Source organism: Lathamus discolor, chromosome 20, assembly GCF_037157495.1.
Source record: "Lathamus discolor isolate bLatDis1 chromosome 20, bLatDis1.hap1, whole genome shotgun sequence".
NCBI lineage: Eukaryota > Metazoa > Chordata > Aves > Psittaciformes > Psittacidae > Lathamus > Lathamus discolor.
This window is the reverse complement of record NC_088903.1, coordinates 5,905,879-6,152,606: the sequence shown is the minus strand read 5'-3', so window position 1 is coordinate 6,152,606 and position 246,728 is coordinate 5,905,879. Positions and strand designations below refer to the sequence as shown.

Below are 246,728 nucleotides of genomic sequence, written 5' to 3'. Positions count from 1 at the left end.
TAGACCCTAGAGACCCTATAGAGACCCTAGGGACCCTATAGAGACCCTAGGAACCCTATAGTGACCCTATAGAGACCCTAGAGACCCTATAGACACCCTAGAGAGACCCTAGAGACCCTATAGAGACCCTCTAGAGACCCTAGAGACACTATAGAGACCCTAGGGACCCAATAGAGACCCTAGGAACCCTATAGAGACCCTATAGAGACCCTAGGGACCCTATAGAGACCCTATAGAGGCCCTAGAGACCCTATAGAGACCCTATAGAGACCCTAGGAACCCTATAGAGACCGTATAGGGACCCTAGAGACCCTATAGAGACCCTATAGAGACCCTAGAGACCCTATAGAGACCCTAGAGAGACCCTAGAGACCCTATAGAGACCCTAGAGAGACCCTAGAGACCCTATAGAGACCCTAGAGAGACCCTAGAGACCCTATAGAGACCCTATAGAGACACTAGAGGCCCTATAGAGACCCTATAGAGGCCCTAGATTCCCTATAGAAACCCTAGGGACCCTATAGAGACCCTAGGAACCCTATAGAGACCCTATAGAGACACTAGAGACCCTATAGAGACCCTATAGAGACCCTAGGAAACCTATAGAGACCGTATAGAGACCCTAGAGACCCTATAGAGACCCTATAGAGACCCTACAGACCCTATAGAGACTCTAGAGAGACACTAGAGACCCTATAGAGACCCTAGAGAGACCTTAGAAACCCTATAGAGACCCTAGGGACCCTATAGAGACCCTAGGAACCATATAGAGACCCTATAGAGACCCGAGGGACCCTATAGAGACCCTATAGAGACACTAGAGACCCTATAGAGACCCTATAGAGACCCTAGGAACCCTATAGAGTCCCTAGGGAACCTATAGAGACCCTAGGAACCCTATAGAGACCCTATAGAGACCCTAGGACCCTATAGAGACCCTATAGAGACCCTAAAGACCATATAGAGACCCTATAGAGACACTAGGAACCCTATAGAGACCCTATAGAGACCCTAGGGACCCTATAGAGACCCTATAGAGACCCTATAGAGACCCTAGGGACCCTATAGAGACCCTATAGAGACACTAGAGACCCTATAGAGACCCTATAGAGACCCTAGAGACCCTATAGAGACCCTAGGGAACCTATAGAGACACTAGGAACCCTATAGAGATTCTATAGAGACCCTAGGGATCCTATAGAGACCCTAGAGAGACCCTAGAGACCCTATAGAGACCCTATAGAGACCCTATAGAGAGCCTAGGGACCCTATAGAGACCCTATGGAGACACTAGAGACCCTATAGAGACCCTAGAGACCCTATAGAGACCATAGAGAGACCCTAGAGACCCTATAGAGACCCTAGGAACCCTATAGAGACCCTATAGAGACCCTAGGGACCCTATAGAGACCCTATAGAGACACTAGAGACCCTATAGAGACCCAAGAGACCCTATAGAGACCCTAGAGAGACCCTAGAGACCCTATAGAGACCCTATAGAGACCCTAGAGACCCTATAGAGACCCTAGGAACCCTATAGAGACCCTATAGAGACCCTAGGGACCCTATAGAGACCCTATAGAGACACTAGAGACCCTATAGAGAACCTAGAGAGACCCTAGAGACCCTATAGAGACCCTAGAGAGACCCTAGAGACCCTATAGAGACCCTAGGGACCCTATAGAGACTCTAGGAACCCTATAGAGACCCTATAGAGACCCTAGGGACCCTATAGAGACCCTATAGAGACCCTAGAGACCCTATAGAGACCCTATAGAGACCCTAGGAACCCTATAGAGACCGTATAGAGACCCTAGAGACCCTATAGAGACGCTATAGAGACCCTAGAGACATATAGAGACCCTAGAGAGACCCTAGAGACCCTATAGAGACCCTAGGGACCCTATAGAGACCCTAGGAACCCTATAGTGACCCTATAGAGACCCTAGAGACCCTATAGACACCCTAGAGAGACCCTAGAGACCCTATAGAGACCCTCTAGAGACCCTAGAGACACTATAGAGACCCTAGGGACCCAATAGAGACCCTAGGAACCCTATAGAGACCCTATAGAGACCCTAGGGACCCTATAGAGACCCTATAGAGGCCCTAGAGACCCTATAGAGACCCTATAGAGACCCTAGGAACCCTATAGAGACCGTATAGAGACCCTAGAGACCCTATAGAGACCCTATAGAGACCCTAGAGACCCTATAGAGACCCTAGAGAGACCCTAGAGACCCTATAGAGACCCTAGAGAGACCCTAGAGACCCTATAGAGACCCTATAGAGACACTAGAGGCCCTATAGAGACCCTATAGAGGCCCTAGATTCCCTATAGAGACCCTAGGGACCCTATAGAGACCCTAGGAACCCTATAGAGACCCTATAGAGACACTAGAGACCCTATAGAGACCCTATAGAGACCCTAGGAAACCTATAGAGACCGTATAGAGACCCTAGAGACCCTATAGAGACCCTATAGAGACCCTAGAGACCCTATAGAGACTCTAGAGAGACACTAGAGACCCTATAGAGACCCTAGAGAGACCTTAGAAACCCTATAGAGACCCTAGGGACCCTATAGAGACCTAGGAACCCTATAGAGACCCTATAGAGACCCGAGGGACCCTATAGAGACCCTATAGAGACACTAGAGACCCTATAGAGACCCTATAGAGACCCTAGGAACACTATAGAGTCCCTAGGGAACCTATAGAGACCCTAGGAACCCTATAGAGACCCTATAGAGACCCTAGGGACCCTATAGAGACCCTATAGAGACCCTAAAGACCATATAGAGACCCTATAGAGACACTAGGAACCCTATAGAGACCCTATAGAGACCCTAGGGACCCTATAGAGACCCTATAGAGACCCTAGAGACCCTATAGAGACCCTAGGGAACCTATAGAGACCCTAGGAACCCTATAGAGACCCTATAGAGACCCTAGGGATCCTATAGAGACCCTATAGAGACCCTAGAGACCCTATAGAGACCCTATAGAGACCCTAGGGAACCTATAGAGACCCTAGGAACCTTATAGAGACCCTATAGAGACCCTAGGGATCCTATAGAGACCCTATAGAGACCCTAGGGACCCTATAGAGACCCTATAGAGACACTAGAGACCCTATAGAGACCCAAGAGACCCTATAGAGACCCTAGAGAGACCCTAGAGATCCTATAGAGACCCTAGGAACCCTATCGAGACCCTATAGAGACCCTAGGGACCCTATAGAGACCCTAGGAACCCTATAGAGACCCTAGGAACCCTATAGAGACCCTATAGAGACCCTAGGGACCCTATAGAGACCCTATGGAGACCCTAGAGACCCTAGAGAGACCCTAGAGAGACCCTAGAGACCCTAGACAGACCCTAGAGAGACCCTAGAGACCCTATAGAGACCCTAGGGACCCTATAGAGACCCTATAGAGACCCTAGAGACCCTATAGAGACCCTATAGAGACCCTAGGGACCATATAGAGACCCTATAGAGACACTAGAGACCCTATAGAGACCCTATAGAGACCCTAGGAACCCTATAGAGACCGTATAGAGACCCTAGAGACCCTATAGAGACCCTATAGAGACCCTAGAGACCCTAGAGAGACCCTAGAGAGACCCTAGAGACACTATAGAGACACTAGGGACCCTATAGAGACCCTAGGAACACTATAGAGACCCTATAGAGACCCTAGGGACCCTATAGAGACCCTATAGAGACACTAGAGACCCTATAGAGACCCTATAGAGACCCTAGAGATCCTATAGAGACCGTAGGGAACCTATAGAGACCCTAGGAACCCTATAGAGACCCTATAGAGACCCTAGGGATCCTATAGAGACCCTGTAGAGACCGTAGGGACCCTATAGAGACCCTATAGAGACACTAGAGACCCTATAGAGACCCTAGAGACCCTATAGAGACCCTATAGAGACCCTAGAGACCCTATAGAGACCCTAGGAACCCTATAGAGACCCTATAGAGACACTAGAGTCCCTATAGAGACCCTAGGGACCCTATAGAGACCCTATAGAGACCCTAGGGATCCTATAGAGACCCTATAGAGACCCTAGAGACCCTATAGAGACCCTATAGAGACTCTATAGAGACCGTAGGGACCCTATAGAGACCCTATAGAGACCCTAGAGACCCTATAGAGACCCTAGAGACCCTATAGAGACCCTAGAGACCCTATAGAGACCCTAGGAACCCTATAGAGACCCTATAGAGCCCCTAGAGACTCTATAGAGACCCTATAGAGACCCTAGAGACCCTATAGAGACCATATAGAGACCCTAGAGAACCTATAGAGACCCTAGAGAGACCCTAGAGACCCTATAGAGACCCTAGGGACACTATAGAGACCCTAGGGAACCTATAGAGACCCTAGGAACCCTATAGAGACCCTATAGAGACCCTAGGGACCCTATAGAGACCCTATAGAGACCCTAGAGACCCTATAGAGACCCTATAGAGACCCTAGAGACCCTATAGAGACCCTAGGAACCCTATAGAGACCCTATAGAGACCCTAGGGACCCTATAGAGACCCTATAGAGACCCTAGAGACCCTATAGAGACCCTATAGAGACCCTAGAGACCCTATAGAGACCGTATAGAGACCCTAGAGACCCTATAGAGACCCTAGAGACCCTATAGAGACCCTAGAGACCCTATAGAGACCCTATAGGGACCCTATAGAGACCCTATAGAGACCCTAGAGACCCTATAGAGACCCTATAGAGACCCTAGGGACCCTATAGAGACCCTATAGAGACACTAGAGACCCTATTGAGACCCTATAGACACCCTAGGAACCCTATAGAGACCGTATAGAGACCCTAGAGACCCTATAGAGACCCTATAGAGACCCTAGAGACCCTATAGAGACCCTATAGAGACCCTAGAGACCCTATAGAGACCCTAGGGACCCTATAGAGACCCTAGGAACCCTATAGAGACCCTATAGAGACCCTAGGGACCCTATAGAGACCCTATAGAGACACTAGAGACCCTATAGAGACACTATAGAGACCCTAGAGACCCTATAGTGAACCTAGGGAACCTATAGAGACCCTAGGAACCCTATAGAGACCCTATAGAGACACTAGGGATCCTATAGAGACCCTATAGAGACCCTAGAGACCCTATAGAGACCCTATAGAGACCCTATAGAGACCCTATAGAGACCCTATAAAGACCCTATAGAGACCCTATAGAGACCCTAGAGACCCTATAGAGACCCTAGAGAGACCCTAGAGACCCTATAGAGACCCTAGGAACCCTATAGAGACCCTATAGAGACCCTAGAGTCCCTATAGAGAACCTAGGGACCCTATAGAGACCCTAGGAACCCTATAGAGACCCTATAGAGACCCTAGGGACCTTATAGAGACCCTATAGAGACCCTAGAGACCCTATAGAGACCCTATAGAGACCCTAGGAAACCTATAGAGACCGTATAGAGACCCTAGAGACCCTATAGAGACCCTATAGAGACCCTAGAGACCCTATAGAGACCCTATAGAGACCCTAGAGACCCTATAGACACCCTAGAGAGACCCTAGAGACCCTATAGAGACCCTAGAGAGACCCTAGAGACCCTATAGAGACACTAGGGACCCTATAGAGACCCTAGGAACCCTATAGAGACCCTATAGAGACCCTAGGGACCCTATAGAGACCCTATAGAGACCCTAGAGACCCTATAGAGACCCTAGGGAACCTATAGAGACCCTAGGAACCCTATAGAGACCCTATAGAGACCCTAGGGACCCTATGGAGTCCCTATAGAGACCGTAAAGACCTTATAGAGACCCTATAGAGACACTAGAGACCCTATAGAGACCCTATAGAGACCCTAGAGACCCTATAGAGACCCTATAGAGACCCTAGGGACCCTATAGAGACCCTATAGAGACACTAGAGACCCTATAGAGACACTATAGAGACACTAGAGACCCTATAGAGACCGTATAGAGACCCTAGAGACCCTATAGAGACCCTAGAGAGACCCTAGAGACACTATAGAGACCCTAGGGACCCTATAGAGACCCTATAGAGACCCTAGGGACCCAATAGAGACCCTATAGAGACACTAGAGACCCTATAGAGACCCTATAGAGACTCTAGAGACCCTATAGAGACCCTAGGGAACCTATAGAGACCCTAGGAACCCTATAGAGACCCTATAGAGACCCTAGAGACCCTATAGAGACCCTATAGGGACCCTATAGAGACCGCAGGGACCCTATAGAGACCCTATAGAGACCCTAGGGACCCTATAGAGACCCTATAGAGACACTAGAGACCCTATAGAGACACTATAGAGACCCTAGAGACCCTATAGTGAACCTAGGGAACCTATAGAGACCCTAGGAACCCTATAGAGACCCTATAGAGACACTAGGGATCCTATAGAGACCCTATAGAGACCCTAGAGACCCTATAGAGACCCTATAGAGACCCTATAGAGACCCTATAGAGACCCTATAGAGACCCTATAGAGACCCTAGAGACCCTATAGAGACCCTAGAGAGACCCTAGAGACCCTATAGAGACCCTAGGAACCCTATAGAGACCATATAGAGACCCTAGAGTCCCTATAGAGAACCTAGGGACCCTATAGAGACCCTAGGAACCCTATAGAGACCCTATAGAGACCCTAGGGACCTTATAGAGACCCTATAGAGACCCTAGAGACCCTATAGAGACCCTATAGAGACCCTAGGAAACCTATAGAGACCGTATAGAGACCCTAGAGACCCTATAGAGACCCTATAGAGACCCTAGAGACCCTATAGAGACCCTATAGAGACCCTAGAGACCCTATAGACACCCTAGAGAGACCCTAGAGACCCTATAGAGACCCTAGAGAGACCCTAGAGACCCTATAGAGACACTAGGGACCCTATAGAGACCCTAGGAACCCTATAGAGACCCTATAGAGACCCTAGGGACCCTATAGAGACCCTATAGAGACCCTAGAGACCCTATAGAGACCCTAGGGAACCTATAGAGACCCTAGGAACCCTATAGAGACCCTATAGAGACCCTAGGGACCCTATGGAGTCCCTATAGAGACCGTAAAGACCTTATAGAGACCCTATAGAGACACTAGAGACCCTATAGAGACCCTATAGAGACACTAGAGACCCTATAGAGACCCTATAGAGACCCTAGGGACCCTATAGAGACCCTATAGAGACACTAGAGACCCTATAGAGACACTATAGAGACACTAGAGACCCTATAGAGACCGTATAGAGACCCTAGAGACCCTATAGAGACCCTAGAGAGACCCTAGAGACACTATAGAGACCCTATAGAGACCCTAGGGACCCAATAGAGACCCTATAGAGACACTAGAGACCCTATAGAGACCCTATAGAGACTCTAGAGACCCTATAGAGACCCTAGGGAACCTATAGAGACCCTAGGAACCCTATAGAGACCCTATAGAGACCCTAGAGACCCTATAGAGACCCTATAGGGACCCTATAGAGACCGTAGGGACCCTATAGAGACCCTATAGAGACACTAGAGACCCTATAGAGACCCTAGAGACCCTATAGAGACCCTAGAGAGACCCTAGAGACCCTATAGAGACCCTAGGAACCCTATAGAGACCCTATAGAGACCCTAGAGTCCCTATAGAGAACCTAGGGACCCTATAGAGACCCTAGGAACCCTATAGAGACCCTATAGAGACCCTAGGGACCTTATAGAGACCCTATAGAGACCCTAGAGACCCTATAGAGACCCTATAGAGACCCTAGGAAACCTATAGAGACCGTATAGAGACCCTAGAGACCCTATAGAGACCCTATAGAGACCCTAGAGACCCTATAGAGACCCTATAGAGACCCTAGAGACCCTATAGACACCCTAGAGAGACCCTAGAGACCCTATAGAGATACTAGAGAGACCCTAGAGACCCTATAGAGACACTAGGGACCCTATAGAGACCCTAGGAACCCTATAGAGACCCTATAGAGACCCTAGGGACCCTATAGAGACCCTATAGAGACCCTAGAGACCCTATAGAGACCTAGGGAACCTATAGAGACCCTAGGAACCCTATAGAGACCCTATGGAGACCCTAGGGACCCTATGGAGTCCCTATAGAGACCCTAAAGACCTTATAGAGACCCTATAGAGACCCTAGAGACCCTATAGAGACCCTATAGAGACCCTAGAGACCCTATAAAGACCCTAGGGAACCTATAGAGACCCTAGGAACCCTATAGAGACCCTATAGAGACCCTAGGGACCCTATAGAGACACTATAGAGACCCTATAGACCCTATAGAGACCCTATAGAGACCCTATAGAAACCCTAGGGACCCTATAGAGACCCTATAGAGACACTAGAGACCCTATAGAGACACTATAGAGACCCTAGGAACCCTATAGAGACCGTATAGAGACCCTAGAGAGACCCTAGAGACACTATAGAGACCCTAGGGACCCTATAGAGACCCTAGAGACCCTATAGAGACCCTAGGAACCCTATAGAGACCGTATAGAGACCCTAGAGACCCTATAGAGACCCTATAGAGACCCTAGAGACCCTATAGAGACCCTAGAGAGATCCTAAACACCCTACAGAGACCCTAGAGAGACCCTATAGAGACCCATGGGACCCTATAGAGACCCTAGGAACCCTATAGAGACCCTATAGAGACCCTAGAGACACTATAGAGACCCTAGAGACCCTATAGAGACCCTAGAGAGACCCTAGAGACACTATAGAGACCCTAGGGACCCTATAGAGACCCTAGAGAGACCCTAGAGACCCTATAGAGACCCTAGGGACCCTATAGAGACCCTAGAGAGACCCTAGAGACCCTATAGAGACCCTAGGGAACCTATAGAGACCCTATAGAGACACTAGGGGTCCTATAGAGACACTTTAGAGACCCTAGAGACCCTATAGAGACCCTAGGGAACCTATAGAGTACCTAGGAACCCTATAGAGACCCTATAGAGACCCTAGGGACCCTATAGAGACCCTATAGAGACCCTAGAGACCCTATAGAGACCCTATAGAGACCCTAGGAACCCTACAGAGACCCTATAGAGACACTAGAGACCCTATAGAGACCCTATAGAGACCCTAGAGACCCTATAGAGACCATAGGGAACCTATAGAGACCCTAGGAACCCTATAGAGACCCTATAGAGACCCTAGGGATCCTATAGAGACACTTTAGATACCCTAGAGACCCTATAGAGACCCTATAGAGACCCTAGGGAACCTATAGAGACCCTAGGAACCCTATAGAGACCTTATAGAGACCCTAGGGATCCTATAGAGACCCTAGGGACCCTAGGGACCCAATAGAGACCCTATAGAGACACTAGAGACACTATAGAGACCCAAGAGACCCTATAGAGACCCTAGAGAGACCCTAGAGACCCTATAGAGACCCTAGAGAGACCTTAGAGACCCTATAGAGACCCTAGGGACCCTATAGAGACACTAGGAACCCTATAGAGACCCTATAGAGACCCTAGGGACCCTATAGAGACCCTATAGAGACACTAGAGACCCTATAGAGACACTATAGAGACCCTAGGAACACTATAGAGTCCCTAGGGAACCGATAGAGACCCTAGGAACACTATAGAGACCCTATAGAGACCCTAGGGACCCTATAGAGACCCTACAGAGACCCTAGAGACCCTATAGAGACCCTATAGAGACCCTAGGAACCCTATAGAGACCCTATAGAGACCCTAGGGACCCTATAGAGACCCTATAGAGACACTAGAGACCCTATAGAGACCCTATAGAGACCCTAGAGACCCTATAGAGACCCTAGGGAACCTATAGAGACCCTAAGAACCCTATAGAGACACTATCGAGACCCTAGGGATCCTATAGAGACACTTTAGAGACACTAGAGACCCTATAGAGACACTTTAGAGACCCTAGGGATCCTATAGAGACCCTATAGAGACCCTAGGGATCCTATAGAGACCCTATAGAGACCCTAGGGAACCTACAGAGACCCTAGGAACCCTATAGAGACCCTATAGAGACCCTAGGGATCCTATAGAGACCCAATAGAGACCCTAGGGACCCTATAGAGACCCTAAAGAGACACTAGAGAACCTATAGAGACTCAAGAGACCCTATAGAGACCCTAGAGAGACCCTAGAGACCCTATAGAGAACCTAGGAACCCTATAGAGACCCTATAGAGACCCTAGGGACCCTATAGAGACCCTAGGAACCCTATAGAGACCCTATAGAGACCCTAGGGACCCTATAGAGACCCTATAGTGACCCTAGAGACCCTATAGAGACCCTAGGGATCCTATAGAGACCCTTTAGAGACCCTAGGGACCCTATAGAGACCCTATAGAGACCCTAGAGACCCTATAGAGACCCTATAGAGACCCTAGGGACCCTATAGAGACCCTATAGAGACACTAGAGACCCTATAGAGACCCTATAGAGACCCTAGAGACCCTATAGAGACCCTAGGGAACCTACAGAGACCCTAGGAACCCTATAGAGACCCTATAGAGACCCTATAGAGACCCTAGAGACCCTATAGAGACCCTATAGAGACCCTAGGGAACCTATAGAGACCCTAGGAACCCTATAGAGACCCTATAGAGACCCTAGGGATCGTATAGAGACCCTATAGAGACCCTAGGGACCCTATAGTGACCCTATAGAGACACTAGAGACCCTATAGAGACCCAAGAGACCCTATAGAGACCCTAGAGAGACCCTAGAGACCCTATAGAGACCCTAGGAACCCTATAGAGACCCTATAGAGACCCTAGGGACCCTATAGAGACCCTAGGAACCCTATAGAGACCCTAGGAACCCTATAGAGACCCTATAGAGACCCTAGAGACCCTATAGAGACCCTAGAGAGACCCTAGAGACCCTATAGAGACCCTAGAGAGACCCTAGAGACCCTAGAGAGACCCTAGAGAGACCCTAGAGACCCTATAGAGACCCTAGGGACCCTATAGAGACCCTATAGAGACCCTAGGGACCCTATAGAGACCCTATAGAGACACTAGAGACCCTATAGAGACACTATAGAGACACTAGAGACCCTATAGAGACCCTATAGAGACCATATAGAGACCCTAGGAACCCTATAGAGACCCTATAGAGACCCTAGGGACCCTATAGAGACCCTATAGAGACCCTATAGAGACCCTATAGAGACCCTAGAGAGACCCTAGAGAGACCCTAGAGAGACCCTAGAGAGACCCTAGAGACCCTATAGAGACCCTAGAGACCCTATAGAGACTCTAGGAACCCTATAGAGACCCTATAGAGACCCTAGGGACCCTATAGAGACCCTATAGAGACCCTAGAGACCCTATAGAGACCCTATAGAGACCCTAGAGACCCTATAGAGACCCTAGAGAGACCCTAGAGACCCTACAGAGACCCTAGAGAGACCCTAGAGACCCTATAGAGACCCTAGGGACCCTATAGAGACCCTAGGAACCCTATAGAGACCCTATAGAGACCCTAGAGACCCTATAGACACCCTAGAGACACCCTAGAGACCCTATAGAGACCCTAGAGAGACCCTAGAGACCCTATAGAGACCCTAGGGACCCTATAGAGACCCTATAGAGGCCCTAGAGACCCTATAGAGACCCTATACAGACCCTAGGAACCCTATAGAGACCGTATAGAGACCCTAGAGACCCTATAGAGACCATAGAGAGACCCTAGAGACCCTATAGAGACCCTAGAGAGACCCTAGAGACCCTATAGAGACCCTAGGGACCCTATAGAGACCCTATAGAGACCCTAGGGACCCTATAGAGACCCTATAGAGACACTAGAGGCCCTATAGAGACCCTATAGAGGCCCTAGAGACCCTATAGAGACCCTAGGGAACCTATAGAGACCCTAGGAACCCTATAGAGACCCTATAGAGACCCTAGGGACCCTATAGAGTCCATATAGTGACCCTAGAGACCCTATAGAGACCCTAGGGACCCTATAGAGACCCTAGGAACCCTATAGAGACCCTATAGAGACCCTATAGAGACCCTAGGGACCCTATAGAGACCCTATAGAGACACTAGAGACACTAGAGACCCTATAGAGACCCTATAGAGACCCTAGGAAACCTATACAGACCGTATAGAGACCCTAGAGACCCTATAGAGACCCTATAGAGACCCTAGAGACCCTATAGAGACCCTATAGAAACCCTAGGAACCCTATAGAGATCCTATAGAGACACTAGAGACACTATAGAGACCCAAGAGACCCTATAGAGACCCTAGAGAGACCCTAGAGACCCTATAGAGACCCTAGGAACCCTATAGAGACCCTATAGAGACCCTAGGAACCCTATAGAGACCCTAGGAACCCTATAGAGACCCTATAGAGACCCTAGGGACCCTATAGAGACACTATAGAGACCCTAGAGACCCTATAGAGACACTAGAGAGACCCTAGAGACCCTATAGAGACCCTAGAGAGACCCTAGAGACCCTAGAGAGACCCTAGAGAGACCCTAGAGACCCTATAGAGACCCTAGGGACCCTATAGAGACCCTAGGAACCCTATAGAGACCCTATAGAGACCCTAGGGACCCTATAGAGACCCTATAGAGACCCTAGAGACCCTATAGAGACCCTATAGAGACCCTAGGAACCCTATAGAGACCCTATAGAGACCCTAGGAACCCTATAGAGACAATATAGAGACACTAGAGACCCTATAGAGACCCTATAGAGACCCTAGAGACCCTATAGAGACCCTAGGGAACCTATAGAGAGCCTAGGAACCCTATAGAGACCCTATAGAGACCCTAGGGATCCTATAGAGACCCTAGAGACCCTATAGAGACCCTATAGAGACCCTAGGGAACCTATAGAGACCCTAGGAACCCTATAGAGACCCTATAGAGACCCTAGGGATCCTATAGAGACCCTATAGAGATTCTATGAGGTCTATGGGGGGGATATGAGGTGTTAGAGGGGGATATGGGGGGAGTTGAGGGTCTGGAGACCCATAATGGGGTCTGTTGGCATCTCTGGGGGGATTAGGGGAGATACGGGGGTCGATGGTGGGTCGGAGAAAACTCCAGGGGCAAACTCACCAACAAAGGGTTCAAGGTTCAAGGAGGTATTCTTTATTGCGGCGCCGGCAGACACGGGGGACAGCTGCTCCTAACCTGTGTCTCCGAATTGCTAAACAAGCCTTCTATAGTCACTAAGCATACATATTCATTACGTACAGACACGCATATTATAGAATCATAGAATAGTTCAGGTTGGATAGAACCTTCAGATCATCCAGTTCCAAACCCCTGCCATGGGCAGGGACACCTCAAACTAAACCATCCCACCCAAGGCCTCATCCAACCTGGCCTTGAACACTGCCAGGGATGGAGCACTCACAACCTCCCTGGGCAACCCATTCCAGTGCCTCAGCACCCTCACAGGAAAGAATTTCCTCCTTAGAGCCAATCTAAACTTCCCCTGTTTCAGTTTGAACCCGTTACCCCTTGTCCTGTCACTACAGTCCCTGATGAAGAGTCCCTCCCCAGCATCCCTATCGGCCCCCTTCAGGTACTGGAAGGCTGCTATAAGGTCTCCACGCAGCCTTCTCTTCTCCATGCTGAACAGCCCCAACTTCCTCAGCCTATCTTCATACAGGAGGTGCTCCAGTCCCTGATCATCCTCGTAGCCCTCCTCTGGACTTGTTCCAGCATTTCCATGTCCTTTTTATGTTGAGGACACCAGAACTGCACACAATGCTCCAGGTGAGGTCTCACGAGAGCAGAGCAGAGGGGCAGGATCACCTCCTTCGACCTGCTGGTCACGCTCCTTTTGATGCAGCCCAGGATACGGTTGCTTTCTGGGCTGCAAGCGCACACTGCAGCCGGCCCATGTTAAAGGAATTCAGCAAAACAGGGCACAAAATAGAATCAGGGATAAGGAGTCTGGTTAGTAAAATAAACATTAAGCAACTTGAAGGTCACAAGCTTAATTATCGTTCTGCTTCTGCCGCGGTTTATCTCCAGGGCGCGTTCATCTTGCTCCCTTGTACTTTTCCATCTGAGATCTGCACCAGCTGCAGCGTATCACCATCTGCATGGCCTCTGCCATGCAGCCAGTCCTTTGCAAAGCTCTCCACATTTCCCCTTTCTTTCTTAAGAACAATAAGTGACGTATTGAGATTGTTCATAGCTTTGTTAATCTGTATTTGGATACATTGAAGCAAGCAAGGTAGACAGGTTATTAGTAATACAATGACTAAAACTATGATTAGTCCATGCTTAACGACATCTAGTAACCATCCAGTGATTCCCCAAGAAGACAGCCACGAATCTAACCAACTAGAAGCGAAAGTAATATCCTTAAGTTGACTGCATAGTTTTTCTATTGAAGAGTGTATACTACTTGAGTGATCAGAAAGATTTAAACACCACATACCTTCAAATTCGTTACATCCGTGACCTTGTGCCAAAAGTAAAAAATCTATGGCAGCCCGATTTTGTAACACAGCATGTCGGATACTGTCAACATCATATAAGAGGTCATCTAATAGGGTTGATGTGATATTAAATTCTTGGATAGCAAAGCATGCTAGGCTTTTAATATTTCTCCAATTAGTGGCAGCCATCACACCAGGGGTAAAAAAGGCCATTGGGACACCTTCAAGCATGCATGTGACTATTTACAGACCTTCTTCTCAGCAAGCCTTGCATTTTCTCAGCCGCCACATAGTCTGTTTTGTTCTTGTTAACATAAAACAGACTCCCTCTTGACCTTCGGAGTCTTGGCCCTCAATCAGACATGTTTTACCTACAATTCCCCTTTTTTCTGTTTGGGCAAACGAAACTGTGTTAGGTGCTCAGCCATCCTTTGTAGCATAGATTGAATACAGGAACAAAAACAAGGAAGACACAATAAAATCAATAAAAGTACAACAACGATGATTAATCCAGATTTCAATAAGGATATCATCCGTTCAGTAAGACCTAATGATCGAAGCCATCTTTCAAATCCCCAATCTTGTTCAACCCATAATTTATCTGTAAGCTGTCGTACGGTATCTATTTGTGAGTAAATGGATTTTGAATGATCAGAAAAATTCATACAACACATCCCTTCAAATTCTGCACAGCCATGACCTTGGGCTGACCCCATCCAAAACATCGAGGACCCTTGACCATACCGGTGGCTTGCAAAGGTGCCAAGGCCGCTAATACTTGCGAATGACTTTTTGAATTGCCTCTCCCACTGCTTTTACTGCCTCAACCAACATTGTCTGATGCCCCATAGGTACCCGTGCCATTCGTTCTAACATCTCTTCTACAGTAGCATTTGCAGGTGACTGAACAAGTATCTGCCTTACAGCATCATTACAGTTCTGTATTGCACACTGACGCAGTAAAATACCATGCATGTATTCTGGAGTACCTGACTTCCTTATAGCATCAGCTACCCTATTCACAAAGGTACTGAAGGGCTCGTCCTTTTTCTGTATCACTTTCATGTAGGCAGGAGCTGCAGTAGTATCTTTAATCTGTGACAGAGCTCGCAAGGCTAGTCTCATAGATTCTTTTAACAATTCTGGACCTAGCTGGACTTGAGCCTCCTTAGTGGAGAACTGTCCAATTCCTATCAGGTGGTGTAATTGCACCCCAATCAGGGGATCTCCCTGGCCACGCCGAACTGCAACCACCTCTTGACAGGCTTCCTGCCAATACATGTTCCATAACAACAACTGCAAAGGGGTGAGGATTAATTTCACAATACCTTTAATATCCTCAATTAACAGCAAATCTGTTCCCCAAATATATGACAACATTTGCCTAGTGGGTTCAGACTGAATGCCTGTAGAAGAAAAACCCTTGTCAGCTGACTGGAATGTTCCTTCAGTAGCCACATTCCTCTTCATCATACGCAAAATAAAACAGGAATGGCAAACAGCTTATCAGTACGTTGACCAAAGGCCATCTCTGCCACAACTCTTCCTCCTGAGGACAGCCACACGGCTCCCCTTAGCTCATCACCACCAACAAATATAGCACCCAAAAAACCACCCTACACAAAGATGCTTACTAATGCATGCACTAGTAAGTCTTGACACAGCCTGAAAGTCTTCATTCAGACAATACCATTAAAAAAAAAAAAAAAACCAGCAGAAATAAACCACAAAGCTCTAAGGCCACAAAAACTAAAATAACACCAGAGGACTTACCCTGATGAGAGCTGAACCCTGAATAGGAAAGGCTGTGCCTCATATACCCTAGGCACCACCCACAACCCTCCCTCAATGGCCTGGGGCATTGGAGGAGCAAACCATCAGCTGGGATAAAGGCAGCCTGGTAAGCCACAGCTGGGTCTTTCCTGTTTGCCTCTGTCTCCCTGTATGCTCCCTGGCTTTAATTTTCTCGTTCTCCTTCTCTGGATCAGATTCACATTCATAGCTAACAGACCACACATGCTCATTCTCACCCAGACTGCCTCAGTGCCTCACACACGCATTCAGACCACACAGACACTGTGGCTAAGACACATGGTACCCCACTAGGGCTATCAGGTCAACCCAAACTAGTTTCGTTTAGGACTACCAGGTCTATCCCCACTAGGGTTTATCCTGAATAGGGCTATCAGGTCTGCCCCAACTTGGGCCAAGGTCCACCCAGTCTAGGACGATCAGGTCTACCTGTTTAATGGTAATGCTGTTTTTTGCTATTTCTAAACCATTTTTGCTGCTTCTAACCTGGTTTTGCCCACTTCTAACCCATTCTAAGCCATCTTTGGCCATTTCTATCCCGGTTTTAGAAATATTTTAACATTTCTAACCCAGTTTTGCCATTTTCTAACCCGTCTTAAACCATTTTTTGCCATTTCTAGCCCAGCTTTGCCCATTTCTAACCTGTTTTAAGCCATTTTTGGTAATTTCTAACCTGTTTTTTTCCCATTTCTGAGTCTGTATTAGCCATTTTTGGCATTACCTCTCAAGGACCCTCCCACCTTGGTCCCACCCCTCAGCGCTGCCAGCCAGTCGCTGCCCTCCTCCCCACTGCCCATTCTCCCCTTATAAGGAAAAAAAAAAAAGACCTGGCTTCATTCATTGACTGCCCTTTGGGCACATTTATTGGCTGCTGTCACATGATGTCATGGGCTGAGTGGGTGGAGCTGCTCCAGGGCCCACCTCTTCTGCTCCACTGCCTCCTGTAGCCTCCCATACGCTGAGGCCAGCTCCTCCAACCCTGCCCCCAGCCCGTGATAGGCTGAGAGTGCTGCCTGCAGCTCCTGGCCGTGCCTCTCTGCATCCTCCACAGCCAACGAGATACTGTGCCTGCGGTAATGTAATGCTGGTGTCATAAAGGGGGTGGGGTCATTAATAAAGGGGAAGGGGGTGCATGGCACTCACTTGATGCATTGATGGGCAGCTACGGTGAGTGGGGGGTAGGAGGCAAGGAGCAGCCCCAGCTCCTCCAGCCTGTAGAGGGGGCAATCGGGTAACAGAGGGGGCACCCCCAAATCCCACCTTAAGCCCTGTAGAAGCCCCCCAACCTCCCCAATCCCCCCCCAAGTCCCATTATAAACCCCCCTTAGGGACCCATATCCCCCCACAGAGCAGAGGGGATGTGTCCTTTGCTGACCCCACCCCCTGCAGCACACAGAAACCCACTGCCTGTAACCCCTGTAGTCCCCATAGATACCCATAGAGCCCCACATACCGTGTCTTGAGCAGCAGCGCCACCCCTTTGCCCTCCAGGTAGAGCCCGTGCTGCTGGTCCAGCTCCTGCACGGCTCCAGCACAGCGGGCACTGGCCAAAGCCCCCAGCAAGGCCCAGCACCGATGCAGCACCTGCACCATAGAGCCCCAGTGACCCTCTCATAGAGCCCACTGAGCCCCCACAGACCCCCCAAACCCTATTTAAACCCTCACAGACCCCACTGAACCCTACAGACCCCATTTAAACTACCATAAACCCATTTAGCCTCCGATAGACCCCCTCCCAACTCCCTTTAACCCCTAGTAGATCTCCCAAACCCCATTTAACTGCCCACAGACCCAATTTAAGCCCCCACTGATGCCATTTAACCCCCCCATAGATCCCCAAACCCCATTTAAACCCCTATAGAGCCCATTGAGCCCCCAATAGACTCCATTCAACCCCCAACATAGACCCCCCAAACCTCATTTGAGCCCCCCAGACCCCTCCAAACCCCTTTAACCCCCATTGAACTTCTCATAGATCCCCCCAAACCCCACTTAACCCCCCACAGACCCCATTTAACCCCCACAGACCCCATTTAACCCTCACAGACTCCTCCAAACCTTCTTTCACCCCCACAGACCACAGCAAAGTTCTCATAGACCCCACAAACCTCACTTAACCCCCCATAGATCCCATTTAAACCCCATGAACCTAATTTAAACCCTTCCAAACCTCACTGAACCCCCACAGACCTCATTTAACCTCATTTACCCACATTATCCCCCATAGATCCCATTTACCCCCATTATAGACCCCACAGAACCCCCATATTCCCCCCATCCTGTTCCACCTCTTGGTAGCGCCTGCACTGGCTCTGCAGCGCCCACTTCAGGTGCTGGCGTCGCCACCGGGCGTGCTGCAGCCGCTGCGCCTCCTCCCTCAGGACCACACCAAGGCGTAGCACCGCAGGGGGGGGATCCCACGTCTCAGCCAATGTCCGCGTTGCGTCTGCCAATGGCAGCTCCGGGGAGGCCTCCCCCGCGTGGTAAATGGAGAGGTCCAGGACCTTGGCAGCCAGGCGGAGCTCCAGCAGGGGAAGCAGCGGTGCAGGGGATGCCTGCGGACACATTGGGAGCCATGGGGTGAAAATGGGGGGGTAAACGGGGTTTTGGGGTGATTTGGGACAGTTTTGGGTCATTTGGGGCTCTCACCTCCATTGGGGGCAGTGCCTGGGCCATGCCCTGCACCCCACAGTGCAGCAACAGTTCCCGTCGGGTCTGCAAATCACCCAAATTATCCCAAAATCATCCCAAAGCCCCCTAATCCACACCAATTCACCCCAAAACCCCCTTTAGGCACCCCCATGTGTATGTGGGTCCCCCCATATCCCTCATTGCCCCCCACATGTGGATCACCCCATGGCTCACGGGGGCCTCGATCCCGCGCGGGTCCCACAGCAGCTCCTGCAGCGCCCTCCAGAGCCCATCCCAGTGCAGCCACGTCCTTCTGTGCAGCGCCAGCGCCGCTTTCGCCTGCAGGGAGAGCTCTGGAACCCTAAACACCCCAAAACCACCCCAAAACAGCCCCAAAATAACCCAAAATAGTCCAAAGTTGGACCAAAATGGCCTGAAATAGCCCAAAATTGGACCAAATTAGACGAAAATGGCCCCAAATAGCCCTAGACAAAATTGGCCCAAAATACACCAATAGTACAAAATACCCCTAAATCACCCCAAAACCATCCCAAAACCGCTCTCAACCCATTAATTACCCCAAACAACCTAAATCATGCCAAAATGACCCTAAATAAACCCAAACTGACCAAAGTTCCCCGTAAAGCACCCCAAAATCCCCCTAAATCACTCTAAACCCCCCCAAAACCCAACCCCCCCAAATCCCCCATGAGGTAAAACCCAAAATGACCCTAAATCACCCCAAATCACCCTAAATCCCCCCCCAAATCACCCAAAATGACCCTAAATCACTCCAAAATCTCCCCAATACCCACTGAATCCCCCCCTTAACTCCCCCAACTCACCCAAAATGACCCAAAATACCCCAAACTGGCCCAACCCGACCCCACCCACACCCCGTTACCTGCTGCAGCTCCTTCCTCATGCCTGCAGTGAGCCCGTCAGGCCCCAACGCCGCACTCAGCCCCTGCAGCAGTGGGGCCAAAGCAACTTCCTCAGCGGTGGGGGGGAGCCCAAAGAGGGGCAGGTGGGGCTCCTCCTCCTCTATTCGGGGGCGTTAAGTAATTAATGCCCTCATTAACACTTATTAATGGCTATTTATCAGTATTAATAGCACACAGAGTACCTGGCAGCAGCTCAGCAGAGTCCAGCGCCATCAGGACCCCCCTATGTGCCCCAGGTATGGGGGGGACAAATACCTATGTACTGGGTGGCCCTCCCCAGTGGGAAGTGGGACAGCCCACGGGTACCCCAAAGGGTCTATTCGGACTATAGGCTGCCCCAAAGGGTCTATTCCCATTACAGACCACCACAGACCCTCTTTAACCCCCTACAGACCCACCCAAACCCCATTCAACCTCCCATAGCCCCCCATCCTATTTAACTCCCAATATACCCCCTCTAGCCCCCCACAGACCTCATTTAAACCCCTATAGGTCCCCCCAAACCCCCTTTAACCCCCCACAGACCCCCTTTAACTCCCTATAGGTTCCCCCAGACCCCTTTAACCCTCCATAAAGGGTCTATGGGGGGGGGTTAAAGGGGGTCTATGGGGTAACCCTAACCTATAACCCCTCATGGACCGCATTTAACCCCCCCCCCAGACCCCCCCAAGCCCCTTTTAATCCCCCATAAACCCTCCCAGATCCCTTTTACACCCGATAGACCCCATTTAACCCCCTCCAGACCCTCCAAAAATCCTTAAACCCCCTATAAGCCCCCCAAACCCCTTCTAACCCACATAGTTCCCCCATAGATACCATTTAACCCCCCATTTACCCCCCGAGACACTAATTAAGCCCCCATAGCCCAGCTTTGCCCCCCATCGAACCCCCTTTAAGCTCCGCTCGGCTCTTCACCGCCGCGCTCCCGCCGCCGCCGCCAAGCCCCACCCCTCCCTCCTCTCCACCAATCCCAGCGCGGCTCTGCACACACACCGCCCCCCATTAACCAATCAGCACTCGCTTCCCCGCGCGCGAATCGCCCCGTGCGTCACGTACGTGCTTCCCGTTCCGTTCCGTCCCGCCCCCACCCCCCCGGCGCTGTTCACTCTGGAGCCAAATGACGCCTTTTGCAACGGCCACGCTTTGGGTACCGACACCGTTTTCAGCCCACAAACGGATGTTTTTGGTCCCAAAATGACCGGGTTTAGCTCCAAAACGGGCAGGTTTTGCACACAAAACAGCCATTTTTAGCCCCAAAATGCCCGGCCCTAGCAGTTTTCAGCCCGCAAATGGCTGGTTTTGGCCCCAATTGGCCAGTTTGGCCATTTTCACCCCCAACCACCGGTTTTGTGCCGTTCCTTCACTCATTGCCGTCCCATTCGGCCCGTAGCACTCCTGCAGTTTGGTGATGTCGTCGCAGGAGACGTAGCACCAGCCGTTGAGCCCCACATGGTAGACAGAGATGCAGCCGCCTGAGCAGGCATTGTGGTGTGTGGCCTGGAAGATGGCACGGCGCACCAGGGCACAGGCAGGCTCCAGCTCCGGGTGGTAGCTGCAGTCCAGCACCCATTACACATAAGGTGAGCCTGAGCCCACGGAAAAGGCAGTGCCCGGGACGTGGGTGCCATCGCTGTCCATGTTGTAGAGGCCTAGGGGGTAATGGGGGGCAATGGGGACCAAGATGGCCGCTGGGGCTGTGGGTAGCAGCCCCATAGGGAATAGAGATCCATAACCATGGCTGCCAGCCCCATATAACTCAATATCCAAGTCCTTGACCCCGTAACCACCAACCCCAACCCATGACCACCTACCCTATGGCATCCATCACCCCCCTAACCATGACCCCCATAACCACCCCCCATGATAGCCCTCACCCCGTAACCATAACCCCCAGCCTCATGTGCCTCAATATTCAAGTCCTTAACCCCATAATTATCAACCCCATGATGTCCACCACCCCCAACCCTGACCATGAGCTCCATAACTCCAACCCCCCAACGTCCATCACCCCATAACCATAAGCCCCATCTCTATATAGACTCAATACCCAAGTCTTCCACCCCCCCATAACCACCACCCACGATGTCCATCACCCCCTAACCATGCCATGAGCCCCATAATTCCAACCTCATTGTCTCTATCACCCCCAGCTCCATACACCTCAATAGACAAGTCCTTAACCCCATAACCATGAACCTCACCCCATAACCATCAACCGCATCATGTCGACCACCTCCCAACCTTGACCATGAGCCCCATAACTCCAACCCCATGATGTTCATCACCCCCTAACCATAACCCCCAGTGCCATATGCTTCAATACCCAAGTTTTTGGCCCCACAACCACCAACCCCATGGTGTCCACAACTCCCCAACAATCACCACTCACCAGGCCCCCTCTTGTCCCAAACGCAGATCATTGTGCCCATACTGAGCCCTATGCCCTTGTAGTGGTACACCATGTTGGCCAGCAGCTTGGTGGTGGTGGTGGCCACCAAGGCGTGCTCAGGCATTACATGCGGCATTGACACACCAGCACCTGCTGCCAGAAGGCGCAGTTGGTGATGCTGCCCGCTAGGGTGCCCAGCACCCATGCACTCACTTCCAGCACCTTCTGCACTGACTGCAGCACCACATAAGAGCCAGCCATGGCTCAGGAGTCAACCCCATGCACCATGCCGTGGCGCAGCTGCAGGGGAATGGGGATGGTGGGGTTAGATGGGGGGATATGGGGATCGGGAGTCCCTACATGGGGGTCTAGGGGGGGATTAGGGAGGATATGGGGGTCTGGAGTCCCTAAATGGGGGTCTGTGGTGGTCTGGAAACCCTTTATGGGGGTCTATGGGGAAATATGGGAGGATATGGGGATCTGGAGTCCCTACATGAGGTTCTATGGTGGTCTGGAGACCCTTTATGGGGTTCTGTGGGGGGATATGGGGTGTCTATGGGGGGATTAGGGGGGATATGGGGGTCTGGAGTCCCTGCATGGGGTTCTAAGAGGGAATATGGGGAGATATTGGGAGATATGGGGATCTATGGACGTTTATGGGGGGTATATGGAGGTCTGGAGTCCCATTATGGGGTTCTTTGGGAGGATATGGGGGTCTGGAGTCCATTACAAAGAATTCCAGGGGGAAATATGGGAAGATATGGGGGGGGATATAGGGTGCCTATGGGGGGATATGGAGGTCTGGAGTCCCTAAATGGGGTTCTATGATGTCTAGCTGTGGGGTATGGGGTGTTTATGGGGGGATATGGAAGGATTTGGGGGTCTGAAGACCCATTATGGGGTCTGTGGGGATCTATGGGGGGATTAGGGGAGATATGGGGGTCTATGGGGTGTCTATGGGGGTCTGGAATCCCTACATGGGAGTCTGAAGACCCATTATGGGGTTCTGTGGGGGTCTATGGGAGGACATGGGAAGATATGGGGTGTCTATGGGGAGGTTACTGGGTAAAAAGGGGAGCTTACTGGTGTCTATGGAGGGTTATGGGGAGATATGCTGAACTATGGGGTGTCTATAGTGGGTTATGGAGGCCTATAGGGTCTCTATGTGTCACAGCCCCCCCCCCCCAATGGCTCTTTATAGGTCTCAGCTCCCCCAAAATAGCTCTTTATGGGCCCCTATGCGGTCTCTATTTGCATACCCCCACCCCCCCCATTTCGTCCTTATGGAGTTTCTATGGGGTCTCTATGGGTTCCAGCACCCCAATGTCTCTTTATGGGTCCCTATGTGTCTCTCTGACTCCCCTAGTGTCCGTACCTTGAAGGCCAGGGTGGTGGTGCTGTGCAGGAGGTGGATGCCGGGCCCTAGCAGCAGCGGCGGCAGCTTCCGGAGGAGGGGGGTGGTGATGCCATGGGGGAGCGTCCGGCCGGGTCCCGGGGCTCGCAGAACCCCGGGAGGAAGGAACGGGACAGGAGCGCAGCCCCGTCCCGCACCACGCCCGCCAGCGCCATCTTGGAGCGCAAAATGGAGGCGCGGTGCGGCCGTTACCACGGCAACGTGCCCGCCATGATGGGTGAGGGCATGACTCGGTGTGTAAAGAGGGGCCTGGCTAAATATGGAGAAGGCGGCGGGGCTTAGCGGAAGGCGGGACCATTATGGACATGAGGGGCGGGGCTTAGATAACGGAAGCCACATTTGGAGTGGAGGCGGGGCTTAGCAGAAGTGGGGGAATTATGGAGCTGAGGGTCGGCGCCTAGCAGAAGGGACGCCAGATATGGAGATGGAGTCGGGGCTTACCAGAAGGGGGCCATTTATGGAGATAAGGGGCGGGGCTTAGTGGCAGGGATTATATATTGAGATGAGGGGGGTGGGTTTAGGGAAATGAGTCCCATATATGGAGATAAGGGCTGGGCTTTGGCGAAGGGGGTGTGTCCTATGGCCAGGGGCTGTGTGGGCCGTGGGGGTTTGGGTAGAAATCCACCAGATTTGAGGTCCTTTCGCCTATGCTGGAGCCGGAGGGGGTGCTCCCCCCCACATAGGCGCTGCCCAGGTTCCACAGGGGGGTGCTGCGGGGCAGGGGGGGCTCCCGCGGGGCTGAGCGGCTGTGGGGGGGAAGGGGTTAGAATGGGGGTAGAGTGAGGTTATTATGGGACATAATGGGGTACAATGGGGTATATTAGGGGTTATAATGGACTATAATGGGGTTATAATGGGGTATAATAGGTCTGTGCTGTTGTTACCTTACCACCTGGGAACTGAGCTGCCGCCGGGGCTGCGGGGTCACTGCGGGTGCAGGCAGGGTTAGGGGTCACGGTAACCCCCAGGTAAGGGGGTGCTGGGGGGGCCTTACCTGTGTGTGCCGGAGATGTGACCCCCACGGGCCGGGGAGTGCTGCTCCTGTGTGGGGCACAGGGGGGTGATGAGCGGCAATGAGGTGTCCCATAGACTCCCATAGGGAGGGGGTCACCTGCTGCCCCCTCGCCAGCCAGGGGAGAGCTGTGGGGTGAGGAAACGGGTTAATGCATAAGGGAAGGGGATAGGGGAGTATATAGGGGCTATATGGGGGTGTATAGGGAGTATATCGGGGGTGTTATGGGGTCACCTGAGCTCGACGCAGCTCTGTGTTCTCCCGGCGCAGGGACTCGAGCTCCCTGTGGAGGGGAAATAGGGGGTGAGAACCCCATAGATGTGGGGCAGACCCACAGCTAGAGGGCAGCACTATAGGGGAGTCAGTGGGGGAAGGACCCCACCACGATGGCGGCTATCCATTGGTGTCAATGGCACCTTAACCTCATCTACATGGCCGCCCCCAGAGCCCACTCAAGATGGTGCCTATTCATTGGCACCAGTGGCACCTCACCAATAATGGCGCCCCCAGATTCCCATTCCCAACATGGCAAAGCAGAGCCGCACTCAAGATGGCGCCCACCATGAGGCACTCCCACTACCATGTCTCCTGCCACCTCCCCTCACCTCTCTTTCACACCCAGCTCCCTCTTCGCCTCCTCCATGGCCGCCCTATGGCGGCGGGCGGCGTGGCGGTGCGAGGCCAGCAGCAGCTCCGCCTGAGCGCGCTGGAAGCGCCAGACCTGCGGGGCGGGAGGAAGAGGAGGAGGAGGAGGAGGAAGGAGGAGCCCAAGATGGCACTGCCATAGCCCACCTTCCTCTTCTCCCATATGCACCTGGGTGATGCTCGCCAAGTGCTTTAGGGCGATGGAGGCAGGGCTCTTGAAGAAGAGCTTTTCCTGCGGGCGCATCTATGGTGATAGAAGGTGAAGGAGGAGGTTTAACGGGATTTAATGGTGGTTAAAGGGGTTTTAAATGGGTTTAAAGGGAGTTAAAGGCGGGGGGGTACGGGACTTGCCTGCGGGGAGATGGGAAGGTGGCGGCAGGCGGCGCCGCACACGGGGCACGGTCCTGCGGGGATAACGGGTAAAGGGAAGGGATTAACGCTTTTAGGGTGGTTTATGAGGCAAAAGTGGGGGAATTCCCTTCCATCAATTAAAGGTGGTGAAGTACAGGAATTCCTGCTTTTCTGCTGTTTAAAGGAGTTAAAGGAAAGGGATTCCCACTTTTCTGCTGGTTTATGAGGTAAAAGGGAGGCAATCCTCTCAATCAAATAAAGGTGTTAAGGTGAGGGAATTCCTTCTTTTTCCAGCATTTAAAGGCATTAAAGTGAAGGAATCCCCTCTTTCCCACTACTTTATGAGGTAAAAGTAAAGGAATTCCCTTCTTTTTACTGTTTCATGAGGTAAAAGGAATTCCCTCTTTTCCACTGTTTGCCTTAAGGCGAAGGAATTCCTTCTTTTCTATTGCTTTATGAAGAAAAAGTAGTGGAATTCCCTCTTTCCCAATACTTTATGAGGTAAAAGTGATGGGATTCCCTCCTTTCCACTGCTTTATGAGGTAAAAGTGATGGTATTCCCTTTTCCCCACCACTTTTATGAGCTAAAGTGATGCAATTCCCTCTTTCCCAGTATTTTATGAGGTAAAAGTGATGGAATTCCCTCTTTCCCACTGCTTTATAAGGCAAAAGGGAGGGAATTCCCCCTTTTTCCATCATTTAAAGGCATTAAAGTGATGAAATTCCCTATGTCGCACCCGCGGCCCCACACGCCGCGCACAGGACGTGCCCGCAGCTAGTGACCGCGAACCGTGCTCCCTCCTGCCGGAAGCACTTGTTGCAATGGAACCAGTCCATGGCGGGGGAGAACGGGACAGGAACAGGGGGAAGCACCCCCTCACGGCTGCCAGCCCCACGCCGCTGCCATTGCCCGAGGCGACTCGAGCGCAACGGAAACCACCCGAGCGGAGCCGAAGCCACCCGAAGGGGGCGGAACCGCCCGAAGAGACCCGAGCGCAGCTGAAGTCAGCCGAAAGGGGCGGAGCCGCCCGAAGAGACCCGAGCACAGCTGAAGCCACCCGAAGAGGGAGGGGCTGAAGCCGTCCGAAGGGTGTGACGTTTCGTACCCTTGGACTTCGAGGTGAGAAAGCAAGGGGAGCAAAGCCGGTGGCACCGTTGCGGAGCTCATAGTGTGCAGAAGAGAGCATACGGAGCCTTTCCTGGTGTTACGCTGGGCTTGGTGTGACAGAGGGGTCATGTCTTTATCACAGCAGGGTTAAAATCCTGCCCTCTCCAGCATGATCTTGTGTGCCCTCTGCACCAGCCTGGAAGGGCTAACACTGCAGGACAGGAATCAGGGCTTAAGTATGCTGCCTTGCAGGGGTGAAGGCTCCATGGAAGCCTCTCCTGCCCATGTAGAGTAAACAAGGCTTTAGCTGCAGTAACCCCGCACTCTGGCATCCGGCCTTGGCTGGGACTTGCTCCCAAAACCCTCTGCTATTTCTGTCCTTCTGTTACATACCTCTGCAGGCAGGCAGCTGCTGTGAGAATTACTGCAGGGGTAAAAGAGCACTTGGAAGGTACAGTCTAGAAACCACAGCCAAATGGGGCTTGAAAACACGTGTGCTGTCAAAGGGCCTGTACAGATAGAAGATGCATGGTATGAAGGATAAATATTTAACTAGCTCAGGTTTGAACTGCACACAAAGGTACCAGGGTTCCTGCAGATGTTACAGGCAGAGGCCAGAACCACTTTTCCCCAAAATATACTTTGTGTATATGTGGTTTTGGCCTGCAACAACTAAATCAAGTGTGGGGAAAGCTGAAATGAAAGCCACAGAGGCACCTGGAAAACCTGGTGAGTTATTCCTGCTGTGAGAAGAGGTGCCCTAGGAGATGTAACCCAGGGCCTGGAAAAGCAGCTTTTAAACACTGAAGTGTCCAAACTTCCCCCATGTCCCGCTTCCTCTGGTTTTCCAGCTTAAGTGGTTTGCCTCAAGCCTCAGCCGGAGTGCATTGAGGCTGAGAAGAGAGCTGAAACATGAACATGTCCTCCAGCCCACCCTGACCCTGGCCCCGCTCCTGCTCCCCTCTGCTCTGGTGCGCTCACAGCCCTGGTGCTTGGCTTGAGGAGGCTGCAATTAAAGGGAAACCCCATATAACACACTGTAATCTCGGTGGGGAAAAAGCCACCACAGGAACAGCCGCCATGAATCACCCCCGGGCCTCTCGGCAGGTGCTCACTTAAGCTCCATGCGCTGACTCCACCGGCCAGGGCCCTGGCTGCAAAGTGCCGTATTCCCGGTGAGCCCGGGGTGCTGCCGCAGCTCCTGCGTGGGGCCTGTGATACGACTGGAGGTCAGGCCGGGGGGCCGCGCGACCAGCCTGCGAGCGGAGGTACCGCCCAGGCCGGGCCTGGCCGCGGTATGCGAGGGCTGCAGCAAGTCCCTCCACAACTTCGTCACCCACTCAACCTCTGCCGAGCTTCATGCGCGGCGAAGCATCCCGCGCGCCTATTGGCTGGTGGGAAAAAGGGACTGCCTGTCAGCCAGTCAGCACCTCCCTCATTGGATTCGGCCCGCCCCCTTAGGCAGGAAGCGAGTGAGGGCGAGGACCTCACGGCTTCGGCATAGGACAGGAGACGGAAGAGCTGGGCCACAGACCTCCACCACGCCGGGTGGCCCCGCAAGGCTGCGCCAGTGTGTGTGAGCCCGCCCCCCCGCCTCCGAACTCCACCCCGGCCGCCCCCAAAAGGCCGACGGGAGCTATAGTCCCAGCCCCGGCGCAGGCCGGTCTACGCACGCCGGTATAGACTACCGATCCCGGCATGCCCCACGGCCCATCACCCAATCGCGGCGCGCTTTGTTTTGGGGGTGCGGCAGGCGCCGAGGCTCCGTTGCAAGATGGCGGACGACAGTGAGACAGCAGCGAGGCGGCCACCGGCGAGGTGTCCGCGGCCGCCGCCGGAGGAGAACGACCACGAGTATTGCAGCGACTGCGAGAACGAGGCGGAGCACGGCTCCAACCGGGGGTGAGAGGCACCCGGGGCAGCCAGCCGCGGCGGCGCCCGGGCCCATTGAGGAGGGCGGTGGCAGGGAAGTGAGTGGCGCCCAGCCCTGCGGGCGTGCTGATTGGCTGCGAGGCAGCGTCCCCCTCTACGATTGGTTTAGCTGCCCGTCAGTCTGTGGGTGGGTGGATCCGCTGGCTCTCATTCACGCCAGTTGTGGGAGTGTGTCTGGAGCCGAGTGGGGTCGGGTTCGGCCGTGGCGTGGGCCGAGCAGCGCTGTGTCCGTGGGCAGCCGGGACGGGGCCGCGAGTGTCTCTTCCTTTGGCAGGAATGAGCCTAATCCGCAGCTCTTCTTGTCCTTGTGTTAGGGTGTGTCTCACATGCCCCCTGATCCCCAGCACAAGCCCTGTTCTCCTCCTGGCACTTCAGCACCACAGTGGCACACTGGGTGTGTTATCCCGTTCCCCGGAGCCTGAGGCTGCCCTGGAAGAAGCCCAGGCTCCTGCGCACCCATTCTGGCCTCATCCTGAAAACAGCTCAGGGTTTTGCAAAGCTCAGCTAATGTTGTCTTGTGGTTTGAGAAGTGGGATATGAAATGGTGATTTAGCAGCAGCTAGGCTGGGTGTGAGTGGACATAGCAAGGAAGGGCTTTATCTAGGTAGGAAAGATCTGAAATCCCCAACAGGCACCCCTTTACTTGCTACTTTATTTGATAAGACACAGAGCTGCCTCCCCATGCTTGTTGTTTTCCTCCTTGTTCCTGCTGGCTTTGCGTGCGGCAGGGCACGTCGATGTGTGGCTTATGCCACATCGTGTGTTCCCAGAGGTTTTGCACCTTGCGCTTCATGCCCCTGAGCCTCACCATGCTCCTCTTGCTCACCTTGTGCCCCAGAGGCTGCTTTCCCAGCGTTGTGGTGCAAAGGCCATCGCCTTGAAGAGCTCTTCTGCCTCCATCGGCAGCATTCCAGAGGCAACGTAGTAGTAACCTGCCTGCCTAATAACCAAAGTGAATAAAAGGTCACTCAAGAAATATCACAGAAGTTTTCTTTATGACAGCACAGATGCCTGGTTATGGTGTATTTGCCTCCCAAGTGCGGCACTGTCTCAGGCTAATAGGTATAGCTATTCCTGGGGAGATTTTTATTCTCTTTCCCTCTGACATGGTTAGGCTTGTGGAAAGCAGAGCCAGTCAGAGAGGAGACACAGTGCTTAATCACTGTTATTTCCCAGTCCAGCAGTTCAGCCTGTCCTTTGCCAGGAAAAGGTCTGTTCTTGGGCCCTGTTCATATTGTAGGATTGGTATCACACCTCCTGCAACCTCGAGGAGTTAAAATGCAGTTTCCTGTCTGAACTAGGGCAAGCATGGACATGCAACAAGCTAACTGGGCAGCCTGGGAAGTGCCCCAGTAACAAAGAGAGAGTTTGGTTTACTCAGGAGATATGTTGGAAGCGTTGCTGACAGGCACAGTGATCACAAGCACAAGGCAGTGAACCTTCCAAGTGCTCTGGCAAAGCTCCTGTTTCCTCAAAACTTAATGGGGGGGGATCCACTTAGGAGAGAAAAGACCGAGCAATGGGAAAGGTGATGGTTTTCTTTCTCGGTGCGCGTTGGTTCTGTTGATCTCATATGTCATGTTACACTGGAGTGGGGGAGTGTTTCCTGTCACTGTCCCCCAAAACAGGGCAGGGGAAGTGGCTTGAGCTGCCAGGGGGTTGCAGAGCAACATTCTGAGTCCTGCCTCTGCCCGTCTGGTGGTGAGAGTTATAGAATCATAGAATAGAATAGAATCATAGAATAGTTAGGGTTGGAAAGGACCTTAAGATCATCAAGTTCCAGCCCCCTGCCATGGGCAGGGACACCTCACACTAAACCATGTCACTCAAGGCTCTGTCCAGCCTGGCCTTGAACACTGCCAGGGATGGAGCATTCACAACTTCCCTGGGCAACCCATTCCAGTGCCTCACCACCCTTACAGTAAAGAACTTCTTTCTTATATCCAATCTAAACTTCCCATGTTTAAGTTTTAACCCTTTACCCCTTGTCCTGTCACTACAGTCCCTAATGAAGAGTCCCTCCTCAGCATCCTTATAAGCCCCCTTCAGATACTGGAAGGCTGCTATGAGGTGTCCACGAAGCTTCTCTTCCCCAGGCTGAACAGCCCCAACTTTCTCAGCCTGTCTTCATATGGGAGGTGCTTCAGGCCCCTGATCATCCTCGTGGCCCTTCTCTGGACTTGTTCCAACAGTTCCGTGTCCTTTTATGTTGAGGACACCAGAACTGCGCACAATGCTCCAGGTGAGGTCTCATGAGAGCAGAGTAGAGGGGCAGGATCACCTCCTTTGACCTGCTGGTCACGCTCCTTTTGATACAGCCCAGGATATGGCTGGCTTTCTGGGCTGTGAGAAACAGTTGCTGGATCTTGGCTCTGAGATTTAAAACATAAAATTATTACTTAGTGAAAGCAACACTTCCTTTCCTTTTAAGGCCAGGAAAGAGGAATTGAACTTCCCCTGCCTCTGTTCTGTGTCAGCACAGGGAAGTTGCTACACTGCTCTCTGCTGCGGTGTCCAAGTTGATTTCCTCCCCGCAAAAGTACAAACAAATCCCACTTCTGTCACCCTTTGTGCAGAGAAGGCTCCTGTCATGTCTCCAGGTCTGTGGAGGGTTTATTCCTGTTGTAGATAAAGATACTGGAAGAGCAGAGGCCAACACGGGCTCTACTTCCCCAAGCTGGTGCCAGCCCATGGGGTTTGTCAGCCCACAGGCAGCGATGAGACCAAGGATTCAAGTGGCCCAGCCCTGTGAAACGTGGCTGTTGTTGGAAAAACCACACAGGGAAGGTGGGAAGAATTCAGGGAGGGTTCTGTGGCGTGAACTGGGTTGTTGCTGGATGGAGCATGGGGGGAAAAGGGGCTTTTGTCAGAGGGGCAGCTGTCAGATTTGACAACCCCTGCTGTGACTTGCACTGAGAGGGGATGTTTCTGGGACATCTGCCGTGCTCTACCATGCAGGATTTAGGTTTAGGTGTTGTAAGGAGCACAGTAATGGCACACTCTGCTTTGGGACCTGTGCTCTGCCATCTGCAGAGCCTCCCTCCCCAGCCTGGCCCCTGAGATGATTACAGCTTAAGCACCGCACCCGATTAGCCCCAGGTTTGACAGAAGGATTTTCCAGGACCTAAACAGGGAGCAAGGAGCTCCTGGTTCTCATCTGACACCTTTCAGGTTGGGAGACAAGGCAATGCAGTGGAAGAATTACAAACAACGCAAGCCCTTGTTTGAATCTGGGAATTGTTTCCAGTTGGGGTTTTGGGGCAGAACCAGCATTTTTGGTCCTGTTTGCTGAGGTGTGAGCCAGTCTGTGAGCCCGAACGTGGCAGTTTGCTTTGTGGAACAGAAGATGCTTTTTGATCACTGCAGTGTGTATGCTATGGGCAGTAACACCCTGTCCCTTATCCCTCCATGCCCATCCAAAACTTCCTGCCTGGCTTTGGCAGCTGTGGGAGCCATGGGGAGTCAGCCACAGCCAGAGTTGTCCTCCCTTGTGCTTTCCTCCCTCACCTTGCACAAATAAAGTCCTCAGAGGTGGGAATACAGCAGGAGCACGCATGGATCCAGGTTATAGATAAGTGGGTGCTGGGCACCAGTTTGTTACTGGATGTGCCTGGGCTTTGCCAGCCTCCAGAAGGGCTGAGCTGGTGCAGGACAGTCTGAGCGGGTCTTGCCTTGAGCAAGCCCACCTGGGTTTTAGGTGCTTCCAAAAGTCTTATTTTCATGCTGCCTCGTGTTACGGGTGTTATTTTCTGTGCAGTGGTTGGCAAACTCTTAAGAGTCGTTTGGTAGAGGGGAAGTGGGGTTGCAGCCATAGGTAATGGCCATGATGTTGGTGATGCCTTTCCTGGGAGAAGGGAACACAGATCGTTGCAGGTATTGGGGATTCATTTTGCATGGTGCAGCCAACGCGCCCTTCTCCACCCGCTTTATCTCTTAAAGCAGCTCAGGCTGGAAAGGAGATAGGGAAGAAAAACCATGGACTGTGGGACAGGAGCTGGCCTGGCAGTTAACCCCTGCTGGGGGAGCAACCAGCTTCAGCCCTTGCAGCTTTGTGGGTCGCATCAGCTGTAGTAGTTGGGATTTTGTATGGTGGTAGATCATCCTAGGATGCCGGTGGGACATTTCTGTTACTTTGAGGAGAGTCAGAGGGGCTGCAGCTACACTGGAGTGTAACAAAGATGATACTTGCTTTCCTAAATGGACTTTAAAATAGAAAATACCTATAATTACTGTTTCCCAAGGTGTAGAAGTTGGACCTTCATGTTTTCCGGCATTTTCACACATGCTGCCAGGTCCTCTGCTGGGTTGGTTTTCATCTCCCAGCTGGAGCAGGGCCCTTCTCCACACCACAGCACCTGGGAATGCAAAACTTCATCCTACCTTATTCCACCCTGATTTCTTCCAGGTCATGATGGCTTTGCTCATAAATCAGGGAGGACTTTTCTCAGGGACTTTACCTGTGAGTCCGGCATGGGGTGAAGTGATGCTGGTTGGGCTGAACACATTAGCAGCAAGCTGGGAGTTGGCAGCTCTGATTTATGAAGCAAAGTGACACGACTTAATACTGAAGGTCTGGTAGGATTTTGTTTGTCTAATCTGATACCTCCAGCATCCTGATGTGGAGGTGACCTGGGAAAACATGTCCAGCCTCCTTTGGAAGGGATGGCTTCCAGCGTCTGCCCTCAGATGTGCTCACAAACCTGCCTTGTGCCATCAGTTTGTGGTGTTAAAATTGGTAAGAAATCATACAATCACAGACTAGTTTGGGTTGGAAGGGACCTTAAAGCACATCCAGTCTCAACCCCTGCCATGAGCAGGGACACCTTCCACTAGCGCAGGTTGCTCCAAGCCCCTGTGTCCAACCTGGCCTTGAACACTGCCAGGGATGGGGCAGCCACAGCTTCTCTGGGCACCCTGTGCCAGCACCTCAGCACCCTCACAGGGAAGAGCTTCTGCCTAAGAGCTCATCTCAGTCTCCCCTCTAGCAGGTTAAAGCCATTCCTGCCTTGTCCTGTCCCTACAGGCTCTTGTACAAAATCCCTCTCCAGATTTCTTGTTGCCTCTTTAGGTGCTGGGAGCTGCTCTAAGATCTCCCCTTAAGGAGCCTTCTCTTTTTTAGGATGAACCAGCCCAGCTCTCTCAGCCTGTCTCCAGAGCAGAGCTGCTCCAGCCCTCACAACATCTTTGTGTCCCTTTCTGGACTTGCTCAAGGAGGTCCATGTCCCTCTTGTGTTTATTGCCGCTCCACAGTGGATGGTTTGGCTCACCCCAGTACCTCAGTGTGGCCGTCCTGCCTGGTTGGGGATCTGCCAGGTTTCACCCGTGCTCCTTTGCAAGGAGTTTAAAAACATAACCCATGGTGCATTTGTCACCAGGATCAGTAGCGGTGTCAGCACCGCTTTGCTGTAATCACTTGTGCTGTCATGTCAGAGCTTGCGCCTCCGGGTGGAGGTGAAGCCCTTCTTCAGCACGGGGAAGAGGGAGAGATGTCCCCCTGCAGGGACAGTTCAGCAGTGCCACAGGATGCTGATTCCCACAGGGCTGCAGCTCTGTGGCTGCTCCTCTCTGTTCTGCTTCTTAATGTGCTTCTGGAGAAGAGCAAGTGGTACTCACTGGGAGTTTCCAGGCTGGCTGGTGCCTCTGGGCAGATCAGCTGTGTGGTTGTCCCTGCTGGGAGAGCCGCACTCATTCTGGGGTGCAAAGAAGGAGATCCCTCTATACAGTAAAACAAATATGCTGGCTTGGATCCCTGAGCTCAGACTTGGGGAAAGAAGAGGACAAGGTCCCCAGTTACAGGAGACCCCAGCCATGTCCCATATCATGCCCTGGGCAGACCTAGCCCTGCAGAGCTCATCCTGGTTTCCAGCCAGACCCGCGCTGGTGTGGGTGACGGTGCCCACCAGTGGTGGACCTTGCAGTTGTAGGTGCTGTGGATGTGCCACTGGATGCGAAGAGCAGCTCCCACCCAGGGCTTTCCATGGCTTTCCTTGCTCTGGCCTCTCCCCTTCGAGCCAGACATGGGTTATTGTCCTCAGTGAAAACAGAAGAGATTTACTGCGGTTTGACTGCAAAATAAACTTGACAGCGCTGACAGGGACAGGACAGCTAAGTGAAGCTGCTGGTGTGCACTGCCCCTTCATGTGTGTTGGCAGCTGGCAAAGCACCCCTGGCCCTGTGTCTGTCCTGTTTCCCCTCATCCCTCTGCTCAGTCCTCTTCTGGCCATCTCGGGGTTGAATCTCTACCTGAGCTGTGGCCCTCTTGGAGGCTGTGACCCTGTTCTGGGGACTTGAGCCAGAGAAGCTCCTGGCTTGAGGTGTCCCAGCCCTGCAGCAGTAGCGTTGTCTGTGCTGTGCCCAGGTGAGGCCACATCCACCATGCGGAGAGCAGGCTGCTTTCTTGTGTGGTGGCATCCAGCAAGGGTCTGCTTGCTGGACTCGCCCAGTAAGGCTGAGTTCAGGGTGAGGTTTCATGCTTTGGAGTGATCACATTGGCTATGGGCCTGCCATGTATCCCTGGAAGGATGGGCAATGCCCTGTCACATGCTCCCAAATAGATTTGCTGCTCAGTCTCAGTTTTCTAGCTCCAGCATAACAATATAATTTCCCACTATAACAGCCACTGTATCCCAAGATCGTCACCTCTGCAGGGGGGGTGACAGTGTCCTTGGCCACCAGCCCCTCTGTAGTGCCTGAAGCTGCTGTGGTGACTTATCCCCAGGGCTGGACCCGTGTTTGCCATCCTCCATCCATCCTTGGGCTCAAAGAGGAGGAAAAAGCCTAAGCTGGGCATCCCTGCCTCTCCTTGGGGTGGATTTACACACGTGTGGCCCAGTGGGGTGGTGTGACAGCAAAGACATGGTTACCTGCAGTGTGGGACACGCTCCCCACCAATGAGCAAACCTGCAGGGTGGGAGATGTTGGTGCTGGTCCCCTTTTGGGAGCTGACGAAGAGCTCTGGGAGAGATGCTGGGAAGAGGGCACAGCACTGCACCCTCTGTGCACTGAGAATTCACCCTCCTGGAAACCTGGACTGAGAGCAGGGAGCTTGTGTTTTCTTTAAAGAGCAACAGAAACCATATAAATGTTCTCCAAAAGAAACCTTAGGGCTCTAATGATGTTTATTTTGTTCCTTAGAGGCTTGAGTCCAGCAAATGACAGTGGAGTCAAAAAGAAGAAAAAAAAACCCAGAAGGAAGAAAGAGAAAGGAGGAGATCAGCCCAACCAGGCTCAGGACCAGCCAGTGAAGGTGACTGACTCTCTTCCCGGAGTTGCAGCCTCACACAGCATCCAGCCCTATCCTGAGCCTCCCCAGTGTAGCTTAGGGCAAGGAAAGAGTCTCCTGATCCTGGTTTTAGGCATTTGGCTGCTCAAAGAACTGAAGTTTCCAAGTGATTGCCCAGCCTGGCTCCGTGTGGGGGAATTCCCATCAGTGCAGGAGGTGTTGTGGAGCCCTCCAGGGTAAACGTGGTTGTTGGCTGAATATCCCAGTCCACTCTAGTGAGCAATGAAAGGGTCACACTGGCTCGTCACAGGCAGGGAGCTGCCACTGCCCCTGCTGCCCACATCCACCATGGCAAATGTGTTCTCCTCCTTCTTGGATGACATCTGATACTGTTGATTTTCTGCCTCATTTTAATAAGAGCAGCAGCCAGGTCAGAGCAGGGTCTGTCTCATCCCTCTTGGCTTTGCCTGGTCCTGTCTAGCAGCCAGTGCTTCAGAAAGGAGGTTGGGACGCATAGGGTTTGTCCCTGCCAGGGTGGCATCCTCCTGGTCCTCTCATCCCATCTTATCCTCTGGCAGGGGACACACAGATCTGCACATCAGCAGAAGTTCTTTTCTATCCAGTGCCCAGTTCCCATCCAGATAGAGCTGATATTTTGTCCTCCTGGCTGTGCAGAGAATTAATTTGGGGCTTTGCATTTTCAAACTAAATTCTTCAGGCGTCAGGGAACAGTTGGGGTTTGGAGCTGCCCACCCTGCCAAGGTCTGTCTGAGAAGAAGGAAAATCTTTCTTCTTGATTCAGCCTCTCCACCTTGTCCTAGTCCACAGGGCCCAGGGACTCCTCTGTGGAAGCTGCAATTTGCAGATATGGATCCAGCCTAGGTGGAGGAGACTGAAGCAATGAGGGAAAAGCCACCTCAGGAGGCCCAAGTGCTGGGTGTGGGTTGAGCCAGGGAGTCTCTGGCTCATGCAGAGTCTCAGGGTATTAGCCAAGGTGGAGCAAGGAGCTTTGCTCTTGGGGTTTACAGCACCCTCTTAACTGTAGCTTAAAGCATTTTAAGGCAGTTCGTCCACCTCCCTTTACCCAGTAGTGCCTAGAAACCAGGTCTAGGTTTGTAGCAGGTGGCTGGTGACAGGGTTCATCCATTTTGTAGAGGGTTACAGGAGGATCTAGAATGGGAACGGAGTCTCTTACCTGCTCTCCCCTTCCTGGCAGTGTCCCAAGGCAGAGTCAGCTCCACAATCCCCAGAGGAAGAGCTGAAATACAGACCTGGTGGTTCAGCTTACTCATTTTGCCATTCTGTCCTCAGGTGAACTCTTTACCTGCTGAGAGGATCCAGGAGATTCAAAAAGCCATAGAGCTCTTCTCTGTAGGTCAAGGCCCTGCCAAAACCATGGAGGAAGCCAGCAAAAGGAGCTACCAGTTCTGGGACACACAGCCAGTGCCGAAGCTAGGTATGTACAGCCCCTTGCGGGTTTGTGCTCCTTGTGAGAAGCCTTGTGGTCCCCAGGCTGCTCAAAGAAGGCTGAAGTAGCTGGTCTCTGGCCGGCAGGTGAGTCCCTAGATAGCCTCTCATTGCTGTCCTATCTGGGCTTTGAAGGCATCAGTGATGCTTGTCTCCCATTCAGAATCCTGGACTCTCAGCCCTGCCACTGGAAGGCTGTGCAGGTGGCTGGGGTGGTGGAGAGGTACGAGGAGCCATTTCAGACACTTGATTTGATGCCTCTTGCGTTTGGTCATCCCTTCATTTATATTTAGCCCTTGAACTGGGTCTCCGGAGCCCTCTGTGCCCAAGTTTCAAGTGCAGCATTGTTAGCCTTCTTCTTGCCAAGTCCTTAGGACTTTGCAGCTATGCCTTTTCTGAGGGTTGAAGCTTCCAGCAAGGGGTCCTTGGTGTGAAAGGTGGCTCAGCATGAGACAGAGACAGTTGCTCAGGGAAGCAGGTCCATATGCTGAGCTGCCACATTTTTGGTTTTCTGAGCTCACATCAGCCTCTGGCATGGGTAGGTGCTGGGCTCAGCCAGGAGAAGGGAGACACAAACCTTGAGAGCATGTGCATGCCCAAACCGCCGTGCACATCTAAAGATGAGAAATCCCTTCTCTTCCTGCCCTCTTCCCCCTGCAAACAGCACAGCTGTTCTTACCAGCTCTAGTCTTTGCTCCAGCCCTTTCTCCAGTTTGCTCTTGATACTATCAGCTCCATTAGAAGTGATGTATTGTCAGTATTAGGCATTGCTCAGGGCGGCAGGAGCTGTTGGCAGCTGAGCACATCTGAAAGGCAGAGGGGAGCCCTGCTGCTAATCTGTGTGGCTGGATGGTATTTCTTCCAGCCTAGTTGGATCAAGTCTGCAGTGCTCCTGGGGTGCCTGGGGTTGCTTTGCTTAGTCTCCTCCAGCAAAATCCATATAGAGCTCAGGAGAACTAGTAAATGAGCCCAAGCCCATAGTTTCTAGTTTTACCCATAGCTTGTCATGGCTTCAAATTGGCTGCTCCTCAGTAATTTCCTTTATGGGGCTTCAAGTCCCTTTTGCTGCAAACACAAACTGTGTTTGATTCCCTTTGCTTGCTGTCAGCACCAGGCTGAGGCTTTTTTTTGTCTCAAAGACTGCTTGCCGAGAGCAACCGTCTTAGCTTTGTGCTTGGAAAGGCATAGTGAGATGGCATGGGGTTGGGTGAGACAGCAAAACCAGACCCTGCATTAGCCTGTTTTCCCAGAGGATCCTGGGCATGGCAAACATCATTTCTGCCTGGGTAAACTCTGGAGCAAAGGTGGAAGATGTCTTCAGGGGAAAGAGAAGCACAAAACAACATGTTCCTCCATACACCAATTTGCTGTGCTGTGCTCTGACTCGGGAACATGCTCTGGCACACAGTATTATGTACATCAGGCTAGTGAAGGCTGGGTAACAAAAGTGCCGTGGAATTTTGGGGACTGGATTCCAGAGCAGTTCAGCACCTGCTCAAAACAGAGAGGACAGCAAGGGGTGAGCGTTTCTGGAGGGGTGTGATGGGGGCAGTTTTTGCTCAGGACTTTCTTCACCTCCCTGTTAACTGCAAACCTTTCCAAACCCTTTTTAAAGGAATTCCTAATTTGCACAGCTTGCTCCCCTTCACAGCACTCAAGTGATGCCACTGTGTTGACAACCCCAGGAAAGCCAGTGCTTGAACCAGCATCTCTTGGCTGAATCAGGAGCTTTAGGAGTCAGTGTTTTTTCCAACAAAAGTAATTCTGTTCACTGCAGCTCTTCTGTAAGGGCAGTGGGAAGGAAATCCTGACACTTGCCAAATGGCAGGGGCCAGAGATAGCAGGGAGAGAGCCAGCATCCCATGGAGCAGCTCATGGGAAAGTCCTGGCCGAGGCTGGGATTGTGGGGATGGGGAAGGATAAGACATCACATGTGGACCTGGAAGACATAGCTGTGGCCCTGAAGCTCTGATCAGCTCGGTCATCTCCTCTCTACTGCCCAGTCAGCTGCAGTGTTGCCCTGGAAGGAGTTTTGATTGTCTGCCCCTGTGTCACAACAGATGTGTTACACATCCCAGACCGGGTGGGTGAAATAGCAATTCATGGCTCCCCTCAGCAGGAACCTGGGTAGGAGACATGAGGCACATTGGTTGCCAGATTGAAGTGTTGTGGAGACTTGGCTTCAAAAGTAGGTGTGTTCATATCTCCTTGCTCTCACAGGAGAAGTGGTGAACACCCATGGTCCCGTTGAGCCAGACAAAGACAATATCCGTCAGGAGCCATACACTTTGCCTCAGGGCTTCACCTGGGATGCCCTGGACCTTGGAGATAGAGGCGTGGTGAGTACAGCACATGTGTTGGAAGGCCATCTCCATTGCCCAGTTGACAGTTCTGTGGTTGGACTACCAAAGATGGTTTTGGGGACAGGAACGTGTCCTTCGCCATACCAGGCAACTTCCCAACTCAGTGGTCATGCCATCTCCTTGGAGTTAGCTGGGTCTGACTTCTCCCACTGTGCAATTACCTCTTCCCCATCCCATGTTGGCCTGGTTAGGCTGGTTTCTTTGCAGTGATGTAAAGATACTTGAAGCCAGGAGTTTTCACTTAGGAAGACCCTCCAGACTGTGACCCCTCTCCCTGGGAGATGACCTATGTCATCCTGTGTGCCTGCTGCTTACCCAGCTCTGCAATGGCAGGTTCAGGAGCCTGGAGCCAGCAGGCCAGAGCAGGGGGACATGCCAGAAACAGGGACACATCTGCATATGTTGCCCATTGCTGTGGCCACACAAAACATGCTCAGGGTCCCATCTCAGGGCAGCTGGGGCATGTGGTGGCTGAACAGATTTCTTAACCTGCTTGGTCTCTGCTGCTTCAGCTGAAAGAGCTGTACACGCTGCTGAACGAGAACTACGTGGAGGACGATGACAACATGTTCCGGTTCGATTACTCTCCTGAATTCCTGCTATGGTGAGTGGCACCATGACCATGGAGCACAGGGGGTTGGATGCTGCTGAGCTTGATCCCATTGACAGCACTGGAGCTGCTGTTGCTTTTCCCATCTCACTTGATGAAACCTTCCTTCCCATCTGTCACCGTGTGCTGTGTCCCATGTACACCATGAGAGGTCTCACTCAGCCCTGCCTGCCTCTGGCTTCCTTGAGACATAGGAGCCTAAACCAGGAACTCTTTTTAACTCTTTAGGTTGATCCCTGAGTGTTTGTAAAAATACCAGTAGCTGAGGAACTTCTCAATGCCCTGGAGATGTAGGATGAAGGTGGCTGCCAGGTAGTGTTGCTAGGAATAACACTTGGAGACCTGTTGCACCAGAGCTGCTATTTCCTCAGGGTGTTGGTCAATCGAGGAACATGGATTTCCTCCTGTGTCACTAGTGAGAACTGGCTTTGGCCATGGATAAGGAATTGATCTGGATCCCAGTGGTCCTGCTTGTCACATCACTGTCACCCTCTCATCCTGCCTGCAAACCCACAGCTCTCTTGGGAAGCCTGGACAGGGTGTCCCAGGGCACAATGGGGAGGCAGGAGCAGGTACTCTGGAAACCTTTGGGATGTGGCTTCTGAAGCGTGTCTCTTCTCCAGGGCACTGCGTCCTCCAGGCTGGTTGCCCCAGTGGCACTGTGGAGTCAGAGTTGTCTCCAGCAAGAAGCTGGTTGGATTTATCAGTGCGATTCCAGCCACCATCCACATCTATGACACGTGAGTGCTGCTTGGCTGCATTTCTCATTCTGCCCCTTAATGGTACATGGGGCTTCCTGGGAGCAGCGAGGTCTGGCTACATTGTCCTCTCCAATCAGCAGAGTCAGACCTATGCTGCCCAACCGTGGGGATGCTTTGCTGCTTGGAGGAGAAGGTGGGGGATATTTAAGATGGGCAGTGAAGTTCTGTGCAAGGACATCTTGTAGTTAGCCACCATGAAGGCTGTTTTGCTCAACAAGTGAGGTCAGCTTAGAGCTCTGGTTTACAGAAATCCTCCATGGCTGGATGGAGACCATTTAACTTTGAAAACCTTGGCTAACAGCTTAAGGGGGAGTTCTCCAAACCCAGCCCTTGCTCCTTGGCCTTCCCCAAGGCTTTGAGTGCTCTTTTTCTTGAAGGGGCTGGAGGTAAATTGCCCAGAGTGTTGGACTGCTCCTCCTGGCTCAGGACAGTGGGGTCTTATGCTCTGCATTGTTTCTTTCCCAAGAGAGAAGAAAATGGTAGAAATAAATTTCCTGTGTGTGCACAAAAAGCTGCGTTCAAAACGGGTGGCTCCAGTTCTGATCCGGGAGATCACACGGCGGGTGCATCTGGAGGGAATCTTCCAGGCTGTTTACACTGCAGGAGTGGTGCTGCCAAAGCCTGTGGGGACTTGCAGGTGAGTGGCTAGGGTTTTCCAAAGAGATTCCTGCCTGCAGACCTTCCCTTACCAAGATATCTTCTGTAGCATGTGTGGGATTCCCCAGGACAGGAGAGATTGATTCCAGCCCAGGTTTCTCCTCCCCACAACATCCTTCCAGGATTAAGTCCAGTAGCTTTGCTTAAGCTGCTCATATATCGCAGGACAGGAGACTTTCTGCAGTACAAGTGCTTCAGTCCTCCCTTGGTTTTCTCTATGGGAGCTGCTGGCCTCTTCACCAGTGCTGTGTTCTTGCCCTCTCATGGCACCTCTGAGAACCTTGTGGCCATCCTGCTGCCCAGGAACAAGTCTCCCACTCTGAGTGTGTTTCTGCAGGTATTGGCACCGGTCCCTGAATCCTAGGAAACTCATCGAGGTCAAATTTTCCCACCTGAGCAGGAACATGACTATGCAACGTACCATGAAGCTTTACCGGTTGCCTGAGGTGGGTGCCAGGCAGGGCTGTGAGCTCATGAACTGCTCCTTGCTGAGGAGGGTGTGAGGCTGGGAACTGGAGAGACAAACAGCTCGACTGAGGTCAGGTCCTCTGCCTGGAGAACTGGGGTTTCGTTCATGTAGTAAATAATTCTGTCAAGCCATTGCTCTTTATTTAATCTTTATGTATTTTTTGCCTGGGTACCTGCATTTTAAGGGCAAGTTTTTGCAGCTAGAGGACCCTGTGAGCTTTTGTTTGATGGTGAGTCATATCCTGTCCTGCTGGTAAACCAAGAATGCAGATATGACAGCCTTCATCTGTCCAAACACAGCCTTGGAGTGACCGTGCCCTGGGTTAGTCCCTCATTCTTCAGTCAAACTGGTCAGTTCTGTCTCTGCAGTTGTCCTGCCTGGGAAGTTCCCGGCTGGATATGAGAGAAAAACCAAACAAAGCATTAAAATTGCCACCACCTTCCCTGACCTTGTTGCCTTAATTTTGTTGGTCAAAGCTGCTTGTTGCAGTTGGAGGGTGCTGCTTCAGTGCTGGGCATCACATGGCTCCTGTCTCCTGCCTCCTGCTGCAGCAGAGGCACCAGCTGCTGGGTTGTAGCTGCTGGGTTTTGCATAGAAACCCAAGCTCTGAAGCAGTCTGTGCTGCTTGAGCTGGGCTTTGCTGAGAAACCTGAACCATACAGTAGGAATTGAGACCAACTGGAAATAACCTCAGGTGGTTCCTTGTAGTGGCTGGGGGCACATCTCCCAGCCACCCCTGCTGCAAGCGGGACCAGAAACCCACAGGAAAGCAGAGATCTTGAGTTGTTAGTGTGTAGGAGGCCACTTCCAGTAGGACTTGACCTGGTATGTGGGGCTTGGGGACCTGCTGTGCTTCTCTGTGGTCTCTATGCCACTGTCACAGCTGATTGCATCTATCCTGCCAGGCAAGCAAGGCTGGGGGACAGGAATGCTGGGGTTTGGGACTGAAAATGGGCTGATCTAAGCAGGTAGCATCTCTGTGCTGCTTGTCAGAGAGCCCTTGGGTGATAAAAGTCACAGTGCAAGCAACTCAAAGGGTTTCTCGGGCTTTCTGTAGACACCCAAGACTTCTGGATTGCGGCCAATGGAGCACAAAGATATCTCTGCAGTGCACAAGCTCTTGACCGAGTACCTGAAGCAGTTCCACCTGACACCCGTCATGAGCCGAGAGGAGGTGGAACACTGGTTCTTACCTCAGGAGAACATCATCGACACCTTTGTGGTGGAGGTGAGGGGGCAGGAACAAGATTGAGGGTGTTTTCTTTGGTTTCTGCCTCCTCTGGAAGAGGCTGCCCCAGTCAGTGAGATGTTCTTTCAGGCCGGGAGGTTTGAGCTGCTGGAGAATGGTACCTCCATCCTGGGCTGCCCAGAGTCTCCTCACAGGAAGCCCACATGTCACTCAAACTGGCAAAGCCTCTCTGAGGCTCAGGCTGGGCTTTATCCTGGCTCTGATGTGTTGTGGTGTCACTTCTGGTTTCCAGAGCACTCCAGGGGAGGTGACAGACTTCCTGAGCTTCTACACGCTGCCCTCCACCATCATGAACCACCCGACCCACAAGAGCCTGAAAGCTGCTTACTCCTTCTACAATGTTCACACAAAGACGCCTCTCATCGACCTCATGAGTGATGCTCTCATCCTTGCCAAGTTGGTGAGTGATGGCTGATCTGGCTGCTCTTGGGCTGGCCATGGGGCAAGGCTTATACCCAGGGCTATACAAACCCAAATCCCAAAGGATCTGCCACCCAGGAGAGGGATGCTGGGGTAGCCTGAACCTTCCAGCTAGTAGTGAGCTGAGCTCAGGGTATCTACTCGTTTCTTATAGCAAATGATATTGCTGTACATCCACAGCACTTTAATTGAGGGTGGAATGCTAAATTATTTCTTGGTGGCCTCAGTCCCTTCTTCTGGGGGTACAAAGCTGGACAGAAGAGTGGTCAGGCGGCTCATGGATGAGAGGAATTCATCTGTGTAAGCAGGAGGAAGTGATGGCTTTGTGTCTTGTCTTTGTTAATCTTTTCTTGCAGAAAGGATTCGACGTCTTCAATGCACTGGATCTCATGGAAAACAAAACCTTCCTGGAGAAGCTGAAGTTTGGGATTGGGGACGGGAACCTGCAGTATTACCTGTACAATTGGAAGTGTCCCAGCATGGCACCAGAGAAGGTCAGTGCCTTGAGGTGGCGGAGTCCTCCAGCCCAGCCAGTGCACGGGAAGGGCTTGTCCCCTCAACCCCCTGCTCTAGAGAGAACAGGCAAGTGTGATAGCTGTTGAGTCAGTGTTAGCAGGACCCTGTGCCGATGGGGAGCTCTACTTACAGCATGTGCTAAAGGGCTGCCTGTGGCTTCAGCAGAGCTCAGGACCAGCCACCAGTATGTCCTGTCATGCAGCAGCCGGAGAGCACCGAGCAGTGGTGGCTGCCTGTAGGACGACCTGGCCTGATACCAGGCTCTTAGGAAGCAGCTTCTCCCAAATCTGTGGCTATTAGCTTAGAAACAACCTTGGCTAATAAATCAAGGCTGTCTTGCAGACTGCTGGAGAATGTCACACCCCAAATATCAGTCACCTCTCCAGCTGGAGTTGGGCAGGGTACGAGTGCCCATTTGGCCACAAGTCCAGGGCTTTTGCTGCTCTCAAATCATACAATCCCAGACTAGTTTGGGTTGGAAGGGACCTTAAAGCGCATCCAGTCCCGACCCCCTGCCACGGGCAGGGACCCCTTTCACTAGAGCAGCTTGCTCCAAGCCCCTGTGTCCAACCTGGCCTTGAACACTGCCAGGGATGGGGCAGCCGCAGCTTCTCTGGGCACCCTGTGCCAGCGCCTCAGCACCCTCACAGGGAAGAGCTTCTGCCTAAGAGCTCATCTCAGTCTCCCCACTGGCAGGTTAAAGCCATTCCTGCCTTGCCCTAAGCCCCTCTCTTGTAGCACCTTTAGGCACTGGGAGCTGCTCTAAGGTCTCCCGGTAAGGAGCCTTCTCTTCTCCAGCCCAGCTCTCTCAGCCTGTCTCCAGAGCAGAGCTGCTTCAGCCCTTGCAGCATCTGTGGCCTCCTCTGGACTTGCTCCAACAGCTTCATGTCCCTCTTGTGTTGTTGCCCCAGAGCTGATCAGGACTGCAGAGGGGGAATCTCCCCAGAGCGCAGCAGAGAGGGACAGTCCCCTCCTTTGACCTGCTGTTCTGGGAGTGCAGCTCAGCATAATATTCCAGACTTGGAGAAACCCATATGGGCAACACTGAGCCCTCCCAGCCAGGGCCTGTGAGCTGTGTCAATGTGGGGCAGAGGACACTGGTACTGGGGCACATCCTGATCTCCCATTTCCATTGGCTCCCCAGGTCGGACTGGTGTTGCAGTAGGTGAGCCCTGGCCAGGAGAGTGCGGCGCTGCCAAGGAGCCAGGCCCAGCAGCCTCATCCTTTGCTGGAGCCAGACCCACACCGGGAGCAGTGGCACTGACCCCGTCACCTACTGCCTGGAGTCACTGTCCTGCTGGCACCAGCCATCTCCTTTGTGTTGATTTAATTGCATCCTTGTAAAGACATGATCAAAGGAATGTAACTGCTGAAACTAGCTCATGATTGGCGTATAATGGAGTTAACGGGTGAATAATAAAAGTATATATTATAGATATTTTAAATCTTTCCTGTTCCCAACTGCCATGAGTTGCATTCATCTACTGAAGGCCACCTCTGAGGCGCTGCACCGTGACTTTTCTCCACCAAGGTAGACACTTGCTGTGCTGAGCAGCTCGGTGCTAGAGTGCTAGAGCACTGGGATGCAGTGGCCGGGCTCCTGAGCCCTCCTGCCTGCCTGGAGGAGGCTTTGAGCTTTGTCCCTTGCTTGGCTGTTTTCCCCAGGGTTGCTCCATCCTTTGTTAAACTCGGTCCTCCCCATGGATGCCTGGAGAGGGAGGATGGCACCATCCCTCCACACAGGCGTGGGAGCATCTCCAAGTTTCTTTCCAAAGGCTATTTGTGCAAGCGATGCCTTGTCCCTTCTCCTCCCCAGCCTCGGAGACCTGAACCCTCTCTGTTCAACGGGTCAAGTGCTGAACTGAGGAGCAGCAACACCAGAAGCTGCGGTGGGACTCAGCTCCTCGCTGCTCCTGGAGCTCATCTGGTGCACCCCACTCTGCTCAGACTCTTGGGGCTCATTCCCTGCACCACTCCCCATAACGCTGGGGCTGCGGGCATCAGGGGGATGCTCCATCACTGCTGCCACACCTCAGGGCTCTCTGCTCAGCTGCTTTTCTTCGGATGCATGGAAATATGGATACACATGCAAGCAACTGCCCTGCCAACGCACAATCAGCGTCGCCTTGGGGCTTCAGCCTCTCCAGGCACCCTAGTGGCTCTTCCACCAGGCTCATTACCTTGTGCTATGGGAACCTCCGAGGTAAAGATGTTTTCTTTCACGGAAAAGCTTTATCCCATCAAGATACCTTGGGAAACAAGCACCCAGGCAGCATGCCACCTGCTGCCATTACATGAACTGTGTCCATGAAGGGCTCCAAGATGCTTCTGCCCTCCCAGCCAGAGGTTTCTAAAGCTGCACACCAAGGCCAAGACCCATCTATGCATCCCCTGTCCCTCCGTGTCCCCATCCTGCCCTATGGCACACCACGGACACCAAGGGCCTTTGCTCACCCAGCCTGGACCTGCAGGGCCTTCGTGGGGAACCAGGAGCCCGTCATGTCCCCACGGCAATTCCATTGCATCCCCTCTGCTCGGACCTGTGTCACCTATGCAAGTACCTCTGTCCCCTCCTGTCTCCCTGCTGTCCTGGGCTGGGGAAGGCTGGGTGTGGGTGGGGAGTGTCTCCTTGTCCCTTCGGCAGGTTTGGGGGCTGCTCCAATGAGCATCCATGGGCGCTGGGCAGCTCCCTGGGCAGTGCTGTGTATGGAGAGTAACCTCAGCCATTTTTCCCCACTCCCACCCCAAAAGGCACTGGGAGGTGACAGGGACACTGGGACAGGCTCTGTTAAAATAAAACCTTTATTTGACTGGCTAACAGTGGGTTGTAAATCTGTGACTGTCACTGGTGCTGGAGAACAGCCCCCAGCCAAGTCATAGGTATAGTAAGGCATGTGGTGGCAGGGTCCCCTCAGGGACTGAATGGTGGCCTTGGGGACCTTGTGGTAATGGCACCGTCCTTGTAGGCCAAGGAGGGGCTGAGATCAAGCACATCCAGGTCTTGGTGACATCTGGGGCTTGCTGTCACCCATCTCACTCCCCCCTTCCCCCAAGGGCTGTTCTGGGCTTTCAATGGCCTGGCCACCTTGTCGTGATTGTCACAGCATCCCTATCCACTCAGGGTCATAGCCAGGGAGGGGAGGAGTGGGGCATATGGGCTAGCAGATGGAGTGGCATTAGGGGACATGGGGGGGGCTCCCCTACCCCCTTTGGGTCCTGGAGTGGCAACATGGGATATGGAGGGGGTTCCTTACCCGCTGTGTCCCCACGCCCAGACAAGCGAAACCCCCAGGCTGTCCCCACACCGGAAGTGGGATGTCTGTAGCACAGGATGGTGCCCACCCCATGGAGGAGCAGTTTGTCCCCTAAACAGGAACACAATGTCCCTCCAGCTGGGATCTCACAGGCTCTTACATTGAATGTGAACAAAGAGTGTGGCAGGGGACAGGGACATGCCATCCTTGGAGAGCAGATGGATGTGCTGATACCCTGGGGACAAAAGCAGGGGCTGAGTGGGTGGCAGGGGCCCGTCCCCACCCCCAGGGGGCAGCAGGAGGGCACCCACTTTCCTGCAGGCTGGCCATGAGCCGTGTGGACTGCCCCATGAAGTCACTGCAGGAGGTGCTGTTGTGGTCCCTCATGAAGCGCAGCAGCTCCAGGTCTGGTGCCCACAGCTCGAAGCTCAGCGTCTCGTCTCAGTGCAGGTTGAAGCCTACGGATGGGAGGTGGTGTTGCTACCATGGCCACCCTGGCCACCAGAGTCACCCCAGATGCAGGGACCAGTTTGATTCGCCAGAGTACTCACCCTTGCTCCAGCTTAGCTGCCATCCTGCAGTGGGGTGTAAGGGGACTGGGGCAGACTGGGGGAACAGGGGTGATACTTGTGCTGGGCTGGGCTATACTGGGGAAAGGGGGTCATACTGGGGCTGCGATGGGTTATACTGGGAGAATGGGGGGTCACACTAGGACTGAGCTATACTGGGGAAATAGGGTGCCGGTGTTGGATGAACTGTGAGGAAGTAAGATTAGTTGCACAATACGTTCCCCAGCAGGCACTGTACAGGGGGGTGTAGGTGTCCATGCCATAATTTTAATTTCCCCCATGTAATCTGAGTCAATCACCCTTGGGAGAATGAACAAGCCCTCTCTGGAACTGGAGGATCTACCAATTAGCAAGGTGAACAGACCATCAGGCAATGGCCCAAACACTCCTGTGGGTATCAAATGTACACTCTGATCTAAGATTGTTGTACACTGGCTTGTAGCCAGCTCCAACCCAGCACTTCCTGTCATGGCATGATGGTGGTCCCAGATTGCATTCCATTTGGGATGCATTATCTCGCAGACTGGCTACTCAAGCTGTGGGGTTGTGGGCTTTGCCAGGTGGCCCTGTTGGTTGCTCTCAGGGCACCAGACCTTGTGCCCCTCTGACTGCTGGTCTGGCAGAGTATTACCAAATTTGTCAAATTTTGAGCTGGTTGCCCCAGTTATATCCCTTTTGGCATCGAGGACAGAGCTGAGTGGGAGCTCTGGCCTGAGCTCCACCTCTTAAACTCCTACCTCTTCCATTCTGATGGGGGCAGTCCTTCTTGATATGTCCCTCCTGTCCACAGAGAAAACATTCCACTGCTGCCTTAGCAACAGTCAGCTGCTGGGTTAGAGCCGCTGCCAACAGCTCAGCTTTATGCTGCTCTGACCCAACATTCTGACAGGCTTTTATGAGATCAGCTACAGTTTTAACTTGATTCTGTAATGGAGCTATTGCTCGCTTACAATCGGCATTAGCATTTTCGACAGCAAGTTGAAAAAATAACAAGTTGGCTGCCTCAGGGGAATCAATCTGCTGCTGTGTGGCTGTTTGCAACCAATCAAAGAATTGCACATAGGGTTCTTGTGCCCCTTGTCGGACTGTTGCAAAAGAGATCTCCCTTTTACTCAGATCTGGCAGCCTACGGAGCGCCCTAATGGCAAGATCTCTTGCTTGGGTAAAAACATCACGGTTTAAAGCCACTTGAGCTGCCGCTGTTGCATACTGGCACTCCCCCAACAACTCCCCCTGCCGAACTGCCACACCATTCTTCAGTTTATCCATTGATTGTGCTACTACTCAATCATGATACTCAGTTGACCATACTGAGTATTGTGCTGCCGACAGTACAAGGCGCAGAAGAGATTTCCAGTCTAAGGGAGTCATGGTGTACGATTCTCCTACAGCTTGCAGCAAATTCATCAAGATGCTTGCAAACCATATTCTTTCACAGATTTCTGCACTTCTTTCACCACATCACAAGGTAAGTGTCCAGACTCAAGAGTCTGATTGGGTCTACAGATGCCTGGCATGGCTTGCAAAAGCTGCAGTTCATCGCGTTGTAATGCCTCCTCTCTACATTTGTCCAAAACACCAGAACCATGTTCCTTTTCCCATTACAGCAGAGGGGCAGCATGCCACAGAGGACTGGGATAAGCATTTAGGTTGCTGTTGCAGGATTTCATCAGCAGTGAAAAGCCGTAGCAGCCAAAACTTTCACAGGTGTCAGTGGTGGGTATAGGTCAGGTTCTGTCCCTGGGTCAATCAGTCCAGGATCAAAGGGATCCTATGATTCATCAGAATTTTCCACCAGTGGGGGAGCTGGGCCTGCATCAGGGCCAAGCAGTTCAAAAGACTGCAGTCCCTCCGCCACTTCCGCCATATCAGGCTTAGAAGCTGCCGCATCCTGCAATACCTGCTCCGCTGGCTGCAAAGCTCACAAGGCTGAATAAACCAAGTGCCAGGTCAATAAATGTCCCATTAAGGAGTCAGGCTTCGCTATCTGTGCTGTCTGCAACTCTTCTCCCACTTGCTGCCACAGAGTCAAATCATAAGAGTTGGTTGGTGGAAACCAGGGGTAATGATCTCTGATCCAGATCTATAGTCTAACTAAGTCCAGCTGGGCTACCTTCAAGTCCTGTCTTGGCAGAATGCACTGCAGCAAATTGTTATGGAGGTGTTGCTCCTTTGTTGCACCTTGAACCATACTTAGAATCAATACCTCAGGCTATCTACCCATGGCTGCTCACCTTAGCTGTCCAGATACTGGTGATGAATCTTACGAGGATCCTCTACTTCAGCTTGTTCCTTCTGTACAGCCAAATGGGGTACACCACCGGGCTTCTGCAGCTACCTTCGGTCTGCAATTCTCTTCACATCTTCATTTCCCTGTTTGGGTGCCATTTGTGGTGTATGGAGACACAGACTCTGAGAACAGAGGTACAAAATTGTTTATTTAGCACTCACCACGTGATTATATACTTTAGTCTTTCAAGGGCGTTACAGCACATAACCAATTAAAGACTGCCACACATACTTTCATGTAAAGGTCACCCAATCACCATTTTCAACTACCACTTCCTTGTTATTGCCTCTAGCTAACATTTGCTTTAGTTTAGCAAGCTCTGCTATCGCTTGAGCAATCACCACTCTTCATCAAATAGCACAGGCTATATTTTCCTATGTTTATATTGCAGTTAATCACAAGACATCTTCTGTTCTCATAACATCCTGTTCTAGACAGTCCATGAGGAAGAAACGTTGTCTGTTTGTTCTCTTTGGTCTACCTACACCAGCGCTTTGTGGTCCGCTTAGCACACTCAGCTGCACAGCGTTCCTAAAGTCATTCTCCATGTAGAGGAAACGTTGCCCCAGGGGCTATGGGATGGGAATTAGGGGATTTGGGAAGGAATGTCCCCCTACTTGGATTTGGGATCTGTGGTGTGGGAATAAAGGAAATTCCCCCAAATGCTGGAAAACAGGAGTGTGAGATGATGATGAAGCATGGCATGAGGCTGCTGAAAGCTGCTTTGCATCCTCATCCCAGCATCCAGCACTGGGTGAGTCTGGATTAGGGTGGTTCCCTGGGAACCCTGTAACATCCTACATCCTCACAGCACCTTGTACCTCCAGATCACCCATGTTCCCATGTCACCCATATCCCAGTGCAATGTTCCAGTCCTCCAGTGCATTCCCCCAAGATCCTCACTATGCAGGCCCGGTGACTGTCCCCGTGCCTGGTGCACTGTCCTCGTGCATTGTCCTGATGTCATAGCATGTGGTCCCAATGTCCCCATGCATGGCCCCGGTTTCCTGGGTGATTGTCACAGAACCACGGGTTTATTTGGTTTGGAAGTGCACTGTGCCTGTGCACTGTCCTGGTGCATTGCCCTAGTGCACTGTCCCAGTGCATTATCCCATTACACTGCCCTTGTGCACTGTTCCAGTGCACAGGTTCACTATCCTGGTGCACTGGCGCACTATCCTGTCACAGTGCACTGTACCAGTTTCACAGTCTCTGTGCACTGCCCAGTGCACTGTTTACTATCCTGATATACTGGAGCACTATCTTTGTGCACTGTCTCATTGCACTCTCCTGAAGCACTACAGCGGTGCACTGTCCATGTGCATTGCACCACTGTCCTGGCGCTGTCCTGGTGTGCTGTCCTGGTGCCCCCGCTGTCCCCATGCACTCACTATCCTCGTGCACTGTCTCGATATACTCACTGTCCCAGTGCACTGTCCCAGTCCTGGTGTGCCTACTGTCCCGGTATACTGTTCCTTTGCCCAGGGCACTAATCTGACGGACTGACCTGATGCCCTACTCTGGCGCACTCACTGTCCCGGTGCAGTCACTGTCCCGGTGCAGTCACTGTCCCGGAGCAGTCACTGTCCCAGTGCAGTTGCTGTCCCGGTGCAGTCAGTATCCCGGTGCACTCACTGTCCCGGTGCAGTCGCTGTCCCGGTGCAGTCGCTGTCCCGGTGCACTCACTATCCCGGTGCAGTTACTGTCCCGGTGCACTCACTGTCACGGTGCAGTCGCTGTCCCGGTGCAGTCGCTGTCCCGGTGCACTCACTATCCCGGTGCAGTCACTGTACCGGTGCACTCACTGTCACGGTGCAGTCGCTGTCCCGGTGCAGTCGCTGTCCCGGTGCAGTCACTGTACCGGTGCACTCACTATCCCGGTGCACTCACTGTCACGGTGCAGTCGCTGTCCCGGGGCAGTCACTATCCCGGTGCAGTCGCTGTCCCGGTGCAGTCGCTGTCCCGGGGCAGTCACTATCCCGGTGCAGTCACTGTCCCGGTGCACTCACTGTCCCGGTGCACTCACTGTCACGGTGCAGTCGCTGTCCCGGGGCAGTCACTATCCCGGTGCAGTCGCTGTCCCGGTGCAGTCGCTGTCCCGGGGCAGTCACTATCCCGGTGCAGTCGCTGTCCCGGTGCAGTCGCTGTCCCGGTCCCAGTGCACCTCCCTCTGCGCTGCAGCTCCTTAGGAAGCCCGCCAGGGGGCGCCGCGGCGGACCCGGCCCTCTCTCCCCTGTCAGCGGCACGCTCGCCATTCATCCAGCAGGGGGCGCGCGCGCACCACTGGCCCCTGTGCGCCGGGAGCTAAGGGGTAGGAAAGGGGCAGAGTGGCCCGTTCCGGAAGCGGCGCGTTGATTGGTATCAATGCGGAGGGGGCCGATGGAAGGCAGGGGCTGATTGGCTCCCGCGCTCTCCCCTCAGGGAGAAGGGACACGCACCGGGGCCTGTACCGCTGCCGGTGCCGGCGCCATGGAAAACGCTGGCTGCCGGGCGCAGTTCCTCGCCGCCGTTCAGGTCATCCAGGGGCTACCCCGGAGCGGTGAGTAGGGGCCGGTAACGGGGCTGGGATCTGGGAGCAGCGCCTGCAGCAGCCCCAACCCCTGGAGCCCACTCCCGGCTCCGCTGAGGCTGTGTCGCGTCGCAGGCTCGTACCGACCCTCCTACGAGGAGATGCTGCGTTTCTACAGCTACTACAAGCAGGCGACGGCGGGGCGCTGCGAGGGCCCCAGGCCCGGCTTCTGGGACCCCATCGGCCGGTACAAGTGGTAAGGCCTCCGGCGCTAGGGCGTGGCCCGGTTCGGACCCGGTTCTGTCCGCTTCTCCCTGCCTCACGGCTGCTGTTGCCCCGCAGGGATGCCTGGAACAGCCTGGGGAGGATGTCCAAGGAGGAGGCGATGGAGGCTTACGTGGCTGAGATGAAGAAGGTGGCCCAGAAGGTAACAGGGAGGGGGCTATAGTGGCTGGGGTTGGGTGCTCAAGGGTGTCCGTCCCAAGCTGCGTCTGTCTCTCCCCAGGTCATTGACACGGTGCCCATGGATGAAACAACAGAGGAGATGTTCAGGTACTTCGAGCCGCTCTATGAGGTGATCCATGACATGCCCCGGCCCCCCGAGGCCTTCTTCAAGAGGAAAGGGGGTGAGTGGGAGCCGCTGTGCCCCGCTTGACCCCAGCACATCCCTCAGCTCCGTGCCATACTCTTCTCTCGTGGCACATCGCTCCTGCTGTTCACTGCTTCTGCACCGATACGGCCATCACCTCTGGGCTGTGCTCATCCTGCTCCTTGAGGGGGACACAGGATGGATGCACCACATCCCACTGACTCCCCTGCTGTGGTACAACTGCTCCTGAGGTGCTTGTTTGGTCACCACCACGCAAGTGGCTTTTCAAGTGACACGGTCTCTTCAGTCTGGGCTTTCTCTCCACAAAACTTTGAGTCGACAACTTAAGATCTGGCTTCCAAATGCCCCTTGGCATTGTACAGTCCCTGTACACAGCAGTGCAGGGGATCAGCTCCCACGGAGCATTGCAGCAGGGAGGCTGTGCTTCCTCTTGGCACTGGTCCACCTCCGGGCAGGGTGGGCTGTGTACAGGGAGTCCGGTCATCTGATGTAAACACTTAAATAGGCCAGCCGGTTTTAGCAGCAGAGGGGATGTGGAGAAACTGGGGTTGAGAAACAGGATTGCTGGGGCTGCTTTGTCCTACAGAAGAGTCCTTCCCGGCTCTTTCCATGGCTGTGCCTGCTGCCTCATGCTGGGAGGTGTCTGGGGACCTGTCCAACCCCCGGAGCAGGGCAGTCCTCAGTGTATCTGACTTGTGAGAAGCACCCAAGGGAGCGAAGGGCTGGATGTGGTAGTTCAGAAAGGTGTTGGCTACCACGGAGTGAACCTGCTGGTCACATGCCTTGAGGTTTGACTGTGCCGCATCTCCAGTAGATGAGCTCAGCAGCAGATGAGCTTTCAGGGTATGTTTGCAGTTGGTGTGTAAACTGTCAGTGCTTTGCTAATGTTGGAAGAGTGCTGACAACTATACTCGCTCCTTGCCTGTCCCCAGGCATCTCTTGTGTGTCTGACAGGTACTGCCACCCCCTGCATCCAACAGGGATTCTATAAGGCTTGGCCTCAGGGTGGCTGTTCCTTTCTGTGGTACCCAGGTGCTTTTGTTCTCTATTTTGATGCTGCATCCTTTTAAAAGGCAAACAGTCTTATTTTTTTCTCTGGAATCTAAAACCTGGGTCTGAATTCCTGGTTGTTACCCAGTTGGGAGTGTCATCCTCTTCCAGTGTCACTTATTGCTTAAACCTAAACTTGGTAGCGTCTGTGGAGCCAATGAGCCGGAGGAGCCTGTAATGGTGGTTTAAACCACTGAACTTCTTAAGTTGTTGAGTGATAGGTGTGAAGGGTTCTCAAACTCGCCTTATGACTTCATACAATTGCAGCTTTTGTTACCTATAATCTAAAGGAGAAAGGGGATTTTAGACGCTGCAGCAGGTGAGAGCACAGAAGGGGCCCTCAGCAGCTTCAGAACTTTTGAGAGACAGAGGTGCTGTGTGGTGGGAGTCTGAGCAGGTTTGGTTTTGTTTAGTTACAAAGTCAACAAGCCATGAAGTGGCACTTGGAAGCCAAATCATGAGTGGTTCAGGGTCCTAATGGCTCTCCAGTCAGTGGAGCATTCACCAGTGTCTTGTTATACATAGGCCAGGACTGAAGCAGCTGGGAACCAGTGATGAGGCCTATCACACACGGGCCTAGTGCTGTTCTGTCAGCCCTGTGGGCACAGGGGGCTGGTGGTGGAGCCAGGCTTGTCCTGGCAATGATGTGTGAGGTGATGGGACCACGCCTGCACCCACCCAGGTCTGTGGATCCCAGTGCACACTAGGGAGGAATTTGGGAACAGCGACAGTCCATGAGCAGAGCAGCCCTGGTGCTAAGTCCTGTGCTGAGTGGGAGCTGCCCATGTTCCCTGAGGTGCTCCCTGCCTGGGCTGGGCTCTTAGAGGAGTCCCACGGGCACAGGCCTGATGTGATGGGAATGGCAGGTTGAGAATAGTGGAGATGTGCAGGCAGAGCAGCATTACCACATACCTGCCTGGCCCGGAGCAGGGAGCAAAGTCCTGGGTGCTGGAAATGGGGCTGGGCTTAAGGTGGGGAGGGCTGGATCCCAGGCAGGGAGCTGCCCTAGGCACAAGCTGGAGTGCTGCTGCCTGCTGGAAGCCTTTGATGGTGGTGTGTGCTGCTGGGCAAGGCTCTCCCAGCCAAAGCTTCTTGTGTTAAACTGTTACCGTGTGTGTGCCCTGTGCCCTGCTAGGGGACAAGGACAGTGGCTGTCACCTGTTGGTGTTCACTCAGCTGTTGGTCATGTCCCTCTGCCTGCTGCTGTGGCTAATCAGGGGACCGCAGCGGGGTGAGATGGGGTAGACCTTGCTGACTCTTGGAGCTCACTTTGATTCCTGGGCTGCTGGTAGACAGAGCCAGTCTCTCTCTGTCTCTGCCAGCTGCTGCATGTCTCTGGGGGCTCTTGGCCTGGAGGGTGTCCCCACATCCGTGTGTCCTCCAGCCATGCTGGCAGGGTCACAGAGAGCCTGTGCTCAAGGGTCACTCAGAAGGCTTTAACTCCCCTCTGCCCTTCCCCTCTGCAGAGCCCAGCCAGGATGACCCAGCAAGCAGCCTGGCCCCAGAGCACCACGAAGATGCTTTGCCCAGGGAGCAGCAGAATGAGCAGCATGTGCCAGGTTGGTCTCCCTGTGGCAAGCACCCAGCAGAGACCCGTGGAAGACTCGCTGACCTCCCTCTGCCCACAGGGGTCTTGGCTTCAGTCTCCTCTGGTCTGACCCCACCAGTGTTTCAGGCACTGCCTGAGTCACAGTGAGCTGGAGGTGTTCATGAGTCCTGCTCTTGGTGCTGTCCTTGTTGCCGGGATAACCCTGGGCATGTTGGTTTGACTCTGTGTTGCTCTTATCTGTGTAGAGGGGCCTGATTCTGCTAAGTTCCAGTGAGAAGGCAAGGGTGTTTCCCCATGGACTTGGGAAAATGTTGCCCTGGAAGGTCCAGGTTCCCAGAGGGGATGTGGGAATGGTACCTGCTCCCTGCCAGAGCAGCGAGGGCCCTGGATCCTGCTAGATGGGCTCACCCCTGTGCCAGAGTTTTGGCAGCCCTCTCCAAAGGCAGGAGCCACACGCGGGCAGAGGAGCCCACCCTAAAGTGACACTGTGTTGGGAAGTGCATGCCACAAGCAGGGCTCTGTGACGCCGTGGGCTGGAGGAGGGAGAATCAGGTCCTTGGAGTCATGGCCACGATCCGGGTGGTAGTAACAGAGCCAGTTCCTTCCTCCTCTGTGCCTCAGTGTCATTCTCCTCCTGCCTCATCTTGTGCATGCACATGCTGCCCGCTTGTGGACTTGTTGCCTTGCGGCTGCGCTGAGCTTCAGCTGCCCTTTGGACATGGCCGAACCACCGCTGTGCCCTCAGCTGAGCCATGTGCTTCTGTTCCAGGAGGGGTGCTGGCTCCTGCCACTGCAGCACTGGAGGGCACCCAGGCGACCAGTGACTCCGAGGGGGATGTGTACTGCGATACCGTGGAGCAGATGGAGCCTGAGCAGGTAATGGAGAGCTGGGAAGCGCTGAAGTCCAGCACTGTTTCCTGCCCTGCCCTTCCTGTACTCCACAGACAGACCTCTGTTGTCTGCTCCCCCACCTCTGCCCACTGCCACGGCACTACTGTGCCACTGCTTGGCACCTCCATCCTGCGAGCCTTGTGAGACTCCCAAAACCTATGGGGCCACATGACTGCTCCCTCTGTGCTTTGTGTCCCTCTTGAAACCTTGTCTCTGTCACTGAGGGGAGGCTGAGGAGCCGTCAGTGTGCCCCAGCAACTCTTGTTCCTGCGGTGAGACTCCAGTGTGGCATTGGTGGACTGCTAGGGCTGACTGAGGCCAGTAACCACAAGTGGGGCTGGTGTGGGCACCTTGCACCTTGCTTGCACCCCTGCCGCTTGCTCTCTGCTCCCTGCTACCAAGCAGCTTGGCCAACACCAGCAGCATTCAGCACTCGAGGTGCTGTGGAGAGGCTAAGTGGATTTGGTGGGCAGGAGGGAGGGAACCACCCAGTTGCCTGTCTTCTCCCTGGAGCACTTGTGCCGCCTCAAGCCCAGGTGCCTCACTTTGCTCTGCTACTCTAGAGTTCTGTCACCTCCCAAACCAGGCACTAACTGGTGTTGGCAGTGAGATTTGGCTTCACTCACACCCCACACACACACCCTCTACCACCAGAACTGCCACTGTTGGGCATGGGGGAAGGTACCACCACTGCCCTGGCATCAGTTTCTGTGCCCTGTAGCCCCCAGAGAGGGGAGTGGGAGGCTCAGGGCCTTTCTCTCCCCTGTGCAGGCTGGGCAGCCTTTGGGGCTCTGCCTGAACGGTGGCCAGGCCGGGCCTGAGCCCCTGACTCCCCCCGGCGCTGGGCAAGGGGAGCAGGGTGAAAGAAGAAGACTAGAGGGGACCAGCAGCACTGGGCTTGCAGCTCCTGGGTCCAAGAAAGGTGGGTGCAGCCCTTGGCTCCTTCACTGCTCCCTCCCCACCTCCCAGCAATCAGGGTCAGACCTCAGGGGCTATGTGGGGTGGAGCAGAGAAATTAGGCCCCAACGGGGCACAGACCTTGGCTCCAGCACCCAGGGGTGGATTGTTCAGTAGCTGCAAGAAGTCCTGAGTATCCTGTCTCTTCATCCGTTGGTCTCCAAGCAGTTTGTTGTTGTTATCACTGTAGGACACATCCCTGTGCTGTTTTGGAGGATGCTCTGCTGGCTCCTCCCCAGCAGTATTCAGGCTGCACAGAGCCCTGCCTGCCTGTGCCCAGCTCCTGCCTGTGGTCCCTGGTGGGCGCCCACCAACTTTTCTGCGATGGGACTGGGTGATGTTGGACTGTGTTCCTGGAAGCACTGGTCCTGGGGATACCCTGCTCCTTTGGTACCACTCACCAAACACCACTCACTGCTGCTGCTTATGTCTGGGGACAACCAGGCCCCACACTCTTCTGCTGTGGAGATGGGACAATAAGCCTTCTGCCAAGCTCTGCAGCAATCCCCAGACACACCCTGGAGTCTTTCTGCTCCAGGATGGCATTGGCCACCCTTACCCAGGGGACAGCAGGGCACAGCCCACCTCTCTCACCATTATCTCGCCCCCATTAATGTTTGTGCAGACCATCCTGAACTGCTTGACCATGGGAGTTCACTTGTACCGAGACTGACAGAGCCAGGCTGGGCTGTCCCTCAGATGCTGGTGTTTATATGGGGCTGGCACAAGCCCCTGCTGGTGTCCTGCTCATAGCATGGGTTATCGGGTATTTGCCAGAGTGCAGCCAGGCTGGTTTGGGGCCTGGCAGGGAGGCAGCAGTGCAGCATTTGGCATCCTGCCTTCACATCCTGCGTGGCCCACATGCACCACTGTGCTGGAGGTCACTCACTGCCACCACCACCACGCTGAGGGGGACATGATGGCCTGGGGCTGACTGGTGGATGGGGATGTGGGCAGCAGGGCTGGGCTGGGAGCTCCCTGCTCTGTCTGCCTGGCAGCCTGACCTGATCCTGGCAGTGTCCAAGGCCAGGTTAGACAGGGCCTTGGTCAACATGGTGAGTGTGAGTGTCCCTGCCCCTGGCAGGGGGTTGGAACTGGATGATCTAAAGGTCCCTTCAACCCAAACCAATCTGTAATTCTATGATCCGTTGCTCATGTTGGGTGACGGCACACACAGCATGTGCTTGGGGGTCCTAGGGGTGCTCAGCCTGCACACACTGTCCCTGCCCCACCACTGCTGAGCAGCGCCCATCTGTGTACCCCACAGGTCTCTGGCTGGCTGGGGGGAAGCAGGACACCGAGAGCACCCCTGAGCTCAGCCCAAGGCTGCTGGTGGAGCTGGATGCCTGTGTGGCCAGCACGGTGCAAGCCCTGCAGGATGACATGCAGCAAGTGTTGGAGCGCCTCAGCGAGCTGGAGACACTCACCTCCTCTCAGGTGTGTGCTGTGACACCCGGGGAGCTGCTGCACACCAACTGGGTGGTGGGGCCAAACTGGGTGCCTGTCCCTGAACAGGCAGCCCTGGATGCCCAAAGAGTGGAGAGACCTCGGGCTTCCGTCACACAACCCAGTGGGGCAGAGGCTGGTGCTGCTCTGATCTGCCCCAAGGGTACAGGCAGGGAACCACTGCCCCCATCATTTCCATTGTCCCTGGGGTCCCAGCCCAGCTGCACCATCAGGTCTCTCATAGGAGCCCGGAGTGGGCTGGCTTTGGCCTGTTCCCCCCTCTCATGGGGGTGTTGGGGCTGGAAAGGGGTTTCCAGCCTCACCTGCCCCAACAAACCATCACTTGTCTTGCAGGGGGATGCAGCTGGGACCGAGCCCAGCCAGCTGCTTGCTTTGCAGGTGAGTCGGAGGTAGGGGATGCAATGCTGGGGACAGGTCAGGGAAGGGTCCATCAGCTGGGGAGCAGATGACATCCCTGTGGACATGTCCTCAGTGCCTGGGCACTGGGGCCAATGGTGTTGGTGCCAGATGTGCACAGGGTAGTGGATGTGACAAGGGCCAGGCAGTGCCAGGAGCCTGCTACCACCTGCCTTTTGGCAGAGGGCTGGGGGATGTTTGGTGACCCCAGTGACACCTTTGACCCCTCTCCACCCTGACTCTCTCTGTCCCCTCACCAGGCACCATCCCCATGGCCCTTGACCGTTTCCCCACACACCCTACTCTTCCTCGTCACCTGGCCCTTCGTCACCCAGTGGCTGCTGCACCGTTGGCAGGGCAGGAAGAGGTGACCATTGTATCCCCACTGCCATCACTGGCCCCGATTGGGGTGCAGGACAGCCCTGCCAGGGTGCCAGCACCCTCCCTCCTCATCCTGCTTTGCTGAGCCAGGGAAGCACCACGCAGTCGATGAGGGCATCGCCTGGCACAGGCCAGGGCCTCCTGCAGGCTGGATCCTGGCCCCGAGGGACAGCAGCCACTGTGCTCCACCAATCGCAACTGTCACGCTCAGGGCCTCACCAGCACCGCTGGCACCGGCATCCACAGGGATTGGGGTGTGGGATCCCCCGGGATGTCATCATTGCTGCACACAGACGGTCCTGCTGCTTACCAGACCTTCGCTCCGGCGCTAGGTGGGCATCAGGGGATGGCCCCTTACCCCGTCCCCAGAGACTGGTTCCATGAAGTGCTTGGACATTTGAACCTGCCTCAATTAAAGCTGCTTGTTCAGTCCAGCCCCGGTGCCTGCTGCCCTGCTGTGGGGAGAGGTGGCTGCCACTGGGCCCTGGGCAGGGGCACAGAGCAGCTGCCTGGCTCCTCACTGCCTGGCCCCAGCCTCTCCTCTAGAGCCAACGTCTCCGGTACCGGCACCCGGCCCCGTCCCGGTCCGTGCACCCCGGGGACTTCCCCTCTCCTGGCCCCGGATGGGCAGATGGCAGCTTCTGCCCGCGGTGTATGGGGTTTGTTGGGGACCTGCGGTACCCCTCTTGTGCCAGCGGTGCCACCGGTGGTGCTCGGTCGCTGCTGCCCGCGAGCCTTGTGCCACCCGGGGGTCCCAGCCGATGTGGCGGGCCGGGCAGAGACCACTCCCCCCCCGCCCCTTGCGCTGCCCTCCACTCCGTGGCCGCGGACCCCCATGTACTGCCCACCGCGGCCGCAGGTTCCTATCTCGGGTGATCCTCTTTTTCCCCCAGTGTCCCCCCAGCCCTGGATCCCCAACACCCCACGCTGTCCGTGGGGCCCCAGGGGCCATGTTGGGGGCATATCGTCACCGTGGCGGGGTGGCAGAACCAGGACCCAACCGCCCGGTCGCTCCAAGATCCGGGAGTGCAGCGCTGCACCACTCCTAAACAAAACAGGGACGCGGTGCCTTTAAGGAGGGACTTCTTTCTTTGCCGTTTGTTTACATCTCCCACCGCGCGGCACCAGGATCCGTCCGCTTCCCCCACCCCGCCGCAGGACCTCCCAGGTCCCTCTCTGCTGTTACACCCCCTGGCTGCCGCAGCACAGCCCCGCGCCCCTCCGCGGAGCTGGCACTCCTTTCTGGCAGCCGCATGGGCTTGCCGAGGGGTAGGGGGGCACTGCCCTCGGCGCGGCTCTGAAGGTCGCAGGAGCGCCCCTCCGTGCGTGGTACGGCCTGGCCCCGCCTTCCCCCTGCCCGGATTGGCGGAGCCACTCGCGAGAGACGTCCAGCGAGGCCAATCGCGGCCCCCCTCCTGCAGCGGCCATGAGGGTGTGGTCCTGCCGTTGTGCCCGCCCTCTTCCCCCTCTGATTGGCTGAGAGTGGCACCGCCCTCGTGGCGTGTAGCATTAGTGGGTGAGATGGGTGCACGGCGGGGGCGGGGCTCTGGCGTGTAGCGGAGGCGGGACAAGCAATGCGCCTGCGCGGGGCGCGTGCGGCTATTTAAGGAGGGGCCGCGGGCGGGGGGCCCAGTCGGGAGCTGGCGGCGGTTGTGGCGGGCGGTAGCGGCAGAGCGGTGCTTGGGGGTGGGGGGGGTGGGGGGCGGCGGCGGCGCGTGCCATGCGCGCGGGAGGGCGGGCCCAGCGGCGTTAACTCCTCCGTGACCGGTGACCGCCTCCGGCGGCGGCGATCCTTGTGGGCTCTGCCCCGTGCCATGGCCCAGGCGGCCTGAGCCGGGGGGGGCAGCCCCATGCTGCTCGAGTAGCGCCCGTCCCCGAGGGAGCGGAGCGCGATGGCTAACACTGTGCCCGCCGAGCCGGTGCCCGCCGAGCCCGAGCCGCAACTCCAGAGTGAGCCGGAACCCAGCTGCGAGCCCGAGCCCGAGTTGCGGCCGGAGCCACAGCGCGGCGGCGCGGAGGATGGCGAGGCCGAGCGGCTGCCGCCCCCCGCGGCGGAGGAGGCGGCAGCGGGAGGCGCCGAGGGGCCGCCGCCGGCGGCGGGTGGAGCGGCGCGTCCCGGCGTGGGCCCGCGGTACCGGGCAGCGGTGGGCCGAACTGAGGAGTGGCCGGTGAAGAAGAAACACCGTCGGCGGCCGTCGAAGAAGAAGCGTCGCTGGAAGCCGTACTCGAAGTTGAGCTGGGAGGAGAAGCAGCAGTTCGACGAGCGGCAGAGCCTCCGCGCTTCCCGGCTGCGCGCTGAGATGTTCGCCAAGGGGCAGCCAGTGGCTCCCTACAACACGACACAGTTCCTGATGGAGGACCACGACCAGGAGGAGCCCGATCTGAAAACGGGGCTGTACCAGCGGCGGGCGGCTGCCAAGTCGGACGACACGAGCGAGGAGGATTTCCTGGAGGAGGCGGTGGACGAGGACGGGGGAAGCGACGGGATGGGGGGTGACGGCAGCGAGTTTCTGCAGAGGGACTTCTCGGAGACGTACGAGCGGTACCATGTGGAGAGCCTGCAGAACATGAGCAAGCAGGAGCTGGTGAAGGAATACCTGGAGCTGGAGAAATGCCTTTCCCGTATGGAAGAGGAGAACAACCGGCTAAGGATGGAGAGCAAAAAACACGGGGGGGAGGGGGCGGAGGCGGCGCGGGTGCGGCAGCTGGAGCTGGAGGTGGACAGATTGAGAACCGAGAACCTGCGGCTGCAGCGGGAGCGGGACGCGCCCCGCGCTGAGAAGGGCCCCTGCAAGCCGGGGGAGTGACGGGACCCGGCCCCGGGCACCGGGTGGGGGGAAGGGGTGTTGATGTGTTGGGGGTTTCGGGTTTATGATTATTTTTGTGTGTGTGTGTCTAAACCAAAAAGTGGGGAAGAAAAAAAAAACCCTCTCCAGGAAAGCTGTAAATTGGCCCAAACTGACTATAAAAATATAGGTCTAATAAATTTAATTACTTGTAACTGTAACGGGTTTGGTGTGATTTCTTGGGAACGTTTGGTGGCATTCTGGTAGGGAATACACTTAGAATTGTTTTCATGCTGTCCTGTTGGGTGTTGGGTTAAAGGAAGCTGGAGTGCCCTGTTCAGCTCTTTTTGTCGGTCACCCTTTGGTTCTGATCTTGTTTGAGGAGCTGAAATAAGTAAAAGCACCTGGAGAAGGGAGAACAGCCCCGAACGCATGTGTGCCACGGACCTGTGTCCACCTCTGAGCTCAAGTGCATGTTTGCCTCAAGGCTTGCTCAAAGTGAACTTCTCTTCCTCTTTAGGTGGTAAAAAACTGGGTCAGGCCAGTGAGAGCTGGGCAAAAACTGCCCCAAAATGTACTTTCAGCTCCAAGTGAGGGGGAAATTTTGGGAGTCAATGCGTGGCCTCTGGAATGGCTTATGAGGAGGGAGCAGGAAAGGCGAATGCGATGCTCAAACTTCTCCTTCCCTGTGGCTGTGCCCAAGAGGGGCAGGAGAGGAAAAAAGCTGGAGAAGCTCCAGGCAGCTGCATGGTCGAGAGGGTTTTTGGGGAGAAAACAGGTAAATTCAAGGGTAAAGTAATGGTCTGAGCCTGCTCTGCTTTGGGCTGTGGTATAAACCAAGGCCATTGGGATTGAAATGAGGAGTACGGATTACTGAAACTGGTACCTGGGAGCAGGGGGGTGCTTTTAACACACACACACACACACACACACACACACACACCCCAGGCTACAGCAGGGGAAAAATGGCCTTTTATACAAAAATGGAGGGGTTAAGATTGGAAGGGGAGAAAAAGGTGTACCCAGTGCAGGGGAGCTGCAGCACCGGGGGTTAAAGCGGCTGCACCAAAGGGCTTTGGTTTTATGGAGCAGGCCTGATTTAACAACAGCGTGGCACAGCCCTGTGTGCTCCGGGGCATCCATGGGGAGGGAGAAGGGAAACTACTGGAGGGCGACTTGCTCCGGAGCCAGTAGCGCCCACACTGCCTTCCCCTGTGCCATGACATCATCCAGCAGAGACCGGAGCGGCTGTCAGCACTGAGCCCGGCCCACAGGCAGTTAATGGGGATCTCAGCACCAAGGAAGAGCAGCACCAGACCCGAGTCCTCCCGCTCATCCCGGATGTTTCTCCCGCAATTCCTTCCCCACCAAGGAGAGATTCCCACTCTGGATCCGCTGCCTGTGATTTGCTTCTGGGGCAGAAGAACTGCAGGCACATGGCAGATGACACTGGCGATGCGTGCTATGTGTCACACCATCAAATGCAGCTCTTGGCACCTGGGTAACATGAAAATCTTAATGCAAGGAAATATTATTAGAGAAATCAAGCATGATGGTTGTTACGTGGTGAGGTTGGACGAGCCTTGAGCAACCTGGGCTAGTGGAAGGTATCCCAGCCTGTGGCAGGGGCCTTGAACTGGATGAGCTTTGAGCTCCCTTCTAACCCAAACCAGGCATGATGGTGTTGCCACACTGAGCACAGCCACATGATCCACCCTTCATGTAAATGTAACCCCAACCTGGTTACATTTAACTCCTAGGAATAAGTCTTTAGTTCCCCGCAAATGTTGAACACATGAAACATAAGTACCACAGTGATCAGCTCTCCCCCTGCTTTGACTCTACCAACTTACCCTGCTTTATTCCATGCAGTTTAAATGAAACTGAGTCTTCATCCAAAGCAGATTACCCAGACCCCTACATCTAGAGGTGTTTCAGAACGTGTCTCCTTGCAAAGGCACCTTCCAGCTCCTGTGTCCAGACCTCCTGGCAGACGCTGATGGCAGCCAGGAACCTTTGAAACCTTCGTGTGGATCAGTAACGGATGAGGAGCTCATCTGTGCTCCACCTTGCAGGCTGAGGGGTGAGCTCCCACTCCAGAGCCTTCCCATTGGCCCTGGAGCTGAGTTGAGAGCTATGCTGGAGGATATGAGCTTCACTGGTTCAGAGGAACAAATCAAATCCTGGAGCTCGCCAGAGAGCAGAGTGCCGCTCTGCTGTGATGTGGGAGCACAGGCAGCAATTAGTCCCTCCTGACATGGAGGCAGCACTGCCTTAACTGGTCGAGGGCAAGTACCTCGCTGGAGGGCAAGCAGCCGTGCCTGCCAAGCCTTTGAAGCACATTCCTGCCACCACTTTGGTCTTTCCTGGCTTGTTTGAGCCAACTGGCCTTTACTCTGGCTCCTCTGGTGAGCTCAGGAGTGCTGCTGGCATGGCAACACCCTCCAAACAGGCCCCTGGCAGCAGAAATCTGCCTGCTGGAGCTCGACTTGGGGGCTGAGTGGCAGGAAGAGGCTCACTGCTGAGGCAGTTTTGTGGCAATCAGCCTCAGAAACATGGGGAATGGAGTAACCCCCTTGCCTAAAGGGCTTTCAAAGTTCCTCCCTTCCCAAGGGTTTCCTGGAGGAAAGGATAGCATTTCTGTCCTGGGATTATGGCACGAACTCAAAAGAAAAACCATCCCACCTGTGGTTATGGCCATTCCTCCATGGCACAGGGGCAAAGTGATGCAAGGACACACCAGTTCCTTGAAGATGCTGCTTACTGCAAGGAAATAAAGGAACCAGTTCAACTTAACAGCTTCATGTCACAATGCTGGTGTGAAGTGAAACCAGAATCCTGCCCCTCAATGCTGCTGTCCCTCCAGGTCTGAAAAGGTTTCAAGGAGCAAGTTTCCAGCATGGCAATTAGTCCCCAGGTCCGTTAAGCCTGTTTGATGAGCCAGGTTTTATAAAGCAGGAATATGGTGCTGCCAGTAACCCTGCTGTCCTGCCTGAGACTTCACTTGCACTAACCTTAGCTTTCTGTTCCAAGGATATATTCACACAGTTCTCAGGATGTCCTGGAGAGTCTCTTGTGCCACAAGAGAAGTAGGATTTTGTTAAAAGACAGGGATCTGCAGCCCTGTATCTGCAGTGGAAGAAGTTTCACAGTGCTTGCTGGTGAGGCCAGCACTGAAAACCTGGCGGCTGTCAGTCCCTCTGAAACACACCAAACCCCAGTGTTAGGATCAGCCCCTCCAGCTCCCACCCTTCAAACCCCCCCTCTAACAATGCAGGGAGGTGCAAGGCACATGGCCTGAACTGAGTGTAACCCCCATTGGTTTGGCAAAATCAGCTTGAAATTAGATCTTCAGCTTTCATGAGTCTGCAAAGACACACACCACACTAACCCCCCTGCTTTGGAAACATAGCAGTTCATAGAGAGATGAAATTTTGGGATTCAAGACCTCATAAAGCAACGTGGGGGTCAAAAATGATCCAAAGAGTCACAACAATGAAGCACCTTCTTCAAATAAAACCAACCCACCAACTGCAGAGATGTAAGATCATCTGGATTTTAACTAGAGGAGTCCCCATTTGACAGCACAATCTGCACTTATGCCAGAAAGCCTCCAAAATCTCACTGCTTCGCATCTAAATCACATCCCCTTAATGCCAAGGGATGCGCCAACATCATCTGCCTTTTGCAGAGGGAAGGAGCCATGGCTGAGCCCCTTGCTGAAGGAAACTCTGCTGATGCCACAACCAGGGACTCAACCTAGGCTATCCCCAAGGGAGCTGGGCCTGGAGGAGACAGGCAGCTCACACACTGCTCAATGCTGAGGGGTGGTTGTTTGGTCTGGGGTTTGGGGAAGTTTGAAGAAAACCAGCCTTTTTGTAACTTTGCACAGGGAAATCCCCCGCAGTTGTTTCCACAGCCCCAAGGAGTGGCCTTTCTAACCCAGAGCCAAGGTTCGCTCCGGTTTATAACCAGCTCGCAAAGTTACCTCCGGCCCCGGCAACAGGCAACTGCTTTTGTGTTTAAATCTCTCCAAGCGCTGCAGCAGGAGCTGCCCCTCGGTAGCAGCAGCAAGGGGAGGCCATGTTAACTGTGATTCACTGGATCCCGACAGGGAGAGCTCCCTCCAGGAATCCCTCTGGGAATCCGGCTGTGCTTTGGCTAAAACGCGTGACACAAAGGATTAAACTCGAGAGATTATTCCCACCCCCCGCAGTGTATTAGAGCCGTGTTGTGAGGTGGCACGGTGGAACTTGAGGCTTTCCTCCTTCCGGGAATCACAATTCCTAAGCCAAATCCCACTTCCAACATCAACCGGCGCTGTTAGCTCACACCGGGCGTCAGCCAGAGCCCAGCCCCGCAGGGAGCTCGGGCGCTGCTGTCCAGCAGCGCTCAGATGCCGTTTTAACGACGGTTTTGCTGGAACATCCACGCTCAGTCCCCCGCCCCAGCGCTACCGGCGGGAGCAGAGCCAAGGCCCCGCTGCCGAGCGGACCCACGATGTGAGAACCGCCGGAGCCCGGTGCAGGGAGAGCCTGCCTGGGCCTTCCCCCGCACCACCGCGCACTCAAGACTCCGGCCCGAGCCCCGTCCCCCAGGCTCCAGCCGAGGCGCAACCCGCCGGCGACGGAGCCCTGACAGGGGGAGCGGCCTGTGGCGGGTGCGGCGCCACCGTCCACCTCAGGGCTAGCGGGGAGACCCGCGCTCCCCTCCCGGCAAAGGGACGCCAGTCCGGGCTGCCCCGCGCTCCCGGCCCGGCAGCGAGGAGGAGCCCCCCGCAGGTCCCCGGCGCTCCCCTGCCCCACCGCTCCGCGTCACCCACGCCCCGGCGGCGGCAACAAGGCCCGGAGCCTGCCTACACACACACAAAATGGCGGCCTCCGCTTCCCCACCGCCCGCTCGGCCGCCATAGCCGGCGCCTCGGCGCTGCAACCTTTCTGCCAATCAGATGCCGCCGTGCCGCCACTTAACGACTTGGAGGAGCCAATGGAAACGAGCGTTGTAGAGGAAGAGGAGGGGCGCGCAGCCGCCAGCGGGGTTATGGATTTTGTAGTCCCGTGCCGCGGAGGGGTGGTGGCGCCTGTGGGGGCTCAGACTCATTCTCCCATGATTCCCAGGGACCCCACCGGGAGCGGGCCACAGCCGGGCGCGGCGCGTTGCCATGGCGATGAGCGGGACGGGGCAGCCTGGTGGCCGCGGGGGGCCGGTCCTGGACCCCGCCCCGCACTGACGATCGCCCCCGGGCCCAGCGACACGGTACCGGGGCCTCGGCCGCGGCGGGGCGGGCTCCCCCCCCCCACCCCTCAGGCCCTTCCCGGGCTCGCCTGAGCCCTCGGTTGGGCGGTCAGGGCCCGCCGGAACCGGGAGGAGGCAGCGAAACCCGGCTCCGGTGCTGCCCTCCTGCTGGTGGCACAGCGGGGAGAGGCCTGGCTCAGGCGGGAGGAACGGGGCGGTTCCAGCGGGGTGCCTGGCTCGAAGCTGGGGGAATCCCAGCTCCAAACGGGGCGTGTCCCGGCTTCAGAGTGGGGGTCCCGGTTTTCAGCGGGGTGCCCAGCTCTAAACCCGGCCTTGTGCTTCAGCCATCTGGTGCTTAACTCTTTAATGCCTTTCTCCTCCTCCAGAACCGTTCCCGGATGGCAGTTGGCGGGCACGGATCCCTGTGGGGAGCGTGGAGCTATCTCGGGGGTGAAACTTGGTGAGAACTTGGCGAGAAACCCCAGGTTGTGTCTCTGCCCATTTCCAGCTCTTCCGCCGCCTCCTTCCAGGTTGAGCCTTGGCTCCATCTTGGATCTCAAGGAGAGGAGTGACCCAAGAGCGAAGCTGATTAGCTTTTCCGAGTGTTCAACACAGATGTTTCCCAAAGCCTCCGTTCTTCCCTCTGGTGCTGGTGACGCTCCTGTCAGGCAACCTCAATGACCGCACCGTGATGGCGCTCAGGCTGCAAGTACACAAGGAAATAATTTGTATTTGGGGGATCAGGACGCATAAAAGGCAAAAGTAAGCACTAAATTTTGCATAAAGGCTAACAAAATAAGAAAGGTTTTCTGTATGAAGGCGGATGTCTTGGATTTTCCTTTCTTGGAGGGAAGTATGGGGCAGGCAGGGCCCAGGCCGTGTCCCAGTGTGATTTGGGAAGAACAAGGCTGGGAACTGGGACAAAGAGGATTTTTTCCTGGCCTTTAAACCCCAAAATCAAAACTCTTCTCCCCCCCCTCCTTTCCTTTAAGATGCTAATCGATGGGAGTTAATTACGCTGAATGTTTCCTGCTGTAGGGTTGGTTTTGGAGATGGTCTGGCTGTTCCTGAATGGAAAAGGAGATGGGGAGATGTTAAATGGTCCAAATCTTGGGATGTGGTTGGGGAGGAAGGGGCAGATCCACATCTTGCCACCTGCCCATCCCAGCATGACCCTGCTGTAGATACGGGGAACAGTGACAGGCTGATCCCTGAGCTGCTGATGCCAGCGGCTTTTGTGGTTTATAGCTCCAGAGTGATTCCTTTCCTAATGGATTTGGGTCTTTTCCAGCCATGTTTTAGCCTCCTCCACACCCCAGGGTGTGCAGCTGAGCACAACTAGCCAGGTTTGGGCACAGCCATCATCCTGTCTGCCATCCATGGGTCCTCCTGCCCTTCGTGCTACCCAAAAACTTGGGTGTTCTGACCCTTTCCACACTTCTCAGAAGTATTTTGGAAGGACATTGGATATTTGTACAACCTCAGTCATGCAAAGTTGGCCTCTGCAGGACAGCAGACCTGTCTGGCTTTGCCGCAGGCCTCTGGGCAGACTTTGCAGGGGGCTGAATTTAAACCAGTGATGAGGGGGCTTTCTCATTCCAGAGCAGTTTTGGGTCTGGATTTGCAGTGCTATGGGGGTTTACCACACCATAGCCCCAGCATAGCACTGCCCTGGATGGGGCACGAGCTGCCTGTTGGGACCAGCCTGAGCTTGAGCAAAGCCTCCAGTGACTGGGGCACAGGTGGAGCAAGGGGAGCTCAGTGCTGTTGACTGAGCTCTGCAGAGAGCCCTGCCCACCGCAGCCCTGCTCCCAGCCAAGCCTCTCAATGCACTGGTGCTGCCTGCCCTGCTTAAACACTGTTGTTGGGAGCCCTTGGGTGCCTTCACATCCCTGTGCTGTCCCCAGGGCACCCCAAAGCACAGCCTGGCACCTCTCTGTTGCCCCATGCTGTTTGCTTTGCTCTCCTTCTCTCTTGAAGCCGAAGCTGATGTGGAACATCCCCCATCACCAGCTTGGCTTTCCCACTCACATCCCACAGTCTGACCATTCAGTTCCCAGCACCCAGCACCCAGATCTCCAGCTTCCAGTACTTAGCACCCCAAAACCAATCAAACACATCATCCAGCTCCCAGCACTTGGCACCCCAGCACCCCACACCATGCTCCCAGCACTCATCCCACAGGATACCCCCACAGGTGATATGGAATAGGGACTGCATCCTCCCACTGGGTGATGGAGAGCAGGGGCTGTGAACCCCCAGGATCATCAACCCATCTGTCAGGCACACTGGGATCACAGACAGATCCCAGACTCAGCCAGGTGACCCCGTCTCCACAAGCCACTCTGTCACACAGTGTCAAGGTCCATCAGCTGAACCCTTTGGTGGCACCATTTATTGTAGGTCCTACAAAAAAAGCAAAAATACCTAAATCTGCCTAGTTCACTGCACAAAGGGCACCTTCACTCAGCCCAAAGGCTAGGGGGGCTACACAGGCAGCTGGGAGTGTTGGGGGGGGGGGATGTCTCAGGGTGCACCCCATGGGGAAAATGAGCAGGTTTGGAACTGGGGAGTCACCTGGAAAACCCATCCCAGCTTTGTCAGGAGCTCCTCTGGGCAGATGGGGAAAACTTGATGATACGAGCCATGAATGCCTGGGTGAGAGTGCTAATGATTAATGAATTTTATTAATTAATTGATTGTATAAGGCACAAGAAGAGGATGTCCATGGTGAGTGGATATTCTGGAGGAGCCACCTTCTCAAACCTGAAAGCAAAGGTGTGAGAAAGGGCTAGGGGTCAGTGGCTGTTAAACAAAGAACTGTCAGTAATGAGATTCGTTTTGAAGGCTGGAAAATATGACAGGATGGATGGAGGGATCTGCTTATCCATCCCTGGACCAGCCCATTTCTCCTCGCTCCTTAAAATCCTTCTTCCTATCCCGCTGGTGATAACTCTGGGAAAACTGCTCTTTTCCCCTCTCCTGGCCTGTTCCTACTCATTTTTGCTGCTCATCCCCGAACGAGCATCAGGCCAACACTGACATCAAGTGGCTGTTGGGATCTCTCACACACCTGGGCCGTATCCTGCCTCTCCTTGTGCTGGGAGCAGCCTAGCGTCACCAGCATGGCCTCATCCTGCCCTGGAGAGGGGTCTGGAGCCGTGGCCAGTTGTACCTGGCTAGGTCTCCATCACCTGTCGTCACACAGGCAGGATGTAGGCAGCTGGACTCCCATCACCACCCCACTACTGTCCCCAGCTGGGCCATCACCATGTCCTACTCCTGTCCCTGCATGCCTGGCTGCACAGTCGATATCCCAGCGGGGTCGAACCAAGCACGCTGACAGCATCACCAAGCGCTGAGCATCCGCTGCATCCCTCACCCACGGGGTGCTGGTGGGGACGCCCTGGACATGGCATCCCTGTCCTTGCGGGTGGCAAGGTCATGGTGACGGGTGAGCGGTGAGGTCACGGTGGCCCTGCAACCGCTGGGGACACTTGTCCTTGACTCCCTGCGGCAGCTGTGGACTTTGTGCCGAGCACGGAAGTGGCAGCGGTGCCACGTCTGCAGGGACTGGCAGAGCCTCATGTCACCGTGAGATCTGGCTTCAGACCGCAGGTAACACCAGGGTGACATCCCCTCTGCTCAGGGTGATGCTGTGACATGGGGGTCCCAGGGGAGGATAGTGTGTTTGCCCCCCTGGTGCTGCTGCCCCATCCACAAACCTAGGGTCAGCTCCAGGAGGAAATCATGGTGTTATTCCCATTTTAAAGCAGGGGAACTGAGGCATGGTAGTACCAAATGGCTGTGCTGCCCTCCTTCCAGGGAATAAAGGCTGGAAAACCCCATTTTTCCTCCAAACCACTGGGCTCAGAGGCCCGGAAGAGTTTTGCAACACCCTATTCACCTTCATCCCCATACCCTGAGCCTGGGGCTGAGCTCAGCCAGGGAAGCTCAAAGCCCAAGATGGTGTCTGGGGAGAGGGATGGCTCTGGTGGGATATTGGCTGCAGGTGGGGCTGGGAATGGGGCAGCAGTTGAGGGTGCTCTGCAGGAACCCATCCATGGGTGGGAGAGGAGGTGGAGGTGTGCTGGGTCAGGGCTCCATGTGGCTTTAGAGAGGCTGTGAGTCTGGATCCATGCCCTGAGGGCAGCGCAGGGCTGAGCTCTCTGCTGTGTAGTGAGGTATGTCAGGTCTCTGCAGCTTCCCTTTGGGGTTTCCCTGCCCAAGCCACCATACTGCAGACCTATGACCCTCCATACTGCCAAATGGGGTGTCCGGGGATTTGGGACTGTGGAGCTGGGCATGGTTTGTGGGAGGACTCAGTGATACTGATGCTGGTTGTTTATCCCTCAAGTCCAGAAACTCACTGGGAAGGAAAAGGAGGGGAGAGCTGGGGCTGTTCCAGTACTGAAGAAGGAGGGATATTCCTGGCTGTACCCAGGAGAGAGCCCCAGTGTGTCCCCATATGCATAGGCCCAATGGTCCTTGACCTCCAACATCACCCCTTCATTCCCCCTCCAGCTCTGTGGTGGCTCTGTGGTGACCAGAAGGGTCAGGGACCTGCTGGTGGCTTGGGACAGGACTGGACAGCGACAGGTCAGTGCTGTGGGGTTGGGGCTTGGTTGCTGCTACATTGCACCCTTGGGTGTCATCATCCTGTCCTCCTAACCTTAGCATAGACAGACTGGGGAGGTGACATGTATAAGGATACAGGTCCTTTGCCCTCGGAATGAGACTTCCTGGGGATTTCCTGGCTGATGTAAGACTGGGCATGAGAAAAAACCTTGTCCTTGAGCTAAGGTGCTGCTGCAAAGAGGTTGTCCCTAAGAAGGGACTTTGCTTTAGTGTGTTTGGCCCCTTGGGGGGTCTCTTTGGATCTCTCAGGACATCAGCTCTTATGGACTGAAAGTGTGTGTCTGTATCTGCCATCAGAGGTGTGTAGGATGGGGAATGCAGGCAGGGGTGGATAGATGCTGGAGGTCTCCCATGGCAGGGAGAAGGTGTCCCCACAGCAGGAGCAGACACGTGTGCATCGCCTCAGCACCCCAACCCCAGCACAGGGCTGCCGGGAGCCTCAGGGCCACATCCAGCACCCGTCCTGACTGCACCAGCACCCAGGGAGGAGCTGGTGGTGCCACCATGTCTCAGGCAGAAGGTATGCTGAGCCGTTGGTCTGTCCTGGGGGAGGCTCAGGCTTTGCATGGGGACCCCAGCGCTGGTGTGATGATCCTAGTCAGCATCAGTCTCCATGCCATCCTGTTTAATGGCCCCATTTTTCTTGAATTTTTGATCCTAAAAGCACATTTTCCCCCAAAAACCATGATCTGGGCTGCTCCAGGAGCTCTCATGGTAACAGCTCCTGTCCCCATGTTCCCCCCAGTCTCATCACCTCCCATGGGGAGCGTGGTAGAACCTGGATGGAGCTGGGGATACAGAAAGAAGCACTGAGGAGGAGTGCAGGCAGCTGGTCCCCAAAGCATGAGAGATCCATACATGGACCACTCTGCTCCATCCCTCCCAGGAGGTGAGGAGACGTTTGAATACTGTGATGTGGTCATCAACAGCCAGGAGCAGGTTTCGGATGTGTACACGCAGCTGGAGAAGCTGGGAGAGTAAGTGGAAGTCCAACATCCCCACCACTCAGGGATGGTCCATGGCTGTCCATGTGCAGCTCTGGCTGGGATGCAGATTGGTGGGGATGGCTCCTCCATGCCTCATCCTTGCTCTGCCCCAGAGGGAAGTTTGGGATGGTGTTCCGCCTGCAGGAAAAAGCCACTGGCAAAATCCGGGCTGGGAAGTATTTCCGAACACGGACAGCGAAGGAGAAGCAGGCGGCTCGGGATGAGGTGGAGCTCATGAACCTGCTGCACCACCCGCGCCTTGTGCAGTGCCTTGCTGCCTTCCAGGGCCCCGCCGAGCTGGTGATGGTGATGGAATAGTGAGTGGGGGCACAGAGCTAAGTTTGGGGGCAGGGAGGACAGTGCTGGACTTTGCCAGGGAGAGCATGAAGGTGGGAAAAGATCCCTGCACCATGGATGGATGGGGAGCCTGCAGCCCCTGGAAATAAGGCTAGTGAGATCCTCTGCAGTGGGGCTTCTCCTTGGGGCTGGTGGCCCTCAACAGGTCCTTGTCCTCCCCCAGTGTGGCAGGTGGGGAGCTCTTTGAGCGCATTGTGGACGATGACTTTGAGCACACAGAGCCCAGCAGCGCGCAGTACCTGCGACAGATCCTGGAGGGGCTGCAGTTCATGCACGGTCAGGCCATTGTCCACCTTGACCTCAAACCTGAGAACATCGTGTGTGTCAGCCCCAGCAGCCACTGGCTCAAGATCATTGACTTCGGCTTGGCACGGAAGCTGGGTGAGAAGAATGGGGGGTCTGGGGAACCAGGGCAGGAACTGTCACCATCACAAGACCTGATCTGGCTGGGCACATCAGCAAGGAGCTTGGCAGCCTCCTGCCTGCACCTCTAGGACAGGCAACGCTATGGCACTAGATCAGGGCCCTTCCTGGTGAACATAAGATGCTCTGGAAAAACCTGCATGTCCCCAGCTCCGCTTCTGACATGGAGACCACCAAGACCCCTGTGCCTGTGGGTGCCCAGCACCTAGAGATGCTCTAGGAAAGCACCAAGACCTGCAATGGGTTCTGGAACGTGGCATCCACCCAGCATGTGTTGGTGTGTAGCTGGGCTGCCCTGGGGAGATCCCAGCTGGAAACCTGCCCCATGCATCTCCTCTGCAGCTCCAGACACCCCTGTGAAAGTGTTACACAGCACCCCTGAGTTCATGGCTCCAGAAGTGGTCGCCTTTGAGCCCGTGAGCTTCTCCACAGACATGTGGAGTGTTGGTGTCATTTGCTACATCCTGTGAGTGACCTCTTGGGAACAGCAGGTTGGGGTGGAGAGGGCTGGGCTGTCACTGATGTCCTTGTGCCACCTCTCCAGGCTGAGTGGGGAGTCCCCCTTCCAGGGGGACAATGACATGGAGACACTAAGCAACATCACAGCTGCCCAGTGGGACTTTGAGGAGGAGACCTTCTCGGAGATCTCCCAACTAGCCAAGGACTTCATCAGCCAGCTGCTGCAGAAGGACCCCCGGTAGGACCTGGGGGGATGCTAAGCTGGAGCTGGTTGGGTTTTGGGATGCCAAGGGGATGGGCAGGGGAAAGCATCATCTGTGGTCAATGGAAGGGATGCTCCATGTGGCCATGCCAGCAGATGAAGGTCCCCTTGTGACTGCCCCATGTGCCCCCAGGAACCGGCTCTCCAGCATGGGGGCCCTGCTGCACCCCTGGCTGCAGCAGCCACAGCCCTGCAGCATGAAGGCACTGCCCAAGGAGAGGATCAAGCAATTCCTGATCCATCGGAAGTGGCAGGTACCTGGAGAGCTGGTGAGGATGTGGAGATGGGGATGGATCTGGTGCTGGGGCTCAGTGCTCCTGCTCTTCTCTCCAGAAAACAGGCAAAGCCCTGCTGGCCCTCAACAGGCTGACCCTGCTGTCCCAGAGCCTGGAGAGGAAAGTCCTGGAGACTCAGGATGAGGAAGGTGATGGCCCTTGAAGTGTTATCCCCAGTGCACCCCATCAACCCATTCTCTCTGCTTTGCCATCCCCAACTGGGCTGCTTCCCTCTCCTAGTGTCACTAAACACCCAGTCATGTCCCTGCTATGGCATTTCTGCTCCAGGTCAGCTTCAGTCCCTCCATCCTCATCCCTGAGGGGCAATCTCTAATGCAGCCTTGGGATGGGCACATCCAACTTTGCAGGGCTGGGATCTGTGTGTGATCAGGTCTCTGGAATCCAGAGCTGATCCCCACAGGTGCCACATGTGTTCCTTTAGCAGAGGGTGGAGGCTGAACTCTGCCAGCTCCTCACCATTCCCTCTCTCCATCTGCCTGCAGACCTGGGCTGCAGCCCAGAGGAGGACCAAACTTCTGGATCTCAGCTCCAACGAGGTTCCAGCGTATCGGAGCTGCTGCCAGACAAAAAGGAAGAAGATGGGAGCGCTGCAGCCACAGGGGAGGCAGAGAGCAGTGTCAGTGTGGCCATGCCACCCCAGACCTAGACCACCTAGAGCTGCTGCTGAGGGAAGAGAAGGGATGAATGGGGATGAAACCTTCTCCAGCAGCTCACGATGACCTGGCCAGCCTGGGGTGGACCCAGAGCCCAGGGCTCCTCTCCCATGGGTGAGGTCTGGGGTTCCACGGTGTCCCTGTTCAGCAAGAAACTGGTGCTCCTGTCTGTATGGCCCCCTGGGCTCGAGCTGTCACAATAAAGCACTGAGAATCTCTGTACTCCCTGTGTGATCCTTTTTTTTTCTACCCAAAATCACTGGGAAGGGTAGGAAAGAGCTGCCGGAGCTGTGCTCACTCTTTGGGAGCTGGCACTGGGTTCTCCACCTACTTGGGCCATCACCCTTGTCTTCTCCAGGAGAGATGCTGGCCTTGAGGACCACTCTAGCAGCAGCCCTTGTCATCCTTTTTTTGTAGGAATCTTTCCTCATCATAAAGCAGGGCTGGCATCATGTCCCGAGCACACAGGCAGCAGGAACCAGGGTGAGCCATGGGGCCTCCAGTCTCTCCATTTCTGGGGCAACTTTGGGACCAGCAGGGTTGGAAGGGGCCCAGACCCTGCTGTGTAACCTCCAGCCCCCTCCTAAGGAGGCAGCTTGGGCAGACATCGGTGTTTAGGAGCCCCTCTCCTTTTACATGAGTTCACAGCCCTGATCCTGGGGCAGAACAACCCCAGGCACTGGTGGGTGCTGGGGGGTACCCAGCTGGAATGGAGCTTGGTCTAGGGGTCCTGGTGAATGCCAGGTTGACTGCGAACGAGCAGCGTGCCCTTGCTGCAGAGAAGCTGAATAACGCCGGGCTGTGTTTAGACAGGGTGTTGCCAGTAGGTGGAGGGAGATGACTCTTCCAGTTATTCAGCACTGGTGAGGCCATGCCTAGAGGTCTGTGTCATGTTCTGCGTTCCCAGTAAGAGACGTGGACACAGTGGAGAGAGTTCATTGAAGGATGGTGGAGGGACTGGAGCACTTCACCTACAAAGAAAGGCTGAGAGGGTTGGTATTGTTCAGCCTGGAGAAGTCTCCAGGGAAACCTTATTGTGGCCTTTCGATACTTAAAAGGGGCTTGCAAGAAAGATGAGAGACATTTTTAGCAGGGCCCTTGTGACAGGACAAAGGGTGATGGCTTGAAACTAAAGGAGGGAGATTCAGGTTGGATGCGAGGAAGAGATTCTTTACAATGAGGGTGGTAGAACACTGGCACAGGTTGTCCAGAGGGGTGGCAGCTGTCCCATCCCTGGAGCCAGGTTAATGATTGGATGTGATGATGTTAAAGGTCTTTTCCAGCCTAAATGGCTCCATGATTCCTCCAGGGTCCAACCATGGCTCTTTAACAGGTGGGTGAGATGTCTCCAGACAGAGCTCATCTGCTTCTGTTCCTCCCATGTTTTCAGCAGAAGTGGATTCTTACCTGGAACTCATTACAGCCACTAAGAAATTCAGCAGCATGGAAAATAGAAATCCAAGCTCAGCACCTCAGAAGTAAAGGAATTAAGATCTTGATACTTCCACCAAGGGAGAATCTTGGGTCGACCTTCACATCAGCCGCACAACTTCAGAGCAAGTCTTCAAGCCATCAGAAATCCTCACCAAGGAAGAAAGGAAGAGCCATCCCCTTGGGCAACCTTGAGAAAAGGTTCCCTCCCTGGTTCAGGTACCTCTAGGTCCAGCTCCTTGGAGGTATGTGAGGTGGGGTCAGCTCTCCAAGTACTGTCAAACTTCTGGAGCTTAATCCTTCAGTGCCAAGTTATCATGCTAGACTTGGGTTTATTCTGGACTGTACAATGTAGGTCTAGGAATGCTTCTTTGGATGAGCAAATGTCGCCTGGACATCTCTAACATCAAGAAAACAGTATAATTTTGTGGAGCTGTAAATCCAGGGGGGAAAACCAAAGGGTCTGATGTCCAGCTTGAGGGTTTCTCAGTGAATTGAACTTAATTAAGAAACAAACCTAAGTCTGAAGTCAACCTTAATGTAAAAACCTAATAAATTAGCCCTGGGCACATACTGAAGATGATTATTGGAACGTGGTTTCTAGCATATTTTTAAGGATCATTACAGCAGGAAGCAAGCAGCTCCCATGTCATTGGAGTTGTCAGATAAAGGCCTTCATGTACTGCAAATCAAACACCAGAAAAGTGGTGAAAAGAGAGGACTCTGATGGGGCTTCGAGCAACCTGATCTGGTGGAAGGTGTCCCTTGGGGTCCTCACAGGCTCCCTGCCCCATAGCAGAGTCTGTCCCCAGTGTGGGACCTCTGATTGAAAACCTTGGTCTTTGTACATGGTCCTGGTGACATCTGCCCTCCTGGGACTGTGCTGGGGTGACCATCCCTGTCCCTTGAAAATGAGGATGAGTGTATTAATTGCAAAATATTTAGCGAGATGCTGAAACATTTAATGAAACAAAGGGATTTTAACTGCAAAATTGAGCTTTGGAAAAGTGGAACAAATCCAAATGTGGGTGACCCCAATTTTGGTGCTTCTGAGCTGCCTGCTGCTCCCCTTTGGCCTCCCAGAGCCCCAGAGATGACAGAGAGGATACAGCATAGTGCCAAAGGGAGCTCAAGAACCCACGGCAGCTCCTGATCAGGTTGTACATCCCCTGCTTGGGATTTGGGGTTTGCAGAGGTTGACAGAACAGGTCCAGCGTGTTCCCCTGGTCTCTGCCATGCCAAGCGCCTGTCCCAGCACCTCAGCCAGTGTTGCCAAACAGGAGATGCCACAAGAGCTGGATGGATGCAGCCCCAGGGTTCTAGGAGCCCTTCTGGATCCATCCTCTACCCATCTGTCAGCACATCTATCCTGAAGTCTTTAATTTCACCAAATCTCAGTAAATCTCACCAAGTCTTACTACAATAATGTGCTTCGTGCCCCAGCAGTGGTTGGGAGCTCCAGTCATTGATGCTCTGTGCCGGCAGGCAGCCGGCAGGAGTTGCATGTGGATGGGGTGATACCAGCTGCCGCAGCCCAGACCATATGTGGTGGGTGCTCTGCTGAAGGTGATGGGTGCTGCGGCTCTCCAGGGATTGCCATCACCATGTGCTGCCTGCCCACAGCACCCTTGGGTGAGGTGGTTCTGCTCATCCACCTTTGTCATGGCCCAGCAGCACAGGAGCATCCCAGGCTGCAGGATCTGCCCGCACCGTGCCAGCCCGGCACCTGGGAGCCCCTGCCCAGGATGGGCTGCCCAGAAATGCAATGAGCTGGCTTGGCCTCAGCTCTCCCTCCTGTGGAGGCTGAAGTGGGGAACGAGGGAGCCTGACACCTCGCGGCAGCATCCCTCGCTGCAACTGTCATCCTAGAAAATGAAATGGTAGAACGAAATTTGAAAGTAAATGGGATAAAATAAATAATTGCGTAAATTAATAAGAAAAAAACAGGATAAGGAAATAAAATAACAAAATAAATAATAAACGGTTTAAAAGTAAATAAAAGAATGAAATTAAATTAATAAAGTAATATGATATAAAAAAGGTGAAGGATGAGGAAAAAATAAAAAAATAAAAATAATACAATAAAAAATAAAATAACACGAAATAAAAATGAAATAAAATAAGCTAAAATAAAAAGAATTAAATAAATGCATAAATTAAAAATAAAGCCAACTAAATGTAAAATAAAATATATAGAATGAAAGTTACATCTAAAAAATAGAATAAATAATAATGTAAGATTAAAAAATAAAATAGGAAAATAAAATGAAATTAAATGCAATAAAATAATAAACTTAATAAAATTAAAATATTAAATTAACAAATAAAATCAAACGCTAAGGTCTCAGGAGCTGACATCAGCTGGGACAGGGCAGGAGGCAGCGGGCAGCGGTGCAGCCCCGCGCTGCGGTCCGAGGGCCGGGGCCGGTTCCTGCTGCCGGGGCCGGGCCGGTGAAGCCCTGCCCGCCGGGGCGGGGTGGAGGGTGGGGGGAGGCGTTAACAGCGCGATAACGCCCCGGCGAAGTTGCAAACGGCGAAGAGCAGCCTCGGAGCTGGGCGAGGAGCAGCAGCACCCCCGAGCCCAGCCCGGCCATGGGCAATGCGGCCGGGGGCATGGAGGGGGGGCCGGGGGGGCGGGAGACCCGCGACCCCCGGCCCCCCGCCGCCCCGCCGAGCGCCGCCGCCCCGCCCTCCCGGCAGCCCATGCCCGCCGCAGCCGAGCTGGAGGAGCGCTTCGGCCGCGTCCTGGTGAGCGGGGACGGGGGGGACCCTTACAGCTGCGACAGTCCCGTTATCACAGTCAGCATCTGATTCGGTCATTACTTATTATCGCTAGGGTTAATAATAATTGTTCCTCTGTCATTCCTGGGGATGCTCGACCTGCCCCACAGCGGGGCTGCCGCTCATGGAGGGGGGATCCAGCCTGAAATATCTGGGGTGATCCCAGGTCTTCATGGCGGGAGCCGGCAGCGGCTGGGCCCGGCAGCGTAGTGCAGGCAACCGGTGCTGCGGGTGGGAAAGCCTCATCCTCATTGCTGATGCTGTTATCCCCTTGGAAAATCCACCGGCATCGCTCCCAGCCTCCCCAGCTCCGGCTGAGGGGTGAGCGACGGGCGATGCCGAAGCCGCGTTCCCATGGGATGGCAGATCGGAGCTGCAGGGGATCAGCTCCTGCCTGTTCTCCGTCCTTGAGCGAGGCAGCCGGCCGTGACCTTCGCTCCAAGCAGGCTGCGGCCCCTCCATAGGAGCCAGGACATGCTCCATCCCGTATCCCTGCCCTCCCCAAAGATGCTCCGTAGTGGAAGGTCAGGCTGGGAGCAGGGAAAAATTATGCTGCTTTACTCCCTTGATCCCCTGTTGGGAGACAGCTGCGCCAGGAGCAGCCACGGCCAAAAGCTCCACAAATACCTGTATGCCAGGATCTGCTCGGTGGGATCTTCCCAGCCCCAGGTGCTAATTATTGTGGAGCTTTATCTTGTGGTGTTTATAGGAGGATGATTTGGGGGTGGCGATTGCAGCTGGAACTGCTGCTGCTTCTCTGCCCCCAGCAGCGTCAGCGCCAGCTATGCGGGATGATGGTGAAGGGCTTTGCAGGGTGGGGATCCACATGGGAACCCCAGAATCCCAATGGAGAGAGATATCCTGTGGGATGCCCATCACTGGGGGGTGGCGGGTGCCTGAGCTGGGTGGTGGCACTGGTGGTAGCTCCCAGGTGCCACAGCGGCAGTGGCAGGAGGGCACAGGCAGTGGGGACCTTGGGGGCTTCCGCTGCTGCTGCGAGGCCTCAGAAAATGGCGCTTCCCGCCTGGCCAGATGGCAGCAGGCTGGAAAAGGGGGATGATCTGCCCCAGGACCTCAGCGCCACCTGTCCCGCCTCCTTCCCAAGGGAAAACTGCGGACACCCATGGGGCTGGGGGCTGGTAGACGGGAACTGGGTCTCTTGTGAAATCGCTGTCCCAATCTCGCTTCCTCCCAGCAGGTTCCCTTCCTCCTTCTTGCTGGTGGGGGAGGCAGCGGAACCCCCGGTGGGACGGGGGCTGGGGGATCCCTCCACTCACCCCGACCACCTTCCTTAACTCAGGATTGCGTCTTTGCACCTCCTGAGCTTGTGAGATGAATGATGGAGCATGATGTGATGGGCTAGGAATCCCTCAGTGGAGCATGACCCAGATGGAGCACATTGCCCAAGTTGCAGTGTTGCTGTGAGGGCACATTGGCGTAAACCAGTTTTGGGCTGGACATCCCAAACTGGGAGAGCTGGTAAAATAGTCAACATTGGAGCCCAGGGGAATCCAAACTGCCACCAGGAAGGGGATGGATAAACCCACCACATGCCAAGAAATGGGGAATTCAGTTTTATTCCCCCAAAACTGACTCCTTCCCAGCTAAGGCACTGTGGCAGATGCCTCTTTGGCAGAGCAACAGGAGGGCTGTCTCTGCGCCAGGTGGTTTGGGATGTGCCAAGGTGGCTGGTATTTTGGGATGGAGTGGAGGAAAGAGAACATCTTTGCTGCTGGGATGGAGATGCTCCTGCTTGGAGCAGTCAGGATTTTTCCCCCTTTTGCATGTCAAGAGGTAGCAATTGGGAATATACAAATCAAACTGTGGGTCAAGGGAGTGGTGGAGGTGAGGCTGAAAACATCTCAGAGGGTTCAGCTGGAGCGTTGGGGCTGGCGGCTGATGGGGATGGGGACTGCCTCTGGCCAGGAGGGTTTGCTGGTGGGGGCTTTGCTGCCTCTTCTCCCAGGACCTGGGGGAGAACATGGCAAACGTCACCACTGCAGATGTTTGCAGATGTTTGCAGATGTGCTGTTGGCCCCAGCGGTGGGACTGGTCACCAGAGAACCCTGGCCGCAGTGTTGGCCTCAGCTGACTGATGCTCAGCATTCCTCTGGATCCCTCCCCAGCTTGGTCCCAGCATGGTGGCCAAGTCCAGCTGGGTGCTGTGGGGTGTCCCTATGGGGGATGTGGGCTCTGGATAGGAAGGAAGCTGTTGCATGTGGCTGGATCAGGGCCTGGTTGACGGAGGAGGGTGTCCTGGTGCAGGGCTCACCTCCATGGTGCTGGATCAGGCTATCTCCAGAGGGCATCCCTGCACAGGGTGGGCAGTCAGGCAGCCAGCGGGAATGTGGGCAAGGTGGCTGGATCAGGCTGGTCTCTCCAATGTGCCAGGAGCAGCTTCTGCTTGTTCTGAAAACAGAGCTGGGAGCAGCAGCACCCACTCCCCCCCACCCCACACACACACGGCACCCCCCCCCGCCCCCCCCCCCCCCCCCCCCACTTTTCGCCACCCTCGCAGCAGGATCCAGCCATCCTCTGCTCCTCCACCGCCTTGTCCCTGCCTGGCACTTAGCAGGTTTGAACCTGGATGGATATAGGGAGTCCCTGCAGGATGAGTTGGCCCTGCAAGCATCATGCTGGGGGCCAGAAGAGCCCTAGATGAGCCTCATCCTGCTGCATGCCCAGTGCTGTGTCTTAGGAAGAGGCAGGAAGATGGGTCTGATGGCAGTTGGGGTCACTGAAGGGGATACCGTGGTATGGTTGGTGCTGTTGGCCTGAGCATGTCCCAGACCCCCTTGGATGAGAGCATTGTGCTCTGTGGCCACGAGGGGTGGAGGGAGTATCCTGGAGTGGTGTGCTCCAGTGGCCACCAGCCCAGGTACCTGATGACGTCGGACCCCTACAACCCCTAAACCACCATATCAGGATGCTCCAGTTCCTTCCCTGTGGTGGGCTGGTTGTTATCCAGTGTCTGGACTGGGATTCTCTCGCATGCCATGTGCCGTCAAGGCTTTCCACCCCTATGGATGCACATCTTCCACATGCCCCAGAAACGCTGCTCCCTGGCCTCAGCCTGGTTTTCACTCCACCCCATCAGTGTTTTACTGAGCAAACACTTCTGTGAAGGATGCTTTGAACTGTTTTTGCGTTGGGGTTTGGTGCAGAGCCCAGCTCAGCTCTACCCGCTCGCGTGTGGAACAAAGGAAGATGTCTGACACCCAAAATAGCTCCATCCCCAACCCGGCGGCTGCCCCGTGCGGGTGCTGTGACATAGAAAGGACTTCTCGTACCAGGAAATGATGAATGTGCTGGTTTGCCTTTTCCCGGTTTTAGTTTAAGGCGTAGGGTATAGCCCAGCTCTGGTCTGCAGCTGGTGTTGGCTAAGGTAGAAGGTCTCAGCCAGCAGCATCCTGGTACTGGGCATGGGTGGGATGGCACTGTGGGCTCCATGGCACTCTGTGTGTCCCAGAAGAGTTGGTGGGATACATTTGGTGGCATCTGTTCAATGATGGTGCTGCTAGGCTGGGGAAGCCCTACACCAGGGTGGGATGAGAGTGCTGGCGCCAGATGGAAGGTGCTGGATGACTGGAGGTGGGACATGGTTGCTGGCAACAAGTCCCTATGGCCCCACCATCTTTGTCCACCAAGGAGGACTAAGTCTTTCCAATGACCCCTCCAGGGTGCTCTGCTGCTGCCCTGTCCCATGTCTCCCACTCAGCCCTGCCCCACATCACCTCCCCTGCCTCACACCTCCCCTAGCGCCGGTCCCCTGCCCCACCCCCACAGCAGGAAATGAGAACTGGTTTCTTCGCGCTGCTGGGGACCACAGAGGAGCCACTTCCTCCCCCCAGCACCACGTGACTGTGCCTGTGCCCGGGCCCTGGCGGGATGCAGCCACCACCCAGTTTGTACCCAAACCATGCCACATCCTGCCGCCCAGCCCTGCCGGCAAGGAAGGGACCACAAGGCTTGGTGGCAAAGCCACCTCCATAGGGACATCCCCAGCATCCCCTTGCCCTGCCTGCATCCTTGTGGTAGGGAACCCACCAGAAGTCCTGTCTCACAGCTGGCGCTTTGTCCTGGTTTTTCCAGGTCCCACACATGGACACTAGAAGAGATGGTCCATGTGCCAAGTGCCACCATCCCCTCTCTGCTAAGGACACTCGATAGTGCCCCACTGAGGGTGCCATGAGTGCTGCCAGAGCCCTGGGTGTTTGGGAGCATGGTCCCTCTTGGCACAGCCCTGTGCCTTGATCGGACCCTCCTGGAAGGTCTTACCCACCCCAAGGGACCACAATGATGGGGCTGCACAGCAAAGGGGATGTTGGGTGCTGCTGCCACCTCATTCAGCCTGGGACCCACCCAGGATCTTAAGTCCAGCCCCGGTGGCTTTGCGAAGAGGCTATTTCTGACCCCACAGCCTAATTTCACCCTCCCTGTGCAATCCATCTCCCAGGCTCCTCTCCACCCACATCTCACAGTTTTGGCTTCCTGCAAAAGCAGCTTGACAGGTCCCTGGTGGAGGCGGGCAGTGGGGTTCCTGTTCACCACTGTGGCACCTCTCCTCTTGGACCTGCTCCTCTGCAGGCAACCAAACCCCTGTGAGATGCCTTTTTTCCTCCAAGGACATGGGTGTCCCCAGCCCCATCCTCAACCGCCTCATCAGGGCACCCCAAAACTGGTGGTTAAGAGTGACATTCAGGTTGTTAAGGGCTGCACGTTGCCTCCACGTGCCCTCCTGCCAGCTTGCCCAAGGCAAGCCTGAATTCCTGCTTTTCTCAAGGGGCTGGTCGCCAAGAAATGGGTCTTTCAGGAAATTCAGTCACCCATGACCTGAGCTGAGCTCCCGACATGGCCCATGCCATGGTGGGTGCCCCATTAAAGGTTTTGCTGCTCTCCCCATGGTGTCCCTCAAGGACCTGCTGTGTCCCCCGCGTATAGCAGGGGCAGGAGCTGCCCCGGGGCCTCGCTGTGCTGTGGAGCAGGTTTGGCAGCCGCCTCCTGCCGTTTGGAGAGCGGAAACCACGACGCATCCTGCCGGCAGGGCCCCGGGAGGTGGTGGGGGCCAGGGTTGTGCCATGGTGGCACAGAGGGACGTGCTGATGCTCCAGACCCTGCCCTGACACCAGGTTTCTAAAGGAACACTGATTTCACAAGCTGGGCTCATCATGTGCCAGTTGTGGGGGGGGGGGCTCAAGGATGCCCATCACCCTCAAGCAGAGCTTAACTCCTGGGTTCTTCAGTGTGTTCACCAGCCTGTGTCCCCATCCCTCACCCCGAGTAGCTCTGCCAGGACTGGGCTGTCTGAGGCTGGGAGCATTGGGCATCATGACACAGATGGATAGGTCCATTTTTTTCTCCTGTCCCCCACTAACACCCTCTGTCCTCCCCCCTGGGGACCCCCAGATGGGGATGTTGCTGGTGGGTCCATGTCTGGTGGCATGCTAACATCCTGGGAATGGTGGTACCCCCATCCCCTTATACCAGTGCCCTGAGGCACTGGTGTCCTCATCATTGTGCTGGTGTCCCTGCCAGTGTCCCTATCATCCCACCAGTGTCCTCACCAGCATCCCCATCATCCCACTGGTGTCCCCATCCTTCCACTGATGTCCGTATTATCCCACTGCTGAGCAAGGACACCAAGTGCTGGGCAAACAGCGGGTGCTACAGCCCCAGGAGGGCGTTTTGGGGGGTACCCCCAACCCTGACACCCATCACCCCACAGAAGTCCATGAACCTGCCCCCGGACAAGATGAAGCTGCTCAACCAGTATGACAGCGAGAAGAAGTGGGAGCTCATCTGTGACCAGGTGAGGTCTGGATGTCACAGCATCCTCCATGCCATCCCTGTCCCCCAGTGCCACTCATAGTTCCAAGCACCAACATCCATCTCCATTGGTGACTCAGTGCCTCATTAACTTGATTAAACACTGGTCAGTGCAGGGTGGGAACAGGGACACTGTGGCTGCTGTGGGATAGTGGCACGTTCCTGTGCCGCGGCTGGGTGGTTTCAGCTTCTCTCTGGGGCTCGTAGGAGCGTTTCCAGGTGAAGAACCCACCGTCTGCCTACATCCAGAAGCTGAAGAGCTACTTGGACACGGGTGGCGTAAGCAGGAAGGTGAGTGCTCAGCCTTGCACCCCTTGTCGCCACCCAGGTTGGGTGTAGGGACAGTGCCAACGGCTCTCCATGTCCCACAGTTCAAGAGGCGAGTGCAGGAGTCAACACAGGTGCTCCGGGAGCTGGAGATTTCCTTGAGGACCAACTACATTGGGTAAGAATGGAAGTGTCCTTGTTGTCACCAGCCATTGCTGCTGTCCCCAGCATCACTGGGACAGGGACAGGCATCCCCTTCTGGCTGTGGGTGTGTTACCTCATCCCACCCGTCTGGGGTGACCCTGATGGCAGGACGGGGATGCTGAAGCAGCTAGTGGTGTCGTGGGTGCTGTAGGGCCTCAACCTAAATTGGCTTTTTGGTACTCCCTGCATGCTAGAACGGACCTTGGCCCCCAGACTTTGTGCCCTGACCCCTTGTTGTGTGGTGGGTGCTGAGCCAGGGTTGCCCATGGTCTCACCACCTATGATCAGGCTGTCCTGTCTTGGTGGCAGTGGTGGCAACAGAGCCCTTGCTCTGTGTCCCCATGCAGCAGGAATGGGGGTCTGTGTGGCACCCACCTGCCTCTGAGAGACACCACCTCATGTCCCCAGGGTGTCCCACCCTTGCTGGGGTACTCTGACCAGGGGGTGGCTCTGCTGAGGTTCTGGGGAGGTAAAACGGGAGGATGAGAAGGGCTGGTGGAGCCAACTAATCCTCTGCATCCCACAGCTGGGTCCAGGAGTTCCTCAACGAGGAGAACAAGGGGCTGGATGTGCTGCTGGAATATCTTGCCTTCGCCCAGTGCTCCGTTGCGTATGTCTGGCTGCTCACCAGCTGCCCTTTCCCAAGGGCAGGATCAGACTCCCCTGGGACACAGAGTGGGGACCCTGGGGTGCTCTCCTTCATCACTGGAGTGATGGACCTATGGCTGGGGTTGAGCAGAGCATTCCCAGCATTCAAATCCCTGGGGACCCCTATTGGGGTGCCACATCTCACTGGTCCCTGTGTCCCCATGGGCCACCAGGTATGACATGGAGAGCTCCGAGAATGGCAGCCCAGGCTCTGACAAGGGCAAGGTCCTGGAGCGGTCACTGGAGGACCTGAACAAAAGCAGCTCCTCACCCCCCACTCAGGGCTCCTCCAAAGTGCGGCACCTCACTGTAAGGTAACGCGTGGTCCCGTCCTCAACTGTCCCCCCAATCCCTGTGCCGTATCCATCCCTGCTCTCTGCTTCGCTGCATCCCGGCTGCGCTGTGCTCAGAGAGGGGCTTGGCAGAGGGACGCAGGCTTGGTCCTAACAATGGGTCCCCAGGGCTGGTTTGGAGGGGACAAAGCCACATACCCAGGATAAACCCTGCTGGGAGCTGGGCTAAATCAATCCCCCAGTGGAACCATTGTGGCATGTTCTGGGAAAAACCTATGAACAAGCAAAAAATTGAGATTTTGGGGGAGCAAATTTCACCCTCCTGGTTTAAAACCAACACAAAGGAACAGGCCTGTGCCCCCATAGCTGGTCCTGGTGGCTGCTGGCTTTCGCTTGGCACCTCTCACCCCACAGCCCCCTTTAACCTGCTCTTCTCTTGCACGCTGCCTGGGGATGCACTGACGGTAGGTGATGGGGCCAGGGTGTACTGGTGGGAGAGGGACACCCCAGTGGGACCCCGATGCTGGTCACCAGCCGGTGGGGGGCCAGAGGGCACCCCACCACAGTCACATTGGGAGCCATTAACACAACACCATGGGGGTCCATCGCTGCCTGCCAGCAGCTCCAGCGGAGCCGGGGTGTACCCCTGGCCCCAGGGACAGGCCAGGAGTGACCTGGCATCCGCAGCGGGTCACGACCCTTGTCCCCAACCTGTGTCCCCAAGCCGGGGGGAGGAGACACGGGAGCCCTGTCTCTTCCTCCTGTCCTGCAGGCTCTAATGCGCCTCCAGCTGCTGCCTCTCGAACCAGCACATCCACACCCTCCTCCGCCACATCCACCCCAGCGCTCCCTGCAGTGCCCCGGGCGGTGATGGGGACAGTAGCCCCAGGCCACCTGCCAGCTTCTATCCGCTCCGGTGAGCCTCTGAGACCACCCGGCCTCCATCCCACCCCCATCACCACACCAGCCTTCAGAGGGGCAGGGATATGGGGGTCTCTCCTGTGGGGATGCAACCTCCTGGGTTCCCTGGTGTTCCCCCATCCTAGCTGTCACCCATCTATGCTCTGTCCCCACCCTGCTTTGCACTGTGCCCCCCTAACCCTGGCCACGCTCAGCTGCCCCCTTGCCTCCCAGGCTGAACCCCTCACACAGCAGGAAGGCGCTGAGGAACTCCCGCCTGGTCAGCCAGAAGGATGATGTCCATGTCTGCATCATGTGTCTCCGCGCCATCATGAACTACCAGGTGGGAGAAGGCTCCCCAAAATCTCCAACCACTGCAGGTCCATCTTCAGGGTCATGGTTTGGGATGGGACCCATTCTTCATCCCTTTGCTCTGAGATGTCCTCACATCTAGTGGGGATGTGGAGTGGGGATGTCCTGAGATCCCGGAGCATCCCTGAGTTGGGGACAGGATGCACAACCCCATTAATGCTCCTTTTCCCCAAAGTCTGGCTTCAGCCTGGTGATGAACCACCCAGCCTGTGTCAACGAGATCACCCTGAGCCTCAACAACAAGAATGCCAGGTAGGACCTGCCTGCTGTTCCCACTGGCCCATTGTCCACCCCAAAGCCCCAACCCTCTCATACGCCATGTCTCCACAGGACCAAAGCACTGGTGCTGGAGCTGCTGGCTGCTGTCTGTCTGGTCCGAGGTGGCCATGACATCATCCTGGCCGCCTTTGACAACTTCAAGGAGGTGAGTCCCCAGCAGGGACACACAGTCCCCATGCTGGCACCTGTGCTCCGGCTGAGTTTGTGCCTCAGTTTTCCTATGTATGGCAGAGCCCTGAAAATGCCCATCTTGATGCTCCAGCCTTTGGGCTTGATGTCCCAATGCCAAGTGCGTGTCCCCACGGCCACACCCCAGCTGGACTGGGTGCCAGGCAGCATTCTGCCCCGCCACCCCCTCGGGTGCCCCCCCGGCAGTGTCTCTCTGGTTCCTCAGCCCTCTGTTCTCACCCCAGGTCTGCGGGGAGAAGAACCGCTTTGAGAAGCTGATGGAGTACTTCCGAAACGAGGACACCAACATTGACTTCATGGTGAGTGGCTGGTGGGGCTGGTGCTCTGCTGTCCCCAAAGCACTGTGTACCCAAGGGTGACCAAGCCACTGTGCTGTCATGAGGGTGCCATCCCAGGGGCTGCCAAGCTGTTGTGCTGTCCCCAGGGCATTGTGTCCCCAAGGGCTGCTGAGCCACTGGTCCTTCCTCAGGTCCCCGCAGCCCCAGGGCAGCAAAACCACCATGCGTTTCCCAGAGGCACCATGTCCCCATGGGCCACAGACCCACTGTGCAGTCCCCAGGCACTATGTCCCCAAAGACAGGCTGAGAACACTGGGGCTGCTCAGCCTGGAGAAGAGAAGCTGCGTGGAGACCTCAGGGCAGCTTCCAGTGTCTGAAGGGGTCTACAAGGATGCTGGAGAGGGGCTCTTCATCAGGAACTGTAGTGATAGGACACAAGGTGATGGGTTCACACTGAAACAGGGAAAGTTTAGGTTCCCTAGGTTCACTGTGGCTGCCCCAGTGTTCAAGACCAGGTTGGACAGGGCTTGGAGCAAGCTGCTCTAGTGGAAGGTGTCCCTTCCCATGGCAGGGGATTGGAACTTTAAGGTCTCTTCCAACCCAGCCCATTCTATGATTCTATGACTGCTGTGCTGAGTGGTGCCTGTCCTGCAGGTGGCCTGCATGCAGTTCATCAACATCGTGGTACACTCGGTGGAGAACATGAACTTCCGCGTGTTCCTGCAGTACGAGTTCACCCACCTGGGGCTGGACCAGTACTTGGAGGTGGGTGATCCTGCACCACCCCGGTGCTGAGCACTGATGCCAGAGGTGGGTGGGTGCTGGGGGGGTACCACCAGCAGTGACAGTGCCATCGGCTGTCCATGGCAGAGCCTCCGTCTCACCGAGAGCGACAAGCTGCAGGTGCAGATCCAAGCCTACCTGGACAATGTCTTTGATGTGGGGGCCATGCTGGAGGACTCGGAGACCAAGACGTCTGTGCTGGAGCACATGGAAGAGCTGCAGGAGCACGTCAACCAGGTGGGATGTGGGCATGTGGGCAGGAGCTGCTGACGCAAATCCCGAGGGAGGGCTGGGGCTGGGGCTGAGCGACGTCGCCTCATCTCCCTGCAGTTGACAGAGAAGCTGCAGGATGCAGAGAACGACTCCATGGCCAAGATAGCGGAGCTGGAGAAGCAGCTGAGCCAGGCGCGGCGGGAGCTGGAGGCGCTGCGGGTGAGCACCCAGTGCTGGAGGAAGGGACGGGTGCCCAGAGGACTGGGGTTTGAGGGGTGTAGCAGGACACCAGTGATGAGCCGGGGCTTGTCACCACTGCAGGAGCAGCTGAGCCCACCGCAGCCATCCAGCCCGCCAGCCCCACAGCCCCAGGAGTGCTACCGGCTGGCACTGGAGCGGCGGCTGGTGGAGCTGGAGGAGAAGGGCTTGGTGCAGATCCTGCGTGGGCCAGACGGAGACGTCGCCATCCAAATTGTCCCCGTTGTCATAGAAACAGCAGCAGCCCCCGTGGTTACCCAAGAGGCCACCACCACCACTGGCACAGGTACGGCGGAAGGGGGACGTAGTGGCAGTCTAGAATGTCCCTTCCCAGTGGACAGGGGAAGGGTGGCAGCATTCCTCTGTGCAGGGAAACTGAGGCAGGAGTGTGGGGATGTGCCTAGGGATGAGGAGTCGCTAAGTGGCAGAGGGAACATGGTGGTGGCACCGTGTCCTGCACTGCCACCATCGCACCCACCTCTTCTTTCCATTGCAGATGCTCCAGCTCTGGATCCAGCCCCATCTCCCCCTCCAGCACCCGCCACCTCCTCGCCCCCCCCCCCACCTCCACCGCCACCTCCACTGCCGGGGGCTGGTCACAGCCCCCCGGTGCCCCCTGCACCGCCCCTGCCCACAGGCACCGGCCCCACCCCAGCCCCTCCGCTCCCAGGTACCCAAGTGCCCCCCCCGCCGCCCCCACTCCCGGGGACCCTGGAGAGGGACGTCCCCCCCCCTCCACCACTGCTCCCCCTCGGTGGGGGGGCCCTCCCAGCGGGGCTGGGTGCCCCCAGTGCTGGCAGTGGTTCAGGTGAGTGTGACCTAGCAGTGGTGGGGGTGTCACCAGGAGAGGGTTGGGAGCACCCTGGGGTGGGTTTGGTAACCGCCCCCCCCGTGACGCATCCCCCCTCCCCATCACTGTGCAGTGAAGGTGAAGAAGCCGATCCAGACCAAGTTCCGCATGCCCGTCTTCAACTGGGTGGCGCTGAAGCCGAGCCAGATTGATGGCACTGTCTTCAATGAGCTCAATGACGAGAAGGTTCTGCAGGTGAGGACATGGGGGCTCGGGGGGAGGTGGTCCAGGCACAGGCCGATGTCCAAGTACATGCTGCATCCATGCTGAGGCTGCTCCTGTGCGCCCTTGCATGCGTCCATGGTGCAATGTGGCTGCTGGAGGCTGGAGCAGCTCCTTGACACCATGGAGAGGGACAACTGGGGATCTGCCATCCTCCTGTCACCCCTTGCTCCATCCTCATCCTCACATCCTGTCTATGTCTTCTTTTGCATCTTCATCCTCTGGTCCCTTCGTCCCCTCCTCACCCCCTTGTCTTGTTGCTGTCCTTGTTTCCTTGCTCCATCCTCACCCCTTCACCTGACCTCACCCCTTTGCCCCACCTTCATTCTCTCACTCCTTTCTCCCCTGCCCTGGTCCTCTGGCGCCATCATCCCAGATGTTCTGTGCCACCCCCTGCTGAGCCCTCAGCCCTGTCTCCCCACAGGAGCTGGACATGAGTGACTTTGAAGAGCAGTTCAAGACCAAGGCACAGGGCCCTGGATTGGACATCAGTGCCCTCAAGGTGAAGGCCACACAGAAGGCTCCCAACAAGGTCACTCTCATGGAGTCCAACCGAGCCAAGAACCTGGCCATCACCCTCCGCAAGGGTGGCCGCAGCATCCAGGACATCTGCACAGCTATTGAGACGTGAGTGTCCCCCTTTGATGGGAGAAGGTCAGGAGGTGGTTGGGTGCAAGCTCAGCTATACCAAAGGGTTGGGGTGATGTGGGGTGTGCTGGGGCTGGAGGCATGATGACACCAGATACAGAGAGATAGAGGGATGCAGTGACCAGCCATGGGGATGGAGGGAAGATGGGAACCAGCCATGGGTAATGGGATTGAGGGACCAACTGCAGGGTCTGACTGCGCTGGGGGCTTCCCACCACCTGCAGGTATGACCAGCAAGCCCTGAGCCTCGACTTCCTGGAGCTGCTGCTGCGCTTCCTGCCCACTGAGTATGAGCGGACGCTCATTGGGAAGTTCGAGCAGGAGCAGCAGCCACTGGAGGAGCTCTCAGATGAGGACCAGTTCATGATCCGCTTCAGCAAGATCCCACGCCTGGCCGAGCGCATGAACGTCATGATCTTCCTGGGCAACTTCAGTGACACGGCCCAGCTGCTCATGCCTGTGGGTGCTGGGGAGGGACAGGGGGCTGTGGGTGCTGGAAGGGGCTGACACCCTCCAGCGGGGCTCACATGCTTCTCCTTCCACCCACAGCAACTCAACGCCATCATTGCTGCATCCATGTCCCTCAAGTCCTCCAGCAAACTACGCAACATCCTTGAGGTGAGGAGTTTGGGGTGCAGTGGCCCTGATGGGGGGATGCTGGGGTGGGATGGGTGCAGGCAGGGTGGCTGTAGGCACTGTGCTCCCCCTGGGGTGCCCCATCCGTGCTGGGTTGTGTCCCTGAGTTGTTGCGTCTCCACAGATTGTCCTGGCCTTTGGGAACTACATGAACAGCAGCAAGCGTGGGGCAGCCTATGGCTTCCGACTGCAGAGCCTCGATGCGGTAGGGTCAGCACAGGGACACCTGGGGAGGGAGAGACATGGGAACCTGGTGTGGGGATGGAAGGATGCAAGGACCCAGCTATAGGGGTGGAAGGACACAGGATACAGCTGTGGGGATGGAGGGATGCAGGGACCAGCTACAGGGTTTGGAGAGGCATGGGGAGCAGCTCTATGGATGCAGGGACCAGCTGTGGGGATGGAGTAATATAGGAATCTGTGGGAATGGAGGGATGAAGAGACCATCTCTACGGTTGGAGAGGCATGGGGAAAAGATAAAAGGATGGAGATACACAGCACCTAGCTGTGGGGTTTTAAGGATTCAGAGACCACATATGGAGAGATTGAGGGATGCAGAACCAGCTATGGGGATGGAAGGATGCCGAGCAGCCATGGAGATGGAGGGATGCAGAGCCAGCCATGGGGATGAAGGGATGCAGAATAAGCTATGGGGATGAAGGGGTGCAGTCTCAGCCATGCGGATGAAGGGCCACCAGAGCCTGCCTTGAGCAGGGGTGAGGTGGGGTGGTGGATGCGGATCGGGGCTGATGCTGCTCTCCCAGCTCCTGGAGATGAAGTCAACTGACCGCAAGCAGACGCTGCTGCATTATCTGGTGCGGGTGATCACGGAGAAGTACCCTGGGCTGACTGGCTTCCACACCGAGCTGCACTTCCTCGACAAGGCGGGCACAGGTAGCACCTGTGGGCACCGGGCCGGGGTTGTAGCCTGAGCACGGGGTGTCCCCAAGCCTGCCCTCACCCCGACACTGCTGCCCTCCCTGCAGTGTCCCTGGACAGTGTGCTGCAGGACGTGCGGGGCCTGCAGCAGGGCATGGAGCTCACCCGCAAGGAGTTCATGCGGCAGGATGACAGCCCAGTGCTCAAGGACTTCCTCAAGGTCAACTCGGAGGTGATGGAGAAGCTGCAGGCTGACAGCAAAACCGCCAGGGTGGGTACTGGGGGTAATGCAGGGTTGTGGGGCAGGACTGGGCCCCTCATTTCTATATGGGGACATCCAGGGTGCTCCCAACTCTGCCCCAGTAGGAGAAGTAGGAGCTGGGGGGAGGCAGAAGGGGATGGCGAGGTGGGAGATGCTGGAAGGAAGAGGTGGGCAATGCGGCACCACTGCCCAGCCCCCCAGATCAAGGTGTCTCTGCCCACAGGAGGCATATGAGTCAGCTGTGGAGTATTTTGGGGAGAACCCCAAGACCAGTCCCCCCACCACCTTCTTCCCCATGTTCATGCGATTCATCAAAGCCTACAAGGTAGGAGGGGATGGGGTTTGCCCCGTTTCTGGGCTTGGGAGGGGTCTGACCCTAGTTGGTGGCGTTCACTGATGCCATTTGGGTGAGCTGGAGATGCTGGAGCTTGGTTGGGACTGGGAGGGCTGCAGATCTGCAACAGGACTCCCCATCTCAGCACACCTTCCCTGTGTCCCTCCCAAGAAAGCAGAGCAGGACATTGAGATGTGGAAGAAACAAGAGGCTGCAGCCAAAGAGGCAGAATCTGGCTCCCCTGGCAGTGAGAACCAGCCTGAGGTGATGGTTCCCCAAGTGTCTCTGTCCTGGTGGGGTACTGGGCTCCAGCCCCATGCAGGCTGTGGGGTGGGGAGGGGCAAAGCAGGTCCTGTGGAGGGAGGGGAGGAGAAGGAGGGAAGGTGAAGGCACCCCATCCCCTTTGGGTTGCAGTGGGGGCCATGCTGTTCACCCTGCACTGTCCCCACTGCAGCTGCCCATCCAGAAAGCCAAGCGGCAGCAGATGGACATGATCGCTGAGCTGAAGAAGAAGCAGATGGTGAAGGAGCCACTTATCTATGAGGGAAAAGATGGGGCCATTGAGGATATTATTTCAGGTGAGAGATTATTTCAGGTAATAGCTAGACATCGACGCCCTGCAGCAGGGACACCCTTGGTGATGGGGGGCTGCAGGGGCCTGTCACAGCCAGGAGCTGCAGGGCCACAAAGCACCATTGTGGAAACAAACCCACCTATAGCACCTTCTCGTTGCATGCGGTGCAAGTGCTCCCTACCCTGTCTCATAGCTTTTCCTCCTCTTCTGCTTCTTCCTCTTCTCTCCTCCTCCTCGCTGTCTCTCTGGATGTCTGTGCTCAGCTCTGAAAACTGTTCCTTTCACAGCCCGGACGGGCAAGCGCTCGTCCCGGCTCTTCTGCGATGTGAGCTTCAATGAGGAAAGTCCTTTGTAGGTAATGTGGGGCAGCGGGGCTCGGTGCAGGGGCATGTGGGAGGCTGACAGGCTTGGTCACTCCCTCGGGCTTCTTATCCTGTTGTCATCTCCGGGTGTGTGACACATCAGCTGGACTCTGCCCCACACCGAAAGCCAACCCCGCGGCACTGCAGCACCAGCCTCAGCCCCGTGATACAGCGCTGCGCACCAGCGAGCCAAGGGAAAGGGCTCCAGGGGCTGGTTGGTTGTAGCTGCTGCTCCTCCCGACTTTGTGCTGCTGGTTTGGCTTCTCTTGAGCATCCTCATACCCAGACGAGTGCCTCCTGGGCAGTGATGGGTGATGGGCCCGGGGTGGGCAGGCAGAGTTCAGCCGGTCTCCGTGCTCCTCCCGGTGCAGATCTGAGGAACAACCCGTACCGGCGCGCAGACAAAGGCCGCGGCAGCTCCAAGAAACGCGCTGCGGGGCAGAGCCTGCAGGCGACGCCGGACATCCCTCTGTGAGCGGCGCCGGCGCTGCGGCGGCCAGGACCAGGGTACGACCATGGGACACCGCAGGGCACCGGGACAGCTCCTGCTCCTGGCTGCTCCAGCTTCGCGTGCCAGCTCCCACCGCATGCCCCTGGGTCTGGCGGAGGGATCCCCCGGCGCTTGCTTAGTGATACCTCTGAGCTACTCTCCTCCAGGCAGGCAGGGCTGGGGACCCTCCTGGCTATGGGCATGGAGAGGGGAGCACAGAAAGGAGCTCAGATTGTACTGGAAGGAAAAGAGGGGCTGCCCATCTCTACCCCAGAGCTGCTCCACTTCACACCTGTCTCAGGCTCAGCACTGCACTGGTGTGCTCTGCTCTTCAGCTTGCTGGTGCCTTTGATTTCCCGCTGCAGGAGGGGACAAGGGTTGGGAGCCAGGGATGCAGGGATTCCTGCACATCTCCATCTAACTCGGCCTTGCAGAGCCCTTTGAGACCCAAGTTCTCCTCCGCTGCAGAGCCAAGTGGGGAGCCTCGGCTCCAATCCAGTGAGGAGCCTGCTGAAAAGATCCCACCCTGGGCACATCCCGTGCCCTGGAGGCTGGCAGGGGTGCTATTTTACAGTGATTTTATACGTCTTCCTTTAAATTTCTCTGTGCTGTGGAGCAGAGGCTGGAATACCCACGTACAAGGTCTCACTGGGATCTGAAGGCTGTGGTGAGCAGCACTGGGCTGCTCCTCGCCGCAGGGCAGGCTCTGTAGCTACAACAATCAGCAGCAGAGGCAAGGATTTACTGTCCTCAAGTCTCTGTGAGGTGGCTTCAGCTCTGCCCATTGCCACCCACCTCTGCTGTTGGGGCTGGAGCATCCTGGAGACAACAGTGACCATGGTCCCTCGGGGAGCAGCCAGCAGCAGACAGCGGGCAGCCTCCAGCCCTTGAGCAACCACCATGACCCTGAACCGCTGCAAGGTCACTGCTGCAATGGTGCAGGAGCTGCACGAGCCTCCCATACCGCACTGGACTCAATTCCTCCCCTACCCTGCTGCTGCTGCTGAGTAACTCCAAACCATGCACTTCACAATTAACCTTTAATGCATTTACTTTGTTAAATGGCCTCGCTTGCCCCAGCTCTTAGACCAGGGTAAGGCCACACTGCAGAGCTCGAGCAGTGGCTGTTTCCTGCTGTAAGTAAGATGCTAAGCACCGGCTCGGTACCACCCGCAAGCTTGAAGGGGAGGGAAGGGAAATGAATGTGTAACTTATAAATGAGTTTAAGCCAGGAATGTAAAACATTAACTGCTCATTTGTATACATTATTTTTATATACTGAAGGCCCATTTAATCTAAAGCAGAACTGGTAATAAAACGACTCTGAGGATAAAGCACTTGTCTGTGAGAAGAGGTGAAGTTTTACATAGGGGGGATGCTAAGATGGAGGAAGAGATGGAGGGAGGGATGCAGGACCAGCTGCTCGCTGCTCCACTAACAAGGCGCCATCTCCTGTGTAAGGAGTTGCTGCCAGAAGCAGTGACCGTGCTCCTCTGAGTAATTTTAAGTGGGAGATGGTTCTGAGCTGCCCGTGACTGCAGATAGGGGTAGGAGAACTTCAAGGCTCTTCTCAACCCTGCAGCTCCTTCCCGTACTGGCCACCTCTGGGCAGGTGGGGTTGAATGGGTTAAAACATGCAGAATAAGAGTGCTACAGGAAAACAGAAGGGAAAAGCCAGTATCTGTGGCTCTGCCAAGGGGCAGCCCCACTTCTTACCACACAAGTGTCCCTAAGAAGGCTACGGTACCCCAGGCGCCAGCACAGATAAGTATCCTCTCTGCTGGGCATCCCTGGGCAGGAAGGTCACAGCTTCTGCCCTCCATAGCAGCGGTGAACAGCTTTAACCTGCCAGAGGGGAGATTGAGATGAGCTCTTAGGCACAAATTCTTCCCTGTGAGTGTGCTGAGGCACTGGCACAGGGTGCCCAGAGAAGCTGTGGCTGCCCCATCCCTGGCAGTGTTCAAGACCAGGTTGGAGACAGGGGCTTGGAGCAAGCTGCTCCAGTGGGAGGGGTCCCTGCCCATAGCAGGGGTTGAAACTGGATGAGCTTTAAGGTCCCTGCCAGCCCAAACCAATATGGGACTCCACCACTCTATGAAATCCTGTGCTTAGATTCATTGCTGCCTCTTCCCACCCAGAAATGACTTCTCCCTGCATCCTCCAAACCCAAAGGTAATACACAGCAGAGTTCAATCAGACCGTTTCCCTTCTTAACAAATGTGTTACTCAGCAGCTTTCTGGGACAAGCTCTCAACCATAAGCAATGAGCATGAAGAATATTTTTGTCCAGCTTTATTTCTTTTTCCCTGTGAAAATGCAGGTCAAAAATGTTCAAGAAATCACAGTTTTATAAAGTGTCATTCATTCAACACAAGGTCATTATTCCATCGCCCTCACCAGTACTGCCCATCACAAAGAGATGATCAGCTCCATATTGCTTTCCAACAGTGATTTTTCCAGACCTTTGGAAGGAGCAACACAACAAAAGCCATCTGTTTCTGTGACTCCTACTGTTATTTGTCCTCTGTACCCTGACCTGGGGTTCTGCCCCAAAGACCACTTGCTATTATACACATTTTCAGCCAATTTTTAATGTGGATAACCAAAGGCTTTCCTGATTGTCTCATGTCAGCATTGCACAGCCAGTTTTCATCTGGATGCTGGACTTTTTTTGCCTGTCACAGCAAAAATGACCAGCCAAATGAAGAGGGAACTGTCCTGGCAGCAGCAGAATGTTGAGATGTCAAGCTGGCAGTAAAACCATGTAAACCCTGGAGATCCTCCTGAGAGAACCACATTCAGGACAGTAAGAAAGCACCAGTGGTTTGTGGTATTAGCCAGAATCTTTCCCAGCTGGCAGTGCCTGCTGATGCCACAGCCTGTCTTGTACAAGATGTGCAAGGTGGAAGTCTGCAGCTTCAATTTCTCACCTGAGGTGGCAGCAACACAGGACTGGAAGTTTTGGACAAAACAAACAGGGTGGAGATACTGGCTAATACTGGTGTGAGGGTACAGGAGAACACAGACATCTCCATCTACTCAGTAAAGGCACTGTGGGTTCACGAGAGTTCTCTGCCTTTCCTCCATTCATGTAGGTGGGCCGATATCAATGTTAATGCTATAGATGACGTGTGAAGCCCAGAAGTCCTGGGAACAGAGGGCTGCTGCATCCTGCCCTACAGCTTGGCAGAACTTGAGTCTTGGACCAATGTACGAAATAACTGTACATCGAAGCACTTTGCAGTGAAAGCCATGAGATGCAGCCTTTGGGAAGGGAACAGACCCTGCTTTCGTGTTTCAGATTGACACATCACCAACAGACTCTTCTTAGAAACAACCAACAGGTTTTTCTCCTCCCTGCCTCACAGGAAGCCCAGGAAGGGTGCCAGGTGCGGGGAGTTTGATCACTGCACTGAGTATGTGCTTGGGAGCTCCTCAGAGCCCTGGTGGGGCATTTTGATCCTCCTGCTCCAGAGCTTACCATTCTTAGTAGCTTATGGCATCTGAGAAACAGCAATCAAGCCAACCTACCCACTCCCCCCCTACTCCTTCCTGGAAGACATGTACATAGTGTGTTAATTGTTTACTAAAAAGACTCTCATGTGGCATTGCAGATATAACCAGGTGCTATTTTGGCCAATGTATTAAGTGCTAAGAACAAAACGTGCTATAAAAACTATATCCAGAGTGGTGACAGGTTCCATTTTTCCTCAAGAGTTCCACTTTTTTATTACATCACAACTTCAGTTTTTGACAAGGGATGTCACTGCCAAGTTTATCAAAACCAGTCCATGCTCTGGGAAACCAAAGGGAAGGAGTATCAGTTCCTAAAGGAGCATTGCTCCTCAGAAAGGGAGGTCCAGGGTGTAACTTTCCCAGCTATTTCCTAAGTGAGCTTCACTTGAGGAAACTGCCAACATTCCTGTCCCGTTGTGCCCCCAGAACCAGCATGGATCTGGCAGAGCCTACCTTGCTTTCTGTAAGCAGTTTCTCTGTTCAGCCTGGATGTAGATAGCCCCTGCTCAGAGGCCACTGCAGTTACAACACTCTGGAAGAGCAACAGCATCCTCTCAAGTGATTTCCAGGTGTGCTAAGGGCTTTGAATAAATATTCCCTAGCTTAAACCTCCCTCTGCCTTTTTTCTGGCTCACAGGAGGCTTAGCAACACCAGCCCATCAGAATGGGACCCATGCTGCTTCAGTACACTCAAAACAATCGACACATCAGTAAAAAAAACAGTTGAAAGCTTAAGGCATCCTGGGCCCAGCTGCCCACCCCACTCCATGAGCATGTCTTGCAATAACAGCAGTGATAGGAGGCCTTGTGCCAGTCCCTGAGTGCTGGTGAGGGCAGGCTGAGCTCACACCACGCACACATGGAACACTGACCTTCCACCCTGGGGCTGAGTGGCCGGATGGGGTGATAGCTGAGAGTGAGGTTTTTATAAATGCTGTAGTCAAAGTCAGCCCTTGTCCGAGCTGGGGGACCTGCCATCCCTTTCCCCTTCCAGGGGGAGCTGCCAGCATGGGACAGTCCACGAGGAGTCCCAGGTCGGTGGTGAAAAGAGGATGAAGGAATACAACCCCTCCACCCTTCCCACCAAGGAATACCATACCTTCCTCCTGCCCTACCTGCCAGAGTTGGAAGCAATACCAGAGAGAGAGCACCAGCTCCTAAGCCTGGGAGGAAGCCTGAAGATGAGAGCTGCAAGCAAAGCTCTTTCTGGGAAGATAGTTCTTTTCTGATTCAAGAAGGAAGTGTCTGCGGGAAAGGGTGGGAGGTGAAACCAAGAACCCAGCCAGTTACTGCTGTTGATTTCCACCATGCAAAAGGCTTGAGGTAGAGATGATGCTACCCAAAGCCGACAGAAACACTGAGGTTTTCCTCCAGCTAGAGGGAAGATAGCCAGCTCTCCCTGGTACAACCAACTACAGCTGCACTGAAGATACCCAACCTCCTCCTTTGGGCAAGCCCAGCAGCTACTGGCTTCACCTCGGAGGCTGAGCAACAAGCGTTCTCATCCAATCCCCCTCTGCTCCTGGAAAGCACAATCGCATTCCTCTGAAAAGCAGGAATTTCCACCCACCATTCTCAAGCTCAACCTAACACTCACACCCAAAACAAGTAATTCCCACTGTTCTGGGGAACACCTAAGTTCAGGACATGTCTTGGAACTGGATCAGAACAGACAACAGAAGTGAGGCCCGAGAGCAGTGAGCTGCTGAGCTGCTATTCTACAGCACAAAACACCAGCAACTGCACTTGAAGCTCCACGGCAGGGGTGGTCGTTGGAAGCTTTTGCAATTCCTTCTTTCAACAAGGTAAAAACCTCCAAAAGAGGAACAGCTTCATGGCCTGTTCTCCAGTTGACCATGCTTGACTCGCCATGTCCAGCTGACACTGCAGTCAGGGGCAAGGGTGCACTGCAGCTCAATACCAGAGTCGGGCACCTCCATGTTGTAGTGAACTGGCTGGCCTTCTTTAGTAACCAGACTGAAAGCAGGGACTGGTATCTGTGAAACAGAACAGACAGATTTGAGTGGCATTTCAAGTCTCTTTCAGAACATGATATCCCTCTATCAAACACAGCAAAGAACTTCCCAATCAAAAAAAAAAAAACAAACAAAAAAACCTCCTGGAGAAAGGCCTGTTCTTGGCAGGAACATCCAAACCTTCTCTCCTAAGAAAGTATCTCAGAAACTGGACTAGGTAGCATTCATTCACCCAGCCGCCAAACTGCCTCACATAAGTTTCTGACCAGCAATGGTGGTTCCTGAACTGCCTGTGTTTGGGCACGGTGAATTCTTCTGCAGGCTCTGTGATGTCCAAAAGAACAACGTATGCTAAAGACAACTAGCGCCACTGAAACATTTTCTGGACTTCCGCAACCTCTTTGTTTAGAGATGTTCACCACATTTTGCACTCAGATGAGTCACAGTCCCACAAACACTTTGGCAGTCCCTGAAAGAACTCCTAAGAGGCCGACAGTGAGGTTCACTGGAGTCTGCCAATATCTCCTCCAACCTAACAAGTTAGAAGCATCACAGCCAAACACAGCCCATCTCCCTTAGCTGATATTACTGCTCTCGATGAAAAAGTCGTATAGTGATTCTTCTACAGGGAGAGGTGAAAGAATTTATTTTTATAGTCGAGGACTATAAGCTGCAGCACAGGTACCTTCTGAGACGGAGAACCCTGTGGTCCCTCTGACAATTAGCAACTGTTTATGATTCAGAAAACATCTTTGGGAATCACATTCCTAACAGCAGCATTGTATCATCAGGGTCCTCGAATGGACTTCAAGGTCACTGTTTAAAGGCATTATGAAGCTGCATTGTGTCTCACCTGGCTGCTTATCCCAGTGGCAATGTCTCCCACCTTTGTCCTGTGGAAATCTCTGATGTGTAAATTTTCTCCACTTAGCAACTGGATCTGGATTTTCACTCCTGAAATGTGCAAGAGAAGTCATTAACTTCTGTAGGCATAATGACTTCTCAGTCCAACACAGAAAACTTGACTAGCAAGGCACATATATAAAAACTCAGTTTTGTCTTTAAGCATTTAATTTAGGTAGGTCTTCTGCTGAGCATGGAGGCCTGCTGAAGACAGCAATGACTCACAGGGCAGAGCTGGATTTAGCAAGAAAGCAGCTGAAGAGATGTATTGATTCACACAACATGCCCTCAAAAGTACTTTCTAGACATTTATGGTTATAAAACACATTCTTGCACATGGCAGCTGCACAAGGCAGGGCATACAAAGCTGAGCCAGGAACTTCTCTGGCTTTTCCTAGACTATACAGACTCAAGTGCCTTCCACCCATTCATCACTGGGGCAGACTTGGCCTCCAACTGAAGGATAAGAAGAGTCCCAAGACCCGAGACCCTCTAGAAACTGAGGAAGTTCTCCCTGATCAAAACGTAGCACTTGAGACTCACCATTGAAGTAGCTGGGAGTGTCTGTGTGCCGACTGCGGCTCCGCAGGTTGTTCCAACTGAAGCTCTGTCCATCTGCCTGGCTGTTCCAGGAATGAATCCCGGAGCTCATAGTGTCCCTCAAGCTGTGAGAGGCCTTCATGGAGTTCTGCAGAAGTAAGCATAAGTTTGGCAAAGGCTCCTAAAGAAAATGAGTTTGTACGAGATAAACGTTAAAATCACCTCAGGAAGAAAAAAGTAGGAATCCACAGGGATCTAAGGCCAGGCCTTGAGTTAGTCAACATTTACCTGCCATGTGGAAAAGGACATGAAGAGCAATGAAACACTTTGCAGACATATTAAGATATACTCCATGGGCAAATCAATAAGCAGTGGAAGAGTTGCATGAGAAAAGAGGGGTTTAGCCCACTGAGTGACAGAATAGAGTGTGAGACAGATTTCTAATGTAAGTGCCAAGTAACACACAAGAAGAACAGTGAAATGTACATAAACAACTCTGGATTTTACACTGCTAGACAGCTTGGAAAAGTCTGTATTACCCTCACGTCATCAGAGGTCAATCTGACATCATCAGCAGAGTGTGAGTATCAGAAAAAAGTCAAATTAAATATTGGGGTTGGATATTTGGGGGCAAATAAAACCAAACACAGAACCAAAACAAGCCAGAGTCACATCCCAGCTGCACACACCACGCTGTGTCAAAGCTGAACTACTGGACATGACTCTGCTCAATCCTCCTCAAAAAGCATTAGAAGGCTGAGAAGAGGAACAGAAATAGGAAACAGAGATGGTCACAGGCAGAAATGACTCCTGTAGATGTTAGGCTACACAACTGTGGACTCTGTCTTTGAAAACAATGACTGAAGGGCTTAGGTCCTTCCCTCGTTACAGCAAGGCTTATTCAGTGTTTCTCTGGTATTCCCTACCTTATGAACACCAGAGATAGAGCAAACAAAAGCAATTACACTTAGTATTTAAGTAACTTTGACTATGTAAGTCATCAGTATGAATGGGTTAAAAGAAGTTTACGAAGAACAGATCCCTAGGCTGGAAATTAATACCTAGGATCAGGGTCTCTGTTCATCTGCCCTATTCTTCTAGTCTTTCCCCCTAAACATCCTTTGACCCTGCGCTGCACAGCTATCCGGTCCAAGTTCATCACTGCTTCTTCAGTTCCCTATTTCTGCATAGAGAGGGTCAATGCTCCTGAGATTTTTCCATATCCACACACTCCACACTTCCTATCAGTATACAGCACAGGAGGACAACTGGAGGAAAGGGATCCATGCTGGACAGTAAACTAATGGAACAACCACAATCTTAAACACCCAACTGTCCAAGGACAAAGGTTTCTTCCCAAGGCACTCTACAGCAAACTCGGTGTCAAAAAGCAGCAACAAACATGAGAAACTCCAGATGTGCACTGGTCAGAGTTCCCTGTAAACCAGAGATGGTTACACTGCCACCCCCAGCCCCCTCAGCATCCATCTACACGCACCTTCTCACTGGCATCTGACACAAACGGGCTGTCAATGCTGAGACATGAAAGCATTTGTTCTTGCTCTTCCAGAGAGTAAGGCTGTGAAAGGCTGTCCAAAAACAGTTCTGCAAGCAAAAGGAAAGAGGAAGAAGACATTTCCATTGTTTACTTTCCTGCCTCCCTCCTCTAATTACAGTTACTGCAATTAATACCCAAAACTTCTTCAGCATTATTTAATGAATGTTGATATTGGTGTCCACAAAATACATGGCACACAATTCCTCTGCTAAGCAGAGGCTATGGCCACCACTGTGGAAACTGAGCCAAAAAGGAGAGATGAATTGTGCAATGACTTGCAAAACGAAACAGAGGCAGCACTAGTGCCAAGAATTTCCTAGTTCTTGCCTATTACGTCACTTACAAATCTTCACTCTAAATTCATCCACATTATACCCAAAGAAAGGTCAAACTTATGTATTCAACTCCTGTGGTAACTTGCACGGATAATATCCAGACCTTACAAGGCTGCTGAAGATCCAAAGCCATTTCAGACAAAAGCCAACCCTCAGCAACCCCCTAGAATGCCATTCCTCAGTTCCATAACAAGTTACATTTCAAGACACTTTTTTCCTAGCTTGAAGTTTTCAATTAATTTCCAAAGACTAGAAAATAATGGAATTAAAAAAATGTAATGGTTGAGTCACACTGGGGCAATGGAACCAGACTGTTCCTTCCCTCATTTCCAAACTGCAAGTTTTCCAGTTCTGGTTTGCTGCTGGTAATCAAATTCATTGGCTGGTGGCTCTAAGTTTTCCAATGCAACAAAACAGTTGCAGACTTTATTTGACATCTCCCATCCAATAGGTTTATCTGTTTAACAAAAGAATGATGTTCAAAAACCTAAAATTTCAGATGAAGTTGGAATGCAGACCCCACTTATATGGTGCACAAAAGCACAAGTCTGACACTGGTGGTTCTCTGAGGTTCTTGCACCTCTCACAGAAGTTCCCTTCACTGTTCAGAGAGTAGAAGGAAATCATGATCATTACCTTTCTTGCATATTTAACTGGTTAAGAACTACTACTTTGGGTAATTCAAAGGAAGGCTGAGCAGAGGAACTATGACCAAAAATGACATTCAAGCTCAAACCCCAGAAATAACCGTAAAGAGGACAATAGAAAGCAGCTGTATTTTGATCATGCTCAAAAAGCTGAATTCCCTCCATAGCCCATTGCTTACCTATTTCCAGCTGCTGAAGCTCTTGCTCTGAAATGGTTGTTGCTCTTTCCACATGGCTGCAGCTCTTCAGGGGGAGAGGAGTCGAGGCAAGAGGTGGAGGATCCCAGGCCTCAGGTAACTCCCTGCACACATTCCAAGGTGTTCCCTCGACCTGCTCTGTTTGCTCCAGAGATGGTGGTGGTAGGACAGGGCTTGCATAATAAACTTTGACTGCCAATTTTGGGTCAGAACCAGTCTCAGAAACCGAGCTCACTGTAGGGGACAGGGACATCTGGGGAGTGTTTTCTTTGTTCACAGATAAATGCCTAGGCTCCCTGTATTCACCTTTCCAGGGGCTTGTCACACCTCCCACTGCAAAAAGCAAAAAGCACACAAACATTATAAACTAAAGACAAAACAAAAGAGGTAAAACTTTTCCTTCACATGAAGAGTTTCTGAACTGCATCTTGCTGTAAAATACACAGCGCCTTCAAAAGACAAAACCAGATCACCTCTACAAATTCTTGCTGTATTACAGAACCTTACAGCAGGATTAACTTGAAATAAATGCTGGATAGTCTTAAGAGGCAAGACCAGAGCACAAGTAGGAGTTACAGTTCAGGATGCAATAAACCCCTGCTTTCAGTTTTGCTTCATACCAGGCTCCAGCTCAGTGGGTGATACTTCAGCTGAACATGAGCCCAACCACAGCGCACACCCTAATAAACCCACATGGAGCAGAACACTGGCTGCTTCAAGCAGAGAAGCAAGAGCACGTGACAGCACACAGGGAATTTTGGGTGAGAAACACCTTGCTGTGGGCAAAAGCCATGAACCCCAAAATATCCATCCATGCTGAAGCCTGTGCAAATGATATCCTGAACAGTAAAACACACTGACATTTCTCACTGGGCCACTCTGACACAACTAGCAACTGGCTACTGTACCAGCGTGGATAAGAAGCTTTAGATACAGGACATTTCTACCTTCTTCAAGTGCGACACTGGCTTTTGTTTTCAGTTCAGATGCAGATGCTCTCTGAACAGGCTCTTTCTCCAGACCCATTTTTATAATCTCAGCAGTGAGAGGGTTGCAGGAAGGTGGAATTTCCCTCAGAGGAGGCGGCTCTTTAGCTATCTGTGTAACAAACAGGAAGTGAAAGAGGTTAGACCAGAGAAGCTTCGTTTGATTTCAGAAAGGTTCTTCCCACCCTGAAAGCATTTCCAACTGAAATGACAGCATTAAACAAGAGATATGAGCAGTAAGTTTATTACAGGTGAATGGCTAAAAAGTCAACCCAAGTCATGAGCAGGATATGAAAGAAACAGCCCTAGCATGTGTAATACCCAGCAGTCGAAGCAGCATAAGAAATTACCAGCTTCCAAAGCAAGGTTGGCATCATTCAGACACCCAGCTGGCTCTCAGCCAGCCTTCCTGAAACAACAGCTCTCTACCTACGTATCATGAGAATGTGCAGGCATATGTACCTGCTACTGAAGATATCTCGGGTCACTTACCTTTAGACAGAGTGGGTGATTGTAATACTGGGTCCAAGGGTGGCACCCATTAAGCATATGTAGCATCATACAGCAACTGCTCCAGACATCCACCTTGGAGTCACACCGCTTTCCCATGACCACCTCTGGAGCCATATGAGTCTCTGTGCCAGGCACATAGTTCCCTAAAACAATTCAAATGAAAACTCACTGCATGGAAACTAGAGAATTGGTCTAATGCAATTGCTGGGAAGTCTAAGGCAGCCTCCTTGTCTTTCCAGTTAAAGTGAGAAGTCATCTTAACCCTAAAAGAAGTGCTGTGTGCTCTTATAGGCTACATTTCCATATCAATCCCATCCCTTACACACAAAATAGGTATTAATTTCCCCTTCCAAGAAAATCTGGGAGGGGAAACACAATACTTTACTGGTGTAAGAAAACATCCTTTTCTTTCAATGGCTGCATTAAGCAGCACTGTAAAGCTTAACTGCCCAAAATCAGCAAGGAATTTTGCTTTAGGATCCTTCCCCAGCTGTTCAGTGAGGTTACATCACAAGTCACAGTTAGATTTGTAAGTTTCAGTGTGGCCTCTTGAAGTGACAAAACACAGCACACAGTATGCTGACAAAACCCCACAACAGATTTCTAGACTGGCAGGTAAGGACCATCTTCCAACCTTGAAGTTCATTTTAGCTGTCAGTAGGATACATCGCAGTAAGATCAAGGAATGTAACACTATGAGCAACATTAAGTCTGGAAAATACAGCTGCTTGCAAATTAGCCAAATGTAAATGTTCAAAGAAGAAAGAATGAGTCAGAAGAGCAATTCTTCACAATCACAGCAGAAAATCCTTACCTGTGACCAAGCACTTTCCCAGGCCATCTGGATGGAGGTGAGCAGAGTGGCCAAAGTCGCACAGAAGAGCCCTGCTTCCATCATCAGACAAGAGCACGTTTTCCGCTGGCAATGAGAAGCTTTGAATTAGTCTCCTTTGTATTATGGTCACTGAGATGGAAAAAAAGCACAAACGCCCAAAGAAGTACAGGTTTTTTGAGCCATAACCAAGGTCTGTTACTCCTATGAAGCACCACTGGCTTAAGCAAGTACACAACTATAATTATCTGCACTGGAAATTCTTCTACCCAGTGGCGGGCAGCCTGGGCAAACAGCCTGTCAGACCCACTGGATGACAGAAAGAGGTGACAATTACGATATGTTCAGCTGTTTAGAACCAAGTTAAGCTCTGACCTCAAATGCAGAGCTGAAAATCTGGTAAATAACCTTTAGCCACTCAGGAATTTAACCTCTAAGCAGTTTGCCTCTATCAAGAAATAGGGAAGAACAGGGTACCTTAAGTACCAGCCTACCTTTCACATCTCCATGGAGAATGTTTTGAGCATGAAGATACTCCAAGCCTTCTAATGCCTGGCCCAAATAACTGAGGGCTCTGTCCTCTGGCAGACAGCCACTCTGTTTAATTAGCTGACCTAGTGAGCCACCTAGAAAGAATCCAGAGAGACCATGTTAGCTTATCTTTAAATTCTTCCCAGCATCATCAGCACTCCTCATGGTTTCTGATGAAGAAACAAGAACTGTCAGGTCTGACAGCCCTTATCTTCTACACTTGGGCCTGCTCCTTTTAGTTATTCCCGGAGTTCTTACTGCCCACAGAAACTGGCCTCTTCCATGGAGCCTTTTGTTTAGCGTCAGTTTAACGGTGTTGCTTTCTATTGAAAGCAACTACTCTGTGAGCAGATCAAACATTCCTAGGTGCCACTGATCACCAGCCAATTCTTCAAAGGCTCTATTTTCCATGGTCCTCGCTAGAAGAAGAGGATCAGGCAACAGCAGCACCGAGGTTTGCTTATACAGAATCCCCTTTTCCAGTATAATGTGCTTTACATGGTGCCATGCAAACAAACATGAAAGCAAGAACCAGCACCTGCAATGTGTTGTAGTGAGAACATGCAGCTGCTGGTCAAGAGATGCACATCTTGTACTGCAGTGAGGCAGGACTGGGAATTTTTCTCCCTCTGGAAAGACCATTGCCACATACCAGCAAGGATTACACAATACCTATCCCAACCCATTCAGGAATGAACACTAGGGATACTCTGGATACATCAAAGAATTAACAGATTTAAAACTGGGGCAGGAGGAAGGGGAGATCAATATCCACTGCATCCAGCGGTTACAATAGGACTTCCACTGTGGTTGCTCCTTTCTCACCCTCCATCAGCTTCATGAAGATGGTCACCCACGGTCCTTCCTTCACAGCTCCGTACAAGGGGACAACTTTAGGACTTGTTACTGCAGCACATGTTGTTAGCTCCTCTGCACGGAAGTGTTCAACTTGTACCTACAAAAACAAAGAAGCAGCACTGAACAGATTTTGTGTTGAATCCTGACTGAGCTGTCCCTCAGATGTTTGGGTCAGAGTGTCTTGCACTGTCCAAGAGCAGAGGTAGAAGCATGATCTTCATTAACAGAAATCAGTGGCTACAACAATACGTGGGAACACTCAGAATGATTCTGAACAAGGACGCTGCGAGTCCCTAAATCCTCAGCATCTGAGTGAAGATTTGCCAGAAAAGATGCCAGGTTGCAATACCTCCAGCTTGTAGCTGGTAACTTCAGAAGGTAATTTCTGTCTTGGTTCAAAAGATAATACTGACAACTGGAGCACTCTGCTTTCACGAAAGAGGAAAAAAAATTAAGGATAGTGCAGTACTTGGCAAATATAAACCTCCCTCAAACCAGGAGGGAATCTGAAATATGGCCACAAGCAGTGATCCACGCTATCACCTTTTCAGCCTGCACAGAAAAATCGTTACAGAAAAATTCTATTCACTAAATTTACCCAAACAAAATAAATCAAGAATTTGCTAAAGTCCAGAAGGAAAACATGAGCCTGTTCCCAACAGAACTACCATTCTGTTGGAAAAAGGATGGATCACATTTCCTCACTGTCAGCAATCCAGCTCTAGCTAGTTTTCTTTAATCTCAAGAATTTGGAGAGCAGGTGCTTACAACACCAAGAACGGTGAAAGAACGTCAGGTAGTCCCCTTGTAACACAGGCAGAGGGTAGGAAATGAAGATAGTTTCTCCGTTAAAACAAAACCACTCCTCATTACTGAAAATACACCTATTTCTCCTAAGAATGTATTTGGAAAAATAGATAAGAAATGTAAGTAGTTGCATCCTGTCAGAAAACAAGCTAGCTGGTCATGTTGCCACAAAATCCCACATCTAAAACATGAGGATGCAGAATACGAAATAAGTAAGTATAATTTAAATGTGTTTGCTTCTATACAGCTGGCAAACGAAATGGTGAAAATACTGGACAAGCTGGCTTAGCCTTGCCACTTCTACCTTTCCACATGCAATGCAGCAAGCTGAGCCCAAATGCAAGCAAGAAAAAGCAAACATTTTAAACTGAAAAACTCAAGTTCCAATTCTTTTTGCATTTAACATTTTTGTACTCGAGACAAACGCTTCCTACACACCTCTTGAAGTTTTCTATTGGAGTAATGCGAGAACCATCAGGTCACAGAGGTGGTGAAACTATTCAAGTGTTAAGTTCAAACCGAGCAGTTTACTTTCTCATCATCTACTTGCATTATCACTCTGTCTTCACCTCTGAGGCACTCCATGGATGCCTATAAACCAATACCCTGCCTCCGGCTATGCTCCATATGCTTCATACATGGTAGGACAATTGTATATCTTCGTGCACAATAGATTATTATGCCAACTTTTGGAAAAATATACATCTTCTGCTGCATCTAGAACAGAATCACCTCATTATAATGTGCAGTACTGCATATGACACTTACTGAACAGAGGAAAGCTCTCTCCAATTTAAGTGCCTACCAACTGCCTTATTTTGTCCTACTTTATTCCTTTTTCAACAAAGAAGCACCTGCCATGTCACCATTTACACTAGACATGTTTTTAGATGGGAACAGTTAGATAAGCAAACAGCTCCCACAGCTGATTCTCCCCCGCAGTCACTAGGAACACACTTCCAATTTTTTGGCACGCCTCAGCACACAACTCCGTATCTCCTGCAGCACACCTCGAAGGCCAAATGAATCATTTCTGGCTGCCAAGCTTGACCCCACCCTGTGCACATACAAGCTCTCCAACTGCTGCTTCTCTCCATGCCATCAGTTTTAACTTGGACAGAACCACAGCAGCATTTCACAGCGACTGTATAATAAGCTACCTTCAGTCTGTGGCAGCTGGAAGGAGATGTTTTCTCCACAAGCCTTCTTGTGTCAGGACCCCCCCTGCTTTCTCACACATAATTACCTTTTTGGCAGCACACTGAAAGCCTGTCTGTTTGTCCTCTATTTTATACACTTCTCCAAAAGAGCCAATGCCCAAAGAACCATGACATTTGGTCCAATGAACCTCTTCTCGGTACTCATAATCCACTGGCTTTAGTCTCTGGAAATCAGAAATCAAGATGATTTAGTTTCTGAAAATCAGAAAACAAGATGAAGCAAGGAAACGAACAGTTCAATCCTGATGCTCCACAAAGACCAACATTCTCAGGAAAAGATACCACTGCACCTCTCAAAAAATCCCTATCAAAATTACTTCTGTCACAGGCTTGAGATGAGATAGGAGAACCTACTTGATTTCTGTGGGCTCTGTCTGATTTAAATGAGTCCACACCATTGCTGTAAAGAAAGCCCACCAGTATCAGGACAGCTTTGGAGGGCCAAGCTATTCCCTTCACATGCAAAACTACAAAGCTAAATCCAATGCACAAAACAAGACTGACTAAATGTAGACATCTATGTGTGAGCTAAACCTTTTTTATAGCCAGAGATCATGCCTTAGGTCTCAGTGTGATACCGTGAACTTCACTGACAATACTGGCAGGGTCACACTGATTCCAAAGAGACCTTTAAGGAGTTGAAGGTGCAAGACAGAACTGAATTCAGAAGAAATAAATCATGCCTCTAAGATTTACATGCATTTGATAGGCCCAAGCCCTGTGCTCGGCAAGGGTCAATAGGTGAGTTGCTGGCTTCCTGCCACAGGAGCAGACATGCTTTTTGCACCTTCATAATCTCCATGACCCTGGTTTCTGTCTGTGTGACAGTCCAGGTCACCTATAGTCAATGAAATATTGCAGCCTGTTCACCTGAACAGATCGGGTTCTTTCACAAAGAAACAGAGAGGACCTATCTGAAGACAGACTAAGCACAGAAACACTTCCATAGACAAGCATGAATATTTTGTGAATGAGCGAACAAATTAGGGCCACCAGTCTTAGACAGGGCTTTATATCCTTCAAAAACCAGAAGCACATCTTTAACTGGCAGTCTTCCACCATCTCAAGAACCATTCAGAAAACTCAATATTGTTACAGAAGCTAGCACATGGATGCAGACTCTCTGCCTTCTGAAGCTCAGGAGAAGCTCTGCCTTCCACCACACTAGTATGTAGGGTCAGAAGATACCTCAGTGAGTAGCACGCCTTCATTGTCATCTGCTTCATTAAATTGTTCCTTCAGGTCCAGACCACTTCCTCTCCACGTCTTGGCTAGGCTGGCTAAATTCTGTGGTTCACCAAGACTCACGCTCCCCTTCAAGGCATCCACCAAGTATTCCTCCACAGAAATCTTGTCTGAGCTGGTTTTCATGGACTGGTTGATGTATTTGGAGAAACTATATTCTAAGTTTAGGCCAGATAGTTGATGCTCACCATCTTGATAGTTGAGATCACCATGAAAGTATGTCTCCAGAGCATTATATTTCATGGCATGGAGAGAACTGTCCAGATGTGGGAAGTGAGGGGGTATTATGTTGTAGGGGAAAGGATGGAGAGTTTCAGGCTGTGGAACACTGTCCCTCTGATAGTGCCGTTTCCAAACATGATTAAGGCACTGAATAGGGCTAATCAACTTGTGCAGTTCTGCTTTGTACTGGCTCCTTGGGGGGTGGAGTTTGCCTGTAGACAGAACTTTCTCAGGTTTCTCAAAAGACAATGTATCGTAGAGCATAGAGTCCTTGTTAAATTCTGAAACCGAAAAACTGTTTCTGTAAAGAATATTTTGGTGTGATTCATCCTCCTGGAAAATAAAACCAAACAACAGAGCTGAGCAGGAACCTCAATACAGCCACCCAAAATTCAACCAAGACCTGCCAGGAACTTGCAGGGGTCTCAACAGTACAAAAGGAAGGCTTAAGGATTCTCACCTGGACAGGAACTGGAGTGCAGCTCTCTTGCTCTGGAGTCCTGGGACCTCGCTTGCCAGCAGCCACTGTTTGTATTTTCAGCTTGGATCTTTTCTTGTGACGTTTCCTTCTCGTCTTCCCACGCTGCCTCCCCCTCCAGCAGGTAGGTGCCATCTTTCCCTCCCTTGCATGGGCCACATTGTTAGGGATTTGATCAAGACTGTCTGAACGGCTACTGGAAACCAAAAGGCATGAAGGCTCTTAGATCTGATGGTGAAAGTACACCTCCAGTTAATAACTCTGACCCACAGAACAAGAATTAGCAATTCTGCCTTCTGAGATTAAAAGAATACAGAGCTAGAACATCACATTTTGCCTTCTAATATCCCAGTCAGCCACTTCAGAGAGTGCTGGAGCAGCTTAAGAAAGCTCCAGTATGTCCCCCAACAGGGCACAAGTTCTTCCTGAAGAAGTGGCTCGCTCCCACAAATGCAAGTTCCAGGCCACCATTTTTCCATAACAACTGTTACTCCCCCTTTACCACTTCTAGCTTTTCTTCACAACTCTATTTCTGACGCTGTCATTAAACATAGGTTCTTTTCTCAGCCCCCTTTATTTACCCTCCCCAGAAGCAGTTCCTTTTTCTCAGGACTACTTTTGGCAGCAGCCCAATTTTCCCACAATTCTCAAAGAGAGTGGTGTAACTTGGTTCCAAAAGCACCGGGACAGTTCAGTTAAAGACTGAGAATTTTCCCTTGGGTCCTTCAACTTCAAGCCCATGAACCTCAAAAAAAAAAAATCACTCAGTCACTTCAAAACAAATGTGACCACCCAGAAATGGAGAAGACTACAAGGGCCAGTAAATCAGCAGTCATTGACAATAAGACACTGCAAAGCTTGTGCTTAAACTTATGCTTTCTTCTAACACAAAAAGGTTTTCAGGAAGGTGTTTAGGAAAGATACCCTTTTCCTGAGCCTCAGAGAGAAAAGCAGAAGTGCTTTTGGAAAGACATACTGTACGCACACACTGCTGGCATGATTTGAAACCAGTCAGCAGACACAGCAGTAAAGGTGGGTATTCATGTTAAGAGGTCTCTCACCTGTAACGCTTACTATGAGCAATAAAGGATCTCTCTGATAAAGTGGGGCTGAACTCCTGACTGTTTTCACCTGTGTGAAAGAAAACAGGATCATCACATCTTCAATGCCAGGCAAAGTCTCCTAGTAACAACTGCACTAAGAAACAATCCTACCAACTTGCTAAATGAGTGCTCCAGACAAAACACCACACAGTCGTGCCACACCATCAACACTACATCCTTCCTCCCCCAGCACTGTGATCTCCTGATCCTTCAACTCTTTCCCACCTGACAGCTTTGTTTTTCTTCTCTCTTTTTTTTTTTTCCCCTTTTTTAAAAACACCTCTCAGAAGTCAGCCAAGGACAGATGACCCAGCAGGACACTGATGTATACTCAAAGCAGCTTGGTGCAGTGGCCTCACGCTATTCTGTTATTTATGTTTTATTCAGTGGACGCTGTCACATTATTAGATTTCATGAGCTTCCTAAATAGAGATTGGGATGTGTCACCTACTCCACCCTACTTGGGATTACAAATAGATTTCATCTCAGCTCTCCAGGAGTGCAAAGCGAGTGAAATCTCATACTGCATTACACATTCCTTTTCCTCAATGAAGAGCAGACTGCCTTCCTACTTACATTCTGCTTGGGCAATAATAGAAATTGATGCACATCCTCCTCCTGTTTCTTCTTTTGCTGTTCCTTTGGTGATTACATCATTCAGGATTTTCCACTGACTGTGGAAGATGACCTTCTTTGACTCTTCTACTTTGCAAACACTGCTCTGCTTTTCACTCACTGTCTCATTCAGCCCCTTGGTAGCCGTGAACTCCTTCTTGTGCTTGATGGTTGGATCAGGAGCTCCCTGGCACGTAATTCCCATCACTGCCATTTCCCAGGTTCAGAGAGTCACTGAGGAAGAACAGAAAAAACAGAGAAAAACACTTGTCAAAGACACTTTACAGGAAGAAGCAGCTTCAATTTCACAAGAAGCAGGATGCTGCTGAAGGTTATCAGATCACTAAGCAAGTTAAACCAAATCAAGGACCTACCCAGCCTCTGAGCATGGAGCTGAGAAAGAACCGAAGACTACCAGCTCCCCATCCCCAACTGCATCACTGGAGAGCTGAATAATCAACATTATTCTCAGTACTAAAAATGAGACCACACAGGTTTCAAAGGGAAATTTATTTCTTGGTATATTTTCTTAGCTAAATACAAACAGTGAAACCACAGAAAAGAGGGAACCCCTGTGTCACTGAACAGGAAGAATATTCCTACCAAAAATAAAAAAAAGACATGAAAGATTTTCTCCCAGAGTGCGCCCAGGAGAAGTTACATTGTGCTCTCATGCCACACAAAATGGCCATCAAATCCTGTTCATTGCTTTCTTCCTTGTACTTCGTCACCCTCAAATCCTTTTCTCAGTTTTCCTTCCAATGAAATCAGGCTAGACAAGCAGCCTGCCCGTACAGAGCTCCTTCCTCCCTTCGCTTCCTTCCCCTCAATCACCAATAGCTTTTGAAATCCTTGGTCAAGCCCAACAAAAGCAGAGCTCTTCCAGTGCACAGGATTAATGCAAGCTGGTGCTGGTTGGAGGACAGGGCTGGTGCTGGAACAGAGGATCCCTCCGCCTGGCAGCAGCTGGCGAGTCACTCAGCACAGGCTGCTGACCATTGAGTGGAGATGTAGCTCCAAACAAGTCCCAGCACATGCCAAATCTTGGCCAACTGGCACCACAGAGGAAGGTGGAAGGGAGCCAGGAATGGAAAAACATAAAGAAGTATGGAAGTATGATACTGTGGGATATTGTGGATGAAAAGCAGGAACATGGAGAGTTCAGAGCTCCCTACAACCACACTGAACACGAGCCCACAGGACAGACGACTCTGGCTTAGCCCCTGAGCTCCTCACCTCTGACTCTAGACAAGTTAAACCTGTTTTCTTTTAAACTAGAATATGCTCTGTTGGCCTTTACCTGCAGAGGTCACTTGCCTGAGCCAGTGCTCAGGTGCAAGATCTCACAATGAACTTTTCCACCATTAAACACCCATGAAAACTCAGCAAGCTCAGTAAACACGTACAGGTGTTCAGCACCACAAGCACAGGGTAAGACAAGGAGCAGGGACATTTGAACTGAGGCCAGCAAAGCGAAGATCTCAGATCTATTACAGGAGCACATCTTTGAGGCTCATCAGTTTAAATCCGCACCAGGGATTTTCCTCTTCCTTTTTTCCCCTCTGCTTTGAACAGCTGCCTGGGGCAACAGGCTCCTGGCAACAGACAGATCCGTCAGGAAAATTACTAAACCAGTGGGTGCTCTGTAAAGGACCCCCAAGAAAAGGGGAAGGGAGCTGTTTGAGAGCCAAGAGCCTGAACCTTGGTGTGATGTATAAATGAGTCACCTAACAACCTGGCAGGTAGACAAGGAAAGTCAACAATGACCACATTCATTCTCCACAGAGAACAGCTGCTGTGCAAAAGAAGTGCTGATGACAGTATCCCACTCATTACACCCATCCCACTCCCTCTCCTCTACAGAAATTATGTCAAATCTCAGTGCTGTAAAGTAATCCCTTGGAGCAGCAGAAAGAGAGCCTGCCAGATGACTAACCCAAGCCACCAGTGACCAAACTGACAAGTTGAGAGCTATTTTTATACTCACTCTCTCCTGATTTGCATTAACTCTGTCTCTCCTTGCCCACCCCTCCCCTTCAAGGGCCTTCAAGGTCTGCAGCACAAACCCATCCCCACCACCAAAGAATATGTAATTCTACCAGTCACTCCTCACCTTATTTAACAGAGGGAGAAGGGAGGAAGCAAAACTGTGTGTCCTTGGTCACCCTCTGAAATGGAAAAGAGTAACAAGGAAACATTACTGAGATTAAAGTCAACAAAGTACATACCTCACTCGCTGACTGAAATAAAAATAAGAGGTAGCTATTGTAAGCAACATCCTCTAACAGAGCAGCCACCAGCACTCAGACAGTTTAATGTGTGACTCAGGTATACAAGGCTGTGTAGGCACAGAAGCTGCAAGCCCAGCCCAGTTTAACTGTTGCTGCACAATTTTCAGGTCCTTAGAAGAATCAAAACCCTAGCTATTTTTATGGCACACATAACAAAGCATAGATTAAAAGCAATGCTCAGAACCTTGTGATCAGTTTGGAAGCCTCACTTCCCTTGAAGCTATGTATTCAGAACTGACCAGGGCAGACTCCGTGCAGTGCACTTGGGGGGCTGGCACAAAGCATTCGTAAGCCCCACTAATTTGGATGCAGGCACTTGGTTTCTCAGGCCCAGGCCCTGTGTTCAGCCCTTCCCAGGGAAGTTCTAGATGAAAGGGAGCCTTAGGAGCAGTGAATGGGTAGCTGAGGTTCCACAGCAAGACCACTAAGAACAGGATTTAACCACATAAAACACATTGGAGCTGTGGTTTCAGCTGCCTATTTACTTGCCATCACTCCAGGATGAGCACAGCTTCCTGTACAGACACAAGTTATGTATGCACAACATAGCTTCAAGTTCTTGAGCCGGAGGGTGGTTGTTTCATACCCCAAACTGCTTCTCTGGTTTTCAAAACCTTCTCTTCCTCATCCACATCACTTAGATCCAACTGTAATTCTTGATTTCAATATCCCTGACTTCCTTCCTTCTGTACATGTGTGTATGGGCTTATTATTTTCAAGGAGAAAAGGGGAAGATGGGTAATGATGCAGTAGATAAAAGTGAATACCACACACCCAAGCCACAATGGGTCTTTGCTAGCAGCAGTAAAGACTACTTGCTCCTTATCTTCACAAAGGTTTGACACTCACCTCTGGTTAACTGATGTCAGACCTCACTGTTGTAAAAAAGAAAGTGAGTTTTTACAGAATGAAAGCCAAGCACCTTATTAGTTGTCTGTGGAGGCAGGGGCAACTCCTCCCTCAAACAATGCCTGTGAGAAGCTAACCTACTAGATAAAATGATTTGAGACTTGTAGGGAGAAAACACTCAAATATTATTAATGAAGAGATAACCATGTGCTTTCTACTCCTTTAAAGCCTCCTCCTCCCTCCCTTATCTAAACAAGTCCCCCTTCACCCTCTCCAGCTCTTCCATCTCAACTGGAAGCTATTTGCATAGCTGGGACCTTAAAAGAACATTTCTTTTGTTTCATGAAGTTACTATGCATATAGAAAGATAGACTCGTAGCTGGAAAAAGGGAATGCAAATACCTCTCCAGCACTAAACCACCCTGCAGTACACATTCATATGGCATCCTGCCTGGTCTGCATGGCTCAGATCTCCTTTGCCAATGGCTTTTTGGAGAATTTCAGTAAATGTTGCATGGATTAGCCCACAAATTTGGTTAAAAAAGACTTGGGAAAGAGCTTTAAAATATAAATAAGACTTCCAAAGTCAGCTAATGAAGCATGTCAAGTTCTTCTGGTCTGAGTGCGAGTGTTCAGCAGCAGTTTCACATTGACATTTAGTTTGAAGACAAAAAAAGTCATGTTGTCTCAGTGAGGTTTCCCACTTCCTTACTGAGCAGAGTTTGATGAACAATACATTAACTTAGGCAGTCTTCTCTTCTGCAGCTGCTACTGCTTTATTAAAACAACACAAGTAGCATTTCAGCAATGTTGCTTTGCTGAGCTGTACAACAAAGCAACAGCTGGGAAGAGCCAGGAATTTATGCATCACTGAACAGGGAATGTCAGCTGAGAAGAAGAACATACACCTTTTGGGGACCACCCAGTCCTAACAACTGTCAGGAAGGATTCAAGAAAATGCCTGGGCTGCAGCCAAAATCACCTATCCAGAGTATGAGCTACAAAACCACCACACAAAGACATCCCAGCTTGGCAAAACACACCTTTCACCACAAAGAGAAAAAGACACTTGTTAAAAAATGAACTAAAGACCTGGTTTGGGGTCTAAGGAGCAGATGTATGTGTAGAACCCCTTCAGCCCCCAGGCACCACTTCTTGTCCCTGCCTCTTCGCTGCTGCCCTGCTCTGCTCCATGCTATCGATGAGCTCTCCTGCCTGCCCACATTTCAGATGGAACCAGAATGAAGCTGGTTCTGTTTTCAGCCATGTCCGTTTAAGGCATATTATTGAGCACAGGCCTGGGGTAGTTATTTGAACACACTGGGTGCTGTTAGCAAGGAGAACTTTCAGTTTGTGTCAGAAGGGACTAATAAAAACCAGTTGTAGCACTCAACACACCCCTTTACCTTAAACCACTGAATGCCATTTGAAGTTAACATGCTTAAGAGAGAAAAAAAAAAAAAAAAAAAAAAAGACTTCCCTTGAGTATCTAAGAGTTCCAAAGTAAAAATAAATAGAATGCCTGACTGATTAAAATACTGGTGAGTCAGACCCCCAGTTGCTATTCCAGGATGCTCACAGCCTTCACCTCCTCCTCTTCAACCAGTTTTAGCCACTTGTCTGTGCAAGAGGCTCCTGTATAGTCATGTTGGGCTCCTCTCCGTCCCTGGTGTGCTGTCAAGTGCTGCTGCACACAGGTTTACCTGAAGATCACCAGGTAAAGCGAAACCTTCTACCTAAACCACCACGGAACTGCCTGCTCGAAGGATTTCACTATCAGCCTTCTGTTCATGAGTTATGTTACAAGAAATAGCAAGTATGTAAACACAGTCTTTAAAGTGGTTTGATAGTAAATACTTCAAAATCCTGTTTCAGCCATTTGTATTGCTTACTGTAAACACCAGGATAATGAGCTTTAAGTCTCTTTAGCTGCCAGACATCAGTATATTGTAGTGGTTTGGTTACAAACTGTGGAAGAAAATATTTCACTGGGTTTAACCATCAGCAGGATTTCTGAAAGTATCTAAACACACCTCTCCATATTCTCAAGTAGGAGCTGGAGAAAACTCGCTCTGGAACAATTCTTTTCATGTTGTTGAACAAAGATGGGAATAACACCATTTGCCCAGAGTTCATGAACACCAATGAAACCCTGTTCATGAAAAGAAGCAGCTAATTTTTCCTAACTGCTTTGTAAACAAGGATAACAGAAAAAGCATCAGAACAAACTTCACTTGGATGAAGCTCTGCTCTCCAGCCTGACTTAGATGATCCTACACAGATTTCAGGACATTTTAAGTTTTAAGACCTACTTGTGGAAAGAAGCTGTTTCCTAAATATGAACCTGCCCTACAGAGCCAGGCTGAGAGAGCTGGGCTTCTTCAGCCTGGGGAAGAGAAGGCTCCTTAAGGGGAGACGTTAGAGCAGCTCCAGTGCCTAACGGGACTACAGGAAACCTAGACAGGGGCTTTGGACAAGGGCCTGTAGGGACAGGACAAGGGCAATAGCTTTAACCTGCCAGTGGGGAGACTGAGATGAGCTCTCAGGCAGAAGCTCTTCCCTGTGAGAGTGCTGAGGCGCTGGCACAGGGTGCCCAGAGAAGCTGTGGCTGCCCCATCCCTGGCAGTGCTCAAGGCCAGGTTGGACACAGGGGTTTGGAGCACCCTGCTCTAGTGGAAGGTGTCCCTGCTCATGGCAGGGGGTTGGAACTGATGGAGCTTTAAGGTCCCTTCTGACCCAAAGCAGGCTGTGGTTCTATGAAATTATTAAAAAAAATAATAATAATAAAGCACCTAGATGGACAACTTCCAGCAATAACCACAAACACGCATTCAAACCAATTTTGCCCAAGCTGGCATGACTGAATTTTCAGCAGTTATTGCTATAAAGTGCTCTGCAGCTTTAAATGTTCAATCACATTTAGAAAATACCATATAAGCAGTAAGGCTGCAATGCTAGGCAAAACCAAAAGTTTAGTTCAATTTAGTACAGACACAAGTATTTCTATGTAATCTTAATTTACAGTTGGTCCTGTGAATTCAAATGCGATGTTTTTATTGCATATCAGAAATATGAACTGACTGGAGTTGTTTCTAACTGTCCATCCTAAGCAAACTTCCACAGGACAAACTTCCATATTAACTGCAGAAGAGAACTGCCTTTTAGATGAGACAAGGGCCATACTCTTCAGGGCCCTGATGCCCCTAAGGAACGAGCAGCAAAGCCCAATTTCCCACAGGCTGAAGTTTGACGTGCCTAGTCCTCACAGGCCTTCTCCTGGGCCGCCCATGCACCCTCCTGACCTCCAGCATCTCCAGGCCGTTCCCTAGTTCCAGTCTCATTTACTCTCCGCCAACCGCTCTTCCTGGAACTTGGAAATCTTTGAGTCTTCCAGATCGTTGTCCCTCTGTCTCTACCAACAGCTTTGACTGACACTGGCCAGCAAACTTCAAAAGTCAAAGAGGCAACACAGTCATGTATGCCTCCATCCTCTTAGCAGCAGGGACCACATCTCTGGTACCACTAAAGCTCAGCTCGACCTTCACAGTTTAACACTGAAATAAAATTCAGGACAGCAGCAAAGTTCATTAACCCCAATGATGTCAAATCAGGTCTCAGAAATCCTTAAGGTTTTTTGGCTGTTACATGTTTGTTCTGCTCTTTCTTCACAGCTTCTATACAAAGATTCCCTCTCTTACACAGTTAAAATTTAATAGTTAATAGCAAATGACTCATTCCAAAGGAATCTGGTGGCTGTGCCAATAAGAAATTTTAACTCAGATAAAACGCAATGAAGCAGCACGCCACAGACATGGATTTCAAAGCCCAATTCGATTATTCTTATCACTAATGTTACAGCAAAGAAGGCACAAGTTATTACTCATCAAAGAGTTCAGAGAGCCAGCTGAAAAAGAAATGCAGACGTTGTTTATGGATGCTGGTTTCAGACTGCTCCTTCTTACATGCGCAGAGCGCCGAACACATGTTCCTAATGCAACCAATTAAAAGAGACAGGAAGCAACTGAGATCAACCACAGCAGCAACTTATTAATCACTAAAGAAGCGGTTTAACCTTTTGCCAGAGGAAAAAAAATGAAGAATCGCGTCAAAGAGGAGTGCCTCGGCTGCATGCGGGAGGCCAGCGGCCACCGAGCCTCACGTCTCAGTTGTGTGTTCTGATTAGCTGCTCCCAGCCTGGGATCACCCACCCGCTCTCCCGGGCAGGAAGTGGCTCTTGAGAGCGGCACCGCTGGACACGGCAAAGGCTCCGGCACCACCTCTCGCTCCGGGGCCAGGAACCGGGGAGCTGCGGGTCGAGGAGCGGAGCTGCGGGGCGGAGAAGGGACGTCGGGGCTGTTACAGAGCACACGGGGAGCGCGGGACGGCGGGAGGGGCCGCTCCAGTCCGGCCGGTGCTCCCAAAGCCCTTCCCGCCGAGGCACCGGCCGGGGCCGGCCGGCGCGCTCCCTCACCCCCTCCTCCCGGCGCCGGCCACACCGGACACGTGCTCCCCAGGGCTCCCACACCGGACCCGGCCCCCGGCCCCGGATCTCGGATCCCACCTACCGGTACGGCCCGGCGAGCGGAGCACGGCGCACGCAACGCCTCGAGCCTCCTCCGCGGCGCCGCGCTCACTGACAGGCGGCGGCCGGAGCCCGCCCCGCCCCCGAGCCGCCGCGCCAGCCAATCACCGCCGCCCCCGCCCGGCCTCTCCCAGCCCAGCCGCCCGCGCGAGCCCAACCACCGCCCAGCGGGGCCGGAAGGGCAGGGGGCGGGGCGGGCTTCCCAGAAGTGGGCGGGGCTTTCTGCCAAGCGGTCCCCGCCCAGCCGCCCCCTCCGGTTCGCCCCGGGCGCCTCCGCGCTTGCGCCTGAGAGCGGGGCGGAGGGAGGGGGGAAGGCGGGGGTGCTCGGTGCGGAGCCGTGGCGCGGGGGGCGGTCTCTGCTGGGCCGTGTGTCTGCCCTGTCGCGCTCGGTGCTGGCCCTCCGGGTTGCTCTGGCCTCGGGAGGGGAGGCGGGGCCGCCGGCCGCCTCGGGGGCTGTTCCGCACCGTGCGGAGCTGTAGCGGAGGTGAAGGTTTTTCCATGAAACTCGGTGGGGATTTGGAGGAGCTCCGGATGAGGAGACCGGGGCTGCTGCAGTGGCGTTCTGTCTGCAAACTGCCGCTGCAGGGATGTACACGTTGCACTGCTTTGGGCTCGGGAAGCTGAGGCTATTGACTGCTTTAATTTTTCTTCCCCTCTTAGCTTTCACCAGTCAAACGCCAAGGGAAGGGGTGCAAGAAGGGATTTCTGTGTCTGATCTCGGCTGCGCCAAGTCCATGTGAGAGATGGGATGAGCCTTTATCCCCAGTCACAACACGAGTCTGGAAAGAACTTTTCAGTGCTGAGAGCTTTTTCCTAAGAGATGGGGATTCTGTTGCTGAATAATCCCCTGTTGCCCATTTACAGTAGAAAACAGAGTTACATGAACTTGCCCCTCTAGGTCGCTGTCAAACATGGTGTGTTTTGGTCAATAGGCTGTGCTGCAGGTTACACCAGCTTGGTAATGATTGAAGTGGAAATAACAAATGCTGGGAATGGGATGGCTATAATCAGGTCAGCTCTTGTGAGGAAGTAGCTGGTAATGAACAGTTAGCTTCCAGTCCTGCCAGGAGGAGCTGAGCTGTGGTCAACTCTGAGCGGGTGTACTGAGCATCAGGGGTGGATTTGTGTTTCTGGGTGCTCCTAAGCTTTGGCAGTGTGTGTTAAGGTCACAGAACTCGAGATCTACCTTATCTCTGATGTCCCCTGAGTATAGCATCGTCCTTGCATTCAAGCAGTAGGAAAGCCTCAAGTGAGGAAGGAGTTGTGGTCATGACTGGTTATGTCTTCTTCAACCTTTCTTGATATTTTATGCTTGCTTAAGGAGTGTGGGGTGTCTGCTGGTGGAGATAAAGAACAATTGGAGAGATCTTTACAAGGCAATGCTCTTCAGAAGATGAAATAATTTTACACCAGTTCTGCCTTTAAAAATATGAGTAAGTCTTTTTTAGGTTATTTCTGCCAGAGTAGTTGAGGCACTTGTAATTTTGCATTTAGAGGTATTTGTGACCTTGACATTTTTATCACAGTGGAAAGAAGATCAAACAGAGCTTTTGACAAAATATCGTGGACCTTAATACTCGTTCTATGAGTTTGGAACAAGCCACACTTTGCACTGAAGTTGTGGTCTGTAACTGTTGTCTGAAGAGGGTGGATAGGGGGTGTGCAGGACTGAGTTTGAGAAGCACACATGGAACTTGTAACAAGCCCAAGTCCGATACTAAAATCCAGAATACCACTTTCCTTCTGTGGTTATGTGAAATGAATCAATGGTGTCACTCAGCTTACTAGTAGAGAGGTTTGCCACTCTTGAAGCTGCAAAGAATGTCTTAAAAGCACACAGAAAGTGTAAATAATGTAATGATGAGTGCTGCAGCAAGCAAGCAGTGTTCCTGGGGTACAGTAATACCTCAGACATGCAAAGAGTCCATTTGTTGGGAATAATACAAGCATGTACTGATCTGTCAGAGTGCTTCTGCAGCAGAAACAGTGTTAGGGAGGAGGGTGAGAGCACTCTGTCTGACCTGGCAGAGCAGAAGCACCCTGCCTAGGGAAGGCACAGCTGGGGGACAGGCCTGGGCTGCCCAGCCTCTGCCCTGCCCCTTCTCTGTGGTAACAGGGGCATGTACAGCCGAGCCGTGGTTTTTGTTGCAGCAAGAAAACCCACAAGTAGTTATCAATGTGAGTACAAATGGAGTGAATGCAAACATAAATGTGTTCCTATTTATGTCAATTGCACAGGGTGTCTCAGTTACTCAATTTGGAGAGTTAACACAAATAGCTGTATTAATAATTGGTGCAAAATATGCATAGCCCTGCCTTTGTGTGACCCAGTAACGTCAGGACCTACTTCTTGGAATATGTGCTGTGATTATGGTTACAGCTCAGAGAGCACAGTTTCACAAAAGGCCTTTTATTCCTGCCTGTCTTGATCACAGTGATCTGCTCTGGGACCACTGATCAGGAAAAGCTTTTAACTTGGTGTTTCCCATCTGTTATTCCATGTTTGGTCCTCACTCTGTGTGTGTGAACCAAGAGCAGAGTGTTACAAGTAGGGAGTTTTATAAGAAGTTGAACCAGGTAGACTCTTGGCAGTGTGAGCTTTATGTTGCACCTAGAGATGGGAATGGCTTGTAGCACCCTGGCTGATCTTCAGCCTCATCCCACCAACTCAGCTTCAGCCCCTGTGGTGGTATGATGCTGTTTTAATAAAGGAGAATTTGGACCACTTTACCTCCCCCTGCCACCCCTGGCTTTGTGCAGATCCGGTCTGTGCTCTTGCATCTAAATCCCTCTTCTAGAAACCTAGATGCAGCCTCATGTGCCCTGCTGAGCATGGAGGTGTGGGAGCCACTGGTGCTTTGTGTCACTGCTGGTTTTCCCAGAGCTGCTGCTCTTGGGTCATAGAATCCCAGACTGCTTTGGGTTGGAAGGGACCTTAAAGCTCCTCCAGCTCCAACCCCTGCCACGGGCAGGGACCCCTTCCACTGGAGCAGCTTGCTCCAAGCCCCTGTGTCCAACCTGGCCTTGAACACTGCCAGGGATGGGGCAGCCACAGCTTCTCTGGGCACCCTGTGCCAGCGCCTCAGCTCCCTCACAGGGAAGAAGGTCAAGGTCTCCCCACAAAAAGAGGGTCACCTTCAGTTTGTGATGAAGTTTAGTGTCTGGCTGTGGACAGCAGCACCAGAAAACCTGTGTGGAGTGGTTTGTGGGTGCTCAGCCAGCCAGATTGCTGGGAGCTGTACGCCTGCCTGAGGGTAACCCTTTGGGGACTGTGGTGTGCCTCATGCATGGGAATGTCTCCTCCAGCAGGTAGTGTGGGTAACAGTGACAAAGCAGTGTCTGTCCTCTGATGGGGGCACAGGATTGATGTGTCAATTGCAGAAACACTCCTTGAGTGTGGAGTCTGGACCTTTTAAACCTGAGGTAACTAGACTCAGACCCTGCTTGTTCCCTTGTAAGGTTCAGAGACAACTAGAGCCAGAAAGTGTGGAACAGGGTTCTCTGCTGTTTCATTCTTCAGAACTTAAACCTGAAGAAACTGGTTGAAAATTTCACCATTAAAAAGTTTCACTTCCCAAATAGTGCTGTTCTATAAATACCCTGTGCAGTGGGATATGACATTTACTCCCACACATGAGACACAGCATGCTTTGTAACTTGTGTGCTCTGGGCCTTAACCCTTGAGCTGTCTTTGATTAAACACAAGCCAAGGAACTTACCTCTTCTACGGGACAGACTCATGCTGCAGCCTGTGAGTTGGTGTGAATTGATCTAAACAGGAGTAGAACTGCACCCAGAATGACTGCACTTAGTATGGAAAAACTCCCTTCTTCAAGCTCTTTGGATATCGCATAGCTAAAGATGTTGCCTTAGGAATAACAGTGCTTTGTATGGGCCTTATCAACAGATCTCAGAACATTTTCCTGCCCAAGCCAAAAGAAGTGCTTAAGGTAGTTTGCTTTAATTTTCAATTCTGCTACTGATTTATGATCCTTGACAAATTTCTTAGCTCCTTGGTTTCAGTCCCATGTAAACCAGATGATACTGCTTTTATCTTATTCTTTAGATGTTGTGTATATGAATATACCAGAAACAGGGATCTGTCTTTGTAGTGTGCACTGACGGAAGTGCTTAGGTGTTGATATTTCATAAATATCCTTTATAAATACATAAATATATATATATAGCTCAATGATAGTAGGTTTATAATATCCCTTTCTTATTGAGAAAGAGATGAAGACACCTAGATGGGTAGATTTAAAAATTAATGGATCATCTTATCCTGTCTTCTTTCATAAGCTAACTTTAAGCACACCCGTTATCACAGCCAGACTTGAGCTTGAGCAAGGTTAGCAAAGCAGTGCTGCAGCCCTGCCTCTGTAGGAAAGGAAGCCCCAGATTTGCCCAGAGAAGCTGTGGCTGCCCCATCCCTGGCAGTGTTCAAGGCCAGGTTGGACACAGGGGCTTGAAGCAAGCTGCTTCAGTGGAAGGGGTCTCCTCCTGTGGCAGGGGTTGGAGCTGGATGAGCTGTAAGGTCCCTTGCAACCCAACCCAGGCTGTGAAAAGCCCTTATTTGTATAATGTTGGCACATGGTTGTTTCTCTGGTGCTAAAAGACTATGCAGAAGAGGTCCACAGAAATTAGTCCTTGTGCTGGAAATGGGCTGGGTTTGAGGGCTTGTTACCTCACTGGGGTGGGAGAGATGAGAACAAATTTAGGCCTTTGTAGAATGGGTCGGATTCTGCTCCCAGTTACACGTTGTTGATGAAATTCCTTTCAACTGACTGGTGTCTTCCTGGCTTGTGCCAGTGAAAAATAAGAACCAACCTCAATGGTGTTCGGAAGATTTCCATCAGCTCTTTGAATAAGGAGCAGTTCCAATGAATTGGAGTTTGGCCTCTGCAGGGAATACACTTCTGTGCAGCTTCCTCTTTATCTTTGCCAAAGTATGATCCAATTGCTTGTCTTTCTGAACAAGGTTTGCTTTTGGCTCCGAGCTATCATCAGGAAACACATGTCAGCAGTTGAACAGCCATGTGTGCTGCTGGGGGTGAGCTCCACGAATGCTTGAGTGCAGGGAGCCAGGATGGGGCAAGCCAGCCGTTGCTCATTTATGGGTAGGAGTAGCAGGTAAACACTGCTATTTGCCTCTCTGCTGGGGAGGTCAGCTGAGGATTTCAGCACTTCGCCAAATGGCTTTGTGAAGCTGAATCTTTGTCATATTCTTCTGCAGAGGCACCGGAGGTAGTGTATCAAAAGAGGAAATGAGCACTGGAAAGATAAAGCCAAGATTATTAAAAGCAATCTGTGATTTTGGGACTTGGCTGCTCAGTTCAAGGGAATTTGTGCATTCTTTTTCTTGTAGGTTACAGAACTACTTTTGTAGTGCTGACTTCTTTCTGGCAGGAGGCTTAAAAGGTTTCCAACCTCAGCTCCCTAAAAATGACTTTCTGAGAGTGGCAGGTTGCATCAGAAGCAGAGAGGCTCAGAGTTGCATCTGAGCCTTACAGCAGCTCAGATGTTTAAGGACGTATTAGAAAATTCACACAAAATCTTAGTCAGAACATTACAATGTCCACGTGGGTTTTTCTTTCTTAAGCCATCGCTCTGAGAATTAAGCAGTAAATCAAAAATTCAAATGTCGTTTTTCTCAAAGAAATTCCATATACTTTGGAGAGATCAAGCTCATGAATTCTAAGCAATGGAGAGGCTGACAGTACTACTTTGATTGAATACTCTGCTTAACCGGTAACTCCTTAACCCAAAGTGAGCAACAGCCTCCTCTCAGGGAGCTGGCTCTAATTCAACTCATTGTAGCCATTTGTCAAAAGTACATCCCAGCAGCACCTACACCCACCTCCAGTGCTTTCTTGGGTGGGGGGGAGAGTGTGCTGGATTTTCAGACTGGCTGCTAGAGGGACTTTGTCTTCACTGATGAGAAGTCAGTGACCAAGGAGCTGATGGAGATGCCTGTTGTAGCAGCTGCTGTGGAGATCAGGCCTGAAGTGTTTCAGCAGAAGGAGGAGCCAGAGCTGATACTCTGCAGATTGAGAGGACTTCATTCTCAGATAGCTGCTCCTGTCCCATCCCGCCAAATTTTGCTTTGAGACAGAATGCAGATAAAATATGGTCATTACTGAGATCCCTGGCACTTCTTGTTCATGCTCCCAAGTGGCAGCCAGAGTCCAAAAGCCATGTTGACTTGTGGGGTTTCCAAGCTGTGGTGTGCAGGTCATTCCAAATCATATGCGGCTTGTTGCAAGCATGACCCTGGCAAAGGAAGTTGGCTGCATGCTTCAGCCAAGCCTGGTGCCTTACTTTTCACTGCAGCCTCCCAGCAACTCTTCACAGTGCTCCTCATTTTTGTCAGCAATGGTTTTATTCCAGTACATCTGCTGGATTGCTCTATCCACACCATAGCACATGTAAATATGGGGCTACTTCTGTGTTTATTTGCAAGAATTAATGTAGTTTGCAATTTGTAAAGTCCATAGGAAGTGTCTGGTCAGCTTCCCTGGGTTTCATTTTTCTTCTTCCTCAGTTGTGATAGTGCATAAATCATAGATCGGAGACTGCTTTGGGTTGGAAGGGACCCTAAAGCTCCTCTAATTCCGACTCTCTGCCACGGGCAGGGACACCTTCCACTAGAGCAGCTTGCTCCAAGCCCCATCCAACCTGGCCTTGAACACTGCCAGGGATGGGGCAGCCACAGCTTCTCTGGGCACCCTGTGCCAGCGCCTCAGCACCCTCACAGGGAAGAGCTTCTGCCTAAGAGCTCATCTCAGTCTCCCCTCTGGCAGGTTAAAGCCATTCCCCTTGGCCTGTCCCTACATCCCTTGTCCCAAGCCCCTCTCCAGGTTTTCTGGAGCCCCTTTAGGCACTGGAGCTGCTCTAAGGTCTCCCCAGAGTGCATCAGAAGGGGAGAATCCCTTCCTTGACTTGCTGCTCATGCTCTGGGGGTGCAGCCCAGTATGGGGGGGGCGGGTGTGTTCCAGGCTCAAGCTCACACTGAGGATGGATCATGGGGAGCTTCTCCTCACCAAACACCCCAAGTCTGTCTCAGGGCCACTCAACCCAGTCTCTGCCCAGCCTGTAGCTGTGCTTGTATAGAACAGCAGGTCACTTTTGCAGGCGGACTCGGGACCACAAAAGAGGATAGGGTATGTTCAGTAATGTATTTCTGATACTGTCAGATGTTTAAAACAGTTTCAGCCTGACCCTTGAATGTAATCAGAAGAGATCTCTTCAGTCCTGGTCACAGGGTAGTTGGAATGAGGATGCAGGTCTTGTGGTGCCACTGCCACAAACTGGGAAAGGTCCAAAAGGACTTACAAGAAGGATTGGAGGTGGGACAAAGCCCTTGCCATGCCATGCTAAAGCAGCGCTATATGGAGTTTTTTCAACTAAGAAACTAAGTTAAGAAGTGACTCCGTCACAGTCTCCAGTGAAGATTCTGATGTTAGAGGATATTTATTTTAACAAATAAAAGAATAACCTATACCAACAGCCAGGGGGAGGAAGGAGGCAAATTAAGGCTTCAGTGAAGTCCTCAAATCCAATGCAGCATGTGTACAAGCTACAGGCTTGATCATGTCCTGTAGTAATTCCTACATTAAAATCAATGGCTCTTGGACAATATGGAATTGCAGCAAAAGGTAATACTGTAATATCCTGGCCTTGCCTTGTGTCCTGTTATGCCGTACATGGTTTGACTCAGAGACAAACTGTTTCAGGTCTTGTAACACCAGATGTGGAAAGAGCCTTATTCATTGATGGGATCCCAAGATGCTCTTGCAACAGACGTCACAGGGAAAAGCTGTTACATTGCCAAGTTTGGATGGGAGCCTGATTCTGTTCTCCGCGTGTGCAGGCTCAGACATGTCTTACTGATCAAAGAATTATTACAGATAAGAGCAGCAAGTCCTGTATTAGATAGAAAGCAGCTTCTACCCCGTGAAGATAAGAAATAGGTTGTTCTTTTGTAACGTAAATGCACAACTTTAAAAGTCACCAATGTCTTTCTTAAGGAAATCAGGTCTGAGGTGAATATAAAGCATCTTTTGTCCCCTCCTAGCCACAGGACACTCATTCTTGGATAAAGGAGCCTGTGCTGCCAGCCAGGCCAGGGCTGCATCTCCTGGAGCTACACCAGTTCTTCCCCATCCTTCAAGCAGAAAGCAGTGTTCCTCTACCTGGGTCACCAGTGGGCTGCACAGGCTGCTTTGGAAACTCCAAAGATCACTGGCTGTGCTGGGGTGCAGGAGGGGAGCCCAGGCTGGTCACAGCCCCACCACCTGCCCCTTTCCTGCCTCTGTGTGTCCTGGAAAACAAGCAAACCCAACCAGCCCTCAGGTCTCTTCCCAAAACAATTGCAGCCATCAAGCATGTGATTTCCCAGCCCTGAAACTGAAAGGAGTCCCTCTCCAGGAGACGGAGAGATGCTGCGCAACAGCCAGCCAGGATTCAGAAGGAAAGGCTTTATCTGCTCTCCGAGGAGGCTGTGTTCAAGCAGGATCCCTGCCACAGGAGATGAGACCTCTAAAGCCCTGTGCAGGAAGGCAGGCTGCAGGCTTTGAGAGGGGAAACACTTCAAACTTGTTCTGTCTTTAGATTTTGAGCACATTTCCTGGGAAATCAGCTTATTTCTCTTGGAGCCATAAAAAGTATTGATTTACATTTCCAAAGAGACAGTTTGGATTGCAGCAGAGTGGATGCACCTTCCTGGTTTAGTGTGTTAAGGCACAGGGATGCAAGGACACCTCAGCTCGCTAAACCTCATACACCTCAGAGCATACAGCTACAGACCTATGGGGCAAATAGTGCTGCTGAGGCCCACAGCAGCAGGATGAGGCTCTCCTCTGCACCCAGGTTCTTGCCAGCACCAACATTCTTTGTCCCATGTTCCTGCAGCCTCGTGATTGATGGGACAGACGTGCCAGGGGAAGCAGCTCTGCTCATGCGTTGAGGCCTGGCCCAGTTGGCGTCCCACGTGGACAACTCACAAGGATCACCTCTGATCCCAGCACAGCGAGTAGGCTGCAGAAACATGGACAGAAGCCACAGGCGTTGCAGAATAACTAATCTAAGTGAGGAAACCTACTGGGAACTGTTGTCTGAGACAAATCCCAGTGTTGAGAGCCTCAGGTGTGCTTCCCTGGCTGTGACAGGCAGGTTTGCAGCACGTGGAGGCCGGTGGGAGCAGGCTTTCCTGAAACCTTCCAGCTTCTCTTCCCTGAAAGCTCATTTCTGTGGATTAGCAGATGTCTTTGTTGAAGCCCTGGGTACCTGCCAAGGGTTACTGTAAACACTTGGCAAGGTGCAGGCTCTTGGCACCAGCACAGGGTGTTGGAGCTGGAGCTGCAGTTCCCCTCCCTGCTTGCCAGTTTTGATGGTCATGCTCACAAAGAAGCTGTTAACTAGAAACACCCCAGGCAGGGGGAGTGCAGCATCCCTGAAACATCAGGTACGTTTTGGTTTTCCCACCTTTCTTACCAAGGAAGGATAAATGTTTTCCCATTTACTGTGGTTGAACACAGTTCTACATGGTGGGCAGTGTAAAGACAACATCTGCATAGTGCCAGGTCCCAGAGTAGAAGGCAATCCAGAGGGATGGGGACACTGGGAAGCAGATGCCTGTAGCAGGAACAAGAGCAGTGTTAGACTATAGGAGTCACTGGCTGAGCAATTGGTGGGACTCATTCAGTAACACTCAGGTGATTGTGGCTGGTTTTGGAGCATGGCACATCCATACCCTCTTCTTGACTCCTACTAACATAAACAAGAGCTCCTGCTCTTCCCTAGAGCTTCCTGCAGGGAAAAAGCCTTCATTAATGTTCTGGATGATGGGGCACAGTGTTTACCAATGACACAAAACCGGTTGTGTAGCTCATACACCAGAGGGTCATGCTGCCATCCAGAGGGACCTGGAGAAATGTGCTGGCAGGAGCTGAGTGCAGTTCAACATCTCTTTTCTCTTTTGCTTTGCATTTGGCCTTTGGGTTCTTCTAGATCAAACTCGGCATCCTTGCATCCTTTCCATAACACCCTTTGTGTCCTTGAGACCAAGTTCTGGCTGCCTTGCACACACAGAGACATGAAGGAAATGGCTGGTGGGCCTGGAGTGCCTGAGCCTGGCTCTTGTGTGAAGGGGCTCGCTGTCACTGGGACTAACAGCATGCACTCAATCGTTTCACTTGTTTAAACCCACAGAACTCTTCCGTGAGCCCAGCACAGGTTCGCTGAAGTCAAGCCAGACAAGTCCTGTGCTCCAAGGCCCAGGGAAATTTCTTTCATGCCAACAGAGCTGGACACCGCTGAGGTGACATCCAGGAGCTCTCTTTGGCTGTTGTAATTCCTTTGGATGTCTGCTAAGCTACACCCAGCTCTAGCACTTGATTTTGGGTGGGGTTTCCTTGGTTCTTCCACATGGCCATTCATAGCTTTCCCAGGAACTGAAGCACAGGGGGATGAAAGGTCATTGCTAACAGGCTCTTCTGGCCTTGGTCCTGTCTGACTCATGTCTGGGACGATTCTCTCACAGCCAGGGTTGCTGCAGGCTGGTGGCTGCTGTACTTGCAGCAGTTGGGAGTTGCAACACATTTTGTAGTGACTGATTGGGAAGGTTCATGCCCTCAGGAGCCCTTTTGCTAGAGCCTTTGATGGTGAATGGGTGATTGGACACCCTGAGGTATGTTGATACCATGCAGAGTTTGCGGTCCCTTGGCAGATCCCTCTACAGGGTTTCCTCACCTTCGAGGAGTGGGGGCTTGTTCTTTCCTTCCTATGGCTGGTCTTGATAAACCTTACTTTTCTGTTAGCAGCAGGGATTAGTGGAAATGTAGGAACTGTGATCTGTGAGGGAAGAATGAATGAATGGATTTGTTAAGTGCAGAGGAGCAGAGCCTGGGGGAAGACAAGCCAGCTGTGAACTAACTGACCTCCAGACTCTCCTTCAGCAGCTGTGCTTCCTGCACTGCTGTGATAACCACCCTCCAATAAATAAAAGGCTGCCATAAAAAGAAGTGAATAAACTCTCCTCTGTGTCTGCCTGGAAAGGATGAGAAATCATGGGATGAAGCTGCAGTAAGAGAGCTTTAGTTAGACATTTGGGGACTAGCTACATGTAAATACAGCAATGCGCCAGAACAGATTATCTGATGGGAACTCTCCATTAGTGCAAGTTTCAGGGGGAAGAAAAAACAGATGAGACAAGCATTCATCATGAAGGGTTTAAGTCACACTTGTCCTGTGTTGGGACAGGGTGATGAGAGGGTGATTAGAGAGCTGAGGATCCACTCGGTTAGGACTGAGGCTGCATAGGCATCAGCACCTTGCAGCTGTGTCCACATCAGGGGGCCAACACAGCTGCATCAGTGTGAATGACTGTAGGTTTTCAGGTAAGAGAAAGCAGCATTGATAACATCTGCTCTCCTGACCTGTCCTGGGCCTGCTCTCCAGGAACCTCCCTGGTGATTCCTCTGCTCCAGCTGCTTTCCTTTAGACAGCTGGCCATAGATCTAGGCTCAGTTTTACTTCTAGGCTGAAGAGATCATCTACACAATTACTAGGGACATTAAAGAAGTTAGACAGCAGTGCTGCAGTGCAGATGTTCCATAGCCTGGAATCAAGTCACTCAGTGCCACAACCTAACACAGCATCACCAGGGGATGCTGCTGCTCTCCAAGCTTGACATTTTCCCAGGATTTGGAGTAAGGGGAGAGGAGGAAAGATGGTCCTTTCTTGGCCAAATCTGGTACAAAGAGGTGCCCAGCAGGCCCCAGGCAGCCTAGGCTGGCAGAGAAAAGAGGTTCCTCTGGCCAGGCAGCATCCTGCAGACCTCCAAGGACCATTCACCCACTTGCAGGCTGCTCTGCAAATGCTCATCAAGGTGCATGTGTGAGCACCTTCCCTCCTGTCCCCTTCCTGGGGCACACGGGGACCAGCTCCATGGTGGTCCAAGCCCAGCAGCTGCCAGCCCAGGTAGGAGTCTCCATTAAACAGTGCTAATAAATACTTTATTTATCACAACCACATTAAAATATTCTCTCACGGCTGTCCCCTCAGCAGCAGCTCACAGCCTGAGGATCCTGCAGGAAGCTTGCAGAGCTCCTGCAGCAGCACCAGCTCCATGGCCAGCAGAACCTCTTGGTGGCTGAAGTGACACCTCCTGCCACAGCGGGAGAACCGGGCAGCCTCCAGCGCCATGTCCCCGAGCAGCCGGGGGCTGCCCAGGCTGGCGAGGGCAGCAGCCACCAGGCAGGAGGCTCCGGGGGACCGCATCTGTGGGGAAGAGCGATCACAGAGCATCAGCACAGCCACGCATCGGCAGCGTGGATGCAGGCAGGGGCCAGGCAGGGCTCCCCCAGCCCCATGCACCACAACTTTTAGGTCAAAACGTTCCAGATTCAGCTAACACACAGACATCCAGGCTTGGGAAGCAGCGGTTGCACCAAGACTAATGAGAATGTACCTGGTTTAGGAGCTTGTGGATATAGATGGAATAAGTAACGTTCTTCTTCTGCCTGCAGGGACGGAGGCAAAGGAGGCTCTGCCAGGCACACGCAACTGCTGCCTTCTTCCTCGGGAAGACAAGGAGCTGAAGCTCCATCGCAGCTGCCCACACTCGCTATGGCCCTGCTGAGGGAGAGGAGAGGAGAGGAGAGCACTGCCTTCATCTCCAGCACCTCCACCTCAGCCCAGATTTCCCAGTGCATTTAATGAGCATCATGCAAATGAGGCACTTGCACTAACACAAATTAATGTTCAGCACATTGCATGAAGCAAGACCAGAACACACCCCCCACAACAGAGCAAAGCACACCAGGAGAGCAAAGCATAAATAGGGAAACTCAAAGTACTTGCAGGAAACATTTTTCCTCCCAGCTCACCTCCAAAAGCTACCTCAGCCCTGTGTTTCCCAAGAGCAGGCAGAGAGCTGGGAACCACTGCCTATATCCAGGGAGGTTCATTGCTTCCACCTGTGGGCTGCAGCCCCTCGGGACCCACCCAGCTGCAGGGATGGAGACTGGGACAAGGAAGGGGATGGTTCCACCATCTCACAACCGCACCCCTAGCTCCTGCTCCCAACCATCCGTTCTTCTGCATAGAGCTCTTGCTGGTGAAGTTGGTCCTGCTCCCAGAGCCCTTGCCTTCCTTGCCCTAGTTAGAACCATTTAATCTGATCAGACCAAGGTGGAGCACCAGGGCTCAGGGCACCTACAGGGTTTTTTTTTTTGCCTGGTTTTATTCCGCACTGATTTGGAGCGTTTCTGGGGATTGTTTAAGAGCCAGAATGAGCAGGGTCTGGGAGGCCACCCAGGGGTGCTGGGTGCAGGATCTGACACTGCATGGGGGGTCCTGTGGCGGCTGGGGGGATCCTGGGTGCAGGACGTGCCACCCTACAGTGGGGAGTCTCGGGGTTCAGGGTGTTTCTGTGGGGGTGCTTGGATGCAGACATGGGGGTCCCCTTTGGCGCAGCACCCTGACGTGACCCCCCAGTACCGGTGGGCGCAGTGCGAGCCTCTCTCCAGCAGGTGGCTCTCTCGCTCCCTCCCTTCGAGCTGGGCGAGGGGCGGGGAGGGCGGCCTGCGTGTTCTCCGCAGACCACCAGGGGGCGCCCCCGGTGCCCGCTCCGTGCCCTCCGGCCCCGCCTCACCTGAGTTGAGGCGGGGCCGGCGGGCGCGAGGCGGGCACCGCCCTCCGCCTCCCCCCGCTCCACTCCTCGGGCGCGCGGACTTGGGCTGCAGCATCGCCATGGCGGAGCGGGAGAGCTTGGAGTTCGGTAAAGCCGACTTCGTCCTCATGGATGCCGTCACCTTGCCCGAGTTCATGGCGAACCTCCGCCTGCGGTGCGTGCCCGGGGCGCGGGGTGCGGCAGGGACGGGTCGGTGCGAGAGGCGGGGAGGGCGGTGGAACCCCCGCCCCGTCCCTCCTTCCCCCGTCCCTTTTGCCGCCTCAGGGGGTGTGAGGGCTTGGGGGGGGCCTCGTCTACCCCGTTCTCCACTCGCCTTTGGTCACCGGGTGCGGGGCGGGGGTGCCGGTGATCTGAGGTGGCCCCGCTGTGAGGTGAGGGAGCCCCACAGAGGAGCCAGCCCGGCACAAAGCGGGGGTTCTGCCGGGCCGGGACAACTGGGAGGGGAGCGGGTGTGAGGGAGCAGTGGGCGCGCACAGCCCTGCCCTGCGCTCTGTGCCGCCTTCCTGTCACCCCCGTGGAGAGCCCGCCCGTCCTCCCGCTCCTCAGCCCCGCTCCGTCTCCCTCCTCGCACGCCTCTGGCAGGTGCCCGCTGCGGTGCCGCGCGGGCGAGGTGAGGGCAGGAAAGGAAGGCAGGAAGAGCCACCGAGTCCAAGGTCGCTCCAGCCCGCAGGAGCGGGGCCGCCGTTCCCGGGCGCTGCGTTAACGTTTTGTGATCTTTATGGTTTTATTTCCCTTCCAGCGATGGGCTTCGGGAGGATCTGCGGTTTCGTCTCTGTTTTCCTCTGTGAAGTACGACTAAATCCTGAGCAGCACTGATAGGAGCACAGCCGGTGGGGACCCTCACTCTGCGGCTGCCTTTCACTTTCCGTTATAAAAGATTCATGGGAGCTCTTCCTGATAAACTCTTATGCCCCTGCTTGTGCAAGGATTTGATAATCACCAAAGGGAAGCCTTTGGGATAGAAACACGACGTGCTGGCTGTGTCCCGCGTGTGCGTCCCCAGTTTTGCGCAGGCTTTACTGCTCTGTTTCTGTTGCGGAGATGGTTGAAATCAGTAACTTGTCAGAGCTGTGCAGTTGTTGGATGCACCTCTGGCCATAGCCAAGGGAGCAGCGGTGGGATAAGCTTCCTCAGCTGGTAGGAAGCTGTTGAGGACAGGGAAAACTGAGCCTTTTCAGGTAATTATACTGTCTCCCCTGGACAAAATCTGTAGATTTTGAGGGTTTGGCTGTATCAGCCACTGAGTGCTCGGGAAGTTCTGTGCTACAGAAGTGCCTATTGGAGTGTACCCATGTTCTGTGGTGCTGCAAGGTCAGGGCTGGGATCCTGCCTTGAGGGTTATAACAGTAACCAGTGTATTTGATACTATTTTTCTTCCATGTTTTGGATTTATCTGTGGGTAGGGAGAGCATTTGTGTTTAAGTACAGAGGAAAACATAACGTGAACTGTTGAGCTCTGAACATGAGGAAGTAAATTAAGTAAATTTAAGCAAATTTTGCAGTGCCTCTGAAAGCTTAAACTTGTATTTCTTTTATGCAAGCTATGACACTCTAATTATATTACAGAACGCTCACAAACAAAGTCAGTGTAATTGGGAGGAAGCCTGCATGTAGCAGTTTATTCTTGGAGTTTTATTGTTTGGTTAATGTGTACTAGAAACCTAAAGCTTTGGAAAAGCATTGTTAGATAACTTAAAAATCAAGGTGGCGTGTTGGTTGCATTTAGGAATCTAATCGCACTGGTAGACTTTGCTGATGAGTAGAACAGCAATTCTAGATCCTTAAAAAACAGAGGATGAAAAACAGCAATTCTGGATCCTTAACAACTGATAATGTAGTTTGATTAATTCCTTCTTTCTTGTCTCGTTGCATGCTGGTTGTGCCTGAGGATGTCTGGATGTTCCTGCTGCATCTAACACACCCCTGACTCCAATACGGTGGACACTGGTACCAAACCTAGGCTTTTCCTTCTGATACCAATTCGAACTCCGCTTTCTTTTGTACCAGACACCTGTGCTGCTTTGGCTGTAACCTGCAGCTCGCAGATAGAGTCCTGCCCTTCAAGGTTGTCTTGTATCTGTGCTGTGAGCAGAATGATCTTGCGTTAAAGAAAATTAATCCTGTTGATTTTTCTAACCCTGGTGCTTTCATCCCCTGGCTTGTTTGCACTGGGATGTTTGGGATAGCTCAGCTGAATTTGTTAGAAGTGTGGCTTTTCAGTAAATTTGCTGAACCCTGCTCAGCCCTGTTTGACGCTGCCAGTAACACTGAGGCCCTGGCCTGCTGACCCAGCTTAGGTCTGGGGTTAGTGCAGTGCTCCAGCAACATTTTCTCCTCTTGTTTTTACTGCTTTGGAGATGGTAATTAACTTGCTGCTGGCACAGACCCAAATTACAGCTGAGGCTCTGACCTGTTCAAGGGTTGATTATCTCACGTTATGTTTTGTCATGTTGTGTAGATGGCACGAGTTGCCTTTGTGCTCATCATGTGCTGAACAGAATGAAGAAATTGTTGCTTCTCCGTCATTAACTCCAAGTGGCAGGTTTGGATGGGCTCCACCCTGTTCCATAAATCCAGCTTTCTGCCAGAGCTATTTTTGTTCAGGGTCACTGCTTGACCCAAGACGGGTTGTGCTGGATTTAGTTGCCAAGTGAGCCCAGATGTGGGTGGAATTGAAATCATACTGGCTTTGGTGCATGCAAGGGTATTTCCCCAAGGATGTCTTTAGTAGGAAAAAGAGAAATGGTGAAGTTGCACTTTTCATTACTGTAATATTTAATGTAGTGGTGTTGACCTGGGCTGGATCAGTGTGGCTGGTTTGTTGGTGTGAGTACCTGCCTAGGTAGGTGGATGGATGCAGTGTGCATTTACTACCTTAATTCCCAGTCCCTATGCTTCATGCCCTGTTGTTTGTAGGTTTATGTAGTGATTCAACAAGGATATCATAGTGTTAGTATGTATTTTTTTATAGCCATGCCTTACAACTACTTAACAAACTAGCCATTTCATGTGGACACTCAGGCAGTCATTGCACGTTACGTGTTAATTGTAAATTAAAGTCACCTGCTCCTTGGATTCCTTAGTTCTGAGTGGGCCTTGTACCAGTGACTGGTTGTGATTCTTAGTCATAAAAATAATTAACAGAAAAGAAAGAATCAGGACTATTGGAACAGTTGGTGTGTACTCAGGAGCTTTGTTCTTTATAGAACACCCCAAAGCTTTAACAGATAATTGTTCCCTAATTGCTCATAAGGATGAATTATTATAAGCGGCTGCATCTGAGCAGTTTGCACCTTGGCATGGTCTAGCCTTCCCTTTAATCAGAGCCCTGCTGAACTTTGTGGGCAGGTTGATTACCTCAGTAGCAGTTGGCACTTCAGTTCCTATCAGAGGACCTACGATTAGCTGAAAGACTCCTTAAAACAGGGAATCTTATTAAAGTGAAACAGCTCTCAGGTCCCTCCGTGGCAATCAAGGGTTAGTATTTGGCTGTACTCTGAGAGTTACTTGCCTGTTCTAAGGGAGAGCATCCTGCTCAGGACTTTTTAAAACACTTTCATTTCAGTGGGTGGTTTTGACTTAACCTGACTGTTAGTATTCCACAGTAGGTGGAGCGAATAGGTGCTTGTGGAAAGGGAGTAACTTCAGCCTAGCTTCTCCTTGCAAGGACTTGAATGCTTTACTGGAGAGTAAGACATCATCCCCTCTGTGCTGGGTGGTGAGGTGTTGTGGGGACCTGGCTGGACAAACCTGGTGGCGAGAGCTCTGAGTTCAAATACTGTAGTGAGAGTTCTTGAAGGGATTTTCTTAAGACAGTTGTGTGTAAGCTATACCTTTCAGAGCTCTCAAAGACGTCTTTTTCTTTCAGGTGATGTGGTGGCTTGAGTCTGTAGTACCTTTCAGTCCTAGAAATAACTTCATTTGTGTTTTGTATGGCTGGTGTGAATAGCTGTTAGTCTCCTGGGTTTACAGCATGCTCCTCTGGAGGCAGTTTTGGACACAAAGAGCTGAAGATGGTGCTGAAAACGTACAGACTTCATAATCGCCCGCAAAAGCAGCTGAGAAGAAGCTCTAATGCAGGTTTTAGCAGCCCCTTTTAATAGGTGACATCATAGGGCATTTTTTGTGTAAATAGACGGAAGTTCACTCTTGCAGTTCTGAAAGACCAAACTCTTGTTGTGCAGTTCAGTCTCCTCTTGATCTGGAGACAGGACTATTTTCTTTTCATCTGTCCTCAAGAGGTCTGGCAAAACATGCATGATTCTGGGGTTGATCAAACACATTAATTTGCTCCCATCTTCATCTTCAGAGGATCAAGGGCCCATAAAAACATTAGAAACAATTCTTTCTCAGCAGGGATGTGGATCACTGATAGCATTAGATTCTTCATGTGTACATCACCTTTCTGCTCTTTTGTTGACTTAATCTTCCTTAAAGTATTGGAGCAAAGGGGGGCTGTCTATGTTGTAGTTATGATTTTACACCAGCTTTCTTACCTTTCAAGTACCATCTGAAACATTCAGATTTCTGGTTGAAGTTGTGGTAGGAGAGATCTGGCTTCACACTAGGTAGTGAAGTGTCTTTAATCCCAGCAGAGGAAATATGTGAATGCTTGGTTTCATTCATGGTTTTGGTAATGAAATATTCATGCTTAATAAACATGCTTTTCATGCCTTTAAGCCATTTTAATTTCCTCATTTTAAATAGATATGAATATTTGAATTGTTCATGTGGTAGTGAATTGAAAAGGGTCTGGGAGGAGTCTGTTTGCTTCTGGAGAGAAGTGCCTGCACCACAGATGTTGTAGGACATTCCTCACTGCTCGGATGGTCAGCAGTTAAGTCTCTGAAGCTCTTCTTCACTTCTTCTGAACTGCTCAGCTTGCAGAGAACTGTCTTGTGTCAGAATTAGGAATGAATGGAATGAAAATTCCCCTTAGTCCATCAAAATTAGAGTTACGAGCTTGGATGGGGGCCAGCTTGATCTTCGTAAATGGAAAAGGCCATCGATCTCACTTTAGAAACAAATCCCAACCAAAGCAGTAGCAAAGGGAGGCTCAAGGCCAGCTTTTGGATCCTGCAGGGACTGGACATTCAGCTTATGGAGCCGATGGCTGCTACAGGTGGGCTCAGCATTCCTGGACACAAAGCGCTGAATGAGATGATCCTGGCGTGGGATTTGTTTTGCCTCCATGTGTGCTGAATTTATATAGTTTGAATCTTCTTTTTCACGTCTGTCCTCCCCTGCCATATGAATACCTGCTGTTCTCAGAGAGAAATTTTACAGTAGTCTTTTTATAGCAGTGTGGGTGAAGTAGTGTTTAGTACATTTTAAGACATGGGTGTTGAATAATATACTAGGTCAGATTTATGAATGAGATTAGTCTTTCAGGGTACCTTACAGCTCTAAATCCTCATTCTGGGAATGCTGTGCCCCAGACCTGCCTGGTGTCCTGGCTTGCCAGCTGACATTGAGCTGCATTTATGGTACTTCTCAGAGCACAGATAACAGAATGCAATTGTAGGTAGTGAGCTAGCAGCAAGCTGGGAAGGGACATTCATGTTGCATGGCATCAGGTGTGAGGAAAAAGCCCCCAGAGTCAGTTTTGTAACCAGCACTAGTGTGAATTAGCTCAATGGAAGATGCTCCTCACGGCATTATTTTTTATGCTGTTTGCATAGAGTGTATCTACACAAAGTCAGCTGGTCATTTAGGAATTCCTCAGCAACCTTTTTGCTTTCATCCTTGCCTCTTCTCTGCAATTCTTTTGTAGATTCTCATGAGGTAATATGAGTCCTGAAGATCCTCAGAGTGGGCAGTGATTTGTGATGCTGTGAAGTAGAATCCTGCTCTTGTGTTTGACTGCTGTCCATTCCAATGAGTCTTGTGGTTTCCTTTAGTCAAGAGCCCTTTGTATTGACTTCAGTTCAAAAATCTGCGTCTTTAGGTGGTTTTACTGCTCTACTGCTTCACCAACCCCTTGCATTTCTTTCAGGCTGAGCAAGCTTTTATGCTACCTGAATATTTCCCCTTTGGTCATACTCACTTAAATTCCTTTTGGAGATGCAGATCTGCATGGATATTTGACTGTTACATCATCAGTTCCTGGGTCATGGTTGAATCTTTTATGGAATGAAGAAATTCTGAGGTGGGGGAGAAGATGACAGATGTCTGAACACAGGTTTGTCTGTGAGTGCTCAGTGAGGGAGTAGCAAACACTCATTTCCAGATCTTAGAAATTGTATTCTTCTAGAATATAGTTTCTGGAAGATTCCTGATCCTTTCAGGGCTTTTTGGTTAGATTTGCTGTTATGTACTGGTGTTTCTGTCTGTTAAACAGAAGTAAGTTTTCATTGTGGTGCTTTCAAATGCAAGAAGGACAGTTTGAGTGTGAGGCCGTTCTGTCTTTCAGAGGAAAAGGGGCATTAGATAAATCTACCTGTTGAAAAGACTTTTTTTTTTTACAAATCTAAATCTTAAACTGCTCCTCAGATAGCCTCTATGTCTTGCTTGGAATGAGGTTTCCCTCGTTCCCTGGGTTTATTACAGCCAGATTTGTTCTCATTTGGTCTGTGTGGAGCTCATTGACACTGCACAGGGACCAGTTCTGTGTGTGAGCAGCAGTGTAGATGGGCAACACGTGGCATGCTGAGAGAGCTCAGATATGAGAAGCTGAGCGGGGAGGAAGGGGGTAGCATGTAAAGACCTCACGAATAAAACAATTGTTAATTATAAGCTCCTCAAATGAATTACACTTTGGGGAACCAGCTGAAACTTTCTGAAAGGGTTAATATCTGGCTTCTATTAGAAGCATCAGACTGGGCATTGTCCTGGACTTTATTTATGGTGCCTAGAATGAACCTGCAGTAGGGAAACTGAAGAGAGCTTGAGCAATTTACTAAATCCTTCTTCCCAGGAAGCAGAACAGCCAAGGAGTAATGAGAACCCATATTTTAACAGCTTACTGGATGGCAGCAAAGGCTGTCTCACTCTGAATAGCAAAGAAAAAATCAAAAAGTTCTCTTTTCCCAGTGTAGGAACAACACGGCTTTCTTTAGGGAGAGCTCTTCTATGGTATATTGAGGCGGTAAAATCTGGTGTGCCAGCCTGCAAAACCTCTGGTAAAGGCCTTTCCATCATGGTTATCAGGAGGACAATGAGGCTTGCATGGGGTTAGACATCATGTAGATGTTTACAGCTAAACTTTTGGTTTTATTCAGATTGCTCAGCTTCCACTAAATAGGTTATTTTGTTTACAAGAACAAATGCTAATGTTTCACCTTCAAAGGAAAAGTCCAGCTACTGTTGTTTGAGGACTTTCTTCCCCTGCACTGTTTATAAAGCAACTGGATATGGAGTTTATAAACTTCCAAGGTTGGGCGTAGTGCCTTCCACTTCCTAGTACCAGAGTTTTGTCCCTTCTTGATCCTGACTTTAAAGACCAGGGGAACAAATGAAAGAAGACTGAAAGAGCTGTAAGTACAATTTAGGCCTCCAGGAAAATCCCAGAATCCCAGACCCTGAGCACTGGGAGTCTCTAAGTGAACGTGCTTAGAAAAATTGTTGGCCCTGCATACTACAGAGCATATACTCTCCTTTGCTTCCTAAAATATGGGAAAGATGCTTTGCTGCTTTTCCTCTTGCTTGCAGGGGCACAAATACCCCAGTATTCTTTTAAATCTGGATGTAAACAGCTCCTTGGAGTAGTAGCTGTTAAACTTTGTTGAGAAGTGCTTAGCAATGATAAAAAAATGTTATTTCCGAAAGGATTTCTGTAGCACTGAGGGCTTTTTTTGCAAATGAAAGTCCAAATTTACCACAAAAATGTCCCTGTAACCTCTTATAATTCAAAACACATTACTTGCTTTTCAAAAGCACAAGCAAATTACCAGGGATACTTTCTAAAATAAGAATGAGGGGTAGATGTGTAACTCTGGACAATGCTGCTTGATAATAAAGTGTTTCCTTTTTGAGTTTTGCCTGTGTCGCAATAAGAAAGAAACTTTGCTCTATGTGGTTTCTATCCTGATCTCCTTCAGGTGAAGAGAGCACTAAGGAGGCATCAGTATAGAACAAGGAGGATGTTCACCTCTCTTTCTTTTTTCTATGAAATGTAGCATTTGCGGCTCTAGCAAAGCAAACAATAGAAGTCTTCTCTTTGTTTGTTCTTAACTTGGATTTTGGGCTGTACTTCATCCTGGCTTCCAAGGATGCAGACATTCCTAAGCTAGACATCTCCAGTCTCTGGCAGCTCCTTCCCCAAATCTGTATTAGTTGTCCTGAACTTAAATCCCTCTGAGGAGGTGCCAAGAGAAAGGAGACACGTAGAAACCTTTTTAAACCCGGCGTAAAACTGCCAAGCTGGACTTGATGGGAAATCAAAGGCAAGTTGAAGAATTTTGAAATAATTGGGCATATTTTGCTTAATTTTTTCCGATCAGTTGGTAGAAAACATGTTTTCCGTTAAGGGCTTACAGTTTTGGAAACTTAAAGGCGGGGGGAGCTGCTTATTGTCAAAATGAATCTTGCTTTTAGCTAAAGTATTTTGGCTGCCTTCTTTCTTTTTAGGTGCTGTCACCCCAGTTCTGTGGGTAGTGAGGGGTGACCAGTACAGTCAGTCAGCCTGAAGCACTGAGTGTTGTGGGGTTTGGATGCTGAGCGTTCCTGCTCCCAGGAGCAGAGCAGTGCTAGGCTGGTAGATAAAGTACAAAAGGCAAGACTTCCATGACTTCTCCAAGGTGATGAGGTTGTTTTGGGGCTTTGGTTGTGATTAACTTCAGAGCCAGCTCTGATTTGTTGTTGCTGAATTTGGGAAGAAAACTCTTAGTCTATCTTGGTCTTCTGCTAGGAGCCTTTCCCAAAGCTGATCTGTAACTGGCAGCTCAGCTGCTTTGCTACAGGCTGTTCTCTGAAGTTGGTGAGTCGACCCTGTACAGGTAGACAGATCAGAGGCATTTCACTTGTTTTGTTGTACAGACTAGCTTGGGAACAGTAAAAATGTGTAGTAAACACTATACTTGAATCATGGACACTGTTGAATAGTGTCATATCAACTCCATCTTATACAAAATTTTAGCCTTCTGCCTTTCCTGTAATGTCCCTGTATCTAGAAAAAAAAAATAACAGTTAAATATAGTAACTTAGTGAATTTTAAAGACTTTTTTTTTTGTAGCACCTTGACTAAAGGAAAAGCTTGCTGGGGTTACATTGACTAATGTATACTATTAAACCAAAGTACATTGCAGGATGGAACAAACAAACAGGTTCTTACAGAAAGCCTGGCTTGGTCTGTAGGTCTGGTTTATGTTGCACTATGGATGTGGGAAGGCTTTGGAGAGCTCAAATATTCAGGTAGTCAGGATCAGCATTGTGGGTTAGTTGTATCAAGACACTCTTGCTGCCTTTCTAAAGGCTGTTCTGTACCTGTCAGTTATGTGGCTGAAATCTTGTGCTAATAGTAATTCCTACACCACTTTCACATCGCTTGTACAGTGCCAAAGGATTTTATACCTCAAGTGCCAAAAGCTTGGGAAGCCCTATAACCAATCTGGGAAAGCTTTTGGGAAGGAGGAAAACCCCCAACCCTCTAACCTTTCATATGGAGATGTTATGGGCTTGTCTTAGCCCAGAACAATTTAAGATAATGAGCAGTCTCTGTTTATCTTAATGAGACATTTGATGTGGAAGCTGATAGCAGCCATGGCCAGATCCCAAGTGATTTGCTGTGTAGCTGCATGCAGGAAAATGGCACAATTGTGCCCACTCCTCTGGTCATCCCTGAGTGTCCACACGGATGGTGGGAGCCTTCCATACCCTCAGTTTATCTTCTCTGAGTTAGAGTGCAATGGATGTTTTGCAAACTAAAAACTGCTCACTGAAGACAGCACTTTCTCTAGTTTTGACCTGGGTTTTGTTTGTGCTGTGGTGCCAAATTGTCCTGTTTTGTGGGTTTGGGTTTTTTTGTTTTGTTTTGTTTTGCCTTTTTTTTTTTTTTTAATATGGGGAGGAAATAACATGAAAAAACACGCTACCCCGTATCATGTACAAACCATCAGGACACTCACTGCATGGAAGTGATGAGTGAGCAGCACTGACAAATTCAACCATTCACTGGTTTTGTTTTCTCCTTTCTGACATTTAAGCCTTTGGGCTTAATGCTGTGGTTGCTTTCAAACTTTTCTTTACAGTGATGAAAGCTAAAAACCTCTTTTAATAAGGGTGAAGATGGTTCTATTCATTCTACTCTAGGAACATGTATTTAAGACAAACAATAGTTGTTATGAGACGCAGAGAATAATTCACAAGTGCCAGTGGTGAATATTGTTTGTTTGTAGTCTTGCCTGTGTTTACCTCCCTGCTCAGTGGTGCTGTCACTGTTGATAACCCCTTGGATTGTCCAGTATTAACTTGTATTGGCTTGTCCTGCCACAGAGTTTTCACACCAAGGATTTTGCCTTTGCAATTACATCTTGCACTCAGGGTGGAAAAGTGGAGTGGTTTTCAGCCCCACAGGAATGTTGTGTGAACAAAGAGAAGGTGTTGGCAACAGAAGGATTTTGTAGAGCAGATAATGTCAGAATTCACTTTCACAGGAACTTTACAGTGATGCAAGAACTGAGGGCTTTCAGGAGGGTTGTCCCTGCCCTTTGGCACTTTCAGGTGCTGCTGCTGAAGCCTGGAAACTGATTTGGCTGGATCTGTTGTTTCTCAGCTTGGAATCCTCAGGAGCCTTCTGGGGTCGGAACCAATGGTACAAGGTGATGCTGGGGGTCCCAGGACTTCTGCTCACTTGGGGTGACAGACCCCCTTGCCCCCTTACCCCTCCCTCAGCACTTGGCTCCTGTCCGGTTGCTGATCCCTCTTGCCCTATCTGAGAACTCAGCTCATAGAAGGTGTCAATGGAAACCCTCTTTTCTTGAGCACTTTTGTGTTTATTTTTTCTTGCTAGCATAGGTATCATACATGTCAGCCTTCAGAAATGTTCTTCAGTGCCTTGCTCTTTAGCCAGCACTTGACCCTCTGGAAGCCACAGATGCATCACTCATGTTACTCTGCTGCAGGTCTTTGCTGTTTTGTTCTGCAATACACCCATTTTCTGGTGGTTATGGACCCCACTGCAGTATTTGTCGCTCTTTTGCTTTTGGCTTTCACATTTGCAAGTGTACCTTGCCATTCTTTGTGTGGCTTGGATTTTTCTTGCTAGATTTGCCTGGAATTACATCATAGAGAAGGAGTTGAAATAGCAATAAGATATTATTTTTCTATGAAGTAGAGAACATCTGTTTGTCTTGGTTTGACTTGCTTTCTCACCAAGTGTATTTTGGGATCTCACAAAAACTTACTTATTAGATCATACTTGTGAAGATAGTCCATGAGATTGTTCCTTTTATTCCAAATACGACCAACCTGTGCTCATAATCAACATTTGCTTCATCATTGTCCAGCTGCAATTCCGTGGCAAATCTGGCGAACACCAGTGTTACCGTGGAAGTGGCTTTTTTTATTATGGACTTTGTTCCTTCTTTTCTATGAGCAGATATGACTGTGCTAGGAGAGCAGTTTGGGATTTCCTCCAAAGATGACTCATATTTGCCAGATCCACATACAGCAAAAATAGGACATGCCATTACGATGTGTATTATTTAGGCTACTTACTATTTTATGCAGTAAACTGAACTTAACTGGTAGCCTTTATCTGTGAGCTTGCTTTTCCTTCCCCCATTTGTCCATCTAAAGACAAACAAAAACCCAGCTGAAGCTTGAGTGTGTCTCCATTAATGTTTTTGCAGCTGTCCTGCCCTCCCATCTGCCTTGATTTTATAACTGGGAGTGGAAGTTGCCCAAGGTGATCTTTCAGAAAGCAATAATGTGTCATTGCTGCCATTGCCTCTACCTCCTGGCTGGTTTCTGTAGACCTCAGCCTTCTGCTTGCAGCACGCATGTTGGTGATTAGTGTGAGCCACACCAGGCCCATTTTCTCACTTCCTAGATAGTCCCTGAGTAATCTCCATTGCAAAGATGGTTTCAGTGTTGCAAAACTACACCTGCAGGAAAGACCTGGTTTTGTGTTGGTGAACTGCCATGGAGTTGCATTTCTTGGGGACTGTGCAGATCTCTGAGCTGATGGGATGGAGACTGGGGGGAAAACAATCTGGAAACTGTGCTGTGAGGGCTGCCCAAAGAGCACAAACTGGCCTGATCAGGTACAGAAAGTAGCACCCAAGGTACTAGTGTTGTGATCTCTTTTGAGAGCATCATCATCTAAACCATCCAGAAGGAAGGTGAAAGTTCCTGATGCCTTCCCCAGAGCAAGATCTTCCTGCCAGAATGTTCATCACCAACAGCAGTGTCTGCAGTTGGTCTGGCGTGGCAGTTCTCAGGTACTGGTGTGATGAACTTGAACACACAACTGGAAACACAACATCAGGGAAACCTTTAGTTTCATGTCATCCAAAGTGCTTTGAGGCTGCTGCTTGCAACATCTTTGTCTTCACATGGAATAACGCCAGGAGGCGGCTCCCAGCAGGGACATTTTGTGTGGCTTTACCCAGCCTGGGGTGGAAGCAAGCCTGCCACCAGAGGGGTGTGCAGGGGATCTAGAGGTCTCATAATGCTGGCTCAGCTGAGGTGGTTTTAAATCCTTTTTCCTGATATTGAAAAGAATTGTTAAGAACCTCCTTAAATTCCCTTTAAGCAGCTACTGCATTTTCCTTGTGTTTTTTTTTTTTTTTTCCTTTGCCCTTACTGGAGTCAGGACAGTCTGGAATAATGTGTGTGGAATCGACAGGCCTGGTTTTTGTTGCATACAGTTTTCCTTTGAGATGACCTTTAAGCCTTGTGTTAGTTGCATTTCCATTTAGGGAATCCTTAAACTGTTTGGTATTAGTGGGGGGGGACACTAGATAGAATAAAAATATTGAATGTTTGTTTTCTGAAAGTGAAACAAACCTTCTTGTGTGTCTTCAAAACTTCACCCAGAAAATACTATAAACTGGACTGCTTCCAGAGAGGTGACGGCAGGAGGGTGGCAGAAGCAGCTCTTGGGGTGAGGAGGTCCTGAGGCAAAGGTACCCAGCACAGTGGCAGGTGACTGCTAAGGGCTAGTGCTGTGCCTATGTCCTGCTCAGCTGCAGCAGGAGAGAAAAGGTCTGGCACTGAGAATGTTCCGTGTTCCCTGAACTATGCTGGAAGCACAGGATTTCTCAAGATCCTGGATGTATTTTAAGTTTTGGAGAAACTGTGCCTTAGAGCAGCACTAGGGAAGGCTCTGGGGAGCAGCTCCTCATTGGGTCATTCTTGACCTCTTCACACATTCAAATTCTGTGAAAGCAAAGCTTGATGAGAACTAGATTGTATCAGGAGCAGTGAATGCATCTTGGAGTTTCACATTAGTGTCTAAGCCTGTTTTGGAAACTTACTTCCTTTACCTCCCCTTAAGTCATTTTATAATTTGTATGAACTGTTCAGCTGATGTTTCATGACTGTGATGAATGTAAACTTTGGTTTCCTCTGTGTTCTCCAGTGTTCATGCCCATAGCAATGAACAGAGACTGAAGATGGTCCTGGCGCTCTGTTGCTGAGCTCATGTCACCTGAGCCCTCCTGCTCAATCTGTGTGCCTTTCCTCCCTGACCAGGAGCAGTCGTGAGGAGTGCTCTGGCACAAAGATCCCTCTGTCCTGAGCAGTAAGAGCAGTCCTGCGCTCTTGGTACCTGTGTCAAAGTTTCACCCAGCTTCTCAGCTCTAACACAAAGTAGAGAATGTTACCAGTGCTGGAGGTGATAATTTGGAATAAGTGTTTTTCCTGCTCAAAGCTTTTATGGTACTCTGTGAGGTGGCATCAGCTGTCGTCTTGGGAAAGGTCACGTTAGTATCATATAGTCAAACTACTTGTCATATGTTCACTAGGGGTTTATCAGGCACTAAAGGGATGAACCACATCAGTGAGCTGCTGACAGAGCAGCAGCACGAGCTGAGAAGTTGGTTTTCAAAGTTATGCCCCTTTTACTGAAGGTACCAGGTTGACACAGACTTATTTTGCTATGGAGGAAGGTGCAGGTCTCTCTTCTGGAGAGTTCTGTGGCCCACAGGTCACTGGAACTAGTTTACAGCTGTTTTATTGTATTTGTTCACTTTGAATCTCTACAGGATGCTTGTTCCTTTTCATGTCCTGCTTTTTATTGTGCTCATAGGTGGTGAGTGCCAGCTGTGAAGGAGGCAGTGCCTGTAGCAGCAGCTCTGCCCGGGGCTGTCTGGCAGCATGAGGCCCATAATGTCAGACTTTTTTATTCAAAACTGACTTTTGTTTGGATGCTTCACTGAATGATCTGTCAGTAGCTGAAATAATACTTTGATCTCGGAGCTGGCAGCAGAGTGGTGCTGCCAGAAATCTCACTTGCTTGTCTGGCTGGTTCCATGGTCACAGCTAAAAAATTGCCTTTGCTCATGCTGTGGCCCACTTTGGTCCTGGGCTGCCCTTTCCAGCACAGTACAGTGTGTGCTGGCTACCATGGGTTAGTTCCCCAATGTGAGGGGAAACAGGACCATGAGGGGGCCCTGAACCAATTCCAGGGTTCATGAAGCAGTAATAAAGCTGCTATTATAAATGAGCAATGGCTTGTAAAGGCTTGCAATCTGCTAATGTAGGTTACTGGCTGATACCATTGATTTAATAACGGTTCTTTAATCTGGTCAGGTATTTTGACAGTCCTTTCAGTTTGAACAGGAGGAATTGGTCCCTTGTGAATTTGTGATTATTTCTCTGGGTAATTTTTACTAGTTGCAAACCTGATGAATAAGCCTTAGCTGCACAGCACGCTGCTGCTCCTCAGCAAACTGAAGATTATAGCCTCAGCAACTGCAGTGGTGTTGAAGCAACTGGCATCCAACAAGCTGTAATTTGAAAATGGTGCCACTACTTGGCCAGTGTGCTGGTGGAGTTTAGAAGCTTTTAATGTAGAATCATAGAATAGTTAGGGTTGGAAAGGACCTTAAGATCATCTAGTTCCAACACCCCTGCCATGGGCAGGGACACCTCACAATAAACCATGTCTACCTTGATAGCTTTGTTTTATTATATACTGCTTAGATCTGAGCAGCACGTGATGAAAGCATCACCTCTGCCCATCTTCTTAGCCTTTGCCTTATAATTACTCATTGTCAAAAGCAACTGGTGCTGTGGAGCAAGAGCCTGTGTTTAAATAACCAGTCCCGCTTTCTGGGGCATGGTTTGGAACATGCTGTAGGATGTGTGTCTGCAGCTTGTGCATTAGCATTTGGTCGGTATATTGTGAAGCCAATGGTATCGTACGTGCTGTGGAAGAAGCTTTTCCCTGTGAGGGTGGTGAGGTGCTGGCACAGGTTGCCCAAAGATGGTCATTGATGAAGTGACTACTGGTTTGTGAAAGTACAGTAAACAAAATCTGGCTTGTTTAAATTAAAAGTGCAAATGAACCCCCAAATCTGAGATGATGGAATTACAGTCTGTTACCTCCTCTCCCTCCAGCCTCCCTTCTGTCTCCGCTTCTCCTCACTACCACTTTACCCCTCCAACAAAAGGTGGAAGAATTGGAGGAATAACACTGATAAAGCAACACTGGCTGGCTGAGGGGAAATGATGAGTTATTGTTGCTGCCTGGTTGCATAGGTTGGTTTGTTTTAACATACTGATCCTGTGTTCAGGGCTATCCCTCAGTGTCTTGGCCCCTCAGAGGCCAAGCAGGAATCCTTCCTCCTGGCACACCTTTTTGGCTGGTGGGTACCTATTGTTCTCCAGAATTCGATGAGCCATAGCCCAGAGGAGGTATTTATTTCCAGGTGAACTGCCTCTTCAAGTGGTGTTAAACTGGTTCGGATCCCTAGTCTGTCTTGCTTAAGGTTACATCAACAAATCTGGACTGAGGAAAGAATTTTTCTTGTCTCAGGTTACTGCACAGTTTAGAAGGATTTTGCATGGCCCGTTTCCTGGAGCCATTGGCATTTTTGCTGCTGAATTCTAATTCTTTTAGGACTGAGACACATTTCACTATACAGGCAAGTAGCTTCAGAAGTCAAAGCTTGCTGGACCAAAAGAAATGAAAAAAATAATTAGCTGGTTTTTATCTACTCTGACCTGGGACTTTGAGAGAACTGAAGATATCATGTTAATAACTGTCCTTACTTCCTGTTGTTTGCTTGGCTGGGTTTTCTATATGTAGGGCCATTTCCTTATCTGTTAATGTCAGTCTGCTCCAGTTAGAATGCCCAAGAATGGGTGCTCAAGAGGAGTGTCAATATGCAGTCTCAAATTCCTTTGTTCTCAAAGGCCAGAGATGAAAACAGGATATAACTAAACTTTATTTCTTTTCCTGTAAGTCTCTCTTGAATGTATTTAGGAGGAAAAGAGTAATTTCATAAATACAGTCCACTCTCATTTGGACAAAACCAGAATCTATAGTAATTTTGTTGGCACTGCATAAAAGTGCTGTGAGTGAAACACTTGAGCCCTGTCCTTATCTGCAAGTCTATCAGACCATTTAGTTGTATCCCAAAGCTATAGATGCATTTGCCTACAGGACTGTGTAAGTGATCACTTTATTCGTTAGTTTCAGTTAGAAGAGCAAACTGGAAGAGCCTGTGCTGTATTTGCTAGGAGGAGCCTTGTGTAAATAAAGTTAGTTTTATGCCTGTGTGTGTATATATATATATATATAATGGAAATACTGTACTCAGTGTAGATTTAGATGTGTACACTCAGAGTCATGTAGTAGTGACTGTTGCATTGCAATCTATGAAGTATTTAAAATTCAAGTACAAAGGGCTGTGTATGTTGAGGGTTTAAAGTGTGTCATGGACAGCTGTGGTAAATGGTGTGACTCTTAAGCCAGACCTGCACAGGATTTCTTTAGCTAACAGAAGGACACTTTAGGGTAAGAGTGTCGACAGAGTTGCTGCTTCTCACTGGATGAGTGGTCATTGTACATGAGTTTTACAGGGCTGAACTCATGGTGTATCATAGTTGACAGTTGTATTCCGCTGTGGATCACTAATAGACACCTAAACATGGATTGCCAGTGCTTTCCAAATCACAAAGTATTTTGAGAAGAGGAAATGGCTTTAACCTGCCAGAGGGGAGACTGAGATGAGCTCTTGCAGAAGCTCTTCCCTGTGCAGGTGCTGAGGTGCTGGCACAGGGTGCCCAGAGAAGCTGTGGCTGCCCCATCCCTGGCAGTGTTCAAGACCAGGTTGGACACAGGGGCTTGGAGCAAGCTGCTCTAGTGGAAGGTGTCCCTGCCTGTGGCAGGGGTTGGAACTGAATGAGCTTCAAGGTCCTTTCCAACCCAAAGCAGTCTGGGATTCTATGATTCTACGAAACAAAATCTATTCCCATAGCTGCTGCTGACCCTGACACAGAATGTCCTGTATAAACAAACATAACCTGAAGCCTCATCAGCAACTGCATGGTGATGGCTTTCAGCCTTATTTTCTACACCACCCCCTTCTCACACATCCATGATATCCTATAACACCTTCCCAGTTTTCTGCATACACTGCACAATTAACAGAACTCTGTACTCATGCCTAACTACACCTTGATCTATCCCGCAAGCCATGGTGCCAAGGTACAACCATGATATTTCACAGGTTTCCTTTGCAGATGCTTGGAGACTCCATCTGCAGTCAGCTGCCCTGAGATGCTGATGTTCACATGCTTCATTGTTCTGCATTTGTTAAGCTCGTGCCCATTGCTGAGCTGTGAATGCTGCTGGAGTATCCTGAATACAGCATTGTTTTGATACAGGCTTCCAAAACCCCAAGAATCATCTTGCAGTGTTAAGATACAGCACAGTGTCAGCAAGCACTCCCAAAGGCTTGCTTAGCCCTGTGGTAATATTAGAGCTCAAATAAAATTAGATGCCTTATTTAGACCAACACAGGCAACACAAATCATGCAAATAATGCACAAATATGAGTTATGTTTCTGCAAAACTAGGGTTTCTTTTAGAGTAGTTACAGTGAGCTGCACAGTCTCATCTAAATACAAATAGTGAGTAGTTAGTCCCTAAGCAGGGCTGTCTGTGTTCTGGCCCTGAAGCCAGGCAGATTTCTTAAGGCATTTCTGTGCTTTACAGCACATTGTGATTTAACACAGCTCCTGTGGTTTTGGCTCCTGACCTGTCCCAGCAGCATCTGATCACCAGCTAAGGGCTTCAGCAGACAGGCCGCTGAGTTGCAGAGCAGCAGATAAAGATATCCCAACTACAGCTGCCCATCAGCTCCTCTGCCAAGGATCCCCTTCTGCCATGCCTGCTGAATGGACATGGCTAGACAGCCATGATTATAACTGACACCATTCCATGCAGGACAGACACCACCAACTTCGGGCAGCTGACGTGAGAAGCAAGCCATAACCAACAGAGGGGAAAACTAGGTTTGCAGATCTTCAGCCTGTGTGCTGAACAGGCCTGGCAGGCACACAAGGTTTGCACTTTCAATTAAAGAGCCACAAATATTTTACACAAAGCTTGGTTTAGAAACAAAGGGAGTTTTTCACTACAACAAAGTGTAATGCTCTAAGTTCAAGTGATGAGTGTGACTGACCTGGCAGATTCAGCGTCAGGTTCTTTTTGCCTCCCACTGAAAGGACAACTTCAAAAAGGGATGAAGAAAAGGAACAATACAGGGAACTCTTCAAACATGCTTGTGGATATGGATGCCTGTAAGGATGCTGGGGGAGGACTCTTCATTAGGGACTGTAGCGATAGGACAAGGGGTAACGGGTTAAAACTTAAACAGGGGAAGTTTAGATTAGATATAAGGAAGAAGTTCTTTACTGTGAGAGTGATGAGGCACTGGAATGGGTTGCCCAAGGAAGTTGTGAATGCCCCATCCCTGGCAGTGTTCAAGGCCAGGTTAGACAGAGCCTTTGGTGACATGGTTTAGTGTGAGGTGTTCCTGCCCATGGCAGAGGGGTTGGAACTTGATGATCTTAAGGTCCTTTCTAACCCTAAGTATTCTATGATTCTACGATTCTATGAAATGCAGGGTACGGTAGGCACGATAAGCTAATGTATTTGCACAGCAGTCTTAAGTACTTCACTTTACATTCTTGGAATGGAAAACCATCTGAGCAGTAGGAGTGCTGTTATTTATGCATTCATCATCCTTTGCAAAAGGAGTGAATTTCTAAATGCCAACAGTATGAGCTGTTAAACCCTGATAATGCAAGGGGAACATTAGCAATGTAGAGAAGGGCTTACATAGTTTGATTACTGAAACAGATCACTTGATTTACGTGCTGGGTTATTTCTTCTTTTAAATTCTCATTGGAAAGGTTTTGTTCATTTACTTCCTTTTGATTTTACATGGGGGTTCTGTTGAGACAGCTCCCACTCAGCATCTGAGAGACAACTCAAATACTACTGTCAGACAGCACAAGTACCACTCAGAATTCCTATGTAGATAACCTGTAAAATATCTACAACTCATCTTCCACAGCCAAGATGACTGTGACCACACTGTCCTATTTTTAATTCTAGACCAGTGGAACTCAGAGCCCTGTGAAATGATTTTAAACAGGATCTTTTCGGACAACGTATTAGCCCAAGAATCCAGGCAGGCTCCTACTTCTATAAAGTATCATTTGTTAGGTAATGAATATTAGTGGCAACCACCAAAATCGTAGAATCCCAGCCTGGTCTGGGTTGGAAGGGACCTTAAAGCTTCTCCAGTTCCAACCCCTGCCATGGGCAGGGACCCCTTCCACTAGAGCAGCTTGCTCCAAGCCCCTGTGTCCAACCTGGCCTTGACCACTGCCAGGGATGGGGCAGCCACAGCTTCTCTGGGCACCCTGTGCCAGCGCCTCAACACCCTCACAGGGAAGAGCTTCTGCCTAAGAACTCATCTGTTTCCCCTCTGGCAGGTTAAAGCCATTCCCCTGGAAGCAGGCAGCTGCCGGCTCATTCCCTCTTTTCTTCCCTCCACCACCTGCTCCCCAGGGGGACAGGGAGTAGAATCGAAAGAATGCAAATCCCATGGGTTGAGATAAGAACAGTCCGGTAACTAAGGTATAACACAAACCACTGCTGCTACCAGCAGTACTAATAATGATAAGGGGGATAACAAGGGGAGAGAATATAAAACTAAAAGGGGAAAGGAAAATAAATCAATAAACACGGGTGATGCACAATACAAGTGTTCAGCATCCACCAACTGATACCCAGCCCGATGCGAGGAGCGATCTCGCCCTTCTAGGTAACTCCCCCCAGTTTCTATCCTGGGCATGCTGAGCTGTGGGATGGAATACCCCTTTGGCTAGTTTGGGTCAGGTGTCCTGTCTCTGCTTCCTCCTGGCTTCCTGTGCCCCTCCTCACTGTCAGAGCATGAGACTGGAAAGTCCTTGATAGGAGTAAAGGTTACATACAACAACTGAAAACATTGGTGTTACCAGCGTTTTCCTCAGATTGAAGCCCAAACAGCACTGCACCAGCTACTAAGGAGAAAAACGGCTGCTACTGCTGAACCCAGGACACATGTACCTGACTTTTGAGCTTTCTTTTTACTGTCCTAGAGATCATGTGCTTTTATTTGACAGATTACAAAGTTAGAGGTTATGGGTACTTGGCAGTCACTTTGTTGCTCTCCAAAGCCTGTTCTGCTCTTTCCTGGTCAGATATAGGATCAGTGGATAATTCACCCTCTGGAGGTCATTCAGGGCAACCTTCTGCTCAGAGCAGAGCAATGTCATTTACTGCACCAGGATTTTACAGTGTTCACGTGGAAAGTGTGAGTTTTACTGCTTGACACAGAAATCATGAGTGAGCTTCTTCCCTCCACCTGGGCTCAGTAGCAACTTTCTCATGTGGAGGGGAATAAAACCACACAGCATTACATGCTGCATCTCTGGAAACTTTCCAAAGAGCTGCATTTTGTCTCATTATCTGTTACAAGGCTGCTTGTGCCTTCTGCTCTGCTTGTAGACATGCAAAAAGAGGATGCAGAGCTTCTTCCCTGCTGGATGAGAGGCAGCTCGGTCTGTCTGACGCAAATAGAAATGAGAGTTCAGTGACTCCCATGTTTAGTGGTTTGGCATTTTTTCAGTGCAAGGTTTAACTTCACGTTTCAGGAGCGGGATTTGAATATTAGTCCCATTTTTAACTAGCTATATTTCACAGCTTTAGCTGTTACTCAGTGCTCATTAGAGCTAGCTTAGCATCCATCTTCCTTTTCCTTTCCCCCACCTTACCTAGTGGGTTTGCGAAGCTCTGTGGGCAGCTTGAGGGTCAGCTGTGCTGGAGCTGAATCAGCCTTGTCAAATTACAGTGTGCTCAGATGGCGGTTTGCTGAGGAGATGTGGCAGCAGTCACTCAGAGTTTACTGTTTTCTTTAAAAAAAAAAAAAAAGCAAAAAGCAAAAAAACCTGTGACATCATTGCGAAGGACTCTTGTAACCTTTTTTCCAAATCTGACTGCAAATTGCAGCTGAATGAAGTATTTCTCCCCCTGCCCTTTCTGCTCCCTTCGCACAGGAAAGGAGTGGTGCAGAACGCGCTGAATGGCATTTCCTATTTTGTTCAACTGGCAGCATCTGAAAGCTGGATCCATGCAGCACAACTGCAAGGAAAATCTTCACCTGCGCACTAAATGAACTTCAGTTCCTATTTTTCTGTCCCTCAGGATGGATCAAAGCATTGTAGACATGCATATTCTGGGCTGTGATAGACTTGAATTGTTCCCAGCACAGGGAGGTAACACTGGACAGTTTTCTGCTCTGTTTTTCCAAGTGCAGAATATTTTAGCTCTAGTTCTGCCAACACAAATCCTGTTTATCTGAGTTCCCTTGTGCTGAGGATGATTCGCTGTAATTCAGTTTATGAGCAACTTACTGAAAGACTTAAAAGTCATTCTTTTCCGCTTGACAGCTGAGTTTATTGCAGGTTACCTAGAATAAATTCTTTACGTTGCCCTGAAATCTTAGCAGAGAGACCTGGTGCGGCATATAGAAGACACAATTGTCTGACACACACAGGGTGTGCTTAAAGCAAAGTCGTCTCACTTCCCAAAGTAGAAGAATAGTTGCTTCTTTGTGTCAGCAGAGCTGGCTGTGTAGTCTTACATTTAAACCCAGGTAAATACAGGTTCACTGCCAGAAGTCTACTTAAATTCCCTTCCTTAGTAAACACATCCTAAAAGCCCATCGTTGACTATCCATGAACATGAGTTTTAATCAGATGTCTTTATGCCTGTTTACAATAAGAACAGAGCCAAAGCCTGCAGAAATGGGGTTTAAATATATATATATTTGGTGGTAAAAAATAACTTAAGATCTATGCATCCCTTTGGGGGAATAACCCAAACCATACAGGGTGTTTGCAACTGAAAAATGAATTGTGCCTCTTCACACACTAGAGGTGTGCAGCTGCTGGATCCTTCTTCCCATGCACAAAGAAGGGAGGAAGAAAAGCAGTATGCTCATAGGAAATGTTTCAGTTTGTGCTTTGGAGTTACTGAGTAAGTTGGCAACAGGTAATAGTTTGAAACCATCAGCTTTTATTCTGTTAACTTTGAGGGGTACTGGGTTTGCTGTTGACTGGCAGTGCAGGCTGGTGCCTCTGTAGCGCTCCTTTATCTGTCCTGAATTACTGGAATTACCCTTTTCTTGTTAACAGTTCCTTTCCTGCAAGCCCCTGCTGTACAGTGAAATGAAGGCTGTCTTCAGCTCATGGCTGTGTTGTGACTTGTGCAGACGTTCTGTTTCTGGAGCATCTGTGTAGCACTGGGAGCAGGGAGGGGTGAGAGGCAGGAGCTTTACTGAGCACCTGCTGCTGCTGCTGGAAAGCTCTCGTGTGTCTGCATGTAGGTAAAGCAGAACGGGATGTCAGTCTGGGAGCAGTGGTGAAAGGGGTAGTTCCAGCTGAGAGAGGGTCTTTTCCCAGGAGAAAATGCTCCACAATGCCAATAGCTACACTTAAGCTCTCTTCAAGTAACAGCAAATGAGACAGCTGGTGACCTGACATGATTTTTCCAGCAGTTGCTCTGCTCCTCAGACATTAGACAGATGGAGGGAGAGATGGTAAATGTGTTCCGAAGGCGCTGTGGCATGCCCCAGCCTGGGATCTCGCTGCAGACTGGTTCCCTGGAAGCTGGCACAGGTTACCTCAGCGTGAGCTCAGTTCTGGACACAGCAATAGTCCTGCAGAGCTGCTGTGAGCCCCATAAGTTTCTGTTTATCTTTCGGTACTGAGGAGTTAGGATGTAAATGATTAATCAGAAATTCCCTGAGGTGTCCCTGCCTGTGGCAGGGGTGTTGGAACTAGATGATCTTGAGGTCCTTTCCAAACCTAAGTATTCTATGATTCTATGATTCCCTGTCTGGTTTGAACTGCAGCAGTTGAGTGGCGATCGCATGGTTGGTGCCTCTGTGTAATGGGCTGCATGCTGCAGATGTTGGTTTGCATTATGGGTTCCAAATGGTGCCAACTAGCTCTTTATTTGTACTGAGTGCATTTGAAGTTGCATCATTTCCTCGGTAAGAGCAGTTTTGTTTTTGACTGGAGTGTTTGTCAGGTGGGAGAAATGCTAAATGTGAGTGCTCTCTGGTGGTGAAGATCTCTGCTTCACTTTGCTGATTTCTGCAGTGTTTTCCAATGGCAGTTGGATGTGAACATGGGATGTCTGGATTTTGGGATACATTCTTTTTTATCAACTCCCTTCCCTAAAAATAACAACTACAAAACAAAGTAAGAGCCTTTTTTGTTGCCTTGGCAGTCATCCTTCTTAGGCAACAATTTCTATCCCTTTAGGTAATTTCTGTGACTTACTGGTTTGTAGTTTCTCATTATCAATTGGTGGTTGAGCATGGTAATAAAAACTGGTATTCAAAACTTCTCATGAAAGAGCTTATGCTCCTCCTCAAAAGAACACACAAGGATTAAATACAGTGACTTTGCTTTTGGCTGCTGAGCTAGTGGAAGATTCAGAAGATGCTGATACAGGTTGCTCGAATCATTGCAGGGAAGTCTTTTCAGTGTCACAGCACAAGATGATATGATTTTTCTGATAGGTACAAAACAAGGTTTGCCATGGGGGCATTGACCCTAAGGAGTAGGTACAGGGGTTCCTTTTATCAGATGTGCTGTAAATTGCTTTTAATGACAGAAATCCAGTTCTGTGTGAAGGATTACACTGTTCTTTATGTCGATGAGCTTTCCTTTGATGGAGTGTGATGCCCAATGGATGAGCCTTTCCCAAAAGCCCTGGGTGGCTTTGTCATCTGGCTTTGTGACCCTGCCGTGCAGAAGAACAGCAAATCTAACACAGTTTGTACCTCCCAGCTCAAACTGCTGCTGTCGGTTGTTTTTTTAAGTTTTCATGAGTTCTTCTTGGGCAGGGTAGGGCAGGAATCTCACACCAGAGCAATGCAGCCAGGAAAACAGCCTCTGCTGTTCTTGGCCTGTTGCTGTGCTGAGCTGTGCTGTCTGATGAAAAGAGGCTTTATCAGCAAGGAGGGGAGAGGAGCGACAGCTCCTTTTAGGATCATCTAAGCACAGCTCCGGGTGCTAAGAAATAAAGAAAAATGAAGAGAGAGGTAAATGTGGGTGTCAGTTGTTCATAAACTGTATCCTTAAAGCCAAGCTCGAGGGCTGCCTATTTTTCAAGCCCAGAAATGCATCCCTCTCCTTATCCCTCATCTCCATCTGCCTTTTGCTGCAGATTGAAGCCGCAACTTGTCAGTCTAGTAAAACCTTCTAAAACTTGACTTTGAGGCCAAATGTGAGCTCTGTTGTCAGAGAGCTGTCAGGGAAGAAAGCAAGCAATATGTCAAACCACTGCACATGTTGGTGTTGCAGCAGTGACACTCCAAAGCTGAGCTGTGCTCTGCTTGGGGCTCTTTGGAGGATCTGGCCAGGGGGCAGAGGCAAATCTGGAGGTTCTGCTTATGAGGCATTTGGGGCCACTGAACTGCCAAGGGAGGAAACTTAAACTGTGCTCTGCTGCTGGAAGTTTACATAATTCATTACTTAAGGAAGAGGTCAAAGTATTGGGTACTGTGGTGGTGACTTGGCACAACACTTCAGTAGGGAGGTCTTACAATTTTTTTTCTTCTCAGCAGCTAAAACACTCCCCCTCAACCTCCCTGTGCTGACCGTGAGCCTTCAGCCATGTGTCTGGTGGTGTGGTGGGGCTTAAAACCTCATCCAGACACTGCTGTAACTTTATTTCCATCACTAATAGTGCCCTTGGTCATGGTTATGTGCTTGCTGTGCAGCGACTTTTGGAGAGCAGTCTATGTTCTCCATTGGGCAAGCGGCCCTTTTTGGATGTCCTGTCTCCAAAAAGATGGGCAGGATTCTGCTGGGTTTGATGTCCTTGTAACAGTTTCTATTACATATGTATGACCCAGTGTGATTTGATCTCCTTAATAGAAATGGGGTTGTGTGTGTTTGGTTTTTCTTGAGCTCTCCTATGTCTATGTAGAGTTCCTCATGTGCTCCAGAGAGGGCAAGAGATGAGCAGCCTGGTATCCGATGTCTGCACCACGTGTGTCTCCTGCCTGTTTGGGATCTTTCAACTACCACCATTCCCAGTTGCTTTGTGCTTCAAAGAATTCAAACTAGGGGTGGCAGATGACAAGGACTGAGTGTGTGAGACTTGGGTTGTGATTCTGTATTTCACACTAGACTTCTGTGCTGGTTGCTTCATGTTGTGCAGTGCACTACCCTTCTTTTTTGTTATGATAGTTGCTGAGCTGCAGTCGTTATTGGTAATTATAATGGCTTTAACACTTCTAAAATGGTTTTTATAGCTTTCCAACAGCATATATGGCTAAAATAGAAAATCTCTTTGTATTTGAAGCTCACTAATGTCTTGGCACATGTGTATCAGGACTAGCTGCAGGTAAAACTGAAAGACATTTTGCAGTTGCTATGTCTCTTGGTGAAGTCTTTCTGGAGGAAGCTGGAATTAGAAGCAAAATCACTTTTAGGAAGTGGAATACTGGCTGCTAGACTGGATTTCTGGAGTTTTATTACACCTGCTAAAAGCCAACACCACCAAGATGCTGCAGGAAATTCTCCAGTGAACAATAGGAAATGTCAAGCCTGTCACCACATGGGGGTGGTAATAAATTCCATAAAGGAACGCTAGAAATTGCAGAGTCCCTTAAGGCTTAGAAAGGCCCCTGCACTCGATAGAGGTGGTGTGGTGCCATCTAATGTTGTAAGATTTAAATACAGGGCACAGGCAGGTATTTAATGGTAGAAATGACACAGTTTGCCTGTTGAGCTCTAAATCTGCTGTCATCCTTTCTCCTCCTGAGAAGCAAATGCTGTACGAATCCTTTGGCCGTTAATCTGAAATTCCCTCTGTGCTCTCCTGCTAGATAGCTCACTGAAATGGGAATTCCTTTGGAAACAGCTTTTAGCACCTTTTTAAAAACAAATGTCAAGTTATTGTCTGTCTTGTTTGCAGAAAGAACACGAAAGACCAGGTAGGGCTTAGGAAAAGGGTAGTTCTGGGTTGTTTCCACATGTTCTCACAATGCTTTCTCTTCTGGCTTAGCAGCAGTGGTGATATCAAAGTGCTTTCTTGTGCAGAGGGTGGAGTGGAAAGTAATGGCAAGAGCTGTAGGGCCATGCTTTCCTTTTTGGCTTGTATCTTGGTTTGTTATCTTCCAAATGTGGTTAGACCTTGAAGATTCAAAGGGAGCCCAAGTCTGTAGTGCTTGTAACATCAGAGCTGTATGTAGTACATTAACGTGCCCTCTGGGCCACGCGGGTCAGCTCATGTCCATAGTAAATGCTCTATTGTGAAGTTTCAGTGGGGTGATGAATTCAAGAGTTCACCTGATGAAATGATGGTGATGGCAGCTGCTTAGAAGCCATATTCTGATCTCTGTGTCTGATTCCCTTTTCACCTTCTGTCTCCTCCCGGGTAGGTTTGAAAAAGGCCGGATTTACACATTTATTGGGGAGGTGGTTGTTTCCATGAATCCTTACAAAAACTTGAACATCTATGGGCGGGATACGATTGAGCAGTACAGAGGAAGGGAGCTGTATGAGAGGCCTCCTCACCTCTTTGCCATTGCTGATGCCGCTTACAAGGCGATGAAGAGGCGATCCAAAGACACCTGCATTGTGATATCAGGTGAGCTGAAAGAGCTTTGCATGCGGATGAGCACTTTGTGAAATTCTAGGCAGCAGCAGAAGAATGATTTGGCTAATGGCAGCATTTCATAAAAGAAAACTTCATGAATTTTAAAACTGCTTATTTGCATCTGAATCTGTCTGTGGAGGCCTTAACAATTATTTCTAGTCTAATTCAAGAGCTGGTGTCAGTCATGAGCTTAACCTGTGCATGCAGAGTGATAACTTGCGCATTCTCTGCTTACCCTGCCTGGGTGAATGGAGGTCAGGGTGAGCATGGCTCCTGCCTCTTTAGAGAACTGCTGATTTTTGTCCCTTAGAAGACAAGCCGAGGTTTTGTTCTCTGTTTCGATGGCCAGACTGGTGACTCGTCGTGGCCCAAACAGTGGGAGCAGGGCTTGTACCATGAACGGTCGCTATCTGGATCCTGGCACTTCATTTCCTTGGTGTTCCTGTGCTCCAGCAGCTCTGAAAAGAGAGCGACCAGAGCTGCTGTGCTCAACAGTAGCCTCTTGTGCTGCAGCTCCCAGAGCTGCTGCTGGCCAAGCCTCTGCATGCCTGTCCTTCTCCTCTAACAATATTCCTTTTGATCCTTTGTGTCCATAGGCCTTTTACCAACCTTACATCTTAGCTGCTTCTAAGTCAGCAAAGCAGCAACAACCAGGCAGGTGATGGCTGTATTTAGAAAAGTATTTGTGTGAACTTTGTGTACAAAGTGCACACAAATAAAATTGCTTTAAAAAATCTAAGCAATACAAAACCCCCAAATACTCTGGAGTAGAATTAAGAGATACTGTTCATTTGCTTTGCTATTTTCCATTTGCTATGTCACCTTTTGTTTTTATACCCTCAGGTGAAAGCGGGGCTGGGAAAACTGAGGCCAGTAAATATATTATGCATTACATAGCAGCCATTACCAACCCAGGGCAGAGGGCTGAGGTGGAAAGGTAAGGGCTTTGCAGAGAAATAATGAAATTGTTCTGTTTATGGGTGTCTTTCTGTGGCTGAGAGAGCTGGGCTGGCTCAGCCTGGAGAAGAGAAGGCTCCTTAAGGGGAGACCTTAGAGCAGCTCCAGTGCCTAAAGGGGCTCCAGGAAACCTGGAGAGGGGCTTTGGACAAGGCCCTGTAGGGACAGGACAAGGGGAATGGCTTTAACCTGCCAGAGAGGAGACCGAGATGAGCTCTTAGGCAGAAGCTCTTCCCTGTGAGGGTGCTGAGGTGCTGGCACAGGGTGCCCAGAGAAGCTGTGGCTGCTCCATCCCTGGCAGTGTTCAAGGCCAGGTTGGACACAGGGGCTTGGAGCAACCAGCTCTAGTGGAAGGTGTCCCTGCCTGATGAGCTTTAAGGTCCCTCCCAACCCAAACCAGTCTGGGATTCCATGACGGTGAGCACCATGTTATTAGATAGTCTCTTGTACTAATTAGATGCTGATTTTTATGGCATTTGCCTGACTTCTTCAAATCCCTTTTAATCAGGAATTTTACAATATTGATTGCTAAAATCACATGGAAAAGTTTATCTTGAAAGTTTGAACTTTGCCATCAAAGCTTATCTCTGCTGGAGAAATGCCACAAAAAAGGATTGCCATGATTTGGATATGTAAGTCTGAACTTACCCTGTTCTCTTTTCCATCCGTCTGTGCTTCAGAGTGAAGAACATTCTGCTGAAATCCAACTGTGTGTTAGAGGCCTTCGGCAATGCCAAAACAAACCGGAATGACAATTCCAGCAGGTTTGGGAAATACATGGATATCAACTTTGATTTCAAAGGAGACCCAATAGGGGGGCATATCAATAATTACTTACTAGAAAAGGTAAACCACCCTCACTTCTAGAGGCTTTTGTATAGTTACCTTTGTAATGTGTGTTTTGCCAATAGAAAGGCCTTCCAAAAGTGGTGTGTCAGCAGGTGACATGAGGGCAGAGAAGCTCCTTCAGTCTAAGGCTTTGTTTTGCCTCAAGAGTAACTGAAATGCTGCTGAAGCACTGGCAATGCCCCTTATTTTACCACCCCCACTGTTAGAGCTGACCTTCTAAGGAACTAGTGTTCCTCAAAAGCCTATGGGCACATAAGTCTATGTGCTTTGTTTCCAGAACAGAAGCTGAGATTAACTTAAGGTCTGCAAAACTCCTTTGTAAGTTCCCCCCACTGAGGTCTCAGTGATGAACAGAAGCAGCCAATACGTGGGGCTGTAAGTAGCGAGGGTAGGGTGAGGAGTGTTCTTCTGGAATAACCTTGTGTGATCTTTTGGGAAATTTGGTCCTGTCTGTTCCAGTGATCCTGAGCATAATTGGGTTATTTGTGTCATTCAGTGGTGTCTGAAAACATTGGAATATGTAAAACTCCCCAGAGAAGCTGGGCATGATCTATTCACAGCTCTGCTTATGTGAGAGACACACGTCTGGCTTCGATTTATCCCTTTGACTGCATCTGCTCACAACATGCTTTTTTGTTTGTGGTTTTTTTTTTTTTTTTTTACTTTTCCCTTTATTTCCCTGAAGTCTATATTCAGAATAAACACTTTATGTTAAGGAACAAAACAATAAACCCAAACATTTAACGTGTGATACTCTAATGCAAAAAAGGGGTAGGGCTGCAGCTGCCGTGACTTAAATCCTCATCCTTTATTTCATATTCTTGTCTTCTACCAAGTTAAATTGGTTTCCATTTTGAAAGCAGATGAGGTTCTGGTCCAAGTAGCAGCAGTTACCAGACAGTGAATTTTTGCACTCTGCAGGAACACGTGCAGTGTCATTCTCCCTAGTTCAAACTTGTAGCATGAAATAAGGTAACGTTGCTTGACTGAATTTCTGCTGCTTATTTATGCTGTTTTACAGTGATTTGGAATGAGTGCTCTGAAGATGGACCTATCGCCTCCTCCCTAAAACAGGGCCCTTTGGTAGAGATAGCATTTGCTCGTACAGTGGCTGGGTGCTGCTGCCCAGCCTGTCTTGGGGCAGTAGAAGTGGTTACCCTAACTATGTCCTATGGGGCTTTTCACTGCAGTCCTTTTATTTTCCTTCCCAGCAATTAAATAACTCTTGAACTAAAATGACATTTTATTTGACTCTTCCATGAAAGCAATTCATGAAAGAGTGAAATTCCAATTCAAGTTGCCCCATGTGACTGGAAGTAGGACATTGCAGCTGGTCCACCAGCTGGTCTTTCTGACCATAGACTTCCACCTCCGTGGTCACACATAGCTAGTGGTGCCTGTTACAGGCTTCCCAAGAAGTAAGGTTAATTTTGGGGTTGTCCTGGCAGTGGTGAAGCGATGCATTGGTGGCTGAGAAGAGGTGGCTGGGAGGCAGGATGCCTGTTTCCAGGAATACCCACCTCTGTGTTCTGTTTCCCTGCAGTCTCGTGTGATTGTGCAGCAGGCGGGAGAGAGAAGCTTTCACTCTTTTTACCAGGTCTGTATTGGTTTGCTGACACAAATGACTTTCCTCACCTTTCCCACACATAACACGCAAAATATTTAAAGCCTTCACCCCCTTTGCGAAGGGTTCCTTTGTTATTACATCTTGGGTGAGCTTTGGTTCTTGAGCTCTTTGACAAGGCCTGGTCTAGGGAAGGAGCATGGGAAGATTTATTTTCTTCTATCCTTCAGTCCCATATTAACACATTTGTAAACTTAAAAGGCGGCTGACTAAACAAATCTGGTAGAATACTGGACTTTGACTCAATGTTTTATTTGTAATAACTCTAATCCTCTATTTTCTCTTGAGGCTTTTAGTCCATATGGAAGCTATTTTATGACACCGAGGTGGCTTTCTTCTTTTGTGTGTGTGTGTGTGTGTGTGTGTGTGTGTTTTTAATGTCTTTCATATTGTATAGTGGTTCCCTTGTGTGTCCTTTGGGGGAAATGGTTGGCCTATTACTATAACCTATTGGTATAACCTTTATTCTCAGTTTTGCAGTAAGACAAACACAGGTTTGTTTATTTTCACCCTTACTCTTTACTCCAGGATGTGTGTTAGCACCTTTGTCATTCATGTGCCTTTTCCGTGTTGGCAAGCCCCTATGAATAGCAGTAGTTGTGCTTGCCAAGACACAGCTGTGGCATGTCACAGATGGAAAAGTGTCTGCTCTGTAAAGAGGTTCAGGCTGGGTTTCTAAACAGTTGTGTCACCCAAAAGGACAGTCATTTGGGAAGTCACTTGCTGGTGGTCAGAGCCCTACAACGATGCAGACTTTGTATTTTGCATGTGTTGTGCTGTCACTCCAGATGCTGCTTCTATAGCACTAAGTTGATAATTTCAGGATTTTGCTTTTCAAGCAGATGAATAAGAAAGAGAAAAAGGAAGGATTTTATTTTGTTCATTCACCTTTTCTTAAACTGCTCTTTGTGCAGCTGCTCCAGGGGGGGTCTGACCAGATGTTACGTTCTCTGCATCTACAGAAGGATGCGTCTGCATACAAATACATCTGTCCTGGAGCACAGATAAAGGTGAGGGTGTTGCTAATGAGTCAGGGGTAACCTAGCTTAAAATTGTAAATGCTTCTTGGAATACTCAAAGTACTGCTGAGCTGGCAGAAGCTGAGACCAGTATTTGCAAGATGAATATGGAAAAGTGACATCAGTGTGCTATTTTGCAATGGAGTTTCTGTCCCTCAAAGACAAAGTGTGTACATGTGCATACTGCATTTGTGTCTGCTTATAAAAAGAAGGAAAATGTAGTAGGAGAGACATCACCTTTGTACATATTTCCCATGGGCTTGTAAAAATCTTTGCTTTCTCTCCGCTGACTTCCATTAAGCCATTCATGTCCCAAACCTCTCTTTCCCCTCAGTGTTCCATCAATGATGGTGCAGAGTTCAAAGCAGTAGCTGACGCCATGAAAGTGATAGGCTTCAAGCAAGAGGAGATTGAAACTGTCTACAAAATTGTGGCTGTCATCCTTCACCTGGTGAGCACTCTGCCTTCTGCAGGTAGGAGTAGGCTGTTCTTCAGTAGGGGTCAGGGCACTTGTTCTTCCAGCAGCTCCAATTCGCCTGCTGCAGAAGCAGTTGGAAGATCTGTTGACTGGAAAAGTGTATACAGTTTACAGCTGAACTGTTCCAGTGGTGAGTGAAGCTCCTGGACGAAATAGGCACTGCAGTAACGATGGAAGTTGACATTTATTCTGTGTATTGCAGATCCCAAACCAGACATACCGTTAAGTACTGGAAGCTGTTAAATGTTCTGTAAAGGACTTGTGTGGGTTTGGCAGTGAGGGAGTAGGGAGCTCTCACTTCACAATCCTTCCGTCCCCTTTTGCCCTCATGCCTGCCATCACCACTGTGGTTTTGCTGGGGAGATGGTGAAGCACCTGTGGTGGAGACTTGAGCACAGCCAGATACAGGAGACCTCTTAATCCTCTGTGTTCTGATGCTGAGGAAATCCTTCCTTCACTTGCATTCTCCTGGGACCCACAGAACCTCCCACTCTGTGCAGTGTCCCTGGAGCTCAGCTCTTGTGCTTCCTTGAGGAGAGAGGTACTGCAGGTAGGCAGGATGAGGGAATTCCCAATTCTTCCTCTTCCTTGGGGCAGTTGTGCCCCCGTGCTGGGGCAAGAGTAGAGGCAGAGCAGAGTTAAGCCATGCAGGCAGGGAGTGAGAGCACCCAGTGCAGTGGTGTTGCTACTTATTCCTGGCAGTTGCAGGTATATAGTACCAGCTCTGCTGTGGCAGCTGCTGTCAGTCCAATCCCATTAGCGCTGTTCATTGATCAGCTTCCCTGGAATATTCAAGTTGCTTTGGTGGGCAGTAGCACTGCAATAACAACTGCAGCCTCATGCTTCTGTGATTAGCTGCAGTGAAAAGGAAACATACCATCCAGTACTTGATACTTCATGTAATTCCCATGGCTGGACTCCAAATCTTGAGACAGTGTTTGATACAAGTTTTTCCCAAACCCTGAGCAGGAATGCTTTGCTGTGAGTCAGGCTTTGCTGCTCCCACTGATGTTGGAGCTCTGTGTGGTTCTGCATGGCCAACCCTTCTGATGTGTTAGGAGATTGATTCACTGGCTTGAATAGCAGCTGGAATACTGGTGAACTAGGGGTGCGCGGGTTGTGTTAGTAAAAGGCAAGATTGAGAAACTGAGTCTCCTGGTGATTCTTGCAGGGGAACCTGAAGTTTTCTGTGGATGGTGACACGCCTGTGATCGAGAACAGCAAGGTTGTGTCCATCATTGCAGACTTGCTCTCAACAAAATCTGACATGGTGGAGAAGGCTTTGTTGTTCAGAACTGTAGCTACAGGTCGGGATGTCATTGACAAGCAACATACTGAACAAGAAGCCACCTATGGCAGAGATGCCTTTGCAAAAGTGAGTTTAAATCTCCTTTCTCTGCATCCAGTTCTGTATGTGATAGTAACTCAGATGCTTTTCTTCTGCTTTTGCCTTTTGATTGAGTTGTACTTGGTACAGCAAAGAATGGTGATGCCTGAGGAAGGTGTTCAGCATTGAATTGCCTATGGAATTGAACATTTTTCAGTACTCAGGTCCCAGTAGGACTCCTGGGTGATCCAGTGAGTACAGTGCTTGCTGAGACATGGGAAGCCCGTGCTTCATGTGGGATTATTTCTGAATGTATGTGCTTCTGTGTTCTATAGGAGGGTTGCAGAGCAGCACCTTCCCTGGCTTGGAGACAGCCTCACCCCAGCCAGCAGAGGGGAGGGAGCTGCCTGCCAGCCTGGCTTGCTGGACCCTGCAACAGGAACCCATTGTTCTGAATGTTTTGTGCAATGTGATTCTGGAATTCATTTAGCAGTTGAATTCAGAGAGCAGAGAGTGAAACACCTTGAGCTCAGGTTGGGAACCCTAAGTGCTTTCTGTTTTTGCAGAGGATACTGATGAGAGAAGGAGTGACAATTGTCCTTCCTTTACTAAGAAATGAAGGGAAGATTAGATGAAGTGATGAAGATCTGTGGTTATTAACTTGTTCTCTGAAGGTTTTGTGTTTGTACAGCTTCCCAGTACATTTTGAACACGGAGACTTCAAAGATGCCTGTGCCTACAGAACATTTTTAGAATTGAACAGGAATATTTTCCTGCCATTGTGTTCAGTTGTTACTGTTGTAACTGACCTCTCACTTGCTCTTCAATATTGTTAAGTAATTCTCAGAATGGAAGTTATTAGGCAGCTGAAAAGCAGGCTGGAATCAACTGAGGGGAGCTGCTGTACCTACCGACCTCGTTGAGGCTGAGACTGCAACTAAATGAGTTTGAGAAGAAAGACAAGAAGCACTTTATGTCAGTACTGTTCACTTTGAGCAGAGTGTTATCTGGAGCTGTTGTGTGGTTAGGGCAGCATCTTGAATTAGGCTTTGTAGTACCACGTGTTGCATTTACCAGAAAGAGCTACAACAGATGTAGCAGAACTCCTCAGTGTCTGTTCCCTGGCAGGCAATCTACGAGCGCCTCTTTGCTTGGATCGTGACACACATCAATGATGTGATTGAAGTGAAGAACTATGACACTACAGTACACGGGAAAAACACAGTCATTGGAGTCCTGGATATCTATGGCTTTGAAATCTTCGACAATAACAGGTGAGCTGTTGCTAAGGCACAGTTAGGTGCCTTCCCTGTTCCCACAGCACTCATCCTTTTTTTTTCCTTCTGTTTTTTGCAGCTTTGAGCAATTTTGCATTAATTACTGCAATGAAAAGCTACAGCAGCTCTTTATTCAGCTGGTTCTAAAGCAGGAGCAGGAAGAGTACCAGCGAGAGGGAATTCCCTGGAAGCATGTGAGTGATTTGGCAGGGGAGAGAGAGGTTGGTCTGAGGGCAGTGTACCAGCGTAAGGCCCAGATCTACAGTTGTTCTACATGTAGGCTCCTGTTGAAGTCAACAGGCCATGTGTGCTAGCTGCACTGTCAGACTTGCTATCTGGAAACCAGGCTGCAGAAGCTCACAATTATCTCACCACACTTCTTTTTTGCTGTGGTGTGGGAAAATGAGTGACTCCAGGTCTGAGTTAAAGCACATTTGTGGCATCTCTGTGATGCCACACACGTCACTGAGCGCTTCTGCTCTGAGTGCTTATGTATGTTGTCTGGTTGTAGATGTTAAAAGTGTAAAAATCTTCATTTCTCCTGTTCAAGTGCCTTTCACAATGTCAGTTTTCACTGGGGTGACTGTGCACATCTGAATTTCAAAAGACACCTCAAAGTGCATTCTGTCACAGTTGATTTTTAGCAAAGGTCTTGAGATTTATGTGAGGTGTTTGAAAAATCTCCGTCTCTGCTCTGTGGTGTTAAAAAGTGGCTGGCTTGATTCTGAATTAGTGATCGGCATACTGAAAGCTGTTCCTTCCCCTCTGAACGATGAGCCCTGTGCTGTCAGTCAGACACATGGTACCTTTTCTTCAGAGGACAGCACTGCTGTGCTCCTTGTTTGCTACCCAAATCACAAATTTACCCATTCATTGTTTGTTACAGATTGATTACTTCAACAACCAGGTCATTGTTGACCTGGTAGAGCAGCAGCACAAAGGGATCATCTCCATTCTGGATGATGCCTGCATGAATGTTGGAAAAGTTACAGATGAGATGTTCCTCGAGGCTCTTAACAACAAGCTAGGGAAGCATGCTCACTTCTCCAGCAGAAAGGTAACTTGCTCTCTGTACCATCAAGCCTTCCTTTCCTGTGTGGCACCTTTTCTAGTTTGAAGGTGTAATGGAATAAGTAAAAATGGTTTAAAGGAAAAGCCACTTGAAGGGTGGCTGAGGCTGGAATCATGACATTGAGTATGAAACACAGTGCCTGAGAGCTGCAGCAGCTCCAGACCATGGAGCTGGTCTGGGTTTAGGTCACCTCTTGCAGCCCCATTCCCGGCAGAGGGAGCTCCAGCATGTCCAATGTGAGATCAGTTTTATTCCAAGCATAAAAGCAGTGTGAGCTTGTGTCTTGACATATCATGATGTCATCTGTGGCCAATGGATGTGCAGCTTGAGCACACGTGGTGCTCTGCCCAGGCTGCTCTAATACATAGTGACAGTGAAATTATTCACACTTCTGCAGGATCACTGAGGGGTTGGTGTTCAGCGCCATTGGCTGCACAACACACTTGTCTCCTCTTGCTGCTATGAGCATTCAGGCCCCCAGCCTTGCTTTAGCTTTGGTAGAATGTACTGATGAAAAGGCTTTATGTATTTCTGGCTTGGCAGCGTACTGAAATCATGGTCACCAGCCTGATTAATCACAGAATCAAATAAAGACCTTTAGTTTATTGATGTCTCTCAGCTCAGAAACATTTGAAATGTATCACTGGGAATGCTGATTCCCCCTTCTTCCTTCCACCCCAGCACAATGTTTTATGTAGGTCAGAAATACAAAATTAACATCGTTGTGTAAGATCTGTGCTAAAGGCTGCTGCAGGGAGGTTCAGTATAAACAATAGGTCTGGATGCGGCTTGTTTGGGTAAAGGCTGGGATGGGAATAGAATAACCACTGTTCCCTCCCAGCCATGGCTTTCCTGAAGTGCCCTTTAGCTGCAGCTCAGCTGACATCTCACCTGCCATTGGCAAATGGGCACCTTGCTCAGGGTTAGCTTAGGTTTTACTGGCTTAAGCAGGAGATAAGTTAGGCACAGTGTGTTGTGAATTCAACACAATGAACCCTGGGGGAATGGAGTCCTAAATCCTCCACAGTGGGGTTGTGTGGGAAGTGGTCCAGCTTCTGGAGCTGTTTATTCAAAAGAGGTAAGGTGGTGGAGAAAGGAGTTCAGTTTCTGATCTGTCCTTGGTCTCATGGCTGCAAAGGTGAAGTGGTTCCACCATGGAGAGGGCTGAAAGTCCTTTGATGCAGTAGAGGAAGAGGGCTGAATTTCATAGGGTATATGGGATGCTATAAACTGAAAATTCCTAATGAATTTGTTTGAGTCCTTACCTTCAGTGGTTCTTTTGCAGCATAGGAACCGTTAAAAGAAAATATTGCCAGTTGCAGAGTCCCTCAGCAGGAGATGGCATTGTCAGAAAACTGTTTGCACTGCCTGACAGGGAAACAAGGAATACTGCTATAAATAATGGTGAGGGAGGGTATGATGTATCTTCCTGGATTGCTAATTTCTAGTTCAGATCAATATAGCCTTGAAAAAATTGACCCATAAAACTCTCTGCATCATAATTATTTTTCCCCTTCTTGTGTTTTTGCAGATGTCCTTTAGTGTATCTAAGGGGTCTTCTTCCATCCCATCCAGAACTACTGTAGGAAACCTGAGCTTTCCAAACCAGCCTCTTGTAGCTTGAATTAAACTGAAGGACTTGATTTCATTTCATCATTTGCTTTTGTAGACTGTCTGGCTACTATAAAGCTCAGCATAGATCAAAGCTGTTCCCAAAGAGTTAAAGTGTGCATTGATGTGTTATGGGAATAGCTCCTATCTTTCAGCCTGAGTTAATGCTTCGCTGCTCCCCTGTAGAGCATGTTGCACACTGGCTCCATGTGGATAAGCTCTGATGGGCTGCTGTGCCCTAAATAGTAGTGTCCTAGTTTATGTCTTGTATGTCTGGTCTGCTGCTGTCTGCTTGGTTGTCCTGGTGAAAACCAAGTAAACCAGGAAAAATAGAGGCAAAATTCATGTTCCAAGAAGAGGGTTGTCCTTCTCTGACTCGGCTAATGCTGATCTAGATCTGTAGATGTGCAGACTGTTCTGATAGTACTTCTCAATATCACAGGTTCATTTTCTCAGCCTCCTTAAGTTCTGAGCTTTTTAATTAATCTTACACTTTTGAAGGATCAAGCACAGTGGTAGACAGGCTGTGAATTGCTGAATCTTCAGGTTCTTGAAGGTTTCAATCTCAAGCTCATTGTGAAGGGCAGAGTATCAGAAAGTCTGTTCTAGTCTATCTGCTGTATCTTCCCAGGTAGTAGGTGATAGTGAATGTCAAAGTGAGAAGAGGATATCAGACAGACATGATCATGATGTGTTATGCTCCCAGTCTCCAGTGACCTGCAGTCCAGGAGCTTCCTGAGTCAGAGCTAATGTCCTTAAAGGGGTTTGTTCTTTGTTTTTGAATTGACAGAATTCCACAGCTTCACTACTCATGTGAAGAGCTCCTTTCTTCCCATTTTCCTTACTCTTCCCTTTTAGGTTACATCTCTTGCCTCCTAGTTCCTGAGCAGCAAAACATGGGGTGCTGTCTTAAACAACATCATTACCATGTAACTTTCCATCGTCTCGTGGCATTCCTTTCTTAACCTGAAGAGGTTTAGTTCTGTTGGGCCTTCCTTCTGTATCAGTCAGTCAGTACTGTTGATTGCTTTTGCCCTTCAGCAAGGCTCTTCCAGTTCTCCTGTGTCCTTTTTGAGATGGAGGGTAGTTAAGATACTTGGTGGGTTAGGAATGGGACAGTTTTGGACCCATCATTTACTATAAATGTTGGCTTTTCTGTGTGTGTTACTGTATTTATGCTGCATTTCTGTCATTTTTTTATTGCTTCATTTCTTTGCTGGGGAGTGATGGTGTAATGGGGAAAAATATAAAGGAAGATCATAGAATAATAGACTGGTTTGGATTGGACCATCTAGTTCTAATCCTCTGCCATGGGCAGTGCCACCTTACTCTAGACCATGTCGCCCAAGTCTGTGTCCAGCCTGGCCTTGAACACTGCCAGGGATGGAGCATTTACCACTATAGCCTTTTGCAACTTGATTCTGTACAAATAGACATTCTTCTAACGCATCCATGAAAAAATCCTATAGAGCAGAGTTCTAACTGGATTTCACATCTACACTTGCATCTATAAAGTGGAATAGCTATAGTTCCCATTTCTATTTCCAATGCATGTTGCTCTTCCATGAAAGGACGGGGTAATGTTTTAACGGATGTGAATTAATTTCAGCTTTGTGCCACTGACAAGACGCTGGAGTTTGACAGAGACTTTCGGATCAAGCACTACGCTGGAGATGTGACGTAAGGTTTCTTCCAAAAGAAAGTTGCACCTTCTATTTTTGTCTTGTAGCCAGCTTGGAAGTGGTACAACATTCTAATTTAGTGCTGCTGCTGGTAGAAGCAGAAGACCTGTCATACAGAATTACAGAGCGCAGCAGTTGCTTATCAATTCAATCTTCTGCTGGTTACTTGCTACACAGGATGGGATTTTGTATTTGAAGTGGAAACAAAAGAACATGGGGAGAGGGGTGAGGGGAGAGCAGTACTTCAAGAAAAAGGAGGAAAGGAAGGCCAGCACTGTTCATGCAAGAAAGCTGTACTGAGCTAATAAAATCAGGTCTAGACATTGGTATGATTATATAAAGCTCTGGCTTCTGGAGGCAGAAGCTGTGAGTGTAACTCTTAAGTTGTTCAGGTGCTGGTGGGTGTCTGGGTCATGGTGCTGTAGAGTTCAGGTCACTTTCTGAACTTCACTGGGGGTGTTCTGTGCTGGAGGTGGAAAGCCGGGCTGAGAGCTCAGTCTCAAACAGTGCTCATGCAGCAAATTAGTGGTAGGTTGGGAAACAGAGCTGGGTTCCTGATTAGGAGCTGCTGTGTCTGTAGGAGCACAGGGATGCTGCTGCCACACTGATACAGCAGCTCAGAGACAGACTTTGCTTCTTTGCAATTAACTCTCTTTTCCTTTATTTTAGTTACTCAGTCACTGGATTTATTGACAAAAACAAGGACACTTTATTTCAAGACTTCAAGCGCCTCATGTACAACAGGTAGGAATAAAAATATTAATGAGGTGAATTTAAACCTGAGCTGTCAGAATCATCTTTTTAGAGAGTGGATGCTGGAAGAGACTGATGTTTGCACTGACGCTGCCCTTGCTGGGTGTGCAGTGCATGTGAATAAACACTCTGCTTTGGGATCTGAGCTTTGTAGAATTTGATTTTTCAGGATAAAGTCCTTAGTCTGATGGGTTTGTTCCAATCTAACCTTTAATTGAACTAAATTTAAAGTGTTGGTTTGAAAACAACTCATAGTGCGATCAAGATAGCTGTGCAGAGGTTACCTGTGCTCCTTCATTTGTCATTAACCAGCTTTTTGGAGCAGTTGCAGATGTATCATTGCTGAGCTCTCTTTAATCAATGCTAAAGATACTGAATAGCAACAGACATCATTGGCCCCAGCTACAAGTCCCTGTTTTAGGAGAAGGTATAGGGGTGAGGAGGAAAACCAGGCAAATAGATTTGAATCATTTTCATATGTGCAGTGACATGAAGAATTTAAACTATGCAGTCATGTCTTAGAAATACTCCTGAGGTCAAAGTTGCCTTTGGAGCAAATGAGAAATCCTCTCAGAATGTGTGTGTATGTATCAGTGTTCCAGAAAGCTGTTTTCCCTGGCAGTTGGCACTGACTGGGGTCTCATGCTTTGTAACTGTGGCCTCTCTCAACCTTTCCAAGACTTTGCTCAGAGGTAGAAGTCAGCATAAAATAACCTGCAGCTGCATGGACAGCGCTGCTTTAGTTCCATTACAACCTGGCACAACTGTGAACTCAGTTGACAGCTATGTTTACTCGGGGTCCTCCCTTGAACACTTTTGCTGTTTGTGTTTTCAAGGCTTCACATTAACCAAAACCTGCAAAATATTTGCTGTCCTGAGGTTTCATCAAATGCAACCTCTGTTTTCCGTTAAGTCCCTGGTAAAAGGCTGCTCCCAAAGACGACTTGCAGCATATTACAGCATGTGATAGATTGGCTATTAGATAGCTGTAGCTGCTTTCAGCTTTTGTCTCTTGCAGAGCTCTTGCCATCCATCATGGCCATTCTACCTCACCTTCAACCCTTCAAGAAAATACAGGCTAAAATGTATAAATTATTTTATATAGCAAGAATGGTGCAGAAATACAGCTTGAAATCAGATAGCACATTCCAAGGGAGGACGCTGTGGGCTATGGTCTTACTCTTTACTATTTTGATTAAATTCTTTATGTTTGTGCCAGAAAGGCCGACTCTGCTTTTGATAGATCACTTCTGCAGGATTTTCACTATCCCATTACTACACATCTTTATCTGAAGAGGAGAATGCGTTTGTCATTTTTGAAGTGGATTCAGCTTGAGCCATATATTGCTCAAGAGCAAGAGAGATTTTGCCCAGGAATGTCATTCTGGCTTGGCTGATATGTTTTGAGCTGAAAACACCAGTAGATCTGGGCAAAAGCCATCTGTTGAATTCTGAATTTAGTACTGTTAGGCTGTGCAATTAAAGAGACTTCCTTCCAGCTCTAACCCCGTGTTGAAGATGATGTGGCCTGAAGGTAAACTGAGCATCACTGAGGTAACCAAGAGACCTCTGACAGCTGCTACTCTTTTTAAGAACTCCATGATTGCACTAGTGGACAACCTGGCATCGAAGGTAAATATTTCTGTTGGAGAATCAACTCCAGCTTCTTATTTGTGGAGAGACTGGGTGACCTTACTGCACTCCTGGCATCTTGGTGCTGTTGTGGAAGGGGTATGTGGTCCATGAGACATGAACAGTGAGCCCAGACGAGTGGGATATGTTAACATTTAGAATAATTAAGTGGTAAAGGGCAAAGTCTTCTGACTATCTTCTCAGGAGTTGTGGTAGCAAAGGAGATGTTTATGGCCAGCTTTTGGAGAGCTGGAATGAAGGGAGTGAAGTTTGCACTTTGGAGTATGCTGTTTAAAAGTTTCCATGGCTAATGCTCCTTGCAGAACAGTGTTTGTGGGTCCTGAAGTTTGCAAACTAACTTACGTGATTGAGCTGTAGCTATCTTTAGTGGAGGTGTTGCTGTTCTACATCTTCAAAACTTCCCAAATTTGGTGAGACCTGTCCTGAAGTCAAGCTTAAAGGGTCTAAACTTTGGTGTGTCCTAGAAGAGAGAGGTTGCTTAGATAAGGGTCCTGACCAAAAGCTTTGTGTACTTCAGATGGTAAAACAGTGCAGAGAGATAGTGCTTCTGCTTGGCCATTCTGTTCCCAGGATCTCTTTGAGGTGACTCTTGGGACAGTTAATACTATGTGCATGTTATTAGCAAGCTAATAATGGGGTATTGAAGCCATGCTCTGCTAGACACTGGTTATGCACAAATAACTGGGGTGCACTGCCTCTGAGTCATTGCCAGTTTGGATACTTGTCCCAGGTTCTGCTGGGGGCTGGGCAGTGCATGACAGTCACCGTTCCTGGGCTGGTGAAAACACACTCTCCTCTGGGGACATCGCTCACTGCAGTTACCAGTACTGAGATTCTTCCCTTGGGGCATGTTGCTCATTCTTCCTGTGCTTAACCTGGGACCAGAGCTGCACTTCTGGGAATCCACAGTAACAACACCTAGTGTCTGACTGTGGCTTGGACCCTGAAGGTCTGTTTGTGGGAAGTCTGCAGTAACAGCTGATGAAAACAGCTCTCTGCAAACCGCATTGCACAAGTGGTGTGAGCTGCTGTGGTCTGTGGGTCCAGAGGGAGACATAACAGCACCTTATGTTTTCCTCAGCTGTTTCTCAAAAAAACAACATGAGGATAGGCCTGAATTTTGTTGTATTTCAGGCTGATGGTTTCATAAAACCATGAAATGGGTTGGGTTGGAAGGTACTTTGGGTGGCTTCTCTTTTAAATACTGACCCAGGAAGCCCTTTGCCTGGCATGGCTGTGAATGATGAACTCCAGGAACACTCTCTCAAACTACATATCTTACACCTCCCCTTTCCTTCTCTGTAACCCCCTTTGTTTGACTCTTCTTCCTTCCATAGCTCTCTTCCTATTCAGCTTGACAGGCTTCATCTCTAGAAAGTTATAATGTCAGCACCATGGCTGAACATATCCAACACAGATTTGTCAGTCGTGTGTCCTATCCCTGATCTCATCTGAAGAGCTGTAAACTATGGAGAAGACACCTCTGGAGGAGGAGTTTGTTTAGAGAGCAATGGCTTGAAACTGCTTCATTTTCTTTTTAATACTTAAACATCTAAAAATCGCTCAGCTGGATTTAAAAACCAAAGAAACCACCAAAACCTGAGGTGCTATCAGGCATCCAACTGGCTTTCAGAGCTGGGGCCTTTATGTCTCTGTGTTTCAGTTCTTCCATCTATAAAATGCTGCTCCCAGGCTTGACAGCCTCATGGTGCAATAATGGGAGCTGCATAATTATCCCCCTGAAGAGCTGAGGCTGGTGGGATTGTAAGCATGGAATAATCTGCTTTAGAATTTACCCTGGTAGCTGTCGTTGCTGAGAGGCTTTAATTACACTGTAATTGCTCTGATAGATGATCTCCTGTCTGTGCAGGAACTTCCTATTTCTGTTTTCCAAAACGAAAGCAGCATCTTGACTTCTGCCTTTGATATCGAAGGCAGACACAGGTCTCCTCTGTGTGCTGAGCTGGAAGTCACAGATCTTTTGCATTTAAGTTTGTTGTGTTTTCGAATGGCAAAGACATGAGTAACAACCTGAGCAGGCAGCTTTGCAGGGGTGGAGGGAATCTGTGTTAGCAGGAACGAAGAGCTGGGAAGCAGAGGCTGCAATGTCAGTAATGAACAGGGGATGCCATTTCCGTTTGAGGCAGAGGGGTGGGATGCATTTTCTCGACTTCATGCTCCTAATGATTTCTTTAATTTGGTTCATCTGTTCTCAAGATCATAGAATAATCCAATGGTTTGTGTTGGAAGGCACCTTAAAGCTCCTCCAGTTCCAACCCCCTGCCATGGGCAGGGACACCTTCCACTAGAGCAGCTTGCTCCAATCCCCATCCAACCTGACCTTGAACACTTCCAGGAATGGGGCAGCCATCTAAGATGTTGCAGTTCTGCAGATTGAATGTGGATTATTTGTGATATCCTTCTCATCAAAGGAATTATTTTCATCTTAGAATCAGATGCAACACAGTGGTACTGTGGGCAGATCTGGCATGGTCTGGCATCATTCTGATGTTACCCTGTTGCTAACACTGGGATAGGTTTGTCCTTAAGGGTGACTAATGTGTGGGTGGATATTAGCTGAATATTAGCAAGAGAGGATGGGCAGAACTGCAGACCATTCACCTCCACAACTGCAGCCTTTTTCACAGCTTCTAAGCTGAGTTGTAATTCAGGGAGTTCTCGGTATATCCTGCATTTTCCCTAAATAGCTTATTCCCCATCACATAAGAGACTTGTTCTAGAAGATGAACAACCTGGCCTTAACTTTTTGCCATACAACTGAGAGATTAAAATACAGAGCTTATAAATTGCAGGCATCAGGTCCAGCGAACTCCTACTCTTCATCAGTTATAGCTGCCATGGCCACATCAAAACCGCTTCAACGCTGATGTGAAGTTCTGAAAGGGCTGCTTCTGCCTTCATAGCTTGACACCCAGTGTCTGAGAGTGTGAAAAGCAGCGATGACAGCATGTTCCCATGGCACAGCCCAGCTCTGCAGCTGAAAGGAAAATCATCACCCACACAGATGGCACGTTCTAGGGGCTGGTAGGAGACTGTCAAGTGAATAAAGACCCGTGTGAACCTTCTTGCCTTCAGAGCAGAGAGAATTCTCAGGAGGAAGACAAAAAAGTTAATATGCAATCTCTTAAAACTCTTTTAATTGAACCAGCATGTTATTTTTCACTATTTTTTCCTTTCCATTCTGTCTGTGAGGTAGAAAACCTCACAAAGACCAGAACTGACATTGCTGCCTGTGCCCTGGGGAAGCCTTGTCCCCAGTGCTCCTTCCTTTCCTGACCCACCACTCTCTGAGGATCTGAAAGGCAGAGCAGGATGAAGAGAGCACTGACACACTGCCTGCAGGCTCAGCTGGTTCTCTGGGAGCAGGGCAGTTTTCTGCACTGCATCCAGCTTTGCCTCAGTCTCCCTGTGAGGAAAGGAGCCAGACAAGACCACGACAGAGCTACCCCTGATGCACTTTGTGGGGAGAGATGAAGTCGCTAGGCGAGAAGGGATGTGATGTGAGAACATACATTGTCCACACGTACTTCCGTTTGCCTACACACTTCCCATACCTACTTACACACTCCTGGGTTGCAAGACAGGGATGCTACCAGCACTTGAAGGGATGGTTGGCTTAGATTTTACTCATTCCCCTTGGTGCCATATATTCCTGCCCCAAGGACAGCCTTCCAGGAGAAAAGCACAGCCTGATTCTACTGATTGCATGCTTAAAAAAGCAGGGAAACGTTCCAGTCCAACGTCTTCCCCAGAAGATCCAGTGGCTCATATCAGTTTCTAAGATATGAGTTTGCTTTTCCCAGGCCTCCATATCTTAGCCTGTTCCTTACCATATTCAGCCTATTCACACTCCTTAGTGAGCAGCAGCTCTGTGTGCCTGTTGTTAGTGCTGGTCACCCAGGACTAGCCAGGAGAGTCAAGGATGGTCCTGTTTCATCAATACTGCTGAAGGCAAAATAGCAATTTGGGGCCATTCATATTAACCTGAGATTAAGTAAGTGACCTAAAATAATAGAAAATAGGGCTAAATCATAGACAAATCACAGAAAATAGGTCTGAAAGGGACTTTGGGAATGCACCTAATTCATATCCCATTTGAGGACACCTCTGCCACTTATCTTCTCTTTGTAGGAGTTTGTTCAGGCTGTTCCTCTCTAGTGCGGGAGGTTCCCTTCTTTTCCACAGGCATCTCACTCCCATTCCTTCTTTACCCAATGCATGAGTTGAATTTTTATACTGTAGGAAAAGCTTCTTTGTCCTAAACCTGAATGTTTGCTTTTCTTCATACCTGCCCTTCAAACACAACACATCTAACATCAGGATGCTTTTGTGGCTTCTCAGTCCTTTGAGACTCAAACTGTGTTTCCTCAGAGTCACATTTTCTGGGGTTTTGATCTTGTCTGTTCTTCCCTCAACTGACTTACCACTGTTCACACCCTGCTGGAGCTGCAGTGCCCCAAACCAAAGGTGATGGGCGCACCCACAGAAACTTGCTGGGTTTTTTGTCCTCCAGTTTTCCTCTTCCTGTGCCCCTTCTTTAGAAAAATACGAACTTGGCTCACGCCGAGCTAGAGCTTGTAGGTCTCTCTTTAGCATGAGTGTAAATCAGGTTTTCATTCTTTTATTATAGAACTATTTTTGCCTAAATGTGAACTTTACATTTGTCCTCACCAAATTATGCTTTTTTCCCTTTTTTTTTCCTCCCCAAACCACTCCTCCCATTTGTTAATGCTGTGGGTTCTTGCACTCTCAAGCTGTGTATTGTCTCCAGATTTGGCACCCACATTGTTCTGCTTCATTGAAATCACTGTTGGAACCATCAGGCAGTCCTGGACCAGAAGAGGCAGGGGAGAACCCAGGGGTTTCCCTTTTGAGAAGGAGCCTCTGTTTGCTCAGAGCACTGTTACAGATGGTTTCACAACCACATTTCATCTGGTCCAGGGGATAATTGCTGAAATTTCGTTCTCAGTTGTGGCATAAAGCCACCAGTCTTTGCTGCCTGCAAGTTCAAGGGTTGCAGAAAGAGAAACTCACATGCTGATGGCTTGTGCTTGTCCTGTGGAAGGTGTGATCTGGAAGTAAGATGAGTTTTGCCCTGTACCTGGTAGTGTTCAGAGAATTCCACCATTCAACCCTGTTGGTACAGGCTGTAGAAGTTTTCACTCAGCATAGTTTAAAAATTACGGAGTAATCCATGCTGCTTTTAGATATTGATACTGGGAAAGCCGTATCTGACAGTCAGGACAATGAATTACCTTGGGCTGTCTTTTATGAAGCTCCTTCTTGTTATCATTTGTCTACAGAGGAGGAGGATGTGGAACTGGTTCTGATACATAGCCAAGGTCAATCAAACTCAAATGTGTAACACGTGGATCCAGCAACAGATGCACTGCAGTGTGTGAAGGGGAGGAACATTTTATGTGCCACTCGTGTTATTTCTGTTCTAACCTTGTAATTCCTGTTAAGTGACCAAACCTCCCTCAGATGCTGGGTGCACTGACACCTCAGTGTCTCCAGGAGCAGCAGCTGTGCCTGCAGGCACTCTTCTCTTTCTGACTGAACCCACTTTGATTTGCCCCTCAGGAGCCCTATTACGTCCGTTGCATCAAGCCCAATGACAAGAAGTCACCACAGCTGTTTGACGAGGAGCGGTGCAGGCACCAGGTTGAGTACCTTGGCCTCCTGGAGAACGTGCGGGTGCGGCGTGCTGGCTTCGCCTACCGCCAGACCTACGAGAAGTTTCTGCACAGGTAGGAGGGGTGACTCCATCCAGCTCTTGGTAGGACTCAAGCTCAGGTGCTGGAGTGAGGTGTGGGATTTGGCTGTCTCCCCTTGAGTGAAGAGTAAGTCTTGAGTCCTCTGGGCTCTCAATTTCTGTGACTGAGTGTGATAACATGGGTCTAACAGGGACTCTGCTCTCCTTTTGTGGCAGTAGATGTGTGTAGAGTCATGTAGAGGCTCTACTTCTGCTAAAATCCTTTTGCTGTATTACTGTCTGCAGCAAGAAAGTGTACTGAAGTTCTTCCCCAGAGCATGACCCTCAAACCAGAACTAATTAACTTCTGTTTTCTCTCTGAGCATTGTCTAGTTGTTGCAGAGAGACAGACAGACATTTATGTGTCTTGGGAGGTGCTTGATGATGCACAGTGACACGTGCGCAGGAGAAAACCACTGGATTTTAGAACTGAAATTCTGAAGAGGGATAGCAACGTGACCCCATTAAAACGTGGCTTTAATACTTCTTGCCCTCTTAATTCCTACCAGACTTGTGACAGGTGTTTTAGATTGAAATTTGTCTTGTGGCTTCAGTGAATTAGCCTGGGTAGTGAGAATTCCACCTTGTGCTGATGAAATAGTGAATTGAGTTTTCGCTTCTGTTGTGGAATCAGGTGAGAAAAAGGCTGTGAGTGAGAAAAACATTAAACTGTATGAGCAGGTGGGATGTCATGCATTAGAAACGAAGTGCTGCTGAAAGATCTTTTGCTGTTCACAGTGGAGATTTGCCTGGATATTCGTGATACCTGAAGTGGAATGAAAGGGTCTGGCTCAGTAAATACAGCCTACAGGGCTGTGTATCAGCTTTCTTCAACATCATGCAGTGGTTAGAGCATGCTTTCACCCTCACATGTGGAATTCATTACAACTTACTCTTCAGATTTGTGTAATTACTATTAATATAAACAGCTGCTTTGTTTTTAATGAAGGTTTGATGAGCTTCTATAAGCCAAAGACCAGAAGTCATGTTTACAGCCCGTAAACCAAATCAGCCCATGGCAACTGGTTCAGCTTTCAGGCTATTGTAGCATTTGCTCTACTGGACCCTGCAGTGGGATTAATCATCTCCAGTGTGAGGGATCAGACACTGTATTTGCATATCATGGTATTGCCTTTTCCAAGTTAAAAACCAATACATAACAATCTCTTGGCCTGGATAGTGGGTTTATTTTTACCAGAATTCTTTGTTCCTTGTCTTTGGATGAGAAACCCAGAAACCCTTTTACAGGGGCTGGGGGAGATGATTTGTGGGACAAGTTGTACAGTTTGAGTGGTTTGTGAACTGGGATCGCAAGTGATCTCTGTTCCTTTATATTTAACATGCTCACTGGGAGACAGGGAACATGGAGGAGGCTCCAGGCCCTTCAGCTCTGGACTCCTGCACTGCATCAGTGGCACATCTTAAGACAGATCTGCAGTCACTCAGTGAGAGGTGATTTTATATCTGTCAGTAGGAAATTAAGCAAAGCCCAGTTAAGACCATACTAAATGTCCTTTTCAAATTTCATTTGAGCTCTGTGTGCACGACTCTGCCTTGGCCAGTTTGTAGAAAGTAAAGCCCACATATATTTTTGTTAGACCAGGAGATGTGTGTTCACTTGGTAGCTACATCTTCAATTAGGTGGAATGCACATCAGGGCCATGTGTCTTAAATAGATGTGCTGCATTCTTTTACATATATATATATACATATACATATATATATATAGCTTACTATCAAAAAAAACCTGATTGGGTTTCAGGAAGGGGTCTGTGTGTGGAGCAGGGGGAAGGACGGCGCCTGTGAGGCATCTGCAGCCATGGCCACAGGCGAGTGTAATCCAACACGGTCACGGCATCCACATGCCTGTTTCCAGGCTATGTTGAACATAGCACGTAAAAGACACCAGCTAGCTGTGACCTTTGAAGGAGGAAGAGAATTTCCTACGTCTTTTGGGCAGGTTGTCAGGTCTCTAACATCTTCCTCATCTTTTTCTGGCCTCTGTGGGCTTGTGCTGCTGCTTTGCTTGTCTTTTTTTCCCCAATGTAACTGTCTTAAGGTGGAGGAATTTCCCAGTGAATTAATTATTGCAGGAACATCATTCCTGGTGAGAATAAGAAAGAGAAACAAGTGGAAAATATTTATGCCCTGTGTGTGCCTGTATTTGAGAGAAGGAATGCTTCTGCTAACCAAGTATAAATGTAAAATCCTCTTTTGTGAGTCTGAAGATGTTTTTTAACTACTCCTGTTCTAGTAACCAGTAAGATCCCTTGTCTGCATGGTGTAACTCTAACACTGATGGTGTTCCCTGCATAGGCACCTCCTTTTTCCCCACCCCCTTCAACAGCTTATTCCAGAAGGCTAATTTGATGAATGAAAGCAGCATGATGAATAGCATCACCATGTTATTTCCATTCAGGATGATTTTAGTCCATTTAGTAACTCCTTGCAGTGCACCCTCTCCCCACTAAAATGGTTTATTTCTGCATCCATTTAATAGGAGCTGAAAATTCTGCATGTCTGAAACATTGAGATTGATGTCTGACTTGGATTGTAGGCTTTTAAATAGAGAAGTGCTTCAGATTGCTGCATGCTTATTTTATTTAGAACAGGAATGTGGGTACTATTACAGTGAAAATGTCTATTACAGTTTTTATTATGCCCATAAATCTTACGTAGAAAATTCATTGTTGCTTTGTGCCAATGTGTGTTCACCTGATCCGCTCTTTGCTGGGCTGGTAAATCGTACAGAGCTGAGTGGGATCTAGTTACTCTCATGCTTGATTTGTAATTGTCTTAGTTCCAATCTGCATTCCCTCTCCCAGTGTCAAGAGGAGCTTGAAGAGTAAGGATGGGACATAACAATTACAGGCAGTTGTGTTGTTCACAACTGTGGCAGTCAGCTATCTGCTTCCTTGGTAAACAACAGATGTTGTTAGAAGTGTGGTGAACCAGAGAAAGATGTTAGAAATGTGAAATACCAAAGTGATGAACAAGAGAAGTCCTTTGCAGGATTGTTAAATGTAGGCTTTCTGACAAGGCAGTTGATTGCAGTTGGCCGCTCCTGCACAGTGTGAGCACACCAAAGCTGCTCTTCTCACCAGAAATAAATAACATTGAAATGGAATGCTGAGAGTGTGAATAAAGGAACTGCCAAACCTGCAGGAAGACAGACAGTGGTGAGGTTTGTCATGTTGCACCAGTTTGGTGTTGATGAAGTGAACTCTTCACAAAATCATGCCTCTTGTATTCATTTTCCTTGGATTTTAAGGATCACAACTTCCTGCAGAGGATGTCTTGAGGTTCTTCTATCTATAATCAGTTTTATTAGGATTTAGATCATACTTATTTCTAAAACCTGTTGAAGGTTGGCTTTGAGAACCTGGATGACAGGTTTACATTTGTAAATCGTACCTTATAATTCCAGGTACAAGATGATCTCAGAATTCACTTGGCCAAACCATGACCTCGCTTCGGACTCAGATGCTGTGAAGAAGCTCATAGAGTGCCATGGATTTCAGCACGATGTGGCTTATGGCAAGACCAAGATCTTCATCCGCACACCTCGAACTCTGTTCACCTTGGAGGAACTGCATGCCAAGATGCTTGTGAGGATTGTCCTCTTCCTACAGAAGGTAAAGCTTCATTTACTGCATTAAAAACTTCAAGTTCCTTAAACTGCCTGTCTCTGGATGTGGTGTGATGTGCTGTGGGCTGTAGGGCCTATCAGTTTGCCAGTTACTGTTTCAAAAACTTGCTCTTTACTGAGTGAAAGCAGCTCCTGGAAACTTGCAGTAACTTGTGTGGATGAATACGTAAGAGGGAGGCACAATGGATGTTGAGACAGGCTTAAAAGCTGTGTAAAAGCTTAGTAGTGGATCTGTAGCTGATGGCAAGCGTCAGTTCTAATGGTAAAAGTCTTTGGAGTGCAGGGAAAGGACTGAATGGGGAAGACAGAGTGAGAAAAGAGGCAGGGAAAACTTTCCCCAGAGGCTTTCAAGGAAGAGAAGGGACAGGATTCCCAGATGAGCATCCTCGCTGGTGTCCTTCCTGGTGCAGCATGTGGTCTCCCTTGTCATACTACTGCATTCGTAATTACTGAGGTTTTATCAGGGCCCATGTGAAATCCCTATTGTTGTTTCTTACAACACAGTGCTGACAGGAGTATACAAACACTGGGGCCAGATGCTCGTGTGTCTGGCTTTATTAAGCTTAGAGCATCCGTATTATGGAGTCCCCTAATGTAAACCAAGAAATACAGCAAGAAGGGATGGTTTGCAGACTACTGGCAATCGTATCCTGTAAGAACCTGTAACATGTAGTAGTGGAGGTTGCAGGTGTGAGTTGAGGAGTTACAGCCCAGGAACAAGTGAAAACACTTGCACAGGCTCTGAAAAACCTGCCTCAGCAGCTTGGGTGAAAGGGTGACAGAAAATAGAAGTCCTTTAGCATTACAAAGGCTAAGACACCTCAGGCAATGCACATCAGGATCTGTGATTGTCTTTCCCCTCTGACCCTGGGATTTTGAGTTCAAGATCTTCCTGGTTTTACCCTTAAGCAGTTTTATGTTCTGTGACTTCAGGGCAAACACATTCTGAGACTTTGCTTAGAAGGGACTGTTCTGAGCCACGGGAGTTTGTTGTGACTTGGCCAGCTCTGAAATCATGGGGGTGCTTTTTGGGGCCACAACAAATAGAAGCTGGTTTTGTAACCTCAAAACCAACATACACCAGAGGGATAAAAGTACAAGAGCTGCTTTTAGTACTTGCTGAAAACTGTGTTCTGTATGAGTGTGACCTGTCTGGTAAAGAGCAACAGCTTCTGACTTTCAGAGCCACGGAAATGGTGGAACTGACTCTGTCATTAGCAGGGACTGTTGACTAGTGCAATAGTTTTAGAAACATGTTTCTTAAAATGGCATTTTTCTTTGTCAATCTTGGAACTCAGGAAACAAGAAGACTTCTGAAACCCTTTTTGCCCACCAGAAATAGAAACTGCTGACAGATGGGTATAAAAAGTTCACAGAGAAAAAGTGTGCTCTAAATCTGTGCAGTTAATGTAAACTTGCACAAACTTCCTAAGCCTAAATCACTTTTGTTGAAGAGACCCTGAAGGAGAATTTTCCTGCTGCAAGCTTTAATAGTTTTGTGAAATGCATTTCTTGTGTTTACCAGGTATTTGGTCTGATTCCTTTTCATGGAATCCCAGACTGGTTTAGGTCAGAAGGGACTTTAAATCTCCTTCAGCTCCAATCTCTGCCACGGGCAGGGACACCTTCCACTAGAGCAGCTTGCTCCAAGCCCCTGTGTCCAACCTGGCCTTGAACACTGCCAGGGATGGGGCAGCCACAGCTTCTCTGGGCACCCTGTGCCAGCGCCTCAGCACCCTCACAGGGAAGAACTTCTGCCTAAGAGCTCACCTGAGTCTCCCCACTGGCAGGTTAAAGCCATTGCCCTTGTCCTGTCCCTACAGGCCCTTGTCCAAAGCCCCTGTCTAGGTTTCCTGTAGCCCCTTTGGGTACTGGAAGACTGAATTCCAGGTCTCTTCCCTGGAAATAGCAGCATGCTTTTCCAAAAGCTTATTCTGTCTTATTCTTTTGGAGTGCAATGGGTCTGCTATGTGGGACCTCTCTCAAATACCTCTGGTAGGTTCTTCTGGATTGTTAGATGCAGTTCCACCACACTCTGGTTTTTCAGGAGGAGTTCCCCATCTGCAGCCACTTTTCTAAGCAGGTTGGTCTCGTTTGCCTCATTCAGCAAGTTCACTGGGTCATGCCATTAATCTGGAGTCTCTTCCAGTGCTGGTATGAGCAAGCTAATGAGTTCCTGCTTGAAAAAAAGCTGCAGGGGGGACACCTTGCTCCCAGGTGACCCTGGTTTTCAAATTAAATGCCTGAGGAATTGAGAGGTGACCTTTGCTGCAAGTGGAAGGTACAGTTACTGAAGAATGATTTGAAAGGCCCAGCCTGGCTGTGCTGTAAAATGGATGACAGCTTGCTGCAAGGTGAGCACTGGGCTCCTCCTTCAGCTAAAAGCCACCAGTGTGAGGCACAATGTAACAGCAACATGCCAGTTTCTGTGAGTCTGATGGCCCCTTCTTTAGATGGCAGCTTCAGAATTGCACGGTCTGGGCTGTGATCTGGACTCAGCAACCTTGGAGGAGAGCAGGGCTGAAGATTTTTGCCTGTATAAGTACCTGGGTAGGAATAATGGATCGGCTCCGGTTCTGTGAGGGACTTTGCTCTAGTGGTTTTGTGTGACATTGGACATGCTGGGTTATACATAGAATAACTACAGTGCTTTTGGGGTTTCTCTTGTTCCACAATCAACAAAAGTGATGAAAATTAAATTGCTGGTGCCTGTTGTCCTGCTGCTTCCACAACTCCTTGCCCTCTGTTCTCCTCTCCCTGGAGTGGAGAGACTAATACAACTCTGCATGGAGGCATCTTTCTCTTCTGCCAAAACGATTGAAACAGGACAGGTAGCACCATCTTTTTGTCCTCTTTCTCTGAGAGGTTCTAATTTGCCTGATAAAAGAACTGTGGGGAAAAGGGAAGTGCTCAAGATACTGAAGACTTTGAGGAAAGCGGAGTGTCCAGAGCTCCTTTTCTGTGGTTCACCTGTGTCTCTGTTCATACTGAATGTTCTTCAGCCAGGCTCTGCAGTGTTTGCAGAGTGATGGAGAGGAGCTCTTCAGAGTCCTGGAGCTTGCAACTAAAGCCAAGAAACGCTTGCAAATGAGGAAATGCTCACCACACAACTTGTCAACCAAGGAGCGGGCATTGGGTTGTGTCTGTAAGTATGTAGTTAGAGACCTTGTACAGTGTTAAATCTGGAAAATGCTTCCATTTTCTTTCCACTTTCTGTGGTCTTCTGGATTTACTGTTAGATCTCGTTCTCAGCAGTGTCAGGTCACTCCCGTGCTCATGCACCCGCCACGTTCTGCTGCCAGTAGATGGGGCAGTTGGAGACTGGCAGTGCTGCAGAAGGAACAAGCAACACAATACAAAATCAAATCAGGGTAAGGATGTGAAGAGGCCTTCTCTGTGCTCTGCAAACCTCTGGGCAGTTTTGCCTGTATCTTCATTTCTGTTCACTACTTGCTTGCAATTGTTCATTGAAAACACACATGGAAATTTAATTCTTGCTCCTTTTCCCTTTAGTTTTGCCTATAGCAACAGAGGCTGAGTGAGGAAAACTGCGATTCCATCTCAAAGGAAAGAGTTTAAATTGATCTTTTAAAAAATAATTGAGCCTTCTGTTGCATTTGAATTTAGGAAAAGGAAAAGACAACTGGAGATAAAATGTGGTGTTTTTACAATAGGCACTTGTGTGATAAAAACTGAGGGAAGATGTAAGGCGTAGCCTTCAAAGCAGCTGATCACAGGCTGGGCTCCAGGAACGTTTGTCTGCACAGGAATGATTTTAAATGGAAGAAGAATCTGCATTTAGCCGTTCTGTTTCTTGGTAGCTTTAAATGTCTACATTTCTTTAAACGTCTTCATTTCTAATTACATATATTAAGGGCTTTATTGCTGTCATACAAATCACAAGCCTTTCAAAGAGAGATTCAGTAATTATCTGAAGAGCTTCATCATGTGAGTAACCCTTAACCCTTAACATGATGCTGATTCCTTTGTTTAATGATGATAAGAGCTGGCTGCTTACGAGTTTGGTTAAATTGAATTAAAACTGACTTCCAGTGGAAGGAGATAATTTTACTTTCCTTTGTTCCACATCTCCTAAATGGCTCCTCCTTTAAATTTATCTTCAACGCTCCTTTTTCTTCTGTGATCAAATGTTAGTGAGATTCCAGGCTGTCATTTTAGTTCAGACCAAGCCCAGTCAGTAAGCAGATGTGATTTAACTGTGGCAACTTGCTGGCTTCAGGAGAATTTACCAAGTGAGAGCTGTGTCCAGTATTAGCAAACCCATATGGCAGTGGAGACGGCACTGCTGGAGTCAAATCGAGTGGTCATTTTAGGAGCACCAGCTGAGAACATCCCTGCATTTTGTGTTCTGCATTTGAGTTTATTTACTATACTTACGGTCTTGCCATCTCTATGATCACCTTCATGAATGCAAATGGAGCAGCTCTAATGTTAATGATGAAAATAAAATCAAATAAAGCTGCCATAAACCTCCCTTGCTTTTTTCTGCCCTTGGAAATGTTCCCGCAGATTCATTAGCTTTGCAGAACAGTGCTTTGTTCAAGGAAAAGAGCCCAGCCAGCACGTGCAGAATGCAAAGATGATGTATCTTGTCAATATAATTTAGTGCACTATTTCAGTGTAATTTTATCAGAGCACTACAGCTGCGGATGGTAATCACTTCACTAAATCTCTGCTGCCTAATGCAGAGGAAGCAGCGCTTGTCCCTGCCCTGCAACCCAGTACCTCCTCACCAGAGCTCCCAGAAGCCCTCCCAGCCCTGGGGGTCTGTGCAGGGCAGCCAGACAGAGCCACACGCCACGGTTGTCCCACCGTGGCCGAGTGGTATCTCCATCCCATCCCCATGCAGGGTCTGCAGCAGCTTTTATCCCAAGAGCTGTCACTCGCAGCTGCAATTTCCATGGCAACGTTCTCCAGCCCCAGCAGGGAAGAGCAGAGAGAGCGCCATGGCTGACTTGTCATCATGTAATGTTTCACCTGCCCTTTCTTCTCAGCCCCATGAGTCCTTGAAGGACAGTGCAGGGAGAAGCATTGACCACAAGGGAAGCTTTTGCTCTGACAAAGAAGGTGTTTCCATGTCAAATTATGGATGAGTAATAGCAATCTGATGTGGGTTTCATTCAGTGACCCAAATAAAAGGTGATGCAATGTGTTTGCCATCCAGACTCGGGGCATTGACCATCCTGAGGGAACTGTGAAGTTCTGAATATAAGTGGAAATAGGTATATAATTCCATGTGGATTTGTAGTGTGAACTGAGGCTGTGATCTTGAGAGGTTTTGGCAGGGAGAAGTTGCTCCCTCCAGGGGAGCAGTGGGTGTTGTGAAGGACCAAGTAAAATGGAGAGCTGGATGTATCCCCTGTGTTGACAGTGCCAGTTGCTTTGTGGCCAATCTGATCTCTCAGCAGACTGATGGACTGCTTCTCCTGTGCTGCTTGCCGCCCCTCATGCAGGGATTCATGGACGTCTGCACCATCCCCTCTCAGGTCCTCTCTTCCCACGGAGAAGAAGTGTCCTAGCTTACTTAACTGCTCCATGTTTGGAGTTTGTCCTGTGCTTCTGATTGTCCTTGTGGTCTTTACCAGCAGTAAACACTGAAGATGGTGAAATTACCTGTATTTGACACCTTCAGCATGAAAAACTGTACCTGGAGTTTTCACTGGATGAGAGAAGGCTCCTGCCTTGTAATAGCAGAAGTGTTGTTCTGGTCATTGCAATGTTTACTTCTCTAATACAGGAGCTTTGGTAGTTCTCTCCATCTGTTCATCTAAAGCTACCTCCTTTCTCCCAGCATCTTCCTTCCCTGTTCATTGCAAGGCGCAAGATACTCTGTAGAGTGCCACCACGATGGAGCCATGGGGTGAGTGCCCTTTTTCAGGACAGTGGGGCACTGCCAACAGGGCACTACTAGGGGCACCAAATGGACCTGGAAACTCACATGAGTAGGGTGGTGAAGGGTTTTTTGGAGGCTTTCAGGCTGAGCTGCAGCAGCTCAGATTTGGCCTGGCAGGAGGCTGGGAGCAGCAGCACATTGGCTGCAGCCACTGTGGAGCAGCAGAAGGTGCTGCAGGAGAAAGCCCAGAGGCTCTGCAGCAGCATGGCGGGAGCGTGCACGGGGCTCACGTGTGCCACTTGCTCACAACACCTTCCATTGTGTGTTATTGGACACATCCTGTCAGTATAATCTAATTAATCTCCAAGTGGGACCCTTCTCACTTTCCTGGCTTATGGAATATTGTTTCTCTTAAACAGAGCTATAGAATGAAGTTTTTTCAGCTGAGTCATGTGAAAAGAGAAAACAGCTTTTAGTAAATGAAGCAGCTCTTCCCACTCGCCGTTTATGTGCTCTGTAGTGTGATCTGTGAGAATGGGGAGGCTTTGATGTAAATCAATTTGCCTCAGACCTTTGCTGGAATGTGAACTGGTTTGAACTGGGAAAACACAGATCACAAGTCATGGGTGGACAGGGTGGTGGGTGCTGCGGGTGAACATCTCCTGCTCCATCCTGTCCGTGCTCTGCAAGGAGGTGCCCCCTTTCAAAAGGCAATCAGCAATAGTCTGATTAAAGCCTGCTCCAGCTTTGAGCAGTTAGAGTGCAGTGCCTCCAAGGAGCCTGGGGCAGCCCTAGTGCAGCTTCTGCTCTGCACTATTGACTTAAATATTTCATAACCTTTCCTGTTTGAGTTCCTTTAAAGCTGTGCGGGAAGGTTCACGCCTGTGTGAATTTCTAGCTGGGTTTTGGTTTATTCTTTGCAGTTTGGATGCCTAGAGGGCAGTTTGTGCTAGGGCAGCATGAAATATTGATCATGCAGCAGCTCAGGCTAGTGTGAAGGAGGCCCGGTGGGAGGAGGTGTGCTGTGTTCCAGAGAGCATGAAATAGTTTTCAGGGTTTAGTTAGTTGCAGAACTGCTCAGAAAAGATAACCCTGGTGTTTAATTTAGATGAGCTGGGTTTGTTTGCTGCATCCTGGGCATTTGTTTGCTCCCTCATATGTTTCACTTGTATGCTGGGTGGGTTTTCTTCCCCACACACAGAGACTGCAGCATTTAGGTCAAATGTAGATTATCCCTTTTGCCATGGAAGAGCTACAAGGAGGTGATCTTGGCATTCCAGGCTGGCCTGCTGGTTTTCCCTGTGTTCTGCAGGGCCCATGTGCTTGTTTTCCATTCTCTCTTGTATTGTTTTCATGGGGAAGTTTTCTCTGGAGGGGGCATGGCAGGGATGTGAGCTGGTGAGGGCACAGATGAGCCTGGGCTTCAAAAGAAAAACACCAAGCCAGGAGAACAATTTTAAAGATATTTGTACGCCATTCTCTGGGACAAGTTTGTTCTTCTCTTTGGCTTTCTTTTGGGAGGTGCTGCTACTGTGGCTGTTGGGAAGGGCCTTACTCGGAGTGAGGTTATCCAGTTATGACAACTTGATTTGAGGGCAGGCTTTTTGTGAACACTGCAGTGCTCACATGCAGCCAAGGGGCATGCCTCGGCTGGATAATTGGATTTGGAAGGCTGATGTTTGGAGCAACTGTGACACTTCCTGCTGGGAAGCCAAGTTCTGCAGCGACGCATCTGATACAACATCGGGGTGATCTGTTACTGTGCCTTTGCTCTCCAGGGGTCTGACTGGTGTAAAGAATAACCCCAGCAAGAGCCCTTCCTCAAGAGCATGCCTGCTTCCAGCACAAGGAAGCAAAATCAAGGCCTTCTGTATCTATAAAACGATTCAAAATATTTTGGAGGAGAAATGACAGAAGTGAAGCTCTGCAAAGCCTTCAACAGCTTACACAAATTTACCATGCCAGTTTTTGTCTTGAGCTCCTTTGTAACATTCAGAAGACTGCTCAGCTACCACTGGAACCCTTTGTTCCTCATTTCTATTCTTAATAAATGAAAACATGAGAAGCTGGCAGTAGGTTTTTACCCAGTTCATCTTGTTTACTGACCACACTTTCCTTGAGGTACTGTGACTCTTGAGTCTGTTCAAATGTCTCAAGCAATCCAAGTCATCTTCCCTTTTCTTTTAAAAAGGGCACAAATTACTTTGGTGCTCTTTAGGTGTTCAGTTATTTTATCCTAGTTGCTGATTCAGTCTCATTCGTAGTTTATATATCTGCCCTCAGACCTGGAAGTGCTTAGTTTTTAATCAGCCTCACACACTTCGGGTGAAATCTTTGCCCTGTGCAAGCTGGTTTAGCTTGTGGCTTCAGGAAGCCCTGAGCTTCTCAGGAGCTCTGATGCCCTTTGTATGGAAAAGTTCTTGTGTCTCTTTTATGATCTGGAGCTTATATAGAACTAAACCACAGTTACAACTGAGTGTGCTGAAAGTGACTATTAAGAACAGCATGTGTGATGCAGAGGATGCTGCTTTTCCTCAAACTGTCCAATGATTCCAAAGAATGAAGAAGGAAATGTTACATAGTATTTTATGTTCATGTAGCGTTGAGATTTTTAGTACCAGTCCACACCTTCCAATACGGAAAGGGGCCAACAAGAAAGCTGGAGAGGGGTTTTGGAGCTTATCTCAATCTCCCCTTTGGCAGGTTAAAGCCATTCTTCTTCTCCTGTCCCTATAGGCTCTTTTAACATGGGTGCTCTCTGCCTGTGGTGCTTTCCAGGCACAAAGATGACTCGCAGCAACTCTGCATGCAGCAAGCTGGGAGGATGTCGCTGTAGTATCATTTGCCTATTTACTTGCTTTTCAGTGCACGGCCAGAATAGATATTCCCAAAAATATTTTCAAAGCAATTTTTTTTTTTTTTTTAGCCAGAGTTTAAATTGTTTCTGGGTACACAACAGCGTTTTTTTCAGTGACGTTTTAACTGCATTTGATTGACCCAGAGAAGTCACTTTCTTGACAACAAAACTAATATATTGATGGATTTCAGCAGGAGTACAGAAAGGAAAAAATACCCTGCCTTTCATGGCTAAAGGTGTTTCTCCCTGCTCCCAGGTTTGGCGGGGCACTTTGGCTCGCCTTCGCTACAAGAGGACAAAGGCTGCCCTCACCATCCTCAAGTATTACCGCCGCTACAAAGTGAAGTCCTACATCCGGGAGGTTGCACGACGCTTCCACAATGTAAGGCAGATGAAGGACTATGGGAAGCACGTGCCATGGCCCACCCCACCCAAGGTGCTGCGCCGGTTTGAAGAGGCACTTCAGACCATTTACCATAGGTATAAAGGGAACCTCTTGTCTTTTCAGTCTAACCTAGAGGAGAGAACAGCTACTGCTTGTTCCAGGAAAGTTGGAAAAATGACAGAACATTAACTGGATGTCACAGATGAAGATGTCAGTGGCTTTTGGTACCCTTGAGCACACAAGTAATTACTCTGTTTCAAAGATTTAGTCAGGATGGACATTGTATTTCCTTCCTTGGCCTGTTTCTGGTTGGTTTTACAGGAAAGGAGCTGGTGCTGTTAAATGAGGGGGAGCAGAAAAGGAATCTTGACTTACTGGAGAATTCTTATAGTAAGCCAGTATTTTTCTGCAGTAGAATAAGCAATACTCCCCTGTTCACTCATTCTCCATTCTATAAAATAAAAGTATTTATGCCCTTATTACAACCTAATATCTGAAAGCTGATGACTTTGTCTCTGGTAAGTTGTAGGCAAAGGAGTTACAATTCCAGTTTGAAAAATGACAGCTTCTGGAAGTTGCTCAATGGGAGAAATGTTGGCTGGATGGGGCCTCTAGAGATCTCCAGTCCAGCCATCTGCTTGAAGGGGAATTATCACCAGTACTAGATCAAGTCAGCCTTGGGTTTTTTCCCAGCTGTCTCTTGAAAGCCATCCACAGCCTATCTGCTTCCAGAATAAGTTCAGTTACCATAACTACAACATTTGTGTTGCTAAAAGACTTTCCATAGCATTAATCCTGGAGACCTGGTGTTGCTGCTGAAGGCTGGAGTGTGGTATGGAGTAACGGATGGGCTGCTCTGCCCTGTTCCCTGTTACAGCTGGTTAGGTTTCAATCGTAGGGCCACATTCAGCTATTGAAGGAGAACGATGTTGTATATGAGCCCAAAAAATGGGCTTTCAAGAGCTTTATTGCAAACAGATGTGCCAGTATTTGGCTTCTGGGTATGGGATGTGGACTGTACCAGCCAAATCTGTTAGGAATCAGAGATGATATTATGTGACTTTAAAATGGTAACTGTCGTTCTCACCTTTATGAATGCAATGGAGGGACTTCATTTCCCCCTAATATTGGTAGGCTGGGGCTGTTCTTGTTGTGCTGATCTGGGAGAGGTCCCCATAGTGTGTGATACAGTGTGGAACTGATTCAGGCGTTCTGTGGCAGGTGGAGAGCGGGTGAACTCATCCGGAGCGTCCCACCAGAAGTCCTACCTCAACTGAGGGCCAAGGTTGCTGCCATGGAAGTGTTGAAGGGTCACAGAGCTGATATTGGCTTACAAAGAGCATGGGAGGGGAATTACATCGCCCTGGTGAGTACAAGTGAAGTGATCAACACAGTGGCTGGGGCTTAGGATGCTAAAAAGATGTAAACGAGCAACCTCCTCTAGTGGAAGGTGACCCTGCTCATGGTAAAGTGTTGGAACTGGATGAGCTTCAAGGTCATCTCCAATCCAAACCAGTCTGGGATTCTGGGATTCTATTCTTGCCACTGCTACTGCGCAGCTGCCACTTGGAAAAGTGACTACTGGTTTCCTGAAGGGGTAGAAGTACTTTAACATTTCCTCTGTAAATGAGTTTATGTAGTTTCAGAATCTTTGACTTCTACTGCACTGGGAGTGGGTTTCCTGAATGCTGAGCCTAGCTCGAGCATTGCAAGCAACATGAAAAATAATGAGTAATGCCATCAGCTGGCCCTTCAGTGGCTAAAGCTAGGGAAGAAATCAGTGTAAAGCTAAGATATAATAAGGGATAAGATATAATGGGATGTTAAGAAATAACATAAAATGAAAAGGAACAAAGAAGTTCTCTCTAGGCAAGTTGCATTGCTTCCTTTTACCCCATCCTTCCTCTAAGCAGTTTGTTTTGTTCAGGGTTTTCTTTCAGAAAGCAAATAGATGCTCTGCAGCTCTTTGATGAGGAAGCCTTTGGACAAGCTGGTGCAGCTGCAGTCCTCGGGCCAGCAGGGATTTAACACAATTACTTGTGGTGAGCAAGAAGAGTTACGTGCCTGTCTTTGCTGTTCCAGAAACCAGACAACCCTCAGACCACAGGCTCTTTCATCCCTGTTGCCAACGAGCTGAAACGGAAGGACAAGTACATGAACATTCTCTTCTCCTGTCACGTCCGCAAGGTAACGGGCATGTGTGTGGTCTGCAGGCGCATGGGCTGCCTGGGGAAGCTTCTTGTGATGTAGGTGAAACCTTGGGAAGCCCAGGTTGAGGGAGGAATCCTGGAGATGCTTTAACAGGCAGCAGTTCCAAGCAGATTCAAGGAGCAGTGTTAGTGATTTTATGATGGATACGCACCCTGGAACCTATTGCACCAAAGGGGGCTTGATTCAGGTTGCTTCTGTGCATATAAAATAAGAAATCTCTTACTGTTCTATTAGGGACAAGGAGACACAGGAGAAATTTTCACCTTTTTTCACTTCAGGCTGAAAACAAAATAATTCCTCTTCTAATGCATTGAATGAACTGGGCCCAGGATGTTGCTGTCTCTAGATAAATTGGTGTAATTGGAAAAATACAGTATTCACTTCCTAAAGATGCCATCATAGGAGTTGTTGGCTTGCATGGGTTTGGAATGCCAGGGAAGGGAATTTCTCAGGCTCTGTGTGTATGATATGCATGTATCTGGTGTGAGAGTTTCATTTTGATTGTTGTTACGCAAGTTTGAAGCTTTTAAGTCTTTCTGTTTCTCTCGCTTGGTTCTGAATCAGCCCTGAAGGACCGTCTCCTGTACAAAGCATCGGGGAAGGCAGGTTTCAGAAGTACAGATCCGTACTTTGTCCTGGTCAGTAACTGCAAGCACAGAGCTGCTGCCTTTAAGCAAGTGTCTGAGTGGGGTTTTATTGCTTGTGGTATACAAAGATCCTTGAGCACACAAACAGGCCTCTGTCCGTCCTGGTACTGTGTAACTTTGCTGTAAAAATCCATTCTCTGCTGGGACTTGTTGCATTGGTGCCCCAGCGCTTCCATAATAAAAGCAGTTTGGAGATGGAACAGATGTTACCTACCATAAATGAGATTTCTTCCTGAGTCTGAGAGGTACTTTCAGTGCATTCAGAGAGGAAAAAAGCTTCAGCTTCCCATTGTGCTTAAAAAGTGTAGCTCAGCTGAAATCAGAAAATGCTGCAGAGACTGAGAGGTTCTGGACTTGCAGTCTGGTGTGGTTTAGTCTCTTTTCTGATCTTTTTAAAGGTTAAATTGTTGGTCACTTTCTTCTATCAGAGGTCAGGCTTAATCCTCCCATTGCCTGCTTAGTTAGGGATACCTTTGAGATCATCAGCAAAGGTGGGTGATGGGTAAGTTGGCATGGGGGGAATCAGAGTCCCAGATTGGTTTAGATTGAAGGGACCTTAAAGCTTATCCAGTTCCAGCCCCCTGCCATGGGAAGGGACACCTTCCATTAGAGCAGGTTTCTCCACACCCCATCCAACCCAGCCTTGAGAACTGCTGCTCATTCGCAACCTGATTGTGCCCAAGTCTTTGAAGTCGTTAATACTTTTCTTGATCTTTGGTCTTAATGATCTGTGTTTTCTGGACAGAAAAATACAGCTAAATTTAGGGAAAATACAACATCCCCTTTAGGAAAATGATGGCCTTAAAGGATCAGTAGGAGCACCTCTCCACCAGCAAATAGATAGAATAATTTCAGCGTTGCTGTTGAGGACAAGTCTGCAACTTTGTAGGATCTTTAACAATGTGTGTAAGCCTGGCAATTTTAGTCCATTTACGTGTTTAAACTCAAAAGCAAATGATCCCTTCCAAATCCATGCTTGGATGTAATATCTATTTGAGTGAACGATTTGCCTTCCTTCTTGTATGGACAAGAAATATCCAGGCAAGCCTGAAGTGAGCAAAGGGTAGAAGACAAACAATCCTGAACTTTGAAAGCTAACAAGACAAAGATTTGGCATTTCAGGATTTAGCATTTCACTTTCCAACCGATGCTTTAGGTATTCTCTTATGCCTTAAATTTGAACATGGGATTTGCAGACTAAGCAACAGTGAAAACTGTTGCAAAGCCCGTGCGTGACTCCATGGTCTGACTACAAGAGCACAGTCTTTACCCTGAGAACAGCGTTAACCTTCTTTTGCTCTTCACATAAAACAATTTCTATCTTGAGCTGCCTTTTTGAAGCAAAGGTGTTTCTCTAGTCAAAAATACAAGCTGAGGCATTCTGTCTTTTACCCCAAAAGTAACAGCAGTCTGAGGTTCAGCCTTTGGTGGTGTGCTACAGGGGGAGTTTCTTCCAGTTGCTAAATTCTTCCCTTTTTGGGAGTTTGGGAGGGACCTCAGGGATCATCTGGTCCAATGTTCCTAGGCAAAGCATGACCTAGAGTAGATGGCCCAGCAGCCTGTCCAGCCAAATCATAACAGTGTCCAACACTGGGAAATTCACCACTTTGCTGGGATTATTCCAATGGCAGATCATTCTCATTGTGAACAATTTTCCTCTTGTTTCCAGTTGGAATCTCCCCAGGAGTAACTTGTGCCCATCATCCCTTGTCTTTTCTACGTGATTGTGTGCAAAGGGAGTCTCCACCTTCCATCTTTCAGATAATTGCAGTCTAATACACCTCTTCCTTTGAAAAGGCATTAAGGAATAAGTATTGGGCAGTTGGAATAGACACAAGCTAAGCCTGGAGTTCATGCATTTAAACCTGTTTATGTCTAGAACATAACTTATGACCTCTAAGATATTTGTTAACCATTAAGTTCTTTGAGACAGGCTTTTTGTAGCTGATGATTGATGTTGTTCTAAGCCAAGGAGGTGACACCACCTCCTGCCAGCCAGGGAACTGCTCTTGAAGTACTGGGAACTGCTGGTGAGACTTTCTTTAGCTCAAGAGCACAGGGTCTTCATTTCAACAGCTTGAGCTGAATAATAATGGGTGAATGTGTTTGGACTGAAGCTTATATAGCTCTTTTAGAAGGGCTGTGAAGAGCCTTGGAAGTCTTACTGATGGGAGGTGTGTGTTCTAGCTTTCTCGTGGTAGGTATAGTGGAAGCAGGTCATCTCTGCCTGTGGAAAATCCATCTTTCCGGGATATTGTGGTGCTCTTCATTGTTTTCAAAGGGAATTTTCATGGGTTTTGCCTTGGGAAACCAAATGCGTATTTTGTGTGTAGCACCGGATTTTGTTGGATTACCAAGGAAACAACAGTTTCTCTTTTTGGAGGGTAGGGAGCTTTTTTCCCTGCTTTCTCCCTTGTCATTTGTGGCACCCAGCTCCCCTGAGATTACCATCTCTTCCAAAGCCAGTACCCTGCAGTGTCTCAAGGCCACAGGCAGGGACCTGAAAAGCTCATCTGAAGGTTTTTCTGCTTCATTTCCCCCATCAGCTAGCCAAGAAGCTAAAATAAGGCTGATTCCCATTTGGATCAACAAAGATATAAATAAAAAATCCCCAGAAGGTGCAGAGCACACAATGCCAGGCAGGGCTGGTCTCCACAAGGGTGGAAGCTGTATCTGAGAACATAAGGCCTGCCTCCACTCCTACAAAATCAAAAGAGTAGTGGCATTTGCAATGGTGCTGGCATTTGTCCGAATCTATTCTGTGCTGCTTCCCAACATGGCAATTTCCTTCTAAACCCATAGCATACATAGATACACCATAGGTGCATGAGGCACCAGAAGCAGTGGCTTGGGAAGAGCTGGAAAGGACATGAGTTGTAGAGCAGTGAGAATTTGCTTCTCAGGTGAGGTAAGCTGCTGGCCTTCCCCTTTGGTACCTCTCTGTAGCTGTTCAGCTGAATTTGTTGCTGAATGTGAACACTAAAAACGATGGGTAACCACAAGAAGTGGAATTTTAAACAAGCTTATAGAACTACTACAGCATTACATTGTCTTGTGAAGGCTGTGTGTGCTTCCTGGCCCCAGGATGGGTCTTCCTGTGCTGGGGGTCTCTGGTTGCACAGTCTGAACTGTCTGTCACCAGGGGATCTGTGCTGGACATGGACAACAGGCAGGATGTTGTGATGGAGATAGGAGCAACAAACAGGATCACAGCAGTGAACAGGTTGTGTTGTCAGGCTCTTTAAATATTCAAAATAAATCAAAAAAAGCCATGTGTGGGAAGCATGGTGGGACAGCATCAGCTGTGAGGTCACAGCATCAGCTCTGAAGTCACAGCAGCAGCTCTGAGGTCACAGCAGCAGCTCTGAAGTCACAGCATCAGCTCTGAGGTCACAGCAGCAGCTCTGAGGTCACAGCAGCAGCTCTGAGGTCACAGCCCCCCACACTGGAGAAGCCTTTGCTTAAACTCCCAAGACACGGAACATGGTGTGTTGTAAGCTGCTCACCCCAATTACGGTGTGAGGAGCCTGTGCTACTCTGCTCAAACAACTCAGTGTGTGGCACCAGACACTCCTCACCTTCTTCCTCTGGGCCATTCAGTGTTCCATAGCCTTTCTTTTTTTTTTTCTCCCATTCATCAGCCTCCTAAAATAACTCCAGTTATTCAGCATCTCTTACTGTGAGCTTTTCCAGGCCCTCAGTCATGTTCTTCACCTTCTCTGAGCCATTAGTCTCCTCCAAGTTCACCATCCTGGTGCTTCATGCACTATTCCCAGTGAGACCATCTCACCCAGGACATTATTCCCCATGCTGATGCCTTGCTTGTTTTCAGCTGCCTCACATGTTTGTCCCAAGATCTATCCAGAGCTGTCTAAAATCATCTGCAGTTAGCTTTCCTGAGCTGGGGCTGCTGATTTAAAGCTGTCATAGAACTCTCCAGTTTGCATTTTTTGCCTTTATCTGTTCTGAATTTTGTTACTTTGCTGCCTATTGCCTGAGAATATGTAAGTTTTCCAGTTGTCTGCTGCCTTCACCTAGGAAAATCCTATTTATGTTCCTCCCCTCATCACGTCTCACCCTTGTCTACCCTTCTCAGTTGATTAATAACTCTCTCTGTGAATGTGATAAACCGATGACTCCAGTTTTGCCTGAAGTGGAAAACAATTTCTACTTCGTGTCCTACTTTCTCACTTACTTCAGTTAAAGCTTTGCATCTTGCCTTGTGCCTATTCAGTACCCAGCATCTTGGGGCAGCTCAAAGTCTAGATGGCATCAAAGGTTCTCCTTTGGTGTAGTATTTCCTGGACAAATGAATTGGGATGTTAGTGAGATGTGTGTTCCTCTGTGAGAATCCCACTTGCTGGAGCAAAGCGGTACCAGAAGCCTGAGAGAGTATTTGGGATGAGTTGGGATGATCAGTGGTTAGAAAAGAGATATGAGCAAATGATGTGGATACAACCCCAGGGTACGAAACTGATGTATGTTTCCTGCCATAACATGCTCCTCCCAATTCTGTTTTTGCAATCAACCACACTAATTCCATAAGGTGGGAATAGTGGTTTATTAGCATTGTGGTTTTGGGGTTATGAAGGCACATACACAGTGTAGGAGCAACAACCATCTGCCTGGGCTTGGTGTCTGCTGGTGAACAGAGATGCAGTTTGAACACTGCTGAGGAAAAGCATCTGTCCTTCAGTTGACTAAAGACATGGATCTTCCCAGGTTGCTAACAGCTCTGCTGGGTAACCCTGAGAATGCTGCTTCTCCAAGACTGTATTTCTCTAGTTGTAAAATGGGATTATGGGATCCCTCTTCCCTTTTCACTGGTTGTAAATCAGTGAAGAAAACCTGTTGAAGAGCTCTGGGAGTTTTGTGCATTTGCTGTGTGAGTTTGGTATATTTACTGCTGTAGAGCTCTACTCTGCATGTTCCTGCAGTGATCAGTGGGACTGAAGATGTGCTGCTTTGCAGGTCAATCGCTTTAATAAGGTGGAGGACAGAGCAATTTTCATTACGGACCGACACCTGTATAAGATGGACCCTATGAAGCAGTACAAAGTGATGAAGACCATCCCCCTCTATAATGTAAGTACAAGGAGTGGGGAACCTCATCCTTGGGCTCTCTTAGTCATGAGGGTGAAATCTACTTCTTAGCTCCGTTTTCATACCCATAACACAGAAAAATACCTTGGGTTTTTTTAATATATTTAATGTCTTTAGAATGGTTACAGTGCAATTAACTGCAACACCAATACGTCATATTAGCTTTTAAGTTCAATGCATAAAATAAAAGCTAAAACCCAAACTATTTATTACTCCGTCTTCTGCTCATTCTTCTGTTGGCTTTTATTTGCTGTGTGCTGCAAAATCCTGGCCCCATAAGGGGGGTAGCTTTTCACAGCAGCTCATGACACAGTTTCTGTGTCTCTGGGGGTTTGTTTGATCCTTCCTGGCATGTTTGGCTTTTTTTAATGTATTTGTTCATGTTTAATGTAAATCTTGTCAAAGCTAAATTTGGAATTACAGTGAGGTATGTGCCCTTCGGGGTAGCAGAGTTTAGCTGCCAGTGACATCGCATCAGATTGTCACTGGGAGGAAGGGGGATGGGAGAAAACCTCATCTTAGCTTTTCAGCATCCTGGAGTGGGGATTCAACTCCTTGTTTGTTTTCCTCAGCCTGAGGTAACACTGCCACTGTTATCTTAAACCTGCAGAACCTGGCCGAGTTGCTTGGAAATGCACACAGATTTGTTGGGATATTTGCATTTGGAGAAATAACAAATGTGACATCCCTGTATTGCTAAAAGAGCAGAGATGGGATTAGGGTAATGCTAAAATCCAGTCTGGAAATGTGGAGTGAAGGATTTGCTCCAACTGTATGCATAGTGTTGACTTTATAGGTCCTCTCCTTGGTGGCCACGCACCCGTCATCCACTGCAGCGCGCTGGAGTGACGCGCTTGTCCCCAGCGAGAGCACTGCCTGTATCAAAGCGACGTCTCTCTCCCTGGCAGCATCTCTTGTTTTGAACAGACACTGCTGCCAGGCAGGCAGCAGCTGCAGGTCATCCTCCTCACTTGATGTTCTGTTCCACTGACATTGTCTCTTAATTGTGCAAAATGGAAGCGTCAGCAGATTCTACTGCTAAATGGCTGATTCTCACTTGTGCAAAATGACTTGTTCAACTCCAGAGGCTCTGAGCAGAGTGCTTTTCCTGTCTGGGTTGGGTTTGTGAAGCGTCAAAGTGAACTGGGATGGACAAGGAGGAATTTTGTCCACCGCAATTTCTGTCTATTAAGTTTCTTCACTCTCACCCAGAATGGCCAGGTCACTGCAATTCACTTCCTACATCAGTAATGATGGAGACATCTGTATGTATCACAGCTTTACCTGTGTGTCTGCGGGGTTTAAGGTGAAGCTTTTTTGGAGTACATTTCCCTGACAGCATGAGCCCAAATTGCTCTGAAATCCTTAAGGCCTCAAACGTGGAAGGAAATGAGCAAGTCAGATACAATTTTAGGTTACCTATAAAATATCCGTTGCATAGAAATATTAGTAATTGTTTTTTTCCCAAGACACATACATGTAATATAGAATATCCCTTCATATAGAGTGCTGTAGCACAGGCTGTATGGTGCTGTCTGTTTCACATTTCCTCTGGCACCAAACCTGTTGGTAGGCTGTACAGAAAGGTTTCTTGCTTTTAGAACACTTGCATTTTCATAGGTGTAAATCAGCTTTATTTGTACACGTGCAATTATTCCTTTCAGCAACCTACCACAAGGCTTCCTGACCGAACAGTTTCCTTCACCTGAGCAAATGTGAAGGGGTCCTGGAGTACTTTCTTTGCAGGGGAGGGATGCATCCAAACAACCTTTTGTTGACTCATACAGGTGTCAGAATAACATTCCAGAGTGGAAATTTCATAGAATCCCAGCCTGGTTTGGGTTGGAATGGACCTTAAAACTCACCCAGCTCCAACGCCCTGCCACAGGCAGGGACACCTTCCACTAGAGCAGGTTATGCAGTTCTTCATTCCTTTTCGTAGTTACCTTATATATTTTGTTACTTATTGATTTGAATACACTTTGTCTTTCCCCTCATGAGCTGCCTTGTACACTCCCATATTCCTGCATGCCTGATCACTTCCTGCGTGGCAGTCTTTTTGCGGTGTACAGAGACCTGTAATAGCCAATTAGTGATATAGAGATTCCTCCTTTTTCAGGGAAAGAACAATTATTAGAACTTATAGGAAGAGTTTTGAGAAGCAGAGGATTATAATTACTCCAGTCATGATGTTTATTGGTGTATCCAATGTGTCCTGCTAGAAAGATGTGTGTTCCCCGAGAAAGATGGATCACCCTTCCAATATGTAAAGGTGAACCCAGCTGAAATTCATCTGCCTGTTCACTGTGCTGCTTACTGTCAGCATTCCAAAAGCACCCTGTCAACACGGCAGCATCCTTAGGGGTGGTGTTTCCATGGAAATCTCATTGGAGACAGTCAGCTGATGTATGTTACGACCATAAACTTGTTTTCGTCTGAAGAAACCGCACTACAGTGCCCTTCTCCTTTAACCGTGGGGACATGTACATGGTTTAAGCACAGCCTGGAATGCTGCTCAGGTCCCTGGCTCTGCCTCGTGGTGCTTTGTGTCCTGTCTGAGGCATCTGGAATTCTGTGCAAATGATAACAAAGCAATAGGATTCCTCTAAGCCAAATGATAACAAAACAATAGGATTCCTCTAAGCCCTATTTCTCTGTATCACAATGCTACTTTGGGGTGTTTGCTGTGTACAAGTGTTCTGGCAGTTGCCTCAGAAGTACCAACAGACAATTAGCTTTTTGTTCTTACCTGGAGAGAAAATGGAGAATGGCAGAAAGGAATTAAAAGGCGACTGAGCAGCAGAAAGGATCTTGCAGCTCCCTTGCTCTGAGCACAATGAAGGATGTTCTGTGGCTGCTGGGTGTTTTCTCCTGATCTTCAAGCAGAGTTAATAAGAGTGTTTGTAAATACTGAGATAAGCCCCCTCTCTGAAATGATTTCTTTTGTGTTCTGTTTATTTGTTCAGAGAGTCTGATGGGGAGGGGTGCAATAGGAATATTTTCAAGGGCTCTTGGGCTCCTCACACAGTTCTGTTGAATAATTAATTTTTAAATAGGCTTTTCAACTCAAGCCATTTCAACTTGTTCATCTTTCACACTCGGTGCACGTTTAAAACGTCGATGGCAGTAGTCCCTGTGGTGCTATTGTGCTTCACGGGATGGTATTTAAGCATGCAAATTAATTTTAAGGGACACTATAAACCCAGGGAGCTGTTAATATATGAGCATGAAGTGTAGCTTGGTTTTGAAGTATTTCCTAACCTCAAAATAGTGTAAACAGTAGAGAATAAATTCCACCTGTGCTGGGGATATCGTGCAACTGGTATGAGGAGGTCTCTACAGAGACCAGTTAGTTACAGCAGATACCAGCAGTTACAGTAGTTCAGGCAGGCTCTTGTGCTGTGGTAATAAACCAACAACATGATAAGGATGAGCATACTCAGGGACTGGAGCACCTTCCATATGAAGACAGGCTGAGAACAGTGGGGCTGTTCAACCTGGAGAAGAGAAGCTGCGTGGAGACCTCGGAGCAGCTTCCAGTGTCTGAAGGGGGCTACAAGGATGCTGGAGAGGGGCTCTTCATCAGGGACTGCAGGGACAGGCCAAGGGAAATGGCTTTAACCTGCCAGAGGGGAGATTGAGCTGAGCTCTTAGGCAGAAGCTCTTCCCTGTGAGGGTGCTGAGGCACTGGCACAGGGTGCCCAGAGAAGCTGTGGCTGCCCCATCCCTGGCAGAGATTGGAACTGGATGAGCTTTAAGGTCCTTTCCAGCCCAAACCTGTCTGGGATTCTATGATTCTAAGTACAAGTGATTCTTGGGTAGTGTTTCATCCACTGCACTGCTCTGTACTGTTTTATCGTGCTTCTCTGGGAGGACGCTGGTGTCTGGTGTGTGTTACACATCCAGAGCTGGAACAGGTTTCTTGGACATACTATGCTGCGACTGCTAAAGCAAACACAGGGATCCAGGCTGTGTCTGAATATGATTCATGCCTCTGAAAGGAGTGAGTAGTCTTCAGCTTCATTTGTGCTAATACCCTTTCCAATGCAGGCAGTGGGGTCACATAGAAGGTTTCTTTCATAAAGAAGGGAATAATAAGACTTCGATTCCCACAAAATGGTGTATTGGTGCCTCTCACTTTTAGGAGAATGTGGGTAGCCTGCATACCTGGATTGCCACTCCTCAAAATTCCCTGCATTGGCTTTGGGAAATGATGAAGACAAAGCTTTTAATATGCCAAAGAGCAGTTACTAACAAACACAAAAAAACCCCAACCCTAAACCTAAACCCCACTCCTTTTTAGTTTGTCCAAACACCAGGAACTTAATCCATGCTGAAATATTGGAATCCTCACAGCTTTGTGTGGTTTGCAACTGACATTGTTCATGAAGATGTCTGGGCTTTCAGTAAAACTCATTTGTCTATTATCTGCATGTCACTGCTTTCCCAGTGCTGCATTTGTGAATTTGAAAGTGGTTGTTGGCCAAATCAATGGTTATTGTTGGTTTTCCCTTGGGAAAGCAAGCTGAACCCTCTCCAGCCTGTCCACATCTTTTTCATAGAGTGCAGACCCTGCTGCTATTTCACCTTGACTCTTCCAGCTTGTGGAAGCAGTACTGAGGACCTGCCTGCTGCTGTCCCCTGAGCTCTGGGGTGGAAGTAGAAGCTGAGAGCGAGTGGGGGCATCTTGGAGAGGAAAAAACACTCCTGGCGAGTAGCAAAGATCTATCAATGTATATAACATTGTTCTTGCTTTTTCTTCACAGTTGATAGGATTGAGTGTCTCCAATGGAAAGGACCAGCTCGTGGTCTTCCACACGAAAGACAACAAGGATCTCATTGTCTGTCTCTTCAGTAAAGAGCCCTCTAATGACAGCAGGATCGGGGAGCTGGTGGGAGTCCTGGCCAGTCACTTCAAGAGGTCAGTGTTGGGATTAGATTTTATTGAAAACTCAAACATGTAAAACATGTCAAATCAGAAACTTCCCAGAACAGATCCTCATGAGGTCTGATGTTGATCAGCATCACCTGCAGCCTTGGCTTTTGCCATTCACAATGTCATGTTCCATTTATGACCCATACAGAGGAGTCTTTACAGGTAAATACTCATGCTGAGCTACAGGTGGCAGGACAAAGAGAATGAATTTAGGTTATATTAGGTCCCTGGGTAATTTTCAATATGAACACAAGGGCATGCTGGTTTAGCCACTTCTTACCGTATGAAGCTCACTGCTGTCTGTCCCACTGGAGATAGGTGCTAAGCTCATTAGAAATTAATTCTCTGCATTGCCAGTATTTGTTTTGGGCAATTCAGTACTGAAAAGCCGCAGAAAACATTCTTTGCTTTTGCTTTTACCGAAATGTTGTTGAATTTCAAAGGTAGCTGCTCTTGAAGGCTCAGGAGATGATGGGTATTGTAAAGCAGCACACTTCACTTGGGGAACCCTGTGAAGTAGCTGGAGGTCTTTCATACCAGGTGACATCATCTTGAGGCAGCTGATGCTCCTCAGTGCTTTATAACACATCTCTAATGCTGGGAAGAGCTGTGAAACCTTTGATAACACTCCAGACCCTGTATGTTCAGTGTTCAGACTGCCCTGGTTTGCTGTGCCTTTTGGTCAGATGTTCCTACAAAGCACTTACCTTTTTTGTCCCAGTGGGAGGCATATGTTCTTCATTTCAAGGAGTTGTGTTGTGTGGCCATCAGTCAAAAATATTGCACCTTTCCTGTAAGGATATAAACTATTGATCTTCAATTTCTTATACTGATGTTAACAAGGACATTTTTCTCTTTAAGACTAATTATTTTTTATCTAATCACCATTCTGTAGAAGAATGAAGAAGAAATACACTTATATGCTGTTTAATCTTCACTTTAAACAATCATAGAATCATAGAAAATTAGGGTTGGAATATTAATATATATATTAGCATTTTTTTAGTGCTTTGAGTGACAAATCTCAGCCCAACTCATTCAACAGGAGAGCTGGTCTAAAAGGACATATTTCTCCAACATCTAATAAAAATTACTGGTTTAATGGTAATATACAGGAACAGCTCATGTTAGTTTTCCAAATACCCAAATGTCATGGTTCCCCTCTTCAAAGCAGTACCTGGAAATCAAAATAAAAGGAAATATTCTTGGTTTTCAGCCACTTTTCCGTTTTCAAAGAGTAAAATCTCCTGTCAGTGAATGGGATTAGCTGACCCCTTGCTTGAGAGGCACTTTGGGAATTCCTCATGAAACAGGATTAGCTGAAAGTCACCGTGTGCCTCATGGCAAGTGTCAGGTTTCTCTGTCCTCCCTGTAAGAAAGTTGTTGCTGTGAAAAGAAAATGGATTCAGCAGCAAAATCTTGAGCCCCAAAGTTCAATCTGTCTGACCCTGTAATGGGACTTCAGAGCTCTGCTCCCACAGAGAAACGGGGAGCTGCTTCCTTGGGTTACACTTAGGCTCCTCCGAACATACAAAGCACTTTCCAGCCACCTCAATCCCAGTCCTGAAGCCCCTATTATGGGGTTTTAGCAAGGGTAAGGCTGCACAGCTCCTCTTGGTTATGTGCAGTGTAGTAGGTAATGGTACTGCAGCTATTTGTGTAATACAATCATGCAGAATCCTATGGTGTTCTATACTAGTGGGTAGGAAAGATGAGGGGGAGGCTGGTGGTGTCATCTATGCTGAGGACACCTAAACCTTCTCACTCAGGTGGTTTGTTTCCAGGTTCTATTATTTTCTCAGACTCTTTGAACTCAATGCTGACACATCTTGCATTGGGAATTTTGGACATTTTCAGCAAGACACAGTTTAGACATTGTAGAAAAAGTTTCAAAACAAACTGAAATAGAAGAATGCTCCATTCCTGGCAGTGTTCAAGGCCAGTCTCGCAGGGCCTTGGGTTACATGAGGTGTCCCTGCCCACGTCAGGGATGTCGGAACTGGATGATCTTATGGCCTTTCCAACCCAAACCTTTCTATGACTCTATGATTAATGTTTGGTGTAAGGAAGATTTGCATGGGGAAATGCAGCCTTACAACCCTCAGCACCTTTCTTTACCTACCTTCAGCAGTGTATGTGGATACACACATGGGATATATCTGGGATTAAAGCTTTATTATGCTGAATGCTATAAACAAGCAGATCCTGGTCCAAAGACTTCAGAGTCTGGGGATGGGGGCGGTGGGGAGCAGTGGGTCTGCATTGCACCAAGGGAGCAGAGGCTGCAGGATCTGGACTTAGGAGAGACCAAAGCTGAGCTTGAAGTTGCGTTATGCCCAGCCTAGGGGAGACTGCTTTTGGGCATCCTGAAAAACCTTTATTTGGAAAGTAAAAGTGCACTTTGACTACTTTCCTGGTATTCACATCTTCAGCCGTAAACACTGTTTTCACTAGAGTTGCTTAAAACTTCAGATGACTGCAGTATTCCCTTAATCCCCCTGAACTCTATAAATCAAGTGTCAGAATAAAACTGTACCAGAATTGCAGGCAATTTGGGGAGACTAAAGATATTTGGTACAGAGAAAAGAACTTACAAATGGTTTTTCTGGGTTTTTGCTCTTTGCAACAGCTCGTGCTGTGGCAAACAAAGCTTCCTGCAAACATGTTTAAGTGAAAGATTGTTAAATTTGCCATTATCTAAATAGTGGTGTTTAAGGTTGAGCTCCAAGAGCACTGCCTACGGAGTGATTTTTGTTAATGGTATGAACACAGAGATGTTTGTCAGCCAGATGGGAAGGAACACTCTGTAAATACACATTTTCAATCCACTGGGAACAGTGAGGACAAGGATTTTATGTATTTTTGATGCTGTCCGTTAAAAAATGACAAAGGAGATTCAACCTGCTTTGATTTTGCTGGTTTAGGAGAAACTCTTCAGCTCAGTGCTGAGCACAGGGGAGCACAAATCATTAAGGAGAATCCAGTTTGATTAAAATCGATTCAGTATTTTGTGTTTGAATTTCTTCCACTGATAAAAAGAAACGAACCAGGTATGCAAGAGGTTAAAACCCTTCGCTTTGTTATAAAGATGCTCTTTGATATCCAAACTGTCCTGATTTTAATCAGTTTAAAATCATTCTTTTCCTTTAAAGCTGTTTGCCTTTCTCTTGTAGAAATCTTGATTAACTGCTGACATGAATAGATTTACATGTGAGTTAAAACAAAAGCATCTTGTCTGTAGTCAGTGAAATCTGGAGGAGATGGTGGGGAATTCATATTCTTGGGCTTTGGGGACAAAGAAAGAAAGAGGAGCCCAAACTGATCTCTGAGAACACCAGTGTGGTGGTGTGCTGCTCACAGAGCGGCCCCACTCCAAGGAAATCACCATCTTCTCAGGCAGAAAGCCTCTGCACAAAGGGAGGTTGTTACCGCCGCTGCTATCAAATTAATCTGTCACTTCAGCTTTGGGAACATTAGGAAAATTATCCAGGACCTGACAGTGGGTGTCAGCAGTGCCAGTGATGAGCACTCTTTAACTGGAAGTTTCCATCGATGCTGGTGGGTTCTTGTAGGCTAAACGGGATCAGAAGGAGTTGAGAGCTGCTTCGGAAAAGCGGGCTAGGCAGAAACTGCTTCTAAACTGCTATTTAATAGGATTTCTCCTTTGTCACTGCTGCCAACTAACCCGTGTTTAGCTCTGATTCAGCCGTGCCAGTGGCTGACACCATTGTTAGCAGTGGCTGGAGCTGACAAAGGACCAGACTTTATTCATATCAGGCTCTTCCCTAACATTTCTTTCAGTGCTTGAGCTCTGGTTTTATACAATTTTCTATTCATAATGGATTTGTAGTAAAATTCAGGGTGTTTTGGTGGGGGAGCCCTAACCCACAGTTAGCTGCTGGCTTTTACACACCAGTTACACTGTGGGAGTGGCAACAGGAAAAAGAGATTCCTTATACAGAATAAACTGTTTGAAATACATAAACTAGAAAAATTGGCTTAATTCTCTCAGTTTGTCTCAGTGACCTGAAAAAACTTCCTAGGATTTCACTGATATTTACCTCTGGCTAATGTATGATCTTCTGAATCTGGTAACTCCTGTGTAGGTTGGGCACTTTCAGTTGTAACTTGGGTTAAGAAATGAGTTTTCCTTGGAAAATATGTTGTGTAAAGATTTGTTGCTTTCAGTGACTCCTGAAGGGAGGGGCGGAAATAGAGCCCCCTGATGAAACCCACTCTCTTTTTAGTTCTTTTATGCTTTGGAAAACCTTTCTTCAGCTCTTGATACAACTAAGCTTTCCAAACACTTGGCCTGCTAGAGGGGAACCTGTAAAGGATCTTGATAGAAGGTCATTTCCGTAAACTCCATCTTTGTGATGCTACTGCTGCAGCAGAGCTCATTCCCTGTCTCTGAAATGGGTCCTGAGCTCCCTAGCCAGGGTTCACTTCCCCAGCTCACGTAGCTTTTTGTTACACTTCTCAATATGTTCCTGGCATAGAAAAACCCCTTTGTCTTCTGCAGTCCCGGATTTGTGATACTGAGAACAAAACGAGCTCGAGAGAGGGGCTTGGGCATTCAAGAGGCTGAGTTTAATTTTTTGCAGCAAATTTTGAATTCTTTATTTGGGTACTTGCCCTCTACATCAAAAAGTCAATTCTTTTGTCTGATAACCTGAATAGTAGCAACTTACTGTATTTTCTGCCTTTGAGTATGAAGAGGTTTTATTGTCAGTTTTTCTTCCCTGGACTGCCCATGTCCTACTACCATTGTCAGCACAAATTCTGTCTGAAATCCACTGAAAGGAGGATTCTGATTTGGCAGAAACACATTCAAGTCACTTTATACCAATCTCTCCTTGTAACTTCTGTGCTGTCTATCTGTAAGCAGCAGCTAGAGGCTAAAGCTCCATCCAAATGTTCAGGGTCCTCCTGGGATGGAGACCGTGGTAGGAATGAGAAGTTATTGTAGAATCGTCACAGAATTAGAATGGTTTGACGTGGAAGGGACCTTAAAGCTCATCTAGTTCTTGGCTTTCAGCAAGACTGAAAGTTTGACTTGAGCCACCACCTTGCCCACTGTTAACAAACTGACACAAGCAGAAAGTGTCTCCTGAAGACCCTTCAGTGGTACAAGCCATAGTACAAAAATCCCAAGCCACATCTTGAACCTGACCGTGGCACCACAGGAGCTGGCTGACGTGGCAGCATCCCGCTGCCAGCCACACATATGCGGTTGCACAAGACTGTAGATAGTGATGATCTTGCTGTTGGTTTCTCAACCAAAGCATTGGCTGCCTGCTGTTCCAGGAGCCCTTCCTCTCCAGTAAACAGATGGCCCCACATTGGCTGGCCTTACCCAGGCTTAGTTTCACCAGCAAGTCAGTATTATCAAGCTGTCAAAGGACCCATCTGCCCCAAGCAGCTGTCCTGGCATGCAGCAGTGTGTGTGCTGGGAACCTCCCTGCTTTGCACATCTCAGGCATATCAAACTTTTACATTTTGATTTTATTTGGGGAGGGGGTTGTAATTCATGCCATCTGCCTCCTATGCTTAACTGAAGGGATACTATGTTAGAAAACAAGTGACAAGAGAAGAATCTTTTATGTTTCCATTGTACCCTGTGGTCTGACATATCTACACCAGTGTGGTTTACTGAACTTCTTTTAAAAACCTGAGATCTGGAATCAAAAGGGATGCACTTTTGGTGTCAACCCACACCTTCAAACTTGTGCAAATCCTCTTTGGTTTGGTGCCTGCTCTCCCACTGACCGCCGGAGCTCAGCCGTAACCTGTTTACTTCCCTGTACAGTGGGATGCTGCTGACAGTGGTGCTGGTTGCGGTTCTCAGCACCCAGGTCTCAGACCTCTGTGTGTAACTCTGATTACAGACCTTCAGAGGTTACAAATGTCTCACAGGCGATGCTTAAACATTAGCAGAAGCTGATGCAGTTTCCATTTGTCTGCAGTGAATCACTTGAAGCCTTTGTTTCCTACCTTGACTCTCATTAGTTCTGATTGAGGTTTTTGGTGGCTGCTGTGCATCAGCTCTGTGCACCAGATTCAGGCTCATGAACAGCTTTTCCCTTTAACTACACACCTTCAGTTTTAGAAAGAACTGTTTGGAGAGAGCTTCCTGGAGCCAGCTGGAGTTCAGACTGCTCTCCTTGCCAGATGTGATGGATGGATTATGCCTTTTTGTATACCCTCCGAAGGGTAATGCTGACAGGAGCTCTGTTGTTCCCCATTTCTGCACCATGCTGCGCTATGAGCTGTGTTATCAATTCAAGATGCTTTAAAAAACCAACAACTATTCCACATTAGAAATAGTCACCTTAAACAACCTGGCCTGAAAAAGTGCTGCTGGTTACAGGCTGATGTGGCAGGTCATGCTTAGAGCTGTAAAGCCTGGAAGTGATCAAAGTGACATGCTGCTTTGCCTTAAAACCCAGGTTTTTTGAGGCAGAACATCAAGTACTCATGGATGTGTGTGTGGGGAGAGGTGGCAGACGATTCACAGCACAACTGCTGCTTTGCTTTGGAGGGACTAAATGAGCTCAAAGCTCAACAGTGGTGTGTGAATTGTTGCGAGGAGATCTGCTATAACAGTCCTTTAATGCTTCAGTTGGTGGCTCCAGCACTTGCCACCGAGCTGGAGCCTAATTGTGCTGTAACCAGCATTCCAGCAGCCCTGGAGCAGCTCCACAGGTTCTCTTGGGCACGACCTGCCTTTTCTTGGGAGCTCATATGGGAGTTCCTGCAATTAGAGGTGCCAGCAGCATTGCCGTGATGCTGAGCCCGTGGCTGCACCCAGAGGAAAACAATGACCCGTTTTCTTCCTGCAACACTCGCTGCTTTGATCAACAGCCAACAGAAAGCACTTCATGTGTGGGGTTTGGTACTGTGCAGGCCAGGGGAGAGGGTTTGTCTGCAGAGCCCTTCTCCCCCTGCAGCCTGGCCGTGATGGGACAGTGAGGGCATCCCTTTCACTACAGGTAGTTTCTCTCAAGGATCTCATTTGGGAGCTGCAGTGCTGTGTGGTAAATGCAGATGCATTTGGCCTGTCCCTACAGGCCCTTGTCCAAAGCCCCTCTCCAGCTTTCCTGCAGCCCCTTTAGGCACTGGAGCTGCTCTCAGGTCTCCCCTTCAGGACCCTTCTCTTCTCCAGGCTGACCCAGCCCAGCTCTCTCAGCCTGGCTCCAGAGCAGAGCTGCTCCAGCCCTTGCAGCTTCTCCGTGGCCTCCTCTGGACTCTATCCATCAACCATGTCCATTCATCTGACATCCCAGTCAGCCCATGCAGGCTGGCAGAGAGTTGTATTCATGTGCTGGAGGGGAAGCAGCCACAACACAGGAGCTGAGCAACTTTTGGTGATGGTCTTGCTTTGAAGCCAGTGGGATCCTGTGCCAGACACAGCAGTATTTTGGATCCAGTGTCCTGCGCTTGGATGTCTGTGAGAGCACTGCAGACTGCCCTGCAGTGAAGAGTCAGAAAACGGCAGATGCTGCGGCTTGCCTTGGTGGGTTGTCATCCTTCTGGGCTTTGAGTGGCCGCTGCAGTTTGGGTCTCTATCCACATGGTGAAGCTCTTCTTCTGGCCTCAGCATGTTCCTCTGTTCACCTTCCGGACCTAGGCTTCCCTGCATAGCACAGAGAGTGGTGTCAGAGAGGAGGCAGCTACTGCATGGGCATCCTCCTTCTTTTCCTCTGTCTCCCATCTTTCTGCAAGCACACAGTGCTCCCCAGCGCTCCTGGAACACTTTGGGTTTCTTCCCACTTCTCTCTTTTTTTCTTGATTTTTTTCCCACAAATCTCGCTGTGGAGCTGGGAAGGTGGGGACTGGGGCAGGAGGGCTTTGAGGTTCATTTGTTCAGCACATGAAACCTGAAAGGTGGGAAAACAGAAAGGAAAGAGCATAATGCTCCAATTCCATTAAATCCCTTGGCATAAAATCAAAATCTGCATTTCCCCATATTCCTTTCCATGCCCAGTTCCATACTGGGAGGCCAGGCAGCCATGATGCTGGGCACGTGGTGAGGTACAAGGCTGGTTTCAGAAAGGTAACACACATTTTCCTCTGGAGATGCTGCCCTCACTGGTGGGGAATTGTGTGAATTCTTTTTTTCTCTGGCATTTCTCTCAAATAAGGATTCCAGTGACTGACAGGGAAAGAAACAACAAGAAATAAACTCCATCCCGATAATATTTACTGGTGACCTACTTAAAATCCTCTTTCCTCATCCTGAGTGTGTGTGCTGAAGTGCTGTCTGGCTCGCAGTCTCCAAGGAATTGTAGCAGAATGCTAATGAACGCAGACTGTGGCCCCTCGTTTGTTTAGCAGCGCTTTCTGACAAGACGTGGTTTATTTTTCTTATTGCATCATTAAGACTTTCCTTCCCCACCCACCCCCCCCCCAACTTGTGATGGATTTTCCTGTTCTTTGCTCTCCCTGCTCAGAAGCTGTTGTGTTCCGATTGCAGCAGAGCTGCTCTTTGAAGAGCTGCCATTAAATCACAGGATGCCTTCATCTTTGGATTTTTTTATTCTTTTTTCTTTAGGAAAATTAGGCTTCCAGCTTTGTCCCGGGGAGGCTGAGCTGTGCTGTCATGGGCCTACACTGAGCATCCTTCTTTTTTCTGGTGAAAATGATCCCATAGAGGTGATTATTTAACAGACATTTTATACCTACTCTGGTATATTTATGTAGGGTTATTGTAACTGAGTTTGCAGAAAATCGTCAGCATTGTGCATGTTATACCTCTCCAATTTCTTCCTAGTTTTATTCTTTACAAATTCCTTTAGAGGAAGGATAGGATGTTCCACCTTGCTCCCCCCAGCACCAGGTTTCCTCATTAGGAAATTAGGGGTGCACGTTCCTGTTTTCAGGCACAAGGAGCATGGCATGATAGTCATCATCCGTCTTCCCTGTGGCACTCTCAAGCTGGCAGGAGACAAGTAGGGATTGACTGGAAGAGCTGCCAGAAAAGTATTTTGCCACAAACCGTGGCTTGCTGGAAGGGAGAAAGTCAAGATTCCAGTGAGGAATAATCTGCCTGGGTCTGTGTCCGTGGGAGTTATTCCAGGCGGATTAAATGGTGTATTTAAAAGCATACAGAGCCAGCAGCTGGCAAAACAGGAGGAAGGAAACGGCTCCAGTACTGTTGACCAGAGACCCTCTGTTACAACCAGTAGGGTTTTAATGTACCATCTTCCTATAACCTTATGGCTGCGTAGATTCTGATGGCTGATGTCACCTTAAAATGCACATAGAGCATATTCCTTGTTAAGAAGCATTGATCAGCACTTGTGTCTTATCTCCTTATCTCTTTGATTTCACTTAATCTTCCAGAGCCCATGGTATAAATTAAAATCCCTAGTCTACAGGGTGCCCTGCATAAAGCATTTTTACATATAAATGGCACAATATATCCTGTAACAGAGATGTGATTCGTAGGCTATTACATGTTCAATCTTAGGTGGAAGCCAGCTCACTAATTTATACAAAGTAATTAGATTCTGAATTAAACACACAAAAGACTTTTATTTTTTTACCCCTTCTTGCTTTTCCTTGTGTGAATTCAGAAGATGAGCTGACATTGGAGAAGGTGAAAGTGTTCTTCCTTCTCCATTGCCCTGGCAGGGTATCTGCTAAGCAGTCCCATGGGGCAGACTAAGGCCAGATTTACAGAGCTGCCTACATCCCCACGTGCCCTGCTCACCATATGAGCTCTGCTCCAGAAATCACTGCTGCTCACTCAGGCCTCAGGAGTCTCTTCCTTCTCACAGAAATAGGTTATATTTGTGTTTGCATGGATTGCTTTGCCAGCATAAGATGTTTTATTGATGTACAGGTTTGCACAGGAGTTTTATGGTGCATCCCTGGATGTTGCTCCAAGCCCCTGTGTCCAACCCGGCCTTGAACACTGCCAGGGATGGAGCAGCCGCAGCTTCTCTGGGCACCCTGTGCCAGTGCCTCAACACCCTCACAGGGAAGAGCTTCTGCCTAAGAGCTCATCTCAGTCTCCTCTCTGGAAGGTTCAAGCCATTCCCCTTGGCCTGTCCCTACAGGCCCTTGTCCAAAGCCTCTCTCCAGGTTTCCTGTAGCCCTCTTTACGCACTGGGAGCTGCTCTGAGGTCTTCCTGGAGCCATCTCTTGGATTGCTGTATAATTTTCTCTGTCCCTTGAATACATCATCAGTCCCAGCCTGCTTATCTTCATTTCTCAGAGCAGTGATCTGACCAGACGTGGGCACCCAGGCTGGATTTCAAATGGCTTTGCAGGTATAAATGTCAGGGAAGATGAAAGGTTGAAGCTTTCTGGAGTGGATGAGACTTGCTGTGAAGGGAACAACATCTATCTCTCCGAATGCTTTATTCCTTTTATCTATGAGGACAACTGTCTTGAACAGCACATTTCACTCCCCCATGCCAAAGAGCTGTGCCAGTACAGCTGTGTCTATATAAAAAGTATTTTTCAGCAGCATGTCAGTCTCTTTGTGCATCTTCCCACCCCTTGCTGACAGCTATTCCTGGGCAGGTTTGCATTTAGTCTAAGCCTTACCTGAAGTGAATGCCTCCACAGGGTTTGCACTGGATTAGCTAAAGAAGTTTAATTAAAATGGAGTTCCTTTGTGTCTAGACAGGTTGTGAATGGAGGTGGGTTTTTATACCTCTAAGTAGCCACTTGGTGAAGGATCTTGAGCTGTGGCTCTGGGGATGACGTGCTCGACCCATCTCATTTGAGGTGTGCCATTGCTTTACCAGGCGCTGTTGAAAGAGGGCTAATGGGCTTTGGTTTGTTGTTTTATCTGAAGCTCTGTCATCTCCTTGTTTCATTTCCAACAGACTCAGAACTGCTTTTTCAAGGTACTTGCCCAGCTGGAATATCCCTAAATATGCATAAAGTCCCAGGTCACGTCTTCCCAGATTCCCATAAGCAAAGCACACCAGAATGGTTAAGCAGGAGCTGTATAAATTTTTAAACAAAGGTAACAAACCAAGGAAGAGGTGGAGGTGATGAAATGAAGGTGAGGAAAGAAGCAAATGAGATCCCTGATGTGTAGCTCTGCCTTTCCTCCAGCTTCTGAGGCACCCTCACTGCTAATGAGTTTGATGGCTTTGGCTTTGTCAGCTGAAACACCTTCTGCTGGCCAGTGGCAGTGGGTGCTGTCACTGGTGATGGTAGCAGGGACTAGGAAGAGATGGGGGTGTTTTTAGGCCACAGGTCCGTGTCTGCTGGTTTTTCAAAGTCATGAATTTCAAAAAGGGAAATAAAGAGGGTTTTTACTGCAGAGTATTTGGAAAGCAAAAGGCTTTATCCAGCCACATTTCTCCCTGCATTCCCCCATCACACTGGCACCTCTGACACTGTGGCCATTTATCAGATGGAGTGAGCCACAACCAGCTCTCATCCTGCTGAGCTCACATCCTCCTCATCAGTGGAAGTCACCCCAAGCAATGTTTCCTGTTGTGGACTTGAAGACCAGTGATTCCATTTGTGTTCCTAAGATGCAGGACAGTTTTATAATCAGCTTGGGTTCCTGTTCATCTGTGTTACCTGATTCATACCAGATTTATACATTGGCACAAGGACGACGTTCTAGGGAGGAATTGTATGCACAATTAGGGTGTGTTGTACCTGGCTGTGGCTTGCAGAGATTGCTCTGAGGTTCAGAGCAGTAGGGCCGCTTCTTAAATCATACAGAAAATATTTGTAAAGTTGTTGATCTTACCCTATGTTGTAGGTGATGATGCAGAATAACAAATCTGTTCATCAAACTCCCAAGCTCTTTTCTAAGGAAAGAGGAAGAGATGCAAAGGAACGTGCCTGGGACTCAGGGTCCGTGCATGGTTCCTTGTGTCAGCGGCCCCTCTGCAGAGCAGAGAGTCAGCGCTCCTCAAGTTCTCCCTCACTTGCCTGCATGTAGGCTGGGAGATTCCACCATCATCAACTCGTCTGTCTCCAACTCAGCTGGGACTCATCCCTTTTGGCATCCCTGGGAGATATGTTACTGCATCTCCTGCTGGAGATCAAAGGAATTGGGTTAATGAGCATAAAGCAGTGAACAGAAAGTCACCCATCAAATTATATCGGCGTTTGTTTGTCACTTGATCCGTCTTTGATCCCTGTGATGCAGGCAATTAAATACAGCAGCGATAAACACAGACAGATCATGGCGACCTTACAAGCTAAATTTAGTCTTTCTCTTTTGTACAACATGATCTGCAGCTGAAGCTAGAAACTGGATGAGCTGGGTGAGGGAGGAGACCAAAAATGAGTGGAAAACCTTTTGTCTGAGGATGTGGGGGGAGGCTGTAACATCCTAAAATCCTCGGGTACTTCAGCAGGCTTGGAAAAAAGTCAACAGCAGAGTCTGTGAGAGCAGCAGCAGCTTGGGGACAGCTCCATCAGAAGTAATTGTAGCTGACGGCTTCGGCTTCCACGCTGCTGAGCCAGATCCTGCAGTGGGGCTCACACAGGATGCTGCTTTTGTCTGGAAGAGCAGGAGCAGGGAAGTGGCATCAGAGCCCTGCTGGTGGACAAATAGGGGTAGGAAACAGCTCTGCGCTGCTGGTATTGCATGGTGCGGATGATGGCATAGGCCTTTGGAACAGAAAAGGGGCACTCCCTCCATCTGTTGCTGGAATAACATATGTGATAGTCCAGACTGACCCAAAAATCAATGATTTCCTTTCAAGTTGTTTAAATATTCATTTGAAGAGCATCCTCTATCAGGAACTGGGAGAGAGGCACTGATAGATCCGGGAGGTTCAGGGCAGCAGCAGCATCCTCCAGTGAGTGGCCCTGCAGCATTTCTGCTCAGGCTGTGAGCAGCACTTTGCTGCAAGGTTGGCCCTGGGAGTGTTCAGTGAAGGAGCGCCAAGAATGCTGCTGCAGGAAAAGCCAGGGAGCTGAGGCTGCTTGTCAGCATGAGACACACCACCCTTGCTGACAGGCTTTCAGCTCCCTTGGCTATCTTGGAGACAGCTTTCACCAGCCCATGAAAGGCAACACGTTAAAGCTGTGCCATGTCAAGCTGTAACACTGGCTTCTAAAGAGAAACGTCTGATGAGCTCCTGGTGGGGTGGCTCCCCTTGGAGCTGCCCACAGCGAGCACAGCCTGCGCTGGGTCTTGCTGCATGTTCTCAGCTGATCTCCAGAGTGCAGGAATTAGAGGTCAAGGTCTGTCTGCAAGTAAGAATTACGCTTGAGGGCATCTTAATTGTAACTCCTGGCTTAATTGTTCTTTATGGCATCATGAAAAGTATTCAGGGGGCTAGTGGAATGGAGCACATCCTGGAACTGCAAGTGGTGGGAAAATATATTTCTGCAAAGCAAGGCTGTTCTGTTCTGCCGTGACTCAGGCTCGCTGCTGTAGAGCACAAATAGAAATGATGCAGCAGAGAGAGGATGTTCCGTGGTGAGGAAGGTGGCGGTGGGGGCGTGCTGCACTTTCAGATCCCTGCACGTTAAAGGAGAAAATTTTTAGCTTCTGCAAATGTTTCACTTCCTCCTCATATGGCAGCAAAACTGAACTGATCCCAGCTCCAGAGATGGTACTACCAGAAACTTCTGATCTAGTCAACAAGATGCTGGCTACTTCAGTGCTATTAATAACCTTAACTGGGGAGGATCTTTATCTGTAAAGTGGCATGATATTAGTTACATCTTGTGTTTTTCATGGGCCAGTTGTCAGAGCTTACATACAGAATTGGCTTTTAATATTTTGGATTGAATTATCCTCTGCAGCCTTGACTCAGCTCAGGATGGAGCTGTGCAGGGGCTCGATAAGAAGCTGCTTCCCTGCTTTCAGTCTGCCTGTCCTGCCTGCAGTCTCCTCTTTAGCATAAGCATTCCTTTTGTACCTGTCTGCAGGGATGTATTGGTATGTCCAACACATTCCACTGCATTTCTCCATGTGCTCAGTTTAATTTAGATGGGTGGGAATTAAGGTACCTTTAATTGTAAAGACAAATTCAAGCTGTGGATCTGTTGGGGTTTTTTAAAACCTCAATATTGTAGAATATTTTAATTGGCTTTATTAACTCTGTGAGCACAGGAGTTCAGCCCATGCCAGGTACACCTCTGAAAGGAATATTTCCTCTGGGTAGCCTGGTGGGTCCAACAGCTGCTGCCCACCCCATGAGGGGAGCAACCCCCAGCATCAGCCACACCGCAGAGAGGCCAAGGCAGAGCAATGCCTTGCAGGGATCTTGCCACACAGCCAGAGCATCTTTTGTTTCAGCCTTTCTAGGAACCAGCTGGAGCAGAGCCAGCAGGGAGGGATGGGAAGGGGGACAGGGGGAAGCCTGGGCTTCAAATACAGATGTGGAGGGGGCTCCATGGTTGAAGAGGAGGGGAACACCATCATCTTTTGTACACTGACCACTGGACAAGCTGCCCACGCTGCTCGGGGGTGATGGTGATTTTGGAGCCAGCGAGGTCCCCAAGCAGGGGACAGTTGCCATGGCAACAGCAGCATCATCGCATGCACTCGCTGTCACACCGCTCTGGTGGTTTAATGGGTTCATTAGCAAATCCTCACAAATAATAAGAGCAATACAAATATGAAGATGGCTCAGTGGCAGAGGTGGGGCTCATGAAGCCCCTGGGTTGTGGCTGTAGGGTCACTGCTGCCCCTTTCTCCACATGGAAGCCACGCTCGAGCGGTAATGGGGAGGAGAAAGGCGCCTGTCTGCATCCCCGTGGGCTGCAAGAGAGGGCATTTTCTCTTATTTTTAGGACTGTGCTTCAGCACAGTGCTGGATAGAAACCCTTAGCATGGAAATTACTCAGTGCTCTGCAAACTCCCCCTCATCAGATGCAGCTGTGTTGCATTGATGGCAGCTCTTCAGACCATACAGAAATGGGGAGACAGCACCAACGAGCCTGTTTCTCACAAGTACCATGAACTGGGTTGTTTCTTTTGCAGTGTGCGATTTAGCACCAGAAGTCATCTTGTTTCTCAAACTACAGCCAAGCTTTAGCTGCGCTGTAAGGCTGTGCAGCACCATGATGCAATATGTAGAGTGATTTTCCATGCTGAGCCTTGTCATGGGGCTAAAGTGTCCTTTCCAATTATTATAATACTTTTCTCCCTTCGTCTCCTGTAATATTTCCTCTCCCTTACTGACCAGAGCTCGAGCAGGGGAGACAAATCCAGTTCTGCATCTATACAGGTTCATTTTTTTAGAGATAACACATGAGGACAATGTCACTGTCCTGTTCAAAATAAGTGAACTCCTCCGCCTTACTTCTGGGGCAATGGCAGAAAAAATACATCTGCTGGAGCAGGCAACTGCAATTTAAAAGTAAAATGAAAATTTGGTCTGTTTGTCTGGTCTGACAGGATTTATTGAAGTCTTTCATTACGCGGCAGGTTCAAGAAACCCTCTCTCCAAAGTACACAGACAATTTAGAAAATGAAAGCCTGAACCAGTTTATTATTAGAACGTGGCTGGGTTGTGCAGGGCTCCTACAAGAGCTTATAGCATCTTGTACATTTTAGATATTTTTGCTGAAGCTATTAAACTCTTGGCATGCAAACCTATTATTAGAACAATGGTTTAGGCGAAGACAGAATAAATACTTTGAAGTCTATTTAATTGACTTATTTCAGAATTCAGTCTTGGGCCTAAGACTAAAGAGCACAAAATTTTCCCTTCCATGTGTTTGTAAGTGCAGCTTCTTGAAGGCTGGGGAACTCTGGGAGCATGTCCTCATGGGGAGGTCTTTGCCAGCCCTGGCTGCCATCAGGCACAGCTGCAGCACCTCATAACAGTGGGACCAGCAGGTTACAGTACAGGAGTATTTCTCTTTTTTGCTTCAAGGTGGAAATGTTTTACTTCCTGTAAAACTGCTTTCTGTTGGGTTGAATTCTGTGGAATATTCATAGACTGTATGGAGTGGAAATGCAGGGCATCCTCTGCCTCCCCTTGTAGTACACCTGGCACAGGGTGCCCAGAGAAGCTGTGGCTGCCCCATCCCTGGCAGTGCTCAAGGCCAGGTTGGACATAGGGTGTGGAGCAACCTGCTCTAGTGGAAGGGGTCCCTGACCATGGCAGGGGTTGAAACTGGATTAGCTTTAAGGTCCCTTCTAACCCAAACCAGTCTGGGATTCTATGATTCTATCGTCATTGAAGGTCTCACTCAAAAAATAAACCTTAGCTTTGTGACCACGTTTGCATTCAGCTAATATATCTAGCAAGGGGAAACTGCTGCTCAGATATAAACTGAAATCCATTTTTATGCAGTCCATACTACATTTTTATTGTCCTGTCATTTTTCTTCTCTCCTGTTCACATTACCATGTCTGTCTGTATTATTTTCACATCTGATGACTGATACCTCTGTGCTTTCCAGGCCTGGTGAAATCATGTGTTTTCCCCTGGTGATTTTTCCTGTCCCTGCAATTAACTCAGTGTGTTTGATTTGACCTGTGAGTAAAACTATGTTGGGATGAAAGCAGGTGGCGGGTTTGGCAGAATAGAAGCGATGGCTTCAGATGCATCATCCTTCCTCTGTGAAACACTCTCAGATGCAAGTCAGAGCACATCACATGCTGGGATGGTAACACACAGTACAGGTAGTGCTGGTTGGACTGGGCTGCCTGAATGAATAGCCACAGTAGCCTTTTGGATAGGCCAGTGCCAGGGAACATCTCTCAGTGGCAGGTGCTTCCCCAGCCAAGTTTCCTGTTAACTGAGGTTATGCCAAGTTCTCTTCAGCTTTATTCTTCTCTGTCAGGCAGCGCTGAAGTTATGCCCAGCACGGGAATCTCTGCGTTAGTGCTGGGCCCAGCTTTGCCTAGTTTCTATTTTGTATTTCTTTTCCAGAAAGGATTTTGGTAAGATTGTACCTGTTGCTCCAGCTGTTTGGAGCATCCTCCCTCACGTGGCTCTGGGGTTTGTCTCCTCCCATCAACATGTTTGAGTTAACCCCAAAATTAAAAGATCAGTTGTCAAACTCTGCTTGGGGGCCTGCTAGGGTCTGATTTAAGTACAGTAGAATTTATGAACATGCAATAGATTATTTATCTTGGTTATTTAGGCATTTGCTTAGCAGTGTCTTGCATGAATATGTGAAAGTGATTGAACGCCTGATTGTTGATGCAAACAGGAGGTCAAAACAGGATCCTGAACTTCCCAAAGGAAGCTTGTTCATATTCCTGCCTTCCCCAAAATACTTGGAGGCTTCTAAAAATCCTTATACCTGGCATTACGGCTGGGCTCGATGATCTTAAAGGTCTATTCCAACCTGTTCAGGTTCTGTGTAGGAGCTGGGGAAGTGAAGTGCTCAGGGAAGAAAAGACTGAGATTCGTTTCATATTGTTGTTTTTAAATTTCTGCTGAAGAGAAAACCAGTCTTTCATGTGCACACAAAAGTCTGTGCAGGATCCCCCCAGCGGGTTGGGTTTGGCAGTGTCAGCTCTGCCACGTGGCATGGATCATGTTTTCTTTCCCTCTTCCCTTGTGAAACATAAACTCACATGGACGACCACTAATATCCTCAGGGTAATCCCAGAGGGAGCTGCAGGCAATGTGGTTGACACTGATAGAACAACCTTGTCTTTTGGTATTTGAGCTGGTTGCTTGAATGGAAGCAGAACATGGCGTAGAGGTTCTCTGCATGGAATCTGATAAACATTAATTGTCAGCATCAAACAGAAAGATGGGAAAGCATAGAGTCCTTTTCTGTAGTCCCACAGCATTAGGGAAATGGTTCCCTCTCTCCAGTGTCCTCTTGCTCCAGAGGTGTCATTGGCCACCAGTCACCATGGCTACAGCAACTTAGTACTTCACATTTTATTAACAAGAAGCCAATTTATGACTTGAAAATGCTTATTCATGAAATCTGTTCACAGTTAATATTATAGAAGGAGGCACACACTGTATTGCCTTAACGCAATCAAAACCCAGTGACTCATTAAAACTAACCAGAGCAAGTGCTGAACCAGCACGTGCTTTGTTGAAGGCGTCTTTGTTCCCAACGTGCTGTTTCCCTGCTGTGGTTTATGCCCCCAGTTTTCTTATCTAGGCATCCAAGTGATAATTTCTCCTGTCTCATAGCACAAGGACACATGGGCTGGAATAGTCTATTTGGGGGGGTTAAAAGCCATCTTGGACATAAAAAAATACAAGTTTGTTGGAAAATGCTTTTCTGACTCTTGATTTATCGAAGGCATTTTGGCACAGGTAATTAGCATTAACCTTTGGAGTATATGCTGCTTATTCTGTGCCATTTGGTAGCTTGCTAAAGTAAAACCAGAAAGGTTAAAAAGATGAGAGAAGGGAGGACTTCAGCTATATTTATTCCAGCCTCAGCTCAGTTTGTAAATACAACTCATACCCCACCACCACTTGTTAATTGTTCTTGCTGACACTTTATGAGCTGCCGGCGATTTTACTAAATCAAGTTGTTGATTTAGTAATCAAACTAATCACAGTACTTCCAAATTCTTTTAATTTGAAGTCACTTTAGATGCTGCAGTTAAGGAATCCTGCTGGAAGCTTATTGTCAAAGGGGCTTTCGACACACTTAAAATGTTTAAAACCAGCACTTTGATTTTGTTTTAGTAAAATGGCAGTAAATCTCTGTAGCAAATCGGATATGTTATTCTGGGTTTTGAGAACAATTGTAATGGAAAGTATTGACTAGGCCTAGGTTTAATTTAGGTTTTAATGATCATTTTTGTATGAGTAGTCTTTAAATCCTTCCTACAAAGCAATCAACACTCAAGAGGTAAAATTCCACCCCTAGGAATTGAGGAGGAGGCAGCTTTAAATAGCACAGCACCCTCTTCTCCCTTTTGTCTGCGTCCTTGTGCAAGCAGGCAACAGCCACCTCTTTGTGTTTCATCTCCTTTGGATTCTGCAGATGAAGAGAACAGATAAAGGCACCAAGTAGAGGAAGGAGTCTCTGATCAGCCCCGAGGCTGGAGTTTCAAAGGGGAGATGCCAGCAATCCCTCTTCCTCTGGTCCTCCTTTAGAGCCTTCAGTTCTGCCTACAGGTTTAAAAACAGTTGGGTGTTCCTCTTTGGGGTACGTGGCTGTACCCTGCCCCTCCCTCCTTTGGTGTCATTCTTGCTTCAGGAGATGCTCAGGATGTCAGGAATGAGCACTAGCACATCCCTGTTGCTGGAGAGCACTGTGGTGGCTGCCTTCAGGCAGGGCTGGCCATGGCACTTCAGAGGTGCTGGCCCTGAGCAGCCTTCACAAGCCATCAGTTGTAACAGGATTTGCTTATGCCTGGTCCCAAAATTGGTGCTGAGGCACTGGCACAGGGTGTCCAGAGAAGCTGTGGCTGCCCCATCCCTGGCAGTGCTCAAGGCCAGGTTGGACACAGGGGCTTGGAGCAAGCTGCTCCAGTGGAAGGGGTCCCTGCCCGTGGCAGGAGGTTGGAACTGGATGAGCTTCAAGGTCCCTTCCAACACAAACCAGTCTGGGATTCTGGGATTCATTCTAATATCCTATATGCTTCAGGATTTTTCAGTTCCAAAAAGCAACTGCCTGCTCTTAAATAGACATTGTATGCAAAGAGATGTGTTTTGTTCATGGCTTTGAGTAAGTTATGTTTTCCAGTCGTGCCTTCTGTTGGTGAGTATTTTTAGGGAGGGCTGGAAGGAAGCGCTGTGCCTGGCTGTCAAACTTGTCTCTGGGGAGCAGAAAGGCTGTGAGTTCACCAGGAAGTTAACTTCTTTCCTCTGATCATTTCTTTGACTGTCTTTCATCTTCTCTCACACAGGCAAGCGCTAGCGTGCTTGCCTCTGAGGAGACTGCAGAAGGAGACTTGGGCAGAGATGGGAACAGGAGCCTGGGCCAATTTCATCCAGAATGCCTTTGGAATTTAATACACCTCTTAAATGTGCTTCCTCACGCTGCTGTTAACAGCTGTTGTAACCAGCACTGGGCTTCTGGGCTCCTACTGTGGCATTCTCCAGAGAGTAGTCTAAGTCTTGGAGCAGGCTGTTGTCTGTTAACTTTCCATGTTAGGCTGTTAATCATCTCCTGTTACCACTTGCTCCATTATCTCCAGTAGAAGTTATCTCTGGAGCAGATCTAGAGTGGTTCAGTCCTACAGTTTGTCTGTGTAAAGGAAAAGGTGATAATTAGACAGGGTTCACCCCAGGAGCAGAGCAGAATCCACAGGGTAAAACTTTCCTTCCTCTCACTTCACACCTCCAGTCTCCATCACTTAATCCTAATAACTGTCAGTGTTTGGATGTATGACTTGTATGCTTGGCACCAGAATATTGAAGTACTTGTTACAGTTGGATTGTGTTGATGGCACGGGGCATTGTGCAGACTGGGAGAGTCGATACAGCCCCTGCTTGGGGATAGAAGTACACCCAGAAGAGTGAGGGTGCTGGATTGTGCTGTATTTGTGTCAGTCCAGGGAGGTTTTCCCTGTGTGCACAGTGAAGACCACCTCTATAAAGTTCAAATCAGAACTTGGGAACATTAAAACCCACAGCTTTGAAAGGTGTAGCAATATGTGCAGGCTGGTAAGTGCTGCCTACAGCCTCACTTGTCAGGACCCAAATCATTCCCAGGTGATGCTCTCTGAGGTTTTGCTTCTGCTCCTGTATCACCACATCTTCTCCAAGAACTAACCTCACCTCCCATCCTTGCAACAGCACACATGGGCCACAGCTTCAGTGAGCTCAGAGGTGACACAGGATAGGAAAAATCACTGCATAGGGTTTATTTCTGAGTATAGAACTGCAGATTTATAACCTTCCTTCTGCTGACATTTTGCTGGCAGCATCTCAGTTCCTTGTGGGAGTGGCACAAACAGCAAAAGAGTAAGAAGCAGCTCCAATTAGTGACCTAAGTGTTTACACTAGCTGAGGAGTACTTCATTACCTGTCAGCAGCTTGCTTTCTCCTGGTCACAAGTGTTTACATGTGGAGCCAGTAATTCCAGCTGTTTCCCTCTTGTGCTGCAGGAATTCCAGATAATTATGTGCAGCAATTTAAAGGTAGCTCTTCCCTTGAATGTGTCATGTGAAGGTGCCTACACCCAGAAGAGAGCCAAGTGAGTGTCATCACCTTTGGGAAATGCTGGTCTAAAAAGAAGCTACCTCCTTTCAGCATCAGGACCGGGGCATGCTAACACACCATGAGCTGACCTCACTGTGTAGAAGCAGGGCTCCAGTGCCTCATGAAGGCACCAAAGGAGATTTATAAGCTGCTGGGTCATTTTCAGGTAGTTTTTTTGTAGATAGGCTCACTAAGCAGCTCATGCTGGCTGTCATGCAGTGCTGCGATGCACTTGGCAGCAGGAGGTTTGTTGTGACCTCTGTCTCTCAGTGATCTGCATAATCCTGTTGGCTCTCCCTGTCCGTGCGGCAGGATTTTAGCCCTGGAGAAACATGCATGACTTAAGGAGGGCTTTCATTGATCCCAAGGTCAGGCAGACTCTTCCTAATCATCCAACCTAATCGCTGTCACTGCACAAGCTGTGGGAGCTCACCCAGCACTAGCGAAGATCACTTAATACCAAACTCTTGGCATCATACAGACATCATTCAGCACATCGCCTCAACAAAAGCAGGATCTGTGCCAAGGCAGACGAGGCTGGGGAGAGCATTAGCACTTTCCTGCTGAGGGTTGCACCTACGCTCACTCCTTTTGACCCTCTGCCTTTTTACATTGGATTTTTACTCTTGTGTACAACACGTTTCCACGTTCTATGGTACAGTGACCTCGTGTATCATTAGATCTGACTGCCGTGTCATCCTTTTGTCATCCTCGTGGCCTTTTTTCTAGCTGTTGCATTAACGGGTGCCCTGGATCTTGTCAGCTCTTTTTCCATTAGGATGTTCTGTCTATAGAGCTGTTGGAGCTAGAAAAAAGCTGTGGCACTGTGAAGGGGAAGAAGGGCAGTTCAGTCTGCTGCAGACAGGAAGGGAGAGTCATGAGACTGAGGACTTTTGCAAAAAGATTGGTTTTATCTTAATTTACTGACCACCCCATCAGCTCCCTCTGTCACTCACAAGCAAAAATTTATCATGCAAAAACCCCAAGATCCTAAAATGCAGTTTTTAAATGAGGTTGAAGAATATTCCTTGTTTGAGATGTTAGTGGAAACTACTTGGAAGTGTGAGGATGAGCATCAGACAGTCTTTGTGCGAGTTCTGCCCTGAGATGAAGGATTAATTTGCTATTTTGGTAGGGCTACACTGAGCTCTACAGCTGGCTCCCAGGCTGGCATACCCTTGGAGACTAGAGGAATGGTTCTTTTCCCAGAGATTACTTCACAGTGGAGGTATCTTATCTCATCACTGCAATGGCTCTTCAGAAGATGCACAGGAAACCTCTTGAAACGCTGTGATGGCCTCAGAACAAAGAGTTAATCTGTTACTAGTGGAAGCATTTGCTTTGCAACTCATTTTCACCCATTTGCAGCTCAATTTTTCAATTTGGCACAGAGAGCAGTGGGAAAGATTTAACTCTGTTAAGCCCAGAGTAGGATGAAAGCTGATTAGAAATTGGGGAGGGGGAGAGGTATTTTGCTCAGCTGGAATGACTGCAGTAAAATAAATCACTAGCGAGTGCTCGAGTTGTAGATATTTGATTTGTTAATGGCTTTGGCTTTGCAGGCGTTTGGTTGATGTAGCAAATTTCTCGGTGTAAATCTGCTGAGCTCTCCTAGCACAGACTCTGAAATAAAGAAGCATAAAATATTGATAATTCTGCCAAAGAAAAGATGGATGAGATAATGGTGGGCCTATCACCATTTGGTACCTCCAAATAGTATTTGACATGGCTCGGGGATTGTAGTTATTCATCCTTACCACAGCCCTGTGCAGCCATTAGTATCCCTCTTAGACTGGAAAGCTGAGGATATATCGTGACATGTCTTACTCTTAGAATCCCAGACTGGTTGGGGGGATCCTTAAAGCTCCTCCAGCTCCAACCCCTGCCATGGGCAGGGACACCTTCCACTGGAGCAGCTTGCTCCAAGCCCCTGTGTCCAACCCGGCCTTGAACACTGCCAGGGATGGGGCAGCCACAGCTTCTCTGGGCACCCTGTGCCAGCGCCTCAACACCCTCACAGGGAAGAGCTTCTGCCTAAGAGCTCACCTCAGTCTCCCCACTGGCAGGTTAAAGCTATTGCCCTTGTCCTGTCCCTACAGGCCCCTGTCCAAAGCCCCTCTCCAGGTTTCTTGTAGCCCCTTTAGGTACTGAAATAACAACTCTGTTTTGCCAAACTTGCCTGTATTTGGAGAAGATTATACAGGGGCATAAAACCCTGTGGATCACCAGCTCTATTTTCCTGCATCCATGGCAGTGCATCATGGCATGGGGTGTTTGCAAAGGAGAGGGATGAACCCACAAGCACAGAGGGTCCTGGGTTGTTGGCTATAATGGCAGCATTGTTTCAGTCCCCTAAGTGGTGCTGCCCATGACTGCCAGGAATTTCAGCCTCTGGCTGGTTCCTATCTACATGAAGCAGCAGGTCGGGAGTGGGCAGGGAAGAGGCTCATCAACAGAAATAGCATTTAAGTAAAAACTGTACCCTCCACTGCAAGGGAAGATAGGAAGAAGGACTGATTCTTCTGCAGCTGAGAATACAAACTGTGCCAGACAGTAATTAAAGGCATTTTACTGTGCCTAGTAACGTGTCTGTGCTCTAAAGCTTGCATCCTAAGCCTGCCTGGGAACAGACCCATTTTTATTCCAGAGGGATGGAGGCACTGACGGCTGTGCTGTCGGGTCACAAGCAGTGGTTCCATGCTTGCACCTTCCCTGGGCCTCACCTTGCTGAAAGCTGTGTGATGAGAGCAGTTAAACCCCCAGCTAAAAGGGCAGGGATATGGATACTGTGAGATCCAGCGTGGGATCGCCCTTGCTGGTGAGCAAGTGCCTGAATTTCAGGCAGGAGGGATTTGCTGTGTTTTCAGATTGGGTAGCTGATGAGAGAGGTTTGATTTACATGTCCACATTGTGTTTGCATAGGTGGTGTCCTGCAGCAGTCATGTAATACTCTGACATGAAAATGATATGTTGTTGCATTGAAAATGTGATGAATATAGTGGAGATCAGCCCAGCAATGCGCATTTATTTCCCTTCCAGACTTTTCATTTCTATAAGCATTTTCCACATGATCCAGCGCAGCTATTTCAGCTATTTCTGCAAATCCAAACTTCTTGTTGAGCAAGTTAGGCAAAGGGAAAGCAGAAATAGGTCAGGTATTTCAATAACAGCTGGTTGTGTCTCTTCACAGCAAGTTGCCTTTTTTCCTGCCTATGTGAATTGTGCTAATGTATCACTGAATAAAGACAAGAGAACAAAGGGAAGCAGAAGTGCCAGCATTTTTATTCTGGGATTACAGCTTCAGAGCCCTTTACTTTGCAGAAGTGATACTGACACCACTCTGGAACAGCTCAGCAAACGCTCCTGAAATAATAAACACCCAATTGGCTGCCCAACCTCTCTGAATACACAAGATCCACTTAAAATCCTGCCCGTCATTTGCAATCACATACACAATTGATTTCCTGCTATATAGCCCAAGTCCTAGTTCTGAGACGACAGGTCCTTGATGCCTTGCAGGGCATCATGAATCTGTAATATTAAGGAAACATGGTGGAAGTTTGGTGCTCTTAGGAATCATCTAGATTGAAACACAGAGAAATAGGCTGCCTTTAATCATTAGTTATAGGCTTATATTTTTCAGCTTGGTTCTTTGTTAGGAGAGTGCCTGTGGCTGATACCAAGCTCCTGGCAGGTCACTGTCACATTGGTTTAGGCTAATCTGACTGCTCTTGGTCCTTGGGGAGGACATTAGGAGTCCAGAATGAAATTCCTCTGTTTAAATACTTCTGTGGTGCTGTGTGCTACTGGAAGGACTTTGTTTCATGGCTTGAAAGTTTGGTAATGGAAGGAAAATCTTTCTCACAACATCTGCCTCATTGTTTGTTCTCTCCAGGCTTCCTGTCCTTAGCCCTGATTCACCCCGGTGCTTTTCACACAGAACATAATGACTTTCATCGTGCCTGAAATTTGATTAGACTCAGCATGTGTCATTGGAATGCTGTAATGCTGATACGGAGGTGATGTCAGTGCTGGTTCTACCTGGGCTTTCCCACCTGAATGGAGTTCTTGAGGCACTAGAAGCAACTTTTCCCTATGTTATGGGAACAGAGGCTGCTCACAACCCAGCACAATCCAACCACCCTCTTCCTTCCTTCTGTTTCCAAAATCCCTCACTTCCTCCTTAATTTGTCCACCTCATGATTGCCTGCTGCAGTTATTTCTTGTCGTCTCATTTCTGTAATCCAAATTCTCTTTAATGCCCAAACGGTCCCATCTTCTGGCCATATTGTGCTGGGAAACAGAGGCCAAATTTCCTCAAGGCTTTAAAAACCAAATAACCTTGCTGGGGAATTTTGGTTATAAACCTGTGCAAGCATCATCCCTAAAATGTCATCCACCTCTGGGAATCTCAGTAGCCCATAGGTATGTTGGCAGCCAAAACCAAATGCACAAGTTGCTCCGTGATCTGGGATCTTTTCCTGAGTCCCCAGCTTTTTCTCAGTGTTTTTTCAGTAGCATCAACTGTGGTACAACCTGCTCCTCAGCTTTCTTCTGACTTTCTCTTGTATTTAAACCCACTTTTTAAGCCCTGCACACTCCTTCTATCACTTCAGGCTCCTCCAAAAACTCTGGGTGTGCTTTTGTCCCAGAAAATAAGATGGAGGTAGTTGTTTCATTAGCTAAAACCTGAATGTGATGATGGAGCAACCAAGAGGTCTGTGCCCTGACTCACCCTGACTTATTGCTTCCTCTTCCCCTTCCCTTCCATCACCCTTTGCCTCATGATTCCTGCCTGCCTTGTTCCTCAGGGTCTTCTACTGTGTTTTAACCTGCCTTTGGTGTGAGGGGCACATGGCAGGGTGATGGGTTTGCAGGAAAGACCAGGTCTTGCCCCATCAATAGCCCCGGGGGTGGGGGCAGAAATGACTGTGTTCAAGTGATTCTTCTTTTCACCATGGGGAGAGGTGTTCTTGTCCTCTTGAGATTCCTCAACATCAGGTCAAAAGCCTGTCATGAACTGAAGGATGATTCAGCTTCCTCAGCTCAGGTGGTGTGGATGCTGGGAGAGGAGGAGCCCTCCTCCTGGCTGGCACAGCACTGTGATAACCTGCACACACCCCACCCCTCTGCATTCCCCTTGGATAAAACTGCACAGGTTAGCTTTCAGGAACTGGAGAATGTGGGCTGGAGAGCTCTGACACCACCTAAACCCGTAGGGAAAAGGCTTGTGTGTGTCTCTGGTTGTGGGTGAAAATGTGACCTTTTATCAGGCACGACATGTAAAAATCTTGCTTCACACAGGGAAGGGTGAATGGGAACATTGCTTCTCTCTGAGACAAAAGCAACAGGAGAATGCAGCCCAGTAACACCTCTTCTTTTTTTAATGTCATTTTTCTATCCCCTCAAGCTTTAGCTAATTGCTCTCTTTTCTATTGGAAAAGGAGACAAATCTAGGTTTTCAGACCAGATCTGGAAACAGAGGCAGGATTAAGCACAGCTGTTCCAGGTCAGAGATGGTGAGGAGGGGAGACATGTCTCGTGCTGACAGAGCAAGGTTATCCCAACAGCCAGAGGTATGTGCCTCAGTGTCAAGAGCCTGCCTGAGGGTTCAAATGAGTTCAGCATTGCCACTGGACAGAGTGGTCCAGAGAACTGGGAAGCCACCGGCAATTTAACATGATGTCACCTTGTCCTGCACTAAGTAGGTCATGGTGACACCCTGCCTAAAAGTCCTTTGCACCAGTGCTTCTGCTACTGCAGTGGTGTGAGCAGCACTATCCCCAGTAAACTTATAAACCCCTCAGCAAGGGGAATTCATGCAGAATGAGCTTCTAGAGGGGTTACCTGGGGTGCACAGTGCAGCAGTTAGAGCAGGCAGTGAACAAACCCATCTCTCGTTGCTCTGCATCAGCCCTGGTTGGCTGGCAGAAATGAAGCATCAGATGGGATGATGAATATCCAGGTTGCTATAGTGACCAAGAGCTGTAGTGCTGGAAGCAGTGGGTCTCCATCACCGCCTCCATCCCCGCTGCACACATACACGAGCTGGCACACGCCGCTCCAAGGGAGCTGGGTGCATTGTGCCCCTGCGGTGCGGTGCTGAGAGAGCGGCAGTGGATGTTCCCTGGATGCCAGAGCCCTCCTGTTAAATCCCTGGCTCCAGCTTTCATGAGCTCAGCGGCGCTGTGTGCACAGTATAATGGAGTTGAGCTGTTTGCATGTCACGGGCTGCAGGGCAAGAGCACAGCCAGGGCAGCTGGGGACAACGACAGCCAGGTCCTGTGCATGGCCATCCCTTGGAGGCATTATCCAACCAAAGCTGTTGGAGCTGGGGGTGGGATGCAGCCCATCTTCCCAGCCCTTCTGCCTGAGGAGAGCCCTGGTGCCGTTATCCTCATGGCTGCAGCTCCTGGATGCACTCATTTCCCATGGCTCCAGTGGCATCACAGCCACCAGTGCAGGCAGAAGCCAGGCTTGTGTCTTCACCTTAGTAAATTGCCCTCCCACTTATTCGAGCTGGCTTTGTGGCACAGGTCAATTCTGAAGAATAATAGGGAAAAATACAAGAGGAGAAGAACCCCCAGTGTGTGCACGCTTTTGGTTATTTTATAATAATTTAGGGGATCTCTCTGAAGCTCCGTGGCAGCTTCCTCTGTTTTGTGGCTTTAGACCTCTGCCAGACTCTAAAAATATTAAACAGAGCAGTGGGAGAAGCAGAGCTGCTCATCCATCAGGATGATGCTGGGTTATGTCTGTATCAAAGGGAGATGATAGAGCGACAGCAGCACTTTGCTGTGCCATCGTTTTCCAACATAACGCACCCATCAGCTGGTTCAGCCACTGTCTGATGCTAGAAAATTTTTGCCTCATGTAAATTGGAGGGGTTATCCTGGATTGATCCAATTGGAGAGTTATCCTGGATTTATTGTCCTCCCCATTGTCTCCCAGTGCCTCACATTCTTGCAGGAGCTGGATAAATACATCCCAGGTGACTGAAAGGTGCTGGTTCTCTTTGAAGTAGGTTTTCTTTTTTTATTTTCTCCTTCCTTAAACTTCAGGAATTTTAGTAGCATCTGCTAAGCAGGCCGAGAGCATCCAGCTGAAGATGTCCCTGCCCAGGGAGGGGCTGGACTAGTTAAGCTTTGAAGGTCCCTTCTAACCCAAACTATTCTATGATTTCTTGATTCTATGATCTTTCCAGGAGGAACACTGGGCTGTGTACACCCCAGCAGGCAGGGTCCTGGGAATTCAGCACAGTTGCTGGGTGACGCTGAGGGCCAAAAAGAAAATACGAGGAAGGACTTTTGCTGCTGCTCAGCCTGAGCAGGAATCAAGGTCTGAGATGTCCTGTATGGGAGGCAAGTCCGCGCTCATCTTCCTAAGTGGTCTTATTTTATTTATGTGCTGGTACATTTCTAATGCAGGATTCTTGGCTTAACCCTGTGAATGAGCCGATGTTCTGCTTTTACTGAGTCTCCAGCCAAGGACTTTGAGTTGTTATATTTTTGGCATAGTGGTTTTTATAAAATACGGAACACTCCAGTGTCTTGCAGCCACAACTGCTCCCAGTAAAGCAGGATCTGGATGAGAGCTGGCTCTCAAAAGCTTTGCCAGGACTCAATAGCTGAGAAAATACAACTAATTGGAGACTTCAGGAGCTCTGGTTTATGTATTGGTGCTGCACCCCCAGAAAGCTGTTGAGAACTGGGTTGGTTGGAGTAAGTGAAGGCAAGTGGCAGGTGTCACTGGATGTGTGTAACCATCATCCTCATAAACTAAATCATAGAGTCACCAATTCTGTTTATCAAAAAATAAGCCGGATGCAAACTGAGCCGCAAAGCACACGGAACTACGTGTGGGCAGGACAGGCCATGGTGGTGAGGATGTTACTCAGCCATAGAAAATATTTCTTAACCTAGCGAGACCACTTGTTTCATACTTTGGCTCCCAAGCTGGTTTTGCTCTGTGCAGAAGCAGAAGTGCGGGGTTAGCCCTGCAGGACTCTCCTTCTCAGGTTATTGCTGAAACCTTATGGGTGTTTGAGAGGATGGAAGTGATGTGGGCACCTTCCTTCTGCCACTGTGCAACCTCAGCAGCAGGTACCACAAATACCCGTGTCTGGTGTTTGATACCTCGTCTCTTGTGCCTGGCTCTCCCCACCCTTTTCCTTTCCTCCATAACACTCTTGCATATCACCAGTCTGTAAATCATAGAATAATAGAATCACAGAATGGTTGCCCCAGAGCTGGATCAAGACTGCAGGGTGGTCTCCCCAGAGCACAGCAGAGAGGGACAATCCCCTCCCTCCACATGCTGGCCATGCTCCTTTTGATGCAACCCAGCATGTTACTTACACGTTTTGCATAAGCCTGCTTTTTAGCTGCTTGGGTATTTTATTGAAATCTTGCTCCTATCCCAAGCTCCTGATGAAAGGAAACAGCCCTGGAGAGGGCAGGGGAGGAGCAGCCTCTGCCCCATCACCCTGGGGTTCCTCCTTTGCCCTGAAGCACATGAACCAAACAGTTTTGCTGGAAGAGACGGGAATATTTTAAAGCTCGCTGGAGTTCCAGAAAGCACTCTCTGGTTGCTGAGGACGGGTCACAAATGCCTCAGTTACTAAACAGATGAAGAACGAAGCGCAGCTCACCAGCGCTGCTCTGGGACCATCTGACCCTGCTTTCAAGTTGGAATACATGCATTTTAAGAGTGAGAGAGCCAAACGTTTAATGGACTGGCTTTACACCTCAGCAAGAGGGGAAGGGATATATTGGTTCTACCACAGGCACGTCCTGAAAAAAGCACATCAGTGTTGTGGCAGCTGCTGTCCTCTTAGGAAAGTGGATTTTATGTGAATAAAAGGAACCGACTCAATGCACTGGCCAGACACGGCAGACCAGGGTATTAATAGCTGACTTTGCTCTTGCCTTGTTTGACATGTGTAATGGTTTTCACTGGGAATATACAGATATTAACAAATCTTGTTTCTCATTACAAGGGCAAAAATAGAGCTGCTGACGCAAGTCGCAAGCACGATGTTGTAATACGTGGCACTGTGGTTCCCAAACCAAAGGCAAGCGGCTCTGTGGTTTGTGCTGGTAAATAGATGTCAGTGTGAGCTGCAGAGAGAAATGGCACATGGGCAAGTCTGAGCCAGAGAAGATTGAAAGCCACTTCTTAAGTGGAGTGGTTGAGTTTTCAGTGGAACAATGCAGGATTGCAATTTGTAGCCTGGTCCTTCTCTTGCAGATTAAGAAATTGCTTTTGAAAAGCCACTTCTCCCAGCTTCTGAGGTGATTTGCTTGAACATAGACCACAAGGTACAAAACTGTGTTAGAAATAAGCTGCAAATACTTGCTGGGTTTGAAGGCTGAAAAAAAATTCCCAGTATGAAGTGTCACTTGACTGCAGATCATAAAATCACACAGTGAGAAAGGACCTGCCAGTGCCGTGTTTAACTGACCTTTCCTGGCATTAACATGCCTGGAGGACTTGTTCTGACCTTCCACTATGGAAATTTGCCTTTTGATGCTGGCTTGAGATCTCCTTTCTTCGTGTCTGCCTTCTTTGTAGTGTCTCTTTTCCATAGCTTTGATCCATCTTAATGTCTAATCTCTGCAAAGGCCACCTGATACTGAAGAGCTCTACAACACCAACAACAATGCTGTGTCTCTAAAACGCAAGTAACAGTTTCAGGAAACATCCTGTTTGTCTCTTGCTTCTGCACAGAGAGGGTTTCACAAGGCAGATTCTGACAACCCGTTGTGGTTTAGGATGTTGTCATGCCCCTTTGGTGCACGTGTAAGTAATGCAGCACATTCTGAGTAAGGCACACGCTACCTGCCACGCGTGCTAGTCTCCTGCTCACCCAGCTGCTCTACAGTTATGAGCAGGGAGGAATGATCTGCACCGAAAAGGGATCCTGATTAATCTCCTCACCCCAGGCTTTCTCAGCGCTTGTAACCAAACCCATGGGATGAAGAGTGCTGCCAGCTGCAGCTCCAGGGCAGCACTAAAAAGGGACCACTAGAAGGAGGAGATTTCCTTTGATGGCGCTAATACACTCCAGTAGCTAGTGTGAAGAGGCAAAGAGGAGGTTAAATTGCTTTCTTGGATACACAGGATGGTAAATCATTGCTTTTAACCTCCTGTAGCTACATGAGCCACAGTGTTTTAATAAGAGCTGATGGGAAAAGGTGTTTTCTCTCTCTGACAGCAGAGCAGAGGATGAAGTGCACCAAGTAGTCACAGGGGTGATGCTGTCAGAATCAGCTGCATCTTACTTAGGGAAATTTACTCTCCAAGTGTGTAAATCTCTTCTGGAAGTGGGACCCGGTGCTTTGAAGCTGTGCACACTTCAGATGTTACTGCCTCCCGACATGCAGCCAGAGAGCTGAGAAGATGAAGCAGAGCACCAGCAGCCGTGGGCGCTGAGTGCTTGCAGCAGGACATCCCTCTCCCTGGAATGAAACATCCACCCAGGATTACTGACATGTGATACCTTTCATGCCATGGCTCCCTAGGGACAGCACTTGCCCCAGCTCCCCACAGCAGGGGATGCTTCTCTGCACAGCCAGGCAGTGCTTTACTCCTCATTTGGAGCAAAGGTGACACAAAATGCACACGCGGTTTTCAGTGCAGGTTTTGCATATGTTGAGAAACCAGATATTCCCATTTTTGCCTCCATTTAAGCTAGTGTGGGGTTAATTTTCACAGTGAGAACTCTTCACTTTTTCCTTTGAGCCCAAATATCCCCAGTATCATTGTTCTGCAACTAGCAGAAAACCACAAGTGGTCAGGCAAGATATATCTCCCCCATCCCTCCCTTGCCAAGCACGCAGCCTGCACAGCCAGTGTGCTTGAAACCCTCATGCAGAAGACACTTATCATCTCCAAAAATGACACTGTTGTAACTCAGATATGTAAATGTTTATCACCCCTGTTATAGCCAATGTCTTTTTAGCTCCTGCTCATTTTTGTTCACCTCTGTGCCACCCAGCAGTGAGCACCACAGCATGGGGTGGTCCACAGCAGTGGGTTGCACACTGCCTGGCAGCTATTGTAACCTACCTGGAGAGTCTGTGTGACTGTTGGTCTCTTTGCTGTTGTTAGGAAGCTGAGCCTTGAGAGCTGCCTTTTTTTAGGCCTCTCTGGGTTCTCTCTGGCTTCTTACGCATTTTTTTCATGCAGAACATAGCTGCTGATTTGGGGGTTTCTTTTTTCAGCCTCCCTTCATCTCTGAGGCACTTTACTATTATCTTTCCATCACTGAACCCCCTCAGAGGCTGCAGCCGGTATCCAGATGAGACTTACATAAGGTGCTACAATTTTCTCTGTATTCTCCATCCTGCTCCTAATGCTTCCAAACATCTTGTTTGCAGCTGCATGCTTTCTTGAAGTCTTAAGCAAGTAGTCCACAGCAATGCCTGCCTTTCCAGAAAGAATCTTTGATCTAAACTCTAGAAAGATTTGATCATGTAGGAAAATCCCCTCTGGAATACATCCCATTCTGAGCCCTCCGTGGCAGGCTTTGCCTCATTTAAATCCCTCTGGTTTGTTGTCATGAAAATCAGGCATTTCCTGTACTCAGCTTTGCTTCTATCCAAATTTTGCTCCCTGAAAACAACTGATTCCCTGCTCCCTGGCTTCATTAGCTGCATCCTAGGCAGGCAGCACCTCATTTAAAGACCCTGGAAAATCTGAATAAGCTCCATCCCTGGGAGTGATGGGGCTGCATCTCCAGAGCAGACTGGGCTTCAGGTGGGTACAACTGTCCCCAGGTACCATGTGTTCCTGTCTCTACACAGCCTGCTGTGCTTCCTGTGGGAGCTCACAGCCACAGATGAGGACTATTTCATCCACAAGTGTATTTTCATGCCTATGACAGCTCCTTGCAAAGCATTCCAGGTCACCAGTGGTGGCTTTTATGCATCTCATATGTTTAACATTCATTTAACAACACATTTATGTAACTTTCTAGTCTGGCTCTGCTGTCTTTGCCCGAACTCCCTCTTATCTTTCTCCACTCTTCTTTGTTTTGCTTCCCACCACTTACTGGCAACATAGATGCTTTTGTATTATCAACAGTGCTGACAGCTGTCTGTGGCCATTTATGCGCTGCTTGGCTTGTGTTTTCCCTGAGGTCCTAGATTAAATGCTCAGTCAAAACTGTAATATTTCATGGGCCAGTAGTCAGCTTCCACTTGGAGTCATCTCTTCTCTGCTGGTTTCCCTTTTGCCAGTGTTTACCCGGATATCCCCTCAGCTCGAGCCACATCTAACGATGCTCTCACTCCAGGATGTGGTTCCCACACACAGGCACTGTTCACACAATGCTCATGGTGCTTTGCATGCACAGGTGCTCACACACGGAGCCATCACCTCAACTATTTGCCATTAACTCCTCTAGACACACTAGATGAGCAACATGAGCTGGTAAAGGCAGTTTCATGCTATGATGGCTTGGAGCAGAGGAGGGAAGAGAAGTCACCTGATCCTGCAGAGATCCTGCAGCCTCAGAGATCCTGAGCCACAAAATCCAAAAGAGCACAGAGAAGCCCCAGCCCACAGGACCAGCTGAGCTCAGTGGCTGTGCCTGTACTGCTGGGATGAAAAGAGATGGGTTTTTTTTTTTCCATCAAAAAAAAACACAATTGTTTAAAGCTTAAAAAAACCCTGTGTTTTCAGCAAACACCAACACCTTGGTGTTCATTATACACAGCAATTATCATGTGGTTTATTATATACAGAAATTATCCTGTGGTTCCCTAGCAGGACTGGAGCAGTGCTGGGGTAGAGCCTGACTTCCGACGAAAGCTCTCTTTTCCCTTTACATTTCACTCCTGCACGCTGGGGGTTGGTGTTTCTGCCCTGGCAGAGTCTCCTTGTAGCAGTGAGATTTGGAATGTCTCTTGGTCTGTGTTACTGGCTGATGTTGGCAGCTGTTTTCTCCCTTTCAGTCAATAAATAAAACATCTTACTCCAGGGCAGCCAGCAGCTGTCCCCTTTCTGCTGCTGCATCATCAGGTGTGATGCTGATGTGACTGATGGACTGGAAACCAAACTATTTCCTCCAGCCTCTTCCTGGCTGAAGACTGACCAAGCAGAGGAGCAGCACCCAGGAGGTTCAAGGTCCCAGAGGTCAGACTACTCATGGGGCTGGTGGCAGGCCTCAGTGTTGTGTTGCCTTACAGGGAAGACCAAGGATGGGATTTGTAATCCCCATGTGGATGTGCAAATCCCTGCATGGGTTGCTCTTTGGATGCCATTCAAGAGCTTCTCCCCCAGCAAAAGGTTTTGAGGCTGAAACCTCTTCTCACATGAAGAAAAGCAACCCATGACCTGGAGTGAACGAGAACTGTTGTGATGGGACCTGGAAAACAGCTGGGGAAGTGAAGCCCTTAATTAATGAAAATGTTACATGGGGCGAAGATCAGAGCATCTTCTCCAGAGGCCACCATCCCAGGACAGCGTTAGCTTGAGACTCCTCTTTTAGCAGGAGCTGGGAAAGATTCAGCTTCTTGCTGAAGGTCCCATAGCCACAGGGCTCAAAGTGCATCAAGGACCTTCTGCTTCCCACACCAGCCTGTGGTCAAAATCCAGGTTAATGACGTTCCACTCCCTTGGCTTGGGCTGCTTATCTCTGAGCAAAAGGGTCAACAGAGTTTGACTATTAACTTACTGCTCCTCTAGCTTTTTACCTGTGGTTTGATGAGGGCTGTGGGAGAGGAGGAGCCAAGTCATTGGCACTTATCCTTGTTATAGACACTTGATGCTAAACCTGCTTTCCAACAACAGGTTGTCAGGAATCTCCAAGAAGCTCCGCCGCGTATGCAGCTCGTTCTTGCTAAGACATGGTAAAAATAGCAAACTAAGCAGGGATTGGAGCCTCAACTCACTGAGGCAAGAGTAAATAAGCCTTAAATACCTGAGACAACGTGAGGGCTTTGTGTGCTATGCCCTGCCAGCACCCTTCCAGCCAACCATTCATTTTTATGGAAGCAATGAGCATCTTCTTAATTACTCTGAAGCTGCATAAAACCGTAGCTTATGGGAGGCGGTGCACCTTGAACACTGTTAATGAAATAGAAACTAAACCTGAGCTGCATGAGGGGCTTGTGCTTCAGCAGTGAAAATAACACTCATTATTATACTAAGAAATGCTGGAAATCCAGGAACTGGCAGTGCAGGTGAGGAGGGATTTTGCAAAGGGAATAATTTTTAGTACCAGAGCTGGGTTAAAGGGTTAAAAACCTGGGGAATAGCTCCTGCTGAGACAGTTTTGTCCCAGTGCTGCTGTTCAGGGCTCCTCTGACTCCACGAGGCTTCATGGTCTGTCTGTCTGGAGGGGGAATTAAACCCAAAACCAACCCTTCCTGGGATTATTCCAGCTGTTTCATGCTGTATTTCTATTCTCTCAGCTCAGATCAAGGGATGACATTGTCATTATTGTCACTATAGAGGTAGGAGTGACTGCTCACTAGGTCATTCCACTGCGGGTGGCCGAGCTGGCAGCAGACTCAGGGCCTTTTGCAACCCAGCCTTTACTCTTCCCAGGAAGTGATATTACCCCATCAGCTCCAATCCCGATGCCAAAGTCCCTGGGGGCTCGTTTCCCTGCCTGGGAGTCTTCAACATGCTCAACCAAGCCCAAAAGCTGGGCTTAGAGCTGAGCCTTGGCTAAAGGCAGCATTCTCAACTTGCTGCAGGATGCATCCCTGACACAAAACCCCTCTCCCTGCCTTGCTCTGGGCACATCCTCCGTCCCTTCTGGGACCCGGGCACGTCCCATCCCTCCCTGACTCCTCTGTCTCCTCTTGCATTGCAGTGAGAAGCGCGCTCTGCAAGTCAGCGTCACCAACCCAGTGCAGTGCAGCCTGCACGGGCGGAAATGCACCGTCTCTGTGGAAACCAAGATCAACCAATCCCAACCGGATTTCACCAAGCATCGTTCCGGCTTCATCCTCTGCGTGCCAGGGAATTAGCATCCCCCTCCGCCTGGCGTAGGGAGCCAGGAGCAGGGGACACAGGCTGGGGTTCCCAGCGCCCTTCCCTGGCCTTGGACTTTTCGAGGGGACTCATGTAGAGATGCTCGGCTGTGGCTTGAGCTCTAAAGCTGCAAACCCAAAGTCAGGAGAGGGTTTTACTACCACATGCAACGAAGGCTTAAAATAGCCAGTGACCTGTTATCCATCTTCTAAAACAGGGCAGAATGTCAGGAAAGTGCTTCTGAATTACTCCAAAAAAAAAGCATTTATAGGTACTTACACCCTTTCCCACACTGATTTCCTAAGCCCTCTCCAATATTCCCTTCTGTGTTCCCTTTTGTGTGTCCTGTTTTGCAATATTATGCAGCCTTCACTGCAGGAACCAAAGATAAACCAGCTCAGGAAGTCTGGTTCTGTGAGACCAAATCCCAGTGGAACCGGAGCCAGGTTTTAAAAGAGGGCTGGCTTCCCGTGCCAAGGAGATGCTCCACACTCTTCCAGCCCTGCCACACACATGGAGTTGGGATAGTACATGGAGACGCACCCCTTGGCTTGCTGCTTTCCTGCCTGGAGTTCACTAACCCTTGGATCAAGGTCCACCAGCAGAAAGGAGAGTGGGATTCACAGTGCAGAGGTTTGATTTATTTTAATCCTGCATTGCTTTTGCCTTAATTGCCCTCTCCAGGGACCTAAAAGCCAATGAATTCACATTAGGACCAAAGTGGTCTTGCTGAATTTGGAATGCTCCACTTGGCTTCATGTTAGTCCCAGCGCTGAGGTTCAGAGAGGGCTGGAAGGACCCACTGCAGGTGGGTTAGTCTGGAAACACGTGGAGCTTGGGGGCTGAAGCCGCAGCTCCCTTCCTTTGCACTATTGAACACTAACTCTGGCACATCCGTCCACAGCAGGCGAGGGGCAGCAGCACAACCCCAGC

At 49.5% G+C, this 246,728-nt stretch overlaps 9 protein-coding genes, 1 long non-coding RNA gene and 1 pseudogene across 25 annotated transcripts in view; 7 read left to right on the top strand and 4 right to left on the bottom strand.

Moving 5' to 3' along the window:
* Window positions 1–17,097: 17,097 nt before the first annotated feature.
* On the bottom strand, window positions 17,098–20,787 carry LOC136024071 (uncharacterized). Of its 5 annotated transcripts, XM_065699144.1 has the most exons (9): window positions 20,728–20,787; window positions 20,023–20,063; window positions 19,801–19,940; window positions 19,131–19,235; window positions 18,915–18,980; window positions 18,554–18,820; window positions 17,719–17,849; window positions 17,409–17,477; window positions 17,098–17,333 (listed from the first exon to the last, which is right to left on the bottom strand). In XM_065699144.1, the coding sequence occupies exons 2-9, from the start codon at window positions 20,051–20,053 to the stop codon at window positions 17,150–17,152; spliced, it is 993 nt and encodes a 330-aa protein (XP_065555216.1). In that variant the 5' UTR covers window positions 20,054–20,063; window positions 20,728–20,787; the 3' UTR covers window positions 17,098–17,149. The 5 variants fall into 5 exon arrangements, with proteins under 5 accessions (XP_065555216.1, XP_065555217.1, XP_065555215.1 ...); XM_065699145.1 differs by lacking the exon at window positions 20,728–20,787 and having other exon boundaries at window positions 17,098–17,327; window positions 20,023–20,251; XM_065699143.1 differs by lacking the exon at window positions 20,728–20,787 and having other exon boundaries at window positions 20,023–20,250.
* Window positions 20,788–21,118: 331 nt separating this feature from the next.
* Window positions 21,119–26,788, bottom strand: LOC136024080 (proteasome subunit beta type-8-like; annotated as a pseudogene).
* Window positions 26,789–28,266: 1,478 nt separating this feature from the next.
* Window positions 28,267–45,870, top strand: NMT1 (N-myristoyltransferase 1). Its single transcript, XM_065699081.1, has 12 exons — window positions 28,267–28,661; window positions 35,826–35,937; window positions 37,225–37,369; window positions 39,601–39,719; window positions 40,256–40,347; window positions 40,977–41,093; window positions 41,581–41,751; window positions 42,109–42,217; window positions 43,298–43,468; window positions 43,722–43,889; window positions 44,266–44,403; window positions 45,570–45,870. The coding sequence occupies exons 1-12, from the start codon at window positions 28,534–28,536 to the stop codon at window positions 45,588–45,590; spliced, it is 1,491 nt and encodes a 496-aa protein (XP_065555153.1). The 5' UTR covers window positions 28,267–28,533; the 3' UTR covers window positions 45,591–45,870.
* Window positions 45,871–47,209: 1,339 nt separating this feature from the next.
* Window positions 47,210–52,389, bottom strand: LOC136024030 (uncharacterized). The gene is made up of 2 exons (XR_010616732.1): window positions 50,483–52,389; window positions 47,210–48,137 (listed from the first exon to the last, which is right to left on the bottom strand). It is a non-coding gene; the product is annotated as an uncharacterized LOC136024030 (long non-coding RNA).
* Window positions 52,390–52,835: 446 nt separating this feature from the next.
* On the top strand, window positions 52,836–60,782 carry ACBD4 (acyl-CoA binding domain containing 4). 2 transcript variants are annotated; one of them, XM_065699082.1, is made up of 11 exons: window positions 52,837–53,077; window positions 53,183–53,303; window positions 53,390–53,474; window positions 53,553–53,673; window positions 56,174–56,266; window positions 57,026–57,132; window positions 57,919–58,069; window positions 59,372–59,541; window positions 59,905–59,949; window positions 60,228–60,334; window positions 60,439–60,782. In XM_065699082.1, exons 1-11 carry the CDS (start codon window positions 53,008–53,010, stop codon window positions 60,458–60,460), a joined length of 1,092 nt encoding a protein of 363 aa, XP_065555154.1. In that variant the 5' UTR covers window positions 52,837–53,007; the 3' UTR covers window positions 60,461–60,782. The 2 variants fall into 2 exon arrangements, with proteins under 2 accessions (XP_065555156.1, XP_065555154.1); XM_065699084.1 differs by lacking the exon at window positions 56,174–56,266 and having other exon boundaries at window positions 52,836–53,077.
* A 1,246-nt stretch (window positions 60,783–62,028) lies between these two features.
* On the top strand, window positions 62,029–63,355 carry HEXIM1 (HEXIM P-TEFb complex subunit 1). The gene has a single exon (XM_065699085.1). It carries the CDS (start codon window positions 62,241–62,243, stop codon window positions 63,153–63,155), a length of 915 nt encoding a protein of 304 aa, XP_065555157.1. The 5' UTR covers window positions 62,029–62,240; the 3' UTR covers window positions 63,156–63,355.
* A 1,328-nt stretch (window positions 63,356–64,683) lies between these two features.
* On the top strand, window positions 64,684–69,187 carry LOC136024079 (skin secretory protein xP2-like). Its single transcript, XM_065699157.1, has 4 exons — window positions 64,684–64,700; window positions 67,573–67,636; window positions 67,776–68,390; window positions 68,756–69,187. Exons 1-4 carry the CDS (start codon window positions 64,684–64,686, stop codon window positions 68,831–68,833), a joined length of 774 nt encoding a protein of 257 aa, XP_065555229.1. The 3' UTR covers window positions 68,834–69,187.
* A 2,654-nt stretch (window positions 69,188–71,841) lies between these two features.
* LOC136024053 (myosin light chain kinase, smooth muscle-like) lies at window positions 71,842–76,665 on the top strand. Its single transcript, XM_065699117.1, has 11 exons — window positions 71,842–71,987; window positions 72,894–72,968; window positions 73,366–73,527; window positions 73,894–73,984; window positions 74,107–74,310; window positions 74,514–74,731; window positions 75,116–75,239; window positions 75,318–75,470; window positions 75,628–75,748; window positions 75,828–75,918; window positions 76,273–76,665. The coding sequence occupies exons 3-11, from the start codon at window positions 73,512–73,514 to the stop codon at window positions 76,434–76,436; spliced, it is 1,182 nt and encodes a 393-aa protein (XP_065555189.1). The 5' UTR covers window positions 71,842–71,987; window positions 72,894–72,968; window positions 73,366–73,511; the 3' UTR covers window positions 76,437–76,665.
* Window positions 76,666–80,397: 3,732 nt separating this feature from the next.
* Window positions 80,398–97,756, top strand: FMNL1 (formin like 1). Of its 2 annotated transcripts, none has more exons than XM_065699251.1 (26): window positions 80,398–80,622; window positions 86,381–86,464; window positions 86,689–86,772; window positions 86,853–86,926; window positions 87,479–87,562; window positions 87,774–87,914; window positions 89,028–89,136; window positions 89,341–89,417; window positions 89,496–89,589; window positions 89,858–89,932; window positions 90,566–90,676; window positions 90,782–90,931; window positions 91,025–91,126; window positions 91,229–91,451; window positions 91,662–91,973; window positions 92,089–92,210; window positions 92,662–92,864; window positions 93,110–93,344; window positions 93,435–93,503; window positions 93,646–93,726; window positions 94,286–94,415; window positions 94,508–94,671; window positions 94,886–94,987; window positions 95,168–95,260; window positions 95,451–95,574; window positions 96,304–97,756. In XM_065699251.1, the coding sequence occupies exons 1-26, from the start codon at window positions 80,467–80,469 to the stop codon at window positions 96,405–96,407; spliced, it is 3,303 nt and encodes a 1,100-aa protein (XP_065555323.1). In that variant the 5' UTR covers window positions 80,398–80,466; the 3' UTR covers window positions 96,408–97,756. The 2 variants fall into 2 exon arrangements, with proteins under 2 accessions (XP_065555323.1, XP_065555324.1); XM_065699252.1 differs by lacking the exon at window positions 96,304–97,756 and adding an exon at window positions 95,834–96,297.
* A 943-nt stretch (window positions 97,757–98,699) lies between these two features.
* On the bottom strand, window positions 98,700–123,315 carry MAP3K14 (mitogen-activated protein kinase kinase kinase 14). 5 transcript variants are annotated; one of them, XM_065699262.1, is made up of 16 exons: window positions 123,210–123,315; window positions 115,466–115,738; window positions 114,848–114,917; window positions 113,769–113,982; window positions 113,030–113,641; window positions 111,868–112,005; window positions 109,782–109,911; window positions 108,920–109,051; window positions 108,408–108,512; window positions 107,573–107,736; window positions 107,042–107,192; window positions 106,077–106,427; window positions 104,856–104,962; window positions 103,361–103,505; window positions 102,768–102,868; window positions 98,700–101,935 (listed from the first exon to the last, which is right to left on the bottom strand). In XM_065699262.1, the coding sequence occupies exons 2-16, from the start codon at window positions 115,716–115,718 to the stop codon at window positions 101,771–101,773; spliced, it is 2,838 nt and encodes a 945-aa protein (XP_065555334.1). In that variant the 5' UTR covers window positions 115,719–115,738; window positions 123,210–123,315; the 3' UTR covers window positions 98,700–101,770. The 5 variants fall into 5 exon arrangements, with proteins under 5 accessions (XP_065555334.1, XP_065555336.1, XP_065555335.1 ...); XM_065699264.1 differs by having other exon boundaries at window positions 113,769–113,979; XM_065699263.1 differs by lacking the exon at window positions 123,210–123,315 and adding an exon at window positions 122,853–123,157.
* Window positions 123,316–136,906: 13,591 nt separating this feature from the next.
* Window positions 136,907–246,728, top strand: part of MYO1D (myosin ID) — a 112,802-nt gene continuing 2,980 nt past the window's right edge. Inside the window, exons 1-23 of one of the 6 annotated variants that reach the window (XR_010616758.1) lie at window positions 136,907–137,073; window positions 163,832–164,040; window positions 164,893–164,986; window positions 165,687–165,852; window positions 167,399–167,452; window positions 168,394–168,489; window positions 168,833–168,949; window positions 170,148–170,351; window positions 171,432–171,577; window positions 171,660–171,774; window positions 172,467–172,637; window positions 175,873–175,943; window positions 176,615–176,689; window positions 178,198–178,330; window positions 183,956–184,122; window positions 187,555–187,762; window positions 196,744–196,967; window positions 198,094–198,238; window positions 198,955–199,059; window positions 204,702–204,815; window positions 209,600–209,754; window positions 238,012–238,145; window positions 245,635–245,706. Coding sequence is in view for 5 of the 6 variants with exons in the window: in XM_065699256.1 (XP_065555328.1) it covers window positions 136,979–137,073; window positions 163,832–164,040; window positions 164,893–164,986; window positions 165,687–165,852; window positions 167,399–167,452; window positions 168,394–168,489; window positions 168,833–168,949; window positions 170,148–170,351; window positions 171,432–171,577; window positions 171,660–171,774; window positions 172,467–172,637; window positions 175,873–175,943; window positions 176,615–176,689; window positions 178,198–178,330; window positions 183,956–184,122; window positions 187,555–187,762; window positions 196,744–196,967; window positions 198,094–198,238; window positions 198,955–199,059; window positions 204,702–204,815; window positions 209,600–209,754; window positions 245,635–245,791 (3,021 nt within the window). In the remaining variant the exon portion in view is untranslated. Of the gene's footprint in view, window positions 137,074–163,831; window positions 164,041–164,892; window positions 164,987–165,686; window positions 165,853–167,398; window positions 167,453–168,393; window positions 168,490–168,832; window positions 168,950–170,147; window positions 170,352–171,431; window positions 171,578–171,659; window positions 171,775–172,466; window positions 172,638–175,872; window positions 175,944–176,614; window positions 176,690–178,197; window positions 178,331–183,955; window positions 184,123–187,554; window positions 187,763–190,778; window positions 190,866–196,743; window positions 196,968–196,995; window positions 197,241–198,093; window positions 198,239–198,954; window positions 199,060–204,701; window positions 204,816–209,599; window positions 209,755–212,693; window positions 212,799–238,011; window positions 238,146–245,634 lie in introns of those variants that run through there. The other 5 variants (XM_065699256.1, XM_065699257.1, XM_065699259.1 and 2 more) reach the window with 5 other exon arrangements.

Excerpts from the sequence above, each read along its gene's own strand:
- LOC136024071 (XM_065699144.1), bottom strand. The coding sequence starts at position 20,053 with ATGGCGCTGGACTCTGCTGAGCTGCTGCCAG. Across the intron at positions 18,981-19,130 it reads CGCGCGGGATCGAGGCCCCC|ACCCGACGGGAACTGTTGCT; the intron begins GTGAGCCATGGG and ends GGTGATTTGCAG. Across the intron at positions 17,850-18,553 it reads AGTGCAGGCGCTACCAAGAG|GTGCTGCATCGGTGCTGGGC; the intron begins GTGGAACAGGAT and ends TCTATGGTGCAG.
- NMT1 (XM_065699081.1), top strand. The coding sequence starts at position 28,534 with ATGGCGGACGACAGTGAGACAGCAGCGAGGCGGCCACCGGCGAGGTGT. Across the intron at positions 35,938-37,224 it reads CTCAGGACCAGCCAGTGAAG|GTGAACTCTTTACCTGCTGA; the intron begins GTGACTGACTCT and ends TTCTGTCCTCAG. Across the intron at positions 39,720-40,255 it reads ACCTTGGAGATAGAGGCGTG|CTGAAAGAGCTGTACACGCT; the intron begins GTGAGTACAGCA and ends CTGCTGCTTCAG.
- ACBD4 (XM_065699082.1), top strand. The coding sequence starts at position 53,008 with ATGGAAAACGCTGGCTGCCGGGCGCAGTTCCTCGCCGCCGTTCAGGTC. Across the intron at positions 57,133-57,918 it reads AGCAGATGGAGCCTGAGCAG|GCTGGGCAGCCTTTGGGGCT; the intron begins GTAATGGAGAGC and ends TCCCCTGTGCAG. Across the intron at positions 58,070-59,371 it reads AGCTCCTGGGTCCAAGAAAG|GTCTCTGGCTGGCTGGGGGG; the intron begins GTGGGTGCAGCC and ends TGTACCCCACAG.
- HEXIM1 (XM_065699085.1), top strand. The coding sequence starts at position 62,241 with ATGGCTAACACTGTGCCCGCCGAGCCGGTGCCCGCCGAGCCCGAGCCG.
- LOC136024079 (XM_065699157.1), top strand. Across the intron at positions 67,637-67,775 it reads CTGCCGAGCGGACCCACGAT|GGGGAGCGGCCTGTGGCGGG; the intron begins GTGAGAACCGCC and ends GAGCCCTGACAG. Across the intron at positions 68,391-68,755 it reads CCCCCGGGCCCAGCGACACG|AACCGTTCCCGGATGGCAGT; the intron begins GTACCGGGGCCT and ends CTCCTCCTCCAG.
- LOC136024053 (XM_065699117.1), top strand. Across the intron at positions 73,985-74,106 it reads CAGCTGGAGAAGCTGGGAGA|AGGGAAGTTTGGGATGGTGT; the intron begins GTAAGTGGAAGT and ends GCTCTGCCCCAG. Across the intron at positions 75,749-75,827 it reads TGATCCATCGGAAGTGGCAG|AAAACAGGCAAAGCCCTGCT; the intron begins GTACCTGGAGAG and ends TCTTCTCTCCAG.
- FMNL1 (XM_065699251.1), top strand. The coding sequence starts at position 80,467 with ATGGGCAATGCGGCCGGGGGCATGGAGGGGGGGCCGGGGGGGCGGGAG. Across the intron at positions 89,418-89,495 it reads CTCAACAACAAGAATGCCAG|GACCAAAGCACTGGTGCTGG; the intron begins GTAGGACCTGCC and ends ATGTCTCCACAG. Across the intron at positions 95,575-96,303 it reads CATTGAGGATATTATTTCAG|ATCTGAGGAACAACCCGTAC; the intron begins GTGAGAGATTAT and ends CTCCCGGTGCAG.
- MAP3K14 (XM_065699262.1), bottom strand. The coding sequence starts at position 115,718 with ATGGCAGTGATGGGAATTACGTGCCAGGGAGCTCCTGATCCAACCATC. Across the intron at positions 106,428-107,041 it reads CAGTGTCGCACTTGAAGAAG|TGGGAGGTGTGACAAGCCCC; the intron begins GTAGAAATGTCC and ends TGCTTTTTGCAG. Across the intron at positions 101,936-102,767 it reads CCACTGGGATAAGCAGCCAG|ATACCAGTCCCTGCTTTCAG; the intron begins GTGAGACACAAT and ends TCTGTTTCACAG.